The 288358-nt window shown below is 42.9% G+C and overlaps 1 protein-coding gene and 1 long non-coding RNA gene across 2 annotated transcripts; both read left to right on the top strand.

Moving 5' to 3' along the window:
* The first annotated feature begins 26959 nt into the window (after positions 1–26959).
* LOC144673108 (uncharacterized) lies at positions 26960–28666 on the top strand. Its single transcript, XR_013574260.1, has 3 exons — positions 26960–27022; positions 27875–27934; positions 28610–28666. It is a non-coding gene; the product is annotated as an uncharacterized LOC144673108 (long non-coding RNA).
* Positions 28667–120283: 91617 nt separating this feature from the next.
* LOC144673105 (uncharacterized) lies at positions 120284–279211 on the top strand. The gene is made up of 131 exons (XM_078535094.1): positions 120284–120332; positions 125868–125939; positions 127427–127652; positions 132422–132539; positions 133285–133363; positions 133519–133610; positions 137860–138061; positions 138247–138372; positions 140110–140230; positions 140331–140469; positions 140596–140688; positions 140773–140845; positions 141222–141359; positions 146118–146273; positions 147158–147252; positions 147651–147777; positions 151205–151451; positions 151535–151590; positions 151701–151786; positions 152156–152307; positions 153257–153395; positions 157768–157872; positions 158001–158192; positions 159154–159393; positions 159490–159646; positions 161010–161135; positions 161552–161693; positions 166610–166692; positions 166753–166800; positions 167436–167495; positions 167872–167928; positions 168056–168115; positions 168861–169202; positions 173636–173698; positions 173904–173996; positions 175402–175458; positions 176589–176930; positions 177161–177220; positions 177509–177565; positions 178127–178186; positions 178860–178916; positions 180047–180388; positions 180616–180678; positions 180964–181011; positions 181585–181644; positions 182319–182375; positions 183506–183847; positions 184078–184137; positions 184426–184482; positions 185044–185103; positions 185777–185833; positions 186964–187305; positions 187536–187595; positions 187884–187940; positions 188502–188561; positions 189236–189292; positions 190423–190764; positions 190992–191054; positions 191340–191399; positions 191961–192020; positions 192694–192750; positions 194450–194512; positions 194801–194857; positions 195419–195478; positions 196153–196209; positions 197340–197681; positions 197909–197971; positions 198260–198316; positions 198878–198937; positions 199611–199667; positions 201367–201429; positions 201718–201774; positions 202336–202395; positions 203070–203126; positions 204257–204598; positions 204826–204888; positions 205177–205233; positions 205795–205854; positions 206528–206584; positions 208284–208346; positions 208635–208691; positions 209253–209312; positions 209987–210043; positions 211743–211805; positions 212094–212150; positions 212712–212771; positions 213445–213501; positions 214632–214973; positions 215201–215263; positions 215552–215608; positions 216170–216229; positions 216903–216959; positions 218090–218431; positions 218659–218721; positions 219007–219066; positions 219628–219687; positions 220362–220418; positions 222465–222524; positions 224005–224064; positions 224739–224795; positions 225802–225861; positions 226147–226206; positions 227688–227747; positions 233563–233616; positions 237464–237496; positions 237775–237828; positions 245203–245259; positions 245539–245598; positions 246450–246509; positions 247185–247241; positions 248379–248720; positions 248910–248969; positions 249252–249311; positions 249872–249931; positions 250607–250663; positions 251801–252142; positions 252332–252391; positions 252674–252733; positions 255739–255798; positions 256359–256418; positions 257094–257150; positions 257890–258284; positions 260687–260861; positions 260970–261202; positions 269877–270060; positions 270171–270381; positions 273992–274167; positions 276183–276252; positions 276378–276484; positions 278163–278262; positions 278772–279211. The coding sequence occupies exons 1-131, from the start codon at positions 120284–120286 to the stop codon at positions 278950–278952; spliced, it is 14340 nt and encodes a 4779-aa protein (XP_078391220.1). The 3' UTR covers positions 278953–279211.
* Positions 279212–288358: the final 9147 nt, after the last annotated feature.

Genomic DNA, 288358 nt, shown 5'->3' with positions numbered 1-288358 from the left:
GAGGAGAAAAGATTTTGTCTTGACTACCAAGTTCGCATTTGCTGTGAGCCAGTGTCACCAGTGAGCACAACGACCACCAGTACAACCTCCACTTCGGGTATGTGAGAAAGATATTTGCCAGTTCATAATATCTTCATGTTAAATCATACTTGTTTAATAACATAAAGCAGATAAAGCAATCATGATACCTAATGACTAGCAGTACTTAGCAATTTCCTCAAGATTTGTGCCTTAATATCAATAATATAAGCCAGTCGTAACATTCTTAATACTGTAGGATTTGGAATTGGAATTTGGTGATTTTGAAAGTTATTTTCTTGTCAGCAGTGTCAACAACAAAACAGGAAACAACTACCACACCTGTGACTGAGAAAACTACTACAGCAGGTAAGTGATGTCTCCTTTCACTATTCACCAGCAAGTCTGTTCACACTGGGATGCTTTTCTGCTTTTCCCTTTTGCAGCTTTCAAAGAATCTCCATCCATTCATTCAGTCTTGTACACGCTGCCTTTTGGATGTAAATGCTTGAAAATGTACTCAGATCTGAATCATCATTTAGTTTTGTTAACTTCACTTTTGTAGCAAGATCAGTGTGTTGGTTTTATGCCCACAATATATAGGAAATCAATGGTATTTACATTGTGGTGCAGTGACTTTCATTATTCTTCTTGTTCCTCAGAAGGGTTGACTACAACAGTGACACAAACTACAACTGGGTCCACTACTGGCTCCAGACCGGGTAAGTAAAGGCTTCGTTTGATAAACAGCAGCAAGACCAGGAAAGAAGTGAAATAAAAAGATAGTGCTGGAAAAATTGAGCAGGTCTGGCAGCACCTGCTGAGTATTTCCAGCACTTTCTGCTTTAGTCTCAGATTTTGAGCATTCACAATATTTTGCCTTTACTGGAGTGAAAGTGGTGATCTTCTTTCAGCACACACTAGAATGGCCTTACTTGCCAAAGGAAAATAGATGAAATTTTTATTCCTTGAAAGAAGGTAGATTGGGGGCCATGACTGAGGGGAACTCTTGTGTGCATGAGTGTTCACACCAGTGCACTGTTCTCAAATTCACCTTTTAGGCAATGTCAGTCCATTCAGTCATGTGGACCTGATGTGGGTGGAAGTGATTGAATATTTGGAGACATCTGAATCCAGATGTACTATTTTAAACATCATATTTGCAGCAAAGCCAATAAAATAAATCTTACAGTGGAACACGATTAGCTTTTATGTTGTATTGCAGTGGGTTTGATTATGTTTCTTGTCCTTCAGAAGTGACCACGACAAGAGTGATATCAACTGCAACCAGCTCCACTCCCGGCTCCACACCGGGTGAGTGATAGTTTCTTTCGATATACAGTAGCAAAACCAGTGACACGAGCCGTCTTGTTTCAACAACTTCCAGACAGTGGAAGTCCATTACTTCACACTTGTCAATATTTAGTCCAGAACTTCCAGAGTGAACTGGGTGATAACTGACACGTTCTGACGAAGCTCGATCAGAACGTGCACATGAGGAAATATGTTTTATCCATGTTTCTGTATGCACCGTTCTCTCATGGAATTAACTCGCTCACCAATGTTTACAGAACCTTTTCTTAACTAACGGCCTGAAATTTACATAATATGGTAAATGTCCATTGCACGTTGATGGTGATAGGCAGCATCTTTTTCAATGTCCAGTAGTTTCAAATTCATATCTTATCAAATGATGTTCCGCTTAGAATGCTGAGATTGTTCATATTCTTCCATTTTATTCTTTCACCTGTAACTTTAAAGAATATTTTTGAAACAGAACCAAATATGCAAATATTGAATTGTCTTTCTCTTGTTTAATTTGGTCTTTTGTACTTGAAGTTAGTTGAGGTAGTCAGTCGCTGTTGTCAATACTTTCCTCATTCTTTATGCCTTATTGTCAATTAAATAACCGAATGCTGGAACTCTATTAATGCTTCTGAATTTGCAGTCAGAGTGCAGCGGTTTTCAATGTTTTCCTTTTCCTTCAGAAGGGACAACTCCATCAACCGTAATAACAACAGTGTCTAGAGCCAGTTCTACAACTGGTAAGTGATGCTTTCTTTCAAAATCTCCCTCTTGCCTGTTAGACAATCCCTTGGGTTCGAGGATAACTTGCTTCCATTCCGGTTTGAGGAATTCTACCGTAGCAGTTAAGTCCAATGCAGGATCTGCAGGTTCTGCCACATGCAGAGCAGATGGTGTTTGGAGGGTCGTGTAGATGACTTATTTGGAGGTGTGTGTGCTCATTCCGCTGACTCGAGTTTGTCTCTGCGAGGAATCTCTTGATGTCTTCCCAAATGCAATGTCTCCATTTTGGACAGTCAGAGGCCAGGGCCTCCCATGGATCGACAGGGAGGTCTGAACTCAAGGTTAAGCTTTGAGGACATCCCGGAAGTGTTTCCACTGCCCTCCTGGGAGTCTCCTGCTGTGACCTAGTTCCAGGTAGAGTAGTTGCTATTGGAGTCTGGTGTCAGGGATACAAATGACATCTCCTGCCCAGCAGAGCTTGTTTTGAGTAATTGTCACCTTCCTGCTCAACATATTGTCTTGGGAGAGGATGACCTTTTTCTCAGGTTTGTGATACTGGATCCCAATTCTCATTTCAATTACTCTTACAACTGCGCCTTGATCAACCTTCGTACAGGCCATGCAGGTCCATCAGTTCAGTCCTTTAGACCATAACCAATTCCTTGGGAAGGGATTATTTGAAAAGTTCAGTATTCTCAATCTGCAGACAATGGCATTTTCACAATTACAAAAACGCTGTTGTGATTAGTTCTCCCAAAAAGAGTTTTTCCCCATCGGAGGAATTACAGAATGAATGTTTTAAGAGTTTTTACTGCAAATTTGGACACTCCTCCCCACATCTGTCTCCCTTAGTTGCTAAATATTCTCACACACATTTTCATTAAGATTTTCCCCCCTGATACTAAACTGTATAATTTCCACTTCAAGCTGCTCGCAGGCTGAATAATTTTCAATTCTATTGGAATCATTGCCAAATATTGTGAAAAGATTTGCCTTTGCTCTGGTGTTGATATCATTAATGTTTCAGAGCATTATCATGAAATAATGCATTTGAAGCATTTTCAGATGCTGACTTACTGCTCTGACATTTATGATCCCCATTTTTGAGTGCCTCATCTTCTCATACATTTCCCTTTTTCTCTTACAGAGGCCGTCTGCCGTGGCAAGTGGTCACCCTGGATTAATGAACATACACCTTCTGAGGGCAGCCCAGGCGATTTTGAATTGCTTGATCCTAAAGATAATCAATACTGTTTCTTCCCTTCTGAAGTAATCACTAACATTCAGTGTCAATTTGTTGATCAGCCTGAGAGACCAATCAGCGAGTCACCAGACAATGTGACATGCGACAAAGACAAAGGGCTCAACTGTGAGGTCTCTAAAAGTGCTTTGGAAGAGAAAAGATTTTGTTTTGACTACCAAGTTCGCATTTGCTGTGAGCCAATGTCACTAGTGAGCTTAACAACCGGCAGTACAACCTCCACTTTGGGTAAGTGAGAAAATTTATTTACAAGTTAGGAAAATGTTCAGGTTAAATCAAACTTGTTTAAAAACATAAAGCAGATAAAGAATTCGTGATACGTCGTGAGTAGCTGTACTTACCAATTTCCTCATGATTTGTGCCTTAATATCAAGAATGTATCCCAGTTGTAAAATTCTCAATACTGTAGGATTTGGAATTGGAATTCAGTGGTCTTGAAAGTTATTTTCTTGTCAGCAGTGTCAACAACAAAACAGGAAACAACTACCACACCTGTGACTGAGAAAACTACTACAGCAGGTAAGTGATGTCTCCTTTCACTATTCACCAGCAAGTCTGTTCACACTGGGATGCTTTTCCCTTTTGCAGCTTTCAAGAAATCTCCATCCATTCATTCAGTCTTGTACACGCTGCCTTTTCGATATAAATGGTTGAAAATGTACTCAGATCTGAATCATCATTTCGTTTTGTGAATTTCACTTTTGTAGCAAGATCAGTGTGTTGGTTTTATGCCCACAATATATAGGAAAGCTATGGTATTTACATTGTGGTGCAGTGGCTTTCATTATTCTTCTTGTTCCTCAGAAGTGTTGACTACTACAGTGAAACCAACTACAACTGGGTCCACTACTGGCTCCAGACCTGGTAAGTAAAGGTTCCTTTTAATAAACAGCAGCAAGACCAGGAAAGAAATGAAATTAAAAAATAGTGCTGGAAAAATTGAGCAGGTCTGGCAGCACCTGCTGAGTATTTCCAGCACTTTCTGTTTTTGTCCCAGATTTCGAGCATTCACAGTATTTTGCTTTTACTGGAGTGAAAGTGGTGATCTTCTTTCAGCACACACTAGAAGTTCATCACTTCACCACTGGTAGATACTGTGGCCTTACTTTCCAAAAGGAAATGGATGAAATTTTTATTCCTTTAAAGAAGGTAGATTAGGGGCCATGGCTGAGAGGAATTCTTGTGTGCATGAGTGTTCACACCAGTGCACTGTTCTCAAATTAATCTTTTAGGTAATGTTAGTCCATTCAGTCATGTGGACCTGATGTGGGTGGAAGTGAATGAGTAATCAGAGACATCTGAATCCAGATGTACTATTTTAAACATCATATTTGCAGCAAAGCCAATAAAATAAATCTTACAGTGGAACACGATTAGCCTTTATGTTGTATTGCAGTGGGTTTTATTCTGTCTCTTGTTCTTCAGAAGTGACCACGACAAGAGTGATATCAACTGCAACCAGCTCCACTCCCGGCTCCACACCGGGTGAGCGATAGTTTCTTTCGATATACAGTGGCAAAACCAGTGACACGAGCCGTCTTGTTTCAACATTTTCCAGACAGTGGAAGTCCATTACTTCACACTTGTCAATGTTTAGTCCAGAACTTCCAGAGTGAACTGGGTGATAACTGACACGTTCAGACGAAGCTCGATCAGAATGTGCACATGAGGAAATATGTTTTATCCATGTTTCTGTATGCACCGTTCTCTCATGGAATTAACTCGCTCACCAATGTTTACCGAACCTTTTCTTAACTAACGGCCTGAAATTTACATAATATGGAAAATGTCCATTGCACGTTGATGGTGATAGGCAGCATCTTTTTCAATGTCCAGTAGTTTCAAATTCATATCTTATCAAATGATGTTCCGCTTAGAATGCTGAGATTGTTCATATTCTTCCATTTTATTCTTTCACCTGTAACTTTAAAGAATATTTTTGAAACAGAACCAAATATGCAAATATTGAATTGTCTTTCTCTTGTTTAATTTGGTCTTTTGTACTTGAAGTTAGTTGAGGTAGTCAGTCGCTGTTGTCAATACTTTCCTCATTCTTTATGCCTTATTGTCAATTAAATAACCGAATGCTGGAAGTCTATTAATGCTGCTGAATTTGCAGTCAGAGTGCAGCGGTTTTCAATGTTTTCCTTTTCCTTCAGAAGTGACAACTCCATCAACCGTAACAACAACAGTGTCTAGAGCCAGTTCTACAACTGGTAAGTGATGCTTTCTTTCAAAATCTCCCTCTTGCCTGTTAGACAATCCCTTGGGTTCGAGGATAACTTGCTTCCATTCCGGTTTGAGGAATTCTACCATAGCAGTTAAGTCCAATGCAGGATCTGCAGGTTCTGGCACATGCAGAGCAGATGGTGTTTGGAGGGTCGTGTAGATGACTTGTTTGGAGGTGTGTGTGCTCATTCCGCTGACTCGAGTTTGTCTCTGCGAGGAATCTCTTGATGTCTTCCCAAATGCAATGTCTCCATTTTGGACAGTCATAGGCCAGGGCCTCCCATGGATCGACAGGGAGGTCTGAACTCAAGGTTAAGCTTTGAGGACATCCCGGAAGTGTTTCCACTGCCCTCCTGGGAGTCTCCTGCTGTGACCTAGTTCCAGGTAGAGTAGTTGCTATTGGAGTCTGGTGTCAGGCAAACAAATGTCATCTCCTGCCCAGCAGAGCTCGTTTTGAGTAATTGTCACCTTCCTGCTCAACATATTGTCTTGGGAGAGGATGACCTTTTTCTCAGGTTTGTGATACTGGATCCCAATTCTCATTTCAATTACTCTTACAACTGCGCCTTGATCAACCTTCGTACAGGCCATGCAGGTCCATCAGTTCAGTCCTTTAGACCCAAAACCAATTCCTTGGGAAGGGATTATTTGAAAAGTTCAGTATTCTCAATCTGCAGACAATGGCATTTTCACAATTACAAAAACGCTGTTGTGATTAGTTCTCCCAGAAGAGTTTTTCCCCATCGGAGGAATTACAGAATGAATGTTTTAAGAGTTTTAACTGCAAATTTGGACACTCCTCCCCACATCTGTCTCCTTTAGTTGCTAAATATTCTCACACACATTTTCATTAAGATTTTCCCCCCTGATACTAAACTGTATAATTTCCACTTCAAGCTGCTCGCAGGCTGAATAATTTTCAATTCTATAGGAATCATTGCCAAACATTGTGAAAAAATTTGCCTTTGCTCTGGTGTTGATATCATTAATGTTTCAGAGCATTATCATGAAAAAATGCATTTGAAGCATTTTCAGCTGCTGACTTACTGCTTTGACATTTATGATCCCCATTTTTGAGTGTCTCATCTTCTCCTACATTTCTCCTTTTCTCTTACAGAGGTCGTCTGCCATGGCAAATGGACACCCTGGATTAATGAACATACACCTTCTGAGGACAGCCCAGGCGATTTTGAATTGCTTAACCCCAAAGATAATGAATACTGTTCTTTCCCTTCTGAAGTAATCACTAACATTCAGTGTCAATTTGTTGATCAGCCTGAGAGACCAATAAGCGAGTCACCAGACAATGTGACATGCGACAAAGACAAAGGGCTCAACTGTGAGGTCTCTAAAAGTGCTATGGAGGAGAAAAGATTTTGTTTTGACTACCAAGTTCGCATTTGCTGTGAGCCAGTGTCACCAGTGAGCACAACAAGCACCAGTGCAACCTCCACTTCGGGTAAGTGAGAAAGATATTTGGCAGTTCATAATATCTTCATGTTAAATCATACTTGTTTAATAACTTAAAGCAGATAAAGCAATCATGATACCTAGTGAGTAGCTGTACTTAGCAATTTCCTCAAGATTTGTGCCTTAATATCAATAATGTATCCCAGTTGTAACATTCTCAAAACTGTAGGATTTGGAATTGGAATTCGGTGATTTTGAAAGTTATTTTCTTGTCAGCAGTGTCAACAACAAAACAGGAAACAACTACCACACCTGTGATTGAGAAAACTACTACAGCAGGTAAGTGACGTCTCCTTTCACTATTCACCAGCAAGTCTATTCACACTGGGATGCTTTTCCCTTTTGCAGCTTTCAAGGAATCTCCGTCCATTCATTCAGTCTTGTACACGCTGCCTTTTCGATGTAAACGGTTGAAAATGTACTCAGATCTGAATCATCATTTAGTTTTGTTAACTTCACTTTTGTAGCAAGATCAGTTTGTTGGTTTTATGCCCACAATATATAGGAAAGCTATGGTATTTACATTGTGGTGCAGTTGCTTTCATTATTCTTCTTGTTCCTCAGAAGGATTGACTACAATAGTGACACCAGTTACAACTGGGTCCACTACAGGCTCCACACCGGGTAAGTAAAGGCTTCTTGTGATAAACAGCAGCAAGACCATGAATGAAGTGAAATAAAACGCTAGAACTCGAAAAATTGAGCAGGTCTGGCAACACCTGCTGTGTATTTCCCACAGAAGGTGCAACACCTGACCCTTTGCTTTCCCCCTTCTCGCCGTCCAAGTGCCCAAACACTCCTTTCAAGTGAAGCAGCGTTTCACTTACACTTCCCTCAATTTACTCTACTGCATTCGTTGCTCCCAATGCGGTTTCCTCTACATTGGAGAGACCAAACGCAGACTAGATGACTGCTTTGCGGAATACCTTTGGTCTGTCCCCAAGCATGACCCAGACCTCCCTGTCGCTTGCCATTTCAACACATCACCAGGCTCTCATGCCTACGTGTCTGTACTTGGCCTGCTGCAATGTTCCATTGAAGCTCAACGCAAACTGGAGGACAGCACCTTATCTTCCGACTAGGCACTTTACATCCTTCTGGACTTAATATTGATTTCAACAACTTTAGATCATGAACTCTCTCCTCCATCCCCACCCCCTTTCTGATTCCCCTTTTTCCAATACTTTATAATTTTTTATATATATATATTTTTTTGTTATATATTTTTCTTTTCACACCTATTTCCTTTCTTTTTAAATGTATTTCCATCCATTTTTTTATCTCTACCTTTTAGCCAATTTCGATCCCTTCCCCCCACCCCACCCCCTCTAGGACTATGTGTCACTGGCTCATCCTGCTTTCTACCGTTAATGTCATCATTAGCACATTCCTCAGCTAATATCACCACCGTCAACACCCCTTTATCCTTTTGTCTATGACATCTTTGGCAATCTCTTCTTTGCCTCCACCTATCACTGGCCCTCTGTCCAGCTCTACCTGTCCCACCCCCCTCAACCAGCTTATATTCCACCTCATTTCTATATTTCTTAGTTCTGATGAAGAGTCATACGGACTCGAAACGTTAACTGTGTTCCTCTCCGCAGATGCTGTCAGACCTGCTTAGTTTTTCCAGCTATTTTTGTATTTTTTTTCCAGCACTTTCTGCTTTAGTCTCAGATTTCGAGCATTCACAGTATTTTGCTTTTACTCGAGTGAAAGTGGTGATCTTCTTTCAGCACACACTAGAAGTTCATCACTTCACCATGCGTAGATACTGTGGCCTTATTTTCCAAAGGGAAATGGATGATATTTTTACTCCTTGAAAGAAGGTAGATCAGGGGCCATGGCTGAGGGGAACTCTTGTGTGCATGAGTGTTCACACCAGTGCACTGTTCTCAAATTCACCTTTTAGGCAATGTCAGACAATTCAGTCATGTGGACCTTATGTGGGTGGAAGTGATTGAATATTTGGAGACATCTGAATCCAGATGTAATATTTTAAACAACATATTTCCTGTAAAGCCAATAAAATAAATCTTACAGTGGAACACGATTAGCCTTTATGTTGTATTGCGGTGGGTTTGATTATGTTTCTTGTTCTTCAGAAGTGACCACGACATCAGTGAAATCAGCTACAACCAGCTCCACTCCCGGCTCCACACCGGGTGAGTGATGGCTTCTTTCGATATACAGTAGCAATACCAGTGACACGATCTGTGTCTTTTCAACAACTTCCAGACAGTGGAAGCCCATTACCTCACCATTGTGGATATTTAGTCCATTTGTTCTGGAGCAGACAGGTGTAAAACATGACCATCTGAATGAAACTAAATCAGATCCACTAACTGAGAAGCAATCCTATGTCCATATTCATTCATGATCCTCTTTGTGTGGTATTTAACCCCTTGCAATAGTTATTGAAAATCTGACCTCTGACCCCAGCTCGCATACAATCTGCCCACTTCTTATTGAAACTGTGTTGAGACATGGGGTGGGTAGCTAATTTGTTTGCTGGAGGTGTGTTGGCCATTTAAATATTACAGTGATGCCATGTGCCTCATATTTAACCACAATTTTAAGTTGATTTCTGGCTGGCCAAGTTTTCCAGGCACCCAGAAAGCGACTTGCTAAAGGGTGATTAGCAGTGCTGGATTTGGGGTAACTACATTGCCACCAACCTGTTGGACACAGTTTGTCCGAGCAGAATTTTCCCAGAATTGCACTAAGTGTGGTCGCAAGAGGGTAAAATGGAGTCCTACCTGCCGACCAATATGGCCGGTATTCACACTGTATCTTCCTGAGCCTGCCTTATTATTTATTCATCCCTGGGAAATATGAGTTTCCATGGCGGGTGGGCTCTCATTCCCCCGGTCGCAATCACCCCACTGTCACATCACACCATCCTCCATCATTAAAAGGCAGCCCCCAAAAAGCACTCGTCGCCACTATCTCACCACCGCTGCCCGGGAGACAAGGCCAGCAAAGGTAAAAAGACTGCAGCCCCCCGCTTCAACGACGGGTCTCTCAAGAGACTGCTGGATGACGTGGAGGCCCACCGGGATGTGCTCTACCCCCGCTCTGGCCACAGGATGGGAGCAATGTCACCAACCCGGCATGGGAGGCGGTGGCAACAGTGGTCAGTGCAAACGCCCTTCAGAGGAGGACAGCCACCCAGTGCCATAAAAGGATGAATGGCCTCCTCCGTTCCACCAGGGTAAGTCACTCTTCTCATCACTCCCAACTCACTCACTCACAAACCCATCACAAATCCACAGGGCCCTCACTCACTGCAGTGCAAGGGACATCACCATTCACTCTTTCACACACACCGTCATTGTCCTCATCCCGTCCATGGGACCACTCACCACCCATACAGGCCAGGCATACTTATCATCTGGCCCGGCAGGAGTCCTGATACATTCTCCCCATCTCTATCCGTGCAGGACAAACTGGCTCACTACAGGAGTGAAAGGTCGCAGACAGGTGGAGGGATGCCGGAGATCAAAGTTCTGACAGAATTCGAAAACAGAGCCTTCCAGCTGGCCGGCGATGACCGGGACCGGTCCTGTGCTGACGGTGAGGTCGGCGCTGCTCTACCAAGTGAGGATCCAGCAGTGCAACATCCATCAGACAACCATGCCATGAGTGATGTGTCCTCTTTCACAGGCCACTGCCATGCACTAATTATCTCCCCTTGCTTTCGCAGGCACATCTGCCAAACAGCCGACGGAGTCCATGACCCAGGCCTCCAATCAAGCCCAAAGAAACCTCTGAAGAGGAAGCTGGAGGCACCCTCCCTGAAGTCCCATTACAGCTCTCATCCCCCATCAACGCAGAGACACACACCTCGATGGGATCTAGCTTTAGAATAACCTTAAGATCATAATCTGGTGAGCACATTGCACTTTCTGATCCACAGCAGGTGGAGGCAGGGACTTCCCAGGTCCCCGGCACTCAGAGGACTATTAGATGCCAGAACATTGTTGAGTCCGAGTCAGTTGACGGACCTCAGGGCTTGGTCATGTCACAGTTGCTGACGCTGCTAAGGCAAACTCGGGAACAACAGGAAGGGATGTCCACTGCACTCCTCAGATTACAAGGCACAATGGAGGAGTCCGTCCGTCTTCAGGCCGAGGTGATAGTATCGGCATTGCAATGCACCAAGGTTAACACTGGTAGGCTGGCGGCTGCCATGGAGACTTTGGTCCAGGACGTCACTTCTGCACTGGGCTTAACTGCATCACTGATGCCATAGCCAGCCTCCAACACGAGAGGGGTGCTGGGCAGCTCGATCTCACTCCAGCTGCCCCCTCCACTCACGGAGTCAGCCAGGGGCCCTCGGGCACCCATAGGGAGGAGGATCAGCAGGTGCACACTCCGGGCCCATCCACCCAGGTGACTCTGGGAGTGACCAGCCATTCCGACTCTCATACAGTGACCCCCGCAGCTCCACCTTCACAGGCCGAGGAGGGTGCTACTGCCACACAGCAAGACCCTGAAAGCAGGTCAGGACCCACCAAGTCTCGCCCCCCCCCCAGAGGACACTCGCCAAAATCATCACAGACAGGGCGTCACAGTCAGCAGGCTGCCTCCACCTCTGCTGTGGATATCCAGGGAGTACCAAGGTGTAGCGGCAAGGTTAGGAAATTTAGGTAAAAGTAGTTGCACAGCCTGGGCACGGGTGTTGGTCACTTGTACATACTGTTCACTATTGCTAATAAACACCTAAGAATGTCTCCCTGCCTGTGGCTCCTTGTTCCGATGAGCCTTTCTGCACAAGCTAAAAGGAAGTTGTCTCAGTCCAGGGCTTCTTCCCTGTGCTCTGTGCGGCCTTCAGACCACAGTGATGGTCCAGCCTCTCACTCCCTGGAAACATTACTGATACCTGCACCTCGGTGGTGCTGGCCATTGCTGCCAGAATGTAGTGGGCAGGTGCCACAGAGTTCTCTCATTCTCTGTGTGCTCTAAGCACCTTTAAGGTGGGGCTGACCCCCAACACACCAGCATCTGCAACCAGCAACGCTGTGCACCAGCTGCTGAAGGATTGAGGTGCTGAAGGCGGACACAGCATCAGATGTGTCTAAAGTTTCCTGAGATGGCCTTGATCGTGGAGAGCAAGTGAGCTGCCCTCGGCCAGACAGAAGTCAGACATTCTCAGAGGCCATGTGAAGACCTATGGAGTGTCCTCACTGCATGTTGTCATCATCCTCCTGCGATCGAGCGACTATTAGGGCCTCCATTCCATCTCCATGGCGGAAGCATTCTCACAGAGGTTATTGGTGCTGCCATAAGCCAGACTAGAGTCAAACGTTCACAACTGCATTGTGAGGATCTATGGAGATACCTCACTGCATGTCGTCATCATCCTCCACAAATCTAGCAGCTATGAGGACCTCCCAAGTGCCTGCCTCATCTAGCCACTGCAAGAGCCTCATCCCCGTCATCTTCACCACAGACCCCTCACCCTCATCCCCTTTGGCGTCCACTTCATCGGAGGAGACCTCCAGCTCCTCCATCTCCTCTTCAGCCAGCTCTTCACTCCGTTGCAGTGCCGGGTTGTAAAGGGCGCAGCAGACAGCGACGATACGTGACACCCTCTGTGGACAGTATTGCAGGGCTCCACCAGACCGGTCCAAGCACCAGAACCTCATCTTCAGCATCCCGATGGTCTGCTCAGCCAAGTTGCGAGCTGCTGCATGAGCATCATTATAGCGTTGTTCTGCTGCAGTCTGAGGCTGCCGCACGGGTGTCATCAGTCACCGTATCTGCAGGTAACCCTTGTTCCCAAGGAGCCAACCCTGCAGCCTCTGTGGACCCTGGAAGACTCCAGGGACCTTTGACTGACTGAGGATGTAGGCATCACGCACACTCTCTGGAAACCGTGCACACACCTGCAGGATGTGTTTCTGGTGGTCGCTTACCAGCTGCACGTTCAGTGCGTGGCAGCTCTTGCAGATGGTGTAGTCCACCTTGTGTAGCAACAGAGACATGAGCACCACATGAGTGCAGTCAATCACACCCTGCAGCTGTGGGAATCCAGAGATTAGGGTGAATCCAATAGCCCTTGAATCCTGGCTTCCCAGTCCCAGGCGAAATGCTCAAAGTTGTGTGCCATGGAGAAGATGGCATCTGTGACCTCATGGATGCATTTGTGGGTGGGGGGTTGTGAAATCCCACAGAGGTCACCTGTGGAACCCTGAGAGGAGCCACTGGAATAGATATTGAGCGCTGCGGTCACTCTCACAGCCACTGGCAGTTCATGTCCCCTTGGCGCTAAGTCCTGCAGTAAGTGGCAGATGTGAGCCACCAGGTCCCTAAACATGTGCAGTTGTCGACGAGACTGGTTGTCCGTCATCTGCAGGAATGGCAGGTGGCATCTATAGACCCTGGGCATCGCTAGGCACCAACCAGCCACGGCTCGCAGTCGCTCCTGGGCAGCGTGTGCTGGAGCCCCTTCTTCATGAAGTTGCTGCTCCTGCCTTTGCACAGCCAGGAGCCTCAGTCTCTCCTCCATCTTCTCCACTCTCTGTAGGCCATCAGGCATAGAGCTAGGTCACCAGGATCCATGATCGTGATGTGATCCCCCTGCAGCATGAAAGAGAGAGAGACGTGGTTATCATGGCTGTACATAGCATCTTTCCTGGCCCTGTGTGACTGCTTCTTAATGCTTCCCGGAGAGTGCTGGTCACCCCTCGGATGGCCAAAAATGAGTGCGCTGCATGGCTGCCCTGCCAACCTGCCACATGGGGGATACTGGTCCAAACCAGGTCCAATCCAAACTGAAATGCTGAGATTGCAAGGGGCTGTGAGCGCCGCCAGCAGTGACTGCTCCATGGCCAGCATTGGCGAGGAGATTGTACAACGTGTGCGGTCCAACTGCTCCGTGGCCCAATAACAAGGTGGCAGATTCGAAGTCTGTGCCAGCGAGGATGGGGGGGCGGGTAAGGTATAGAGCGCTTGGTGGCCTTTTGGTACCCCTGCGTTGCTTGCATGGGCGGGCAGGCTAGGAGCCTGACCCCAATCATATCACTGTGGCTGCGCCTGATCTGTCTCAGTTGCAGAGACATGGTCAGTTTATACAGGTCCCTAATGTGTGGCCACTTCCCTCGCTTACCCTGCCCCCGACCTGTGCTGTGCCATGGCAGCACTTGACCCCCCCCCCCCCCCTCCCCCCCCCCCGCCCCCCCACTGACAACGGTCGCCTCCGAGTCTGGCCAGCACTTGCCCCCTGACACCCTCCGCACCCCCCTCAACAGTCGCCTCCAGGGCCAGGCATCAGTTGCCCCCGCCCCTCACCACCCCTGAGGCCTGTAAACAACAGGCGAGCTGTGGGGAACGCTGCTGCTCACTCACCTCCGTTCCCCCAAAGTGAATGATCTTCCTTTACAATCCACTCCCACTAGCATCCTCCAACTTCCCTGGCTCCAGACTTCGATCTTCCTCCCACTGCGGTCCCCCCTCCCTCCCCCTCCCCACACCACAGCTCTCCCCCTCTCCCTGCCTTCCTGATTTTTCCTGGCTCACCTGGCTCTGCTGCCTGCAAGCTTAAAGCTTTAAAGGTTTAAAGCTTAACAGCAGCTAGCCTCTCAAACTGGCTGACTGGTTGTCTGTGGTTGGAGACAGGGACAAACAATGGTAGTCTGGTCCTGTCATTACATTCAACAGGATCTGTGGAAAACCCACTCTACCTCTTCACCAGCTGGCAATATTTTCCTGACATTTGAGTGAATCATATGATTTCCATTTTTTTCCTTCATCCAGTATGTTGAATGAGTTCTTTTGAATCAGCCATTTACACAAATGCTGTCTTGTCACTTTCATGTTTGTTTACTTGAAAGAATCTGTTAATCCTGTTATTGAAAAAATTGTTTCCTCATTCTTTGTACTATAGAATCAATAAAATAGCCCCCTGGTGAAATTATCAATACTGCAGGATTATGAAATTTGTCAGTAATCATTGTGAATGATTTTCTTTCTGTTCAGGAGGGACGACTTCAAATGCAACAACAGTTTTTATTCAGCTCATTACTAAAACAAGTGAGTGATGTCTTCTTTCAATATACTCCAGCAAGTCTCATCACACTTTTCTTGAATTTACATTTCAGGCAATGTCAGTCCATTAGTTTAGTCTTGTAGACACTTGCTTTTGAGTGTAAATGGTTGGAAATTTCTCAACACTTGAACCTGCAGATGTTTTCTTCAACAATGCATTTGCAGCAAAGCCAATAAAATAGTCTGATGGTGGAACTGTACTGGGAGACCATAGGAGTTTACACTGAATGGAAGTGGTTTTGATTAATTTTCTTGTTCTTCAGAAGGAGTCACTACAGACATGCCAATCCTATCGTCATAAATCAAGAGACAAACTCTTAAACGTCAAATGTTGCAATTTTATACAGCATAAACAAATATAGATTAACAGTCACTTCATAAAATGGATTAGCAGTTTATTTAATCTCTAACGGGCAGAATTTCTTGACAAAAACTGTACCCAATTTTAACTCTGACTGGTTTGTTTTTAAATGAGTTAAAATCTTGCTGTTATGTATTCGGTTGCTTTTCTGTATTTCTTAGATGTTTGATTTATTGCAGAGCAATGTAGAGATGACAGTAGTTCCAACTTTATGACAGGTTAATTTACATTACTTTCAAATATCTCAGGATTTACAGGATATTTTATATACACATGGGCCAGAATTTATCCCTCGTCAGGTGGCTGCGCACCCGACCCAAACGAGCATAAACGGTGCGCGATGACACTGGGCGAGCGCCTTGACGTCATCGTGCACTCGTGCGATATTTTGGTCAGCGGGCGCGCACAGAAGTTGGCAGCACGCCCGCCGACATTTAAAAGGCCTAGTAAGGCCATTTAAGCCATAATTAAGTTCAATTTGTCGCTGCCAATCCAATCTTACTGTATAGGCAGGCAGGTGAAAAGGCCAAGCAGCCTTTAGAATTTTTAGGAAACTTCATCTGTGGGCAGGATGAGGTTTCCGATAGCAAATAAAAATTACATAAAAATATTTAAATTTCATTCATAACATGACATAACGGAATCACATGAGGGGACATGTTTTCTTTATTTTAAATTTTTTAAATTGTCAGCTCCCTGAGGCAGCTCTGTGCCTCAGGGAGTTTTTCCCGTGCGCATGCGCAAAGTCCCCCGTTTGCCCTCCTCCCCCCAACACACAGGCAACGCTGAGCACTGCGTCACGCGTTTCACACTTGTGAAATCATGGTTGCGGTCCAATCGCGGCCGGCGGCCGACTCCCCGGCTGCTCCTGCTCGCCTCCCGCTGAGCCCGCTCCGGCGAGGGCAAAATCCTGGCAATGGTCTCAGCTCAGAACCTCAGATCCTTCTGGAGCTTTCTCAGTTTTCTTAGTTTTGAGAGGGTAAATAAAGAGAAATTGTTTCCAGTGGCCAAAGGATTAATAATCAGAGGAGACAGATTTAAGGCGATTTGCAGAAGAATCAGATGCGATGTGATTGAAATCTTTTTTTCAACAAGAGTGGTTAGGATTTGTTACACATTGCCTAATAGTGCTATCCTAGCATAGCCATGTGTGCTTTCAGCCTGTTTTTCTTTCCTGAGGAAGCAGAGAATGAAGTTCCATCGCTTAATGTATATAGCCCCTGCCACCTCACCCATGCAGCAACATACTCCACATATTGTGAGATATTGCCTATGTCTCCTGCTGATGACTGGACAAACCCAGGGCTGTCAAAAGTGAGGGTGACGGTGACCTTCACAGCCACTGGTGTGAGGCTCCAGATTTGTCTGAAGGAGGTGACACAGCTCCATGAAGAACTCCTTGGTAAATTAGAGCTTCCTCAGCACTGCTCCTGGATCGTGCAAATGTAGATGTATTACTCCCAGAAGAGTCATAGTATGTAGGGCCTTTGATGGAGTGACATTCTTCTACTCCATCCTCGCAGAGCTCCCCCCCTTCTTCTCCGTTTCATCTGCTGGTCATAATAGAGACTAAGAGGAACAACTATCCCCATACCAAGGTCCAATATTCCTCTCTCCTCCCTGACTGTAATCAGCAACTGCCAAAAAAACACTTCTACAAACGCTTACCAGTGTTTCCACCAACTCTGCCTGAGCACACATAAGTGAACAACACCTGATATGCAACTTGTTGAGTGACTCTTTAAACAGCTCCTGTTCAGGGGGTATATTGCCTATTTTTGCTTTAGTGAGAAACACATACATAGACAAGATCTGCCTGGTCCAAGTTTGCAATTCTTGTGTCACATCAGCTGGTTAGACCATGAGAGAACAGGATATCATCCAATCATAGCTGCCCAGCGCACACAACTGGCGCACCTGTGCACGTCCTTCCTTCTACATCACGCTGACCACATAGGAAGCAGCTGGCAGTGCAGCCTATACTAGATAAGCAGTACCAAGTCTTCCTAGTACTGCTACAAATGACACTACGCAAACCAAATTTGCTCCCAAAAAGATCAGCCATGATCTTATTGAATGGCGGAGCAGTCTTGAGGGGCAGTACGGCCATATGACCTACTCCTGCTGCTTAAGTACATGGTTATTCTCACTGTAATGATGTGAATACCGACAGCTGATCTTTGCTGCTAAGTAGCATCTTCATTTACAGCATGGGAGCCATTGACCGAAACATACTGTATAAGCTCCAGTACATGAATTGAAACTGCTGTTTCACCTTGTGTCTTCCATTTCTCTACAGAGATTTAGCAATTACAGCTTTGTTGCAAAAGGCAGCATGGGACCAATCAGATGATGGTGCACCACTAATGCACTGAAATGGTGTGCCATTAGTGATACAGCCCGAGCCTCCAGCTCTCCTGAGTCTAGGTCCAAGCAAGAGGCCAATGGATCAGGTGCACAAGGACTTTTAAAAAAATTCATTCACAGTATGTGGGCTTCGCTGATTAGGCCAGCATTTATTGCCTTTGAGAAGGTGGTTGCGAGCTGCCTTCTTGAACCGCTGCAGTCCATGTGGTGTCGGTGCACCCACAGTGCTGTTAGGGAGGGAGTTCCAGCATTTTGACCCAGCGACAGTGAAGGGACTGAAGGAGTAATAAAAATCCCACGTTTTGAGCACCCTCACAAAATTGTGAGTGAGCCTGAATTTCTTTGACAAAGCACATCTTTCACAAAAATTCTTGACAGTTGGCATTTATACACAGAGATAGCAACTGGAACCATTTCCAATAATGCCTCCTCCCTGAGTGACTGATGGCTTCTTGAGATATACAGTAGCAAGACCAGTGTTGCTGTTGCACAAGATCCCAGACAGTGAAAGGACATTATTTCACGCTTTTAGATATTTAGCCCATTCCTTCCAGAGGGAATTAGTTTCAATCTTAACTATTTGAATCAAACTAGATCAAAGTCTGTGCCTGAGGAGCAATGCTATGTCAATGATTGTGAATACCTCTGTCTCTCTTAGACTCTACATGCTCACCAACATTTACTTAACATTTTTGAAATTATGGTCTGGTAATTGCATGAAATGTAGAGGTTGCATTTCATGTTGACAGTGAAACTCTGCATATTTTCAAATTTCAATAGAATCATTATCATATAAGGTCAAAGGCTGACCTGTTGACATGTAATTGTTAATATTTTTCCTGTTTCTTCTTGTGTCCAGTAGCTTGAAATAGTTCTTTCAAAACACAACCAATTATGTAAATATTGTCTTGTTCATTCCATGTTTGTGTTTACTTTTATTACTTGAAAGAAAGAGAATAAGTTACCTTGTTATCATAGGGAAAACTTTTCCTCTTTCTCTGTACTTCAGTATCAATAAAGTGTTTTCAATAATTGTGAATTTTTCAATCCTGCAGGATTTGAAATTGGTGTTCAGTGGTTTGATATTTTTTTCTCTTGTTGTAGCTGTCAATGCTCCCCAGTATAGAACCAGAACAGGTAAGTGACGTCTTCTTTCAATACTCACCAGCAAGCCTGTTCACACCAGTGCGTTATCTCAAATTCAAGTGTCAGGCAATGTTGGTCCATTAGTTCAGTCGAGTAGACACTTCCCTTTTGGGTGGAAATGGCTCAATATTTAAAGGAATTTGAATCTGTAGATATTTTTTTCAACATCACATTTGTAGCAAAATGAACAAAATGGTCTTATGCTGGAACTCTACAGGAATTTACATTGTAGTGTCGTGGTTTTGATTTATTTTCTTCTTCTTTAAAAGGTTCCACTACAAGGGAAACAACTACAGCTGAGTTAACTTCTGGCTCCAAACCTGGTGAGTGATGTCTTCTTTTGAGATGTAGTAGCAAAACCAAGCGACACAAGTCACCTTGTTTTCATCAGCCCTAGATAGTGGAAGGACATTACTTCACACTTGTGGACATTTAGCCCTGAACTTCCGGGGAGACGCAGTTTCAATCATAACTATTTGAATGAAGCTAGATCAGAGACTGTGCTTGAGGAGGAATGCTGTGTCCATGTTTGTGTACATCTCTGTCTCTCTTAGTCTCTGCTTGGTTCCCAACTTTTAGTCAACAGTTTTGAAATAATGCCCGATCGTTTAAAAGAAATATAACATTTCAGTTGTATGTTGATGGTAACTCTGCATGTTGTCAAATTTGGCAGAATTTTAGTAGCTAAGGCGGGCTGGTGTGGCCAGGGGAGTTGGCAATGACACAGCATGATGCTGTCCACTTCTGTGTTTATTCCCTTTGCATTTGCAGACAAGCAGGAAACCCATGTGGCGCTATTGGCTACAATATCGAAATAGACAATTAATTGTGAATTTATCCCAGAATTCTGGTTTTAAGAGCTAGCACATAGGTCTTCTGATCTAGCCAGGATCAGCTAAGTGAGAGTACAACATGGAGCTAAATGAAGCTAACAGGCTGGAAAGCCTTTAAACAGTGAGCCTAGGTGGATGCTGTGCTGCTTATCTGAAAGGCTTGAGCTGACAACACTTGTTCAGAGAACCATTCTTCGCTGCTTCCCAAGTGATTTGTAACTTGCTCAAAGCTATTGTTCTCACTTGAGCTTTACTCACCTCGATCTTATCTTTCCTGCTGTTGGCATTCACTATGGCATGGGAGCAACCTACGCAGTTCTACCTTGAATCTCTGACGATGAACAAGAGGATCAGTGACTCCAACAGAACCAGGAGCAGCAGGAGCAACACCAGGAGCACCGCCAACTGCCTTTTTCCTCAGCCCTATGTCCATCACTCCACAGGGCAGAGGGGATGGCACAGAGATGCAACTCAAAGGAGGCACTTCCCTCAACACAGGGTCCACAGGCAGAGGATCAGCCCTGTTGACATGTCAGAGCACCAGGCCTCACACGGCAGGTCATTGCTGATATCTGAAACAAGAGCTCCTTCACTGTGGGACCCGGTGGGAAAGCATTGCCAGTGGCCATCCAGGTGGCTATTACTGAAGTGCCTATCCCAGTTCTCTGCCTCTCCCTAGAGTTGTGCGCTTTCTTCTACAAAGAGAGAAAGCAAAGAAGTAAAGAAATGGATTATGCAGAGAGGATGCTACGATAATATTTGTGGAGGTGACCGTGAGCATGGGTGCGAGATTTCAATAAGAAGAGGGTGACAAAGCTCCTGGAGAGAGACGAATGAGTAGAGCTGCAAAGGTGTGTTGGTCTGAAGAGTGCTGTGCAGGGGAAAGCTGGGGAAGTCAGAGTGTAGGGTTTGGCACCTGAAAATAAGATGCCACTCGTCATCTTCAGTCTTCTAAGGTCACTGAATCTTTTGGATTATGGAATCCAGGTTTTGAGAGGCCAGTTTGCTTCTGCTCACTTCCTCGGCTGTCTTTATCCATGCCTGTTTTTGTTGAGAATATGGCTTCACCCTCCTGTCAGCAAGAAGCAGCACACAGCAGGACATTATTTTTTATTTCATGGGATTTGGGTGTTGCTGGCAAGGCCAGCATTTATTACCGACCCCTAATTGCCCTTGAACTGAGTGACTTGCTAGGCCCTTTCAGAGGGCAGTTAAGAGACAACCACATTGCTGTGGGTCTGGAGTATATGTAGGCCAGACTAACTAAGGACAGTAGATTCCCTTCCCTAAAGGACTTAAGAGAACCAGATGGTTTTTTTTTAAACAACAATCAATTATAGTTTGACAGTCAGCATTACTGTGACTAGCTTTCAATTCTAAATTTATTAATTAATTGAATTTTCATTTCACCAGCTGCATGATGGGATTTGAACCCATGCGCCCAAAGCATTAGCCCGGGTCTCTTGATTACGAATCCAGTGACATTACCACTATGCCACTGTCTTCTTTTGGGACTGCTCCAGAATCTAAGGATTTTTGGAAGATTACTACCAGTGCATCCACTATTTGTGTAGCTACTTCTTTTAATATCCTTGGATGAGACCCATCAGGTCCAGGGGACTTATCGGCCTTCAGCCCCATTAGTTTCTCTAGTAATTTTTCCCTAGCGATAGTTATTGTATTTATTTCCTCCCCCCAACCCCCCTACTTTTGCCTCTTGATTATTTAGTATTTTTGGTATGCTATTAGTGTTTTCTACCGTGAAGACTGATGCAAAGTATTTATTCAACTCCTCTGCCATTTCCTGGCTCGCCATTATTATTTTTCAGCCTCATTCTCGAAGGTGCCTATGTTCACTTTAGCCTTTCTATTCTTTTTTATATCTTTAAAGAAGCTCTTACTGTCTATTTTTATATTACTTGCTAGTTTACCCTCAAAGTTTATTTTCTCCCTCTATTATTTTTTGATCATCTCTTGTTGGTTTTTAAAACTTTCCCAATCTTCTGGCTTAGCACTAATCTTTGCTACATTGTATGTTTTTCCTTTCAATTTGATACTATCCTTAACTTCCTTGGTTAACCATGGTTGGTTTATCCCCTTCCTAGAATCTTTCTTCCTCACTTTGTTGCGAATCATGAACTATTTTTTTAAATGTCTGCCATTGTTCATCAACCGTCTTTTCTGCTAAACCCCTTTCCCAGTCCACTTCAGACAACTCTGCCCTCATTCCTTTAGTAATTACCCTTTTTTAAGTTTAGCACAGTTGTTTTCGAACCAAGTTTCTCACTGTCAAACTGAATGCTAAATTCTGTCATATTATGGTCACTGTTTCCTAGGGGATCTTTTACTCTGTGATCATTTATTAAATCTGCCTCATTACACATTACCAGATCCAAAATGGCCTGATCCCTGGTTGGAGCCACAACATATTGTTCTAGGAAACTGTCCTGAACACACTCTACGAATTTTTGCTCATGGCTACCTCTGCCAATATGATTTTCCCAATCTACATGAAGATAAAAATCACCCAAGATTAATGTACTGCCTTTTTTACACGCCCTTATTATGTCCTGATTTATTCTCTGTCCTACAGTATAGCTACTGTCACGGGGCCTATAGATTACTCCCACCAGTGTCTTCTTCCCCTTGTTATTTCTTACCTCCATCCATATAGATTCTGCATCTTCCGATCCAAGATCATTTCTTGCTATCATACTTATTCTATCTCGTACTAACAAAGCTACCCCACCACACTTTCCTTCCTGCCCGTCCTTTCGAAAAGTCATGTACCCCTTAATACTTAGTACCCAGCTTTGATCACCTTGTAACCATGTCTCCATAATGGCTATAAGGTCATATCCAGTAACCTCTGTTTATGCCGTTAATTCATTTATTTTGTTCTGAATATTATGTGCATTTAAGTAAAGAGCCATTAATTTTGCCTTTTTACCATTTCCCTCCCTTTGATCGTATTTGCTGTTTCTTTTTAATGTTTGTACACTCTGCCCTTTGCCGTCACACTCTGGATATCATTACCCTGAATAGTTGCCCTGCAATGCTGCCATATCTTTTTGCTTTGTAAGCCTACATATCTCTTCTCCAGAACCTTCCCCCCTCTATTTAGTTTAAAGCCCTCTCTACAGCCCCAATTATCTGATTCATCAGGACACTGGTCCCAGCATAGAAACATAGAAAATAGGAGCAGGAGTAGGCCATTCGGCCCTTCGAGCCTGCTCCGCCATTCATTATGATCATGACTGATCATCCAACTCAATAGCCTGCTCCCGCTTTCTCCTCAAATCTTTTGATCCTTTTTGCCCCAAGAGCTTTATCTAACTCCTTCTTGAAAACATACAATGTTTTGGCCTCAACTACTTTCTGTGGTAGCGAATTCCACAGGCTCACCACTCTCTGGATGAAGAAATTTCTCCTCATCTCTGTCCTAAATGGTCTACCCGTATCCTCAGACTGCGACCCCTGGTTCTGGACTCCCCCACCATCGAGAACATCCTTCCTTCGGTGCATCCTTCAGGGATCACCCGCCCTGCCATCGCTATTGTATTTAATTTAATTTATTAATTAATTACTCTAGTATCCGTGCTCTTTGCATGGTGAAGCCCAGAACAGCTCCGTCCTACCCCAATACTGGTGCCAGTGCCCCATGAACTGAAAACTATCACTCACGCACCAATCTTTGAGCCACGCATTTAACTTGACTTTATTTACTCTATGCCAGTTTGCCCGTTGCTCAGATAGTAATCCCAAGATTATTACCTTGGAGGTTCTGCTTTTTAATTTAGCTCCTAACTGTTCAAATTCTTTCAGCAGAACCTCCTTTCAAGTCCTATCAATGTCGTTGGTACCAACATGGATGACGACAACTGGATCCCTCCCCTCCCACTCCAAGTTCCTCTTCAGCCCTGAGGAGATGTCCTTAACCCTGGCAATGAGTAGGCAACACAGCCTTCGGGACTCATGCTCACAGCTGCAGAGAACAGTATCTAACCCCTACCATTACTACGTTCCTATTTCCTCCCACCACTTGAATGGCTCCCGTACCATGGTGCCATGGTCAGTTCACTCATCCTCCCTGCAGTCTCCGCTCTCACCCACACAGCTTGCAAGAACCTCGTAACTGTTGGTAGCGGGCGTGAAAAATGGCGTCTTAGCTGCCAGCCACAATGGCAGGATTTCACGCCACATCGTCCCCTTCCCGGCACGTCCTGCCTCATTAATAATGCATTCATGGGAAACATGCTGAATCACTGGTAGACAAGCTTGGATTAGCCTGCCACGCCATGACCTCACCGCTTCACTCACTCCAGGCGCCATATTTAAAATGCAGCCTACTTTGTGCCTTCAGACCAGGACTGCTCCTGGCGACAGATGGCCCCGAAAGCAAAGGTGACAGCAGCCCTCAGATTTAGTGACGCCTCTCTGGGGTGCCTGCTGGGCACAGCGGAAGGCCGCTATGATGTCTTCTACCCCTGCTTTGGCTGCAGGAGGCCCGCCAGAGTCAGCAGTCCGGTCTGGGAGGTGGTGGCAGCAGCAGTCAGCACCACCAGAGCACAAAGGAGGTCAGTCGCCCAATGCAAGGAGAGGATGAATGCTCTCATCCATTCCACCAGGGTAAGTCAACCACCTCATTACTCTCAACTCACACACTCACAAACCCATCACACATCCACAGAGACCTCACACCACAAGAGACAACACCACTAACTCTCACACATGCTCGCACATCTCCATCAGGCTGATATCCTCTGGAGCTCGGGCCCTCATGGTTCCATCACCACACACACATTCCATGCAGTGCCACATGTGCGGCTCACACTCTCTCCATCTGTTTTCATGTAGGAGAAGCTGGTTCACAACAGCAGGGAGAAGCCCCAGACTGGGGATGGAGTGGCCCATATTAAACCCCTCACTCAATTTGAGGAGCGTGCCATTGTGCTGACTGGTGAGGACGTGGACCCTGCCTATGGCGACAGTGAGGTCGGCGGCAAACACCCACATGAGGAACCTGCACCACATCATCCTCTCTTAGCAAAACTGTCAATGCTCGGTCTCCTGTTTTTGACTCTGCTGTCATGCACTCATTACCTCCACTTTGGTTCACAGAGAGCTCTGCCAAGTGACCGACACTCTCAGCCAGCCAGCCCCTCAGCTCCATCCAGGACCTCACGTCCAGCCATGAGAACACCTCCTCCATGGAAGAGCTGGAAATAAGCAGCCTGGAAGACCTGTCACAACCACACCCTCCACCAGCGCAGAGACACACACCTCAGTGGGACTTAGATCTAGAGCAGGCTCAGGTTCACAATCTGGTGGTTACCGCACAGACACGTGTCCACAGCAGGAGGAGGCAGGTTCAGCCGGGGAAGACTGCTGGGGAAGAGGTATCTGTGAGATCTGAGTCAGATGACGGGCCGCTGGATTCGGCCTTCCAACTCATCGTGGAGAGTAAGCAGAAGGCAGGGGAACATCAAGCAGAGCTGTTGGAGGCCCTCAACAGAGTGGCATGTGAGTCGGAGAAGTGCATCCGCCTGCTCTCTGATGAAGAGGTGCCCACATGTGAGCTTATGGAGGTCTCCATGAGAAGGATGGCAGATGCCATGGAGACCTGGGTCCAGCTGAACGTGGAGATGCACACAGACCTGCACTCCATCGCGGTAGCCATGGGTGAGTTCCTGCAGTGGCAACACAAGAGGGAAACAGGGCACCTCAATGTCCCTCCAAGTGCTCCTCCCCCTCAAGGAGTTAGGCTGTGGCCCTGGGGCACCCGAAGGGAGGAGGATCAGGAGCTGGACACCCTTAGGTCATCCACTCAGGAATCTCAGAGGGTGTTCGCTCCCTCTGAGTCCCCTTTGCATGTGACCCCCTCAACCTCATCTCTGTTACTGCAGAGGGAGCAGATGGTCCACAGGAGGACAGCCAAAGCAAGCCGGGGCCCCCAAGGCCTTGGCTCTCCGGAGGACACACGCTGAAGTCATCAGTGGCAACAGGGCCAACCATTACACAGGCCATCTCCAGCCCTGCTGTGGATGTCAGGGCAGCAATTAGAAGAAGTGGTATGCCTAGAAAAGTTAAGAAATTCTGATCGCAAGTGGTTGCTTTATAATCTGAAACATATACAGTTTCACTGAATAATGTGTAATGTTGCCTTTCAGCTTCAATGACAGGCTTCGCGACTCCTCACCCTATATCTCCGCCACCCCCCAACTAACAGTTCACCTGCACCCAGTCGGATGACGAGTGATTCTGGAGGGAGAAGTGCGTGTGTGTGGCAGAGCCTTTCGGAGCCTCGTGCAAGCACTCTCCCACGCACGCGGAGCCTACATCCATCACACTCATCTCAATATTCCGAGCATTGTCAATTTTGCCTGCTAGGGTTCTCTTTCAATTGTCCATCTGAGCTGACCTGCATCTGTGCCCACCCACTGACACCACTACCAAGCAGCACCAGTGCCCTCCAACATAAGGCTCCGCCCAGTTTCTATTTCGGCGAAATGGTAGTTATCAAGTTTCAGTTAAGCTCCCCCATCTTTCCCCTCCCCCAGTTGCCCATGCCCTTTCTCCTATCACTGTCAACCCTGCTGGCATCAAGTTCCAGCTCCCCACTGTCATCTACCAACATGAACCCATGTCAAACCAGGATGTCCAGGTGAACGTGCACGTTCTCTACCTTCCTGAAAATCCCACCCCAATCCACACTCAACAGCCCAACCTCCTCCTTCCTACTCCCAGGGTCCGTGGCGGCCTCCCTTAATGTTAATAATGTATCCCAGTTGTAAAATTCTCAGTACTGTAGGATTTGGAATTGGAATTCGGTGGTTTTGAATGTTATTTTCTTGTCAGCAGTGTCAACAACACAGGAAACAACTACCACACCTGTGACTGAGAAAACTACTACAGCAGGTAAGTGATGTCTCCTTTCAATATTCACCGGCAAGTCTGTTCACACTGGGATGCTTTTCTCTTTGCAGCTTTCAAGAAATCTCCGTCATTCATTCAGTCTTGTACATTTCCTTTTTGACGGGATGTTGAAAATGTACTTAAATCTGAATCATCAAATAGTTTTGAAAATTTCACTTTTGTAGCAAGATCAGTGTGTTGGTTTTATGCCAACAATATATAGGAAAGCTATGGTATTTACATTGTGGTGCAGTGGCTTTCATTATTCTTCTTGTTCCTCAGAAGGGTTGACTACAACAGTGAAACCAACTACAACTGGGTCCACTACTGGCTCCAGACCGGGTAAGTAAAGGCTTCTTTTGATAAACAGCAGCAAGAGCAGGAAAGAAGTGAAATAAAAAGATAATGCTGGAAAAGTTCAGCAAGTCTGCCAACACCTGCTGAGTATTTCCTGTACTTTATGGCTTTGTCTCAGATTTCCAAATCCACAGTATTTTGCTTTTACTCGAGTGAAAGAGGTGATCTTCTTTCGGCACACACTAGAAGTTCATCACTTCATCATGGGTAGATACTGTGACCTTACTTTACAAAGGGAAATGGATGAAATTTTTATTCCTTGAAAGAAGGTAGATCAGGGGCCATGGCTGAGGGGAACTCTTGTGTGCATGAGTGTTCACACCAGTGCACTGTTCTCAAATTCACCTTTTAGGCAATGTCAGTCCATTCTGTCATGTGGACCTGATGTGGGTGGAAGTGATTGAATATTTGGAGATATCTGAACCCAGCTGTACTATTTTAAACATCATATTTGCAGCAAATCCAATAAAATAAATCTTACAGTGGAACACGATTAGCCTTTATGTTAGAACGAAAGAACCAAGAAAAGTTACAACACAGAAGGAGGCCATGCGGCCCATCTTGTCCATGCCAGCCGGAGGACACCCAGATGCCCATTCTAATCCCACCTTCCTGCACCCGGCCCATAGCCCTGCAGTTTACAGCACTTTAGCTGCAGATCCAGGTACTTTGTAAAAGAGTTTAAACTTTCTGCCTCAACCAGCAACTTGGGCAGCGAATTCCAGACACCCACTACCTTCTGCGTAAAAAAGTTCTTCATCACGTCCCCCTACACCTTCTTCCACATATCTTGAATGTTGTATTGCAGTGGGTTTGATTATGTTTCTTGTTCTTCAGAAGTGACCACGACAACAGTGAAATCAGCTACAACCAGGTCCACTCCCGGCTCCACACCGGGTGAGTGATAGTTTCTTTCGATATACAGTAGCAAAACCAGGGACACGAGCCGTCTTGTTTCAACAACTTCCAGACAGTGGAAGTCCATTACTTCACACTTGTCGATGTTTAGTCCAGAACTTCCAGAGTGAACTGGGTGATAACTGACAGATTCAGACGAAACTCGAACAGAATATACACCTGAGGAAATATGTTTTATCCATGTTTCTGTATGCACCGTTCTCTCATGGAATCTACTTGCTCACCAATATTTACCGAATCTTTTCCTAAATAATGGCCTGACATTTACATAATATGGAAAATGTTCATTGCACGTTGATGGTGATATGCAGCGGCATTTTCAAACTCCAGTAGTTTCAAAAATATATCTTATCAAAGGATGTTCCCCGTAGAATACTGTAATTGTTCGTATTCTTCCATTTTCTTCTTTCACCTGTAACTTTAAAGAATATTTTTGAAACAAAACCAAATATGCAAATATTGATTTGTCTTTTTCCTGTTTAAGTTTGGTCCTTTGTACTCGAAGTTAGTTGAGGTTGTCAGTAGCTGTTGTCAATACTTTCCTCATTCTTTATTCCTTATTGTCAATTAAATAACCAAATGCTGGAACTGTATTAATGCTGCTGAATTTGCAGTCAGAATGCAGCGGTTTTCAATGTTTTCCTTTTCCTTCAGAAGTGCCAACTCCATCAACCGTAACAACAACTGTGTCTACAGCCGGTTCTACAACTGGTAAGTGATGCGTTCTTTCAATATCTCCCTCTTGCCTGTTAGACTGTCCCTTGGGTTCGAGGATGACTTGCTTCCATTCCGGTTCGAGGAGCTCTACCATGGCAGATAAGTCCAATGCACAATCTGCAGGTTCTGCCACATGCAGGGCAAATGGTGATTTGAGGGTCATGTAGATGACTTGTTTGGCGGTGTGTGTGCTCTTTCCGACGACTCGATCTTGTCTTTGCGACGAATCTCTCGATATGTCCGGTGTCTTCCCAAATGAAACCTCTCCATTTTTGTCAGTCAAAGGCCAGGGACTCCCATGGATCCAGCGGGATATTTGAGCTCTTCAGGGATGCTTTGAGGACATCCTTGAAGTGTTTCTGCTGCCCTCCTGGGAGTCTCCTGCTGCGACCGAGTTCCAGGTGAAGCTTTTGGAGCTGGTATCAGGCATTTATATGACACCTGTTGCCCAGCAGAGCTGGTTTTGAGTAATTGTCACCTCCCTGCTCGACATGTTGGCTAGGGAGAGGATGACCCTTGTCTCAGGTTTGTAATACTGGATTCAAATACTCTTTTCAATTACTCTTGCAACTCCGCCTAGATCAACTTTGGCACAGACAATGCAGGTCCATCAGTTCAGTCCTTTAGACCCAAAGCCAATTCCTTCTGAAGGAATTATTTGAAAAGTTCATTATTCTCAATCTGCAAACAATGGCATTTAAAACAATTACAAAAGCGTTGTTGTGTCAAGTTCTCCCGGAGGAGTTTTTCCCCATCGGAAGAATTAAATAATGAATGTTTTAAGAGATTTAACTGCAAATTTGGACACTTCTTCCCAAATCTGTCTCCTTTAGTTGCCACTTATTCTCACACACATTTTCATTACGATTTTCCACCCTGTAAAATTTCCACTTCAAGCTTCTCGCAGGCTGAACACTTGTCAATTCTATTGGAATCGTTGCCAAATACTGTGAAAAGAATTTCCCTTTTCTATGCTCTTGACATTATTAATGTTTTAGAGCATGATCATGAAATAATGCATTTGAAGCATTTACAAATGCTAACTTGCTCCTGTCACATTTATGTTTCTTATTTTTGGTTAGTTCATGAGTGTCTCATGTGTTCTCCTACATTTCTCCTTTTCACTTACAGAGCTCGTCTGCCATGGCAAATGGTCACCCTGGATTAACGAACATACACCTTCTGAGGGCAGCCCAGGCGATTTTGAATTGCTTGATCCCAAACATAATGAATACTGTTCCTTCCCTACTGAAGTAATCACTAACATTCAGTGTCAATTTGTTGATCAGCCTGAGAGACCAATCAGCGAGTCACCAGACAATGTGACATGCGACAAAGACAAAGGGCTCAACTGTGAGGTCTCTCAAAGTGCTTTGGAGGAGAAAAGATTTTGTTCTGACTACCAAGTTCGCATTTGCTGTGAGCCAGTGTCACCAGTGAGCACAACGACCACCAGTACAACCTCCACTTCGGGTAAGTGATACTTGTTTAATAACATAAAGCAGATAAAGAAGTCATGATACCTAGTGAGTAGCTGTACTTACCAATTTCCTCAAGATTTGTGCCTTAATATCAAGAATGTATCCCAGTTGTAAAATTCTCAATACTGTAGGATTTGGAATTGGAATTCGGTGATTTTGAATGTTATTTTCTTGTCAGCAGTGTCAACAACAGCACAGGAAACAACTACCACACCTGTGATTGAGAAAACTACTACAGCAGGTAAGTGATGTCTCCTTTCACTATTCACCGGCAAGTCTGTTCAGACTGGGATGCTTTTCTCTTTTGCAGCTTTCAAGAAATCTCCGTCATTCATTCAGTCTTGTACACGCTTTCTTTTCGATGTAAATGGTTGAAAATGTACTTAAATCTGAATCATCAATTAGTTTTGTAACCATCACTTTTGTAGCAAGATCAATGTGATAGTTTTATGGTCAAACTACACGAAAACTGTGGTATTTATATCGTGGTGAAGTGGTTTTCATTATTTTTCTTGTTCCCCAGAAGGGGTCACTACAACAGTGAAACCAACAACAACTGGGTACACGACTGGTTCCACACCGGGTAAGTAAAGCCCTCTTTTGATGAGCATCAGCAAGACCAGGAAACAAGTGCAATAATAAGATAATGCTGGAAAAGTTCAACAAGTCTGCCAACACCTGCTGAGTATTTCCTGTACTTTATGGCTTTGTCTCAGATTTCCAAATACACAGTATTTTGCTTTTACACTAGCGAAACAAGTGATCTTCTTCCAGCACACACTAGAAGTTCATGACTTCACCACTGGTAGATACTGTGACCTTACTTTACAAAGGGAAATGGATGAAATTTTTATTCCTTGAAAGAAGGTCGATGAGAGGCCGGGGCTGAGGGGAACTCTTGTGTGCATGAGTGTTCACACCAGTGCACTGTTCTCAAATTCGCCTTTTAGGCAACGTCAGTCCATTCAGTCATGTGGACCTGATGTGGGTGGAAGTGATTGAATATATGGAGACATCGGGATCCAGATGTGCTATTTTACACATCCTTTTTACAGCAAAGCCAATAAAATAAATCTTACAGTGGAATACAATTAGCCTTTATGTTGTATTGCAGTGGGTTTGATTATGTCTCTTGTTCTTCAGAAGTGACCACGACAACAATGAAATCAGCTACAACCAGGTCCACTCCCGGCTCCACACCGGGTGAGTGATGGCTTCTTTCGATATACAGTAGCAATACCAGTGACACGAGCTACCTTAATTCCACAACTTCCAGACAGTGGAAGTCCATTACTTCACACTTGTCAATTTTTAGTCCAGAGCTTCCAGAGTGAACTGGGTGATAACTGACACGTTCAGACGAAGCTCGATCAGAATGTGCACATGAGGAAATATGTTTTATCCATGTTTCTGTATGCACCGATCTCTCATGGAATCTAATTTCTCACCAATGTTTACAGAATCTTTTCCTAAATAACGGCCTGACATTTACATAATATGGAAGGTGTTCATTGCACGTTGATGGTGATAGGCAGCATCTTTTTTGAAGTCCAGTGGGTTCAAAAATATATCTTATCAAAGGATGTTCCCCTTAGAATGTTTCGATTGTTCATATTCTTCCATTTTCTTCTTTCACCTGTAACTTTAAAGAATATTTTTGAAACAAAACCAAATATGCAAATATTGAATTGTCTTTTTCCTGTTTAAGTTTGGTCCTTTGTACTCGAAGTTAGTTGAGGTTGTCAGTAGCTGTTGTCAATACTTTCCTCATTCTTTATTCCTTATTGTCAATTAAGTAACCAAATGCTGGAACTGTATTAATGCTGCTGAATTTGCAGTCAGAATGCAGCGGTTTTCAATGTTTTCCTTTTCCTTCAGAAGTGCCAACTCCATCAACCGTAACAACAACTGTGTCTACAGCCGGTTCTACAACTGGTAAGTGATGCGTTCTTTCAATATCTCCCTCTTGCCTGTTAGACTGTCCCTTGGGTTCGAGGATGACTTGCTTCCATTCCGGTTCGAGGAGCTCTACCATGGCAGATAAGTCCAATGCACAATCTGCAGGTTCTGCCACATGCAGGGCAAATGGTGATTTGAGGGTCATGTAGATGACTTGTTTGGCGGTGTGTGTGCTCTTTCCGACGACTCGATCTTGTCTTTGCGACGAATCTCTCGATATGTCCGGTGTCTTCCCAAATGAAACCTCTCCATTTTTGTCAGTCAAAGGCCAGGGACTCCCATGGATCCAGCGGGATATTTGAGCTCTTCAGGGATGCTTTGAGGACATCCTTGAAGTGTTTCTGCTGCCCTCCTGGGAGTCTCCTGCTGCGACCGAGTTCCAGGTGAAGCTTTTGGAGCTGGTATCAGGCATTTATATGACACCTGTTGCCCAGCAGAGCTGGTTTTGAGTAATTGTCACCTCCCTGCTCGACATGTTGGCTAGGGAGAGGATGACCCTTGTCTCAGGTTTGTAATACTGGATTCAAATACTCTTTTCAATTACTCTTGCAACTCCGCCTAGATCAACTTTGGCACAGACAATGCAGGTCCATCAGTTCAGTCCTTTAGACCCAAAGCCAATTCCTTCTGAAGGAATTATTTGAAAAGTTCATTATTCTCAATCTGCAAACAATGGCATTTAAAACAATTACAAAAGCGTTGTTGTGTCAAGTTCTCCCGGAGGAGTTTTTCCCCATCGGAAGAATTAAATAATGAATGTTTTAAGAGTTTTAACTGCAAATTTGGACACTTCTTCCCAAATCTGTCTCCTTTAGTTGCCACTTATTCTCACACACATTTTCATTACGATTTTCCACCCTGTAAAATTTCCACTTCAAGCTTCTCGCAGGCTGAACACTTGTCAATTCTATTGGAATCGTTGCCAAATACTGTGAAAAGAATTTCCCTTTTCTATGCTCTTGACATTATTAATGTTTTAGAGCATGATCATGAAATAATGCATTTGAAGCATTTACAAATGCTAACTTGCTCCTGTCACATTTATGTTTCTTATTTTTGGTTAGTTCATGAGTGTCTCATGTGTTCTCCTACATTTCTCCTTTTCTCTTACAGAGCTCGTCTGCCATGGCAAATGGTCACCCTGGATTAACGAACATACACCTTCTGAGGGCAGCCCAGGCGATTTTGAATTGCTTGATCCCAAACATAATGAATACTGTTCCTTCCCTACTGAAGTAATCACTAACATTCAGTGTCAATTTGTTGATCAGCCTGAGAGACCAATCAGCGAGTCACCAGACAATGTGACATGCGACAAAGACAAAGGGCTCAACTGTGAGGTCTCTCAAAGTGCTTTGGAGGAGAAAAGATTTTGTTCTGACTACCAAGTTCGCATTTGCTGTGAGCCAGTGTCACCAGTGAGCACAACGACCACCAGTACAACCTCCACTTCGGGTAAGTGATACTTGTTTAATAACATAAAGCAGATAAAGAAGTCATGATACCTAGTGAGTAGCTGTACTTACCAATTTCCTCAAGATTTGTGCCTTAATATCAAGAATGTATCCCAGTTGTAAAATTCTCAATACTGTAGGATTTGGAATTGGAATTCGGTGATTTTGAATGTTATTTTCTTGTCAGCAGTGTCAACAACAGCACAGGAAACAACTACCACACCTGTGATTGAGAAAACTACTACAGCAGGTAAGTGATGTCTCCTTTCACTATTCACCGGCAAGTCTGTTCAGACTGGGATGCTTTTCTCTTTTGCAGCTTTCAAGAAATCTCCGTCATTCATTCAGTCTTGTACACGCTTTCTTTTCGATGTAAATGGTTGAAAATGTACTTAAATCTGAATCATCAATTAGTTTTGTAACCATCACTTTTGTAGCAAGATCAATGTGATAGTTTTATGGTCAAACTACACGAAAACTGTGGTATTTATATCGTGGTGAAGTGGTTTTCATTATTTTTCTTGTTCCCCAGAAGGGGTCACTACAACAGTGAAACCAACAACAACTGGGTACACGACTGGTTCCACACCGGGTAAGTAAAGCCCTCTTTTGATGAGCATCAGCAAGACCAGGAAACAAGTGCAATAATAAGATAATGCTGGAAAAGTTCAACAAGTCTGCCAACACCTGCTGAGTATTTCCTGTACTTTATGGCTTTGTCTCAGATTTCCAAATACACAGTATTTTGCTTTTACACTAGCGAAACAAGTGATCTTCTTCCAGCACACACTAGAAGTTCATGACTTCACCACTGGTAGATACTGTGACCTTACTTTACAAAGGGAAATGGATGAAATTTTTATTCCTTGAAAGAAGGTCGATGAGAGGCCGGGGCTGAGGGGAACTCTTGTGTGCATGAGTGTTCACACCAGTGCACTGTTCTCAAATTCGCCTTTTAGGCAACGTCAGTCCATTCAGTCATGTGGACCTGATGTGGGTGGAAGTGATTGAATATATGGAGACATCGGGATCCAGATGTGCTATTTTACACATCCTTTTTACAGCAAAGCCAATAAAATAAATCTTACAGTGGAATACAATTAGCCTTTATGTTGTATTGCAGTGGGTTTGATTATGTCTCTTGTTCTTCAGAAGTGACCACGACAACAATGAAATCAGCTACAACCAGGTCCACTCCCGGCTCCACACCGGGTGAGTGATGGCTTCTTTCGATATACAGTAGCAATACCAGTGACACGAGCTACCTTAATTCCACAACTTCCAGACAGTGGAAGTCCATTACTTCACACTTGTCAATTTTTAGTCCAGAGCTTCCAGAGTGAACTGGGTGATAACTGACACGTTCAGACGAAGCTCGATCAGAATGTGCACATGAGGAAATATGTTTTATCCATGTTTCTGTATGCACCGTTCTCTCCTGGAATCTAATTGCTCACCAATGTTAACAGAATCTTTTCCTAAATAACGGCCTGACATTTACATAATATGGAAAATGTTCATTGCACGTTGATGGTGATAGGCAGCATCTTTTTTGAAGTCCAGTGGGTTCAAAAATATATCTTATCAAAGGATGTTCCCCTTAGAATGTTTCGATTGTTCATATTCTTCCATTTTCTTCTTTCACCTGTAACTTTAAAGAATATTTTTGAAACAAAACCAAATATGCAAATATTGATTTGTCTTTTTCCTGTTTAAGTTTGGTCCTTTGTACTCGAAGTTAGTTGAGGTTGTCAGTAGCTGTTGTCAATACTTTCCTCATTCTTTATTCCTTATTGTCAATTAAGTAACCAAATGCTGGAACTGTATTAATGCTGCTGAATTTGCAGTCAGAATGCAGCGGTTTTCAATGTTTTCCTTTTCCTTCAGAAGTGCCAACTCCATCAACCGTAACAACAACTGTGTCTACAGCCGGTTCTACAACTGGTAAGTGATGCTTTCTTTCAATATCTCCCTCTTGCCTGTTAGACTGTCCCTTGGGTTCGAGGATGACTTGCTTCCATTCCGGTTCGAGGAGCTCTACCATGGCAGATAAGTCCAATGCACAATCTGCAGGTTCTGCCACATGCAGGGCAAATGGTGATTTGAGGGTCATGTAGATGACTTGTTTGGCGGTGTGTGTGCTCTTTCCGACGACTCGATCTTGTCTTTGCGACGAATCTCTCGATATGTCCGGTGTCTTCCCAAATGAAACCTCTCCATTTTTGTCAGTCAAAGGCCAGGGACTCCCATGGATCCAGCGGGATATTTGAGCTCTTCAGGGATGCTTTGAGGACATCCTTGAAGTGTTTCTGCTGCCCTCCTGGGAGTCTCCTGCTGCGACCGAGTTCCAGGTGAAGCTTTTGGAGCTGGTATCAGGCATTTATATGACACCTGTTGCCCAGCAGAGCTGGTTTTGAGTAATTGTCACCTCCCTGCTCGACATGTTGGCTAGGGAGAGGATGACCCTTGTCTCAGGTTTGTAATACTGGATTCAAATACTCTTTTCAATTACTCTTGCAACTCCGCCTAGATCAACTTTGGCACAGACAATGCAGGTCCATCAGTTCAGTCCTTTAGACCCAAAGCCAATTCCTTCTGAAGGAATTATTTGAAAAGTTCATTATTCTCAATCTGCAAACAATGGCATTTAAAACAATTACAAAAGCGTTGTTGTGTCAAGTTCTCCCGGAGGAGTTTTTCCCCATCGGAAGAATTAAATAATGAATGTTTTAAGAGATTTAACTGCAAATTTGGACACTTCTTCCCAAATCTGTCTCCTTTAGTTGCCACTTATTCTCACACACATTTTCATTACGATTTTCCGCCCTGTAAAATTTCCACTTCAAGCTTCTCGCAGGCTGAACACTTGTCAATTCTATTGGAATCATTGCCAAATACTGTGAAAAGAATTTCCCTTTTCTATGCTCTTGACATTATTAATGTTTTAGAGCATGATCATGAAATAATGCATTTGAAGCATTTACAAATGCTAACTTGCTCCTGTCACATTTATGTTTCTTATTTTTGGTTAGTTCATGAGTGTCTCATGTGTTCTCCTACATTTCTCCTTTTCTCTTACAGAGCTCGTCTGCCATGGCAAATGGTCACCCTGGATTAACGAACATACACCTTCTGAGGGCAGCCCAGGCGATTTTGAATTGCTTGATCCCAAACATAATGAATACTGTTCCTTCCCTACTGAAGTAATCACTAACATTCAGTGTCAATTTGTTGATCAGCCTGGGAGACCAATCAGCGAGTCACCAGACAATGTGACATGCGACAAAGACAAAGGGCTCAACTGTGAGGTCTCTCAAAGTGCTTTGGAGGAGAAAAGATTTTGTTCTGACTACCAAGTTCGCATTTGCTGTGAGCCAGTGTCACCAGTGAGCACAACGACCACCAGTACAACCTCCACTTCGGGTAAGTGATACTTGTTTAATAACATAAAGCAGATAAAGAAGTCATGATACCTAGTGAGTAGCTGTACTTACCAATTTCCTCAAGATTTGTGCCTTAATATCAAGAATGTATCCCAGTTGTAAAATTCTCAATACTGTAGGATTTGGAATTGGAATTCGGTGATTTTGAATGTTATTTTCTTGTCAGCAGTGTCAACAACAGCACAGGAAACAACTACCACACCTGTGATTGAGAAAACTACTACAGCAGGTAAGTGATGTCTCCTTTCACTATTCACCGGCAAGTCTGTTCAGACTGGGATGCTTTTCTCTTTTGCAGCTTTCAAGAAATCTCCGTCATTCATTCAGTCTTGTACACGCTTTCTTTTCGATGTAAATGGTTGAAAATGTACTTAAATCTGAATCATCAATTAGTTTTGTAACCATCACTTTTGTAGCAAGATCAATGTGATAGTTTTATGGTCAAACTACACGAAAACTGTGGTATTTATATCGTGGTGAAGTGGTTTTCATTATTTTTCTTGTTCCCCAGAAGGGGTCACTACAACAGTGAAACCAACAACAACTGGGTACACGACTGGTTCCACACCGGGTAAGTAAAGCCCTCTTTTGATGAGCATCAGCAAGACCAGGAAACAAGTGCAATAATAAGATAATGCTGGAAAAGTTCAACAAGTCTGCCAACACCTGCTGAGTATTTCCTGTACTTTATGGCTTTGTCTCAGATTTCCAAATACACAGTATTTTGCTTTTACACTAGCGAAACAAGTGATCTTCTTCCAGCACACACTAGAAGTTCATGACTTCACCACTGGTAGATACTGTGACCTTACTTTACAAAGGGAAATGGATGAAATTTTTATTCCTTGAAAGAAGGTCGATGAGAGGCCGGGGCTGAGGGGAACTCTTGTGTGCATGAGTGTTCACACCAGTGCACTGTTCTCAAATTCGCCTTTTAGGCAACGTCAGTCCATTCAGTCATGTGGACCTGATGTGGGTGGAAGTGATTGAATATATGGAGACATCGGGATCCAGATGTGCTATTTTACACATCCTTTTTACAGCAAAGCCAATAAAATAAATCTTACAGTGGAATACAATTAGCCTTTATGTTGTATTGCAGTGGGTTTGATTATGTCTCTTGTTCTTCAGAAGTGACCACGACAACAATGAAATCAGCTACAACCAGGTCCGCTCCCGGCTCCACACCGGGTGAGTGATGGCTTCTTTCGATATACAGTAGCAATACCAGTGACACGAGCTACCTTAATTCCACAACTTCCAGACAGTGGAAGTCCATTACTTCACACTTGTCAATTTTTAGTCCAGAGCTTCCAGAGTGAACTGGGTGATAACTGACACGTTCAGACGAAGCTCGATCAGAATGTGCACATGAGGAAATATGTTTTATCCATGTTTCTGTATGCACCGTTCTCTCCTGGAATCTAATTGCTCACCAATGTTAACAGAATCTTTTCCTAAATAACGGCCTGACATTTACATAATATGGAAAATGTTCATTGCACGTTGATGGTGATAGGCAGCATCTTTTTTGAAGTCCAGTGGGTTCAAAAATATATCTTATCAAAGGATGTTCCCCTTAGAATGTTTCGATTGTTCATATTCTTCCATTTTCTTCTTTCACCTGTAACTTTAAAGAATATTTTTGAAACAAAACCAAATATGCAAATATTGATTTGTCTTTTTCCTGTTTAAGTTTGGTCCTTTGTACTCGAAGTTAGTTGAGGTTGTCAGTAGCTGTTGTCAATACTTTCCTCATTCTTTATTCCTTATTGTCAATTAAGTAACCAAATGCTGGAACTGTATTAATGCTGCTGAATTTGCAGTCAGAATGCAGCGGTTTTCAATGTTTTCCTTTTCCTTCAGAAGTGCCAACTCCATCAACCGTAACAACAACTGTGTCTACAGCCGGTTCTACAACTGGTAAGTGATGCTTTCTTTCAATATCTCCCTCTTGCCTGTTAGACTGTCCCTTGGGTTCGAGGATGACTTGCTTCCATTCCGGTTCGAGGAGCTCTACCATGGCAGATAAGTCCAATGCACAATCTGCAGGTTCTGCCACATGCAGGGCAAATGGTGATTTGAGGGTCATGTAGATGACTTGTTTGGCGGTGTGTGTGCTCTTTCCGACGACTCGATCTTGTCTTTGCGACGAATCTCTCGATATGTCCGGTGTCTTCCCAAATGAAACCTCTCCATTTTTGTCAGTCAAAGGCCAGGGACTCCCATGGATCCAACGGGATATTTGAGCTCTTCAGGGATGCTTTGAGGACATCCTTGAAGTGTTTCTGCTGCCCTCCTGGGAGTCTCCTGCTGCGACCGAGTTCCAGGTGAAGCTTTTGGAGCTGGTATCAGGCATTTATATGACACCTGTTGCCCAGCAGAGCTGGTTTTGAGTAATTGTCACCTCCCTGCTCGACATGTTGGCTAGGGAGAGGATGACCCTTGTCTCAGGTTTGTAATACTGGATTCAAATACTCTTTTCAATTACTCTTGCAACTCCGCCTAGATCAACTTTGGCACAGACAATGCAGGTCCATCAGTTCAGTCCTTTAGACCCAAAGCCAATTCCTTCTGAAGGAATTATTTGAAAAGTTCATTATTCTCAATCTGCAAACAATGGCATTTAAAACAATTACAAAAGCGTTGTTGTGTCAAGTTCTCCCGGAGGAGTTTTTCCCCATCGGAAGAATTAAATAATGAATGTTTTAAGAGATTTAACTGCAAATTTGGACACTTCTTCCCAAATCTGTCTCCTTTAGTTGCCACTTATTCTCACACACATTTTCATTACGATTTTCCGCCCTGTAAAATTTCCACTTCAAGCTTCTCGCAGGCTGAACACTTGTCAATTCTATTGGAATCATTGCCAAATACTGTGAAAAGAATTTCCCTTTTCTATGCTCTTGACATTATTAATGTTTTAGAGCATGATCATGAAATAATGCATTTGAAGCATTTACAAATGCTAACTTGCTCCTGTCACATTTATGTTTCTTATTTTTGGTTAGTTCATGAGTGTCTCATGTGTTCTCCTACATTTCTCCTTTTCTCTTACAGAGCTCGTCTGCCATGGCAAATGGTCACCCTGGATTAACGAACATACACCTTCTGAGGGCAGCCCAGGCGATTTTGAATTGCTTGATCCCAAACATAATGAATACTGTTCCTTCCCTACTGAAGTAATCACTAACATTCAGTGTCAATTTGTTGATCAGCCTGGGAGACCAATCAGCGAGTCACCAGACAATGTGACATGCGACAAAGACAAAGGGCTCAACTGTGAGGTCTCTCAAAGTGCTTTGGAGGAGAAAAGATTTTGTTCTGACTACCAAGTTCGCATTTGCTGTGAGCCAGTGTCACCAGTGAGCACAACGACCACCAGTACAACCTCCACTTCGGGTAAGTGATACTTGTTTAATAACATAAAGCAGATAAAGAAGTCATGATACCTAGTGAGTAGCTGTACTTACCAATTTCCTCAAGATTTGTGCCTTAATATCAAGAATGTATCCCAGTTGTAAAATTCTCAATACTGTAGGATTTGGAATTGGAATTCGGTGATTTTGAATGTTATTTTCTTGTCAGCAGTGTCAACAACAGCACAGGAAACAACTACCACACCTGTGATTGAGAAAACTACTACAGCAGGTAAGTGATGTCTCCTTTCACTATTCACCGGCAAGTCTGTTCAGACTGGGATGCTTTTCTCTTTTGCAGCTTTCAAGAAATCTCCGTCATTCATTCAGTCTTGTACACGCTTTCTTTTCGATGTAAATGGTTGAAAATGTACTTAAATCTGAATCATCAATTAGTTTTGTAACCATCACTTTTGTAGCAAGATCAATGTGATAGTTTTATGGTCAAACTACACGAAAACTGTGGTATTTATATCGTGGTGAAGTGGTTTTCATTATTTTTCTTGTTCCCCAGAAGGGGTCACTACAACAGTGAAACCAACAACAACTGGGTACACGACTGGTTCCACACCGGGTAAGTAAAGCCCTCTTTTGATGAGCATCAGCAAGACCAGGAAACAAGTGCAATAATAAGATAATGCTGGAAAAGTTCAACAAGTCTGCCAACACCTGCTGAGTATTTCCTGTACTTTATGGCTTTGTCTCAGATTTCCAAATACACAGTATTTTGCTTTTACACTAGCGAAACAAGTGATCTTCTTCCAGCACACACTAGAAGTTCATGACTTCACCACTGGTAGATACTGTGACCTTACTTTACAAAGGGAAATGGATGAAATTTTTATTCCTTGAAAGAAGGTCGATGAGAGGCCGGGGCTGAGGGGAACTCTTGTGTGCATGAGTGTTCACACCAGTGCACTGTTCTCAAATTCGCCTTTTAGGCAACGTCAGTCCATTCAGTCATGTGGACCTGATGTGGGTGGAAGTGATTGAATATATGGAGACATCGGGATCCAGATGTGCTATTTTACACATCCTTTTTACAGCAAAGCCAATAAAATAAATCTTACAGTGGAATACAATTAGCCTTTATGTTGTATTGCAGTGGGTTTGATTATGTCTCTTGTTCTTCAGAAGTGACCACGACAACAATGAAATCAGCTACAACCAGGTCCGCTCCCGGCTCCACACCGGGTGAGTGATGGCTTCTTTCGATATACAGTAGCAATACCAGTGACACGAGCTACCTTAATTCCACAACTTCCAGACAGTGGAAGTCCATTACTTCACACTTGTCAATTTTTAGTCCAGAGCTTCCAGAGTGAACTGGGTGATAACTGACACGTTCAGACGAAGCTCGATCAGAATGTGCACATGAGGAAATATGTTTTTTCCATGTTTCTGTATGCACCGTTCTCTCCTGGAATCTAATTGCTCACCAATGTTTACAGAATCTTTTCCTAAATAACGGCCTGACATTTACATAATATGGAAAATGTTCATTGCACGTTGATGGTGATAGGCAGCATCTTTTTTGAAGTCCAGTGGGTTCAAAAATATATCTTATCAAAGGATGTTCCCCTTAGAATGTTTCGATTGTTCATATTCTTCCATTTTCTTCTTTCACCTGTAACTTTAAAGAATATTTTTGAAACAAAACCAAATATGCAAATATTGATTTGTCTTTTTCCTGTTTAAGTTTGGTCCTTTGTACTCGAAGTTAGTTGAGGTTGTCAGTAGCTGTTGTCAATACTTTCCTCATTCTTTATTCCTTATTGTCAATTAAGTAACCAAATGCTGGAACTGTATTAATGCTGCTGAATTTGCAGTCAGATTGCAGCGGTTTTCAATGTTTTCCTTTTCCTTCAGAAGTGCCAACTCCATCAACCGTAACAACAACTGTGTCTACAGCCGGTTCTACAACTGGTAAGTGATGCTTTCTTTCAATATCTCCCTCTTGCCTGTTAGACTGTCCCTTGGGTTCGAGGATGACTTGCTTCCATTCCGGTTCGAGGAGCTCTACCATGGCAGATAAGTCCAATGCACAATCTGCAGGTTCTGCCACATGCAGGGCAAATGGTGATTTGAGGGTCATGTAGATGACTTGTTTGGCGGTGTGTGTGCTCTTTCCGACGACTCGATCTTTTCTTTGCGACGAATCTCTCGATATGTCCGGTGTCTTCCCAAATGAAACCTCTCCATTTTTGTCAGTCAAAGGCCAGGGACTCCCATGGATCCAGCGGGATATTTGAGCTCTTCAGGGATGCTTTGAGGACATCCTTGAAGTGTTTCTGCTGCCCTCCTGGGAGTCTCCTGCTGCGACCGAGTTCCAGGTGAAGCTTTTGGAGCTGGTATCAGGCATTTATATGACACCTGTTGCCCAGCAGAGCTGGTTTTGAGTAATTGTCACCTCCCTGCTCGACATGTTGGCTAGGGAGAGGATGACCCTTGTCTCAGGTTTGTAATACTGGATTCAAATACTCTTTTCAATTACTCTTGCAACTCCGCCTAGATCAACTTTGGCACAGACAATGCAGGTCCATCAGTTCAGTCCTTTAGACCCAAAGCCAATTCCTTCTGAAGGAATTATTTGAAAAGTTCATTATTCTCAATCTGCAAACAATGGCATTTAAAACAATTACAAAAGCGTTGTTGTGTCAAGTTCTCCCGGAGGAGTTTTTCCCCATCGGAAGAATTAAATAATGAATGTTTTAAGAGATTTAACTGCAAATTTGGACACTTCTTCCCAAATCTGTCTCCTTTAGTTGCCACTTATTCTCACACACATTTTCATTACGATTTTCCACCCTGTAAAATTTCCACTTCAAGCTTCTCGCAGGCTGAACACTTGTCAATTCTATTGGAATCATTGCCAAATACTGTGAAAAGAATTTCCCTTTTCTATGCTCTTGACATTATTAATGTTTTAGAGCATGATCATGAAATAATGCATTTGAAGCATTTACAAATGCTAACTTGCTCCTGTCACATTTATGTTTCTTATTTTTGGTTAGTTCATGAGTGTCTCATGTGTTCTCCTACATTTCTCCTTTTCTCTTACAGAGCTCGTCTGCCATGGCAAATGGTCACCCTGGATTAACGAACATACACCTTCTGAGGGCAGCCCAGGCGATTTTGAATTGCTTGATCCCAAACATAATGAATACTGTTCCTTCCCTACTGAAGTAATCACTAACATTCAGTGTCAATTTGTTGATCAGCCTGGGAGACCAATCAGCGAGTCACCAGACAATGTGACATGCGACAAAGACAAAGGGCTCAACTGTGAGGTCTCTCAAAGTGCTTTGGAGGAGAAAAGATTTTGTTCTGACTACCAAGTTCGCATTTGCTGTGAGCCAGTGTCACCAGTGAGCACAACGACCACCAGTACAACCTCCACTTCGGGTAAGTGATACTTGTTTAATAACATAAAGCAGATAAAGAAGTCATGATACCTAGTGAGTAGCTGTACTTACCAATTTCCTCAAGATTTGTGCCTTAATATCAAGAATGTATCCCAGTTGTAAAATTCTCAATACTGTAGGATTTGGAATTGGAATTCGGTGATTTTGAATGTTATTTTCTTGTCAGCAGTGTCAACAACAGCACAGGAAACAACTACCACACCTGTGATTGAGAAAACTACTACAGCAGGTAAGTGATGTCTCCTTTCACTATTCACCGGCAAGTCTGTTCAGACTGGGATGCTTTTCTCTTTTGCAGCTTTCAAGAAATCTCCGTCATTCATTCAGTCTTGTACACGCTTTCTTTTCGATGTAAATGGTTGAAAATGTACTTAAATCTGAATCATCAATTAGTTTTGTAACCATCACTTTTGTAGCAAGATCAATGTGATAGTTTTATGGTCAAACTACACGAAAACTGTGGTATTTATATCGTGGTGAAGTGGTTTTCATTATTTTTCTTGTTCCCCAGAAGGGGTCACTACAACAGTGAAACCAACAACAACTGGGTACACGACTGGTTCCACACCGGGTAAGTAAAGCCCTCTTTTGATGAGCATCAGCAAGACCAGGAAACAAGTGCAATAATAAGATAATGCTGGAAAAGTTCAACAAGTCTGCCAACACCTGCTGAGTATTTCCTGTACTTTATGGCTTTGTCTCAGATTTCCAAATACACAGTATTTTGCTTTTACACTAGCGAAACAAGTGATCTTCTTCCAGCACACACTAGAAGTTCATGACTTCACCACTGGTAGATACTGTGACCTTACTTTACAAAGGGAAATGGATGAAATTTTTATTCCTTGAAAGAAGGTCGATGAGAGGCCGGGGCTGAGGGGAACTCTTGTGTGCATGAGTGTTCACACCAGTGCACTGTTCTCAAATTCGCCTTTTAGGCAACGTCAGTCCATTCAGTCATGTGGACCTGATGTGGGTGGAAGTGATTGAATATATGGAGACATCGGGATCCAGATGTGCTATTTTACACATCCTTTTTACAGCAAAGCCAATAAAATAAATCTTACAGTGGAATACAATTAGCCTTTATGTTGTATTGCAGTGGGTTTGATTATGTCTCTTGTTCTTCAGAAGTGACCACGACAACAATGAAATCAGCTACAACCAGGTCCACTCCCGGCTCCACACCGGGTGAGTGATGGCTTCTTTCGATATACAGTAGCAATACCAGTGACACGAGCTACCTTAATTCCACAACTTCCAGACAGTGGAAGTCCATTACTTCACACTTGTCAATTTTTAGTCCAGAGCTTCCAGAGTGAACTGGGTGATAACTGACACGTTCAGACGAAGCTCGATCAGAATGTGCACATGAGGAAATATGTTTTATCCATGTTTCTGTATGCACCGTTCTCTCCTGGAATCTAATTGCTCACCAATGTTTACAGAATCTTTTCCTAAATAACGGCCTGACATTTACATAATATGGAAAATGTTCATTGCACGTTGATGGTGATAGGCAGCATCTTTTTTGAAGTCCAGTGGGTTCAAAAATATATCTTATCAAAGGATGTTCCCCTTAGAATGTTTCGATTGTTCATATTCTTCCATTTTCTTCTTTCACCTGTAACTTTAAAGAATATTTTTGAAACAAAACCAAATATGCAAATATTGATTTGTCTTTTTCCTGTTTAAGTTTGGTCCTTTGTACTCGAAGTTAGTTGAGGTTGTCAGTAGCTGTTGTCAATACTTTCCTCATTCTTTATTCCTTATTGTCAATTAAGTAACCAAATGCTGGAACTGTATTAATGCTGCTGAATTTGCAGTCAGATTGCAGCGGTTTTCAATGTTTTCCTTTTCCTTCAGAAGTGCCAACTCCATCAACCGTAACAACAACTGTGTCTACAGCCGGTTCTACAACTGGTAAGTGATGCTTTCTTTCAATATCTCCCTCTTGCCTGTTAGACTGTCCCTTGGGTTCGAGGATGACTTGCTTCCATTCCGGTTCGAGGAGCTCTACCATGGCAGATAAGTCCAATGCACAATCTGCAGGTTCTGCCACATGCAGGGCAAATGGTGATTTGAGGGTCATGTAGATGACTTGTTTGGCGGTGTGTGTGCTCTTTCCGACGACTCGATCTTGTCTTTGCGACGAATCTCTCGATATGTCCGGTGTCTTCCCAAATGAAACCTCTCCATTTTTGTCAGTCAAAGGCCAGGGACTCCCATGGATCCAGCGGGATATTTGAGCTCTTCAGGGATGCTTTGAGGACATCCTTGAAGTGTTTCTGCTGCCCTCCTGGGAGTCTCCTGCTGCGACCGAGTTCCAGGTGAAGCTTTTGGAGCTGGTATCAGGCATTTATATGACACCTGTTGCCCAGCAGAGCTGGTTTTGAGTAATTGTCACCTCCCTGCTCGACATGTTGGCTAGGGAGAGGATGACCCTTGTCTCAGGTTTGTAATACTGGATTCAAATACTCTTTTCAATTACTCTTGCAACTCCGCCTAGATCAACTTTGGCACAGACAATGCAGGTCCATCAGTTCAGTCCTTTAGACCCAAAGCCAATTCCTTCTGAAGGAATTATTTGAAAAGTTCATTATTCTCAATCTGCAAACAATGGCATTTAAAACAATTACAAAAGCGTTGTTGTGTCAAGTTCTCCCGGAGGAGTTTTTCCCCATCGGAAGAATTAAATAATGAATGTTTTAAGAGATTTAACTGCAAATTTGGACACTTCTTCCCAAATCTGTCTCCTTTAGTTGCCACTTATTCTCACACACATTTTCATTACGATTTTCCACCCTGTAAAATTTCCACTTCAAGCTTCTCGCAGGCTGAACACTTGTCAATTCTATTGGAATCATTGCCAAATACTGTGAAAAGAATTTCCCTTTTCTATGCTCTTGACATTATTAATGTTTTAGAGCATGATCATGAAATAATGCATTTGAAGCATTTACAAATGCTAACTTTCTCCTGTCACATTTATGTTTCTTATTTTTGGTTAGTTCATGAGTGTCTCATGTGTTCTCCTACATTTCTCCTTTTCTCTTACAGAGCTCGTCTGCCATGGCAAATGGTCACCCTGGATTAACGAACATACACCTTCTGAGGGCAGCCCAGGCGATTTTGAATTGCTTGATCCCAAACATAATGAATACTGTTCCTTCCCTACTGAAGTAATCACTAACATTCAGTGTCAATTTGTTGATCAGCCTGGGAGACCAATCAGCGAGTCACCAGACAATGTGACATGCGACAAAGACAAAGGGCTCAACTGTGAGGTCTCTCAAAGTGCTTTGGAGGAGAAAAGATTTTGTTCTGACTACCAAGTTCGCATTTGCTGTGAGCCAGTGTCACCAGTGAGCACAACGACCACCAGTACAACCTCCACTTCGGGTAAGTGATACTTGTTTAATAACATAAAGCAGATAAAGAAGTCATGATACCTAGTGAGTAGCTGTACTTACCAATTTCCTCAAGATTTGTGCCTTAATATCAAGAATGTATCCCAGTTGTAAAATTCTCAATACTGTAGGATTTGGAATTGGAATTCGGTGATTTTGAATGTTATTTTCTTGTCAGCAGTGTCAACAACAGCACAGGAAACAACTACCACACCTGTGATTGAGAAAACTACTACAGCAGGTAAGTGATGTCTCCTTTCACTATTCACCGGCAAGTCTGTTCAGACTGGGATGCTTTTCTCTTTTGCAGCTTTCAAGAAATCTCCGTCATTCATTCAGTCTTGTACACGCTTTCTTTTCGATGTAAATGGTTGAAAATGTACTTAAATCTGAATCATCAATTAGTTTTGTAACCATCACTTTTGTAGCAAGATCAATGTGATAGTTTTATGGTCAAACTACACGAAAACTGTGGTATTTATATCGTGGTGAAGTGGTTTTCATTATTTTTCTTGTTCCCCAGAAGGGGTCACTACAACAGTGAAACCAACAACAACTGGGTACACGACTGGTTCCACACCGGGTAAGTAAAGCCCTCTTTTGATGAGCATCAGCAAGACCAGGAAACAAGTGCAATAATAAGATAATGCTGGAAAAGTTCAACAAGTCTGCCAACACCTGCTGAGTATTTCCTGTACTTTATGGCTTTGTCTCAGATTTCCAAATACACAGTATTTTGCTTTTACACTAGCGAAACAAGTGATCTTCTTCCAGCACACACTAGAAGTTCATGACTTCACCACTGGTAGATACTGTGACCTTACTTTACAAAGGGAAATGGATGAAATTTTTATTCCTTGAAAGAAGGTCGATGAGAGGCCGGGGCTGAGGGGAACTCTTGTGTGCATGAGTGTTCACACCAGTGCACTGTTCTCAAATTCGCCTTTTAGGCAACGTCAGTCCATTCAGTCATGTGGACCTGATGTGGGTGGAAGTGATTGAATATATGGAGACATCGGGATCCAGATGTGCTATTTTACACATCCTTTTTACAGCAAAGCCAATAAAATAAATCTTACAGTGGAATACAATTAGCCTTTATGTTGTATTGCAGTGGGTTTGATTATGTCTCTTGTTCTTCAGAAGTGACCACGACAACAATGAAATCAGCTACAACCAGGTCCACTCCCGGCTCCACACCGGGTGAGTGATGGCTTCTTTCGATATACAGTAGCAATACCAGTGACACGAGCTACCTTAATTCCACAACTTCCAGACAGTGGAAGTCCATTACTTCACACTTGTCAATTTTTAGTCCAGAGCTTCCAGAGTGAACTGGGTGATAACTGACACGTTCAGACGAAGCTCGATCAGAATGTGCACATGAGGAAATATGTTTTTTCCATGTTTCTGTATGCACCGTTCTCTCCTGGAATCTAATTGCTCACCAATGTTTACAGAATCTTTTCCTAAATAACGGCCTGACATTTACATAATATGGAAAATGTTCATTGCACGTTGATGGTGATAGGCAGCATCTTTTTTGAAGTCCAGTGGGTTCAAAAATATATCTTATCAAAGGATGTTCCCCTTAGAATGTTTCGATTGTTCATATTCTTCCATTTTCTTCTTTCACCTGTAACTTTAAAGAATATTTTTGAAACAAAACCAAATATGCAAATATTGATTTGTCTTTTTCCTGTTTAAGTTTGGTCCTTTGTACTCGAAGTTAGTTGAGGTTGTCAGTAGCTGTTGTCAATACTTTCCTCATTCTTTATTCCTTATTGTCAATTATGTAACCAAATGCTGGAACTGTATTAATGCTGCTGAATTTGCAGTCAGATTGCAGCGGTTTTCAATGTTTTCCTTTTCCTTCAGAAGTGCCAACTCCATCAACCGTAACAACAACTGTGTCTACAGCCGGTTCTACAACTGGTAAGTGATGCTTTCTTTCAATATCTCCCTCTTGCCTGTTAGACTGTCCCTTGGGTTCGAGGATGACTTGCTTCCATTCCGGTTCGAGGAGCTCTACCATGGCAGATAAGTCCAATGCACAATCTGCAGGTTCTGCCACATGCAGGGCAAATGGTGATTTGAGGGTCATGTAGATGACTTGTTTGGCGGTGTGTGTGCTCTTTCCGACGACTCGATCTTGTCTTTGCGACGAATCTCTCGATATGTCCGGTGTCTTCCCAAATGAAACCTCTCCATTTTTGTCAGTCAAAGGCCAGGGACTCCCATGGATCCAGCGGGATATTTGAGCTCTTCAGGGATGCTTTGAGGACATCCTTGAAGTGTTTCTGCTGCCCTCCTGGGAGTCTCCTGCTGCGACCGAGTTCCAGGTGAAGCTTTTGGAGCTGGTATCAGGCATTTATATGACACCTGTTGCCCAGCAGAGCTGGTTTTGAGTAATTGTCACCTCCCTGCTCGACATGTTGGCTAGGGAGAGGATGACCCTTGTCTCAGGTTTGTAATACTGGATTCAAATACTCTTTTCAATTACTCTTGCAACTCCGCCTAGATCAACTTTGGCACAGACAATGCAGGTCCATCAGTTCAGTCCTTTAGACCCAAAGCCAATTCCTTCTGAAGGAATTATTTGAAAAGTTCATTATTCTCAATCTGCAAACAATGGCATTTAAAACAATTACAAAAGCGTTGTTGTGTCAAGTTCTCCCGGAGGAGTTTTTCCCCATCGGAAGAATTAAATAATGAATGTTTTAAGAGATTTAACTGCAAATTTGGACACTTCTTCCCAAATCTGTCTCCTTTAGTTGCCACTTATTCTCACACACATTTTCATTACGATTTTCCACCCTGTAAAATTTCCACTTCAAGCTTCTCGCAGGCTGAACACTTGTCAATTCTATTGGAATCATTGCCAAATACTGTGAAAAGAATTTCCCTTTTCTATGCTCTTGACATTATTAATGTTTTAGAGCATGATCATGAAATAATGCATTTGAAGCATTTACAAATGCTAACTTGCTCCTGTCACATTTATGTTTCTTATTTTTGGTTAGTTCATGAGTGTCTCATGTGTTCTCCTACATTTCTCCTTTTCTCTTACAGAGCTCGTCTGCCATGGCAAATGGTCACCCTGGATTAACGAACATACACCTTCTGAGGGCAGCCCAGGCGATTTTGAATTGCTTGATCCCAAACATAATGAATACTGTTCCTTCCCTACTGAAGTAATCACTAACATTCAGTGTCAATTTGTTGATCAGCCTGGGAGACCAATCAGCGAGTCACCAGACAATGTGACATGCGACAAAGACAAAGGGCTCAACTGTGAGGTCTCTCAAAGTGCTTTGGAGGAGAAAAGATTTTGTTCTGACTACCAAGTTCGCATTTGCTGTGAGCCAGTGTCACCAGTGAGCACAACGACCACCAGTACAACCTCCACTTCGGGTAAGTGATACTTGTTTAATAACATAAAGCAGATAAAGAAGTCATGATACCTAGTGAGTAGCTGTACTTACCAATTTCCTCAAGATTTGTGCCTTAATATCAAGAATGTATCCCAGTTGTAAAATTCTCAATACTGTAGGATTTGGAATTGGAATTCGGTGATTTTGAATGTTATTTTCTTGTCAGCAGTGTCAACAACAGCACAGGAAACAACTACCACACCTGTGATTGAGAAAACTACTACAGCAGGTAAGTGATGTCTCCTTTCACTATTCACCGGCAAGTCTGTTCAGACTGGGATGCTTTTCTCTTTTGCAGCTTTCAAGAAATCTCCGTCATTCATTCAGTCTTGTACACGCTTTCTTTTCGATGTAAATGGTTGAAAATGTACTTAAATCTGAATCATCAATTAGTTTTGTAACCATCACTTTTGTAGCAAGATCAATGTGATAGTTTTATGGTCAAACTACACGAAAACTGTGGTATTTATATCGTGGTGAAGTGGTTTTCATTATTTTTCTTGTTCCCCAGAAGGGGTCACTACAACAGTGAAACCAACAACAACTGGGTACACGACTGGTTCCACACCGGGTAAGTAAAGCCCTCTTTTGATGAGCATCAGCAAGACCAGGAAACAAGTGCAATAATAAGATAATGCTGGAAAAGTTCAACAAGTCTGCCAACACCTGCTGAGTATTTCCTGTACTTTATGGCTTTGTCTCAGATTTCCAAATACACAGTATTTTGCTTTTACACTAGCGAAACAAGTGATCTTCTTCCAGCACACACTAGAAGTTCATGACTTCACCACTGGTAGATACTGTGACCTTACTTTACAAAGGGAAATGGATGAAATTTTTATTCCTTGAAAGAAGGTCGATGAGAGGCCGGGGCTGAGGGGAACTCTTGTGTGCATGAGTGTTCACACCAGTGCACTGTTCTCAAATTCGCCTTTTAGGCAACGTCAGTCCATTCAGTCATGTGGACCTGATGTGGGTGGAAGTGATTGAATATATGGAGACATCGGGATCCAGATGTGCTATTTTACACATCCTTTTTACAGCAAAGCCAATAAAATAAATCTTACAGTGGAATACAATTAGCCTTTATGTTGTATTGCAGTGGGTTTGATTATGTCTCTTGTTCTTCAGAAGTGACCACGACAACAATGAAATCAGCTACAACCAGGTCCACTCCCGGCTCCACACCGGGTGAGTGATGGCTTCTTTCGATATACAGTAGCAATACCAGTGACACGAGCTACCTTAATTCCACAACTTCCAGACAGTGGAAGTCCATTACTTCACACTTGTCAATTTTTAGTCCAGAGCTTCCAGAGTGAACTGGGTGATAACTGACACGTTCAGACGAAGCTCGATCAGAATGTGCACATGAGGAAATATGTTTTATCCATGTTTCTGTATGCACCGTTCTCTCCTGGAATCTAATTGCTCACCAATGTTAACAGAATCTTTTCCTAAATAACGGCCTGACATTTACATAATATGGAAAATGTTCATTGCACGTTGATGGTGATAGGCAGCATCTTTTTTGAAGTCCAGTGGGTTCAAAAATATATCTTATCAAAGGATGTTCCCCTTAGAATGTTTCGATTGTTCATATTCTTCCATTTTCTTCTTTCACCTGTAACTTTAAAGAATATTTTTGAAACAAAACCAAATATGCAAATATTGATTTGTCTTTTTCCTGTTTAAGTTTGGTCCTTTGTACTCGAAGTTAGTTGAGGTTGTCAGTAGCTGTTGTCAATACTTTCCTCATTCTTTATTCCTTATTGTCAATTAAGTAACCAAATGCTGGAACTGTATTAATGCTGCTGAATTTGCAGTCAGATTGCAGCGGTTTTCAATGTTTTCCTTTTCCTTCAGAAGTGCCAACTCCATCAACCGTAACAACAACTGTGTCTACAGCCGGTTCTACAACTGGTAAGTGATGCTTTCTTTCAATATCTCCCTCTTGCCTGTTAGACTGTCCCTTGGGTTCGAGGATGACTTGCTTCCATTCCGGTTCGAGGAGCTCTACCATGGCAGATAAGTCCAATGCACAATCTGCAGGTTCTGCCACATGCAGGGCAAATGGTGATTTGAGGGTCATGTAGATGACTTGTTTGGCGGTGTGTGTGCTCTTTCCGACGACTCGATCTTGTCTTTGCGACGAATCTCTCGATATGTCCGGTGTCTTCCCAAATGAAACCTCTCCATTTTTGTCAGTCAAAGGCCAGGGACTCCCATGGATCCAGCGGGATATTTGAGCTCTTCAGGGATGCTTTGAGGACATCCTTGAAGTGTTTCTGCTGCCCTCCTGGGAGTCTCCTGCTGCGACCGAGTTCCAGGTGAAGCTTTTGGAGCTGGTATCAGGCATTTATATGACACCTGTTGCCCAGCAGAGCTGGTTTTGAGTAATTGTCACCTCCCTGCTCGACATGTTGGCTAGGGAGAGGATGACCCTTGTCTCAGGTTTGTAATACTGGATTCAAATACTCTTTTCAATTACTCTTGCAACTCCGCCTAGATCAACTTTGGCACAGACAATGCAGGTCCATCAGTTCAGTCCTTTAGACCCAAAGCCAATTCCTTCTGAAGGAATTATTTGAAAAGTTCATTATTCTCAATCTGCAAACAATGGCATTTAAAACAATTACAAAAGCGTTGTTGTGTCAAGTTCTCCCGGAGGAGTTTTTCCCCCATCGGAAGAATTAAATAATGAATGTTTTAAGAGTTTTAACTGCAAATTTGGACACTTCTTCCCAAATCTGTCTCCTTTAGTTGCCACTTATTCTCACACACATTTTCATTACGATTTTCCACCCTGTAAAATTTCCACTTCAAGCTTCTCGCAGGCTGAACACTTGTCAATTCTATTGGAATCATTGCCAAATACTGTGAAAAGAATTTCCCTTTTCTATGCTCTTGACATTATTAATGTTTTAGAGCATGATCATGAAATAATGCATTTGAAGCATTTACAAATGCTAACTTGCTCCTGTCACATTTATGTTTCTTATTTTTGGTTAGTTCATGAGTGTCTCATGTGTTCTCCTACATTTCTCCTTTTCTCTTACAGAGCTCGTCTGCCATGGCAAATGGTCACCCTGGATTAACGAACATACACCTTCTGAGGGCAGCCCAGGCGATTTTGAATTGCTTGATCCCAAACATAATGAATACTGTTCCTTCCCTACTGAAGTAATCACTAACATTCAGTGTCAATTTGTTGATCAGCCTGAGAGACCAATCAGCGAGTCACCAGACAATGTGACATGCGACAAAGACAAAGGGCTCAACTGTGAGGTCTCTCAAAGTGCTTTGGAGGAGAAAAGATTTTGTTCTGACTACCAAGTTCGCATTTGCTGTGAGCCAGTGTCACCAGTGAGCACAACGACCACCAGTACAACCTCCACTTCGGGTAAGTGATACTTGTTTAATAACATAAAGCAGATAAAGAAGTCATGATACCTAGTGAGTAGCTGTACTTACCAATTTCCTCAAGATTTGTGCCTTAATATCAAGAATGTATCCCAGTTGTAAAATTCTCAATACTGTAGGATTTGGAATTGGAATTCGGTGATTTTGAATGTTATTTTCTTGTCAGCAGTGTCAACAACAGCACAGGAAACAACTACCACACCTGTGACTGAGAAAACTACTACAGCAGGTAAGTGATGTCTCCTTTCAATATTCACCGGCAAGTCTGTTCAGACTGGGATGCTTTTCTCTTTTGCAGCTTTCAAGAAATCTCCGTCATTCATTCAGTCTTGTACACGCTTTCTTTTCGATGTAAATGGTTGAAAATGTACTTAAATCTGAATCATCAATTAGTTTTGTAACCATCACTTTTGTAGCAAGATCAATGTGATAGTTTTATGGTCAAACTACACGAAAACTGTGGTATTTATATCGTAGTGAAGTGGTTTTCATTATTTTTCTTGTTCCCCAAAAGGGGTCACTACAACAGTGAAACCAACAACAACTGGGTACACGACTGGTTCCACACCGGGTAAGTAAAGCCCTCTTTTGATGAGCATCAGCAAGACCAGGAAACAAGTGCAATAAAAAGATAATGCTGGAAAAGTTCAGCAAGTCTGCCAACACCTGCTGAGTATTTCCTGTACTTTATGGCTTTGTCTCAGATTTCCAAATACACATTATTTTGCTTTTACACTAGCGAAACAAGTGATCTTCTTCCAGCACACACTAGAAGTTCATGACTTCACCACTGGTAGATACTGTGACCTTACTTTACAAAGGGAAATGGATGAAATTTTTATTCCTTGAAAGAAGGTCGATGAGTGGCCGGGACTGAGGGGAACTCTTGTGTGCATGAGTGTTCACACCAGTGCACTGTTCTCAAATTCGCCTTTTAGGCAATGTCAGTCCATTCAGTCGTGTGGACGGACCTGATGTGGGTGGAAGTGATTGAATATTTGGAGACATCTGAATCCAGATGTACTATTTCAAACATCATATTTGCAGCAAAGCCAATAAAATAAATCTTACAGTGGAACACGATTAGCCTTTATGTTGTAATGCAGTGGGTTTGATTATGTTTCTTGTCCTTCAGAAGTGACCACGACATCAGTGAAATCAACTACATCCAGGTCCACTACCAGCTCCACACCAGGTGAGTGATGGCTTCTTTCGATATACAGTAGGAAAACCAGTGACACGAGCTACCTTAATTCCACAACTTCCAGACAGTGGAAGTCCATTACTTCTCACTTGTCGATATTTAGTCCAGAACTTCCAGAGTGAACTGGGTGATAACTGACACGTTCAGACGAAGCTCGATCAGAATGTGCACATGAGGAAATATGTTTTATCCATGTTTCTGTATGCAACGTTCTCTCATGGAATTAACTTGCTCACCAATGTTTATCAAATCTTTTCCTAAATAACGTCCTGACATTTACATAATATGGAAAATGTTAATTGCATGTTGATGGTGATAGGCAGCATCTTTTTCAAAGCCCAGTGGGTTCGAAAATATATCTTATCAAAGGATGTTCCCCTTAGAATGCTGCGTTTGTTCATATTCTTCCATTTTCTTCTTTCACATGTAACTTTAATGAATATTTTTGAAACAAAACCAAATATGCAAATATTGATTTGTCTTTTTCCTGTTTAAGTTTGGTCCTTTGTACTTGAAGTTAGTTGAGGTAGTCAGTCACTGTTGTCAATACTTTCCTCATTCTTTATTCCTTATTGTCAATTAAATAACCGAATGCTGGAACTCTATTAATGCTGCTGAATTTGCAGTCAGAGTGCAGCAGTTTTCAATGTTTTCCTTTTCCTTCAGAAGTGCCAACTCCATCAACCGTAACAACAACTGTGTCTACAGCCAGTTCTCCAACTGGTAAGTGATGCTTTCTTTCAATATCTCCCTCTTGCCTGTTAGACTGTCCCTCGGGTTTGAGGATGACTTGCTTCCATTCTGGTTAGAGGAGCTTTAAAATGGCAGATAAGTCCAATGCACAATCTGCAGGTTCTGCCACATGCGGGGCAGATGTTGTTTGGATGGGCCTGTGATGACTTTTTTGGAGGTGCTTGTGCTCCTTCCATTGACTCGAGTTGGTCTCTGCGATGAATCTCTTGATGTGTCCGATGTCTTCCCAAATCGAACGTTTCCATTTTTGGTCAGACACAGGCCAGGGACTCCCATGGATCCACCGGTATATTTGAGCTCTCCAGGGATGCTTTGAGGACATCCTTGAAGTGTTTCTGCTGTCCTCCTGGGAGCCTCCTGCTGCGACCGAGTTCCAGGTGAAGCTTTTGGAGCTGGTATCAGGCATTTATATGACACCTCCTGCTCAGCAGAGCTGGATTTGAATAATTGTCACCTCCCTGCTCGACATGGTGACTTGGGAGAGGTGACTTTAGTCTCAAGTCTGTGATACTGGATCCCAATTCTCTTTTCAAATACTTTTCCAATGCCTTAAATTTGCAGTGTTGTGGTTTTGATTGCTTTTCTTGTTCTTCAGTAGGAATTACTATAACAGTGATAGCAACAACCACTGGGTTTACTGTCAGGCACTACTCATAAGTGCTTTAAAAGTTGTTAATGTTGTACTGTAACCAGATTAACAGGAAAGTTTTCTTTTTTCTCTCCTACTTTCATCTTTGTTCCACCTGACAGTCTGTTCATCTCAGTCAACATTTGGAAATGATTTTGTCAGCTGCCTATTTATATTCCATATTAAGTATGTCATTATCTTTTCCTACAGAAGTGATTTGCAATGGTGCATGGTCTGACTGGTTTAATGGAAAAACGCCATCTATTTTTGACAAAAATGATTCCGAATTACTGGAGCCAATACGCGACAAATTGTGCCCTGTTTTCACTAATAAAATAAGCCACATTGAATGTGAAGCTGTCAAATTCCCACAGCGTCCAATCAGTGAAACAAAGGACAATGTCACTTGCGATGTAGAGAAGGGACTGATTTGCAGTTTCAATGAAGAGACTTCTCTGAATGCCATGATGTGTTTGGACTATAGAATTCGAGTCTGCTGTGAGTCTGTAACGCCTTCGACCCCGAGCACAGTTTATCCAACGTCAATAATTAGCTCAACGAAAGTTATACCTGCATGTTATTGTAATCGACTGCCTCATAGAAAAGTAAGCTTCTTATTGCAGGAGTTCTGATAGTCAATATAAATGACATTGGAAGCAATAATTTTTTCAATTCAACTTTAATGTGTTTTGATGATTGTTCTGGGGAAAGTCTAGGTTCGTGACTCGCGGTGAAGACTTATAATACTGTTATCACAGAAGCAGAAGACTTTGTTGAAATAAATGGAAAGAAAACATTATTACAAAGGGAAAGAAGGAAGTTATGAAATGATGACAGAGAAAAAAACACTGTTAGAAGAAGGAATGCTAATGAAAGAATTAAGGCAGAAAACCAAGAAAGAGAATAAGGACCAACATTCCAAATAAATTGGAATCGGGTTTGATTAGTACGCATAAATACACATAACCTTAAACCTAAAATTAGGGTATTGTAAACATTAATAACAATAGAGGAATATGATTTATTAGCTAAAGCAGGGACATGGCTTATATTTGAACAGAACTGCGAACTTCATATCCCTGGATACACCACTTTCAGGAGAACAAGCAGGGCAAAAAGCTGGATAGAGTGGAAATGTTAATGAAGGGCTGTAGCATAGCACTTGAACATAAAGCTTTCCTAGGGGATTGTTGGAAGATAGACTCTACATGGATAGAGTGAGAATTATGGAGAAAATTGGTGCAATTTGCAATGGAGATTGCAAGCCACCCTATAGTGGAAATGAGATGGAGGTTGAGATCCACAAAGGGTTTACAGTTGTATGTAAGAATGACAGGGCAATAACAAAAATATAACAGAAGTAACTGCTTTAACAAGGCACCAGAAGACTTGCAGCACCTGTAAAATCAACCCCAGCAGGGGCCACCATTTCTTAAGAGAAATGGGAGGGAAATTGAAAAATTAAATGTACTGATCCCTGAAATGATCCCCAAAACTGCAGTCAGACACCTGTTAGCTAAGTAAGCTATTTGAACTTCTAAACTGTGCAACACTCTGGCTACATTGCTCAGTGGAAGCCAGCTCACCTTGGGAGTAGGTGATGGTGTAGTGGTATTGTTGCTGGGCTTGTAATCCAAAGATCCAGGACAGTGCTCTGGGGACCTGGGTTTAAATCCCACCATGGTAGATAGTGGAAAAATCTGGAATTAAAAGTCAAATGATGATGAACCCATCTGGTTCACTAATGGTTTAGGAAATCTGCTCTCCTTACCGTGTCTGGCCTATATGGGACTCCAGACCCACAGCAATGCTCTCTGATGAACAAGGACAATTAGGGATGGACAATAAATGTTGGCCTAGCCAGTAATGCCCACATTCCAAGAATGAATTAAAAAAAAAACTGTGGCATGCCAACTAGAAGATCATCTGGAGTCAGGGCTGCATCTTTGGGCTCAAATTCACTGAAGTGGAAAATCCCTGTTTATTTCTTTACCTGTTCAGCATTGACTGGGTTTCTAAGAGCCAGTCATTTCAACAACATCGTTAAGGTAGACACCATTTTTGTGCCTTTAGCACACATCAGGAAATTGCACATTGTCTGCCCCTGATTTTCCAACCTTTACAATCAATGGATGGAGAGCACGATTTACCAGTTTGCGCTCCTACTGTGTGAAAGGATGGAGGGAGGAACAGTCGGCACTGCAAAATAGAACATCTCCCCAACAATTTTCCAAAAGGATCATTGTCCCAGTTTTCCTCTCGGGGGGTTTGGCGGTAATATTAACTGGAGTATATTCTGCCAAGAAGTTCCATTTAACACTTCATCATTTGTCATTGGCATGCTTCAGTTGCACCTGATGGTGATCTATTGGGTGCCAGGCTAGACAGAGGAGGAAGTTTGGGGCACCTGCAGTTATTAAGGGGGCATTAAAGGGACAGCCTCATGAGAAGGAAGTCTTGCAGATACTGGGGTAATATTTTTATCCAGACTCCTTCAGATGAAGAGTGGTGTAGTTTTTAATGAATGTACCTGTGCCAGATGATTTGTATGCCTTCATGTTTAAGGTTATATTCCCGTGAATGTAGTGCTGCTGTGTAATAGCAGGTATGGCAGCAGTAGCCAAGTCTGCCATAAGAGGACAGTATTGTGGTGCCCAGTAGTAGATGGAGGAGCAGAGAAAACAAGAATTGATTATGATGAATGAAGGTGCAGGAAAAAGCACAACGAAACAATTTATTCCAAGCAGAAAAAATTGTTTAAAAACGGACAAAATAAACAGAAACCACATCAGATAATGGCAATGATTATTCAGTTATTTTCAGGCATTCTGAAAATACTAATAAGCAAAGATAGCATTGAATTTGATAGGCAACTTTTTACTCTTGTGTACAAACTGCTAATGTTGCTAGTTAGAGTACAAGTAGGGATAAGTATAGTTTCCATGTTTAATAATTAAACCAACTCAAAATTTTCTATGAACTTTTTGCTCCTTTTCTTTCTAGTGCAATGAAACTTGGGAGGAAGGTTGCTCCAAAATTACTTGTTTGGGAAAAGATACCTATTCGATAGTAGACGTGACATGTCCATCACTACAGAATAAACCAACATGCAGCAATGGCATAGAGCCTGTGAAAGTCCGAACTAAAAATGGCTGTTGTGAGAAATGGGAATGTGATTGTTAGTATCCTTTCTCTGTTCAGCAGTTTAAGTTAAATGCCCATTTGGAAAATTGTAGCGTTCTTGCTTTACTGCCATATTGAAATTCTATCTTTTTCTGACTTTTAGGTGAATGTGAAGTATGGGGAGAGCCACATTATCGTACATTTAATGGCCTGCAATACGACTTCTTTGAGAATTGCACATATATTCTTGTTGAAGAGCAAGTTCCAAAATACAATTTCAAAATTCTATTGGACAATTATTTTTGCTGGCCCAGTGTGCCTAAATCTTGTCCAAAAGGGCTAATTATATTTTACAATGGAAATACTGTAGCTATTTCAACTGGGGATCAGTATGTGGTAAGTGCTTTAGAGTATTGTGGATTATTATGAACAGATACTATCAATTAAATCTATAATCTAAGCCTAACACATTTAGGAAGCCATTAATAAAATAGATTTAAAAGCAAAATACTGCAGATGCTGTAAATCAGAAATAAGAGCAGAAAGTTCCGGAGAAACTCAACAAATCAGACAGTATCTGTGGAGAGAGAAATACAGTTAAAGTTTCGAGCCCAATATGACTATTCTTCGGAAACCCAAAAATGAAATAAATTTGTTGGTGCTCTTTCAACTGTCTCTGTAGAAATGGATGGACCAGCAAATTGCCTGGAGTCACACAAAGCAGAAGTTCATAAAACTAGTCGCCTAGTTAGTCAGATGGTGGTAATAGGGACTACAGAAAGGGAATGGGTAGCCAGTGTCCTGCTCCAGATTGCTATCAGTGATTCTTGTTTGACAGTTTACAGTGTGAACTTTTAGAACACAAATGAGCTTAACTGTGGTGCACTCACATTTAAGTAGCTTTCAAACGTGCACTGACAGAATCACAAATTTGAATGGTCACTTAGACAAGGCAGCAGAGATTTGGAACCATACTCAAGTATCATTTAATGCTTTTAGGAGTAGAGACAAAAGCATTATCCAGTGCCAGAAAATACCTCCTGATAACTGGAAAGGCTCAGTCAGCATCCAGAAATTAATAGTTGTTGACATTTGCATAGCTACAGGTAGAACAAATGGAATCACTGAGGATATCTATGAACTCACAAATCTCGGATAGCACCTTCCAAGAAAGCCTAAACCACTATGAACTAGTTTTTTGAAAGGCCCACGTATGTCAGACCAATAAACCCTCTCCTTTCTCCAGCAATCCTTTACCCTGTTCCTTAAGAAAAAAACTTGTGTTTATATATTACTCAGAAACATATGAGAGCACCTTTCTTACACTCACTCATGAAGTGTAGTAGTTCGTATTATGCAGGCAAACCTGCATCATAGAAAGATTAATTTACTATTGGCTAAGAGAAGTATGCTGAACAAGACATTGGAGAACACACTGCCCTTCTTTAAACAGTAGCATGGGATCTTTAGTATTCACCAGAACAAATGGAGCAGGCAGATGGGACCTTAGTTCAACACTTCATTCAAAAGAATGCAACCCTGACAATGCAACATTCATTCAGCACTGCACTGTTGTGACAGCTTAGAGCAAACAGACAACAGACAAACTTGCATTAATATAACACCTTTCACAACCTCAGGGCATCCAAAAAGCAGTTTGCAACCAATGAAGTACTTTTGAAGTGCAGTCACAATTTTAATATAGATTATGTACTAAAGTCACTCCTGTTTCCTCATGTTAAAGAGTACTTTTTGAAATTGTTTATCATTATCAAATACTAGACTAATGTAGATTAGTGTTAGTGTCGGGCCCTATTTTAAAATTTAGAATATAAATTATGCAACATGATTTCAGTTAATTTCATCCATCCTCCATATCATTAGTCCACTGAGATGAGGCCGGGGTTTTCTGTGCCCACTGGCGTTGGGCACGCTCAGTGGTGTGAGCGGACAATGTGGTGCAATCAGTTTGATGGTGGTGTGAAACCAGCTCGCGATCGCCCGCTCAGCCTGCCGATGACGGGCCACATTTCCCATCATTGGACGCCGGGAACCTCATTATAATACATCTGCATATATATATATTAGGTCAGCCCACCGGAACCGCTCCCCCCTCCCACCGCTGGATCGTCTGTCCACGTCAGCCGGAAAACACGGCTATGCATTTCACAACAGCATACAAAAGGCGTGCACTTGGTGGCCTGCACTTTGAGGGGAACTCGGAGGTGAGTACACAGTAACGTTGTGCAGTGCTCGTCAGGGTCGCCTGTTGGGCTGCAAGGTTGAGGCCAGTTTGGGGGGGGGGAGTAGGGCTTCCCTGAGATTGAGGCAACTTGAAGCGGGGAGGGGTCAAGAGTTGCCCCAGGGTTGAGCAACTTTGGGGGTTGGGGGGGCAAATGCTGCCATGCAGTTGAATGTAGTGCATAAGCATTCATGGGGGGTCGTGGGGGGTGGTGGGGGGAGTGGTGTGGTGAGCAAGGGATGCGGCAACACATTAGGAACATCCTTGTATAAAGTGACCATTCCTCTACAGCTGAGACAGTTCAGGCGCAGCCACATTGATATGATCGGAGTTGGGCTTCTAGCTTATCTGCCCACTCAAGCAACACAGAGGCATCAAAGTGCCACCAACTGTTCCAGAGCTTTTCAACCCCCCTGGCACAGACTGCATAGTTATGAGCATTTTAGTGGACTGCAGAACTTTTGGACGACTGCACACGTTGTACAATCTCCTTGCTGAAACTGGCCATGGAGCAGTCACTGCTGGAGGTGCTCACAGCCCCTTGTAATGTCAGCATCCGGTTTGGACCAGTCTCCCCATGGCTCAACCTAACAGGGAAGCCTTGCAGTGCAGGTTAGGAGAATGCCTGCATCTGAGCTGAGAGCACAGCATGCAGCCCATGGGCAAATGCCGCCAATCGGTTGGAGTGGGGGCAGAGGTGGGCGTGGTTTCAGGCAGCCATGCAGCGCACTAATCTCTGGCCATCCAAGTGGTGGCCAGAACTCTCTGGGAATCGTTAAGGGACTTCAGGCTTAACCAAGGCAGGTTCTTAGTACACCCAAGCTAACCCACGTGTCTCTCTCTTTCATTCTACAGGAGGAGCACATCAGGAGCATGGAGCCTGGTCATCTAGCTATATGCCTTGTGGCTTACAGAGAGCGAAAATGACTGAGAAGAGAGCAGCTGAGGCGCCTGGTTCTGCAGATGCAGGAGCAGCACCCTCAGGAAGAAGGGGTGGCTAGGGCTCCCACACATGCTGCTGAAGAGCCACAGTGAACCATCGCTAGTCGGTGCCTAGCTAGACCCAGGGCCTATAGACACTGCTTTTCATTCCTGCAGATGGCCGAGAACCAGTGTCGCCAAAGACTGCGCAGTCTAGGGAACTGGTCGGTCACATCTGCCACCTGCTGCAGGATTAGGCGCCACAGGGACATGGAGGGCATCCACTGCCAATGGCTGTGAAAGTGACTGCGGTGCTCAATTTCTATGCCAGTGATTCCTTTCAGGGCTCAACAGGTGACCTCTGTGGGATCTCACAAGCCTCCGCCCACAAATGCAGGAGGTCGCGGATGCCATCTTCACGAGGGCACACAAATTTGTACATTTCGCCCAGAACCAGGACAGCCAGGATGCCAAAACGATTAGATTTGCCCAGATCTTGGGTTTCCCAAGATTCCCAAGAATCGACTGCACTCATGTGGTGCTCAGGTCTCCGTCACAACAAGCAGTCAACTATGTCAGCTGCAAGGGATTCCATTCGCTGAATGTGCAGCTGGTGTGCAACCATGTGAAATGCATCCTGCAGGTGTGCACACGGTTTACAGGAAGTGTGCATGATTCCTACATTCTCAGTTGGTCACAGATCCCAGGAGTCTTCCAGGGTCCACAGCAGGGATGGCTCTTCGGAGCCAAGGCCTACCCGCAGAAGACATGGCTAATGACACCCGTTTGGCAGCCTCAGACTGCAGAAGAGCAAAGGTATAATGAAGCTCATGCTCGAGTAGACCTTCAGGATGCGAAGATGAGGTTCCAGTGCCTGGACTGGTCTGGTGGAGCCCTGCAACACAGAGGGCATCACGCATCATTGTCACCTGCTGCACCCTTTACAACCTGGTGCTACAACAGGGAGACGAGCTGGCTGAGGAGGAGATGGAGGATTTGGAGGTCTCCTCTGATGAGGAGGACACCGATGGGGATGAGGGTGAGGAGGTCCTTGATGCGATGATGACAGAGATGAGGCCCTCGTGCGGGCTAGATGAGACAGGAGCACTCGGGAGGCCCTCACAGCTGCTAGATTTGTGGAGGATGATGACAACATGCAGTGAGGTGACACCATGGATCCTCACATTGCATCTGTGAATGTTTGACTCCAGTCTGGCTTATGGCAGTGCGAATAGCCTCTGTGAGAATGCTCCTGTCATGGAGACGCAGTGGAGACCCTAATAGTTGCTCGATTGCAGGAGGACGATGACAACATGCAGTGAGGACACTCCGTAGATCTTCACATGGCCTCTGAGAATGTCTGATTCCTGTCCGGCCAAGGGCAGTTTGCTTGCGTTCTGTGATCAGGGTCACATCAAAGAGATGCAGCCATGAAACTTTAAAAGCATCTGATGCTTTGTCCGCCTTCAGCACTTGAGCCCTTCAGGAGCACAGCATCACTGGTCACAGATGCTGAAGAGATGGGGGCCAGCCCTACCTTAAAGGTGCTGAGAGCACACAGAGACAATGAGAGAACTCTGTGATGCCTGCCCACTACTTTCTGGCAGCAATGACAAGCGCCATCGAGGTGCAGGCATCAATAATGTGTCCAGGGAGTGTGAGGCTGGACCATCACTGTGGTCTGAAGACTGCACAAAGCACAGGGAAGAGGCCCTGGACCGGGGCAAACTGGCCTTATCTTGTGCAGAAAGGTTTCACATCTGAGTGACAAGAACACTGCTCATCAGAACAAGGAGCCACAGGCAGGGAGACATTCTTGGGAGTTTATTGACAATAGTGAACATTATGTACAAGTGATTAACACCAGTGCCCAGACTGTGCAACTAATTCTCCTTAACTGTCCTAACCTTGCCGCTACATCTTGGTGCTCCCTGGACATCCACAGCAGAGGTGGAGGCAGCCTGCTGACTGATATTGTCTGTGATGACCTTGGCGGGCATCCTCTGGAGGGCCCAGATTTGGAGGGCCCCGGCCTGCTTTCCAGGTCCTGCTGTGTGGCAGTGGCACCCTCCTCGGCCTGTGGGGTTGGAGCTGCGGAGGTCACAGGAAGATTAGATGTGGATGGGCCGGACACTCCACAAGTCACCTGGATGGATGGCCCCGGGGTTGGTGGGGGGGTGGGGGGGGGGGGCGCGGTACACTTGCCGATCCTCCTCCCTATGGGTGCCCAAGGGCATTTGACTGACTCCTTGAGGAGAAGGTGTAGCTGGAGTGAGATTGCGTTGCCCAGCACCCCTCTCGCATACACACTGTTGGAGACAAATATGGCTTCAGCGATGGAGTTAAGACCGTGTAGCAGTGCAGGAGTGACATCCTGGACCAAGGTCTCCATGGCGGCCGCCATCCTACCAGTGTTGACCTTGGTGCATTGGCACGTTGGTGCTATCACCTCAGTCTGAAGGTGGATGGATTCCTCCATCATGTCTTGCAATCTGAGGAGTGCAGCGGACATCCCTTCCTGATGTTCCCGAGCTTGCCTTTGCAGCTCCAGCAACTTTGACATGACCGAGTCCAGAGGCTCATCACCTGACTCGGCCTCAGCAGATTTCTAGCCTCTGGCAGTCCTCCAGACCTGGAAAGTCCCTGCCAATACTTGCAGTGGATCAGACAGTGCATTGTGATCCTGAGGCTTCTGTAAAGCTAGGTCCCACCGAGGTGTGTACCTCTGCATGGTGCAGGGTGTGGGTGAGTGTTGTGACGGGACTTCAGGGGGAGTGCCTTCTGATTCATCTTCAGAAGTTTCTTTGGGGCTTGATTGGAGGCCCTGGGCCATGGACTCTGTCGGCTGTTTCCCAGAAGTGCCTGTGAAAGCAAGGGGAGATAATTAGTGCATGGCAGTGGCCTGTGAAACAGGACACATCACTCACAGAATGGTTATCTGATGGATGTTACACTGCTGGATCCTCACTTGGTAGAGCAGCACCGACCTCACTGTCAGCACCGTCCAGCTCCTCGCCGGCCAGCTGGAAGGCTCGGTTTTCAAAGTCTGTGAGGGCCTCGATTTCAGACATTCCTCCATTGGTCTGCGACCTCTCCCTTTTGTTGTGTGCCAGCTTGTCCTGCATGAATAGAGATGGAGAGAGTGTAAGCAGGATGCCTGCCATGCCTGAAGATAAGTAAGCCTGGCATGTGTGGTTGGTGAGTGATCCCATGGACTGGATGAGGATGATGAAGGTGTGTGTGAGAGAGTGAATGGCGATGTCCCTTGAATTGGCAGTGAGTGAGATCCCTGTGAATGTATGATGGGTTTGTGAATGTGTGAGTTGAGTATGATGAGGAGATTGAGTTGCCCTGGTGGAACGGAGAAGATCATTCATCCTTTTGTGGCACTGGGCGGCTGTCCTCTTTTGAAGGGTGTTGGCCCTGATCACAGCTGTCACCGCCTCCCAAGCCTGGTCGGTCACACCCCTGCCCATCCTGTGGCCAGAGCAGGAATAGAGGACATCACGGTGGCCTCCTCGGCATCCAAATGTTGTTCCAGTGATGCGTCACTAAACCCGGGGGCTGCAGTCTTTTTGCCTTTTGTGCAGGATTCCTGGGCTGGAAGCACGGAGATGTGTGCTTGCGGCTGGACTTTAAATACGGAGCTCGGTGTGATGAAGCGGTGAGGTGATGGCCTGGCAGGCGAATGAGTGCCCGGAATGAGTCCATGTCCAGGAATGCATAACTAATGCAATGGGCTTGGGGCAATATGGCCCATAGTGGAAACCTGGGATGATTCCGCCCAAAGTGTTTACCACCATATTAAATCTATCATGAAACAAGTACTGATCAAAATAACCTTAATTTCTGGATTCCCGTCTGCTGTTAGAACAATAGATCCTGGTATTTAAAAACAGTACTATCACTATGTTAAACTAATGACCAATATAGCAAAGCATTAAGAGTGTTAAACATCACGACAGCCCCCTGTCATTACTCATCTGGTGTATCTCATTTCTATCTCTCACTTTATTTGATTCATAAGCTCCAGTTAATGAAGTTTGCAGGGGTTCCCGTAGCCCCCCTTAAACAGTTCTTAGATTTTAGGATTTATAAAGAACATAATTACAGAGGCACAATGTTCGGCTCAATCAAGATTTTGATGTTTTATTGAACACACTAATGTCCCTAGTACAGGTACTCCTAACATTAGTTAAAAGCAACACAGGAAAACCCCAAAATTAAAACAATCTGCCCTCGGTACAAAACTTCCTGCGGCTGGCTGAAATTGGCAACCCAATTCCCAGCTAATCCAAACACAAAGTCACCACAATTCGGTTTGAAACTTACAAAATACAGGCAAAACACTACGTCTTGTCCCAAAACCCTCAGGCCAATCTCACTATGATATGGCTGGAGAAAAAACACTTGCAGATTACCGGCAAAAACACCACACTTTTGCCCAAACCTTTACAAAAGCCCCAGACCAATATTGCTACGATTTGGCTGAAATCACTTACAACCCCCACCATGGCTGGTCTGTCCGATGTTGATTGTAGGTCCTGAGTCAAGGTAACCAGCCCTGACCTTTCTTGCAACTGTAGCAAAAACACTCTCGATATGCTCTTCTTTTTATAATAATTAAGCTCAGACATATCAAACATATTTCCTATTGTTAGTGCTGTTCCAATGTCTGGCAGTCAGCACTCTTACACGCAGAGTCCAGATGAATGTGATTAGATCACGCTGGTTGAAACATATAGGTTTTTCCCTTGGGAGATATATCCCAGACGAATATTATCAATTCCCATTGTATGAACAATTCTCCTGCTGCTTGAGGTAACACAAGAACAGCACCTGGCTCCAAGGTTAATTCTCCTCTTCTCGGGAGGAACCAATCGTAGTTGCAATGCCAGATTCCAGTCCTATTGTTTGTGGTGCAGACCTTAGTGGCAGTACCATCCTTTGAGTGTATTGTAATGATGACGTGTTCTTTGTGCCACTGTATTGGATAATCAGACTCTTAATTGCATGAGTCAATGGCATTTCCCTGGTACCATTGTTCCACGATACAATCAGTCAACGTCCAAACCCGTTTAATGAGCCACTGGGCAGAATCCCGGAGCAATGGCAGGTTTTCACGCCGTATCATCCCAAACCCAACGTATTACTTATGCATTCCTGGGAAACATGCCATTTCCATGGCTGGTGGGCTGTCATTCGCCTGCCACGCCAACACCTCACCGCTTTAGCATGCCAGGCGCCATATTTAAAGTCCAGCTGCATGTACACATCTCAGTGCTTCCAGACCATGACTACTGTGGGGAAGATGTCCATGAAAGGCAAAATGACTGTAGTCCCCAGGTTTAATGACACGTCACTGGAATGCCTTTTGGATGCCGTGGAGGCCCGCCGTGATGTCCTCTACCCTCTCTCTGGCCACAAGGTGGGCAGCGGTACTACCAATCCAGCATGGCAGGTGGCGGCAGTGGTGATCATTGCCAATGCTGCACAGAAAAGGTTGGCCATCCAGTGCAGACAGAGAATTAATTATCTCATCCATACTGCCAGAGTAAGTCAACCATCTCATCGCTCTAAACTCGCGCCATATTGTCCGCTCACGCCACCGAACATGTGCAATGGCAGCGGGCACAGAAAATCCCAGCCATTGTCCGAATTAACCCCTTGCTGCCCAGCCCTGTGCTGTTGGCTGCAGATGAACTTTTGTGTTTTATAGTTCCAAACATGAGGTCAAAACATGTCCGTGTGTTTGGATTTTTTTTATTCCATAAATTTCCCAGTTGGAGGAGATTCCAATCCTACTAATTACATTGAAACATAGGCTATACTGCATTAATAAGATATGTTGATTTGGCTTTCTTTCTTGTAGCTTACAAAGTTCTCCTAAATTTGTATTATTTACTTTCACAGTTAACTGTCAACAAAAAAGAAGTGAGTCTTCCCTACAAGGCAAAGGGATTTGAGATTACTGATCTGGGCAGAATCACAAATATTTTTATTCCTGATATTCGAACAAGTATCACTGCTCTCCGCAATAACTTTCGGATCAGAGTGCCGGAACAATACTTCTTTAATAACACCCAAGGCCAATGCGGTATGTGCTCTGTGACTACATAGACTTATATAAAATTATATATTGGGTAATTTTGTTGGTAATATGAACTTTGCTACATAACACGTTGCATCATCTTTTTCTGGTCTTAGGATCCTGCTCACACTCCCAATCCAACTGCACTAGAAAGGATGGGACAGTCGAACCACCTGACTGCTGCTCCAGCACTGCATATGACTGGAGAGTTGATGATCCCAATAAACCTTATTGTTCAGTACCTCCTCCTAATGTTCCTTGTATCCCAACTACTCCTGCACCAACATGTAGACCTGAGAAAACAGTCTGTGATATCATTGGAGGAAAGTAAGCAAACTCATTCTTCCAATTTTTCTTTTCAAAAAAGCTACCTGAAAGACAACCTACAAATGCATTAAATTATGTCAAATTGCATCGAGTCTGAAGTACAGAAACAGGTCATTCACCCTACTGATCTCTACCGGTTTATGTTTATGTTCCACATAAGGCTCCCCTACCCCTCTACATTTAACCATTTGCATAACCTCATTCCTTCCTCCCTCATGCGCTTACTTAGCTACCCTGGATTTCCTTAAATTAATGATACATATTTAAAAGATATCTACTGTCTTTTGCAGCTTGAATTCTTCATGCAATTTGACTTTATTTAAATAAATAAATATTGCTGGTGCAATTGGTTCCCAACAAATAACATTTATAATCAAATATTTGCAACAGGAGAATGAAACTAATATTCAATCATTAATAAACTTAGTGAACCACAAAGATGGATAGCAATTTTACACAGGACCTATCAAAAAGTGTAGGACTGGGATCATTGTAGGCTAGCTAAAGTCATGGTCAATGTTTCTACTTTCTTGAAAGCTATCAAGTCTTCGCTGTTGGAAAGACAATAAAGTTCTCACATCAATACATTCTCACTTCTGTAAAGGTAATAGGTGCAGAATTGTCTCATGCTCAGTATACCTTTTAGTGAACCATGCCTGCATAATAGGGATTTACTTTGGGCCACCTATGTCATGTCATTAAGCTATGTCATTAAGTGGATTAATTAAGGAATGGCAGACCATGTTTGTTAAAAGTAAAAGTTTCTGCTTAAAACCCAAAGGGTAAGAAGTATCATAAGGCCCTGCTTTCATGATCTCTGTTCATACTGAAAATCAAGATTAAGCGAGCTTTTGCCTTTCTGATGATGACAATGTGGTATGTATGGACTCTGGAAAAGCATTTGATAAAATGCTACATAATATCTTTGACAACAACATTGTTGCTTATGAAATAAAAGGGGCAGAAGGGATACAAAATTGGCTAAGCGACAGAAAGCAAGAAGCAGTAGTAAATGGCTGTTTCTCAGACTGGAGGAAAGTATACATTAGTGCCCCCCCGGGTGTCAGAATGAGGACCACTGCTTTTAGTGTTATATATTAATGGCTTGAGTGATCAGGGCACAATTTCAAAACCTGCAGATGACACAAATCTTGGAAAGATAATGAACAGTGAGGAGAATAGTGATAGACTTCAAGAGCACATGCGCAGGCTGATGGAATGAGTGGACACATGTCAGATAAAATTTAACACAGAAACATACAAAGTTATGCATTTTGCAAGGACAGACAATATAAACTGAATAGTACAATTCTAATGGGGGTGCAGGAAGAGGGATACTTAGGGGTATATGTGCACAAATTGTCAAAGATGACAGATCGGGTTGAGAAAGTGATTATAAAAGCATATGAGATCCTGGGCTTGCTAAATAGAAGCATAGAATGCAGAAGCAAAGAAGTTATGATGAACCTTTATTGAATGCAGGCTCAGCCACAACTGGAGTATTGTGTCCAATTCTGGACATTGCATTCTAGGAAGGATGTGAAGGTCTTGGAGATGGTGAAGAAGAGATTTATTAGAATGGTCCCAGTGATAAGGTGCTTCAGTTATGTGGATAGATTGGAAGAATTGGGGTTGTACTTCTTAGAGAAGAGAAGGTTGAGAGGAGATTTGTTTAAAATCATGAGGGAATAGACAAGAGTATATAGAGATTCTGATTCCATTGACAGAATGGTAAAGAACCAAAAGGCACAAGTTTAAGGTGATTGGCAGGAGAACCAATGGAAATAAGGGAAAATTTTTAAGACAGCAAGTGGTTAGGATCTGGAATGCACGGCCTGAGAGTGCGGTGGAGACAGGTTCAATTGAGGTTTTCAAAAGAAACTTGGAGAAGAATATTCAGGGAAAGAAATTGCAGAGCTGTGGAACTAGTTGGATTACTGTAGCAGTGAAAAATATAGGCTGGATGGGCTGACTGGCCACCTGTGCAGAAACCATTCTATGATTCTAATTAAGGGTTGAGAATAAAACTAGTCCTCACTTCAGCAGCAAAATTATTCTTTGTGTGTAATTATAAATGAAATATTGGTGAGCACATATGGCCTGCAGTTAACAAATAAGCTTCCTATGGACAGGTTCAGTGAAATATATTTAATCAGTGCTTAATTCTCAGATATTTAGGTTTCAGACTATCACATTACAGAATCATGAAGCATAGGAGGAGGTCATTCAGACTATCATGCCTGTGCTAGCAATTTGAAAGAGCTATCCAACATCTCGTTCCTTCCCAACAGGCCTGCAGAAGTTTCCTTTTCAAGTGTATATCCAATACACTTTTGAAAAATACTATTGTATCGCCTTCCAGCAACCTTTCAGGAAGTGCATTCCAGATCATAACAAATCATAGCGTAAAAATAACTCTTCTCATAACTCCTGGTTCTTTTGCCAATTGTCATTATCTGTGTCCCTGATCGCCAGCCCTCCTGGCAGTAGAAACAATCTATCCCTATCTAATCTATCAAAAGCTCCCATAATGTTGAACACCTCTATTAAATTCTCCCTTGGGCTTTCTCTGCTCTAAGGGAGAATAATCCCAGCTTCTCTAGCCAGCCCCTATAACTGATGTTCTCTTCCATGGTATCATTCTAGTAAAACACCTCTATGTTCGCCAAGCACTTGACATCCTAGTGTGTGTTTTAGACTATTGATTCATTATTGATTTAACATCAATACCAATTTACATAAATTCCTCCTTCTCTCAATGCTCATGCAGAAATTTAGACATTTCGGGCTTAATTTTGAATGGGGTTGGGGGGGTGGTATGGTAGCCCTGCCCCCAGTATAAAATCCAAACACGGGCCTGCCCCTGCTTGGCCAGTCTGACCCACAGCCATTTAATGGCCATCGAGCTGTTAATTGACTTGAGGTGTGACTTCTGCCCCCATTGCAAAGGGAGTCCCACCTCCAAGATCTTCCGGCCAAACAAGTGGTAAAATGCAGTGGAGGGAGTGGGAGGCCTTTCAGGGAGGGCCTCCAAAGCACGTTGACCCAACTGGCAAGAAGGCCACCAGATTTTACCTCCCAATCTAGACAATTGGCATGGGCCTCCCCACCACAGGAAAAATCCCAGTGGTGGCAGGAGGAGGCCCTTAAAGTGGCCATTAATTGGACACTAATTGGCCTCAATGCGCCCAAGAGTGAGTGGGCCACCTGATTTCTCCCCCACCATGGGTAAATACCCGTAGGGGTGGGTGGGCAAGAGGCATGACATGCTGCCATGGTGCCCAATTTTACACACTCACTGCCTGCCAACCTGCTCCTGGAGTCAGCTGAATATTCCAGAATCCCTGAAAAGTAGTTGTAGCCTTAAAAAGGCTACATTGGTGTATGTATGTAGGTGCACTTAAAGTCACTGAAATGTGTTATATTATATAACCAGTAAATGGCGGTTTACATTCGAGCAAAGCTGTGAAGAAAATAGCTTTCCAATTAAATATTGACTGGTTGCAACAAGCATCAGAAACTTAAACATTTAGTTAAACATATTTTATAGGAATTAGAAGAAAATGGACTGTTCACAATTTTTAAGCATGTTTCTCTTTCTTACTATTCAGGCCATTTGAACAATGCAGAAAGAAGATCAACCTTGAAAAGTACATCGAGACTTGTCACTTTGACCATTGCCAGACAAACTCCACTGTTGACTGTACTAGCCTGGAAACTGCTGCTATGGCTTGTGCAAGTATAGGCATATGTGTTAATTGGAGACCTTTCACAAATAAACGATGTGGTAAGTATTTCAAATCTGGAAAATGACTAAATACCTATTCTAGAAAATAACAAAGAAGTACTTGTAAATCCAGGAGAATTATTTTCTTCACAATGGATGGCTGTAGACAAATCCTACTCCAAATCAGATCCCCATAAAATAAAAATGATAGTTTGTATGATAGTGACATGTGGACCATAAATCTCCTTGCAAGTTCTACCAAATTCACATCATTATGCCAATGGGAGATGGGCAGAACACATTGGAAATTGGCAGATGCCAAGGTGAGATAACAGCTTCCAGCTGGGTGTCAGGGGAATCCACAGGGGAGTCCTCCAAATAAATATTATTTGTTTAAACGCTTGATCAGTGGAGGATCAGGACAGAGTAGCAGAGAACTGAGAAAAAAGCTAAAAATAAATTAAGGGGTGAACTTATTAGATTTAATATAAGTAAAAAAAAAAAGGCAATGGAGAGAATAATGAGATAAACAAATCTCCAGGACCTGACAATGAATATGCCAGAGACTTGCTCAGAAATTGTCAATGTTCTAGTCGTGATTTTCCTAAACTCTGATTCAGGAGTTGTTCCTTTTGGATTGGTAAATTGCCAATCACTTTGTTATTTAAGAAGAGTAGAAATGTTAACCTAGGAGATTATAGACGTTTTAGCCTAATGTTTATTGTGGGGAAGTTACTGGAATCTATTATAAGGTCTGAGTGACTGAGCCAAGGAACACAAAGTTGTGTTCATGGGCAGATACATGAGTATTCACTGCATGTCCATAATGGCAATTGCCAGATTTTCTGCTTTCATGGGCAGGTGGACACTGGAGATATTGTGCCACTTGTGCCCTCTCCACCCCATGCAAATTAGGTGCCCTTCCATTGACTCTACAAGCTCAGCTTTTCAGGAACTGTGGGAACCCTGATTAATAACTTTTAATGGAAAATCTTTCTAACAGCACTGTGAGTGTACCTACACCACATGGACTGCATGGTTCAAGAAGGTGGCTCACCACTACCTTCCCAAGGGCAATTAGGGATGGGCTATCAAAATGCTGGCTCAGCCAGCGACACCCACATCCTGTAAAAGAATGAAAATAAAACTCCATTATAATTACAAACACTGACATACATGAGAAATGAATAGAATACTGAGAAAAAAAATTCCGTTACCTGATGTTCTCATAATCAGAGTCTAACTAGGTGGCCTGTACCACATTCAGGTGTAATCCCATGTGTGCGCCGCATATTTAGAATTCTACTGCAATGTCACTTGCTTACCATACACTGCTACTTTGACATCACTACCCATTCCCACATGAAACATGACAACAAAGGACACAGCTCCAGACCAGTCAGTATAATTTGTAATGTCAAGTGACATCTTTAATCATGAATGAGTTAAAAGTAAAATTATGTAACTGCACACTTGTTTCTGACTTTATTGCTAGATACAGCATAGAGACCTTAGTCTTTGAGATAATGCAATGGGGACCTTAGTCTTTCTGATAACATATTAAAACACCAGCTTATCTCACAACCCAAATGTCAAAAAATTAGAAACTCTTGCCTCTAAGTATCCAACATTTCTATAAATCACAAGAAAAAAAGAGCACTGTGAAAAAAATTGAAGGCTTTGATTGATGCTGGACTAATATTCTAGACATGATAGACTAATAGCTTCTTCATCATAGATGTTGAGTGTGTGTATGTGTATGCACATGTGTATGTAGTGTATGGCTTTCTATCACCTGGTTTCTGATTTACACTACCAAGTGCAGTCATCTGTATGATTGCTGCTTTGTAACTTTACCCAGGAGTTATTTGTCTGCCATTCTTCGAGAAACCTGATTCAAAACACACAATTTAATATAAACCAAAGAGGAAGCTTATTACTATGTAATTTTATTATGCATATAAAACATAAGACATTGTGATTCTTTTAGCTGTTAATTGAATGCTTTATGCAATGGCTTTAATGCAATCATTCACATTATTAATTTCTACACTGAATGCTTTTTTTAAATTCAAGATTACACCTGTCGCCGAGATTTAGTTTATAAGCCATGTCAGGGAAGGAGAGACGATCGTTGTGTGAACAAGTAAGTATATTCCCAACTGTAAATAGCCTGTGTTTTAACAATTCTTTTTAAAGTTAGAACTTTAAAAAATACTTTTTTTTATAATGCTACTGATAATCTTTAAAAAATACCACATCACTTTTCAGCACGGTTCAGCCTGGGACAAAATTTTCCCCTGCTCAAGAAGGATGCTTTTGTCCAGATGGAAAGAAGTTGTCAGAAGATAGTACTCACTGTGTTGCCTCATGTAAAGGTGTGTTGGTTTGTTTTCAATGAGGATGAGATAATTTATTAATAATGTCTTTCACCACAACAACAACCTGCAGCAACAAAAACATCCCAGGGCGCTTCACAGGAGCATTATCAAATAAATTTTGACACAAAGCAACATAAGGGGATCTAAAAGCATGGCCAAAGTATTAATGAGTGCCTAAAGGAGAAGTATTGAGGTGGAGAGGTTGAGGGAGGGAACCCCAGAATTCAGTGAATAGATCACAGCCAAATACTGTTTTAAAGAATTATATTTTGTATTTATGAATAACGCAGTTTACATAAGTCAGCCTTTATACAGTTTATCTTTAAACAGTTTCAAGATAGTTGAGGTGACAATGTATTTTGTAGACCATTCCACACTTGCATACTCCATATTGCCTCCAGCTTCCAGACAACTAATACCTGATAATTGGTGAATGAACATAACTAATAGGGAAAGTTTAATTGGTTTCTAACCATACTCTTCAATAAGGAAGGCATTACAAAAATTAAACACATTTCACTGCCTCTATGTTGCAGAAATTTTCAAAGAGCTAAATGAATGTGGACATCCTTACTGCTCTCCGACATCTCTGAAACTGGGTTCAATGTGGAACAAGCTAAACATGAAAGCAATAATATATAAAATGTGAAAAGATTCAGCGTTTTTTTAGTTTTAAGATTAGGGGTCAAGAGCATCATCTCTCCTGATGAAAATCAGCAATCCCCATTCCTTTCCCTGTCGGAGCATTTTTCAGCCAGACTTCGCTGATAGAAGTGACATAGGGGTATCACAGGAATGGAGGTGGCATGGGTTATGGGGGCCATGGAAGTGACATGAGGATATGTAGGCAGCTGGGTTGTGTGAGAGGGTTTAGGGGTGAGGATTTTTGGGCCTGACCTTCATCATTAAAGCTGGGCCAATGTCCCAGTGAACACAGGGTGGCATTCCAGCATGCTGGCCTGGCCATCTGCCTACCTCCATTATTGCCTCAGACCTAACCTCCAGAGGTGGCAGGCCTGATTTCATCCCAACCTCGCATCCCCAGAATTAAAATGCATCCCCAGAATTAAAATCTGGTGGGCGGTGGCTCCTTTAAATGAGATGGTCTACCAGGTGTGGAAGTTTCACGACACAAGCTTCCAGCTTCCTCCATGAAAATCCGGCCCAATGCATCAGTTTCACAGTTGACACTTATCTTATCAAAGTCCTGGTTGCACTAAATTCTACTTATGGCATTTTTATTCAGGTTGACTTCTCTTCTTAATTAATGCCTCTCCATTAATTATATTTCATTTTTGTCATACACCATCTCCCCTTCAACTGAGGGAGTACAGGTATGTCCATCTGATTTTCTTGTCTCCCCACCACCCCCTCTCCCATTGAGTGGTGGTCTTGAGGTTAAAATTGTGCATTGACGAAAACCCAATGGTGCAATTTTATTAAGTATTTCCCTCATTTTCACGCAGAAAGTGGTGTTCATCATTCAGTCAGAAAAGCAGGGTATTTGATGAGGCAATATAACTGGCTGGGGGAAGAAAGAATTCTAACGCAAGAGCAGATGTATACTAACATTGTATTGAAAAGACCTAAGATCTCTATTTCTGGTGTGATAAAGTTATTTGATCACTGGCTAGTGTTTTGTGAATGAGTTGCTAACTTTTCTTTTCCTTTGCAGGTTGCAAGGCCAGGCCATATACTAAAAAAATTGTCAAGGATGATTGTGAAGCAAATGTCAATGTAAACCAATGTGAAGGGGAATGCTTTTCAACCACTAAGTAAGTTGATTGTTAAGTTACTTATACTTACTGATATAAGGCAGTGTAAAAATGTCTCTGATCCCCCCCTTTCAAACTCCATAGTATTTATAGCAGAGAAATAGGCCATTCAGCCCAACTGACCTGTGCTGGTATTTATGCTCCACTCAAGCTTCCTCATACCTTACTTCATCTCACTGTAACAACATATTCTTCTATTCGTTTCTCCCTCATGTATTTCCAAGTTTCTTCTTAAATGCATCTCTTCAATTCACTTCAGCTACTCCATGTGGTAGCAAGTTGCACATTCTAAGAGTAAAACTGGTCACACTTGTGTCTTCCTGGTACTTCCATTCACATCCTGTGTATGCATGGCTAGATGTTTCCGTCTGTCCTTTTTTTCCCCTGTGTCTCTATAAGTCCTATTGAAAGCTGTCATGTCAATAAATGTATTGTTTATCAGCTAATATGGTTATCCCCATTTGTGTCCGTTGGAAATGTTTACAACACAATGTAATTTTGTTTTCCAGATTTAACTTTGATACAAATGCCTTGACACATAATTGTCAGTGCTGCCATGAAAGGGAGACAGAAGAGAAGTCAGTGAAACTACAGTGTAGGAATGGAGCTACCAGGACATATAAGTATATCGACATCAAGTCATGCATGTGTCAAGGTGAAGAAAATGAGAAAGGCCAGCAGTTGCAATGATATTTGTTATGAACTAAAGGTTATAATTTCAATAACTTATCTAGAAAGCTGTCTTAGTCTAAATTGCTCTGTATTACCATATTACCGGTAAATCAGATCCATTACCAAAAAGTATCCTAAAATTCTCATTAGCGTCACATGGTACTAGCGCTATTTTCAGCAATAGTTGGTAGCATCTTTGCATTTTTACTTTCTGAAATCTGTCAGTGACTGTACTATTAGAAATGTGAATCAATAAACATCCTTTCAAATAACCAAACTGTCTCTTTTTATTCTGAGTTATAATTTAGTTTGAAGCAAAAATTGAATGTGTAAAGCTAATTCACGATTAAACTAAGCAAGAGGTGTGTGGGCATGATACATGGAACAGTGAGAAATTTCTGTGTCTACTAAGACTGCTTTTTAGTCCAAGCTCCCACACTTGCTTTCAGTTGCTAACAAGTGGATTTTCTACCTTTACTTTTGCTTCAATACTTTATACAATGACCCTAAAGCCATCTCTGGTGTTATTTAGAGTATGATTAACAACGCATTCACAGTGGCTCTGTCGGCCATTGGTCACTTCAGATGCTCTGATTGGCTTTCCTGTGGCATCAGGCCATCCGCTGTCCCTGACTGGATGGCACTACCGGAAGCAACTTTTTATATTGGCCTCCTCCAGGAAGAACCCAAGAAAGAACGCTGTCCCAGAATTCAGCCTGATGACAGGTTTGCGAGTTGCAGTGGAAACTTTAGCCCAATGTCACTCCCACAGGTTAACAAAAAAGTGTCATCTGGAACCAACGACAACTATTAGAAATACAATGGGCAGAATTTTAATACTAGATGGTGCACTGTTACATGCATTAAGAGTTGAGATACTGAGATAGGTAGAAGACAGGAAAGGTATTTAAAACATGTTTCACTATAATAGGGTTTTTAAAAAATTGCTAATCCTTATGGAGTACATTTCTGCTTTGGACGCAATTGGGAAATTACATCCAAATTGCATAGTTACCTAGTTAGGTTCAGCTTCAAGCTTCCATGAAATTCATCTGCTTAATCACAAATGTTAAATCCTCCATGAACCCACATAATCAGGAAACGTAATAAAACGTCACTGTTTCTTTTTCCCTTTCCACTGATAAGTGTTCCTTGATGTTTTTTAAGAGTGGTAACCTGGTGCTTTTTTTTAATACAATAGGTTGAAAATAGGTTTATTACCAAAAATAAGCATTTTTAACGAGGATGGTCAGTCGTTTAAACCTGCTCGTAGCCTGGTTTAAAATTGCTAATGGCACAATTGCCAGCTGCACAAACAAATAAATCATTTTGATCTAATTGCCATTCCAGAGTCATGGTCACAAGGTGACCAAGGCTGGGAAATAAATATTCAAGGGTATACAAAATTCAAAAACATAGTGAGTGGAAAAGGAGGGGTAATAGCCTGAATAGTAAAAGATGACATAAGGGCAGTACTGAGAAAAGTTGGCTCAGAAGAGATCAAGAAGATACTGGATACAGCAAAGGCTATGGACCCTGACAACATCTCTGCTGTGGGACTGAAGATTTGTGCTCCACAACGATGTACACCCCAAGCCAAACTGTTCCAATACAACTACAACATTGGCATCTACCTGACAATATGGAAAACTGTCCAGGTATGTCCTGTCCTTAAAAAGCAAGGCAAATATAATCCGGCCAACTACCACCCCATCAGTCTAGTCTCAATCATCAGTAAGGTGATGGTTAGTGTCACAGACAGTGCCATCAAGTGACACTTAGACAGTGTTAAACTGCTCACTGATAATCGGTTTGGCTTGCGCCAGTGGTCTAAATCCCAGAGGTGACAGTAACTGCCCTTGACATGACAGCAGCATTTGACTGAGTGTGGCATCAAGGAGCACTAGCAAAGCTGAAGTCAATGGGAATTAGGGGAAAAACTCTCCACATGTTGGAGTCATATACAAGGCACAAGTCAGGAATGTGATGGAATATTCTCCACTTGCCTGGATAACCGCAGCCTCAAAAATACTCAATCAGCTCCACACCATCCAGGACAAAGCTGCCACTTGATTGGCACTCCATCCGCCACCTCCAACATTCACTCCCTCCAACACCGACGCACAGTGACAGCCGTGTGCACCATCTACAAGAAGCACTGCAACAACTCACCAAGCCTCCTTCAAACATGCAACCTCTACCACCCAGAAGGACAAGGGCAACAGATGCATGGAAACATCATCACCTGCAAGTTTTCCTCCAAGTCACACATCATCCTGACTTGGAACCAATCCCTGTACCTTCACTGTTGCTGGGTCAACTCCCTAACAGCACTCTGTGTGTACCCACACTACATGGACTGCAGTGGTTCAAGAAGGTGGCTCACAGCTGCCTTCTTAAGGGCAATGAGGGATGGGCAAAAAATGTTGGGCTTACCAGTGATGCTTACATCCCATGAAAGAATAAAAACAAAATATGGGTTTCTATTTTAGTCTTCTTGATACTGCCTTTAGTCATGTCATCCCTAACAGATACAGCTACTCAATCTCCCTTTTTTCTCTCTCCCTATCTTTTCTAAATGTTATACTCTGCAATGTTTAATTCTCAGCCTTGATTTTTCTGTAGCCAAATGTCTCATGAACCCTGACTATGTGCTGTTGTTCTCAATGCATGATTGCCTCCAGCTCCAGTATTTATTATGGTCTAACTCATTTTTCGTAAGATTTCCTTTCATGTTTAGCCTTCTTTTAAAATTCCTGTTCTATTACTCTATTTATTTGTTTGCCATCAACGTCCTTACTTTATTCTTTTCTATGTTCTCCTGCCCTGTTTTATTTACATTTAGGCTGTTTACATTGCTTCTAGATCCCCTACCCAAGGGCCCCATCGATACAGCTCCTTCCTGTCCTATAACTGGTGTGAATGTCCTATGAAAAGGAACAGCTCTTTCCCGCACCAGCCCTTTAGTCATGTAATTCTCCTGATCTATCTGCTCCTATGTCTGTTTGCACGTGACAGGGGCAATAATCCGGAGATTATTACCTTTGAGGTCCTGCTTTTTCATTTAGAGCCTAACTCCTGATACTTTTTCAGTTGCATCTCCTCCCTGTTCCTACCTATGTTCCAACATGGGCCACAACGGCTGGATTTACCTCCACCCCTTTCCAAGTTCTTCTCCAGCTGCAATGAGATATTCCTCACTTTGGCACCGGGTAGGCAACACACTCTTTGGGATTCTTGTTCTTGGCTGCACAAGGCACTATCCCCTAATTATAGAGCCTTGTATTAACACCACATCCCTATTTTGTTTTCCCCTACCCTCCAGACAGCCTTCTGAGCCACAGTGCCTTGGTCTCCATTGTAGGTATCCTCCTTGGAGCCTTTTGCTTGTCTTCACTCGTAGCAAGTATATCAAACCTGTTGGACAGGACTAGTATCAGTGGGATCTCATTCTCAATCTCTCTAAATCTCTACTACCGGCTCCCTATCAGGCATACTCTCCCTTTCCTGAACCTGAGTTTTCCTCTGGGATATTGTAGATAAAATTGTCCAGAAATACCCCCTCTTTCACACTTAACTGCAGCCATCAAGTGGCTCAACTGGCACCCCCGACACTGTCACTGCAAAATGCCATCACAGCAGGAAAACGTCCATCTCCCCTCCTGAGGCCTTCCTCAGCCATGTTGTCAGCCTTCCCACCTCCCGACACGCCGACGCCTAAAATGACGCGTGATGGCGTTAGGCGTGTGTCCCGACGTCATCGCGCTCAGTAGCGATGCTTCGTTCGGCAGGCGCGTGCTGGAGTCAGCTGCCTGCCCACCGATATGTAAATAGCCTATTAAAGCCATTAAGGATCTAATTAAAATTATTCTAAATGCTGCCCGTCCAACCTTAAGGTTGGCGGGCAGACGAAAAGGCCAAGCGGCATTCACGCTTTTTAGGAAACCTCACCCATGAGTAGGATGAGGTTTCCTAAAGCATTTATTAAATAAATAAATAATTTTTCATCAATTAAAAGACATATCCCAACTCATGTGACACAGTCACATGAGGGGACATGTTTAATTTTTATTATTTATTTTTTATTTAATAATCCGTGCCTCAGTGTCAGTGCCTCAGGGAGATTGAAGTGCTCTTTCGCACAGCTAGCCCCAGCTCTCCCTCCTCCCCCTGCCTGCACAGGTAGCGCTGAGCGCTACAGAACGCGTAATACGCTGGGCGGGCCTTAATTAAATGGCAGCGCGGAGCTGATCACGGGCAGCGATCGGCTATGTGCCCACCCTGCCCGCTCTCGCTGAGCCCACCCGCCATATGAAAAACCCTGCCCCATGTGATAGTTTAAAATGAATGAGTTGGCAGTTGTTCTAACTATCACTGGTTCTTATGTTCAGGAGTCTGCTGTCCCGGTTGGTTTGACATCTACTGTCAGATTCTGAACTCTCCTGAAGGCTTAGGGCACTTAATACAGCACATCCATTGTGCTGTATCAAGTCTGGCTTTTCCACAGTTGCATTTAAGGTTCTATCAGCCCTGAGGGTCCTAGTCAGTAGCAGCCCACTAGTGTCCTCTTTTATGTAGAGAGAGAACTAGCACATTAGAGCAATGTACCAAACTGGTCAGCTTTAGTAGATTTGGATGGAATTTGAAAGACCCAACATAAATGTGCTGTGTATTCCTAGGCTAGGTGGTGAGGAACAGACCAACTGAACATAGTGCAGGGCTGGAACCTGTGCTGTTCTGGTGGGTATGATCATCCATATGGTGTGGGAGTTCTGGTGCTCCCAAAGCTGTGGAGCACTATCATGCATGTTTATGGGGTGCCGATCAAGTGGGCACCTTTCCCTGGATGGTGTCGAGCTTCTTGAGTGTTGTTGGAGCTACACTCATCCAGGCAAGTGGGGAGTATTCCATCACACTCCTGACTTGTGCCTTGTAGATGGTGGACAGACTTTGGGGAGTCAGGAGGTGAGTTACTCAGTCATATAATTCTCAGTTAAAACCGGTTAATGGAGTGATCAGGATACACACTGAAGCTAAACCTAGGCCAGTGAGCCTCATCCAAGTATATATGCTAACTGTGGACTTCCCTGAAGAAGATGCTGAGGAGGTGCGTCCGGTCTTGCAAGAATAGTCAATTTTATTTGCAAACATGAGAGATTGATCATAATGGAAGGATTTAAGGTAAAAATAGGAAATGGGGCAACACATAGGGCAGAACTTTTCTCTCATTGGGTGGGTGGGCAGGCGCCCGACACAAATGAGCGTAAAATGATGTGCCATGATGTTGGGCGAGCATCCCAATGTCATCACACAGTCACGTGATATATCGGTCGGCTGGCGTGCGCAGGAATTGGCAGCGCGCCCGCCCACAATTAAGCGGCCTATTAAGGCCCTTAATCAATTAACTGAGTAGAACTTTTTGCTGCCCGCCCAACCGTTCGGTTGGCGGGAGGGGGAAAGGCCAAGCAGCCTTCGCATTTTTGGCAAAGCCTCATCCACGGGCGGATTGAGGTTTCAACCAGTGATTTAAAAAAGTAATAAAAACTTCTAACACTCCTATTTAACATGTCTCTGCTCATGTGACAGAGTCACATGAGGGGACATGGTTTCATTATTTTAAATGTCTTTATTTTTATGGTTAAAAATCTTCAGCTCCCCGAGGCAGCTCTGTGCCTTAGGGAGCTTTCATTGCGCGCACCCCTGCGCATGCGCGAACTTCAGTGCTCGTGCTCCTCCCGCCCCCACCCCGGCAGCGCTGAGCACTGCAGTGCGCGTTTCACACTGGCTGGCCGTTAATTGGACAGCCAGTGTGAAATCGCTGTCGGGGCCCGATCGCGGGCGATGGTCAGCTTTGCAACTGCTCCCAGGCCCGCCTGCCTGACCAGGGCAAAATTCTGCCCATAAGTGCTGTGGAAAATTTGGCTTGTGTGAACGAAATGACAGAGGAGAAAAGCTGATGGATCTGCTAACAGCTTGTAGCTGTGATGACATGCTTTAGGCATTGTGGAAAAGAATGCTCTACGTGTATATTGCCCTGAAGTGGACAGTACAAAAATATCAATTGATTATATTTTGATGCAAACATGTGACAGAGCAGAACGTAGAGATTCCAAAGCCCCTGTAGCACAGAATGTGGGTCTGACCATAAGTGGGTCTGATCAAGAAGTTCACGAATGTCATGAAAATTGGTAAGGTGGTAAATAGTGAGGAGCATAGCCATGAACTGCAGGAGGATATCAATGGACTGGTCAGGTGGGCAGAGCAAATGGGCAAATGGAATTCAACCTGGAAAAGTGTGAGGTAAAGCACTTGGGGAGGGTTAACAAGGCAAGGGATTACATTACGAATGGTAAACCTGGAAAATACTGAAGATCAGAGGGACCTCGGTGTGCATTTCCACAGATTCCTGAAGGTAGCAGGGTAGATAGATAAGGTGGTTAAGAAGGCATATGGGAGATTTGCCTTTATTAGCTGAAGCATAGAATACAAGAGCAGGGAGGTTATGCTGGAACTGTATAAAACACTGGTTAGGCCACAATTGAAGTACTGTGTGCAGTTCTGGTCACCACATTATAGGAAGGATGTGATTGCACTGGAAATGGTGCAGAGGAGATTTACCAGGATGCTGCCTGGGCTGGAGGGTCTGAGGTATGAGGAAAGATTGGATAGGCTGGGGTTGTTTTCCTTGGAGCTGCGAAGGTTGAGAGGGGACCTGGTAGATGTATATATGATTATGGAGGGCGTAGATAGGGTGGATAGGAAGCACTTTTACCATTAGTAGAGGGTTCAATAACCAGGGGGCATAGATTTAAGGTAAGAGGTAGAAGGCTAAGAGGGGAGTTGAAGAGAATTTTTTTCACCCAGATGGTGGTGGGAGTCTGGAACTCACTGCCTAAAAGGGTGGTTGAGTCAGAAACTCTGGTAACATTTCAGAAGTATTTAGATATTCACTTGCATTGCCATAGCCATATTGCCATATGGGCCTAGCACTGGAAAATGCGATTAATGTAGTCAGATCTTTGTTGACCAGCATGGACACGAGGGGCCGAACGGCATCTTTCTGTGTTGTTAACGTCTATGAGTCTATGAGTCTTGTATGGGCCAAGGTTCAAGGCATGTGGTGGAGACAGAAACATGCAAAGAGAAACTCTCCTAAATGGCAGGTATATTGTTTACATAAGAACTTCAGTATATTTAAACAAGTCCTACAGTGGGACATGGTTTCAAACAGAGAAGCAGACCAACTTGGGAAAGATCCTTGTCTGGTATAGAAACTGTATTGAATGAAGTGTGCCCATAAGCTAAAACTGGGAAGAATCTCTGCATAACAGCCAGATGTCTAAAACTGATAGAAGAGTGCCAATGAGCAAAGGAGATGGGCTATCAAGGGCTGGTTTACAAAAGTCTCTGCAAAGAAGTGAAAAATGCTTACAGAGCAGCCAAAAAGACCCGGCTTAAAAAAAGGACACAGGCAGCAGAACATGCAGGTGGGAATTAGTCCAAAGAAGTGTACAAGGTTGTCACACCTCTGTCAAATAAAAGAAGCATAATAGCCGACTTTGGTGTGAATGGGGGAGATGGGAATATGATCTATGAGGTTGATCAGATAAAGCAATACTGCCCCAAGGTCCAGATCCAAATGCAGCCTGTAACTAAGGTGAGATGGAACCAGAAGTGTTAATTAGGGAAGTTACCAGCACTTGATCCATAGCCTTGAATGCTATGACAGGCCAAGTGATCATCCAGATACTTTTTAAAGGATGAGAGGCAACCTGCCTCCACCACCCTCCCAGGCAGCGCATTCCAGACTGTCACCAACCTCTGGGTAAAAATGTTTTTCCTCACATCCCCCCTAAACCTCCTGCCCCTCACCTTGAACTTGTGCCCCCTTGTGACTGACCCTTCAACTAAAGGGAACAGCTGCTCCCTATCCACCCTGTCCATGCCCTTCATAATCTTGTACACCTCGATCAGGTCGCCCCTCAGTCTTCTCTGCTCCAACGAAAACAACCCGAGTCTTTCTAACCTCTCCTCATAACTTAAATGTTTCACCCCAGGCAACATCCTGGTGAATCTCCTCTGCACCCCGTCCAGTGCAATCACATCCTTCCTATAATGTGGCGGCCAGAACTGCACACAGTACTCCAGCTGTGGCCTCACCATGATTGAACATGATTAAGAAGTACGTCAAAAAGAGAAACGACAAGGATTGGTGGGTACTTTTTGTAGGCTACACAAAGGCTTTTGAGCCCACCATGCAGGGCTATGGAAAACCCTGTGTGGATTTGGAGAAACACATCACTTAAACTGACCCATTCAGAGACTTTATGAACAGGCAAAAGGTGTGGTGTGTGTACTTGGAGTCAAGAGAGAGCCATTCAGTTTTGGCAAAGGAGTCGGACAAGGATGCCAGCTTTCACCACTGCTTTGCATTGCTGAATTTGTGCATCTCAGTGATGAATGCTTTCCCATGCCCAACTGCAAATGAGTCCACCCTGAAATAAAGAAACCACTAATCCCCCTGAAAGTCTTTTGATTGCAGCAAGTATTGAAATATGCCTTTAAATTCGCCCATTAAGCAAACACACCAAACAATGTCACAGAAATTTGTTTATCACAGCTTCCTACCCTCTGCTTCACATGCCTGATCAGGATATATTTAATTTGATTTTCATTCTTCACCAAAAACCCTAATCTTTGGACTTTGTTTCTTAAATATTTCTTTCATTTATGAAGTGCCATACATGTCCCAATGCCAATGGTAGCCTCAAGAAAAATTCTAAATATTTGGTTACATATTACACATATTCAGAGCATACCTTCTACTGTTAGTTTATTGTTTTAAAACCCTATTTCTCTTCTGCACCATTATTTTCCACATTTTTCCAGTCTCTAATTCCATTTTTTTCTAGTTGGCTCTCCTAAATCTCTGCTTCATTAAATGTGTGGTGAAAACGAGACTTGTCATTATTGTGCCTGTATAATACATTCTAATTATACAGAGGGATAAACCTTTTCTCTTGCTTATATCTTCATATAGTCATTCTTTCCAATTGACGCATGGCAAATAAGTTCAAGAAATATTCATCATGAAATTCGTTATTAACAAGTTAAATGAGTTCTACATAATTCATAGAAATATTATTGATTGTATAAAATAGTTACTTAAGGTGCATTAATACACTGAAACACAGACATTTGGGTTATTATAGTTCATCACAACAATGACAACTTGCATTAATATAGTGCCTTTATTGCAGTAAAGCATCCCAAAACCAGCCACAAGAACAAAATACCTAGGCAAAACAGGAGACATTAGCGGAGGTGACCAAAATCTTGGTCAAAGAGATGCAGTATAAGGATTTAAGGAGAGCGTTAAAGGAGGGTAGAGACTTGGAGAGGTTTTGGAAAGCAGTTCCAGAACTTGGAATCCTGATATCTGCAGGCATGACTGCCAATGATAAGAATGAAGTAAGTGGGATTGGGCAAGAGAAGAGAGTTGGAGGAACACTGAGTTATTGAAGGGTTATAAGATTACAGGAGATGGAGAAGGATGAGATCATGAAAGGATTTGATCACAAGGATGAGAATTTTAAAATCAAGGTGTTTGAAGACCAGGATGAACTTAAGTCAGCGAGCACAGAAATGATGGGTGAATGGGTCTTGATGCGAGTCAGGATAATGGCAGCAGAGCTTCGGATGAGCTTAGGTTTCTGGAGACTGGAAGATGGGAGGCTGACCAGGAAAGGATTGAAAGAGTTGATTCAGCAGGTAGCAAAGGCAATATTTAGGTGAGGGTAAAGTTTTCTTATTGCCTTTGTCAGCTGGGTAGTGAAGCAGAAATTCAGTCATTAATTTAGCTATTAAATAAACATAAACTCTCTATGAAAAAAACTATTTAAAGAGTGTAACACAAACATTCTTGAACAAGAAACTCTTTAATATAAAAAACAAAAAATCCAATTTCACTTCTGTTATTTTATTAGATTTGTCTTTCATGATGCCTCTGGGTCATTTTTCTATTTAACATATGAATATATAAAAAATGAGTGGAAATGACCGAGAAACCCATCAAGTCTGCCCCAACATGGTTCAGTTTACACCGACCATTAAACTCATCCAAAATCTCTCCTCACACAGTCACACAACTTCCTGGGAGAAGCAGAACAAAATGGCAAAATAATAACTAGATAAATGCAAGTCATTGTAACATAGTGAAAGAATCTATCTTAATCTTGATTAAATGGCACCAAATTATCAGGAATTTTTTCTTTTCGGTTATCAGGTTTGCTTTGTCTGGCGAACGCTTGGCTGTGCCCTTGATATTAACACATTATTTGGTGCTTGAAACAATATAAGCAGAGAGATTGATTAACTGGACACACACTGGTAGTTTATTGGAACTAAGAACAGAGCACTAAAACCATGTTGAGGCTTCTTCAATCATCTCCAGCTCTAGACTTACAGTTACCCAAGAAGACCACGTTGTGTAGCGATTGTTCAATGCAGTCACTTGGTCAACTAACTACATTCCCTTAAATGTACATAGCACTCCACTTAGCCACAAGGAATCTACCCGGTCTTGGAGCGGTCTGTAGCAATCCTTTAAAGGACTGCTGGTTAGGGCACTCAATGCCTGTACCAATTGGCAGGCCAAGCTCTGCCCATGGGTACCTCAACATTTCATCAGGGTTTTATCAATGCCATAGGACTTCAATTAGCATATTAAAATGAAAGCATAGTGGGAGCTCACAGGGAGGCTAGGAAATACCAGTAAAACATGGAAATGGCTGGTACTGGCCTGAAGTGGAGTTCCATTTAAGGCACTCAAGGCCAGTTTGGACCAGTACCAATCATTTCCAAGTTTTACTGTTTTTTGTTTCCACATTCATCTTTATTACTCTGTGCTGATAACTGGAGAATATACTCAGATTGAGAGGTTAAAAAGCTCAATTTAACAATTTAGTACTCCTGGCACAGAAATGAGGAAGAAGTGCCAGCAACATTACTCAGTATTTATTTATATATATATGGGCAAAGTGTACAGTGGTGCATGACCATCTCAACAAAATACAATCAGGCATGAAGCATGCAGAAACAGAGGCCTTCTCATTCCAATGAAAGAGTTCCTGGGTAAGAAATTGAGTTAGCTAGTGCCCATTGTTTGGGAGCAACAAGTGACCTTGGAATTCCAAAATGGTACCAATGATGCATGCACACACTTGTTGGTGCAGTTGTTAGCTTGTGCACAGTGAATGATCACCAGAAGTGTGTAGAGCAGGTAGATCATGAGGGCATCAGCATACAACATTGACTTGACACCAGGGGTGCCATTTTGGAGCTCAGTGCTCCTGCTATACCTCATGCAGATGAGCACGAGTTCAGCAACAGAAAGGAACCTCCACCAGCACCATTTAAAGAGAATTTTATGTCTTGGGTAAATTAGTTCATTGGCTAACCGAACTCTAACTGCATGACTTCCTATGCTGCTTGCAATTAATAACAGGGAGAGGCTGATGTAAGAATAAACAGTGATGAGACATAGGTTTATTGAGACATAGGGCAGAGCACCAGAGCATACGTGCTCACTCTGAAACCTCCCGACCTAGACTTACAGTTCCCATTTGTCCGCGCTGTACAGTAATTTGTCAGTGCTGTCACATGATCAGTACACTTGCATTCACTTAAAGGGACAGGTGCCTCAGGTTACCACATCCATTCCCCTCTACTTAAAAGTACAGCTAACAAGCCTAAAACACATTAACTATTTACACAATAACTATTTACATGTCAAGTCTCTCAGGAGGCCTCCTTCGATGGGTTGAGCGCACTAGCCCATCAACCTCGGTTGGGGTGTTTCCGAGGCCTCCTTTTCAGGGGCAGTTGCCCACGATGTCCCTCAGTGGATGATTTCACCATCTTCTGGGTGCAGTCACGTTCACTCCTGCTGCCCCTCCCCGCCAAGCTGAAACAGATAAAGAGCAACAAGCACAAAGTAATACAACGATGAGCTACATGACGTGTGAAAAGAGAGAGGAAAAGGAAAAATAATTATTTTTGTTTTTCTTTCCGAGGGCTGTCAATAATTTCTTGTTTTCTTCCTACGTGTCTGTTTCTTGGGAGCACTGACCCGTCTCCTCTTTAATTTCGCTGTTGGCTGGACTAGACTCAGGTGCGAGCTGAACGGGAATGAGTTCAGTAGTTGGGTTTTCCGGCAGCTCTTCTGATCCAGCTGTAGATCTTCAGAGCTTTTGTGCAGCTGCTGCTTCAGCTCCTCCAATTCTTTCCTATTCTCATTAATAGTTTCCTGGAGAATTGCATATCATTGCCCCTTCTCAGCTAATTCGTTCCTTAATTTGGCCAGAGACACGCTTAACTCTTACTGTTCTTCTTCATATCTTTTTCATGGCACAAATTGTGGGTTCATTGAATTTTGTAGCGCACGAAAGTCCTTTAATAGATTTGCCATTTCCTTTCAAAGGATGCTGACTTCAGTTTGAATTCTGTCCTGGTGTAAAGCTTCTACAGGTTTCTCCTGTTGGGTCTTTGAATATTCATTTTTCTTGCAGCAACTCTTTTGGTTTTCAATTGAGAACTTAGCGGGCCCTCAAGATTTATCTCTCCCAGCCAGTTCCTTCTGAGGAGGCTTGCTCCCCTACCTGACATTACAAATAGGGGTGATTTTTCATACTGTTCCTCATACTGCACCTTGACTTGACATACCCCTTTCACATTTATTTCTTCACCCGTGTATGTTCTCAGCTTTGTGTCCGAAACTTCTAACTTCAAAGGATGGGTTCCTTTACTCAGATATCTAAATGTGTGCTCTCCAATGACGGACATCGACGTTCCCATATCAACTTCCATCTTAATGGGTTGTCCGTTAACTGTAATGACTACTTGGTTAGGCTCGGTTCTACCCACTTTCAGGTTATGTAATGAATGGATGTCTGATTCTATTCCTTCAGGCTCTTCCATGAGGCATATTTCAGGATTTTTCCTTCTGCCTTTATGGTGTTGTTTTAGCCTTTCTCTGCAATGCAGAGAAATTATTAACTCGTTGAATGTTTTTGAGTCTGGGGTGCTAGGTGATGTAAGGCTGCGGATCACCCGTACATTTTGCTCCTGCATGAGGACAAAAGAACCATCCTCTACTTCTCCTGCTCCACAATGTCGTTAGCGGTAAATAAGAACGCTAGGTGTTCGACACACTGAGGCCAGTCATCTGAAATGGGGTCGAATAGATTGACACGCCCAAACTGCACCATAGTTAATGACTGCAATAAGCTTTCCAGGTAATGAGGAATTTAGGTATTTGGCTTACCGCAGAGTCAGCCTCTCTGTGGGGACCCTTATAACTTTCTGTCCATTGCCATTTTTCATGTATTTACCATTTTAAATCTATTGTCACTTTAAGAGCGGTCACCTTTTTTTTACTCTGTCTCTGCAGCTGCTTTTCTCTGCTGGGTCTCGCGCTCCTTTCAAGTTTTAGCGGGATCCAAGCAATCGCGATTCTAAAGGGTTTTTTTCTTTTCTGTCCCGATTGCCAGCTGTGGCCTATTTTATAAGCTAAGTACAGATGCTTTTTCCAATGCTTTGCTCACTCGTCTTGAAATTTATTTTCTTTTGTCTTTATCCTCATCGCCACTTTTATGTCTTGAGTAAATGAGTTTGTTAGCCAACCGAACTCTAACTGCGCACCTTCCTATGTTCTCATCAGTTGCTGCTTGCAATCAATAATGGGGAGAGACTGACATAAGAATAAATAGTGATGGTTTATTGAGACATAGGGCAGAGCACCAGATCATACGCGCTCACTCAGAAACCTCCAGAACTAGACTAACAGTTCCCAGTTGCCCACGCTGTATAGTGATTTGACAGGGCTGTCACATGATCAGTACACTTGCATTCTCTTAAAGGGACAGGGCACTTTACTTTACCACAGAGAACATCAACTGCATACATCTTAGTTGCTTGTTGATTTTTACAGGCTGTTGTTATGATTCTACACGTGTATGGTGATTTCCAGAGTTCTTTAAAACAGCTAAAATCTCCAGGGAGTGACGTGACAGGTGCTGAAGGACTATTTGCTGATTTCTACATAAATCAGTTGCTAAGCAAAATTTTTTCACCAGAAGGCACTCCCGTTGGAATCCAGAATGGCTAGGAGAATGAGCAGAGGGCACTTGGAACATGATAAGGGAGGAGGATGAGGGAAAGGCAGGCTCACAGCAGGAGACCATATCTTCCCACTATGTTCAAGGAACAATTTTCCTAATTCAAGCTCAGCAAAGTGCACTGTGTGAGATGCCTGCACTTCACTGAGGATGTTCGCACTGAAACCTGCCAAGGGCTGCAGCCATAACTATAACCTCAGAGCAAGGCAAAGATCACACTGCTAGTGGCTGTGAAGGTGATTGTAGTCATGAACTTTTCTGAGTCTGGCTCCGTCTAGGCTAGAGTTTGGGATATTTGCAGTATCTTATAATTTGCCATCATATGTTGTGTAAGGAATCTCACTGAGGCTCTCTACTCAAAGGGAACTAATAACATTTCATTTTCTCTGAGACTGGCAGAAAGCAGGAAGCACACTATTGATTGTCATAATAGATTCAGATAATGGGCTGTCATGGTTGAATTGCACACAGTGTGAACCAGCTCTGAGACATGGGTGTGAGGCTGGCAGCAATGTGTGAGGTTGAGGTATGAATGTCCGATGTGTGTCCTGATTGATAGAGACTGTTGGTAAGTGAGTGATGGAGGTGAGATGAATCGGGTAGTGAGTGATTATAATCACCCAGTTTGTAGGGTTTACCATTTGAAGATACATTCACTGATGTTGACCATCAGGTAAAGTCATCAAATGTCTTGCTTCACTGCATTCAGGTCCTCAGGGCATTAACCTCCACAGCTATCTGCTCCTATTGATTCCAGAGCATGTGTCTAGAGGGCCTCCTGCCCCACCCCACCCCCACATTTCTCCTACTTTCCACCTCTTCCACCTAGGCCCCCAGTACAGAAAACTGCTTTCTCCCAGGTAGCACCATTCTTCACTGTTTTCTGGGTCAGGTTAACCTTCTGCATGACTGCCAGCACCTGCTCCCATCACAATGCACCTCCCCTTCAGGAAGTGTAGGCTAGATTTACGCAGCACAGGCTAGCTCTAACTGGTGCTGGTAATAATTATTATTTTTGGCCCCCTGATGATGCTGCCAATCAACAGTGCCATTAGTGTTGGCTGCAGACAGAAATCATTCGAATGAGAGGTGGCTCAGTCTTGGTGTGTTGCCTGCATGACAATTAATGGATGCAGGTTAATCACATATCGTGATTCCATGCATGTTTTTGGGCATATCCAATTTAACTCCCCCTATCCTTACTTAAAACTTGTTTTATGAATGAGCAGTCTGTCGCTATAAGGTGTTGGGCCTTGATAAAGAGTCTCTTGTCCAGTTTTAATAAGCTGGGGAATCAGATTGAGGGAACCTTGATACAGGGCTTCACGGGCCTCTTTGAAGGCTATGGTTTACTGCCACCCAGGAGCCTGGAAATGCAGACAGCATCTAGCAGGGATATGCCAGCACTAGCTATGGATGAGGGACCTTTCTATCACATTCATCCCATCAGCCATCACTCAAACAATGGAAGATACACCAGAACATGAGCAAACCAGGCATCCACCACAATATCAGGTGTAGTACAAGCAGTTGCAATGCCAGTTCATAGCATCAGTAGGTATAAGGTCACCACCATCCTAAGAGACACATACTTTAACACTCAGAGGCCAGCCTCTACTCCTTTTACGAGGATTGTTAATGGAGTTATAGACTCATACAATAAACTGCTGGGGAACAACTGGGAAATAATGGTAAATTTACTGATCACTTATAGGGAAATAAATTCCCTATTTTTCATCTCAGCTCCATCCAGATTATTCCCATCCAGTGGAGCAGAATAAGTCTTCAAGGATTAGAGGCTGGGGTCTGAATTTTGCCGTTGGCGAGCAGGGGGCGGGGCCCACTCGCCAACACGCAAAATGACGTGGGATGACGTCGGGTGGAACCCCCGACATCATCCCGCCCCATTTAAATTTTCAGGAAGGCGGGGGCGCTGCCAAATCAGCTGTGCGCCCGTCGACCTGTCAATGGCCAATTGAGGCCATTGACAGGATAATTAAAACAATTAAAGGACCTGCCCGTCCAACCTTAAGGTTGGACGGGTCGGCCAGGAGCCCCTGCGGGCTTCTGATAATACATGAAACCTCATCCACCGGCGGGATGAGGTTTCATGCAGGGTTTAAAAAAATTTAATAAAGTTTTTGTGTAATTTATGAACATGTCCCATCTCGTGTGACATTGTCACATGAGGGGGACATGTTAAGGATTGTTTTATTTTTCTATTTTTAATGTTGGAACAACTGTCAGCGATCTCCCTGAGGCAGCACTTAGCCTCAGGGAGATGTGCGCTCTTTCGTGCGCATGTGCGAAAGAGCGCACACTTGCATTTGGGGAATCAACCCCCACCCCCCCCCCCCCCCCCGCACAGGAAGCGCATAGCGCTTCCCGCCGGGCGTCACGCTGGGCGGGCCTTAATTGGCCCACCCACTTAAAATGGCGGCGAGGCCTACTTCTCCGGCGGGGCCTGTTTCTCCGCCGGGGATCGGCTACCCGCCCGCTGGAGATTGGGTCGGGCCTGTCTGCCCAGTAGGTAGAAAATTCACTGTACCTGTACCTATATGTTGCAAGGGAAGACCTCTTGATAGGATAAAATGTGTAATGGGGAATACTATGATCTTTGACATTCGGCAGGATCATACTGCAAAACATGTCCAAACACCTGAACCTCTGTTTCAATATGCTGCTGCTGTGTGTTTCATCATAATCCAGGGGAAAATTTTTGCTCAATTTTATTGCCATTGACCTTTTGTTCATAAATGTCTCAATCAGTTTATAGACCAATTGTGAAGTGGGTGTCCTTGTTACTTTGGGAATCACCCATTTAGTCTATGTGCTCCTTCAAATAATGCTGCTAAGTTGAATTCTTACAAAATTAAAAATATCATGCCTTGCATTTTGTGCACAGATGAATCTGCACATTGATCACCAGTATCTTTTACAGCTCATGAAGACGTGAGATATAAAAGACCATATGCGTGCTGTCTATAATATCCTGCACTTTGGAGAAACCTATCACATGGAAAATGAGCAGCACCCTCTCTTGTAGCTGGTCATTTTCGACAGGGAAAGAAATGAAAGAATTTACACTGGCAAACAGCTGATGCATTACTGATCGACTGATTGGGCATTCCTCTCCTAAGTCGGAAAATTTACAGTTGTGGTCAATTTTACAGCCACCAGCCAAGCTATCTCTGTCTTCAATTTGGTTTGATGATCAGCCTGGATTATGAGGAAGGAGTCATGAGCGCTGCCTTGCAAAGTGAAGCCAGCAAAGGGAGTTCTCCTCAGGCATAATCAGGTAGAAATATTTTGGTCTACAATTATGCTGATTCTAGTTACAGCAGCATTATCCTATATAACATGATGTCTATGAAAGATTATTTCATAAGTACTTTTCTTATGTTTCAATCAGCACTTAAATGCCAACCACCTTAAAACTCAAAAAAGTGCCAAAACAATAATGAGCGTATTTCATTCTTCAAACATAAGCTCAGCTATTGATGCAACGCACTAAAGTTATCTTATCTCAACCAAAAAATAAGAGCACATAGATGGAAGAAAATCAACCTCGGGCAGAATTTTCCCCTCCAGCTGATGGCTGGTTTCATTGTGGGCAGGGCCGGAAAACTCGGAGAGAGGCCAAAAATCGGATTTCTGCCGGTGGGAAAACAGTTTGGAATTTTCCCCTCACCACTTTCACGGCGGCTGATGGCAGGTCGGGTTTTCCGCTGATCCATGGCGGGAACCACGTTTGCATGCATTACCAAGTCATGAAAGCTCATTAAAAACACTGCTCACCGGAATCACGTAGCCCCTCCCAATCTAGCGCCATGTCAGCTGGAAATTAGACCAGTCTAAAACACATTTGGAAATAAGTGACATGCAGCTATCAGCCCTCACTTCACTCCTGACTATGAGGTGAGTGCAACATTCAGAGCCCACCTGCAACACTGCCGCTCTGGGTTCTCACCAAAGCCAGTGAGAGGCTACACTGCGTGGGGTGTAGGCTTGTTCCCCTAGCTGGCTCCCTCTGTTGTCCGGGAGGGTGTTATCTGGGGAGTTCAGGTAGCGCTGCGATCCAGAGACCAGCATTGTGACCGTGGTGGAGGGGATGGGGAAGGAGGAAAGAGACATGGGGGACAATGGGCAAAGGTAGGGTTGGGTGGGGTGGGGTATGGGGGAGAAGGAGGAAAGAGACACAGGGGAATATGGGCACAGGTGGGATTGGGGGAAGGGGTGGGTAAACAATAGCGGACACTGAGATGCAAGCATGGCTGAAGGTTTATGCTTTGGTACTAACAACGAAGGCAGCCTTATCATTTGGAAAGACAATTACAGCTACCCCTTCAAGGCTAGTTAGGATACCTAACGCCTTGTTGTCTTACAAGGAGTATAAGGAGCACAGTTTGCAGACTCTTCACTAAAAGAGTTTGACACATCTCCCTGACGTAACACAAGGGTAGAGAAACTATCACGAGTCATCGACACATCACATGAATGTAAGGCTCACAAAGGGAGGCAAACACTGAGTGGAGCATGGATCACCTTTGCAATAAGAGGGGACATAGATGCATATGCATGTCACTTTCAAATGAATACACCATTCTAATTAACATCAAATGTATTTGCAATGGTGCATGGTATATACAGTGATTGAACACCCTTGACCCAGAAGTGAGGTCAAAGCTTCTTAATTGATCTAACCCTACCGTTCTATCTTGGTGCATCCTTGACACCCACAGCAGAGCTAAAGACAGCCTGTTGACTGCTATCTCGTGTGACTTTGGCGGCCATCCTCGAGAGGGTTGGGAGCCCGGGTACCCTGGCCTGCTTTGGGTATCCTGCTGTGAGGCAGGTGCACCCTCCTCAGCCTGTACAGCTGGAAGTGACGGGGTCACAGGCGGAGGGGATTGGGATCAGCTAGACTTTCTCACATTCACCTGGATGGTTGGCCCCGGGGTGTCCAGCTGCTGGTCTTCCTCGCTGTGAGGGCCTCTTCCTGACTCCCTGAGGAAAAGGAGCACCTGGAGGGAGGTCAAGTTGCCCCAGCCCCATCTCTTGCCTAGCCACTGATGGATCCTGCCAATGCCTATAGCGATGGAGTGCAGGTCTGAGCGCAATTCCGGCAGGATCTTTGGGACCAAGGTCTCCAAGGCAGCCATCGCCCTTCCCATGGAGACCTCAAGGTGCTTGCATGGTGGAGTCACAACATCAGATGGAATGCAGACGGACTCCTCAACCCTTTGCTCCAGTCTGCTGACAGCTTCTTACAACTCTATCTGATTTTCTGCTGCTTGCCGTTGCATGTCCATCATGTGAAGGTCAGCAGTTTCCAGAGGCTTATCACCTGACTCAGGCTCAGGTTCAGCAGGTGGCTGTTCGCCAGCAGTTCTCCGAGTGCCAGAGAGCTGGGCTGTCACTGCTTCCGACTGCTCCGGACACAATGAGGTGTTCCGCAGAAAGTGACCCTGAGCCTACTCTACAACTCAGACTCATCGAGGCGTGTGCCTCTGAGCTGGTGGAGGGTGCAGGTTAATGCAGTGATGGATCTCCCTTGAATGGATCCTCAGCTTCCATGTCTGAGGTGGCCTGGGGGCTGGGGCTTATGGGTTTTTTTTATTCATTCATGGGATGTGGGCTTCGCTGACTGGGCCAGCGTTTATTGCCCATCCCTGATTGCCCTTGAGAAGGTGGTGGTGAGCTGCTTCCTTGAATTGTGGCAGTTCATGTGATGTAGGTACATCCACAGTGCTGTTAGGAAGGGAGTTCCAGGATTTTGACAGTGAAGCAACGGCAATATATTTCCAAGTCAGGATGGTGAGTGACTTGGAGGGGAACTTCCAGGTGGTGGTTTTCCCATCTATCTGCTGCCCTTGTCCTTCTAGACGGTAGTGGTCGTGGGTTTGGAAGGTGCTGTCTAAGGAACCTTCGTAAATTCCTGCAGTGCACCTCATACATGGTACACACTGCTGCTACTGTGCGTTGGTGGTGGAGGAAGTGAATGTTTTTGGATGTGGTGCCAATTAAATGGGCTGCTTTGTCCTGGATGGTGTCACGTTTCTTGAGTGTTGTGGGAGCTGCACTCATCCAAGCAAGTGGTGGGTATTCCATCACACTGCTGACTTGTGCCTTGTAGATGGTGGACAGGCTTTGGGAAGTCAGGAGGCAAGTTACTCGACGCAGGATTCCTAGCCTCTGACTTGCTCTTGTAGCCACAGTATTTATATGACTGGTCCAGTTCAGTCTCTGGTCAATGGTAACCCCAAGGGTGTTGATAGTCAGGATTCAGTGATGGTAATGCCATTGAATGTCAAGGGGCGATGGTTGGATTCTCTCTTGTTGGAGATGGACATTGTCTGGCACTTGTGTGGCATGAATGTTACTTGCCACTTATCAGCCCAAGCCTGGATATCCAGGTCCTGCTGCATTTGGACATGGACTGCTTCAGTATCTGAGGGGTCGTGAGTGGTGCTAAATATTGTGTAATCATCAGCGAACATCCCCACTTCTGACCTTATGATGGAAGGAAGGTCATTGGTGAAGCAACTGAAGATGGTTGGGCCGAGGACACTGCCCTAAGGAACTCCTGCAGTGATGTCCAGGAGCTGAGATGACTGACCTCAACAATTACAACTACCTTCCTTTCTGCTAGGTACAATTAGAACCAGTGGAGAGGTTTCCCCCGATTCCCATTGACTCATTTTGCTAGGGTTTCTTAATGCCACACTCTGTTAGATGCAGCCTTGATGTCAAGGGCAGTCACTCTCACCTCACCGCAGGAGTTCAACTCTGTTGTCCATGTTTAAACCAAGGCTGTAATGAGGTCAGGGGCTGAGTGGCCCTGGCAGAACCCAAACTGGACATCAGTGAGCAGGTTATTGCTAAGCAAGTGTTTCTTGACAGCACTGTTGATGACCCCTTCCATTCCCTCATTGATAATCGAGAGTAGACTGATGGGGCGCGAATTGGCTGGGATGGATTTGTCCTAATACCTGGGCAATTTTCCACATAGCCGGGTAGATGCCAGAATTGTAGCTGCACTGGAACAGCTTGGCTAGGGGCGTGGCAAGTTCTGGAGCATAAGTCTTAAGTAATATTGCTGGAATATTGTCAGGGCCCATAGTCTTTGCAATATCCAGTGCCTTCAGCCGTTTCATGATATCACGTGGAGTGAATTGAATTGGCTGAAGACTGGCATATGTGATGCTGGGGACCTCTGGAGGAGGCTGAGATGGATCATCCACTCGGCACTTCTGGCTGAAGATTGTAGCAAATGTTTCAGCCTTGTCTTTTGCACTGAGGTGCTGGGCTCCCCCATCATTGAGGATGGGGATATTTCTGGAGCCTCCTCCTCCAGTGAGTTGTTTAATTGTCCACCACCATTCATGACTGGATGTGATAGGACTGCACAGCTTAGATCTGATCTGTTGGTTGTGGGATCGCTTAGCTCTCTCTATCGCTTGCTGCTTATGCTGTTTGGCAAGCAGTTAGTCCTATGTTATAGCTTCACCAGGTTGACACCTCATTTTTAGGTATACCTGGTGCTGCTCCTGGCATGCACTCCTGCACTCTTCATTGAACCAGGATTGATCCCCTGGCTTGGCTAGAGTGGGCGATATGCCAGGCCATGAGGTTATGTTCGAGTACATGTCTGCTGCTGATGGCCCGCAGCGTCTCATGGATGCCTAGTCTTAAGTTGCTAGATCTGTTCAAAATCTATCCCATTTAGCACGGTGATAGTGCCGCACAACACAATGGAGGGTATCCTCAATATGGAGGCAGGACTACGTCCCCACAACGACTGTGCAGTCGTCATTCCTAACAATACTGTCATGGACAGGTGCATCTGCAGCCGGCAGGTTGGGAAGGATGAGGTCAAGTATGTTTTTTCCTCTTGTTGGTTCCCTCACCACCTGCCACAGACCCAATGTAACAGCTACATCCTTTGGGACTTGGCCAGTAGTGGTGCTACTGAGCCACTCTTGGTGATGGACTTTGGAGCCCCCCACCCAGAGTATATTCTGTGCCCTTGCCACCCTCGATGCTTTCTCCAAGTGATGCTGAACATGGTGGGGCATTGATTCATCAGCTGAGGGAGGGCGGTATGTGGTAATCAGCAGGAGGTTTCCTTGCCCATGTTTGGCCTGACACCATGAGACTTCAAGGGGTCCAGAGTCGATGTTGAGGACTCCCAGGGCACCTCCCTCTCAACTGTATACCGCTGTGCCACTACCTCTGCTGGGTCTGTCCTGCTATTGGGACAGGACATACACAGCGATGGTGATGGTGGTGTCTGGGACATTTCTGTAAGGTATGATTCCATAAGGATGACTATGTCAGGCTTGGCTAGCCTGTGAGACAGCTTTCCCAATTTTGGCACTAGCCCCCAGATGTTAGTAAGGAGGACTTTGCAGGGTAACCATTTCAGAGGGCATTAGGAGTCAACCACTTTGCTGTGGGTCTGGAATCACATGTAGGCCAGACCAGGTAAGGGCAGCAGATTATCTTCCCGCAAGGTCATTAGTGAACCAGATGGATTTTTACAACAATCGACAATAGTTTCATGGTCGTACAGATTTTTATTGAATTCAAATTTCACCATCTGCCATAGTGGGATTTGAACCCTCGTCCCCAGAGTATTACCCCGGGTCTCTGAGTTACCAGTCCAGTGTCGATACCACTACACCATCGCCTCCCCTTACGTTGGCTTTCGCAGTGTGTGTGAACTTGATGGCGCGTGTATGTGAGAGCAGATAGATTTGGATCAGGAGCAGACTGACTACAACATTGTAAGTCACTCCCTGAGAATGTCAGGATGTGATGGACTCGTGGAGGACCCATCCGTACTGGCTTACTGGGAGAAGCCAATCTCGCCTCCTACACAGGAGAGGTCACTGTCCTTCCCTGCCAACTCGGCGGCTTCCCCCTCAAGCTTAGTGAGGTCCACAATATCTGCCCTCCCTCTTCCAGTCTTATATCTCTACCTCTCATTGTAGGTGAGCATGGCCTGGATGAAGACAAATAGATGGAATATGATAAGAAGAGATGTGGGAGAGGTTGGGAAGCATACATGCTGCTGTGTGTGTGCTGAGCCCTCCCCAGTAAGGGCTGAGAATGGAGTATGTGCAGCACGATAGATGAGATGCTGGTGATGCTGAAATGTCCATGAGACAATCAGTGGTGATGTGTTCCCCACTAATATTGTGTGAGATCCCTGAGCAGTGTAACTCTTTGAGTGCATGATGCCGTTATGAGATTGTGAGTGAGTGAAGAGAAGGTTGATTCACCCCTGTGGAGCAAATGAGTTCATTCGTCCTCTTCCTGCACTGGATTGCACTGCAAAGTTGATTGCCTGATGCACTCACCGCCCTCACAATGGCCTCCCAGGCTGGCAAAGTGAGGCTGGTGGGCTTCCTGGAGCCATCCCTATGTTGCCACACACCATCTATGAGAGCCTCCAGGGAGCCATTGCAAAACCTAGGAACGGCTTTCTTCTTTGCAGCAGCCATTTCCACACATCTCCTTCTGAAAGCTGGGCTGGAGAGAGTGAGGGTGGCGTTTAAATATGGTGCCCGGACACCCAAGCTCATTCGATGATGGCGGGATGGATGAATCAGTTCCTGTCCCATCACATGATTTGGAGAGAAAATTGCCTATGCATAATTAATAAGCAAACGAGCAAGAAATCGGGCGTGTGTTAATGCCATGCCGCCCAGCAGGTAATACACCACAGGACCTGCCCGCCACCGCAATTGGTTTCAAAAATGGGAAATTCTGCCCTCAGTATTTTGTAAGATAATTGCACATTCTTAAAAGTATTTCCAAATGAACCATTAAATCCAATAACCAGCAAGTGGCGATTTTTTACTTTTAACTTAATGAAGATGCCAGTCAATTTTACAAGGCATACAAATCTAAATAGATTGCTTCAGATGCAATGATAAGAAGCCATTTGGAGTTTGTAACAAACTACTTCGCTCCACTTTTGGTTTTTCTATTATTTTATGCATCACCTGTTTTAAATCATTGGTTATGCATCACCACTTCATCACACAGTTTCAATCCACATTATTGACACATTGTATTAAAAAATAAGGTATTTAGTAAACAAGAACAAGGATACTTTCCAGGAAAGTAAATATTTCAAAAGTCTCTGCACAGTCATTTCTCATGGTAACCTTGCACCTTCAGTTGTGATCTGTGCGTATAGGCTTTCAGACTTTGTTTGAATGATAGAGCTGCATTGTTTTCTTAGTTCAGCTTTTATTTAGAATAACAGGTGTCTTGAATGTCATAAAGGTGACAAGGGAGAAACTGGAAATGAGCAAGCCTTGGGAAGATGCAGAACGTTTCATGACGGCAGGAAAGGCCTAATTTTGTATTCGTGGCGCAATATTCCTGTCAAAAGTAATATCCTGTGGAAGTTCCATCCACCTGGAATCACAAATACTACAGGTTGCAGGGTCAGCTAATTTTAACTGCTGACCACACGCGTCAAGCATTGGTAAAGCTTCACATTGGGAGGGTGCAGATTTTTATCATCAGTTTAGGAATTTGTACATGTTTGAAGGTTTTAAATATGTGCAGCAGCTTTAAGGTGTCAGGCGTCACAACGGGAATATTTTGCAGCAAGTTAGGGAGGTTTTGGCGGAATGTGTCAAACAGGTCACACCCGCAGCAACTCCAAAGAAGAATCATATTGGACTCGAAACATTAAATCTGTTTCTCTCTCCACAGACACTGCCAAAACTGCTGAGCTTTTCCAGCACTTTCTGTTTTTACATCTGCTGCAGCCCCCCCCACTTCACAGGTACAAACATCAATTGCTTTAAGAGTTTGGGGAGAGGTGAGAGGCCCTGCTTAGCCTCAAGGAGCATTACTGATCACCAGTGGAGGGAGGTGCCCAAAGCAATTAATGCATTTTCCCAGCACACTGCCACTTACTGCAAGATATGCAGGTTAGAATATAATGATATCATCAGGTCAGGCAAGTTAAAACGACTCAGGGAAGGCAAGTTAAAAAGACTCAGGGATACATTACCAGATTAGGATCGTACCACCTGCCTCCCCCCCGCCACCTCAGCTGATGAGTCAGTGCTCCTCCATGTTGAGCATCACTTGGGGGAAGCACTGAGAGTAGCAATGGCGCAGAATGTACACTGGGTGAGGGATTTTAATGTCGATCGCCAAGGGTGGCTCAGTAGAACCAGTACAAACCGAACTGGCCGGGTCCTAAATTATATGGCTGCTAGACTGGGTCTGCAGCAGTTGGTGAGGGAACCAACAAGAGGGAAAAATATCTCATTCTCACCAACCTGCCTACTGCAGATGCATCTGTCCATGCCTTATCGGTAGGAGTGACCACCACACAGACTTTGTGGAGACCAAGTCTCGTCTTCACATTGAGGATACCCTCCATCATGTTGTGTGGCACTACCATCATGCTAAATGGGATAGATTTCGAACTGATCTAGCAACTCAAGATTGGGCAACCAAAAAGCGCAATGGGCCATCAGCAGCAGCAGAGCAGTATACAACCACAATCTGTAACCTCATGGCCCGGCATATACCCTACTCTACCATTACCACAGACCCAGGGGATCAACCCTGGTTCAATTCAGGAGGGCATGCCAGGAGCAGCACCAGGCATACCTAAAAATGAGGTGTCAACCTGGTGAAGCTACAACACAGGACTACTTGCAAACAGCATAAGTAGCATGTGATAGACAGAGCTAAACACTTCCATAACCAATGGATCAGATTTAAGCTCTGCAGTCCTGTCACATCCATTTGTGAATGGTGGTGGATAATTAAACAATTCACAGAAGGAGGAGGCTCCACAAATATCCCCATCCTTGATGATGGGGTAGTCCCGCACATCAGTGCAAAAGACAAGGCTGAAGCATTTGCAACAATCTTCAGCCAAAAGTGCCAAGTGGATGATCCAACTCTGCCTCCTTCTAATGATCAAGAAATGGCTGAAGGCACTGGATACTGCAAAGGTCATGGACCATGACAATATTCCAGCAATAGTACTGAAGACCTGTGCTCCAGAACTTGCCGTGCCCCTAGCCAAGCTGTTCCAATACAGCTACAACACTGGCATTTACCGGGTTATGTGGAAAATTGCCCAGGTATGTCCTGTACACAAAAAGCAGGACAAATCCAACATGCACAATTATCACCCCATCAGTCTACTCTTGATCATTAGTAAAGTGATGGAAGGGGTCATCAACAGTGCTATCAAGTGCCACTTGCTTAGCAATAATCTGCTTACTGATGCCCAGTTTGTGTTCCGCCAGGTTCACTCACTTGCTGACCCCATTACAGCCTTGATTCAAACATGGACAAAAGGCTCATAGCCTTTGCAGTATCCAGTGCCTTCAGCGTTTCATGATATCACATGGAGTGAATCAAATTGGCTGAAGATTGGCATCTGTGGTGCTGCGGACTTTAGGAGGAGGCTGAGATGGATCATCCACTTGGCACTTCTAGCTGAAGATTGTTGCAAATGCTTCAGCCTTACCTTTTGCACAGATATGCTGGATTCCCCCATCATTGAGGATGGGGATATTTGTGGAGCCTCCTCCTCCTGTGAATTGTTTAATTGCCCACCACCATTCACAACCGGATTTGGCAGGATTGCAGAGCTTAGATCTGTTGGCTGTGAGATCACTTAGCCCTGTCTATCACTTGCTGCTTCTGCTGTTTGGCATGCAAGTAGCCCTGTGCTGTAGCTTCACTAGGTTCAGGTGAGGTGAGAGTGACGCCCTTGACATTAAGGCTGAGTGTGGCATCAAGGAGCCCTAGCAAAACTGGAGTCAATGGGGATCGGGGGAAAACTCTCCATTGGTTGGAGTCATACCTAGCACAAAGGAAGACGGTTCTGGTTGTTGGAGGTCAATCATCTCAGCTGCTGGCTGTATTGTAAATAAACCTAATGTTTCCACTTTGAAAGTTGTCTGCAGATCAACTCTATTACAAATAGGTGACTCGGCCGCGCTACAACAGCTGCATTGCAATTGAAAACTGTAGATTTTGTTTTTTGACTCGCGAGCCAAAAATTCTGCCCCGAATGTGTCAACATTTATTGAACTGCGCAGCGAAATTTTATTGTAACTGTTCTACACTAATGCAGAAATCAACCATAATTTTAATGTTGCTGAGAAGAGATAAGCACCAAGTGCAAGCACAGATGCAAATGACTCTACCAGCCTTGGAAAGTCGTGCACAGGTTTCCTCTCCATTTTACAAAACACATTTGGAGGCACTGAAGAAAATGCAAAAACATATTACAAGTTTGATAACAGAACTGAGCAGTTGTAATCAACATTTCCTCTAAGCTACATTGGAGTGCAGCAATCAGAGATGTGTCATACAGGGAGGGCTAACAGGACGTGCAGAAGAAGTGGTCCCTTTTAGATCCTCCCATGTGCGGCCGGGCAGCAATGTTAAAGAGACGACACAATCCAAAAAACAGGCCTTGCACAGCAAAAGGACATTAAAGGGAATTAAGGCAGTAAATGCTTGAAACATTCGGTAGATCCTGCTGCACCTGCAGAGAGAGAAACAGAGCTAGCATTTCAGGTCTGTGACCTTGAAAAAGTATATGCATTTATCAGGTGGAAGTACTGATGCAACACAGTTATTAAGTGCATTGCATTTCCTGCACACCCTTGTTATGTGTCAGACAGCTCCACAGGTTTATGTACAATAATGTAAGAGACAGAACACAGATCAATGCCAAATTTGTGCACTAAGTTGGTTCACGATATCCATAGGTCTGCCATTTCTTTTTCCTGCTTTTGGAAACCTATATTTTGTTCACAATTCTTCCTTTTCACTGTGCTATTTACAATCCACAACCAAAGGGGGTTTAGAGCTGCCCCTAAAGCCATTTTGAAACCCAATGACCAAGAGGGGTATGAAGGTACTCAGGAGTAACTCTCCATTTGATGAACCCCAAAGTTCCTCCAAATGGCATCCAACCAATCCCTAATCAACTCCGAATTTTGACTCCACTACCCAAAATTTTCCAACACATTTTTGAGTGAAAGATAACTTACATTCTTTCAACACTTCCACAGTCTCCAAATTATTAGCCTGCTTCTGTGCCATTCAATGGCGTTCCCATCACTGAATGCCTCACTATCAACATCCTGGAGGTTATCATGACCAGAACCTGAACTGGACTAGCCATATAAATACAGTGGCTACAAGAGCAGGTCAGAGGCTGGGAATCCTGTGGCATTTAACTCACCTCCTGACTCCCAAAGTCTGTCCACTATCCAAAAGGCACAAGTCAGGAGTGTGATGGGATACTCTCCACTTGCCTGGATGAGTGCAGCTCCAACAACACTTAAGAAGCCCGACACCATCCAGGTCAAAGCAGTCCACTTGATTAGCACCACATCCACAAATATTCACTCCCCCCACCACCAATGTACAGTGGCAGTAGTGTGAATCATCAACAAGATGCACTGCAGGAACTCACCAAGCCTCCTTAGATAGCACCTTCCAAACTCACAGCCACTATCTAAAAGGACAAGGGCAACAGAAATATGGGAACACCACCACCTGGGTGTTCCCCTCCAAGTCACTCACCATCCTGACTTGCAAATATATCGCCGTTCCTTCACTGTCGCTGGGTCAAAATCCTGGAACTCCCTCCCTAACAGCACTGTGGGTGTACCCACACTATATGGACTGCAGCAGTTGAGGAAGACAGCTCATAAAGGGTAATTAGGGATGGGCAATAAATGCTGGCCTAGCCAGCGATGCCGACATCCAATGAAAGAATTTTAAAAAAACATCCAGCAATGTATGAATAGAAATTTCCCTCAGCTATATTTTGGGAAAGTCAAAGCCATTGCCTTCCATCCCCATCCCTCCATCCCTCTTCTGGGCAACACTTTGAGGCTGAATCAAGCAGTTTGCAACCTTGGTGTCATGTTTGACCTGAAATAAGCTTCTGACTACATATTCATGCCATCATTAAGACTGTCTATTTCCACCTCCATAACATAGCCCAACTTCACCCCATCTCAGCTCATCTTCTGCTGAAATCCTCATTTATGCTTTTGTTCCCTTTGGACTTGACTATTCCAATGCACTTCCGACCAGCCTCCAGCATTTCACTCTCTGTAAACTTGAGATCATCCAAAACGCCACAGCCCATTACCTAACCCACATCAAGTCCCTTTCACCCAACACCCTGGCCAGGATATTGCCGTCAGCGTGCGGAGGCAAGCCCGACATGCCAACGTGCAAAACTACGCATGATGACGTCGGGCGTGTGTCCCGACGTCATCGCGTGTCATTTAGATATTTTGTTCGGCGGGCGCATGCCAGAGGCAGCTGCACGCCCGCCAAACTGTCAACTGCCTATTAAGGCCATTAAAAAAGTTATTCAACTAATTAACAGTGCTGCCTGTCCAACCTTAAGGTTGGCGGGCAGGCGAAGAGCCCAAGTGGCCATCACATTTTTCAGGAAACCTCATCCACGGGCAGGATGAGGTTTCCTGAAGGTTTAATAAAATAAATAAATACATTTTGCTAAACTGACAAACATGTCCCAGCTCATGTGACACTGTCACATGAGGGGACGTGTGTAAATAATTTTCCTCTTTCTTTATTAAAAAATTACAATATGTACTTAATCTCCCTGAGGCAGCTCTGTGTCTCAGGGAGATTGCTACGCTCTCTCGCATGCATGCGAGTATGACTATGTCAGACTGTTGCTTGACTAGTCTGTGAGACAGTTTCCATACTTTCAACCAACTACCCATGCTCCAGAGGTTTGTCCCTAAATTCGTCTGCCTCATCACCTCTCTTCCTTTAATTTCCCCAACAAATCTCCCTATTTGATCAATTGCTATTGCTCACTCCTCCAAATTGTTCCTGCTTTGGCTTGGCATCTGTTTTATCCCCTTCTGTGAAGTTTTATGGAATGCTTTTCTATATTAAGGATAATGGCAAACTAAATATACAATGAGATGATAAAGAAGGGGAAAGAAATTGTAGAGAGAAGACGGGAGGAGGAGAGAATGTGAAAGGCAGGCAGGAGGCATGGGGAGGGAGGGCACAAGAGCATAATGACAGCAAAGGAAGACAACAGAATGTATGACAGGGCAGGGACAGGCAATAGATGGGTTTTCGTTCAGGCTTCTTAATCCTCTGCTTCAAGTGAAGGGCTATTGTATAAACCCATCATTAATGGTACAAAGAAACTGTAACTATTTGTTTTCACATCTCCGGGACATTCTTGAGTTGGTCTTTTTGGGAACTTTTTGTTTGAAGCTGTCAGTCAACTTCGCCACAATGAGGAACTGTCGTTCCTGAAGTTTCAATCATTATTAGTCACCTATCCAACATCTCCCAGTCCACCCCAAAAACTAATCGGAACCTTTGTGCCTGAAGCTCTGTAGGTTCAAGTATACCTGATACTTGATTAACCTGATTATCCACTGTTAGATCTCAGTTTATCATCTTGAACAATGACATGTGTCTCTCCTCAAGGCCAAATCCTTCTAGTATGCTGGAAGCATTCGGACTAAAGAAAATTCCTTTCAAAGAATTATCATCTCCTCTGACCTGTTTCCTTGCTCCTGCCAACAAGACTTCTGATATTTTTTCATTTCAAAGATTGTGCCTATCTGTACATCTGCATCATGCACTGCCTCCTCCCTCATCCTGATTCCCAGAGCCCCCCACTTTGTAGCTTCTCCCCATATTTTCTCTCACCAGGCTAATCTCTTCTGGGATCCACCTCCTCATTCCTCATTTTTGTCCCAACCAATTCCTGATCTATCAACTACCTTCCTTGCCCTTGTGCTTACTGGCATCATTAATAATTGGCACAGGAATATTTATCCCATCCATTAACATTGTTGTTACCAGCCCCTGTCCTTCAAGAAGATGTCTATGCTTGACTCCTTTCACTTTTCTACCAATTGCCACTTCAAACCTATTTTTCCTCTCAAGGTTCATGCATGTGATATTTTCCTCCAGCTCATAGTCACCACTTTGATCACTTGAATGATTTCAGTCGAGTTACTGTCCTGCCCATGGGGACTAATGATATCCTATATGGTTGTGACCATGGTATATTACCCTTGCTTCTCTTCCTTGGGCTCCCTGTACTTTTGACATAGCCAACCACCCCATCCTGTTTCATGCACCAAATCTGTCCTTGAGCGGTTACACTCTTGTCTGATTACAGTCACCCATGCCCAACAATGGCTTCTCCTCCCACCCCACCCTGGTCTTCTCCAGATTATCCCAAGCCAAATCCTTGACCTCTTCCTTTTCCTCAATTATCTGGTGTACTCAGTGACATGGATATAACTGCTGATAACTCCTAGTGCTCCCTCTCCACCATCGTTAGCAATTCTGTATCACCGTGCTGACATATGATATCAAGATGTGCATGAGCCAAAACTTCTTCCAATCGAACATTGGAGAAACCAAAGCCTATTCACCTGCAGTCTAAAACTTCAGACCAACCTTCACGGCTGCTCACTCAGGCTGAATTGGCCAGTGAACAATCTTGATGTCCTGTTTGATACTGAGGTAAGTGTTAAACCTTGGAATCTATCCACCACCAAAACTGATTATACTTCCATCTCTGTAATATCATAGACATTTACCTAGCCTCAGCCCAACTATCGCTTGTCTTATCGAACCATCTATTATTTTGAAACATGATTGCGCCAATGCCTTCCCCACTGGTTTTGTGAACTCCAACTCTACCTGTATCCTGTCTCATATAGATCTCGCTCATCACTCCCACCCCCACCAGCCTTCACAGGAGCCCTGAGATGGAGTGAGTGAGGCCTGGCACCAGTAGGCTGTAGATCCAGCAACTGCTGCAGCACCTAAGATTCAAATGCCACATAGATTGTAACTGGAAATTGCTGTCTGAGGAAGGCTATCTTGGAAAATATGGCTAGATTAAGGGAGAGATAAATTGAAGAATGGATGGGTAGACAGACAATCAACTGACTTTATTTTGGCGAACTATCCACTACGTGAAATATTTGAGTAACAAACCTAGGCTGACACTTAATGGCAATACTGAGGGAGTGCTGCACTATCAGATGTGCCATCTTTCAGTTGAGACATTAAACTGAGGGCCCATCAGTCATCTCAGGTTGACTATTTCATGGTAATGTTTCAAGAGCAGGGGAGTTCTTCCCAGTGTCCTACACAATATTTATCCCTCAATTAACAGCACTGAAACAAATGATCTGATAATATATTTCATTGCTTGTGGGACTTACAAATTGGTTGCCACTTCTCCTACATTGCAAAATTTCAAAAACACTTAATAGGCTTGACCTGAGGTGGTGAAAGACACTACTTCAATGCAAGTCTTTATTTTGTTTCTGCCAACACCAATACCAAATGTAAAGGAAGAGAAAGATTTTTAAGTAAAGCTAGCATGCTCATTTAATATGTAAGCACACATATTCACCATTCTTTTGTAAGACTGAATAAATTATCTGAAGTCCTGTAAATGAAAAGATTCTCAAAACTAATGACAAATCTTCTGAAAAACAATATTCTATGTGCTCAGGGTGTAATGAGGACTGTTTGGTTAAACAATCAATTCAAATAAGCAAATGAAGCACCCACCTTGTTAACAGGAAAATATAACTAGGTTTGAAACCTCCTATTTGTTTTATGCCCTTTGTATTACAAAACGTTTATTATAATGTTAATGACTTTCTTCTAAGAAATCTGACTCACTTGAATGACAGTCTGTCAACGTGCGAGCATAATTCCACACAGTTCATTAATCATTTGACTAGTGTTAAAATTGTCCTACTTGGAGATTTTATTCCATTGTTAGATTGCTTGTTTTAATTCCTTAACTCATTCACATGCTAATTAGTGGTAAATGCATTTTTGCATGAAACATCTATTCAGTCTGTGACTGACTTGTGCTTGCTGCACTTTGATATATCTAATGGGAACACAGGTGATGAGAAGCAGTGAGGGTAACACTGTCCTTCATTGCAGGCGATAACAGAATGAATCACCTGCCTGTGAAAGAACCCACCTGCTTTTTATTTGCCTTTTTTGAGAGATGCGCTGAATTCCAGAGCCTCAACATCTTTTTGGTGCTGAGAATTGGGCGCATTAGCTTGTGTACCTGCTTTTGATACCCAGGAAGACTTGCTGCTGCCAGCAGAACCTAGAAACATTAGGGCTTTAGTGTAATTTCTTCTTGTGTTGGAAATATTGAGGTAAATTTAACGCACCCCCAACTAGTTCCAGGACAGGTAGGGAGTTAATAGTAAAAGAGAAAGGAAAATCCAAGAGTCAACTTGCCCACTCCCATTTTGTAAAGGTGATGGGTCAGGTGAGCGATCCATTCTCCGGGTCTGTCTGACCTCCCAGCAATATGTCCAGTCCCCTCCTATGACCTGTCCAAGCTCCGCCCCAGAGTCTCTGACTCTCCCTGCTGCAATTTGCCAAACTCCACACCCAGCGACTGCTTCCCACCTGTTGACCTACCCGTATTGATGCCAGGTCCCCGGCTGCAACCTGGAATCACACATGCTATAGCTAAAGGTCAGCCAGCATTCAATCTGACTGGCTGCTGCTGGGAAGTAGTGTTATTTATAATCAGGCCCTGCTCTTAAAACTAGGCGGACCTCTGAGAAACCCATGTTTCCGGGTTCTGTTTCCCCCTTATCGTTTCCGCCTCCCCACTATCATCAGGATCATTGTTTGTTTAATTGAGTGTCTGTATTATAAAACAACCACTGTTCTTGCATCTAACAGAGGTTTTGGCTTGTGAGATTATAATCCTCCTCCTGCCCTGGGATGGCCATCTGATAATTCATAATTCATGCTTTGTCTTTTCTCTTGCTTACTTTTACTCTGTACTGACAGTAACCAACGCAATGCTCTGCACTTGGGTTAGCCCTGCAGTCTGAGCATTAGAGTAGGACTAGTAGGTTTGTTGGAGTGGCTGCAATTAACCAGCTGTGAAGGGAAAACAAGAAGGCAAAGAAAAGGGGGAATTCAGAAGGAAAATCCTATTCATGACACTTTTGAGCCGCAATGAAGAATAGTGCACGAACTCAGTTTGTAGCTGGTGTAAGTGGGGAGCACATTTTCATCGCCTACATTCTTTTTTGCAGTACGTTTGTATGGTTCTCAGATACACGGGCAATGCTCAGCAGTTTCCCACCACCCACATGACCTTTCATTATTTAAAACACGATAACAATCATTGACAATCATACAAAGGCTCATTCAAATCTAGAACTCTCTTTCTCCAAAAGACTGTGGCTGATGGGCCAATTGAAACTTTCGAGACTGAGACGGATAGATTTTTGTTTGGGTAAAGGTATCAAGTGAAAAATCAAAGGCAGGTAAATGAGGTTGAGGTAGAGATCAGCCATGTTCTAACTGAATGGTGGAACAGGCTTAAAGGAATGTTCCTTTTTTTTTTATTTGTTTATGGGACGTGGGTGTCACTGGCTAGGCCAGCATTTATTGCCCATCCCTAATTGCCCTTAAGAAGTTGGTGGTGAGCTGCTTTCTTAAACCGCTGCAGTCCATATGTGCTCCCACAGTGCTGTTAGGGAGGGAGCTCCAGGATTTTGACCCAGCGACAGTGAAGGAACGGTGATATAGTTCCAAGTCAGGATGACTTGGAGGGAAACTTGCAAGTGGTGGTGTTCCCATTCCCTTTGTCTTACTAGGTGGAAGAGGTCACGGGTTTGGAAAGTGCTGGTGGAGAAGTTTTGGTGAGTTGCTGCAGTGCATCTTGTAGATGGTACACACTGCTGAAATGTGTGTCAGTGGTGGAGGGGCTGAATGTTTATTGTGGTGGATGGGGTGCCAATCAAGTGGGTTGCTTTGCCCTGGATGGTGTTGAGCTTCTTGATTATTGTTGGACTTGCACTCATCCAGGCAAGTGGAGAGCATTCCACCACACTCCTGACTTGTGCCTTTTAGATGATGGACAGACTTTGGGGAGTCAGGAGGTGAGTTACTCTCCACAGAATTCTCAGCTTCTGATCTGCTCTTGTAGCCACAGTATTTCTATGGTTGGTCCAGTTCAGTTTCTGGTCAATGCTACCTCCCAGGATGTTGAAAGTGGGGAATTCAGTGGTAATACCATTGAATGTCAAGGGGAGAAGGTTAAATTCTCTCTTGTGGAGATAGTTATTAACTGGTATTTGTGTGGCACAAATATTACTTGCCACTTATCAGCCCAGGCCTGGATATTGCTGCATATGGACACGGACTGCTTCGGTATCTGAGGAGTCACAAATGGTACTGAACATTGTGCAGCCATCAGTGAATATCCCCAATTCTGACCTTATGATGGAAGGAAGGTCATTAACGAAACAGCTGAAGATGGTTGGGCCTAGGATATTACCCTGAGAGACTCCTGCCGCGATGTCCCAGCATTGAGATGATTGATCTCCAACAACCATATCCCTCTTCTTTCTGCCAAGACTCCAACCAGCGGGGAGTTTTCCCCCTGATTCTCATTGACTCCAGTTTTGCTTGGGCTCCTTTGATGCCACACTCAAATGAATAGCTTTACAATGAGATACTAGAGGTAGCTGTAACTTTAGAAACTCATTTTTTTTACCTACAGTATAAGGCCTCTTCAAGTTTCTCCATCTCTTACTGGTAACTTTTTATAGCTATATGACTGAAAGCCTTATTGATATAATTAACAGGATGTACAACTACTTGGTCAATGATAGCTAAAATCAATTGAAATGGTTCTATCAGTGATAAGAAGAAAACACGTTTGAACGAATGGGCTCCCCCACATAGTGAATGCAGGTTGTTGTTTCAACCTTGCTTTTCATTTAAGGGAATTTCTTGGATATGTTGTTTTCTAGTTAACTAATATCACAGAGTAACGATCTGACCAATGTTGATATTCTGAAACCTACCCTACTAATCACAAATTACTTCAACAACAGTAGAGTATTGGCCCTATAGATTGGGCACGAAAGGCACTTGGGTAGGAGAAAAAAAGCCAGATGTAACCACTGAGGGGAAGGCTGGGGTGATAGTGAAGAGTAGTTTGGCTCCTATTCAGTTTGGAGTTCTTTATATTAAAGAAACAGGTCACAGTTCATTAGTCATAAAGATTTTAGTCATTTGAAAAAGGGTTAAGATTTGCATAGTCATGTTGGAACAAAAAGATTTGATTTAATATGTTGCTCTAGAATGCATTTTAAAACTTTGTCCTATATTTGAAATATTGTGACAAAGGTACTGTATTAAACAGGTGAGAAAACTTCATTGATCAGTTCTGTGCAGATTCCCTTTGGAGTAGAAATTAAGGAATTTCCTGAATGACAACTATCCTGATGCTCTCCTCCATGTAATTCTGCTGCTAAAGCAACTCAGACCATATCTACCTAGGAATCCCAAAGGGGGAATATATTACAGAAACTTCCAGCAAAACTCATATTAGAGTGAAGGCTTCTTAGGAACATTCATTGAGTGGCAACCATTTCGGTTGAAGAATTTGAAGGGGTTGGCCAGGGAGAAAAGAAACATTGATTATTTTCTATCACACCTTGAAACTTGGGCAAGCCAACTGTTAAAGAGTTGATTTTCCAGGCAACTTTTCTTGGTGGAAACATTGAACTTGATTTGCGAGACAGCAGCGGCAGCTACATGAGTGCATCTAATTCTATAGCTAAAGAAGAACTCTCCCCCCGAGGTTCCCTGCGTTGTTAACTCATTGGTTTCCACAGATCGTGTGATCTTACAACACAGGATTATTCTTAAAGCTACAGTCCTCCTTATCAAAACTATAATTACTACACCAAGAACGCCATCAAACTGGATCGGTCTTATCCATGATTCTCATGGAACCCACCCCCACCACCAGCTCCCACTCTGCAACAATTTACTATGGTTCTGATAACCATTTATTCCATCAGGCCCCTAATTGCAGCCTCCAGGCACCAGATGGTTCACTTCTACCCCATTCCCATGGGAAAAAGTCATCTTTATGCCATTTGAGTGAGGCCTGGGAGTTAAAGTGGTCCAGGCATCGCCCTAGCACTATCAGAGTTGCTTCCCTCCCAAAAAGCTCCTTGATTGTATTGTATCTTTATATTTACATTTTGTTCCCCTTTAGGGACGAGTAGGGAAGGCTTGGAATGATTAACAGGCTGATTATTATACGTGTCACAAAAGCTCCTTCAGTGGCTTTTATGTCTTGGGTAAATGAGTTCGTTGGCCAACCGAACTCCAACTGCACGCCTTCCTATGTTCTCATCAATTGCTGCTTATAATCAATAACGGGGAGAAACTGATATAAGAATAAACAGTGATGGTTTATTGAGACATAGGGCAGAGCACCAGATCATACGTGCTCACTCTGAAACCTCCAGAATTAGACTTACTATTACCAAGTTGCCCGCGCTGTACAGCGATTCGTCAGTGCTGTCACATGTACACTTGCATTCTCTGAAAGGGACAGGGTACCTCAGGTTAGCACATCCCTCCCCCTCTACTTAAAAGTACAGCTAACAAGCCTAAAACACATTAACTATTTACACAATAACTATTTACAGGTCAAGTCTCTCAGGAGGCCTCCTTTGACGGGTTGAGCGCCCTAGCCCAACAACCTCGGCTGGGGTGTTTCCGGGGCCTCCTTTTCAGGGGCAGTTGCCCACGATGTCCCTCAGTGGATGATTTCACCATCTTCCGGGTGCAGTCACGTTCACCCCTGCTGCCCCTCCCCGCCAAGCTGAAACAGATAAAGAGCAACAAGCACAAAGTAATACAATGATGAGCTACATGACGTGTGAGGAGAAAGAGGAAAAGGAAAAAAAAATATTTTTGTTTTTCTTTCCGAGGAATGTGAATAATTTCTCATTTTCTTCCTGCGTGTCCTTTTCTTGGGAGCACTGACCCGTCTTTGCTTTAATTTCGCTGTTGGCTGGACTAGACTCAGGTGTGAGCTGAACGGGAATGAGTTCAGTAGTTGGGTTTTCCGGCAGCTCTTCTGATCCAGCTGTAGATCTTCAGAGCTTTTGTGCAACTGCTGCTTCAGCTCCTCCAATTCTTTCCTATTCTCATTAATAGTTTCCTGGAGAATTGCATATCATTGCCCCTTCTCAACTAATTCGTTCCTTAATTCGCCAGAGGTAGGCTTAACTCTTCCTTTTCTTCTTCATATCTTTATCGTGGTGCAAATTGGGAGCTGATTGAATTTTGTAGCGCATGAAAGTCCTTTAATAGATTTTCCATTTCCTTTCAAAGGATGCTGACTTCAGCTTGAACTCTGTCCTGGTGTAACGCTTCTACGGGCTTCTATCCTGCTGCCAGGGTTTACAGGCGGCGATGCAGCAACCTCAATATGTTTGAGGTGTAATGCCGAAGGAGGCTCCATCTCTCAAGGGAGACAGTGACCTCCATTTGTCAAAGGATCGGGCCTGAGATCAGCTCTGACTGTGTGGTGGACATCCCATGCCGGTGGCCCTCAACCTCTATGCCTCTGCTTCTTTCCAGGGCTCAGTGGGGGATCTGTGTGGAGCCTCCCAATCAGCTGTCCACGGTTGCATCAAGCTGGTGACAGAAGCTCTCTTTACGTGTGCATTGACTGTCATTCATTACCGGACGGATGAGGCCAGCCAGACACAGCGAAGCAGAGGCTTTGCAGAAATTGCTGGGTTCCCCTACACCCCAGGGTGCAATAGACTGTGCACATGTGGCCATCAAGGCGCCAGCGGGTGAGCCGGGCGCCTTCGTCAACAGGAAGGGATTCCACTCCATGAACGTGCAGATAGTGTGTGATCACAAGATGCAGGTTCTACAAGTCTGTGCAAGGTATCCAGGCAGTTCCCATGATGCTTATATCCTGAGGTGCCGAGGCTCTTCAGTGCTCCAGCCCGATTGGATGGATGGCTGCTGGGTGACAAGGGCAAATCCCTCAAAAGGTGGCTCATGACATGCCCCGCCACTCAAGAGCAGAAGCTGAGCAGCAGTGCAATAGGAGTCACACCTCTACAAGGGCCGTGGTAAGGAGAGCCATAGGCCTTCTGAAGATGCGTTTCCGATGCCTGGACCATTCGGGGGCGCACTGCAGTACCCCCCAGATCATGTGTCACTGATAGTGGTTGCATGCTGCGCTCTCCACAATCTGGCCCTGGAAAGGGGGGACGCAGTGGAGAAAGAAGATCTTGACATAGTTGCACAGGCAACAGATGATGAGCCCAGTCGTGAGTCCGAGGATGAGCACAGTGAGGAGAATGCTGAGGGCATGGATGCTGACCATGACGCTGGGTAACCTCCAAGGAGGCAGGGATACCCAGGATGCTTTGATCCAACGCTCCTTCAGCTAGCCTACCAAATAAGAACCACCATCACATGCCAGGGCTGTGGGCTCCATACTCGATTCCTGACAAGACCATTTCCTTAACAACATACACTCTGTACCTTTTCAATAAAATTTCAGGAGACACACGTCCGTCATTACATAATGGCCTTCCCTGCACCTACAGAACAAATGAAGCATTCAGAGGCCAATAGCACAAAATAACATCTCATTTAATTGTGAATGTGAAACATAGCTGAAATGAATGTTAACTGGTGTTTTTAAACACACCATGAAAAAATTTAAACCAAAATGGGGAAACAAAATATTTTGTGATAAGTCCGTCTTGTTCTTAAGGTGCTTTACATTTATGTTTGCGGGTGCTACGTCTCGGTGCTCCCCCATCGCTGGCACTGGCATTGGGGACAGCCTGCTGACTCTGCTGTCCTGTTGGCCTTGATGATCTTGGCGAGTGTCCTCTGGCCCGTGGAGCCTGCGCTGGCCCTGCCTGGGAGGGAGCGGCCAGTGGCACAGCTGGCAGCTCCCCAGTCGCCACAGCCTCATCAGATGCCACGGTCACTGGTGGAGGGGTGGAGGAGCTGCTGCTGTCATCCACAGCGCCCTGAGGGAAGCCCTCAGAGATGACAGGCAGCTCATGCGCCAACGTCAGGTCGCATTGAACCTCCCTGCTCACCACTGATGGATGGTCACCTAGCTGGGATACTAGGTGCCCAATCCATCTCCCACAATGACAATGACCAGTTGAGGTCATTGCCGGTATGTGGGCTTGCAGGTCCGAGCGCATCCCCAGGAATCCCTGACTGAGTCCCTGGAGCAGCCTCTCCATGAAGGTCACCACTCTCTCCATGGAGGAGACAGTGTGTTCGGCCATGAGGGTCAACGCAGTGATCATGCTCAGCAGGGACTCCTCCACAGCGGACACCATGGCTCGTATTCCCTCATGTATCTCCACCAGACCCTCCCGCACACCCCGCTGGACTTCCAGCATCTGCTGCCTAATGGCCAGAGGCCCATCATCAACCATTGACTGAGCATCGTCCTGATCCCTCGCAGTCCTCCGACTGCCGGCGCCCTGGCCCCTCTCTGCCTCCGCCTGCACCTAAGGTGAGTGTGAAGTGCCCTCAGCAATGAGATACTAGACGGCGATCTAATGCCCTCCGAGGTGCTGGTATCTGCTGCTGCCTGCTTGACAGAGAGGGTGTGACGCAGGCAAGTGCTGAGCATGATGGTCCTCTGCGGTCAGGGGTGGGCCTTCAGGCTCCTCATAGTGACCGCCTGCTGGTGAGCCTAAAACAGATAAGAAGGACATGTCATTAGTTTAAGTTATGACACTGTCACTGTGCATGCCTGGCACCCTGCTGAAACAGAGACACACATCACGGTGCCCTCGTCTTTCGATTATCAATAGGGACTCCAGTTTCGAGGCTCACATCAATATAGAGACTACACTAAATGGTTGCAACAGCTGACATTTTCACCTCAATGCCCTGCACTCCCACCTTCGTCTGGCACCCCAACCTCACCGCGGCCGCTTGGCCGGCCGAGGTGCATGGCGCCTCTTGAGCTCCAGGGCCTCCTGCTCGTACCACGTGAGGATTAGGAGGTGTGGGGGTCCTCCACCAGTCCGTGACCTCTCAGCATTATGGGATGTCTTCTCCTGAAAGGATAGAGGAGCATTGATTAGTCCACTCTCTACCTGCAGCGCCATTGCAGCTTGGCCAACCCCACCTGAGGAAAACCTCACAGGGCTCAGCCGATTCATGACCCTAGAGCCGCAAGACACCCAGTCCAAGCAGCCAGGGCTCACCCCCATGGCCAGCTCCTGCCCCATTGACATTTCCCACTCACATTCTAATACCCCTGAGGTCCACAAGGGGATGGGCAGCTCTTAATTGTTCTGCAAAGTGACCCATGCCAACACGGCACTCACCCTTCCCAATCGCAGCAGATCGTTGAAGCGTTTCCGGCACTGCACCCATGTGCGCCTCACCATGTCGTGGCTGCTGACCCTGGATGCCACCTCCTCCCAGGACTTTTTGGTGAGATGTGGGGGCCTCCTCTTCCTGTCTCTGGGGACAAGGGTTTCCCTCCAGGAGGGAAATCCTTGGCACTCATCCGAGAAACGCGGGGCTGACTGCCCCGCCGACCTGCCCTCCCGCCTGCCATGCCCAACCACAACGGGATCCACGGAGAGACTTCAACGCCGTTCCGTGGCAGCCTTCCAGGGGCTGCCTGGGCCGGTTTCGAATCGGCCGCCGGGTCGCCATTGGACCCGGTGGACATCGTGCCCCTGCCCCCCTGCCTGCCCCTTCTCACTGATTCTCCAGCTGCCTTTCAGCTTTCAGGTGGGCTTTAGTTGGCCTGCCAGCATGAAATCGCGGTGCGCTGCCGTTCGCAGTCGGCAGTCAGCTTCCCAACCGCCGCCACCCGTCCCTGCCAAGCCCGCGTGCCAAGGGTAAAATTCTGCCCCCGAACTCTGAACCTGTTGCAATAAAAACCTGTCACATAAAATGTGCTTAATTACATGTAAAGAAAATGAAACTTCATGACAAATGGGATGCTCGATGTAACATTGAATACCAAAATGTGTGCAGATCTAAGAGGCTGAAATGATGTTTCAGTACCCAAAGGGTTAAACACCTCAAAACGTTTAGCAAACAATTGCTTTCAACTTCCTTATTCTATTCAAATGAGAGTGAAGGGAAGAGCTATATAAGTGGATCCAATGAATAAACTCTCTACTGGAAAGAATAATTCACTGGAATGACAGTGTCTACTCCAGTCCCAAACTAATACAATGGGGAAGCTTGTATTAGTTGTTCTCTGGGCTCTGTCCCTCTGTGAAGGTAAGTAAAGTTCAAACATTTTAAAATTGTTGTGGTATATACATGGATAGGAGCATGCTGGTATTATATACAATGTTATTTTTGCCAAGATCAGCGCACATGAATTAATTTTCCATGCATTAAAATTTGGGTAAACATCTCAGGTAAAACAGCATAACAAGTGCATTATTGTAAAAAGCAATTTTGTCTATTTTCCAATGTTAATCACATGCTTACATCTAGGAATAGCATATTTTTGCCCAGAGTCTGATTGAAAATACAGAGTCTGCAAATGTTTCTTTTGTAACATTTTAAGTTTCATTTTGCTTAAATAGCAAAATCAGCAAAGAACGCAGCTACACTGCAAAGCAATCTCTGGTCATCCTTCTTCCACTCTCCTCTAAGAGAATTTGCACATGATCTCCTTCTCGATCTTTGTCAATACTGTCTGCAAATTAAACTGCAAAGGACTGGGCACAAGTATCTGGCAAGACTCAGCCTTTAAGTTTCTCCCTCTGAAGTGCAGGTGTGGACTTACACAGACCCAGTTGCTACCTCTGCCAGCATTTCCTTTAGCTCCGCGACACAACATACTGTAACACCAAGGTATTAAAGCAATGTTTTGCTCCATGCTTTCAGAAACTTCTTCATTAATGACACAATAGCTGACATTGAAATAACAGTGTGCAGAATAATTAAAACTTTGGAAGAATTTTACAAAATTAATGACATATTTAAGCATTTGTGTTTTAATATTAAATAACCATTGTTAATCAATTTCCAGGTGATGTCTCAGCCACACAATTTGCAGGAACATATTCCAATCATAATCATGGTAGGCTGACATTTAAACATAATATGATCATTTTGCAACTACTAATAAAGTAAAGCACAGTTACCCTGTTATTGTTACCCTGTTGATAGCGCAAAAGTTATGTTTAATTTCAAGCAAGATTTTCAGTTCTGAAAGGCCTTTTACTATGATGAAAATGTCTTGTTTATTTTCTAGGGTCAATTTTTAGCCATTTTACCACAGCATGTTGTCCAGATTTTTTTGAAACTTGTATTTATGACCCTGAAATATGTTGTAATTACATTCGGCCAACCTTAATCATATCCGTGTGACATCACTTGGTGGCTTATTCACACCACAAACCTTTCAAATCGCATTGCTGGTTTAGCCATTTGTTTGGTGTTTAACCCATTTCTTTAGGGGACTGGACATCTCTGCAAAATGCAAAAAGCCTGTTAGCTGCACACATTGCTGCCCATTTAAAATAGCTACTGACATTCAGCAGCACTTGCAGCTATTGGAAAAGGTCAGTCTTGAGGAGGAAAAGGAGAATACCATACATCAAAAGAAACAGGAATGCAAAAGACCAGATTTCAATAAATAATTTCATGTTGCATTGTGATTTGCTTAAGTCAGTGGTAGGCAGTAGTACTAGCTGAGATTCATCCAAGGAAGTCTCTGGCAACCCCTAACCACTCAGATCCCAAACTCAATAAATTCCCACATTGCATCCTGCTGGAGCTCTTTGGAGTTATATTAAAGGAACCTAGGAATGGAAGTTGGCAAATCAGCCCCTCGAGCTTGTTCTGTCATTTAATGAGATCATAGCTGATCGGCAACATAACTCCATATACCGACCTTTGCCCCATATCCCTTAATATCTTTGGTTAGCAAAAATCTATTAATCTCAGATTTAAAATTTATAATTAATCTAGCATAAATTGCCATTTGTGGAAGTGAGTTCCAAACTTCTACCACCCTTCGTATGTAGAAGTGTTTTCTAATTTCGCTGCAGTATTACCTCTTTCCCTAATTTTTAGACTATGCCCCAGTCCTAGATACCCCAACAGAAGCAGAAATAGCTTTTCTCTATCTACCCATCTGTTCCGCTTAATAACATTAAAACTAGTCAAATCGCCTCTTAACCTATTAAATTCTAGGGAATAGGACCCTAGTTTGAATAATCGTTCCTTTTTAAATAATTTAACCCTTGGACTTTTTCTGGTAAACCGATTCTGCACTCCCTCAGAGGCCAATATGTTCACCCTAAGGTTGGTGCTCAGTACAATCTATTATCAATGGTTTGGACGAAGGGACCAAAGGTATGGTAGCTAAATTTGCCAATGACACAAAGGTAGGTAGGAAAGTAATTTGTCAAGAGGAGGCAGAGAGTCCACAAAGGGATATGGATAGGTTAAGTGGGTTGACAAAAATTTGGCAGATGGAGTATAATGTGTGAAAATGTGAACTTGTCCACTTTGGCAGAAGGAATGCAAAAGCAGCATACTATTTAAATAGGGAGAGATTGCAGAGCTCTGTGGTACGGGGTGGGGTATGATGTCCTGGTACATGAATCACAAAAAGTTAGCATGCAGGTACAGCAAGTGGTTAGGAAGACAAATGGAATGTTGGCATGTATGGCAAGGGGAATGGAGTGTAAAAGTGGGACTGCAGCTGTACAGGGCCTTGGTGGAACCACATCTGTACAGTTTGGGTCTCCTTATTTGAAAAAAATGATTTAATTGCATTAGAAGCAGTTCAGAGAAAGTTCACTTGACTCATTCCTGGGATGAGGGGCTTATCTTATGAAGAAAGTTTGAACAAGTTGGGCCTAGATGGAGTTTAGAAGAAGAGGTAATCTTCGAATCCTAAAATGTTCGCGGCACAGAAAGAGGCCACTTATCCCATTGTGCCTGCGCCGGCCAAAAAATAACCCATCCAGCCTAAACTCGCTTTCCAGCATTTGATCTGTAGCCCTGCAGGTTACAGCACTTCAGGTGCTTCTAAATGAGTTGAGGGTTTCTGTTTTAACTACTCTTTCAGGCAGTCAGTTTCAGACCCCTGCAACTCTCTGGATGAAAAGATTTTTCCTCATCTCCCCTCTTATCATTCTACTAATCACTTTAAATCTATGCCCCCTAGTCACTGACTTCTCTGCTAAAGTAAATGTGCCCTTCCCACCCATTCTATCCAGGCCCCTCACAATTTTGTAGATCTCAATCAAATCTCTCCTCAGCCTACACTGTTCTAAGGAGAACAGTCCCAGCTTATCCAATCTTTCCTAATAGCTGCAATTTTCCAGTCCTGGCAACACCCTCGTAAATCTCCTCTGTACCCTCCCTAGTGCAATGACACCCTTTCTGTAATGAAATGACCAAAACTGCACATAGTACTCAAGTTGCACCCTAACTAATGTTTACTATAGTTCCAACATAACCTCTCTTATATTCTTTGCTTCGGCCAATAAATGAAAGGTTTGAAACATAAGATCCTGAGGGCACTTGATAGGGTGGACAATGGGAGGATGTTTCCTCTTGTCGAGGACATCGTTTAAGAATAAGGGAAGAATTTTTTTTCCCTCAGGGGGTCATTAGTATGTGGAATCCTCTTCCCCAGGATGCAATGGCGGCCGGATCATTGAATTCATTCAAGGATGAGTTAGATTTTTGATAGACAAGGGAGTCAGGATTATGGGCCGGGAGAGACAGGAAGGTGGAGTTGCGAGCACAACCAGATCAGCTATGATCTTAACGGATGGTGAAGCAGGCTTGAAGGGACGAATGGCCTACTCCTGTTCCTAAGTTCTATGATCTTAATACTCCAGCTATGATCTAACCAGCACTTTGCAAAGCTGAAGTATAACTTCCACCGCAAACACCCCCTCCACCCCGGTAGTTTATCTCTTTAGATATAAAGGCCTGAATTCCATCAGTCTTCTTGATTATTTTCAGTACCTGATCACTACATTTTTGCCAATTCACTTAATCTATCAATATCGCTTTGTAATTTTATTCTTCAATTAAAAATAATCTCTGATTTAATTGTCATACTTTAGTGGCTGGGCATTGAAAATTAGAAACAGTAAGGAGGCAATTGTAATTGATTTTACATGGCCCGTCCATTTTTACGGTTGAAGGTCCAATCGGCCAGCCGGCCTTCACATTTTCACTGGGATGAAATATCTGGGGTGAAATATAATTTAAAAAGATACCTGGAGACTGACATATTTTTGAGTTCTGTTATCAGGTGCTTAAATGCTCTGCAAAGACACAGTTCTCTGCACTTTTTTCTTGTCAGTTATCTGTCTAGGTCTGCAGCTCCGCAGCAGCTCTCTGCCTTCAGGGAGCTTGCTAGAAGCGCCCACCCGCACCCTCACTTTTCTCGGCGCCCGCCCTCTTCCCGACTTTCTCAGCACGCGTTTCACACTGGCTGACCTTTAGTTGGCTAGCCAATGTGAAATTGTGTTCAGGGGCCGATCGCAGCCAGAAGCACATTTCACATCTGCTTCCTGACCTGCTGATTACGCGCTTGCAAAGAACGTAAGATTCAGGCCAGTGGCTTTTATTGAATTAGAAGGCCAAAGTAGAAAGGTCAAACTGGAATAATAGTGCAACATGTGAGATTCTTAGATTAGTATAAAATATGCTGCGATGAGGAGAAACATTGAACGTTCTTCAATATTATTCATTCAAAAGGTCCCCCTGATGCCCTCCCCCCATGCCAAAGCATGTCCCCCACCCACCCCATAACCCCTCATGTTCCCCATGCCAAGCAATAGCTCCTCCGTGCCCATTTACCCACAAACACGCTGTATAGAACTAATGAGCCCTATAGTGACAGTAGGATATGTGAAAAAAAATTTTAAATGTTCATTCATTGATAACTTGCCAATTTCTTTTTAAAAAAAGCCCTCCTTTTTAACTCCAGGCCAATGTAGTAATGAAATCCTTCAAAGTATCAATCGCATAACATTCAAGTACTTGAAACCTCTTTATTTTGTGTAAATAGACATTGTGCAGTTGACAGCATAGATCACAGAGCCAGGGCTGTCAATCATGCGGTCTTTTCCCTGGGCTCAGGTGCTTTAGTGCTCTAAGAGATGTATGGACTCTCAGCCAAGGATACAAAATGAGGCTTGGCTGAGAACCAAGAAATCGATTAACCTGAGGGGCATACCTTGGCATGGGGAGGCATGAAGGGCCATGGGAGGTGGTGAAGGGGCATAGGGTGGCATGGATAAGGCATGAGGAGTGTGTGAGGAGGTTGAGGGGGTGTGAGAGCTGAGGGCTAGAGGGCCTTACTTTTATCATTATAACAGGGGCAAAGTTTCACAGTACCAAGGCGGGCTTTTTCAACAGCCTGTGTTGGCACCTCGCAGCCCCTATGGTCCCCCCTGAACATTCTCTTACCCAGGTTGGCTGGCCCAACTGCAGCCTGCATCCGTGACCACCCCCATGCCCCCCCGCTGACCCCCCCCTGCCCCAACAATGAAAATCCCCTCTTTGCAGACACTTTCGCCTGAGGTGGGTGGACTGAGATAGAACATTTCCCAACTCCTGCTACCCACCTCAAGGATGAAACTCCAGCCCATAGTCTTGGTTTCTTCTTTAATTATTTGTATCTAATATAAGTATTGTAACCACTAGAACAAGACATTACATTTACTTTTTATAACCTACCAATGTAGATAATTGATCTAGAAAGTAAAAGTAAACAGTGTCTGAAAGAACTAACTTTGGTATAAATGTTTCATTCTAAACCAGGTATGGAGTATCACAGTCATTGGTTTGTGCCCAGATCTCTGCAAGAAATAACAAGAACAGTAAACGATGGCAGTAAGTTCCACATTATTTCCTTTGTTGAGATATTAGCCCAGATTTGAACTCCTGGTGGGTTTGGGTTGCATGAAATTGAGTTGGAACCTCACCACCTCCTGCAGAAATCAGGCCCAGGCTATTTTGATGGCCTCGGCCTCAAATAAATCGCAGGTTTCTGACTTCTCATTTATTCCACATGAAAACGAGTGGAAAATTTCATACTCCAATGTCCTATCCACTACCAAAAGGTAGATGTCAGGATCGGGTGCTGGGAATGTCTCATGAAGGTCCCGCGTTCTGGACATCAAGGGATGCCGGGGGGAAGGGGTAGTTGGGTATGTGGCAGGGAGGGCCTAAGCACTCCTTGTGAGGCCAAGAGGAGCACTCCCACAAAAAAGAAGCAAAAGATTTCTCTGTCCCTTCTGGGGCTTGATCTTCTTCAGCCATGATTAAACCTGGCGGGAAAGTCATAGCAGGTTCCTTGTTCAGGCCTGAGCTGGGCCCTAACAACATCACTGGGTCCCTATATGCATATGTAAAGAAGGCTTTCACCAGGTTGGTGCCCTTGCGGATTAAAATCACAGGTAGTACAATAAGTAAATTGCCTGAGCGACTGTAATTCTCTATACACCCGGTTTTCCCAGGCAGATGAAGTTAAAATCAATCCCCGTTGTATTTGACATTATAAAGTACAATGATAAATGGGACTAAACAAAGCCACCCCATCTATCATACTGCAGTATTCATCTATTATGATAAAAGAGGATGACATTATAACTGTATTTCAGACCTTTGCAGCACTTGGGGCCATGGAGCATTCAGGACCTTTGATGACACGTTTTACCATTTTACATCAAATTGCAACTACATTCTGAGTCGCCATTGCACAAGTGGCTCAGAGGATTTCAACATCCAAATCCGCCGAGGGTCAAATGGTAATCTGGAACACATTTACATCAAGATAGAAGAGGCCATAATCCTGGTGGTGAATGGGACAATTTCAGTTCAAGATGTGATGTAAGTTTTATTTGTATTGGTTTCCTAAATACAAACTCATGAATTGCAAACTGTTATCTGTACAGGGAATAACCTTTTTACTGTTCGATCTAAGCACCTAACATTTTGGCATGACGAGCTTTTGCATTCAATATTAAAATGGCATTGGTAGGTTTTTCTTTATGTAGTAGGATATGCAAGAAACTTAATCATAAAATAACACCTTACTTCTATTGAATGGACATGACCAAGACACAAATCACATATGAGAAATTTAAAATAAAACCAGATAAGGCAAAGGTGTTATGGAATCAATGGAAAAGAAAATAGGCCAAATTCTATAGTGGGCTGCCAAGCCGTAATGCTAGTTTTATGCTCTGGCATCAGTTTGAAAATTTACCCAGTATCTTTCCAATAAGTGTACACTGTCTATTCTATTTCACAAAATATATGACCTGATCTTTATTCAAATCTTACATTGACCACCTGCATTATCTTTCCTGGCCCAGATTTTGCAATCAGAAGTGAAGAGGTGGCGTATGCCACTGACTCTACTGAGAAATCTGAACGTACCTGGTCCACGGGTTGCAGCAAGAATTTCAACTTCTTGCTGCAGCCTGGCCCAATGGCAAAACGATCTGCTCCACCTCGCAGTGAGGTGCAAAACCACGCGCTCCTAATGTCGTCACAAACTGAAGACACTCACCTTGAGGCCAGTCTTGAGCTCAAAGGCAGGTGAATGTTTTATTATGAATTTAAATACTTTTAAACCCTTTTCTGAATTTTTATCAATTTTTAAACACTTCAACAAACTTTGAACACCCAGTGATCGTGCCAAGGGAACATCTTGGACCAATTGCCTTTATTTAAACAGGAGATGCAAAGTTCATGGTGGACCTTAGAACTTGAAATACTTAAGGATATCAGAGAAAAGAGCAAACCGTGTTTCCATAAAATAAATTCAGACACCATCTCATGCTAGTAGCATACAAATTCCCCTCGCTCTCTCTTTGGAACTGCACTGAGTTTTTCTGGAATAATTCAGAAGAAGCTTCTTCTCTCACCCCATCCCCCATACTTCAAACATGTGTAGGGAAAAGATGAGCAAAAACTAGGACTTATAATCCTCATCACATCAGTAATACAAAGTGCTTTCAGAAAATACATATTAAATTTGTAATCCTTCGATTTGGAATTTCCTGAGACATCATTGTCCAAATCGGATGCCTTCTCAAATAAAAGTGAATCAAGTGACCATGTATTCTGACATAATGCAACCTCTACACACATTTACATAACTATTTGTACTTTTCATAGTTATTTGTTGAACTGAGCAAGGAGTTTCCATAGTTATAAATCCAGTGCAGCACTAACCAATAATCCTCTTTTCCTGACTGAAAATATAAAATAGTTTCTGACAAGGCAACTCTCCTGCCTTAGGATGAATACCATTTCCACATTCGTTATGATTGCTTTATCACTTGAATACCAAACATTTGAGGCTTTAATACTCATGCGTGTTTTAAAATACATTATCCTGTCAAAACTATTCAATTTTTATCTAATCTCTAATTAGGGATGAATAATATGCTGAATATTAATGCTTTATTTGCTTGTGATTTTAAGGTTCATATTTCATGCAATTATTTTCAGAATTCACCCTTAAAATCAACATAATTGAATAAGTGTAAAAACTAAGCTTATTTCAGTATTGTGGTAAAAGAAAGCAGTGGAAAAGCACCAATGTTTGTTTACTTATTGAAATGTCTTTAAGTACACAGAAAACAGCCTTTTTGGGCCACTTCTTGGTTTCAATTAAACTTGTTGCTATCAAGGAGGGTGAATGACCATAGTCCCATTCTCCATTTTTAATTCAAGCTTCAATGGCATTAACACCAAATTAATGCTGTAATATTAACCTTGTTTCACCGTTTTAATAAAATGCAGCAATTTTTAAAGATTTTTAAATGTCAAATTAGTAGTCCAGCAATTACAATATCAAAGAAAGTGTAAATGTTTATTTTCCTACAACAAAATACTATGTCCACATTTAAAAATGAACAAGTATCTTCAACACTTTATAGTTGCCAAGGGCCCCTGTCCATTGTCCTGTAAATACCCATTCCACTTGATGTTACTCTGTTATTTTTAAAACAATTTAAATCCCCTGTTGGATGAACTGCTTATGATTTTTAAATGCTGCTGTCTCTCTGTACCTTTCTAGCCATGATTTTGATTAGTCTCACAGCAGTTACATGACACTGAGAGATCAGTGTAGGATTCTTTTTCACGATTCTGAATGCCCATGGGGTTGGGGGTGGGGGGGGCGGTGTGGGGGAGGGGTTGGTGAGGGCTTTTTTGAAGCCCACAAGAGAGCAAAATATGGCGTGCGGTGACTTCATTAGGTGAGATGCGAAATCTCCATTGCCGAATAGCAGACTGAGATGCAGAGATAAATCAGTGGTGTGTCGAACCTTACACTGGCCTGGTGGTAGTTTCATACTTGTAATACATTTGTATGCCATGAATTTTCATATAGCAGTCTGACTAAGCTAATCTCAACAAATAAGGATGACATATATATGAATTAAGTGAGATCAATGCAATGTGAAATATTTACAAGCGAAATTTTAATTTCAAAAGCACCCATGCCACCTTTGTGCTCTCAAGTCTTATGTTAATGGAAATGGAGTTGAGCAGGAAAGCTATGGCCATGATGCAGAGCCTCCCTGTTTCACCAGGAGGCTCCTTTATAGCCCATCTGTAGCTGCAGTATCGTCAGCTGGCAGTGGGTTTCACCAACCAACAACATTATCGCTGCCTGATTGAGCATGTTTCCCCTGCATGCTACCAACACTTTAAATTTTCATTGAAATCATGTGGGAAACAGCAAAAAGAAAACAGAGTTGAAGTAGCGCATACTTAGGGTTAGGCCATCAGGAGTGACGCGCTGTTGACAAAATTTCCCTTCCCCCGTATCCCCCCACCACCGCCCCCCAGCTTAGTGACATTGACTGGGACAATTAATGACAACTCTTGTTTCCAATAATAAATGAAACAAATTACCACTGTACTTAGTTGTTGGAGCCATCAAACAGACACCTGGAATTAGCATAGCTTACGACTGATAAATTCCTTAGGAGAGGTAGAGAAACTGGATCAGAGAAACAGAGACTCAGAAAACCTAAACACACAGAGACAGATGGAAGAGGGGAGAGAGACTGAGAGAGGAATGTAGGCATGCAGAGGGAGAGAGAGAGACAGACAGACAGAAGGAGAGACACAGAAGCTGAGAGACACTGAGGTAGATAAACTGGGGCAGAGATGCTAGGCAGAGAGAAAGAAACAAAGAGAAGCTGACAGATAAAAACAAACTGAGAGGGAAACATAATAAGAGAGTAAATTGAGACTAACAGAGACACATGCACATTAAGGAGAGAGGGAAAGAGACTCAAACACCAGAGAGAGAGAGAGAGAAACCTTAGACACACACTGAGACAGAAGGAGGGTGAACCAGATCCTGAGAGACTGAGATGCAGGGAAAGACCCACAAAGACCATAGACATTGGGAGGGAGAGACCCAGAGACAGACAGGAGAGAGCAGCTGCTTTTTGTTAACATTTCTTTCTATGAAGGAGAGAAAGGAGAGTGATACATTTCTTCAGTCTCTTCCTCTCCTCTTCCACCTTCAGCATGTATCTGTGTTTTACAGTAGAGAGTTTGCTCCATTTAAAAAGACCCCACTGTTTGCAAGTTGAGATATACTTGTGGAGAGATGCTTTAGGTTAAAGGGATTGTTAATTTATAGTGCAGAATCTCCCAAGCAGACTCTGCACCTACTATTATTAGCTGAAAAAATGTGAAAATCAGCATAATATATGGACAATCAGCCTAAATTTCAAGTTACTGGTCCCTGTTATTCACCACTACTGGAACTACAAAATCCAAGCTTTTTTCTTATGATTAGTAAAGTAACACAATATTATTGCCCAGAAGTTCTCACAGATATTGTTAAAATTATGAGGTTTTTAAGATTGTTATATTTTGGGACCCTGAACTGTTGTGCTTTAAACTATCCATTTACTTCCAAAATAAAAGAGAGCTGGATTCTCAAGGATAGCTAATCAGTATCGCCGCCTGGATACAAAGCCCATGTGATTCATATTGCCATGATGTTGGGCTTTGAGATGGGAAGGGTTTAGAGGAAGTGATTATTATATTGACTTATAGACTTTTCTAAAATGTCACTGAATATCACAGAGAGATTAGTCTGCCAGGGTGCGGGAAAGAGACAACAGCAAGAGGCCGTAAGTTTCTATGGTTCACTGCGTAGGAATGCGGGTGGGAGCTCTTGCTTGGATTGGAAAGACCAAATTAATGGGGAGTTAAAATGAGGCTAGAAGATTTGCTTAGCTTTAGCTAGAGGGTGAAGTCTCCAGGAAAAGTCGCACCATGATAAACAGTTCTAGAGTTAAAACCTTCCAGGCTGGGAAAGCAAAGAATCGGAAGTAAACCCTTGGGAGCTAAGAATCATTTTGGACTGATTCTGGGAAAATGTCTACATGAAGGACAGTGTAATGTATATTTGATAGTGGTATTTTTTCAGTGTGTTAACAGTTCTGTTCTGTAGTTTAAACTGTAAACGGCCTACAAAAATAGTGCTCAATTAGTTGTTACAGTAAATGTCTTAACATTTAATCCTTTTGTGTCATCCATTCATCCACTTGGTTGACGGAGCCATCAAACAGGCTCCTGGAATCAGCATAGCTTACCACTGATAAATTCCTTAGGAGAGGTAGAGAAACTGGATCAGAGAGACAGAGACTCAGAAGACCTAAACATACAGAACCAGATGGAAGAGGGGAGAGAGACTGAGATAGGAATGTAGGCATGCAGAGGGAGAGAGAGAGAGACAAACAGACAGAAGGAATTTGAATGGAGTTTGAATTTCTTTCAAAAGTGACCAGTCTCTACAGATATCATAACATGTGTTTGTGCAGTTTGTACATCTGCCTCCCTATCTCATCTCCACTGTTTCTTGACCTGTAACACCCACCAAGAATTGTACCAATTCCCTACATATTTCTCCACTCTATCTTTCAGGTTTGTGTCTCACCACAATCTACTAAGGCATTCATGTGCCCTAACGGTATGGTAGAACCTTTCCCAAACACTCTAGAAGTAACTATTTTCCATTTTGTTCCTCATTCAGAATTTATCATGCATTGAAAATTTTTTTGGGATGATTTTTCATCCTTATATCTATTCTCTTAGAAACTTGTAAAACTACCCAAGCATAGGAAAGAAATCAACCAGGGAGAAAATAAATGAGTATTCATAAATGTGAAAGCAAAATCTTTGCAAATATTGGGTCTTATCAGTCCACGACAATCATTATCTATAATTTTTCATTATCTCAGTTCCATTGGATCATATGGAAGCATTCATTATTGCATTAGTAATACTGTTCTCGCTACATTTTTCACTGAATATTTATCTTACAGAGTAACAGTGCCATTTGATGACAAGGTGATAAGTATTCATCCATATGGAATTTATACACGGATTTTAAACAGGAAACACACCATATCCTTGACCTGGAACCATCAAGATGCATTATTGGTAAATTTATTATGGAAGATATCTTCACATTGTTTTTTGTGAACAGCAGCTTGTACATACACTGCAAATGAAGTGGATAAATGGGAAACTGCACAATTTATTTACACATATTTATCTTGAGGATAGAACACGTGCTTTGTTTGAAAAGCTTAGAGTCCAAGCAGGAAAATTGCTAATCATTGGAAGCTTGCCCACAGAGGGTATAAAAGGAAACTTGAAAGCTGCTGCAGGATTTAAATGCATGCAACAGATTAAAGAGGCAGCCATCCACCAAAGTGGCTGGGGAGCAGAGGATGAAGGGTTCTTCAATTAGAAATGTCTAGTAAGGTCTATACGTTCTCTGAGGCAAAGGAGGAAGTGTTGCTGGAGCAAATCTGCAGACAACCAATGGAGCCCCTGTTTGAGAGGGAGCAGCAAAGACCCCTTTGAATTCAGGAGCAGCAGAATGAGAAGGGAACAGTCATCAGTGTGAACTGCAAAACCCTATGCATGACCGCTCAGAGTTTGAAACTTTAATGGTGTTACTAGTTGGGCAAAGTAAAATAATTAAAATATACCTTCCAGGAATGTGCAATTTCATGCAAACTAGTTGCAGTAAGAGGGAAAAATGTTTTAAAAAAACACTTCCTTACATAATAATAACGAACTGCAATTCGTATTGTTCCCCATAAGAATTAGAACTGTCACTCTAGGTATCTTTTAGATATAGCTACTTCTAAAATGTTACATTTACTTTTGTTTGCAGCTAACTCTAGACAGTAGCTATAAAGGGCAACTCTGTGGCCTATGTGGAAAATTTGAAGACGGCACCAAAACCATTTATGGTAAGAAGAAGAAATGTTAAAAGAATAACTGGCCTTCCTCTTGCTAGAATGAGTCAAGCTTATTGTTTTGTAGTTGTAATGTGTCAGCTGAAATGTCATTGCTAACATGTTTTGTACCATTTGCTGAGCTTATTTGTCACACCTTTGTTTTACAGGTCAAGATTTTCTTGATGCAAATAAGCTGGATATTTTGGGAAACACTTGTTATAGCAAACCCACTAAAGAGTCATCATGTCCAATAAACCCTGTAAGTTTATAACAGAGACAAACTGCAAAAAGACAGCAGAGCAACTTTGATCTTTTGGTAGCACATTTAACAAGTTATCTTATTTTGTGTTCACTCTGCTTATTGAGGTGAGAGGATGTCAGTTATGAAAAAGACGCATGCCCTCATATCTAACTCAGACTCACAAATGTTGAAGAGGGTTGTGCTGCTTTCCTGTTGCAAACTCTATGGAAGACCAGTGGAGCCCCCATAGAAATGGGGAAGACCTGGTTAAGTCAACTGTCAGCCATTTCTGCCAACATTTGTATTGATTTGTAAGAGGCAGAAAGTTTGCCCAGTCCTTGCAAGGTAAATGATAGGCCAGTACAAAGACTTCCTAGTTCAGCAGTTCCCAATACTGAGCTGACCATGTTACACTGTCGCCAATAATGCCTAGAGGATTGAGACAGACTGACCTTCACAAGGCTGAAGATGGGCTTCACAGTTGAGATCTAGGTCTGGAAAGCGGCCTGCTTGGTGGCTAACCAAAGCCAAATTAGGGTCAAGGGAGGATGAGGTGGGGTGAAGCCACAGAGGTATGTTAACACAACTATGAGAATTTCAAACTTGAGGCAATGGGATACTGGAAACCATTGTAGATCAGTTAACACAGAGATGATGGGCGAAAGTCAGTGAGTTTTTGTGTCAGATAGGATACAGGCTGCAGGGTTTTGGATGAGCAGAATGAGAGACTATCCAGGAAGGCATTGGGGAAGTTAAGTCTTACAATGACAAAGGCATAGATGAGGGTTTCAGCAGCAAATGTGTTTAGGTAGTGAAGAAAGGTTGGCAGTATTGCAGTGATGGAAGTAGACAATGCTAAGGATAGTTGGAATTTGTGCTCAGCTTTCAATCCATTTACATGTCAAAGTTGTGAACAGTCTTCATCAGTCTAACAGTAGTTGTTTAAGAGGATGAGAAGGTATGGGGGCTGAATTTTTCAGGGTGTGGGAGCAAACTCTTCAGCTCACTGGAAGAAAAGTCAGTTGGTTTGCGACTGACGTAAAAAATGTCACCCCGCAGCTATCATACAGTGAATGACCTTAACAAGCTGAGGGCCAGACTTCCACCCCTCAGTCAAAGGAAGTCCCACCCTCAAGAGCTGCCAGCCAAGCTGATTGGCTGGCAGCTCTTATAATCCCAGCAATGCAGGAAGAGAATAGTGGGCAGTGCTGGGACTGCAGAGAGCCCCATGATGAAGAGTCATGGACACTGAACAAGGTGAGCCTGGGGTTTCTTGGACGGGAAGCAATTAGGCACCTTAGGGAGGGGGCAAAGCACAGGGGGGTTACGATTTTAGGGAGGGTGCGCTCGACGCACACAGGGTACCTGATGAAGAAGGTAACCCCATCCTTCTTCCTGCCCTTTCACCAACTTTGGTGAAATAATGGCCTTCCCATTCTCACCCACCTTCCACTGCCCTGTGTATTATGGCAGTGGAGGCGGATTGAGTCCCTTAATTGCCACCTAATTGAGCAGTTAATGGCTTCAATAGACCCATGGGCGTGAGGGCTAGTGGGAACCTTGCCCACCTCCCATATTATGGGGAATGGGTCAGGGTGGCTGGGAAGGTGGTAGGCTACCCATCCATTCATATTTTACATGCCCCTTCCTCCTCCAGCTCAGTATTAGGTGGGGTGGGCAGCTGTAAATTCCAGCCCATGGAATTTGTGGGAAAATATGATGGTTTTGGGCTTCAAATTTTTAGCTGGTGGAAATAATCACACATCCAAGACTAGATTTTGGACAAGTAGTTTGACATTGCAGAGGCATTGGAGTGGTCAATTGAACTGGTAGAGGTATAGAGATGGGTATCATAAGGGTACATGTGGAACTTGTCTCCAATGTTCAGATATTTTTGGCAAGGATGAACTTGTATATAAGGAAAAGGAGGGGGAGGCGAAAGATGGATTCATGTTCCACTGCTGGTAGCACAGGGATGAGAAGCGAAACAATCAGTAGAGATGCTGTAGTTACAACCAGATAGGTAAAATTAAAACAAGTGAGGGCAGCCCCAATGAGCAAGACAATGAAGGAGAGGCATTGGAGAAGGATGTTGTTATCAACCATTTCAAAGGCTACAGAGATGTCATGGATAACAAGAAGGAAAGTTAAACCAATGCCACAGACTTAAGGAATATTGTTGACGATCATGGTGCTACACGAGAGGCAGAATCCCAATTGGCAGAATTAAAACAGGAAGTAATGCAAAAGTGGGGCACAGATCTGGAAAGCAACAACATGTTAAAGAACCTTAAAAAAGATGGAAGGTTGGAAATGGGACAGTTCGTAGGGAGGACAAAGGTTTTTTTGAGGAGGTGGTTGATGATAAGTGGTTTTGTTGGGGGAATAGGTCCTGATGTGAGGAAACCCTTTACAACATGAGCTGAAATAAGAATCAGCAAGTTAGATGATCAAGATTTTAGTGGGAATGGAGTCAAGGGAGTAGGAGGTGTGTCTCATGGATGAGATGATCTTTGAGAAGCCAGAGGGATGTGGGAGAAACCTGGAGGCAGGGGCATATTCAGGACTAAGATGCCGATGGGACAGGGGGTAGATTTGGCTTACTGGTCAAGAGAGCAGAAGCAGAACCAATTGAATGAATGGTATCACTCTTAATGACAAAGAAATCCATGAACTCCTTGTTCTTGTAAGAAATGCAGATGAATTCTGCAGGGAGAGTATCGTTGAGAAGAAAGTTGGTAGTAGAGAGAAAGGAATTATCTTTTCTCTCTAAGATGATCGCAGAGTACTGGATGCTTTTGACAGAGTAGACTAAGGTGCAGTAGAGCTCGATATAGTGAAGCCAAATCCGGTGATGGCTCGCTAAGTCGGTTGAGCACAAGGCATACTCAAGTTTATGCATCTTGGACATGAGCGAAATGAACAGGATTGAAGTGGATAAAGGTTTTAACGGTGGAGGTCATAGTGTCACAGGGCAGAATATTGCGCTCGTCAGGCAGCCGTGCACCCAACCCAAGCGAGTATAAAATGACGCACGATGACGTCGGGCGAGCATCCCAAGGTCATCGTGCACTCGTGCGATATTTCGGTCGGCAGGCGCACGTGGGAGTCGTCAGCACGCCCGCCGACAATTAACAAGCCTATTAAGACCATTAAAGCTCTAATTAAATGAAATTTTTCGCTGCCTGTCCAAATTTTTGGTTAGCAGGCAGGTGAAAAGGCCAAAGGGCCTTTGGGTTTTTTGCGAAACCTAATCCATGGGCGGGATGAGGCTTTGATCAGTGATTTAAAAAATCATTTAAAGCTTTCAAAGTAACTTGTAACATGTCCCCGCTCGGGGACATGTTATTAACATTTTGAAATCCTTTATTTTTTATGTTCAAAAAGCTTCAGCTCCCTGAGGCAGCTCTGTGCCTCAGGGAACTTTTACTGTGCGCACACCTGCGCGAATTTAATTGGCCAGCCAGTGTGAAATGGCGATCGCAGCCCGATCGCGGGCGGTGGTCCAATTCATGGCTGCTCCCACTCGCCCCCACCGAGCCCACCTGACGACCAGAAAATCCTGCCCATAGAGTCAGTAAGATACAGAAGGAAGCCATTTGGTCCATTGAGTCCATACCAGCCCTCTGTAAAGCAATCCAGTCAATCTCATTCCCCTGCTCTATCCCTATAGCCTTGGAAGTTTATTCCCCTCAAGTGCCTATCAAATCTCTTTTTAAAATCATTGATTGTCTCTGCTTCCACCACCTTCATTGACAGTGAGTTCAAGCTCATTCTCAAATGAGGTGAGAGAGTGGCTGGGCAAATCAAAAGTGGCAGATGTATCATGCCAAAGAGAGCATAAAGGGTAGAGAGTTCAAAGTTCACCTGCAGTCATGAGAATTGGTAGTGAATTTTTCTCCAGAGGTGATTGAGAAGAAAATGGGTTTGAAGTAGGGTCGGGGGTGAGGAAGGTAATCAGAGGCATCCTTATTGGGGATTCACACCACAGGAGTGAGGAGGCCATATTTAGAACTCTGCAATATTATTTTAATCTCCACATAAATACTTTGATTATCAAACATGATGAGACAAAATTACAGAATATTTCGATATTGTCACGATTCTTTTTTCTCTATTCTGGATGGCCACCTTTCATAGCTAACCTCCTCTTTAGCCCTATCACCACAGAAATGTCTTTGTACTGTAAACAACACAGTTACTTGAGATTGGAGCAGTGGGATTTTTCTGTGCATAACTTTTATTGTGTTTCTATTTTCATTTTTAGAAATGTAAAGTGCCAATCTCTTACTCCTTCTCCTCCTGTTTTGAGAACCAAATTGCAGAAGAGTACGTGAAAATGTGTTCTGCAGACCTTTGCACTTGTAAAGAATTAAAGTGTGAATGTGCTACTCTTGAAGAGCTGGCACGGCAATGTAGTAAAGAACTTTTTCGATACTACAAGGATTGGAGGACACAAACTGAATGCGGTAAGTTATCTGTGGAAATCAGGGCAATTAAACACTCAGTTAAGACACATGCCTTGAAATTAATGCTCAATGAAAATTTTCACTCGGGTCAAGCAAACAAGATTATTTGTACCTGCGTTTCATCACATATTAGTATCATCAGTAATCAAAATGGGAAAAAAAACAAAAATGCTTTTCTGTTTCAGAAAAGCCCAAGTGTTCTGCAACTCAGATTTACAAGCAGTGTGGCCCAGTGTGTATTCCAACCTGCTCTAATCCAAAACCTCAGCTACAGTGCGATCTGTGTGTGGATACCTGCGATTGTCCAGAGGGTAATCATATTAATTGAAAACAATGTCATCTTTTACTTGCACCTTGACATTATTTTAACATAAAACATTTATGTGAGTGATCTACCATGTATTTTAAGCATTGCATCCTTCTCATTGACACACTCAATCTGGCTTTCATGCCGCAATATAATTTCCAAATAGATTTCTTTGAATGTTTGCTAAAATATAAGATCAAGCAAGAAGTTTAGTGATGCTATGGCAGGAGCGAGGAGGTGGAAATTCCTTGAGATGGAGAGGCATGGGGGATCCACTGGTCCCTTTCCCGTAAATTCATTGGAAAATAAGAAAGAACGCCTCCCTCCTTCCCTCATCCGCCAAATGGGCCAGGAGTCAGTTCCATGTTGTCTCAGTTTTTTCTCAGAGTTGCCAGCTTTCCTTCTGAATGTCGGGAGCCCCACCTCACATACAAGGCAAATATTGTCAGGGGAAGAAGCAAGAGTGGAGATCTCTAGTGCTGATTGCTCCTTCTCCATTGGCTCATTCTAGACTTGGTGTATATGTGAACATTGCACAAAGTGAGATGAGGGGTTTTCACCTTCAGAAACAGAGGAGGCTGAGGGGTGACCTCATTGAGGTGTACAAAATTACGAGGGGCCTAGATAGGGTAGCAGGATAGAGCTGTTTCCCCTAGCTGAGGGGTGAATTACCAGCGGGCATAGATTCAAGGTGATTGGTAGGAAGATGAGAGGGGACATGAAGAAAATATTTTTCACCCATAGGGTGGCGGGCATCTGGAATTCACTGCCTAAAATGGTGGTTGAGGCTGAAATGTTCAACTCATTTAAAAGGTGCTGGGATCTGTATCTGAAGTGCTGTAACCTGCAAGGCGACAGACCAGGTGCTGGAAAGTGGGATGAAAATGAGCGGCTAGTTTCTTTATTTTCTCTTTTTTATCCAGCGCAGACACAATGGGCTGAATAGCCTCTTTCTGTGCTGAACTTTTCTATGGTTCTATAGATCTAAAGGTGATTGTAGGTCCTATGGGTGGGCTCCAAGCCAGGGAAGTGCCCAGGCCCCCAAAGAAAAGAAAGGTTGGTATTTTTTTGAAATGCTATTGATCAGGCCCCTTACACAGAGGGTTAAAGAGGGTCATAGCCAGTGTTAATAAAAAAACATACTGCTGGCAGATATTTCACTCACATGGGCAAGTGGTGATGGATATTCCTCCACAGTGAGGAGTGACCTCTCTATGCTAATTAAGTACCCAGCAAACTCAAACAGCATGGATGATACTGGAGGGGCCCTATTGGGCATGAACCCGCATTCCAAGGGATTTTGACCACATAGACGTGTCCACATCTTTAACTCTGAACCCTTTGACAATCACCTTTATCTTATTAAATGTTGCATGAGGGAGCGTTGCAAAGGGATAAAACATTCTTCCAAAGGGAAGGAGAGAAAATCAGTGACTGAGTCAACTCTTAAGCATGTAACTCTCCTGCATGGATCAGCAATTGATTCCATAGCAGGGTGCCAGTACCTTCCCACTTTTACTCACAAGGTACAAATAACGAACAAATGATTTTAGAATGGTGATTTGAGAGAATTTCTTATTTTCCTGATTGACCCAACAGTGAAGAAAAACAACATTCAGTGAAATAATGCTAGGAATGTCACCAAAGAATAATTTACACTTACAAATCCCATTAAAGCAAAGTTGAGAGTTTTAGTGTGAATAGGAGAAAGTACTTAGACATGTATTTTAATGTATCTCAGGCACTGTCCTTGATAACATCAGAGGAAGAAACACATGCATCAAGAAAGCAGAATGCCCTTGTGAACATGACGGAGAGATTTATGAATCGGGACAAACAAAGACAACTTCCTGTCAGTCATGGTACGCTTTGCACTGTACATCATATATGTAGGATTTACACTCAAAAATTCAAATATTTTAGAACAAAATCTTAATTATTTCTTTTGTATTTTCATTTCAGCACTTGTGAATCTGGAACCTGGTCATGTTCCCATCTTAAATGCCGCGGGAGATGCAAAATTGAAGAAGCAACTTGCGTCACAACATTTGATAATAATTATTATTGCATGATAGGCGAATGCTCATATTATGCTGTTTCTGTATGTTTCCTACATTTTAATCTCATTTATAATCAATTTTTGAAACAAATGTATAATTAATGCCATTGGCATAATACCTGCTTGAGACATTTCTGAGTTCTCCATTTTGCAATGTTTTTTCAATAGACAGAGGACTGGACCATCATGGTAGAAATCCACCAATGTCAAGCAGCATTTAAACAGTCGTGTTTGCAGCGTGTTACCTTAACTAAGAATCAGGTAAGAATTTGTAAAACGATTAATTTTAGTTCTGCCAATATGTTCACTAAAATGATTAATGATTAATGCGTACTTTTTTTATAGACTTCCTTTGTATTCACCAACGATGGCAAAATACGTCTTGATCAAAATGTGGTCACAATGCCCCTGAGAACAGGTAAAAAATGTTTTGCCCTGTTCAAAGAAGTAAGAGAAACTTATGGCACAGGAGGTGATCATTTTACCCATTGTGTCTATGCAGGCTGAAAAACAACCACCCAATCCAATCCCATTTTCCAGTTCTTGGTCAGCAACCATGCTGGCTACAGGACATCAAGTACATGTTGAAATACTTTTCACATGTGATGAAGGTTTCTGCCTTTCCCACCCTTTCAGCATAGCATGCTATGGCTTGAACTCATTAACTCTTGGATAATTTCAACTGTTGGCGAGACAGCAAATCAGTCCCAGTATTCCTTACCATTTCAGTTGGATAAAGATAAGTAAATAAATGGTTTAATGTGAGTTGAAGCAGTATATTTTCTTTAAAACAGGAGGAATAACAATATTTCAGCAATCCTCAATGTACATTCAAGTCGGAACAACATTTGGACTGAAAATGCAAGTGCAGATATTTCCTATTATGCAGCTTTACATCTCACTGTCTGAGGATTTAAAAGAAAGCACGAAAGGTATGGCTAATATGATATATTCATTTAAATGCATACTTAATTTAGTGACAGGATTACATCTTTAACTACACCTTTGAGTAGAAGTGCTTCAGTAATAGTCCTGACTTCACATGCTGGGAATAGAATCTACCTATTTATAACGCAGGGTAGATTCCATAATACTGTGGGCAGCAGATGACTGAGCATGCTCAAAAGTAATTGATTTTCCATCTTTTCCCCTGGCCCACTAGCCCTTCCCCTATGGGTGGCGAGTATCTGTCTGGGCCACTTATGAGAGGCGGGCAGGCTGAGCAATGAATAACTGCAAGGCTAGTTGTCAGTGGATTTGACCTAAATCTGAAAGCGTGGCTCATTTTTTGAAAACTCACACATCCCTTTAAAACAGAATAGGGCACAATAGATGAATTGCATGCCTTTGAGTAAAGTTTCAACAGGAGCGAGTGGAATACAGTCTTTTTAGTATTTGAGCCAACTAAAGTGGATGAAATGGCTGTCATCAGCAAATGCTTCAAGCAGGAACTGCATTTTGAACTATATGACAAATAGATCTATTTATTGCTTACAGATAACAAGGGAGCATTAAAACGTCAGATAAATGATCATCTGATTAACATCCGATCTACTTAAGGAAATTACTGCATTCATTGCAGAAAAGTAGTAGACTAGTATGCCTGATGAGGCAGAATGATACCAATGTTCACCTTGATAATGCATCAACAAAAATATTACCTGCTGCCAAAATGCTAGCAAATTTTCTAATGTCATCCCAACATTAAATATTTGCAAATAGTTGAATATCATACATACCCTCATGACCACAGTGTGCTCCCAACTGCACTCTTTGCAGCACATATTGAGAGTTCGCTAAATGTTAATTAGTTTTGCTCCGGGTCAGTGTTAACTTGAGACCCACATATCTTGTCAAGCAGTGGTTCAGGTGCCAATACAATGGGACCATATCCTCAGCACAAAGGAAAAGGTAGGCAGAGAAACTGCAAAAGGGACTGTGAGAAAGAAACAGAGGTTAGAGGTGGGCCAAAGCAAAATGTGAAAGATACCCAATTGGGGAAGTAGAGAGAGAGAAAGTCAGAATGAGAAAAAGAGACACATAAGACAGTCAGACACATAGAATAATAGTGACTAGAATCTTTATATTTTCAACCATTCTAAATGATTACAGCATTGACATTTTTATTCATACTGAGAATTCCAAAGCATATTGTTCACCTATGCATATTTAGTCATCTAGCTCTGGTATCTTTACTTATCTACTTATAGTGGGTAAATAAAACACCATGCCCTACAATTCTACAGGGGCTCTCCAACCCCCCAAAACCTGCAGAGACTCAGCATAATCAGCAAAATCCTTCCAAATTTCAGGGTGCCCATCTATGTTCTAGGACCCACTGAAAATTCAGTCATATCACTCTTCATTATAAACTTCTTCCTAAATTCCCTCAGTGAATATGGCCACCATCCTCCTCTTCCTTGCAGCTCTAATTCACCAGGCAAAATGCTACATGCCATGTGCTATATATGAGTGAGTATATTTGCTCCAGCTGTCTCAGCTGGAGTTTGTGGGCACAGTGGGGTGACCATAAGACCATAAGACATAGGAGCAGAAATTAGGCCATTCGGCCCATTGAGTCTGCTCCGCCATTCAATCATGGCTGATAAGTTTTTCAACCCCATTCTCCCCGTAACCTTTGATCCCCTTACCAATCAAGAACCTATCTCTCTCGGTCTTAAGTACACTCAATGACCTGACCTCCACAGCCTTCTGTGGCAATGAATTCCATAGATTCATCACTCTCTGGCTAAAGAAGTTTCTCTTCATCTCTGTTCTAAAAGGTCTTCCCTTTACTCTGAGGCTATGCCCTCGGGTCCTAGTCTCTCCTACTAATTGAAACATCTTCCCCATGTCCAGTCTATCCAGGCCTTTCAGTATTCTGTAAGTTTCAATCAGATCCCCCCTCATCCTTCTAAACTCCATCGAGTATAGACCCAGAGTCCTCAAACGTTCCTCATATGTTAAGCCTTTCATTCCTGGGATCGTTCTCGTGAACCTCCTCTGGACCCGCTCCAGGGCCAGCACATCCTTCCTGAGACAGGGGCCCAAAATTGCTCACAATATTCTAAATGTGGTCTGACCAGAGCCTTATAAAGCCTCAGCAGAACATCCCTGCTTTTATATTCTAGTCCTCTCGAAATAAATGCCAACATTGCATTTGCCTTCCTAACTACCGACTCAACCTGCAAATTAAGAGAATCCTGGACTAGGACTCCCAAGTCCCTTTGCACTCCAGATTTCTGAATTCTCTCCCCATTTAGAAAATAGTCTATGCCTCTATTCTTCCTACCAAAGTGCATGACCTCACACTTCCCCACGTTATATTCCATCTGCCACTTCTTTGCCCATTCTCCTAACCTGTCCAAATCCTTCTGCAGCCTCCCCGCCTCCTCAATACTACCTGTCCCTCCACCTATCTTTGTATCATCTGAAAACTTAGCCAGGATGCCCTCGGTTCCTTCATCTAGATCATTAATGTATAAAGTGAAAAGTTGTGGTCCCAACACTGACCCCTGCGGAACTCCACTAGTCACCGGCCGCCATCCTAAGAAGGACCCCCTTATCCCCACTCTCTGCCTCCTGCCAGAGAGCCAATCTTCTATCCATGCTAGTACCTTGCCTCTAATACCATGGGCTCTTATCTTACTGAGCAGCCTCCTGTGCGGCACCTTGTCAAAGGCCTTCTGGAAGTCCAAGTAGATAACATCCATTGGCTCTCCTTTGTCTAACCTACTCGTTAGCTCCTCAAAGAATTCTAACAGATTTGTCAGGCATGACCTCCCCTTGATGAAACCATGCTGACTTTGCCCTATTTTATCATGCACTTCCAAGTATTTTGAAATCTCATCCTTAATAATGGACTCTAAAATCTTACCAACGACTGAGGTCAGGCTAATCGGCCTGTAATTTCCTGTCTTTTGCCTCACTCCCTTCTTAAACAGGGGTGTTACATTAGCGATTTTCCAGTCCTCTGGTACCCTCCCTGACTCCAGTGATTCCTGAAAGATCACCACTAACGCCTCCACTATCTCTTCAGCTATATCCTTCAGAACTCTGGGGTGTATATCCATCTGGCCCAGGTGATTTATCCACTTTCAGACCTTTCAGTTTTCCTAGCACCTTCTCCTTGGTAATGGCCACCATACTCACCTCTGCCCCCCGACTCTCCTGAACTTTGGGGATGTTACTCATGTCTTCCACCGTGAAGACTGACGCAAAATACCTATTCAGTTCCTCCACTATTTCTTTGTTCCCCACTACTACTTCTCCAGCGTCATTTTCCAGTGGCCCAATGTCCACTTTTGCCTCTCTCTTACCCTTCATATATCAAAAAAACTCTTGCAATCTTCTTTTATATTACTGGCTAGTTTACCCTCATATTTAATCTTCTCCCTCCTTATTTCTTTTTTAGTTGTCCTCTGTTGGTCTTTGTAGGCTTCCCAATCCCCTGGTTTCCCACTGCTCTTCACCGCATTGTATGCTTTCTCTTTAGCTTTTATGCTGTCCCTGACTTCCCTTGTCAGCCATGGTTGCCTCGTCCTTCCTTTAGCATGCTTCTTCTTCCTAGGGATGAATTTTTGCTGTGTCTCCCAAATTACTCCCAGAAACTCCTGCCATTGCTGTTCCACTGTCTTTCCTGCTAGGCTCATCTCCCAGTCAATTCTGGCCAGCTCCTCCCTCATGCCTCTGTAGTTGCCTTTATTCAACTGTAATACTGTTACATCTGATTCCAGCTTTTTCCTCTCAAATTGCAGGGTAAATTCTATCATATTATGGTCACTTCCTCCTAAGGGTTCCTTCACCTTAAACTCCCTTATCAAATCTGCCTCATTACACATCACTAAATCTAGAATTGCCTGTTCCATAGTGGACTCCATCACAAGCTGCTCCACAAAGCCATCTCGTAGACATTCTACAAATTCCTTTTCTTGGGATCCACTACCAACCTGATTTTCCCAGTCTACCTGCATATTGAAATCCCCCATGATCACTGTAACCTTGCCTTTCTTACACGCCTTTTCTATCTCCTGGTGTATCTTGTGCCCCACATCCTGACTACTGCTGGGAGGCCTGTACATAACTCCCATTATGGTTTTTTTACCTTTGCGGTTCCTCAACTCTACCCACGCAGATTCTACATCATCTGACCCTACGTCATTTCTTGCTTTCGATTTAATTTCATTTCTTACTAACAAAGCAACCCCACCCCCTCTGCCAACCTGCCTATCTTTTCGATAGGATGTATATCCTTGGATATTTAGCTCCCAGTCCTGATCTACTTGCAGCCATGTCTCCGTAATGCCCACCATATCATACCTGCCAATTTCAATCCGCACCACAAGCTCATTTACCTTATTTCATATACTGGGTGACTTTCAACTACTATATAATGGTGCAAATTGAACCAATTTGAAATAAAAGGTGCTGACAACAAATTGTTTTCACAGTCATTAAAGCCATGTTAAAGCTTAGAGTTCCATGATTGCAAAGTAGATCACTGTGAATAAAATTATGTAAATCATCCAAACTTTGCTTGAAATGAAATGGGCATCATTAGATCACAAACTGAAGAATGTATAGACACCTCTTACCAAAATATACTATTGGGTCAAAGTCATTCCCAAACCAGGAAGGAACATACCCAAGGTAACTACTCTCTTGTGATGACCTGCGTTCTTTTCCTTCAGGTTTATGTGGCGTCTTCAATGATAATGCAGAAGATGACTTTCTATCTCAAGGTGGCATTGTGGAAAGTACCCCCATTACTTTTGCTAATTCCTGGAAGTTTAAGGACAGTTGCCCCGATGCAATAATACCTCCTCCTTGTATCAGTTCAGAAAATGGTAATTATCTTTTCTGATGCCCTTCTGATTACAATATAGTTACAGTTGTTTTGCATTCCCTTTTATAAGATTATAGCAATTAATTTATACAGAGGCCTGCTCTAAAAACATAAACACTGTAGTATCTACTAGTTTGATCAGTGATGTCAGCCAAGCCAGCACAAATGATTGTGGAAATCCAAGTATTCGTTTCGTTAAGCAAGTTTCTGCTGGTTTATAAATAATTTCAACCGAAACTGATCCAGCTCACAAACCTGACCACGGCCCAGAATGTAACAAGGAGGGCAACATGTTTCAGCTGATTGTGGCCATTTGATGATAGCCTTCAAATTGATCTGATTTTCTTAGGTACACAGGCTCATTTAAAGAAGTCTTTACATATTAAAATATTCTCAGTTTACGAAGAAGCTGAATAGTGTGTACAAATGAAACTAGTAAATGGTTCAGCATTTTTTAAAAATCGTTTGTTTCATTAGAAATTCCAGCTCTAATTGGACACCATCATAAAAAGACTCCCTCCCTGGCACAGTAGCAAGGGGTTTTCTGGCATGGCTTTTCCTGACCTGTCTTTTTGGCAGACAACCTATGCCTGACTCCTTACAGTTACTTGCCCCACCACACATCCACAAGTGCAGTGGGCCCACAGGCTGTCAGGACCCGATGAAATGACTGTTGCCAATATTAGCCTACAAATGCGTAACCTATTTCTTTGTCGTGTTTTAATGCTCTAGATACTTTAACAGAGGAACGGTGTTAATTCAGTTTTGTTGCATGCAGAAAATTCTAGATTGTGCATGGAAAAATTGTGAGCAAGTTGCAGGAATATCTTTAAATCAAGTATTTTTCCTTACAATAAAAGTTGTGTTTCTGAACTAATATTTCAGAAAAATATGCAAAAGATAACTGCCGCTCCATAAAAGATCCTAATGGTCCCTTTTCCAAATGTCATTCTGCCGTCGACTCTGTACATTATTATGAGGTAAGTACTGATTCAGAGTCAAAGTTTATGAAGTTTATTTCATATTCAACATAAAGTAAAAGTTGTCAAATAGTAATCCTGCATGCTTTCGCCTTGGCTGGTTGAGCTTATCCGTTGAGTGACTAATCCATAACGAACAGAAAGATCCCAGGTTTAGTGCACATTCTGTATAGAGTTATCTAATCTCAGACAGGGTGGCACTACAGGTGATATGATTTCCCCCAGAGTGTCAGTTTTAGGAAGAGGAAATTTAACCAGGTTTAGTTTTGTAGATTGTATAAGTTTGTGTTAAACAACACAATGGTGGATATGAATTTATGAGTTAATTACCCCACTTGATTTTTTTTTATTGTTATGAAATATTACTGCTTAAATTTTTAACTTCTTTACTTATTTAGATGTGTGTAGCTGCTACCTGTGCCTGTGAGAACATCAATGAGTGCCTGTGTGCAGGATTGGGACTGTATGTTCATGAATGTGCTGCTCATGGTATCATCGTGAAAAACTGGAGAAGAAACATTTGCAGTAAGTTGCAATGCTGCTTACCCTTTAAGAAAGTAGAACCTGAGGCCCCGATTTTCATCCCTGGCTCAGCAAACTTGACCTTTAAAAATGTCCGCCCGCAGGTCACATATTTGGTCTTCGGGGTGGGCTGGAATAGTAGTCGGGCAATCCCGGAACGAGTGCGGGGGCTGCTGGGTCTGGAGGCGGGCTGGGTGCAAGGCCTGCCTCTGTGCTCCAGCACTGTGCATAAATCAATAAAATATATTATTAAACAAATATCACCCTTCCAGCCTTCAACCTTCACCCCCACATGCTCCCTATGCCCCATCCATGCCAACCCATGCCCCCACCAACCTCCCCATGGCCCCTCATACCCCCATGCCAACCCATGCTCCTCTAACCGCTCCCTCCAGACCTTCATTGCCCCTATGTGAACTTAGTGCCAACTCATGCCAACCCATAGCCCCACCCACCACTCTTTGACCCTACCCACTTCATGCCAACTTACCTAGAATCCTTAGGCACTTCCTGGACAGCTTTGACACTTCCTGGACACATGGACACTTCCTTGACAGTTCCTTGACAGCTTGACAGTTTCAACAAGTTGGTATGTAAAAAATATATAATCGTATTTAATTCTAACAATCCTAAAGGCTGCTTTACTTTCCCAAAGGGTTCCTACATCCCCAAGAGGGTGCCTTACCTCTTCCAAAGGTGCCCCAGGACCCAAGCCAAAGGGGTACCTTATCTTTCCAAAGAGGTGCCCTGGCTATCTAAATTAACCCACCAGGTTCAGACCTCCATTACTTGGTCTGGTCTGTGCACTCCAGGGTTCTCGCAGCTAGTGTTCAAAAATCGTAAGTCAGTGGAGGCAGCCGGTGATTTAAATGGCCAGCTGCCTCCGTGGTTCATGCGATCCTGGCCCAACTCCAGTCCCGCCCCTGTGAAGATGGGAGATGCCGCATTCAGGGATGAGACTTAGAAATTTTGGGAATTTCAGTACTGTTTGCCATGACGGAGAGTCTTTCCATCGTGGCAAAAATCAGGGCCAGAGTTGGCGGAGTTGATTCTTCAATCTCACTGCACCGGTCACCTCCTTCATGATGTCATTGAAGGATGTAGGATTAATAAAGGCTTGACAAGTTTAAATAAATCAGTATCCAGTCAGAATAGGTGCAGTTTGACATCCTCTAGGAGTGGGAAGGATTCATTCAAGCTAAAACTCCTGATAGCCACTGGAGGCAGAAGTCAGCTCAAATCCAAAAGGCTGCAATCAGTCGCTTTCTGAGAGGGACTTTTGTGCTGCCTCAAGTCTTGGAGGGTGTTCCAGGCCCAGTGAGGCCTGCACATTCCCTCTTTGTACCCTTCCTCCTCCTATTGAGCTGGACACCAATACCTGTCAATTGCCCAAATCCCTGGGAGCTCAGGAGGTGTGAACTGCTCAAATTCCAGTGAGTGACATCCCACCATCCAAATCTCTTAGGGACAGGAGGGGCTAACATCTACCTCCCTCTGCACAAATCCACTCTTCAGGGCAGAGGCCTGATAATTCCATCTTCCGCCTGATTTCCTGTCCATTCACTGTTCCTATAGCCCTTTTCTGCTGTTTCTTTGTTGCCGACACTGAGCAAATTGTTCAAAAAAGGGTAAGGATAAACCCAGCAACATCAGACCAACCCGTTTAACTTCAGTGGTGGGGAAACTTCTAGAAACTATGATTCAGACAGAATTAATAGCCTCATGGACAAATGCAGGTTAATTAAGGAGAGCCAGCGTGGATTTCTTAAGGGAAAATCATGTTTAACTAACTTGCTGGAGTTTTTTTGAGGAGACCACAGAGAGGGCTGATGAAAAAGCTTTCTCACACAGCAAGTGACTAGGGTCTGGAAGGCACTGCCTGAGAGTGTGCTGGAGGCAGTTTCAATCGAGCCATTCAAGAGGGAATTAGATGATCATTTGAAAAGAAACAATGTGCAAGGTTATGGGGAGAAGGCAGGAGAATGGCACTCGGTGAAATGCTCATTCAGAGATCCAGTGCAGACACGATGGGCCACATGGCCTCCTTCTGCACTGTAATACTTCTGTGGTTTTGTGAAATTCATGGCCAGCTTATTTTCCACCATGGTATTATACAGAGGAAAGTAGAAGAGTTGTCCCTGATGTGCTGTCCAATATACTGCTGGGTGCAAATTGACCTACGTGACAACAGTGACTAGATTTCAAAAGTAATTCATTGACTGTAAAGCACAATGGGAAATCGAGAGGTCACAAAAAATGCTATGTAAATGCAATCTCTTTCTTCCTTACTGGAAAGCTAGGAGACAGGTATCATTGACCCAGCCAGTCTCTTAAATTTAACTAGAAAAAATATCTGAACAAGAATGAGCATAAATCGAAAGCAAAACCTCACACGAGCAGCGTCACACTAGTAGGTTTCTCTCACACCACCATATGGAAATGAGTTTCCTGAGAAATCCAACCTATATGAATGACTATGGGCCACCTCAATTTCTATTTATTTGGTTAAATTTCTTTTAAGACACCTGCACTTATTAGTTAATATAAATGGAGTTCAACGCAGGTTTTAAAATAAACTGTTATGAAATATTCAAATCTTCCATCGGTGCATAAGAATAGCCATTCAAGGACTGTGAGGTAATTAGCTCCTGTGCATCAAAGTAAAAGTATGTAAAGTCATAATTCCCTTACATTTTTATCACAAGAGCTCATCCATTTTCAAAATATATGATACCAAAATGTGTACACAACTCACACATGTGTGCACACACATGAAAAGTCTTTTTTTTAATTCATTCATGAGATGTGGGTATCGCTGGGAGAGCCAGCATTTATTGTCCATCCCTAATTGCCCTTGAGAAGGTGGTGGTGGTGAGCCACCGTCCTGAATACCACTGAGTGGTTTGTTAAGCCATTTCAGAGGGCAGTTCAGAGTCAACCACATTCATGCAGATCAGAAGTCACATATCGGTCAGGCTGGGTAAGGACGACAAATTCTCTCCCCTGAAGGACATTAGTGAACCTGATGGGTTTTCACGACGATCTGGCAGGTTCATGGTAACCATTACTGATGCTATATTTTTATTCCATATTTATTTTAAAAAAATGAAAGCATGGATGCCTTTAAACAAAACACCTAGGCATGATTTAAAATAGTAGCTAATTGAAGCTGGGGTCATCCACATTTGCCACTTTATTTTCTTGTTGTAAACTCCTGCAAAAAAACTAGCCTTCATGACATCTAATTGAAAGATAAGTAAGCTTATGCCATGGAGATTAATTTTGGTATTGTGTAGATTGTGTGCTTCTTTTGCTGAGTTCAATTGTCCATCCGTTCTCTGCCAGTCAAAGGATATTAATGAGAAATATATTTATTGGGGTTTAAGTGCATTATATGCTTCATTAAAATCTATGTTGTTTCTCCATCTAGATACACCATGTGCCAACACTCAGGTCTTTGAGAATGACATGAGGGCCTGTAACCGCACCTGTCGATCACTATCCCAGTACGATTACACCTGCGAAGTTAGGGATGTTCCAGTTTATGGCTGTGGCTGTCCTGAGGGAAAGTACATGGACAATACTGGGGCTTGTATTGATAAATCAGACTGCTTGTGTTATATAGATGGGGTGGCTATCAAAAAAGGACAAAGCATTCCTCTGAATGGTCGAATCTGGTAAGTACCTTTGTTATTTCCTACAAATATTGAGTAAACAAGAAAACATGTGTAAAAATATAACTCCCTGCTATTTCGTTCAGCATGTGTGAAAATGGGAAACCTTACTGTTCGACAGTTCCTGCAACCACCATTCCAGGTGAGCAATTGCTTTTATCCTTCCAGTGCCATCAGTATAAATAGGCTTTAAACTTTGCATCAAAATGGATGTTTATTTCTAAGCCAACATTTAGAATCTTTCTTTTCTAGGATGCCTGAATGGGAAGGTATATTTTGACTGTAGAAATGTGGACAACTTTTGTGCAAAGACCTGCAAAGAATACAATAAGCCTTGTGTGAGTAATGTTTATACATTCAACATTTTAATGTTCTCTTGCAATTTGCAATGTGCAATTACTCTAAACTGTCGATATTAAATACAACAAATACTCAATTTTAGCTAAAACTATTATTACTTTATGTTTTGCTGTTCCATGAACTCCAATGCAATGTCACCTCACTATCTGGCTCACTCATACACCCAATAGAATGGAATATGTGCAATATTTAAAATATGCAGAATATTGTTCTTGTACTAGTATCATAATATTTCATCCCGGTTGTGTAAAACCTATCGTTATGGATTCATGTAAATCTGCATTGTTTGCTTCTCAATGGATTTAACACCAAGTTGAAAGGAAATTTATTTATTTCTTTGCTAAAAGTCTAATAGCAACTGTGTCCCTGGCTGTGTCTGCCCTGATAATCTTGTGGAAGATGACTCTGGAAGATGTGTTGCTCCTGAACAGTGTCCTTGTTCATTTGGAGGAGAAAGTTACGCTCCTGGAATCACAATTTTAAGGGATTGCAATAACTGGTGAGATTAAACAATTGGAAAAACCAACCAACATTACTGAACAAATGAAGTGTTTATTTTTGCATAATACTGTTGTTGCTACATAGAATTTACAGCACAGAAACAGGCCATTTCACCCAATGGCTATATGCATATGGTGTGCATGTTTTTCCCATCCTACTTCATCTTACCCTATCAGTATATCTTTATATTCCTTTCTCCCTTGTATAATTATCTAGATTCTCCTTATAGACTATTTGCATAATTTACTCCATGTGGTAGAAGATTTCATATTCTAACCACACTCTGAGTAAACTCGTTTCTCCTGCATTCCCTTCCCCCCTCCTTCTTCAGGTACCATGCCCTAAGAAAGCATTGGCAACCATGGACCTCTCTTGGATTGGTCCATGATTATGCTTGGCAAAGCACTGCAGTGGTTTGCTGTTGCCTTCTTTAGGATGGCTGACCAGGAAATGCCCCCACTCTTACTGCCTGCCATCAAGCATATTGAAAGGATTTACAGGCTGATATTAACCTGTTTGTCCACATTATGAATGCAACTTCCCTGGCCATCAGGTGCTGAAGTGGGACTCAAACCCAGGAGCTTTTGGCCCAGAAGTAGGGATGTCAACACTGGGCCGCAAAACCTGCCTGTATTCCCTACTGGAATTATTAATGACTATCTTCTGTTTATGGACCCCAGTTTTGGACTCCCCACAAATGGAAACATCTATTAGTCAACTCCTTCATCATTTTAAAGAGCTCTATGGGGCCACCCCTCACCTCAGCCTTCCTTTTTCTAGAGAAAAGAGCCCAGATTATTCAGTCTTTTCTGATAGTTATAACCTCTCAATTCCAATATCATCCTTGTAATTTCTTTTTTTGCATCTTCCCTAGTGCCTATATATCCCTCTTGTAGTTAGGAGACCAGAACTGTGAGCAGCACTCTTAAGTATTTTTTATATTGCAGCACATGCAAGGCTGGAACCTGGGAGTGCACCAAGAATTCATGTCCAAAGGACTGCCTAGTTTATGGAGATGGCCACTATGTAACCTTTGATGGAAAAAGATACAGCTTTGATGGAAACTGTGAATATACTTTGGTTGAGGTCAGTTACATTGGGAATGGGTTGTGTCACAACATATTGTCTTTGTATGGCTAAAAAACAAAGAGTTCTTGTATTTCTGCTGATCTGTGGTATGGAATTGTAAATATTATATATGTATGTTCATTAAAAATGAACTGCACCATAACAAATGCTAAAATATGACAAACTAGACAGAGCCCAAATTTGTAAATAATGTTCCACTATACATGATGGATCTCCTCATGTTTTATGGAGATGATTTGAGTTTCCGAGGGCAGTGACCCCTGATTTTGTCATACGCGCTGGCATTAGGCATATCATAATTGAATTAGCTACGTTTTATTTGAAAATGCTTTGAGGATAACATTCAGAGAAGGAAAGTTCTAAACTTTTATGACAGAACAGTGGACTTGCACTGCCCCTCACCCACCCCCACCTCAGCTGCATTGCAACACCTTTCTCAAATTAACAGCTTATTAAGTACTTCTGAAGTGTAGTCACTATTATAATATAAGAAACACAGAAACCAATTTGCACACAAGGTCTCACAAACAGCAATGAGATAATGACCTGATAATCTGTTTTTAGTTATGTTGATTATGGGATAAACATTGGCTAGGACACTGGAAAGAATTCCTCTGCTCTTCTTCAAAGTAGTACTATGTTATGTTGCATTCACAGTCTCAGTTTAATATTTCCTCTGAAAGACAACACCTCCAACAGTGAAGCATTGCCTAAAAACTGCTCTGGAGTGTCAGCATAGATTTTTGTGTCCAAGTTTTTGGAGTGGGACGTAAATGAACTAGCAACCAAGCTACGTCTTGGTGCTTGTTTGAAAGTTCTGGCGATGAGGCATTCTGCCAAGTGACCTTGACAGTCTGCTCAGGGAACCATCCAACAGGATCCACCATCTCCTTTTCCCGCAGTGCCTCTAGGGCATTACAAGCAGACCACTGCCAGATGGACTTGTGCTCAAAGGTGTTTCTCTGCATAAATTTTTCCACGAGGGACAGATGGTACAGCACAGTCCAACTACTTGGAGCGTTCCACGGCAGCGTGGCCAGACCCATCCTTCGCAACACTGGGGAGATGTAGAACCTCAGCACGTAGTGACACTTGGTGTTTGTGTACCGAGGGTCTACGCACAGCTTGATGCAGCCACACACACATCAGGATGAGGGCTACGTTGGACACTTTTTTCCCCTTTTATGTAGAGGTTTGTATATCGTATACCTGCGAACAAGGCCCATTTTTGACCTCCAGATAAAGTGGAAGATGGTTTGGGTGATTGCCACAGCACAGGAGTGAGGAATGGGCCAGACCTGCGCCATGTACAGCGACACAAAAAGTGCCTCACATCTGATGACCAGGTTCTTACCCGCAATGGAGAGAAAGTGTCGCTCCCAGATGGCTGTTTTTTTTATACCATAGCTACTCACTCCTCCCAGTTTCTAACGTGTGCCCTGGTTCCTCCGAACCATTTCCCCAGCACCTTCAGGCAGTCTGACCTGATGGTGAAGGGGATGAAGGATCGTTCAGCCCAGTTCCCAAAGAATATAGCCTCCTTCTTGCTGTGATTTACCTTGGCTCCCAAGGCCAGTTCAAACTGATCGCAGATGTTAATCAGTCTGCACACCATTGAGCCATAGCTGACACTTAAGTGTTGGCTAGCCTTTCTGTATGGTGCAACTAAATTTCTCCTTTTACTCAGCTCGCATCTACAAACACAGACCTTACAAAGGAAGTGACTGAATAATTAGTCCTGAATGCATTTCCTAAACCCCCCACCCCACCACACCAGCCCACCATACCACCCCTGCTGCTCACTGGTCCAGGGACATGAAAATTATTTTGTAGGATGCACTGCCACAAGATTGTCTACCTCGGAATAAATCAGCAAAATGAACTAGAAACTATTTGCTATGTATGGATTAGCATTACACCAGATGCATATACTAATACACATGGCCATCTGGGTGATTCCTTATTTGTTCTAGAATGTAAAACCTTAAAGGATTTATTTTCATTGATTAGAACATTTTCACAAATCCCTTTGTGTGCAAGGTCATTGATACAGATAGCTCTCTTTTTGATTAATCAGTTGTTAATCAGTTTACCTTAAGTATGACAAGAATTTAATAGGTAGGTAGAGACATTGTTTATCATTCATTTATGGGATGTGAGCATCACTGGCAATTAAGGCCAGCATTTATTGCCCATCACTAACTGCCCTTGAGAAGGTGGTGGTGAGCCGCCTTCTTGAACCAGTGCAGCCCATGTGGTGTAGGTACAAGCACAGTGCTGTTAGGGAGGGAGTTCCAGGATTTTGACCCAATGACATTGAAGGACCAATGAAATAGTTCCAAGCTAGAATGGTTTGTGACTTGAAGGGGAACTTGTAGGTGATGATGTTCCCATGTACCTGCTGCCACTTGGGTGCCAATCAAATAGATTGCTTTGTTTTGGATGGTGTTGAGCTTCCTGAGCGTTGTTGGAGCTGCACTCACCCAGGCAAGTGGAGAATGTTCCATCATACTCTTGTCTTGTGCCTTAAATATGGTGGACAGGCTTTGAGATGTCAGGAGGTGAGTTACTCATGCAGAATTCTCAGCCTAGACCTGCTCTTGTAGTCATAGTATTTATATAGCTGATCCAATTACATTTCTGGTTAATATGATTGCTGGGATGTTGACTGAGGGGGCTTCAGCAATGGTAATGCCATTCAGTGTCAAAGAGCAATGGTTAGATTTGGTCTTTTGTTGAAGATAGTCATTGCCTGACACTTCTGTAGCGCAAATGTTAATTGCCACTCATCAACCCAAGCCTGCCCAGGTTGCTGCATGCAGGCACGGACTGCTTCAACATCTGAGGAGTTGCAAATGAAACTGAACACTATGCAGTCATAAGTGAACATTCCCACTTCTGACCTTATGATGGAGGGAAGGTAATTGATACAGATAACTCTCTATACATAGACTTGGTCATTTTTATTGAGGAGAATAACTCGCATTCAGCTTTGAAAGAACTCTGAATGAGAGGCCTGGATTTGGCAGTCAGCAGTGAAGTTTGCTGCTGAACTCATAGAAGGCTGCTCACAAATATCTAATGATGTCTGTGCTGTGAATTTCCCCTATGCTGGCCTTAGTTTGATCTTGGCAACAACTTAGGGGATCTCAAGGTGTCAAAAAGGCTATGCAGCCAATCACATTGAAGAATTTTCACATACAGCAAACCAGAATATATAAAATACACTGAATAGCATTTACTTTTTATAGATTTTACAGAGTGTGAAATGAAGCTTGGGACATACACATGGGAATAAGGTAGAAACAGAAATATCAAAAACAAAATTTAAAAATTAAAAATTTTTATTATATGAAAAAACTATGGAACTCGTTTCACAATTTAGAAACGTATAATTCAACAAATAAAAAATTAGCTTTTCGGGGCCAAAGAGGTTGTAGTACACCATTTAAAATAAAATTACATCAGGCTTAGGCTGACGAGTGGCAAGTGACATTCACGCCACCCAAGTGCCAGGCAATGACCATCTCCAACAAGAGAGAATCTAACAATTGCCCTTGACATTCAATGCCATTACCATTGCTGAATCTCCCGCTATCAACATCCTGAGGGTTACCATTGACCAGAAACTGAACTGGACTGGCCATATACACACGGTGGCTACAAGAACAGGTCAGAGGCTAGGAATCCTGCAGCAAGTAACTCACCTCCTGACTCCCCAAGGCCTGTCCACCATTTACAAGGCATTAGTCTGAAGTGCGATGGAATACTCTCCACTTGCCTGGATGAGTGCAGCTCCAACAACACTCAAGAAGCTTGACACCATCCAGGACAAAGCAGCCCGCTTGATTGGCATCCCATCCACAAACATTCACTCCCTCCACCACTGACGCACAGTGGCAGCAGCGTGTACCATCTACAAGATGCACTGCAGGAACTCACCAAGCCTCCTTGGACAGCACCTTGCAAACCCATGACCACTACCATCAAGAAGGACAAGGGCAGCAGACAGATGGGAGCACTGCCACCTTGAAGTTCCCCTCCAAGCCACTTATTATCCTGACTTGGAAAAATATCACTGTTCCTTCACTGTCACTGGGTCAAAATCCTGGAAGTCCCTTCCTTACAGCACTGTGGGTGTAAATTACAGCGCAACATAGAGGAGAAGACAATTTGATTGTGTACAAATAGGTAATGGTATTTGTGTTTTATTTAGCCAGGGCCTTCATTTATTGTGAAGATTTAAGCATTATTGATGATGCAATATTCATTATAATGAAATGTTATAACCCACTAATTATAAAATTAGCTTAATTATTAAACAATGTTAGTGTACCATCACACAAATTCCCTTTGTTGTTCACTGCAGGATCGGTGCAATCAAGGAAAAGGCACAATCCAAATATTAATAGAGAGTATTCCATGCTGTGAAAGAGGAGTGACGTGTTCAAGAATTATCAGAATTTTATTTGAGGTATGTGTTTCCAGTTCATCAATCTGCAGTCACTAAAATGCTGTAGCTGGCATTGTGTTACAATATTTGCCTTTATTTCTAACATGCCTATCGTGATCTCACATTCTAAATCATTGGGATTTCTTCAGGATAAAGAATTGAAACTAACTGATGGCAGAGTGATTAGAACTGCGAATTCTCATGGTCAAACCCAGTGCGCAGATGATTCCTATTCACTTCACACTGTTGGACTCTATCTAATCCTTACATTTTCCAATGGGATCACTGTGATATGGGACAAACGCACAAGAGTTTCAATCACACTGGATCCAAGATGGAAGGTAAGTGCATGGTTCAAAGTACTAATATTTCCTCATTTGGACTAATTTGTTAGTATAGAAAATATATTAGGAAAGAGCAACCATTTCAGGCACTAAGGACATGTTTGTTTGCAGAAACAAATGTGCTACTTCCCATATTATGTACAATATACTGTAGACCATTACAATGAAAAAGATTACAGAATGTTGAACTCAGCATGCCTGAGAAAAAAAACCAATTCATATAATTTGTTTTTCTTTGGAATGTGATGTAGAATTGTAATTTCCATCACCAAATGTGTTAAAGTAAAGCTATCCTACCAGTGAAAATGAATCGAGGCAGTTCATTGAATCTTGTGACACACAGGAGTTAGTGTCTTTTTGGACAGTTGAAGGATGAACTGTTGAAAATGATATAATTGGTTATTCTGTGAATGTGAATTTCCTAGCTGAAACTTTAGTTCATCCACAAATGCATTTTTGAAGAACAGATCTAGCTGCCAACCATTCCAAATAGACAAATAATCTGGAAACGAAGTAAGGGAAAATTTTCTGCCTTCATACTTGAGCATCGCGCCCCAGGAGCTGATGGCAGAATGTTAAGTGTGGGGGCTAGTAGTGACGATCCCTTTGGGACCTAGCCTGGGATTAGCTTCCCTCCCAGGCCTATCCTGCCAGCCAACTGAGTGTCGGAGCTGGCCAATTTTCCACTTCCCCGAGAACCGATCAGCTGCAGCAGAGTTGTCCGTTTGATGCCCAAAATTTGTTGGTGGCAGGAAGCCCCGGCCTCAAAATGGCATCATGGTGGCACCAGCGGGTACGAGGAGCAGCAGATCTGCTGATTTCATATCCATTTGGGGAACTACTTTAAAGTTGCCCTGCCATTGAATGCTTAAAAGAAATGTCACTATTATGGCGATTATGATTTATTAAATTATTATATGTTAGAATATATTAAGATGTATGTACACATTTATTTCAGAACAAAATATGTGGTCTTTGTGGAAATTTCAATGGTGATGTTGTAGATGATGTAACAACAAAAGGAAACTCTGTAGTGGCAAACGTGTTGGAATTTGGAAACAGCTGGAAGTCAACAATGTCCTGTTCAAATGCAGTGAATCAAACTTATCCTTGTGACAGAAACCCATACTGTTTAGCATGGGCTCAAAGGAAGTGTAGCATAATGAAGGATACGGTGTTTCAAGCATGCCATAAAAAGGTAAGTTTATTATCAAATGTGTTACTAGTAACTGGAGTGTATCCTCTTTCAAGGTATCTTGTTGCTTCTGACACTGTGTCCTAACACTTCCATCAGGTTGACCCAACTCCATTCTATGAAGCCTGTGTCCAAGAAGCTTGTGCCTGTGACTTGGAAGGGAAACATCTGGGTTTCTGTACCGCTGTAGCAGTGTATGGAGAAGCTTGTAATAAAGCTGGCGTTTGTATTCGCTGGAGAACCCCAGACCTGTGCCGTAAGGATATGCGCTATTACGAATTGAGGAGCATTATTGCGATTATTTTATATACATAGTATATATGTATATTTATGTGGTATCACAGTAAAAATAATACATACAGGGCAAAGGGAAAGATATAGGCCAGAATTTTTGTCGGGTGGGCGCAGGGCGTGTGCCCGGGAGCGGTCACGAAGCTGACCACCGCCCGCAATCGGGCCCCGACATCGATTTCATGCCGGCTGTCCAATTAACGGCCAGCCAGCGTGAAACGCACGCTGCAGCGCTCAGTGCTGCCGGGGCTGAGCCGGGACGAGTGCAAGCGCGGAAGTTTGCGCATGCGCGAGTGCGCACAATGAAAGCTCCCTGTGGCACAGAGCTGCCTCAGGGAGCTGAAGGCTTAAAAATTAAAAACTTAGCAATGTTAAAAACATGTCCCATCATGTGACTCTGTCACATGAGCAAGCACATGTTATAAATGAAATTAAAAATTTTTAATTTTATTTTTAATTGCTGTTGGAAACCTCATCCCGCCCGTGGATGAAGTTTCATAAAAAATCCATTGGCCTTTTGGCCTGCCTGCCGTAAGGTTGGATGGGCAGTGAAAAATTTCATTTAATTATTACTTTATTGGCCTTAATAGGCCTGTTAATTGTCAGCATGCGGGGTCAGGAATCTGCTTACCGACTCAAACAGCCCGCCAGTCTCGGTAGACAGATGCCCGACACTTTAGTACCCAACATACCTGAGCCAAACCCACCATTCTCTTCCAGTTAAATTTCAACTCTGGTGTTCAGATATGGCTTCCCACTTTAACAAGGATGTACTAGCCTTGGAAAGGGTATGGTGATAGCTTATCAGCATGTTCCCTGCAATAAAGGGACTTAGATGTGGTAAATGTGGCTTATATTGTCCTGACAGATAGGTTGGCTAAAGGCTGATCCAACCATGGTGCTTAAAATAATGAAGGGAATTGGTTAGGGAATCCAGTACAAAGACAAGTCCAGTACAAAAATGTAACTTAGACAGGATAAGTGAATCCAGAAAAAGCTCTTCCCTCAAGTGTTTTGAGAATATGGAATGCACTGTCCCAGAAAAATGTGGTAATAACATCAATTAAGGGTTTTAAAAGGGAGAGAAACTTGGTTTCAAGGGATGTAGATAAACAACATGACCTTGAATTAAAAAGATAAAAGTACCTTTTCTAACAGAAACATATATCCAGATCTTTGGACCAAATAGCTTCTTCTGTTTTTATAATAAACAGGCTGAATGGCAATTTCTGTACCGTACATTCCTGTGAATCATTCATAGATTATGTAACTTGCTTTAGTTGACTAAACAGAATAAATGTGATTATATATTAACTTCTATTTTGCAGCTGTGTATTGTGACTATTATAACAATCCTGATGAATGCAGTTGGCATTATCATCCATGTGGAACGTTAACAACAAAAACATGTTTGGACCATTATGTTGGAAAGAAGTTCTCTGCCATACTTGAAGGTTTAAACTACATTATTATCCCTTTATATCATCAGATAATATTCCTGTTTAGATATTTTACATTTGGTTCATAATTGGTATTTCTTGGATTTAAAATCATTATGCTACCACTTTTGTCGTATATATTCTACAACTTGATAAAAATGCAAAAAGGTATTTCTGACAACTTCAATGAAACAAAATAACTTTAGTTTGTTCAGTATTCAGCAGATTTGATAATTTTGAGTTCTGATTTTCACTTGGAATAGCTATTTATCTGTGGAAGAATCCTGAATGGAGAACAAAGTTTGTAACTCCATGACTTACTGTGAACATGGATGTAATATAATGCAATAATAAGCAAAAATAGGTTTAACATTGACTATGTATTTCAAAAATTCTTATCATCACATGTTACTTTTTGTTAATGAATATAGGTTGTTATGCAAAGTGCCCAGTGAGTGCTCCTTATTTGGATGAAAATATCATGAAGTGCGTTAAGTTACCTGATTGCACATGTTACTATAATGGACAGATATTGCAACCAGGTGAAGTAACAAGGAATGACTGCGAAGAATGGTAAAGTATCTATAATGATGCATTTTCTTATTTCATCAATCTCTGCTTGTGACATAATCAAATTAGGTACACTGTTTTTCCTATGCCTACCCGTTAGTAGCTGAGGAGGGTGAGCATTGCTTGGGTTGGTGGCCTTTCCTGGCCGCAAAGTTTTGGTGCATCAATTTATCTGACTGATGTTTCTCCCCCATGCACACCAGGAACCATTGATTTTCCAACTATAAAAGAGAGGGAAAAGCAATACCAGTTCTGCATCTACTTCTTATTGCCCTGAAATTTCCAGGGTTTCCACGGGGATGTATAAAACGTTCACCGACATTAGTGCAGGAATTGTTTTGGAATGGATGTAAGGGGAGAAGGACCTAATGTCATTCTTGCCTCAATTCACTCTAGGAATGTTGCTAGGATGTCCATATGGATGAATACTAAAAGAGACCCTCATACCTACCCCATCACATTGGAGTGCCTGAGAGGACCAGCTGGAAGCCTGAAAACATGAGTCTTTCTTTCCCCACAAGGAGGCACTAAATTCTTAGGCTGGTGGCCTTCCATCTCCTGTCTTTGACAGAAGCTAGAGGGCCGTGAGATACTGATCGGTAGTGCTGCCATAGGCTGTCTTTGTGTCCCAGATTCTGAGAATAGAAGCATGCCAGGAGCATGTCATCACTGTGCTAATAATGTGAATCCAAAGTTCCTAGTGGTTCAGGTCAGGGCAGATGCAGTGCACGTTGCATCTAGTGACCTAGATCAGGAGGGAATAACAGGTGAATCAGTAAAGCTTTTTGATTTGACTCCATCATCCTTGTCAACATTACAGAGAAAAATATCAGCAGCATCTATAAATATTCCAATGGGCTACAATTCAATTCAAAAAAGTGAATCTAATGAAAATAATTCATTTTGTTTTTGTTGATAAGAATTAGAGCAAAAATGTTCTTTTTTACCTTCAAGACACATTTATGCAATCATTCTACAAATGCATTATATGATTGCATATCTACTTTATGAAGTCACTCATCCATTTTGACTCCATGATGTTTGTGGGAGTGGAAGAATTTCTGTGTTTCTTGGTGTGACTGTACTTACACTGGGAGCAGGGTGGGCTAGGGGGTTGAGACACTGTTGTGAAATATTTTATTCTTTTGTTTACAGTAAATGCCAGAATGGAAATCTTACATGTAAGTGATTTATTTTTGCAAACAGTTAAAATGTGTGACATAGTAGATCAATGAATTGCTAGATGCTAGTATCCTTAAGAATAATTTGTTGTTTCATATCAGTAAAATAGTTAGCAAAGCATGCCCCCAACTTAATTTTCAAATCACACTTTAAAGCTTGACATTGCAAATAGGTATCTGAACTCTTCATAAACAAAAGAATTAATGATATCTTAAGAATGAGTGATGGTAATGGAACTTATGCAGCTCCAAGGTCAACTTGGAGGAAGCCACTAGAATGGGCATATGGTAAGAATCTGCAAGTGCCACCTTTGGCACTTTGAATGTCTTTCTTGTTATTCATGAATACCAGATGATACAACCACGAGCTTGACATCTGTTAGGTGATCAGCTCTTTTACATTTTTACACTAGGCTTTGGCCTGAATCCTACCCTCAGGGTGCGCCTGAAATTGGCGCGGTGGAAGTGGGTGTAAAACCCGCTCCCAGCCGAGGTCGCGCTGTGTACACGATCTTACACTAGGGTGGCCAATTAAGGCCCGCCCAGTGTTGAACACGACTGCCGGATGCGTTTTCCATGTGCGAGGGTGGGAATGCATCAGATGCTGGGCCCAATGGGGTATTCAAAAACGGAACAGGCAACTCCCTGAAGGCTGCCAGGTGTTGTGGGGGAGACTGAAGAAGCTGTTTTGAAGCTATCCAAGATAACTGGTGTGCGGTCGTGGCCTCAGAACCTGGACGTCATGGAAGACAGGAGGGCAAGTCAGGTGGGCACTCTGCCCCCGCCCCCCCCCCCGTTTCTTAGATGAGTGCCTGGGAGTGCTGTTCGAGGAGGTCAGTGCCAGGTGATATATACTAATGCCCAGAGATGGCAAGAGAAGGCTGTCCCACCTGACCAAGAAGACCTGGACAGAGGTCACCGCCAGGTCAGTGTGGGCACGACATGGTGTGCCACACGTGGCTTCAGTGACACAAAAGGTTCAATGACCTTCTGCGGTCAGCAAGGGTAAATGCAGAGGTGGCATGGACCTGTGCAAGGAACTTTAGGCGGGTGCCCATTGCTCGGAACATTCAGGGGTCTAAGAGTATGCATGCCAACTGGCACTGAAGCCTGCCCTGCCAAGGCTGGGATGTCAGCACGACTGGCCTGAGTGCATTGCAGGGTGAGATGTGCCCCAGTGACACGGATCGCCTAATGCCTGGGTGGGCTGTGGGGAGGTTGCAGGAAAGGACCTTCAGGGAGGCAGAACAATAATGAGTCTCTCTATTTTCCCCTGTCAGGAGAAGAGCAGTCATAATACTGCGGAGCACCGCAGAACGGGTGGAGGAGTGCCAAATCCGTGCATCCACACGAAGCACGAAAGCGTTGCACGGAAGCTGGAATGCCACTGGCCAGCTCACTCCTCCGGTCGTGGTGAGGCAGAGCTCACTGCCAGTGTGAGAAATGCATGAGGCACCTCGTCTCTCTGCTGGGTGCCCTTCCATCAATGGTGAGCAGGGAGGTGCAAACGCAGCTCACGCTGGCGGACAAGCTGCCTGTCGTCTCTGTGGGCTCCTCTCAAGGGTGCTCCAGATGAGGGCACCAGTTCCTCCTCTGATGATGCCGTGGCAACTTGGGGGTGCCCAGCCAGGCGGAGCCTGCTCAGGCTCCAGCAGCCAGAGGACGACCGCCAAGGTCACCAGGGCCACCAGGACAGCAGAGTCAGCCGGCTGTCTCCAACGCCATTGTCAGCGAGGTGGGTGGGTGGGGGGAAACCAAGACGCAGCACCCGCAGACGTAAGTTAAAGACACCTTTAGCACAGCAGGGGCATGTCACGGAGTAGCATTATTTGCATTAATTATTTTGACGTTTGTGTTAGGGATGGACACTTTGTTTGTTCTTTGTTTGTTCATGTGATGTAACATAAACATTTATTTTACTTATATGGACTGAGTTGGCCGGATGGCATGAATTGGTGCCAGATGCAGCACAGGCTTGTAAAAGTATGGCAGTGTGTGGTGCTGGCGCATTGGGTTAGGTTCTCATTTATTGATTGTTAGCAAAGGAGACAATGCCATTGACTTGATGAGGCATCGATGCCTTGGACGCCTAGCAGAAGGCTCACTGGATCAAAGCGTCCCTGATCAAAGCATCCCTGTCCCCAAGTAGGTTCCTGTCCTCTGCCTCGAGGTCCTCTCCCCGCGCCTCCCCAGGCTTTTCCTCTGAGCCATCACTTTCCTCAGCCTCCACTAGGTCCCACCTTGCCAAAGCCAGGTTGTGCAGGGCGCAGCATGCAACGACTATGAGGGAGACATGCTCTGGCGAATACTGCAATGCTCCCCCTTGACCGATCCAGTCACCTGAAGCGCATCTTCATGCCCGATGATCCTCTCCACCACCGCCCTTGTGGAGGCATGACTCCTGTTGTATCTCTCCTCAGCCTCAGTTTTTGGGTAATGGAGTGGGGTCATCAGCCACCTCTTCACGGGGTAGCCTGTGTCACCCAGGAGCCATCCATCGACTCGTGCAGGAGCCATGAACAACTTTGGTACCTGTGTGTGCTGCAAGATGTAAGCATCGTGTGAGCTCCCAGGGTAACGGGCACAAACTTGGAGAATCCGTGTCCTGTGGTCACATACGATCTGAACATTCATTGTGTGGAACCCCTTTCTGTTGGTGAAAGCTCCAGGCTCACCTGACATTACGCCAATTGCATCTCCATTGTTGCATCTGAACACCTCAAAGCCATTCCGGAGCATTTTCTCCTGCACATAACTTCTTCCATTTATCATTTTAATTTGGCCAAATAAAAATTCACCTTCTCTTTCACTGGCTACGGGACTTCAAGAACTTGCAGCAATGACAAATGTCTTGCATAAACAGAGTTGACAAAGAAAAGGCAACAGCTTCCAGATCTATTACACAACCGGGTCTACTGCCAGTTCTACAATTGCTGGCTGATGTCTATGTTCCATGTACGTAAGCAAGACCCTTGGTACAAGTGCCATTTATTGAATTTTGGCCCCAGACAATACCAGCCCAGTAGATAACAATTGTGAACCATATGCCCATTCCAACCAGCGAGAATGGTTGAAAACTTAAAGGAATCAGAATCTGCAAATCGTCTTTTCAACATGGCATTTGCAGCAGGACCAACTAGTCTTATGGTGTAACTCTACAGAAACAGTGCAGGAATTTAGCTTCTAGCCTAGTAGTTTTAACTATCTTTCTTCTGCCCGAGAAGGTATCAAGGAGACAACCACAACTAGGCCCACTACTGGCTCCACACCAGGTGAGTGATGGTTTCTTTCAAGATACTGTAGAGGACCATTGAGAACAGTCAGTCACTTTGTTTCAAAAGCTCCCAGATAATAAAATCCATTACTTTACACATTTATATATTTAGGCCATAACTTCCAGAGTGAATAGGTTGAAATGTAATTATTTGAATGAAACTAGATCAGAGTGTGTGCCAGAGGACGAATGGTATATCTATACTTGTGTTCTCTTAGAACTTGTTCACTTCCCAACTTCTACTGAACATTTTTGAAATAATGCCCTGACATTTGAATGAAATGTAAAAAGACAGAAAATAAATACTGGCATTTATATAACTCCTTTCATGATCACTGGCCATCTCAAAGCACTTTACACTTCAAAAAGTATTTCATTGGCTGTAGTCATTGTTGGAATATAGAAAATTTAGGATGCAAGATGGTAAGGACTGGAAACGAAATATATCATGTTATAACGTCTAGGGGAAAGATCGAGAAAGGGGGAGGAATAGTTGGAGTGCTTAAAGATAAAATGACTTCAATGCTAACAGAAGATACAATGAGAGGTAAACAATCAGATGTTGAGATTGTAGTGTAGTTGTTTGATTGTTTTTCTTGTTTTTCAGAAGGGGTCACTACAACAATAACGCTGACTACAACCAAGTTCACACCAGGTCAGTGATGGCTGTTTTGAAATGCAATAGCAAGATTAGTGGCTCAAGTTATCATATTCTAACAACTCCCACACAGTGAAACTCCACTGCTTTAACCCTTGTAGATATTTACAGACGTAACTGGTTGATAGGTTAACTACTTGAAAGAAGCTAGATCAGAGTCTGTTCCTGCAGTGTCCATGTTTCTGTATACCACTACCTCTCTTTAACACCTAATTTCAACTCACTCAAAACCCATTCATATATACAGAGTCAAAATTGAGCCCCGTGGTCGCTATTTGCTTAACAACTTTTATTCATTTTTTTTAACCAGCAATAACAAGCTCGACATATTTGACTTTCCTTCAAGTGTAAAGAAACAAAACTAAGCATGTGCTGATTTCTTCATTTGTCCTGTACTTTGAAATCGTTCCTTTGAAATGTAATCAATGATAAAATGTTGTCTTGTCACTTTCATATTGATGTTTGCTTTTGTTAATTGACACACGAGAAAATTCTTCATCCAGTTATTGCTGTGGTAAAAATATTTCTCCTCGTTCTTTGTACATTAATATCAAGAAAGAGCCAGCTGTTGAGGTTTTTAATACTGCAGAATTTGAAATTGGAGTTCAGTTTCTTTTCTTTCTGTTCAAAAGTGACAACTGCACCAAAAGGAACAACCACCTCAACTGCTATTGAGAGAACTACAACAACCAGTAAGTGATGTCTTTGTTCAATATTCATCACTGGCCTGTCACATCAGTTCATTGTTTTGCTCTAATACAGCTTTCAGGCAATGCCAGTCCATTTATTCCGTCTTCCACAGGCATCTATTTGGATGGAAGTGCTTGAAAATTTACGAAAATCTGAATCTGCAATTAATTTTGTATGCATTACTTTTGCATCAACATCACTCCAGTTGTTTTATGGGCAAACTATATTGGAAAATTATGGGGCTTATGTGGTGGTGAAATAGTTTGCTCATTCTTTATGCCTTATTGTCAATTAAATAACCGAATGCTGGAACTCTATTAATACTGCTGGATTTGCAGTCAGAGTACAGCGGTTTTCAATGTTTTCCTTTTCTTGCAGAAGTGACATCTACATCAACAGTACCAACAACTGTGTCTACAGCCAGCTCTACAGCTGGTAAGTGATGCTTTCTTTCAATATCTTCCTCTCCCCTGTTATACAGTCCCGTGGGTTCGAGGATGTCTTGCTTCCAGGCTTTTGAATTGGAATTAGGTGGTTTTGAATGTTATTTTCTTGTCAGCAGTGTCAACAACAACACAGGAAAGAACTACCACACCTGTGACTGAGAAAACTACTACAGCAGGTAAGTGATGTCTCCTTTCAATATTCACCAGCAAGTCTGTTCACACTGAGATGCTTTTCCCTTTTGCAGCTTTCAAGAAATCTCCATCCATTCATTCAGTCTTGTACACGCTGCCTTTTCGATATAAATGGTTGAAAATTTACTTAAATCTGAATCATCAACTACATCACTTACATTGTAAACATCACTTTTGTAGCAAGATCAATGTTATAGTTTTATGGTCAAACTCTATAGGAAAGCTATGGTATTTACATTGTGGTGAAGGGGATTTCATTATTTCTCCTGTTCCTCAGAAGGGGTCACTTCGCAATTAGAAAAACGCTGTTGTGACAAGTTCTCCCGGAGGAGTTTTTCCCATCGGAAGAATAAAATAATTGATGTTTCAACAGTTTTAACTGTGAATTTGCTGACTTCTTCACACATTTGTCTCCTTTAGTTGCTACTTATTCTCACACACGTTTTCATTACGATTTTCCACTCTGTTACTAAACTGTATAATTTCCACTTCAAGCTGCTCGCAGGCTGAATACTTTTCAATTCTATTACAATCATTGCCAAATATTGTGAAAAGATTGGCCCTTGCTTACAGAGCTCTTTATATTATTAATGTTTCAGAGCGATATCATGAAAAAATTCATTTGAAGCATTCTCAAATGCTGACTTGCTGCTGTCACATTTATGGTCCCCATTGGTTAGTTCATGAGTGTCTCATATGTTCTCCTACATTTCTCCTTTTCTCTTACAGAGCTCGTCTGCCATGGCAAATGGTCACCCTGGATTAATGAACATACACCTTCTGAGGACAGCCCAGGCGATTTTGAATTGCTTGATCCCAAAGATAATGAATACTGTACCTTCCCTACTGAAGTAATCACTAACATTCAGTGTCGATTTGTTGATCAGCCTGAGAGACCAATAAGCGAGTCACCAGACAATGTGACATGCGACAAAGACAAAGGGCTCACCTGTGTAGTCTCTAAAAGTGCTTTCGAAGAGAAAAGATTTTGTTTTGACTACCAAGTTCGCATTTGCTGTGAGCCAGTGTCACCAGTGAGCACAACGAGCACCAGTACAACCTCCACTTCGGGTAAGTGAGAAACTTATTTACAAGTTAATAATATATTCAGGTTAAATCAAACTTGCTTAATAACATAAAGCAGATAAAGAAATCATAATACCTAGTGAGTAGCTGTACTTACCAATTTCCCCAATATTTGTGCCTTAATATCAATAATGTATCTCAGTTGTAAAATTCTCAATACTGTAGGATTTCGTTCACACTGGGATGCTTTTCTCATTTGCAACTTTCAAGAAATCTCCATCCATTCATTCAGTCTTGTACACGCTTTCTTTTCGAAGTAAATGGTTGAAAATTTACTCAGATCTGAATCATCATTCAGTTTTGTAAACTTCACTTTTGTAACAAGATCAGTGTGTTGGTTTTATGCCCACAATATATAGGAAAGCTATGGTATTTACATTGTGGTGCAGTGGCTTTCATTATTCTTCTTGTTCCTCAGAAGGGTTGACTACAATAGTGAAACCAACTAAAACTGGGTCCACTATTGGCTCCAGACTGGGTAAATAACGGCCTCTTTTGATAAACAGCAGCAAGACCAGGAAAGAAGTGAAATAAAAAGTTAGTGCTGGAAAAATTGAGCAGGCCCGGCAACACCTGCTGGGTGTTTCCAGCACTTTCTGATTTTGTCTCAGGTTTCCAGATCCACAATATTTTGCTTTTACTCAAGTGAAAGAGTTGATCTTCTTTCAGCACACACTAGAAGTTCATCACTTCACCATGGGTAGATACTGTGGCCTTACTTTCCAAAGGGAAATGGATGAAATTTTTATTCCATGAATGAAGGTAGATCAGGGGCCATGGCTGAGGGGAACTGAAGTGCGCAGCATCTTTCACACCAGTGCGCCAATCTCAAATTCACCTTTTAGGCCATGTCAGTCCATTCAATCATGTGGACCTTATGTGGGTGGAAGTGATTGAATATTTGTAGACATCTGAATCCAGATGTAGATTTTAAACATCATATTTGCAACAAAGCCAATAAAATAAATCTTACAGTGCCTTTATGTTTATGCTATGGGTTTGAATATGGGCATAATTTTACTGCCCCATTTCGGTCGGGGTGATGATGTGGGGGCATAAAACGGGGCAAGCCGTTCAAAGCTCCATTGACTTTGTCAGGAGTGCAAAATCCCTCCAGCATAAAATTCTGGCCTATGTTTGTTGTACTCCAGAAGTAATCACTACAGCAGTGAATCCAACTACAACCAGGTCCACTACCGGCTCCCATCCTCTGAGTGATGGCTCCTTTTGATATACAGGAGCATACGCCAGCTGTCTTGTTTCAACATCTTCCAGATATTTAGCCTATATCTGCCAGAGTGAATTGGTTGTCAACTGAACTACCTGAATGAAGCTCAATAAGAGTCTGCACAGGAGGAGAAATGTTGTAACTATTTTTGTATATACATCAATCTCTCCTAGTATCAATTGATCACCAACTTTTACTGAACTTTATCTTTAAAAAGCACCCTGACATTTTAATGAAATGGAAAATCTGCATTGCAAGTTGATTCTGATCCCCTGGATTTTTTTTATCAATTGCAGTAGATTCAGTAACATATCTTGTCAAAGGATGCTTCCTTTGTCATGATGTGATTGTTAAAATTCTTCATAAAAGTATACACTGGACCCTTTTGCCAAATTCCACTTTCAGCCAATGCCAGTATATTTTGTGCAATCTTGTAGGCACTTAATTTTATTTAGTTTAAAAATTTAAAAGCTTCTGAATCTGCAGATAGATTTTTCAACATCAGGTTTGGGAAGAAAAACACATTAGAAGAGTCTAATAGCGGGAATAAATAGGTATTTAGGTTCTATTGTAGTGTTCTAACATTCTATTCATCGTTCTTCAAAAGGGATTACTAGCACAGTGAAACCAACCACAACCAGATCCACTACACAGACTTACAACAAAGATATATCCCAGTGAAAAAGAAGGATTCTAGGAAGGGGATAAAGCAACCATGGTTAACCAAGGAAGTTAAGGATAGTATCAAATTGAAAGGAAAATCAAACAATGTGGCAAAGATTAGTGCTAAGCCAGAAGATTAAGGAACTTTTCAAACTAACAAAAGATGAAAAAAAAATGGAGAAAATAAACTTTGAAGGAAAACTAGCAAGTAATATAAAGAACAGACAATAAGAGTTTTTTTTAATGTATAAAAATGAAGAGAGAGGCCAAAGTGAAAACAGGCCCCTTAGAGAATGAGGCTGAAGAAATAATAATGGGGAACCAGGAAATGGCAGAGGAGTTGAATAAATACTTTGCATCAGTCTTCACGGTAGAAGACACTAATAGCATTTCAAAAATACTAAATAATCAAGGGCAAAACGGGAGGAGGGAATGAATAGAATAACTATCACTAGAGAAAAATCACTAGGGAAACTAAAGGGTCTAAAGGCCGATAAGTCCCCTGGACCTGAAGGGTTACATTTAAGGATATTAAAGGACGTAGCTACACAAATAGTGGATGTACTGGTAGTAACCTTCCAAGAATCTTTACATTCTGAAAACGCCCCAGAAGACTGGGAAACTGCAAATGTAAAGCTCTTATTGAAAAAGGGAGGGAGACAAAAACAGGTAACTCTAGGCCAGTTAGCTTAATATTCATAATTGGGAGAATGTTAGAGTCTATTATAAAGGATGTAATAGTAGAGCATTTATAAATGCATAATATAATCGAGTAGAGTCAGCAAGGCTTCATGAAGAAGAAATCATGCCTGACAAATTTATTAGAATTCTTTGAGGAGGTAACAAGCAGGATAGTTAAAGGGGAACCAGTAGATGTAATATGTTTGGATTTCCAAAAGGCGATCGATAAGGTACCGCACATAAGGCTACTTAATAAGATAAGAGCCCATGGTGTTGAGGGTAGTATAATAGCATGGTTAGAGGACTTGCTAACTAATTGAAGACAGACAGTTGAGATAAGCAGGGCATTTTCAGGATGGCAGCCTGTAACTAGTGGAGTGCCACAGGGATCAGTGCTGGGGCCGCAAGTATTTACAAGATATGTTAATGACTTAGATGAGGGAAGTGAATATACTATCGCCGAGTTTGCGGATGAGACAAAAATATGTGGGAAGGTGAGTGATGAGGATGACACAAAGAGCCTACAGAGGTATATAGACAGGTTAAGTGAGTGGGCAAAACCTTGGCAGATGGAATATAATGTGGGAAAATGTCAGGTTATGAATTTTGGCAGGAAAAGTAGAAGAGCTGAATATTATTTAAATGAAGAAAGACTTCAGAAAGCTACAGCACAGAGGGATTTGGGGATCCTCGTGCATGAATCCCAAAAACTAACATACAAGTTCAGCAGGTAATAGGGAAGGCAAATGGAATGTTGACATTTATTTCAAAGGGAATGGAGCTTAAAAATAAGGAAGCCTTGCTAAAGCTATACAAGGCACTAGTTAAACCACACCTAGAATACTGTGAACAATTTTGATCCCCTTATCTAAGGAAAGATAGACTGGCATTGGAGGCAGTCCAAGAAGTTTCACGAGGTTGATTGCGGGTATGGAGGGATTTTCTTATGAGGAGAGGTTGAGTAGGTTCGGCCTGTACTCATTGGCGTTTAGAAGAATGAGAGGCGACCTTATTGAAACCTATCCTAGAGGGCTTGACAGGGTAGATGCTGAGAGGTTGTTTCCCCTTGTGGGAGAGTCTAGCACCAGAGGGCATAATCTCAGATTAGGGGTTGCCCATTTATGACAGAGATGAGGAGGAATTTATTCTCTCAGAGGGGAGTGAGCCTGTGGAATTATTTACTGCAGAGGGCTATAGAGGCTGGGTTGTTAAGTATATTCAAGGCTGAGACAGATTTTTAATCAGTAAGGGAATCAGGGGTTACAGGGGAAAGGCAGGAAAATGGAGTTGAGGACTATCAGATCAGCCATGATCTCATTGAATGGCGGAGCAGACTCGATGGGCTGAATGTACTACTTCTGCTCCTATGTCTTATGTTCTTATGGTCTACTGGTCCCACACCAGGTGAGCGATGGCTTTGTTCAGTGGTAGCAAGAGAAATAAATAAGTCAACCAGTTTCAACAACTCCCACAGACAAGAAGCCCATTATTTCACCACTTCTCGATAATGGGCCCTTTCTTTTCAAAGGGAAATGATTGAAATATTTCTGATTGAAACTTGAAAGAGTGTTTATGTTAGTTTTTGTTTTACTTGTCAATGTGTGAAGAAAAGGAATCTAGTTATTATGGAAAAGGTGCTTGATGGCCAGCATGGACAGGATGGGCCGAAGGGCCTGCTCCTGTGCTGTATAACTCTATGACTCTATGACTACTGTGGTAGTTAAAAGTAATGTTTCACCATTCGTTATTCTCTAGAAATAATAATATAACCTAATGGTAAAACTATCTTCATTCTGCAAAATTTGGAGTTTTCTCTATTGATCATGAATGTTTCACTTTTGTTCAGCAGAGACAACTACACCAAGAGCAACAACCACCACTTCTGTTAGTGGGAAAACTACTACAATAGGTAAGTGAAGTTTTCTTTCAATATTTACCAGCAAGTCTGCTCACACTTTTCTCAAATTCACCTTTCAGACAATGCCAATCCAGTCCAGTCTAGTGAGCAAAAATTGTGGAAAATTTAAAGACAATCGCCCTTCAGACAATTTTGTGAATGTAACATTTGAAGTAAAACCAATGATAAAACTCCATAGGAATAATTAATTATTCAGGTTCTAGTTCAGATTATTGTTCTGGTCCTTCAGAAGGGGTCACTACAACAGTGAAGGCAACTACAACTGGATCCACTACTGGCTCCACACAAGGTGAGTGATGGCTCCTATTGATATAGAGTAACAAAACCAGAAACAAAAGCCATCTTGCTTCAACAACTCCCAGGCAGTGGGAGGACATTATTTCATTCCCTGTAGCAATTTAGCCCATTCCTTCAAGAGGAAACTGGTTGAAAATCAACTGCTTGAATGATCCTCAATCAGAGTGTGAGCATTGAAGAGAAATGTTGTGTCCATGTCTATGTACGCCTCTGTTCCTCTTAGGCTCAACTTGCTTCCCAACATTTACTGAACATTTTAGAAATAATCCACTGACATTTAATGAAATGTAAAGTATGCACTGGTCGATGAGGATACTGTACACAATTTACATTTCCTAGAGAATCATTATCAAATCTTGTCAAAGGATGATCCTCTTGACATTGTATTATTAATATATTTCCCTTTTCTTCTTTTGTCCAGAAGTTTGAAATAGTTCTTTTGAAACACAACTGATTATGCAAATGTTGTCTTTCCCATGCTTTTGCTGATATTTTGTTTAATGGAAAGAAAGAGAAACAAGCTCATTTTTATTATTGCTGTGGTTTAGAAAAAAACCTTTTCCTCATATTTTGTACACTAGTATTAATATGATAACCTCCTGGTGGAACTTGAATACTGTGGGATTTGAAATTGAACTTCAATGGTTTTGATTGTTCTTCTTGCTCTTCAGAAGTGACCACGACAACAGTGAAATCAACTCCAACCAGGCTCACTCCCGGCTCCACACCTGGTGAGTGATGGCTTCTTTCGATATACAGTAGCAAAACCAGTGACACGAGCCGTCTTGTTTCAACAACTTCCAGACAGTGGAAGTCCATTACTTCACACTTGTCAATATTTAGTCCAGAACTTCCAGAGTGAACTGGGTGATAACTGACACGTTCAGACGAAGCTTCATCAGAATGTGCACATGAGGAAAAATGTTTTATACATCTTTCTACATGCAACGTTCTCTCATAGAATCTAATTGCTTACCAATGTTTACGGAGCTTTTGTTAAATAGTGGCCCCTCATTCAAATAATCTGGAAAATGTGCATTAAACACATTGATGGTTATGTGCAGCATCTTTTTCAAAATCCAGTAGTTTCAATAACATATCTTATGAAACATAGCATGGCAGGATTGTTGATATCCTTCCATTTTCTTCCCTCGCCCTGTAACTAAAAAGAAAATTTTGAAAGAAAATCAAATATGCAAATATTGATTTGTCTTTCTCCTGTTTAAGTTTGGTCCCTTGTACGTGAAGTTAGTTGAGGTAGTCAGTCGCTGTTGTCAATACTTTCCTCATTCTTTATGCCTTATTGTCAATTAAATAACCGAATGCTGGAAGTCTATTAATGCTACTGAATTTGCAGTCAGAGTGCAGCGGTTTTCAATGTTTTCCTTTTCCTTCAGAAGTGACAACTCCATCAACCGTGACAACAACAGTGTCTAGAGCCAGTTCGACAACTGGTAAGTGATGCTTTCTTTCAATATCTCCCTCTTGCCTGTTAGACAATCCCTTGGGTTCGAGGATAACTTGCTTCCATTCCGGTTTGAGGAATTCTATCATAGCAGTTAAGTCCAATGCAGGATCTGCAGGTTCTGGCACATGCAGAGCAGATGGTGTTTGGAGGGTCGTGTAGATGACTTGTTTGGAGGTGTGTGTGCTCATTCCGATGACTCGAGTTTGTCTCTGCGACAAATCTCTTGATGTCTTCCCAAATGCAACGTCTCCATTTTGGTCAGTCAGAGGCCAGGGCCTCCCATGGATCGACAGGGAGGTCTGAACTCAAGGGTAAGCTTTGAGGACATCCCGGAAGAGTTTCCACTGCCCTCCTGGGAGTCTCCTGCTGTGACCTAGTTCCAGGTAGAGTAGTTGCTATTGGAGTCTGGTGTCAGGGATACAAATGACATCTCCTGCCCAGCAGAGCTTGTTTTGAGTAATTGTCACCTTCCTGCTGAACATGTTGTCTTGGGAGAGGATGACCTTTTTCTCAGGTTTGTGATGCTGGATCCCAATTCTCATTTCAATTACTCTTACAACTGCGCCTTGATCAACCTTCATACAGGTCATGCAGGTCCATCAGTTCAGTTCTTTAGACCCAAAACCAATTCCTTGGGAAGGGATTATTTGAAAAGTTCAGTATTCTCAATCTGCAGACAATGGCATTTTCACAATTACAAAAACGCTGTTGTGATTAGTTCTCCCAGAAGAGTTTTTCCCCATCGGAGGAATTACAGAATGAATGTTTTAAGAGTTTTAACTGCAAATTTGGACACTCCTCCCCACATCTGTCTCCTTTAGTTGCTAAATATTCTCACACACATTTTCATTAAGATTTTCCACCCTGATACTAAACTGTATAATTTCCACTTCAAGCTGCTCGCAGGCTGAATAATTTTCAATTCTATTGGAATCATTGCCAAACATTGTGAAAAGATTTGCCTTTGCTCTGGTGTTGATATCATTAATGTTTCAGAGCATTATCACGAAATAATGCATTTGAAGCATTTTCAGATGCTGACTTACTGCTTTGACATTTATGATCCCCATTTTTGAGTGTCTCATCTTCTCCTACATTTCTCCTTTTCTCTTACAGAGGTCGTCTGCCATGGCAAATGGACACCCTGGATTAATGAACATACACCTTCTGAGGACAGCCCAGGCGATTTTGAATTGCTTAACCCCAAAGATAATGAATACTGTTCTTTCCCTTCTGAAGTAATCACTAACATTCAGTGTCAATTTGTTGATCAGCCTGAGAGACCAATAAGCGAGTCACCAGACAATGTGACATGCGACAAAGACAAAGGGCTCAACTGTGAGGTCTCTAAAAGTGCTATGGAGGAGAAAAGATTTTGTTTTGACTACCAAGTTCGCATTTGCTGTGAGCCAGTGTCACCAGTGAGCACAACAAGCACCAGTGCAACCTCCACTTCGGGTAAGTGAGAAAGATATTTGGCAGTTCATAATATCTTCATGTTAAATCATACTTGTTTAATAACATAAAGCAGATAAAGCAATCATGATACCTAGTGAGTAGCTGTACTTAGCAATTTCCTCAAGATTTGTGCCTTAATATCAATAATGTATCCCAGTCGTAACATTCTCAATACTGTAGGATTTGGAATTGGAATTCGGTGATTTTGAAAGTTATTTTCTTGTCAGCAGTGTCAACAACAAAACAGGAAACAACTACCACACCTGTGACTGAGAAAACTACTACAGCAGGTAAGCGATGTCTCCTTTCACTATTCACCAGCAAGTCTGTTCACACTGGGATGCTTTTCCCTTTTGCAGCTTTCAAAGAATCTCCATCCATTCATTCAGTCTTGTACACGCTGCCTTTTGGATGTAAATGGTTGAAAATGTACTCAGATCTGAATCATCATTTAGTTTTGTTAACTTCACTTTTGTAGCAAGATCAGTGTGTTGGTTTTATGCCCACAATATATAGGAAAGCTATGGTATTTACATTGCGGTGCAGTGGCTTTCATTATTCTTCTTGTTCCTCAGAAGGGTTGACTTCAACAGTGACACCAACTACAACTGGGTCCACCACTGGCTCCAGACAGGGTAAGTAAAGGCTTCTTTTGATAAACAGCAGCAAGACCAGGAAAGAAGTGAAATAAAAAGATAGTGCTGGAAAAATTGAGCAGGTCTGGCAGCACCTGCTGAATATTTCCAGCACTTTCTGCTTTAGTCTCAGATTTCGAGCATTCACAATATTTTGCTTTTACTCGAGTGAAAGTGGTGATCTTCTTCAGGCACACACTAGAAGTTCATCACTTCACCATGGGTAGATACTGTGGCCTTACTTTCCAAAGGGAAATGGATGATATTTTTACTCCTCGAAAGAAGGTAGATTAGGGGCCATGGCTGAGGGGAACTCTTGTGTGCATGAGTGTTCACACCAGTGCACTGTTCACAAATTCACCTTTTAGGCAATGTCAGTCCATTCAGTCATGTGGACCTGATGTGGGTGGAAGTGATTGAATATATGGAGACATCGGAATCCAGATGTACTATTTTACACATCATGTTTGCAGCAAAGCCAATAAAATAAATCTTACAGTGGAACACGATTAGCCTTTATGTTGTATTGCAGTGGGTTTGATTATGTTTCTTGTCCCTCAGAAGTGACCACGACAAGAGTGATATCAACTGCAACCAGCTCCACTCCCGGCTCCACACCGGGTGAGTGATAGTTTCTTTCGATATACAGTAGCAAAACCAGTGACACGAGCCGTCTTGTTTCAACAACTTCCAGACAGTGGAAGTCCATTACTTCACACTTGTCAATATTTAGTCCAGAACTTCCAGAGTGAACTGGGTGATAACTGACACGTTCAGACGAAGCTCGATCAGAATGTGCACATGAGGAAATATGTTTTATCCATGTTTCTGTATGCACCGTTCTCTCATGGAATTAACTTGCTCACCAATGTTTACAGAACCTTTTCTTAACTAACGGCCTGAAATTTACATAATATGGAAAATGTCCATTGCACGTTGATGGTGATAGGCAGCATCTTTTTCAATGTCCAGTAGTTTCAAATTCATATCTTATCAATGATGTTCCGCTTAGAATGCTGAGATTGTTCATATTCTTCCATTTTATTCTTTCACCTGTAACTTTAAAGAATATTTTTGAAACAGAACCAAATATGCAAATATTGATTTGTCTTTCTCCTGTTTAATTTGGTCTTTTGTACTTGAAGTTTGTTGAGGTAGTCAGTCGCTGTTGTCAATACTTTCCTCATTCTTTATGCCTTATTGTCAATTAAATAACCGAATGCTGGAAGTCTATTAATGCTGCTGAATTTGCAGTCAGAGTGCAGCGGTTTTCAATGTTTTCCTTTTCCTTCAGAAGTGACAACTCCATCAACTGTAACAACAACAGTGTCTAGAGCCAGTTCTACAACTGGTAAGTGATGCTTTCTTTCAATATCTCCCTCTTGCCTGTTAGACAATCCCTTGGGTTCGAGGATAACTTGCTTCCATTCCGGTTTGAGGAACTCTACCATAGCAGTTAAGTCCAATGCAGGATCTGCAGGTTCTGGCACATGCAGAGCAGATGGTGTTTGGAGGGTCGTGTAGATGACTTGTTTGGAGGTGTGTGTGCTCATTCCGCTGACTCGAGTTTGTCTCTGCGAGGAATCTCTTGATGTCTTCCCAAATGCAATGTCTCCATTTTGGACAGTCAGAGGCCAGGGCCTCCCATGGATCGAGAGGGAGGTCTGAACTCAAGGGTAAGCGTTGAGGACATCCCGGAAGTGTTTCCACTGCCCTCCTGGGAGTCTCCTGCTGTGACCTAGTTCCAGGTAGAGTAGTTGCTATTGGAGTCTGGTGTCAGGGATACAAATGACATCTCCTGCCCAGCAGAGCTTGTTTTGAGTAATTGTCACCTTCCTTCTCAACATGTTGTCTTGGGAGAGGATGACCTTTTTCTCAGGTTTGTGATACTGGATCCCAATTCTCATTTCAATTACTCTTACAACTGCGCCTTGATCAACATTCGTACAGGCCATGCAGGTCCATCAGTTCAGTCCTTTAGACCCAAAACCACTTCATTGGGAAGGGATTATTTGAAAAGTTCAGTATTCTCAATCTGCAGACAATGGCATTTTCACAATTACAAAAACGCTGTTGTGATTAGTTCTCCCAGAAGAGTTTTTCCCCATCGGAGGAATTACAGAATGAATGTTTTAAGAGTTTTAACTGCAAATTTGGACACTCCTCCCCACATCTGTCTCCTTTAGTTGCTAAATATTCTCACACACATTTTCATTAAGATTTTCCACCCTGATACGAAACTGTATAATTTCCACTTCAAGCTGCTTGCAGGCTGAATAATTTTCAATTCTATTGGAATCATTGCCAAACGTTGTGAAAAGATTTGCCTTTGCTCTGGTGTTGATATCATTAATGTTTCAGAGCATTATCACGAAATAATGCATTTGAAGCATTTTCAGATGCTGACTTACTGCTTTGACATTTATGATCCCCATTTTTGAGTGTCTCATCTTCTCCTACATTTCTCCTTTTCTCTTACAGAGGTCGTCTGCCATGGCAAATGGACACCCTGGATTAATGAACATACACCTTCTGAGGACAGCCCAGGCGATTTTGAATTGCTTAACCCCAAAGATAATGAATACTGTTCTTTCCCTTCTGAAGTAATCACTAACATTCAGTGTCAATTTGTTGATCAGCCTGAGAGACCAATAAGCGAGTCACCAGACAATGTGACATGCGACAAAGACAAAGGGCTCAACTGTGAGGTCTCTAAAAGTGCTATGGAGGAGAAAAGATTTTGTTTTGACTACCAAGTTCGCATTTGCTGTGAGCCAGTGTCACCAGTGAGCACAACAAGCACCAGTGCAACCTCCACTTCGGGTAAGTGAGAAAGATATTTGGCAGTTCATAATATCTTCATGTTAAATCATACTTGTTTAATAACATAAAGCAGATAAAGCAATCATGATACCTAGTGAGTAGCTGTACTTAGCAATTTCCTCAAGATTTGTGCCTTAATATCAATAATGTATCCCAGTCGTAACATTCTCAATACTGTAGGATTTGGAATTGGAATTCGGTGATTTTGAAAGTTATTTTCTTGTCAGCAGTGTCAACAACAAAACAGGAAACAACTACCACACCTGTGACTGAGAAAACTACTACAGCAGGTAAGCGATGTCTCCTTTCACTATTCACCAGCAAGTCTGTTCACACTGGGATGCTTTTCCCTTTTGCAGCTTTCAAAGAATCTCCATCCATTCATTCAGTCTTGTACACGCTGCCTTTTGGATGTAAATGGTTGAAAATGTACTCAGATCTGAATCATCACTTAGTTTTGTTAACTTCACTTTTGTAGCAAGATCAGTGTGTTGGTTTTATGCCCACAATATATAGGAAAGCTATGGTATTTACATTGCGGTGCAGTGGCTTTCATTATTCTTCTTGTTCCTCAGAAGGGTTGACTTCAACAGTGACACCAACTACAACTGGGTCCACCACTGGCTCCAGACAGGGTAAGTAAAGGCTTCTTTTGATAAACAGCAGCAAGACCAGGAAAGAAGTGAAATAAAAAGATAGTGCTGGAAAAATTGAGCAGGTCTGGCAGCACCTGCTGAATATTTCCAGCACTTTCTGCTTTAGTCTCAGATTTCGAGCATTCACAATATTTTGCTTTTACTGGAGTGAAAGTGGTGATCTTCTTTCAGCACACACTAGAAGTTCATCACTTCACCATGGGTAGATACTGTGGCCTTACTTTCCAAAGGGAAATGGATGATATTTTTACTCCTCGAAAGAAGGTAGATTAGGGGCCATGGCTGAGGGGAACTCTTGTGTGCATGAGTGTTCACACCAGTGCACTGTTCACAAATTCACCTTTTAGGCAATGTCAGTCCATTCAGTCATGTGGACCTGATGTGGGTGGAAGTGATTGAATATATGGAGACATCGGAATCCAGATGTACTATTTTACACATCATGTTTGCAGCAAAGCCAATAAAATAAATCTTACAGTGGAACACGATTAGCCTTTATGTTGTATTGCAGTGGGTTTGATTATGTTTCTTGTCCCTCAGAAATGACCACGACAAGAGTGATATCAACTGCAACCAGCTCCACTCCCGGCTCCACACCGGGTGAGTGATAGTTTCTTTCGATATACAGTAGCAAAACCAGTGACACGAGCCGTCTTGTTTCAACAACTTCCAGACAGTGGAAGTCCATTACTTCACACTTGTCAATATTTAGTCCAGAACTTCCAGAGTGAACTGGGTGATAACTGACACGTTCAGACGAAGCTCGATCAGAATGTGCACATGAGGAAATATGTTTTATCCATGTTTCTGTATGCACCGTTCTCTCATGGAATTAACTTGCTCACCAATGTTTACAGAACCTTTTCTTAACTAACGGCCTGAAATTTACATAATATGGAAAATGTCCATTGCACGTTGATGGTGATAGGCAGCATCTTTTTCAATGTCCAGTAGTTTCAAATTCATATCTTATCAAATGATGTTCCGCTTAGAATGCTGAGATTGTTCATATTCTTCCATTTTATTCTTTCACCTGTAACTTTAAAGAATATTTTTGAAACAGAACCAAATATGCAAATATTGATTTGTCTTTCTCCTGTTTAATTTGGTCTTTTGTACTTGAAGTTTGTTGAGGTAGTCAGTCGCTGTTGTCAATACTTTCCTCATTCTTTATGCCTTATTGTCAATTAAATAACCGAATGCTGGAAGTCTATTAATGCTACTGAATTTGCAGTCAGAGTGCAGCGGTTTTCAATGTTTTCCTTTTCCTTCAGAAGTGACAACTCCATCAACCGTAACAACAACAGTGCCTAGAGCCAGTTCTACAACTGGTAAGTGATGCTTTCTTTCAATATCTCCCTCTTGCCTGTTAGACAATCCCTTGGGTTCGAGGATAACTTGCTTCCATTCCGGTTTGAGGATTTCTACTATAGCAGTTAAGTCCAATGCAGGATCTGCAGGTTCTGGCACATGCAGAGCAGATGGTGTTTGGAGGGTCGTGTAGATGACTTGTTTGGAGGTGTGTGTGCTCATTCCGCTGACTCGAGTTTGTCTCTGCGAGGAATCTCTTGATGTCTTCCCAAATGCAATGTCTCCATTTTGGACAGTCAGAAGCCAGGGCCTCCCATGGATCGAGAGGGAGGTCTGAACTCAAGGGTAAGCTTTGAGGACATCCCGGATGTGTTTCCACTGCCCTCCTGGGAGTCTCCTGCTGTGACCTAGTTCCAGGTAGAGTAGTTGCTATTGGAGTCTGGTGTCAGGGATACAAATGACATCTCCTGCCCAGCAGAGCTTGTTTTGAGTAATTGTCACCTTCCTTCTCAACATGTTGTCTTGGGAGAGGATGACCTTTTTCTCAGGATTGTGATACTGGATCCCAATTCTCATTTCAATTACTCTTACAACTGCGCCTTGATCAACATTCGTACAGGCCATGCAGGTCCATCAGTTCAGTCCTTTAGACCCAAAACCAATTCCTTGGGAAGGGATTATTTGAAAATTTCAGTATTCTCAATCTGCAGACAATGGCATTTTCACAATTACAAAAACGCTGTTGTGATTAGTTCTCCCAGAAGAGTTTTTCCCCATCGGAGGAATTACAGAATGAATGTTTTAAGAGTTTTAACTGCAAATTTGGACACTCCTCCCCACATCTGTCTCCTTTAGTTGCTAAATATTCTCACACACATTTTCATTAAGATTTTCCACCCTGATACGAAACTGTATAATTTCCACTTCAAGCTGCTCGCAGGCTGAATAATTTTCAATTCTATTGGAATCATTGCCAAACATTGTGAAAAGATTTGCCTTTGCTCTGGTGTTGATATCATTAATGTTTCAGAGCATTATCACGAAATAATGCATTTGAAGCATTTTCAGATGCTGACTTACTGCTTTGACATTTATGATCCCCATTTTTGAGTGTCTCATCTTCTCCTACATTTCTCCTTTTCTCTTACAGAGGTCGTCTGCCATGGCAAATGGACACCCTGGATTAATGAACATACACCTTCTGAGGACAGCCCAGGCGATTTTGAATTGCTTAACCCCAAAGATAATGAATACTGTTCTTTCCCTTCTGAAGTAATCACTAACATTCAGTGTCAATTTGTTGATCAGCCTGAGAGACCAATAAGCGAGTCACCAGACAATGTGACATGCGACAAAGACAAAGGGCTCAACTGTGAGGTCTCTAAAAGTGCTATGGAGGAGAAAAGATTTTGTTTTGACTACCAAGTTCGCATTTGCTGTGAGCCAGTGTCACCAGTGAGCACAACAAGCACCAGTGCAACCTCCACTTCGGGTAAGTGAGAAAGATATTTGGCAGTTCATAATATCTTCATGTTAAATCATACTTGTTTAATAACATAAAGCAGATAAAGCAATCATGATACCTAGTGAGTAGCTGTACTTAGCAATTTCCTCAAGATTTGTGTCTTAATATCAATAATGTATCCCAGTCGTAACATTCTCAATACTGTAGGATTTGGAATTGGAATTCGGTGATTTTGAAAGTTATTTTCTTGTCAGCAGTGTCAACAACAAAACAGGAAACAACTACCACACCTGTGACTGAGAAAACTACTACAGCAGGTAAGCGATGTCTCCTTTCACTATTCACCAGCAAGTCTGTTCACACTGGGATGCTTTTCCCTTTTGCAGCTTTCAAAGAATCTCCATCCATTCATTCAGTCTTGTACACGCTGCCTTTTGGATGTAAATGGTTGAAAATGTACTCAGATCTGAATCATCATTTAGTTTTGTTAACTTCACTTTTGTAGCAAGATCAGTGTGTTGGTTTTATGCCCACAATATATAGGAAAGCTATGGTATTTACATTGTGGTGCAGTGGCTTTCATTATTCTTCTTGTTCCTCAGAAGGGTTGACTTCAACAGTGACACCAACTACAACTGGGTCCACCACTGGCTCCAGACAGGGTAAGTAAAGGCTTCTTTTGATAAACAGCAGCAAGACCAGGAAAGAAGTGAAATAAAAAGATAGTGCTGGAAAAATTGAGCAGGTCTGGCAGCACCTGCTGAATATTTCCAGCACTTTCTGCTTTAGTCTCAGATTTCGAGCATTTACAATATTTTGCTTTTACTGGAGTGAAAGTGGTGATCTTCTTTCAGCACACACTAGAAGTTCATCACTTCACCATGGGTAGATACTGTGGCCTTACTTTCCAAAGGGAAATGGATGATATTTTTACTCCTCGAAAGAAGGTAGATTAGGGGCCATGGCTGAGGGGAACTCTTGTGTGCATGAGTGTTCACACCAGTGCACTGTTCACAAATTCACCTTTTAGGCAATGTCAGTCCATTCAGTCATGTGGACCTGATGTGGGTGGAAGTGATTGAATATATGGAGACATCGGAATCCAGATGTACTATTTTACACATCATGTTTGCAGCAAAGCCAATAAAATAAATCTTACAGTGGAACACGATTAGCCTTTATGTTGTATTGCAGTGGGTTTGATTATGTTTCTTGTCCCTCAGAAATGACCACGACAAGAGTGATATCAACTGCAACCAGCTCCACTCCCGGCTCCACACCGGGTGAGTGATAGTTTCTTTCGATATACAGTAGCAAAACCAGTGACACGAGCCGTCTTGTTTCAACAACTTCCAGACAGTGGAAGTCCATTACTTCACACTTGTCAATATTTAGTCCAGAACTTCCAGAGTGAACTGGGTGATAACTGACACGTTCAGACGAAGCTCGATCAGAATGTGCACATGAGGAAATATGTTTTATCCATGTTTCTGTATGCACCGTTCTCTCATGGAATTAACTTGCTCACCAATGTTTACAGAACCTTTTCTTAACTAACGGCCTGAAATTTACATAATATGGAAAATGTCCATTGCACGTTGATGGTGATAGGCAGCATCTTTTTCAATGTCCAGTAGTTTCAAATTCATATCTTATCAATGATGTTCCGCTTAGAATGCTGAGATTGTTCATATTCTTCCATTTTATTCTTTCACCTGTAACTTTAAAGAATATTTTTGAAACAGAACCAAATATGCAAATATTGATTTGTCTTTCTCCTGTTTAATTTGGTCTTTTGTACTTGAAGTTTGTTGAGGTAGTCAGTCGCTGTTGTCAATACTTTCCTCATTCTTTATGCCTTATTGTCAATTAAATAACCGAATGCTGGAAGTCTATTAATGCTGCTGAATTTGCAGTCAGAGTGCAGCGGTTTTCAATGTTTTCCTTTTCCTTCAGAAGTGACAACTCCATCAACTGTAACAACAACAGTGTCTAGAGCCAGTTCTACAACTGGTAAGTGATGCTTTCTTTCAATATCTCCCTCTTGCCTGTTAGACAATCCCTTGGGTTCGAGGATAACTTGCTTCCATTCCGGTTTGAGGAACTCTACCATAGCAGTTAAGTCCAATGCAGGATCTGCAGGTTCTGGCACATGCAGAGCAGATGGTGTTTGGAGGGTCATGTAGATGACTTGTTTGGAGGTGTGTGTGCTCATTCCGCTGACTCGAGTTTGTCTCTGCGAGGAATCTCTTGATGTCTTCCCAAATGCAATGTCTCCATTTTGGACAGTCAGAGGCCAGGGCCTCCCATGGATCGAGAGGGAGGTCTGAACTCAAGGGTAAGCGTTGAGGACATCCCGGAAGTGTTTCCACTGCCCTCCTGGGAGTCTCCTGCTGTGACCTAGTTCCAGGTAGAGTAGTTGCTATTGGAGTCTGGTGTCAGGGATACAAATGACATCTCCTGCCCAGCAGAGCTTGTTTTGAGTAATTGTCACCTTCCTTCTCAACATGTTGTCTTGGGAGAGGATGACCTTTTTCTCAGGTTTGTGATACTGGATCCCAATTCTCATTTCAATTACTCTTACAACTGCGCCTTGATCAACATTCGTACAGGCCATGCAGGTCCATCAGTTCAGTCCTTTAGACCCAAAACCACTTCATTGGGAAGGGATTATTTGAAAAGTTCAGTATTCTCAATCTGCAGACAATGGCATTTTCACAATTACAAAAACGCTGTTGTGATTAGTTCTCCCAGAAGAGTTTTTCCCCATCGGAGGAATTACAGAATGAATGTTTTAAGAGTTTTAACTGCAAATTTGGACACTCCTCCCCACATCTGTCTCCTTTAGTTGCTAAATATTCTCACACACATTTTCATTAAGATTTTCCACCCTGATACGAAACTGTATAATTTCCACTTCAAGCTGCTCGCAGGCTGAATAATTTTCAATTCTATTGGAATCATTGCCAAATATTGTGAAAAGATTTGCCTTTGCTCTGGTGTTGATATCATTAATGTTTCAGAGCATTATCATGAAATAATGCATTTGATGCATTTTCACATTCTGACTTACTGCTTTGACATTTATGATCCCCATTTTTGAGTGTCTCATCTTCTCCTACATTTCTCCTTTTCTCTTACAGAGGTCGTCTGCCATGGCAAATGGACACCCTGGATTAATGAACATACACCTTCTGAGGACAGCCCAGGCGATTTTGAATTGCTTAACCCCAAAGATAATGAATACTGTTCTTTCCCTTCTGAAGTAATCACTAACATTCAGTGTCAATTTGTTGATCAGCCTGAGAGACCAATAAGCGAGTCACCAGACAATGTGACATGCGACAAAGACAAAGGGCTCAACTGTGAGGTCTCTAAAAGTGCTATGGAGGAGAAAAGATTTTGTTTTGACTACCAAGTTCGCATTTGCTGTGAGCCAGTGTCACCAGTGAGCACAACAAGCACCAGTGCAACCTCCACTTCGGGTAAGTGAGAAAGATATTTGGCAGTTCATAATATCTTCATGTTAAATCATACTTGTTTAATAACATAAAGCAGATAAAGCAATCATGATACCTAGTGAGTAGCTGTACTTAGCAATTTCCTCAAGATTTGTGTCTTAATATCAATAATGTATCCCAGTCGTAACATTCTCAATACTGTAGGATTTGGAATTGGAATTCGGTGATTTTGAAAGTTATTTTCTTGTCAGCAGTGTCAACAACAAAACAGGAAACAACTACCACACCTGTGACTGAGAAAACTACTACAGCAGGTAAGCGATGTCTCCTTTCACTATTCACCAGCAAGTCTGTTCACACTGGGATGCTTTTCCCTTTTGCAGCTTTCAAAGAATCTCCATCCATTCATTCAGTCTTGTACACGCTGCCTTTTGGATGTAAATGGTTGAAAATGTACTCAGATCTGAATCATCATTTAGTTTTGTTAACTTCACTTTTGTAGCAAGATCAGTGTGTTGGTTTTATGCCCACAATATATAGGAAAGCTATGGTATTTACATTGTGGTGCAGTGGCTTTCATTATTCTTCTTGTTCCTCAGAAGGGTTGACTACAACAGTGACACCAACTACAACTGGGTCCACCACTGGCTCCAGACCGGGTAAGTAAAGGCTTCTTTTGATAAACAGCAGCAAGACCAGGAAAGAAGTGAAATAAAAAGATAGTGCTGGAAAAATTGAGCAGGTCTGGCAGCACCTGCTGAATATTTCCAGCACTTTCTGCTTTAGTCTCAGATTTCGAGCATTCACAATATTTTGCTTTTACTCGAGTGAAAGTGGTGATCTTCTTCAGGCACACACTAGAAGTTCATCACTTCACCATGGGTAGATACTGTGGCCTTACTTTCCAAAGGGAAATGGATGATATTTTTACTCCTTGAAAGAAGGTAGATTAGGGGCCATGGCTGAGGGGAACTCTTGTGTGCATGAGTGTTCACACCAGTGCACTGTTCACATATTCACCTTTTAGGCAATGTCAGTCCATTCAGTCATGTGGACCTGATGTGGGTGGAAGTGATTGAATATTTGGAGACATCTGAATCCAGATGTACTATTTTAAACATCATGTTTGCAGCAAAGCCAATAAAATAAATCTTACAGTGGAACACGATTAGCCTTTATGTTGTATTGCAGTGGGTTTGATTATGTTTCTTGTCCTTCAGAAGTGACCACGACAAGAGTGATATCAACTGCAACCAGCTCCACTCCCGGCTCCACACCGGGTGAGTGATAGTTTCTTTCGATATACAGTAGCAAAACCAGTGACACGAGCCGTCTTGTTTCAACAACTTCCAGACAGTGGAAGTCCATTACTTCACACTTGTCAATATTTAGTCCAGAACTTCCAGAGTGAACTGGGTGATAACTGACACGTTCAGACGAAGCTCGATCAGAATGTGCACATGAGGAAATATGTTTTATCCATGTTTCTGTATGCACCGTTCTCTCATGGAATTAACTTGCTCACCAATGTTTACAGAACCTTTTCTTAACTAACGGCCTGAAATTTACATAATATGGAAAATGTCCATTGCACGTTGATGGTGATAGGCAGCATCTTTTTCAATGTCCAGTAGTTTCAAATTCATATCTTATCAAATGATGTTCCGCTTAGAATGCTGAGATTGTTCATATTCTTCCATTTTATTCTTTCACCTGTAACTTTAAAGAATATTTTTGAAACAGAACCAAATATGCAAATATTGATTTGTCTTTCTCCTGTTTAATTTGGTCTTTTGTACTTGAAGTTTGTTGAGGTAGTCAGTCGCTGTTGTCAATACTTTCCTCATTCTTTATGCCTTATTGTCAATTAAATAACCGAATGCTGGAAGTCTATTAATGCTACTGAATTTGCAGTCAGAGTGCAGCGGTTTTCAATGTTTTCCTTTTCCTTCAGAAGTGACAACTCCATCAACCGTAACAACAACAGTGCCTAGAGCCAGTTCTACAACTGGTAAGTGATGCTTTCTTTCAATATCTCCCTCTTGCCTGTTAGACAATCCCTTGGGTTCGAGGATAACTTGCTTCCATTCCGGTTTGAGGATTTCTACTATAGCAGTTAAGTCCAATGCAGGATCTGCAGGTTCTGGCACATGCAGAGCAGATGGTGTTTGGAGGGTCGTGTAGATGACTTGTTTGGAGGTGTGTGTGCTCATTCCGCTGACTCGAGTTTGTCTCTGCGAGGAATCTCTTGATGTCTTCCCAAATGCAATGTCTCCATTTTGGACAGTCAGAAGCCAGGGCCTCCCATGGATCGAGAGGGAGGTCTGAACTCAAGGGTAAGCTTTGAGGACATCCCGGATGTGTTTCCACTGCCCTCCTGGGAGTCTCCTGCTGTGACCTAGTTCCAGGTAGAGTAGTTGCTATTGGAGTCTGGTGTCAGGGATACAAATGACATCTCCTGCCCAGCAGAGCTTGTTTTGAGTAATTGTCACCTTCCTTCTCAACATGTTGTCTTGGGAGAGGATGACCTTTTTCTCAGGTTTGTGATACTGGATCCCAATTCTCATTTCAATTACTCTTACAACTGCGCCTTGATCAACATTCGTACAGGCCATGCAGGTCCATCAGTTCAGTCCTTTAGACCCAAAACCAATTCCTTGGGAAGGGATTATTTGAAAAGTTCAGTATTCTCAATCTGCAGACAATGGCATTTTCACAATTACAAAAACGCTGTTGTGATTAGTTCTCCCAGAAGAGTTTTTCCCCATCGGAGGAATTACAGAATGAATGTTTTAAGAGTTTTAACTGCAAATTTGGACACTCCTCCCCACATCTGTCTCCTTTAGTTGCTAAATATTCTCACACACATTTTCATTAAGATTTTCCACCCTGATACGAAACTGTATAATTTCCACTTCAAGCTGCTCGCAGGCTGAATAATTTTCAATTCTATTGGAATCATTGCCAAACATTGTGAAAAGATTTGCCTTTGCTCTGGTGTTGATATCATTAATGTTTCAGAGCATTATCACGAAATAATGCATTTGAAGCATTTTCAGATGCTGACTTACTGCTTTGACATTTATGATCCCCATTTTTGAGTGTCTCATCTTCTCCTACATTTCTCCTTTTCTCTTACAGAGGTCGTCTGCCATGGCAAATGGACACCCTGGATTAATGAACATACACCTTCTGAGGACAGCCCAGACGATTTTGAATTGCTTAACCCCAAAGATAATGAATACTGTTCTTTCCCTTCTGAAGTAATCACTAACATTCAGTGTCAATTTGTTGATCAGCCTGAGAGACCAATAAGCGAGTCACCAGACAATGTGACATGCGACAAAGACAAAGGGCTCAACTGTGAGGTCTCTAAAAGTGCTATGGAGGAGAAAAGATTTTGTTTTGACTACCAAGTTCGCATTTGCTGTGAGCCAGTGTCACCAGTGAGCACAACAAGCACCAGTGCAACCTCCACTTCGGGTAAGTGAGAAAGATATTTGGCAGTTCATAATATCTTCATGTTAAATCATACTTGTTTAATAACATAAAGCAGATAAAGCAATCATGATACCTAGTGAGTAGCTGTACTTAGCAATTTCCTCAAGATTTGTGCCTTAATATCAATAATGTATCCCAGTCGTAACATTCTCAATACTGTAGGATTTGGAATTGGAATTCGGTGATTTTGAAAGTTATTTTCTTGTCAGCAGTGTCAACAACAAAACAGGAAACAACTACCACACCTGTGACTGAGAAAACTACTACAGCAGGTAAGCGATGTCTCCTTTCACTATTCACCAGCAAGTCTGTTCACACTGGGATGCTTTTCCCTTTTGCAGCTTTCAAAGAATCTCCATCCATTCATTCAGTCTTGTACACGCTGCCTTTTGGATGTAAATGGTTGAAAATGTACTCAGATCTGAATCATCATTTAGTTTTGTTAACTTCACTTTTGTAGCAAGATCAGTGTGTTGGTTTTATGCCCACAATATATAGGAAAGCTATGGTATTTACATTGCGGTGCAGTGGCTTTCATTATTCTTCTTGTTCCTCAGAGGGGTTGACTTCAACAGTGACACCAACTACAACTGGGTCCACCACTGGCTCCAGACAGGGTAAGTAAAGGCTTCTTTTGATAAACAGCAGCAAGACCAGGAAAGAAGTGAAATAAAAAGATAGTGCTGGAAAAATTGAGCAGGTCTGGCAGCACCTGCTGAATATTTCCAGCACTTTCTGCTTTAGTCTCAGATTTCGAGCATTCACAATATTTTGCTTTTACTGGAGTGAAAGTGGTGCTCTTCTTTCAGCACACACTAGAAGTTCATCACTTCACCATGGGTAGATACTGTGGCCTTACTTTCCAAAGGGAAATGGATGATATTTTTACTCCTCGAAAGAAGGTAGATTAGGGGCCATGGCTGAGGGGAACTCTTGTGTGCATGAGTGTTCACACCAGTGCACTGTTCACAAATTCACCTTTTAGGCAATGTCAGTCCATTCAGTCATGTGGACCTGATGTGGGTGGAAGTGATTGAATATATGGAGACATCGGAATCCAGATGTACTATTTTACACATCATGTTTGCAGCAAAGCCAATAAAATAAATCTTACAGTGGAACACGATTAGCCTTTATGTTGTATTGCAGTGGGTTTGATTATGTTTCTTGTCCCTCAGAAGTGACCACGACAAGAGTGATATCAACTGCAACCAGCTCCACTCCCGGCTCCACACCGGGTGAGTGATAGTTTCTTTCGATATACAGTAGCAAAACCAGTGACACGAGCCGTCTTGTTTCAACAACTTCCAGACAGTGGAAGTCCATTACTTCACACTTGTCAATATTTAGTCCAGAACTTCCAGAGTGAACTGGGTGATAACTGACACGTTCAGACGAAGCTCGATCAGAATGTGCACATGAGGAAATATGTTTTATCCATGTTTCTGTATGCACCGTTCTCTCATGGAATTAACTTGCTCACCAATGTTTACAGAACCTTTTCTTAACTAACGGCCTGAAATTTACATAATATGGAAAATGTCCATTGCACGTTGATGGTGATAGGCAGCATCTTTTTCAATGTCCAGTAGTTTCAAATTCATATCTTATCAATGATGTTCCGCTTAGAATGCTGAGATTGTTCATATTCTTCCATTTTATTCTTTCACCTGTAACTTTAAAGAATATTTTTGAAACAGAACCAAATATGCAAATATTGATTTGTCTTTCTCCTGTTTAATTTGGTCTTTTGTACTTGAAGTTTGTTGAGGTAGTCAGTCGCTGTTGTCAATACTTTCCTCATTCTTTATGCCTTATTGTCAATTAAATAACCGAATGCTGGAAGTCTATTAATGCTGCTGAATTTGCAGTCAGAGTGCAGCGGTTTTCAATGTTTTCCTTTTCCTTCAGAAGTGACAACTCCATCAACTGTAACAACAACAGTGTCTAGAGCCAGTTCTACAACTGGTAAGTGATGCTTTCTTTCAATATCTCCCTCTTGCCTGTTAGACAATCCCTTGGGTTCGAGGATAACTTGCTTCCATTCCGGTTTGAGGAACTCTACCATAGCAGTTAAGTCCAATGCAGGATCTGCAGGTTCTGGCACATGCAGAGCAGATGGTGTTTGGAGGGTCGTGTAGATGACTTGTTTGGAGGTGTGTGTGCTCATTCCGCTGACTCGAGTTTGTCTCTGCGAGGAATCTCTTGATGTCTTCCCAAATGCAATGTCTCCATTTTGGACAGTCAGAGGCCAGGGCCTCCCATGGATCGAGAGGGAGGTCTGAACTCAAGGGTAAGCGTTGAGGACATCCCGGAAGTGTTTCCACTGCCCTCCTGGGAGTCTCCTGCTGTGACCTAGTTCCAGGTAGAGTAGTTGCTATTGGAGTCTGGTGTCAGGGATACAAATGACATCTCCTGCCCAGCAGAGCTTGTTTTGAGTAATTGTCACCTTCCTTCTCAACATGTTGTCTTGGGAGAGGATGACCTTTTTCTCAGGTTTGTGATACTGGATCCCAATTCTCATTTCAATTACTCTTACAACTGCGCCTTGATCAACATTCGTACAGGCCATGCAGGTCCATCAGTTCAGTCCTTTAGACCCAAAACCACTTCATTGGGAAGGGATTATTTGAAAAGTTCAGTATTCTCAATCTGCAGACAATGGCATTTTCACAATTACAAAAACGCTGTTGTGATTAGTTCTCCCAGAAGAGTTTTTCCCCATCGGAGGAATTACAGAATGAATGTTTTAAGAGTTTTAACTGCAAATTTGGACACTCCTCCCCACATCTGTCTCCTTTAGTTGCTAAATATTCTCACACACATTTTCATTAAGATTTTCCACCCTGATACGAAACTGTATAATTTCCACTTCAAGCTGCTCGCAGGCTGAATAATTTTCAATTCTATTGGAATCATTGCCAAATATTGTGAAAAGATTTGCCTTTGCTCTGGTGTTGATATCATTAATGTTTCAGAGCATTATCATGAAATAATGCATTTGATGCATTTTCACATTCTGACTTACTGCTTTGACATTTATGATCCCCATTTTTGAGTGTCTCATCTTCTCCTACATTTCTCCTTTTCTCTTACAGAGGTCGTCTGCCATGGCAAATGGACACCCTGGATTAATGAACATACACCTTCTGAGGACAGCCCAGGCGATTTTGAATTGCTTAACCCCAAAGATAATGAATACTGTTCTTTCCCTTCTGAAGTAATCACTAACATTCAGTGTCAATTTGTTGATCAGCCTGAGAGACCAATAAGCGAGTCACCAGACAATGTGACATGCGACAAAGACAAAGGGCTCAACTGTGAGGTCTCTAAAAGTGCTATGGAGGAGAAAAGATTTTGTTTTGACTACCAAGTTCGCATTTGCTGTGAGCCAGTGTCACCAGTGAGCACAACAAGCACCAGTGCAACCTCCACTTCGGGTAAGTGAGAAAGATATTTGGCAGTTCATAATATCTTCATGTTAAATCATACTTGTTTAATAACATAAAGCAGATAAAGCAATCATGATACCTAGTGAGTAGCTGTACTTAGCAATTTCCTCAAGATTTGTGTCTTAATATCAATAATGTATCCCAGTCGTAACATTCTCAATACTGTAGGATTTGGAATTGGAATTCGGTGATTTTGAAAGTTATTTTCTTGTCAGCAGTGTCAACAACAAAACAGGAAACAACTACCACACCTGTGACTGAGAAAACTACTACAGCAGGTAAGCGATGTCTCCTTTCACTATTCACCAGCAAGTCTGTTCACACTGGGATGCTTTTCCCTTTTGCAGCTTTCAAAGAATCTCCATCCATTCATTCAGTCTTGTACACGCTGCCTTTTGGATGTAAATGGTTGAAAATGTACTCAGATCTGAATCATCATTTAGTTTTGTTAACTTCACTTTTGTAGCAAGATCAGTGTGTTGGTTTTATGCCCACAATATATAGGAAAGCTATGGTATTTACATTGTGGTGCAGTGGCTTTCATTATTCTTCTTGTTCCTCAGAAGGGTTGACTACAACAGTGACACCAACTACAACTGGGTCCACCACTGGCTCCAGACCGGGTAAGTAAAGGCTTCTTTTGATAAACAGCAGCAAGACCAGGAAAGAAGTGAAATAAAAAGATAGTGCTGGAAAAATTGAGCAGGTCTGGCAGCACCTGCTGAATATTTCCAGCACTTTCTGCTTTAGTCTCAGATTTCGAGCATTCACAATATTTTGCTTTTACTCGAGTGAAAGTGGTGATCTTCTTCAGGCACACACTAGAAGTTCATCACTTCACCATGGGTAGATACTGTGGCCTTACTTTCCAAAGGGAAATGGATGATATTTTTACTCCTTGAAAGAAGGTAGATTAGGGGCCATGGCTGAGGGGAACTCTTGTGTGCATGAGTGTTCACACCAGTGCACTGTTCACATATTCACCTTTTAGGCAATGTCAGTCCATTCAGTCATGTGGACCTGATGTGGGTGGAAGTGATTGAATATTTGGAGACATCTGAATCCAGATGTACTATTTTAAACATCATGTTTGCAGCAAAGCCAATAAAATAAATCTTACAGTGGAACACGATTAGCCTTTATGTTGTATTGCAGTGGGTTTGATTATGTTTCTTGTCCTTCAGAAGTGACCACGACAAGAGTGATATCAACTGCAACCAGCTCCACTCCCGGCTCCACACCGGGTGAGTGATAGTTTCTTTCGATATACAGTAGCAAAACCAGTGACACGAGCCGTCTTGTTTCAACAACTTCCAGACAGTGGAAGTCCATTACTTCACACTTGTCAATATTTAGTCCAGAACTTCCAGAGTGAACTGGGTGATAACTGACACGTTCAGACGAAGCTCGATCAGAATGTGCACATGAGGAAATATGTTTTATCCATGTTTCTGTATGCACCGTTCTCTCATGGAATTAACTTGCTCACCAATGTTTACAGAACCTTTTCTTAACTAACGGCCTGAAATTTACATAATATGGAAAATGTCCATTGCACGTTGATGGTGATAGGCAGCATCTTTTTCAATGTCCAGTAGTTTCAAATTCATATCTTATCAAATGATGTTCCGCTTAGAATGCTGAGATTGTTCATATTCTTCCATTTTATTCTTTCACCTGTAACTTTAAAGAATATTTTTGAAACAGAACCAAATATGCAAATATTGATTTGTCTTTCTCCTGTTTAATTTGGTCTTTTGTACTTGAAGTTTGTTGAGGTAGTCAGTCGCTGTTGTCAATACTTTCCTCATTCTTTATGCCTTATTGTCAATTAAATAACCGAATGCTGGAAGTCTATTAATGCTACTGAATTTGCAGTCAGAGTGCAGCGGTTTTCAATGTTTTCCTTTTCCTTCAGAAGTGACAACTCCATCAACCGTAACAACAACAGTGCCTAGAGCCAGTTCTACAACTGGTAAGTGATGCTTTCTTTCAATATCTCCCTCTTGCCTGTTAGACAATCCCTTGGGTTCGAGGATAACTTGCTTCCATTCCGGTTTGAGGATTTCTACTATAGCAGTTAAGTCCAATGCAGGATCTGCAGGTTCTGGCACATGCAGAGCAGATGGTGTTTGGAGGGTCGTGTAGATGACTTGTTTGGAGGTGTGTGTGCTCATTCCGCTGACTCGAGTTTGTCTCTGCGAGGAATCTCTTGATGTCTTCCCAAATGCAATGTCTCCATTTTGGACAGTCAGAAGCCAGGGCCTCCCATGGATCGAGAGGGAGGTCTGAACTCAAGGGTAAGCTTTGAGGACATCCCGGATGTGTTTCCACTGCCCTCCTGGGAGTCTCCTGCTGTGACCTAGTTCCAGGTAGAGTAGTTGCTATTGGAGTCTGGTGTCAGGGATACAAATGACATCTCCTGCCCAGCAGAGCTTGTTTTGAGTAATTGTCACCTTCCTTCTCAACATGTTGTCTTGGGAGAGGATGACCTTTTTCTCAGGTTTGTGATACTGGATCCCAATTCTCATTTCAATTACTCTTACAACTGCGCCTTGATCAACATTCGTACAGGCCATGCAGGTCCATCAGTTCAGTCCTTTAGACCCAAAACCAATTCCTTGGGAAGGGATTATTTGAAAAGTTCAGTATTCTCAATCTGCAGACAATGGCATTTTCACAATTACAAAAACGCTGTTGTGATTAGTTCTCCCAGAAGAGTTTTTCCCCATCGGAGGAATTACAGAATGAATGTTTTAAGAGTTTTGACTGCAAATTTGGACACTCCTCCCCACATCTGTCTCCTTTAGTTGCTAAATATTCTCACACACATTTTCATTAAGATTTTCCACCCTGATACGAAACTGTATAATTTCCACTTCAAGCTGCTCGCAGGCTGAATAATTTTCAATTCTATTGGAATCATTGCCAAACGTTGTGAAAAGATTTGCCTTTGCTCTGGTGTTGATATCATTAATGTTTCAGAGCATTATCACGAAATAATGCATTTGAAGCATTTTCAGATGCTGACTTACTGCTTTGACATTTATGATCCCCATTTTTGAGTGTCTCATCTTCTCCTACATTTCTCCTTTTCTCTTACAGAGGTCGTCTGCCATGGCAAATGGACACCCTGGATTAATGAACATACACCTTCTGAGGACAGCCCAGGCGATTTTGAATTGCTTAACCCCAAAGATAATGAATACTGTTCTTTCCCTTCTGAAGTAATCACTAACATTCAGTGTCAATTTGTTGATCAGCCTGAGAGACCAATAAGCGAGTCACCAGACAATGTGACATGCGACAAAGACAAAGGGCTCAACTGTGAGGTCTCTAAAAGTGCTATGGAGGAGAAAAGATTTTGTTTTGACTACCAAGTTCGCATTTGCTGTGAGCCAGTGTCACCAGTGAGCACAACAAGCACCAGTGCAACCTCCACTTCGGGTAAGTGAGAAAGATATTTGGCAGTTCATAATATCTTCATGTTAAATCATACTTGTTTAATAACATAAAGCAGATAAAGCAATCATGATACCTAGTGAGTAGCTGTACTTAGCAATTTCCTCAAGATTTGTGCCTTAATATCAATAATGTATCCCAGTCGTAACATTCTCAATACTGTAGGATTTGGAATTGGAATTCGGTGATTTTGAAAGTTATTTTCTTGTCAGCAGTGTCAACAACAAAACAGGAAACAACTACCACACCTGTGACTGAGAAAACTACTACAGCAGGTAAGCGATGTCTCCTTTCACTATTCACCAGCAAGTCTGTTCACACTGGGATGCTTTTCCCTTTTGCAGCTTTCAAAGAATCTCCATCCATTCATTCAGTCTTGTACACGCTGCCTTTTGGATGTAAATGGTTGAAAATGTACTCAGATCTGAATCATCATTTAGTTTTGTTAACTTCACTTTTGTAGCAAGATCAGTGTGTTGGTTTTATGCCCACAATATATAGGAAAGCTATGGTATTTACATTGCGGTGCAGTGGCTTTCATTATTCTTCTTGTTCCTCAGAAGGGTTGACTTCAACAGTGACACCAACTACAACTGGGTCCACCACTGGCTCCAGACAGGGTAAGTAAAGGCTTCTTTTGATAAACAGCAGCAAGACCAGGAAAGAAGTGAAATAAAAAGATAGTGCTGGAAAAATTGAGCAGGTCTGGCAGCACCTGCTGAATATTTCCAGCACTTTCTGCTTTAGTCTCAGATTTCGAGCATTCACAATATTTTGCTTTTACTGGAGTGAAAGTGGTGATCTTCTTTCAGCACACACTAGAAGTTCATCACTTCACCATGGGTAGATACTGTGGCCTTACTTTCCAAAGGGAAATGGATGATATTTTTACTCCTCGAAAGAAGGTAGATTAGGGGCCATGGCTGAGGGGAACTCTTGTGTGCATGAGTGTTCACACCAGTGCACTGTTCACAAATTCACCTTTTAGGCAATGTCAGTCCATTCAGTCATGTGGACCTGATGTGGGTGGAAGTGATTGAATATATGGAGACATCGGAATCCAGATGTACTATTTTACACATCATGTTTGCAGCAAAGCCAATAAAATAAATCTTACAGTGGAACACGATTAGCCTTTATGTTGTATTGCAGTGGGTTTGATTATGTTTCTTGTCCCTCAGAAGTGACCACGACAAGAGTGATATCAACTGCAACCAGCTCCACTCCCGGCTCCACACCGGGTGAGTGATAGTTTCTTTCGATATACAGTAGCAAAACCAGTGACACGAGCCGTCTTGTTTCAACAACTTCCAGACAGTGGAAGTCCATTACTTCACACTTGTCAATATTTAGTCCAGAACTTCCAGAGTGAACTGGGTGATAACTGACACGTTCAGACGAAGCTCGATCAGAATGTGCACATGAGGAAATATGTTTTATCCATGTTTCTGTATGCACCGTTCTCTCATGGAATTAACTTGCTCACCAATGTTTACAGAACCTTTTCTTAACTAACGGCCTGAAATTTACATAATATGGAAAATGTCCATTGCACGTTGATGGTGATAGGCAGCATCTTTTTCAATGTCCAGTAGTTTCAAATTCATATCTTATCAATGATGTTCCGCTTAGAATGCTGAGATTGTTCATATTCTTCCATTTTATTCTTTCACCTGTAACTTTAAAGAATATTTTTGAAACAGAACCAAATATGCAAATATTGATTTGTCTTTCTCCTGTTTAATTTGGTCTTTTGTACTTGAAGTTTGTTGAGGTAGTCAGTCGCTGTTGTCAATACTTTCCTCATTCTTTATGCCTTATTGTCAATTAAATAACCGAATGCTGGAAGTCTATTAATGCTGCTGAATTTGCAGTCAGAGTGCAGCGGTTTTCAATGTTTTCCTTTTCCTTCAGAAGTGACAACTCCATCAACTGTAACAACAACAGTGTCTAGAGCCAGTTCTACAACTGGTAAGTGATGCTTTCTTTCAATATCTCCCTCTTGCCTGTTAGACAATCCCTTGGGTTCGAGGATAACTTGCTTCCATTCCGGTTTGAGGAACTCTACCATAGCAGTTAAGTCCAATGCAGGATCTGCAGGTTCTGGCACATGCAGAGCAGATGGTGTTTGGAGGGTCGTGTAGATGACTTGTTTGGAGGTGTGTGTGCTCATTCCGCTGACTCGAGTTTGTCTCTGCGAGGAATCTCTTGATGTCTTCCCAAATGCAATGTCTCCATTTTGGACAGTCAGAGGCCAGGGCCTCCCATGGATCGAGAGGGAGGTCTGAACTCAAGGGTAAGCGTTGAGGACATCCCGGAAGTGTTTCCACTGCCCTCCTGGGAGTCTCCTGCTGTGACCTAGTTCCAGGTAGAGTAGTTGCTATTGGAGTCTGGTGTCAGGGATACAAATGACATCTCCTGCCCAGCAGAGCTTGTTTTGAGTAATTGTCACCTTCCTTCTCAACATGTTGTCTTGGGAGAGGATGACCTTTTTCTCAGGTTTGTGATACTGGATCCCAATTCTCATTTCAATTACTCTTACAACTGCGCCTTGATCAACATTCGTACAGGCCATGCAGGTCCATCAGTTCAGTCCTTTAGACCCAAAACCACTTCATTGGGAAGGGATTATTTGAAAAGTTCAGTATTCTCAATCTGCAGACAATGGCATTTTCACAATTACAAAAACGCTGTTGTGATTAGTTCTCCCAGAAGAGTTTTTCCCCATCGGAGGAATTACAGAATGAATGTTTTAAGAGTTTTGACTGCAAATTTGGACACTCCTCCCCACATCTGTCTCCTTTAGTTGCTAAATATTCTCACACACATTTTCATTAAGATTTTCCACCCTGATACGAAACTGTATAATTTCCACTTCAAGCTGCTCGCAGGCTGAATAATTTTCAATTCTATTGGAATCATTGCCAAATATTGTGAAAAGATTTGCCTTTGCTCTGGTGTTGATATCATTAATGTTTCAGAGCATTATCATGAAATAATGCATTTGATGCATTTTCACATTCTGACTTACTGCTTTGACATTTATGATCCCCATTTTTGAGTGTCTCATCTTCTCCTACATTTCTCCTTTTCTCTTACAGAGGTCGTCTGCCATGGCAAATGGACACCCTGGATTAATGAACATACACCTTCTGAGGACAGCCCAGGCGATTTTGAATTGCTTAACCCCAAAGATAATGAATACTGTTCTTTCCCTTCTGAAGTAATCACTAACATTCAGTGTCAATTTGTTGATCAGCCTGAGAGACCAATAAGCGAGTCACCAGACAATGTGACATGCGACAAAGACAAAGGGCTCAACTGTGAGGTCTCTAAAAGTGCTATGGAGGAGAAAAGATTTTGTTTTGACTACCAAGTTCGCATTTGCTGTGAGCCAGTGTCACCAGTGAGCACAACAAGCACCAGTGCAACCTCCACTTCGGGTAAGTGAGAAAGATATTTGGCAGTTCATAATATCTTCATGTTAAATCATACTTGTTTAATAACATAAAGCAGATAAAGCAATCATGATACCTAGTGAGTAGCTGTACTTAGCAATTTCCTCAAGATTTGTGTCTTAATATCAATAATGTATCCCAGTCGTAACATTCTCAATACTGTAGGATTTGGAATTGGAATTCGGTGATTTTGAAAGTTATTTTCTTGTCAGCAGTGTCAACAACAAAACAGGAAACAACTACCACACCTGTGACTGAGAAAACTACTACAGCAGGTAAGCGATGTCTCCTTTCACTATTCACCAGCAAGTCTGTTCACACTGGGATGCTTTTCCCTTTTGCAGCTTTCAAAGAATCTCCATCCATTCATTCAGTCTTGTACACGCTGCCTTTTGGATGTAAATGGTTGAAAATGTACTCAGATCTGAATCATCATTTAGTTTTGTTAACTTCACTTTTGTAGCAAGATCAGTGTGTTGGTTTTATGCCCACAATATATAGGAAAGCTATGGTATTTACATTGTGGTGCAGTGGCTTTCATTATTCTTCTTGTTCCTCAGAAGGGTTGACTACAACAGTGACACCAACTACAACTGGGTCCACCACTGGCTCCAGACCGGGTAAGTAAAGGCTTCTTTTGATAAACAGCAGCAAGACCAGGAAAGAAGTGAAATAAAAAGATAGTGCTGGAAAAATTGAGCAGGTCTGGCAGCACCTGCTGAATATTTCCAGCACTATCTGCTTTAGTCTCAGATTTCGAGCATTCACAATATTTTGCTTTTACTCGAGTGAAAGTGGTGATCTTCTTCAGGCACACACTAGAAGTTCATCACTTCACCATGGGTAGATACTGTGGCCTTACTTTCCAAAGGGAAATGGATGATATTTTTACTCCTTGAAAGAAGGTAGATTAGGGGCCATGGCTGAGGGGAACTCTTGTGTGCATGAGTGTTCACACCAGTGCACTGTTCACATATTCACCTTTTAGGCAATGTCAGTCCATTCAGTCATGTGGACCTGATGTGGGTGGAAGTGATTGAATATTTGGAGACATCTGAATCCAGATGTACTATTTTAAACATCATGTTTGCAGCAAAGCCAATAAAATAAATCTTACAGTGGAACACGATTAGCCTTTATGTTGTATTGCAGTGGGTTTGATTATGTTTCTTGTCCTTCAGAAGTGACCACGACAAGAGTGATATCAACTGCAACCAGCTCCACTCCCGGCTCCACACCGGGTGAGTGATAGTTTCTTTCGATATACAGTAGCAAAACCAGTGACACGAGCCGTCTTGTTTCAACAACTTCCAGACAGTGGAAGTCCATTACTTCACACTTGTCAATATTTAGTCCAGAACTTCCAGAGTGAACTGGGTGATAACTGACACGTTCAGACGAAGCTCGATCAGAATGTGCACATGAGGAAATATGTTTTATCCATGTTTCTGTATGCACCGTTCTCTCATGGAATTAACTTGCTCACCAATGTTTACAGAACCTTTTCTTAACTAACGGCCTGAAATTTACATAATATGGAAAATGTCCATTGCACGTTGATGGTGATAGGCAGCATCTTTTTCAATGTCCAGTAGTTTCAAATTCATATCTTATCAAATGATGTTCCGCTTAGAATGCTGAGATTGTTCATATTCTTCCATTTTATTCTTTCACCTGTAACTTTAAAGAATATTTTTGAAACAGAACCAAATATGCAAATATTGATTTGTCTTTCTCCTGTTTAATTTGGTCTTTTGTACTTGAAGTTTGTTGAGGTAGTCAGTCGCTGTTGTCAATACTTTCCTCATTCTTTATGCCTTATTGTCAATTAAATAACCGAATGCTGGAAGTCTATTAATGCTACTGAATTTGCAGTCAGAGTGCAGCGGTTTTCAATGTTTTCCTTTTCCTTCAGAAGTGACAACTCCATCAACCGTAACAACAACAGTGCCTAGAGCCAGTTCTACAACTGGTAAGTGATGCTTTCTTTCAATATCTCCCTCTTGCCTGTTAGACAATCCCTTGGGTTCGAGGATAACTTGCTTCCATTCCGGTTTGAGGATTTCTACTATAGCAGTTAAGTCCAATGCAGGATCTGCAGGTTCTGGCACATGCAGAGCAGATGGTGTTTGGAGGGTCGTGTAGATGACTTGTTTGGAGGTGTGTGTGCTCATTCCGCTGACTCGAGTTTGTCTCTGCGAGGAATCTCTTGATGTCTTCCCAAATGCAATGTCTCCATTTTGGACAGTCAGAAGCCAGGGCCTCCCATGGATCGAGAGGGAGGTCTGAACTCAAGGGTAAGCTTTGAGGACATCCCGGATGTGTTTCCACTGCCCTCCTGGGAGTCTCCTGCTGTGACCTAGTTCCAGGTAGAGTAGTTGCTATTGGAGTCTGGTGTCAGGGATACAAATGACATCTCCTGCCCAGCAGAGCTTGTTTTGAGTAATTGTCACCTTCCTTCTCAACATGTTGTCTTGGGAGAGGATGACCTTTTTCTCAGGTTTGTGATACTGGATCCCAATTCTCATTTCAATTACTCTTACAACTGCGCCTTGATCAACATTCGTACAGGCCATGCAGGTCCATCAGTTCAGTCCTTTAGACCCAAAACCAATTCCTTGGGAAGGGATTATTTGAAAAGTTCAGTATTCTCAATCTGCAGACAATGGCATTTTCACAATTACAAAAACGCTGTTGTGATTAGTTCTCCCAGAAGAGTTTTTCCCCATCGGAGGAATTACAGAATGAATGTTTTAAGAGTTTTGACTGCAAATTTGGACACTCCTCCCCACATCTGTCTCCTTTAGTTGCTAAATATTCTCACACACATTTTCATTAAGATTTTCCACCCTGATACTAAACTGTATAATTTCCACTTCAAGCTGCTCGCAGGCTGAATAATTTTCAATTCTATTGGAATCATTGCCAAACGTTGTGAAAAGATTTGCCTTTGCTCTGGTGTTGATATCATTAATGTTTCAGAGCATTATCACGAAATAATGCATTTGAAGCATTTTCAGATGCTGACTTACTGCTTTGACATTTATGATCCCCATTTTTGAGTGTCTCATCTTCTCCTACATTTCTCCTTTTCTCTTACAGAGGTCGTCTGCCATGGCAAATGGACACCCTGGATTAATGAACATACACCTTCTGAGGACAGCCCAGGCGATTTTGAATTGCTTAACCCCAAAGATAATGAATACTGTTCTTTCCCTTCTGAAGTAATCACTAACATTCAGTGTCAATTTGTTGATCAGCCTGAGAGACCAATAAGCGAGTCACCAGACAATGTGACATGCGACAAAGACAAAGGGCTCAACTGTGAGGTCTCTAAAAGTGCTATGGAGGAGAAAAGATTTTGTTTTGACTACCAAGTTCGCATTTGCTGTGAGCCAGTGTCACCAGTGAGCACAACAAGCACCAGTGCAACCTCCACTTCGGGTAAGTGAGAAAGATATTTGGCAGTTCATAATATCTTCATGTTAAATCATACTTGTTTAATAACATAAAGCAGATAAAGCAATCATGATACCTAGTGAGTAGCTGTACTTAGCAATTTCCTCAAGATTTGTGCCTTAATATCAATAATGTATCCCAGTCGTAACATTCTCAATACTGTAGGATTTGGAATTGGAATTCGGTGATTTTGAAAGTTATTTTCTTGTCAGCAGTGTCAACAACAAAACAGGAAACAACTACCACACCTGTGACTGAGAAAACTACTACAGCAGGTAAGCGATGTCTCCTTTCACTATTCACCAGCAAGTCTGTTCACACTGGGATGCTTTTCCCTTTTGCAGCTTTCAAAGAATCTCCATCCATTCATTCAGTCTTGTACACGCTGCCTTTTGGATGTAAATGGTTGAAAATGTACTCAGATCTGAATCATCATTTAGTTTTGTTAACTTCACTTTTGTAGCAAGATCAGTGTGTTGGTTTTATGCCCACAATATATAGGAAAGCTATGGTATTTACATTGCGGTGCAGTGGCTTTCATTATTCTTCTTGTTCCTCAGAAGGGTTGACTTCAACAGTGACACCAACTACAACTGGGTCCACCACTGGCTCCAGACAGGGTAAGTAAAGGCTTCTTTTGATAAACAGCAGCAAGACCAGGAAAGAAGTGAAATAAAAAGATAGTGCTGGAAAAATTGAGCAGGTCTGGCAGCACCTGCTGAATATTTCCAGCACTTTCTGCTTTAGTCTCAGATTTCGAGCATTCACAATATTTTGCTTTTACTGGAGTGAAAGTGGTGATCTTCTTTCAGCACACACTAGAAGTTCATCACTTCACCATGGGTAGATACTGTGGCCTTACTTTCCAAAGGGAAATGGATGATATTTTTACTCCTCGAAAGAAGGTAGATTAGGGGCCATGGCTGAGGGGAACTCTTGTGTGCATGAGTGTTCACACCAGTGCACTGTTCACAAATTCACCTTTTAGGCAATGTCAGTCCATTCAGTCATGTGGACCTGATGTGGGTGGAAGTGATTGAATATATGGAGACATCGGAATCCAGATGTACTATTTTACACATCATGTTTGCAGCAAAGCCAATAAAATAAATCTTACAGTGGAACACGATTAGCCTTTATGTTGTATTGCAGTGGGTTTGATTATGTTTCTTGTCCCTCAGAAGTGACCACGACAAGAGTGATATCAACTGCAACCAGCTCCACTCCCGGCTCCACACCGGGTGAGTGATAGTTTCTTTCGATATACAGTAGCAAAACCAGTGACACGAGCCGTCTTGTTTCAACAACTTCCAGACAGTGGAAGTCCATTACTTCACACTTGTCAATATTTAGTCCAGAACTTCCAGAGTGAACTGGGTGATAACTGACACGTTCAGACGAAGCTCGATCAGAATGTGCACATGAGGAAATATGTTTTATCCATGTTTCTGTATGCACCGTTCTCTCATGGAATTAACTTGCTCACCAATGTTTACAGAACCTTTTCTTAACTAACGGCCTGAAATTTACATAATATGGAAAATGTCCATTGCACGTTGATGGTGATAGGCAGCATCTTTTTCAATGTCCAGTAGTTTCAAATTCATATCTTATCAATGATGTTCCGCTTAGAATGCTGAGATTGTTCATATTCTTCCATTTTATTCTTTCACCTGTAACTTTAAAGAATATTTTTGAAACAGAACCAAATATGCAAATATTGATTTGTCTTTCTCCTGTTTAATTTGGTCTTTTGTACTTGAAGTTTGTTGAGGTAGTCAGTCGCTGTTGTCAATACTTTCCTCATTCTTTATGCCTTATTGTCAATTAAATAACCGAATGCTGGAAGTCTATTAATGCTGCTGAATTTGCAGTCAGAGTGCAGCGGTTTTCAATGTTTTCCTTTTCCTTCAGAAGTGACAACTCCATCAACTGTAACAACAACAGTGTCTAGAGCCAGTTCTACAACTGGTAAGTGATGCTTTCTTTCAATATCTCCCTCTTGCCTGTTAGACAATCCCTTGGGTTCGAGGATAACTTGCTTCCATTCCGGTTTGAGGAACTCTACCATAGCAGTTAAGTCCAATGCAGGATCTGCAGGTTCTGGCACATGCAGAGCAGATGGTGTTTGGAGGGTCGTGTAGATGACTTGTTTGGAGGTGTGTGTGCTCATTCCGCTGACTCGAGTTTGTCTCTGCGAGGAATCTCTTGATGTCTTCCCAAATGCAATGTCTCCATTTTGGACAGTCAGAGGCCAGGGCCTCCCATGGATCGAGAGGGAGGTCTGAACTCAAGGGTAAGCGTTGAGGACATCCCGGAAGTGTTTCCACTGCCCTCCTGGGAGTCTCCTGCTGTGACCTAGTTCCAGGTAGAGTAGTTGCTATTGGAGTCTGGTGTCAGGGATACAAATGACATCTCCTGCCCAGCAGAGCTTGTTTTGAGTAATTGTCACCTTCCTTCTCAACATGTTGTCTTGGGAGAGGATGACCTTTTTCTCAGGTTTGTGATACTGGATCCCAATTCTCATTTCAATTACTCTTACAACTGCGCCTTGATCAACATTCGTACAGGCCATGCAGGTCCATCAGTTCAGTCCTTTAGACCCAAAACCACTTCATTGGGAAGGGATTATTTGAAAAGTTCAGTATTCTCAATCTGCAGACAATGGCATTTTCACAATTACAAAAACGCTGTTGTGATTAGTTCTCCCAGAAGAGTTTTTCCCCATCGGAGGAATTACAGAATGAATGTTTTAAGAGTTTTAACTGCAAATTTGGACACTCCTCCCCACATCTGTCTCCTTTAGTTGCTAAATATTCTCACACACATTTTCATTAAGATTTTCCACCCTGATACGAAACTGTATAATTTCCACTTCAAGCTGCTCGCAGGCTGAATAATTTTCAATTCTATTGGAATCATTGCCAAACGTTGTGAAAAGATTTGCCTTTGCTCTGGTGTTGATATCATTAATGTTTCAGAGCATTATCACGAAATAATGCATTTGAAGCATTTTCAGATGCTGACTTACTGCTTTGACATTTATGATCCCCATTTTTGAGTGTCTCATCTTCTCCTACATTTCTCCTTTTCTCTTACAGAGGTCGTCTGCCATGGCAAATGGACACCCTGGATTAATGAACATACACCTTCTGAGGACAGCCCAGGCGATTTTGAATTGCTTAACCCCAAAGATAATGAATACTGTTCTTTCCCTTCTGAAGTAATCACTAACATTCAGTGTCAATTTGTTGATCAGCCTGAGAGACCAATAAGCGAGTCACCAGACAATGTGACATGCGACAAAGACAAAGGGCTCAACTGTGAGGTCTCTAAAAGTGCTATGGAGGAGAAAAGATTTTGTTTTGACTACCAAGTTCGCATTTGCTGTGAGCCAGTGTCACCAGTGAGCACAACAAGCACCAGTGCAACCTCCACTTCGGGTAAGTGAGAAAGATATTTGGCAGTTCATAATATCTTCATGTTAAATCATACTTGTTTAATAACATAAAGCAGATAAAGCAATCATGATACCTAGTGAGTAGCTGTACTTAGCAATTTCCTCAAGATTTGTGTCTTAATATCAATAATGTATCCCAGTCGTAACATTCTCAATACTGTAGGATTTGGAATTGGAATTCGGTGATTTTGAAAGTTATTTTCTTGTCAGCAGTGTCAACAACAAAACAGGAAACAACTACCACACCTGTGACTGAGAAAACTACTACAGCAGGTAAGCGATGTCTCCTTTCACTATTCACCAGCAAGTCTGTTCACACTGGGATGCTTTTCCCTTTTGCAGCTTTCAAAGAATCTCCATCCATTCATTCAGTCTTGTACACGCTGCCTTTTGGATGTAAATGGTTGAAAATGTACTCAGATCTGAATCATCATTTAGTTTTGTTAACTTCACTTTTGTAGCAAGATCAGTGTGTTGGTTTTATGCCCACAATATATAGGAAAGCTATGGTATTTACATTGTGGTGCAGTGGCTTTCATTATTCTTCTTGTTCCTCAGAAGGGTTGACTACAACAGTGACACCAACTACAACTGGGTCCACCACTGGCTCCAGACCGGGTAAGTAAAGGCTTCTTTTGATAAACAGCAGCAAGACCAGGAAAGAAGTGAAATAAAAAGATAGTGCTGGAAAAATTGAGCAGGTCTGGCAGCACCTGCTGAATATTTCCAGCACTTTCTGCTTTAGTCTCAGATTTCGAGCATTCACAATATTTTGCTTTTACTGGAGTGAAAGTGGTGATCTTCTTCAGGCACACACTAGAAGTTCATCACTTCACCATGGGTAGGTACTGTGGCCTTACTTTCCAAAGGGAAATGGATGATATTTTTACTCCTTGAAAGAAGGTAGATTAGGGGCCATGGCTGAGGGGAACTCTTGTGTGCATGAGTGTTCACACCAGTGCACTGTTCACATATTCACCTTTTAGGCAATGTCAGTCCATTCAGTCATGTGGACCTGATGTGGGTGGAAGTGATTGAATATTTGGAGACATCTGAATCCAGATGTACTATTTTAAACATCATGTTTGCAGCAAAGCCAATAAAATAAATCTTACAGTGGAACACGATTAGCCTTTATGTTGTATTGCAGTGGGTTTGATTATGTTTCTTGTCCTTCAGAAGTGACCACGACAAGAGTGATATCAACTGCAACCAGCTCCACTCCCGGCTCCACACCGGGTGAGTGATAGTTTCTTTCGATATACAGTAGCAAAACCAGTGACACGAGCCGTCTTGTTTCAACAACTTCCAGACAGTGGAAGTCCATTACTTCACACTTGTCAATATTTAGTCCAGAACTTCCAGAGTGAACTGGGTGATAACTGACACGTTCAGACGAAGCTCGATCAGAATGTGCACATGAGGAAATATGTTTTATCCATGTTTCTGTATGCACCGTTCTCTCATGGAATTAACTTGCTCACCAATGTTTACAGAACCTTTTCTTAACTAACGGCCTGAAATTTACATAATATGGAAAATGTCCATTGCACGTTGATGGTGATAGGCAGCATCTTTTTCAATGTCCAGTAGTTTCAAATTCATATCTTATCAAATGATGTTCCGCTTAGAATGCTGAGATTGTTCATATTCTTCCATTTTATTCTTTCACCTGTAACTTTAAAGAATATTTTTGAAACAGAACCAAATATGCAAATATTGATTTGTCTTTCTCCTGTTTAATTTGGTCTTTTGTACTTGAAGTTTGTTGAGGTAGTCAGTCGCTGTTGTCAATACTTTCCTCATTCTTTATGCCTTATTGTCAATTAAATAACCGAATGCTGGAAGTCTATTAATGCTACTGAATTTGCAGTCAGAGTGCAGCGGTTTTCAATGTTTTCCTTTTCCTTCAGAAGTGACAACTCCATCAACCGTAACAACAACAGTGCCTAGAGCCAGTTCTACAACTGGTAAGTGATGCTTTCTTTCAATATCTCCCTCTTGCCTGTTAGACAATCCCTTGGGTTCGAGGATAACTTGCTTCCATTCCGGTTTGAGGATTTCTACTATAGCAGTTAAGTCCAATGCAGGATCTGCAGGTTCTGGCACATGCAGAGCAGATGGTGTTTGGAGGGTCGTGTAGATGACTTGTTTGGAGGTGTGTGTGCTCATTCCGCTGACTCGAGTTTGTCTCTGCGAGGAATCTCTTGATGTCTTCCCAAATGCAATGTCTCCATTTTGGACAGTCAGAAGCCAGGGCCTCCCATGGATCGAGAGGGAGGTCTGAACTCAAGGGTAAGCTTTGAGGACATCCCGGATGTGTTTCCACTGCCCTCCTGGGAGTCTCCTGCTGTGACCTAGTTCCAGGTAGAGTAGTTGCTATTGGAGTCTGGTGTCAGGGATACAAATGACATCTCCTGCCCAGCAGAGCTTGTTTTGAGTAATTGTCACCTTCCTTCTCAACATGTTGTCTTGGGAGAGGATGACCTTTTTCTCAGGTTTGTGATACTGGATCCCAATTCTCATTTCAATTACTCTTACAACTGCGCCTTGATCAACATTCGTACAGGCCATGCAGGTCCATCAGTTCAGTCCTTTAGACCCAAAACCAATTCCTTGGGAAGGGATTATTTGAAAAGTTCAGTATTCTCAATCTGCAGACAATGGCATTTTCACAATTACAAAAACGCTGTTGTGATTAGTTCTCCCAGAAGAGTTTTTCCCCATCGGAGGAATTACAGAATGAATGTTTTAAGAGTTTTGACTGCAAATTTGGACACTCCTCCCCACATCTGTCTCCTTTAGTTGCTAAATATTCTCACACACATTTTCATTAAGATTTTCCACCCTGATACTAAACTGTATAATTTCCACTTCAAGCTGCTCGCAGGCTGAATAATTTTCAATTCTATTGGAATCATTGCCAAACGTTGTGAAAAGATTTGCCTTTGCTCTGGTGTTGATATCATTAATGTTTCAGAGCATTATCACGAAATAATGCATTTGAAGCATTTTCAGATGCTGACTTACTGCTTTGACATTTATGATCCCCATTTTTGAGTGTCTCATCTTCTCCTACATTTCTCCTTTTCTCTTACAGAGGTCGTCTGCCATGGCAAATGGACACCCTGGATTAATGAACATACACCTTCTGAGGACAGCCCAGGCGATTTTGAATTGCTTAACCCCAAAGATAATGAATACTGTTCTTTCCCTTCTGAAGTAATCACTAACATTCAGTGTCAATTTGTTGATCAGCCTGAGAGACCAATAAGCGAGTCACCAGACAATGTGACATGCGACAAAGACAAAGGGCTCAACTGTGAGGTCTCTAAAAGTGCTATGGAGGAGAAAAGATTTTGTTTTGACTACCAAGTTCGCATTTGCTGTGAGCCAGTGTCACCAGTGAGCACAACAAGCACCAGTGCAACCTCCACTTCGGGTAAGTGAGAAAGATATTTGGCAGTTCATAATATCTTCATGTTAAATCATACTTGTTTAATAACATAAAGCAGATAAAGCAATCATGATACCTAGTGAGTAGCTGTACTTAGCAATTTCCTCAAGATTTGTGCCTTAATATCAATAATGTATCCCAGTCGTAACATTCTCAATACTGTAGGATTTGGAATTGGAATTCGGTGATTTTGAAAGTTATTTTCTTGTCAGCAGTGTCAACAACAAAACAGGAAACAACTACCACACCTGTGACTGAGAAAACTACTACAGCAGGTAAGCGATGTCTCCTTTCACTATTCACCAGCAAGTCTGTTCACACTGGGATGCTTTTCCCTTTTGCAGCTTTCAAAGAATCTCCATCCATTCATTCAGTCTTGTACACGCTGCCTTTTGGATGTAAATGGTTGAAAATGTACTCAGATCTGAATCATCATTTAGTTTTGTTAACTTCACTTTTGTAGCAAGATCAGTGTGTTGGTTTTATGCCCACAATATATAGGAAAGCTATGGTATTTACATTGCGGTGCAGTGGCTTTCATTATTCTTCTTGTTCCTCAGAAGGGTTGACTTCAACAGTGACACCAACTACAACTGGGTCCACCACTGGCTCCAGACAGGGTAAGTAAAGGCTTCTTTTGATAAACAGCAGCAAGACCAGGAAAGAAGTGAAATAAAAAGATAGTGCTGGAAAAATTGAGCAGGTCTGGCAGCACCTGCTGAATATTTCCAGCACTTTCTGCTTTAGTCTCAGATTTCGAGCATTCACAATATTTTGCTTTTACTGGAGTGAAAGTGGTGATCTTCTTTCAGCACACACTAGAAGTTCATCACTTCACCATGGGTAGATACTGTGGCCTTACTTTCCAAAGGGAAATGGATGATATTTTTACTCCTCGAAAGAAGGTAGATTAGGGGCCATGGCTGAGGGGAACTCTTGTGTGCATGAGTGTTCACACCAGTGCACTGTTCACAAATTCACCTTTTAGGCAATGTCAGTCCATTCAGTCATGTGGACCTGATGTGGGTGGAAGTGATTGAATATATGGAGACATCGGAATCCAGATGTACTATTTTACACATCATGTTTGCAGCAAAGCCAATAAAATAAATCTTACAGTGGAACACGATTAGCCTTTATGTTGTATTGCAGTGGGTTTGATTATGTTTCTTGTCCCTCAGAAGTGACCACGACAAGAGTGATATCAACTGCAACCAGCTCCACTCCCGGCTCCACACCGGGTGAGTGATAGTTTCTTTCGATATACAGTAGCAAAACCAGTGACACGAGCCGTCTTGTTTCAACAACTTCCAGACAGTGGAAGTCCATTACTTCACACTTGTCAATATTTAGTCCAGAACTTCCAGAGTGAACTGGGTGATAACTGACACGTTCAGACGAAGCTCGATCAGAATGTGCACATGAGGAAATATGTTTTATCCATGTTTCTGTATGCACCGTTCTCTCATGGAATTAACTTGCTCACCAATGTTTACAGAACCTTTTCTTAACTAACGGCCTGAAATTTACATAATATGGAAAATGTCCATTGCACGTTGATGGTGATAGGCAGCATCTTTTTCAATGTCCAGTAGTTTCAAATTCATATCTTATCAATGATGTTCCGCTTAGAATGCTGAGATTGTTCATATTCTTCCATTTTATTCTTTCACCTGTAACTTTAAAGAATATTTTTGAAACAGAACCAAATATGCAAATATTGATTTGTCTTTCTCCTGTTTAATTTGGTCTTTTGTACTTGAAGTTTGTTGAGGTAGTCAGTCGCTGTTGTCAATACTTTCCTCATTCTTTATGCCTTATTGTCAATTAAATAACCGAATGCTGGAAGTCTATTAATGCTGCTGAATTTGCAGTCAGAGTGCAGCGGTTTTCAATGTTTTCCTTTTCCTTCAGAAGTGACAACTCCATCAACTGTAACAACAACAGTGTCTAGAGCCAGTTCTACAACTGGTAAGTGATGCTTTCTTTCAATATCTCCCTCTTGCCTGTTAGACAATCCCTTGGGTTCGAGGATAACTTGCTTCCATTCCGGTTTGAGGAACTCTACCATAGCAGTTAAGTCCAATGCAGGATCTGCAGGTTCTGGCACATGCAGAGCAGATGGTGTTTGGAGGGTCGTGTAGATGACTTGTTTGGAGGTGTGTGTGCTCATTCCGCTGACTCGAGTTTGTCTCTGCGAGGAATCTCTTGATGTCTTCCCAAATGCAATGTCTCCATTTTGGACAGTCAGAGGCCAGGGCCTCCCATGGATCGAGAGGGAGGTCTGAACTCAAGGGTAAGCGTTGAGGACATCCCGGAAGTGTTTCCACTGCCCTCCTGGGAGTCTCCTGCTGTGACCTAGTTCCAGGTAGAGTAGTTGCTATTGGAGTCTGGTGTCAGGGATACAAATGACATCTCCTGCCCAGCAGAGCTTGTTTTGAGTAATTGTCACCTTCCTTCTCAACATGTTGTCTTGGGAGAGGATGACCTTTTTCTCAGGTTTGTGATACTGGATCCCAATTCTCATTTCAATTACTCTTACAACTGCGCCTTGATCAACATTCGTACAGGCCATGCAGGTCCATCAGTTCAGTCCTTTAGACCCAAAACCAATTCCTTGGGAAGGGATTATTTGAAAAGTTCAGTATTCTCAATCTGCAGACAATGGCATTTTCACAATTACAAAAACGCTGTTGTGATTAGTTCTCCCAGAAGAGTTTTTCCCCATCGGAGGAATTACAGAATGAATGTTTTAAGAGTTTTGACTGCAAATTTGGACACTCCTCCCCACATCTGTCTCCTTTAGTTGCTAAATATTCTCACACACATTTTCATTAAGATTTTCCACCCTGATACGAAACTGTATAATTTCCACTTCAAGCTGCTCGCAGGCTGAATAATTTTCAATTCTATTGGAATCATTGCCAAATATTGTGAAAAGATTTGCCTTTGCTCTGGTGTTGATATCATTAATGTTTCAGAGCATTATCATGAAATAATGCATTTGATGCATTTTCACATTCTGACTTACTGCTTTGACATTTATGATCCCCATTTTTGAGTGTCTCATCTTCTCCTACATTTCTCCTTTTCTCTTACAGAGGTCGTCTGCCATGGCAAATGGACACCCTGGATTAATGAACATACACCTTCTGAGGACAGCCCAGGCGATTTTGAATTGCTTAACCCCAAAGATAATGAATACTGTTCTTTCCCTTCTGAAGTAATCACTAACATTCAGTGTCAATTTGTTGATCAGCCTGAGAGACCAATAAGCGAGTCACCAGACAATGTGACATGCGACAAAGACAAAGGGCTCAACTGTGAGGTCTCTAAAAGTGCTATGGAGGAGAAAAGATTTTGTTTTGACTACCAAGTTCGCATTTGCTGTGAGCCAGTGTCACCAGTGAGCACAACAAGCACCAGTGCAACCTCCACTTCGGGTAAGTGAGAAAGATATTTGGCAGTTCATAATATCTTCATGTTAAATCATACTTGTTTAATAACATAAAGCAGATAAAGCAATCATGATACCTAGTGAGTAGCTGTACTTAGCAATTTCCTCAAGATTTGTGTCTTAATATCAATAATGTATCCCAGTCGTAACATTCTCAATACTGTAGGATTTGGAATTGGAATTCGGTGATTTTGAAAGTTATTTTCTTGTCAGCAGTGTCAACAACAAAACAGGAAACAACTACCACACCTGTGACTGAGAAAACTACTACAGCAGGTAAGCGATGTCTCCTTTCACTATTCACCAGCAAGTCTGTTCACACTGGGATGCTTTTCCCTTTTGCAGCTTTCAAAGAATCTCCATCCATTCATTCAGTCTTGTACACGCTGCCTTTTGGATGTAAATGGTTGAAAATGTACTCAGATCTGAATCATCATTTAGTTTTGTTAACTTCACTTTTGTAGCAAGATCAGTGTGTTGGTTTTATGCCCACAATATATAGGAAAGCTATGGTATTTACATTGCGGTGCAGTGGCTTTCATTATTCTTCTTGTTCCTCAGAAGGGTTGACTTCAACAGTGACACCAACTACAACTGGGTCCACCACTGGCTCCAGACAGGGTAAGTAAAGGCTTCTTTTGATAAACAGCAGCAAGACCAGGAAAGAAGTGAAATAAAAAGATAGTGCTGGAAAAATTGAGCAGGTCTGGCAGCACCTGCTGAATATTTCCAGCACTTTCTGCTTTAGTCTCAGATTTCGAGCATTCACAATATTTTGCTTTTACTGGAGTGAAAGTGGTGATCTTCTTTCAGCACACACTAGAAGTTCATCACTTCACCATGGGTAGATACTGTGGCCTTACTTTCCAAAGGGAAATGGATGATATTTTTACTCCTCGAAAGAAGGTAGATTAGGGGCCATGGCTGAGGGGAACTCTTGTGTGCATGAGTGTTCACACCAGTGCACTGTTCACAAATTCACCTTTTAGGCAATGTCAGTCCATTCAGTCATGTGGACCTGATGTGGGTGGAAGTGATTGAATATATGGAGACATCGGAATCCAGATGTACTATTTTACACATCATGTTTGCAGCAAAGCCAATAAAATAAATCTTACAGTGGAACACGATTAGCCTTTATGTTGTATTGCAGTGGGTTTGATTATGTTTCTTGTCCCTCAGAAGTGACCACGACAAGAGTGATATCAACTGCAACCAGCTCCACTCCCGGCTCCACACCGGGTGAGTGATAGTTTCTTTCGATATACAGTAGCAAAACCAGTGACACGAGCCGTCTTGTTTCAACAACTTCCAGACAGTGGAAGTCCATTACTTCACACTTGTCAATATTTAGTCCAGAACTTCCAGAGTGAACTGGGTGATAACTGACACGTTCAGACGAAGCTCGATCAGAATGTGCACATGAGGAAATATGTTTTATCCATGTTTCTGTATGCACCGTTCTCTCATGGAATTAACTTGCTCACCAATGTTTACAGAACCTTTTCTTAACTAACGGCCTGAAATTTACATAATATGGAAAATGTCCATTGCACGTTGATGGTGATAGGCAGCATCTTTTTCAATGTCCAGTAGTTTCAAATTCATATCTTATCAATGATGTTCCGCTTAGAATGCTGAGATTGTTCATATTCTTCCATTTTATTCTTTCACCTGTAACTTTAAAGAATATTTTTGAAACAGAACCAAATATGCAAATATTGATTTGTCTTTCTCCTGTTTAATTTGGTCTTTTGTACTTGAAGTTTGTTGAGGTAGTCAGTCGCTGTTGTCAATACTTTCCTCATTCTTTATGCCTTATTGTCAATTAAATAACCGAATGCTGGAAGTCTATTAATGCTGCTGAATTTGCAGTCAGAGTGCAGCGGTTTTCAATGTTTTCCTTTTCCTTCAGAAGTGACAACTCCATCAACTGTAACAACAACAGTGTCTAGAGCCAGTTCTACAACTGGTAAGTGATGCTTTCTTTCAATATCTCCCTCTTGCCTGTTAGACAATCCCTTGGGTTCGAGGATAACTTGCTTCCATTCCGGTTTGAGGAACTCTACCATAGCAGTTAAGTCCAATGCAGGATCTGCAGGTTCTGGCACATGCAGAGCAGATGGTGTTTGGAGGGTCGTGTAGATGACTTGTTTGGAGGTGTGTGTGCTCATTCCGCTGACTCGAGTTTGTCTCTGCGAGGAATCTCTTGATGTCTTCCCAAATGCAATGTCTCCATTTTGGACAGTCAGAGGCCAGGGCCTCCCATGGATCGAGAGGGAGGTCTGAACTCAAGGGTAAGCGTTGAGGACATCCCGGAAGTGTTTCCACTGCCCTCCTGGGAGTCTCCTGCTGTGACCTAGTTCCAGGTAGAGTAGTTGCTATTGGAGTCTGGTGTCAGGGATACAAATGACATCTCCTGCCCAGCAGAGCTTGTTTTGAGTAATTGTCACCTTCCTTCTCAACATGTTGTCTTGGGAGAGGATGACCTTTTTCTCAGGTTTGTGATACTGGATCCCAATTCTCATTTCAATTACTCTTACAACTGCGCCTTGATCAACATTCGTACAGGCCATGCAGGTCCATCAGTTCAGTCCTTTAGACCCAAAACCACTTCATTGGGAAGGGATTATTTGAAAAGTTCAGTATTCTCAATCTGCAGACAATGGCATTTTCACAATTACAAAAACGCTGTTGTGATTAGTTCTCCCAGAAGAGTTTTTCCCCATCGGAGGAATTACAGAATGAATGTTTTAAGAGTTTTGACTGCAAATTTGGACACTCCTCCCCACATCTGTCTCCTTTAGTTGCTAAATATTCTCACACACATTTTCATTAAGATTTTCCACCCTGATACGAAACTGTATAATTTCCACTTCAAGCTGCTCGCAGGCTGAATAATTTTCAATTCTATTGGAATCATTGCCAAATATTGTGAAAAGATTTGCCTTTGCTCTGGTGTTGATATCATTAATGTTTCAGAGCATTATCATGAAATAATGCATTTGATGCATTTTCACATTCTGACTTACTGCTTTGACATTTATGATCCCCATTTTTGAGTGTCTCATCTTCTCCTACATTTCTCCTTTTCTCTTACAGAGGTCGTCTGCCATGGCAAATGGACACCCTGGATTAATGAACATACACCTTCTGAGGACAGCCCAGGCGATTTTGAATTGCTTAACCCCAAAGATAATGAATACTGTTCTTTCCCTTCTGAAGTAATCACTAACATTCAGTGTCAATTTGTTGATCAGCCTGAGAGACCAATAAGCGAGTCACCAGACAATGTGACATGCGACAAAGACAAAGGGCTCAACTGTGAGGTCTCTAAAAGTGCTATGGAGGAGAAAAGATTTTGTTTTGACTACCAAGTTCGCATTTGCTGTGAGCCAGTGTCACCAGTGAGCACAACAAGCACCAGTGCAACCTCCACTTCGGGTAAGTGAGAAAGATATTTGGCAGTTCATAATATCTTCATGTTAAATCATACTTGTTTAATAACATAAAGCAGATAAAGCAATCATGATACCTAGTGAGTAGCTGTACTTAGCAATTTCCTCAAGATTTGTGTCTTAATATCAATAATGTATCCCAGTCGTAACATTCTCAATACTGTAGGATTTGGAATTGGAATTCGGTGATTTTGAAAGTTATTTTCTTGTCAGCAGTGTCAACAACAAAACAGGAAACAACTACCACACCTGTGACTGAGAAAACTACTACAGCAGGTAAGCGATGTCTCCTTTCACTATTCACCAGCAAGTCTGTTCACACTGGGATGCTTTTCCCTTTTGCAGCTTTCAAAGAATCTCCATCCATTCATTCAGTCTTGTACACGCTGCCTTTTGGATGTAAATGGTTGAAAATGTACTCAGATCTGAATCATCATTTAGTTTTGTTAACTTCACTTTTGTAGCAAGATCAGTGTGTTGGTTTTATGCCCACAATATATAGGAAAGCTATGGTATTTACATTGTGGTGCAGTGGCTTTCATTATTCTTCTTGTTCCTCAGAAGGGTTGACTACAACAGTGACACCAACTACAACTGGGTCCACCACTGGCTCCAGACCGGGTAAGTAAAGGCTTCTTTTGATAAACAGCAGCAAGACCAGGAAAGAAGTGAAATAAAAAGATAGTGCTGGAAAAATTGAGCAGGTCTGGCAGCACCTGCTGAATATTTCCAGCACTTTCTGCTTTAGTCTCAGATTTCGAGCATTCACAATATTTTGCTTTTACTCGAGTGAAAGTGGTGATCTTCTTCAGGCACACACTAGAAGTTCATCACTTCACCATGGGTAGATACTGTGGCCTTACTTTCCAAAGGGAAATGGATGATATTTTTACTCCTTGAAAGAAGGTAGATTAGGGGCCATGGCTGAGGGGAACTCTTGTGTGCATGAGTGTTCACACCAGTGCACTGTTCACATATTCACCTTTTAGGCAATGTCAGTCCATTCAGTCATGTGGACCTGATGTGGGTGGAAGTGATTGAATATTTGGAGACATCTGAATCCAGATGTACTATTTTAAACATCATGTTTGCAGCAAAGCCAATAAAATAAATCTTACAGTGGAACACGATTAGCCTTTATGTTGTATTGCAGTGGGTTTGATTATGTTTCTTGTCCTTCAGAAGTGACCACGACAAGAGTGATATCAACTGCAACCAGCTCCACTCCCGGCTCCACACCGGGTGAGTGATAGTTTCTTTCGATATACAGTAGCAAAACCAGTGACACGAGCCGTCTTGTTTCAACAACTTCCAGACAGTGGAAGTCCATTACTTCACACTTGTCAATATTTAGTCCAGAACTTCCAGAGTGAACTGGGTGATAACTGACACGTTCAGACGAAGCTCGATCAGAATGTGCACATGAGGAAATATGTTTTATCCATGTTTCTGTATGCACCGTTCTCTCATGGAATTAACTTGCTCACCAATGTTTACAGAACCTTTTCTTAACTAACGGCCTGAAATTTACATAATATGGAAAATGTCCATTGCACGTTGATGGTGATAGGCAGCATCTTTTTCAATGTCCAGTAGTTTCAAATTCATATCTTATCAAATGATGTTCCGCTTAGAATGCTGAGATTGTTCATATTCTTCCATTTTATTCTTTCACCTGTAACTTTAAAGAATATTTTTGAAACAGAACCAAATATGCAAATATTGATTTGTCTTTCTCCTGTTTAATTTGGTCTTTTGTACTTGAAGTTTGTTGAGGTAGTCAGTCGCTGTTGTCAATACTTTCCTCATTCTTTATGCCTTATTGTCAATTAAATAACCGAATGCTGGAAGTCTATTAATGCTACTGAATTTGCAGTCAGAGTGCAGCGGTTTTCAATGTTTTCCTTTTCCTTCAGAAGTGACAACTCCATCAACCGTAACAACAACAGTGCCTAGAGCCAGTTCTACAACTGGTAAGTGATGCTTTCTTTCAATATCTCCCTCTTGCCTGTTAGACAATCCCTTGGGTTCGAGGATAACTTGCTTCCATTCCGGTTTGAGGATTTCTACTATAGCAGTTAAGTCCAATGCAGGATCTGCAGGTTCTGGCACATGCAGAGCAGATGGTGTTTGGAGGGTCGTGTAGATGACTTGTTTGGAGGTGTGTGTGCTCATTCCGCTGACTCGAGTTTGTCTCTGCGAGGAATCTCTTGATGTCTTCCCAAATGCAATGTCTCCATTTTGGACAGTCAGAAGCCAGGGCCTCCCATGGATCGAGAGGGAGGTCTGAACTCAAGGGTAAGCTTTGAGGACATCCCGGATGTGTTTCCACTGCCCTCCTGGGAGTCTCCTGCTGTGACCTAGTTCCAGGTAGAGTAGTTGCTATTGGAGTCTGGTGTCAGGGATACAAATGACATCTCCTGCCCAGCAGAGCTTGTTTTGAGTAATTGTCACCTTCCTTCTCAACATGTTGTCTTGGGAGAGGATGACCTTTTTCTCAGGTTTGTGATACTGGATCCCAATTCTCATTTCAATTACTCTTACAACTGCGCCTTGATCAACATTCGTACAGGCCATGCAGGTCCATCAGTTCAGTCCTTTAGACCCAAAACCAATTCCTTGGGAAGGGATTATTTGAAAAGTTCAGTATTCTCAATCTGCAGACAATGGCATTTTCACAATTACAAAAACGCTGTTGTGATTAGTTCTCCCAGAAGAGTTTTTCCCCATCGGAGGAATTACAGAATGAATGTTTTAAGAGTTTTAACTGCAAATTTGGACACTCCTCCCCACATCTGTCTCCTTTAGTTGCTAAATATTCTCACACACATTTTCATTAAGATTTTCCACCCTGATACTAAACTGTATAATTTCCACTTCAAGCTGCTCGCAGGCTGAATAATTTTCAATTCTATTGGAATCATTGCCAAACATTGTGAAAAGATTTGCCTTTGCTCTGGTGTTGATATCATTAATGTTTCAGAGCATTATCACGAAATAATGCATTTGAAGCATTTTCAGATGCTGACTTACTGCTTTGACATTTATGACCCCCATTTTTGAGTGTCTCATCTTCTCCTACATTTCTCCTTTTCTCTTACAGAGGTCGTCTGCCATGGCAAATGGACACCCTGGATTAATGAACATACACCTTCTGAGGACAGCCCAGGCGATTTTGAATTGCTTAACCCCAAAGATAATGAATACTGTTCTTTCCCTTCTGAAGTAATCACTAACATTCAGTGTCAATTTGTTGATCAGCCTGAGAGACCAATAAGCGAGTCACCAGACAATGTGACATGCGACAAAGACAAAGGGCTCAACTGTGAGGTCTCTAAAAGTGCTATGGAGGAGAAAAGATTTTGTTTTGACTACCAAGTTCGCATTTGCTGTGAGCCAGTGTCACCAGTGAGCACAACAAGCACCAGTGCAACCTCCACTTCGGGTAAGTGAGAAAGATATTTGCCAGTTCATAATACCTTCATGTTAAATCATTCTTGTTTAATAACATAAAGCAGATAAAGCAATCATGATACCTAATGAGTAGCTGTACTTACCAATTTCTTCAAGATTTGTGCCTTAATATCAATAATATATCCCAGTAGTAAAATTCTCAATACTGTAGGATTTGGAATTGGAATTCGGTGATTTTGAAAGTTATTTTCTTGTCAGCAGTGTCAACAACAAAACAGGAAACAACTACCACACCTGTGATTGAGAAAACTACTACAGCAGGTAAGCGATGTCTCCTTTCAATATTCACCAGCAAGTCTGTTCACACAGGGATGCTTTTCTCTTTTGCAGCTTTCAAGGAATCTCCATCCATTCATTCAGTCTTGTACGCGCTGCCTTTTCGATGTAAACGGTTAAAAATTTACTCAGATCTGAATCATCATTTAGTTTTGTTAACTTCACTTTTGTAGCAAGATCAGTGTGTTGGTTTTATGCCCACAATATATTGGAAGCTTTGTTATTTACATTGTGGTGCAGTGGCTTTCATTATTCTTCTTGTTCCTCAGAAGGGTTGACTACAATAGTGACACCAACTACAACTGGGTCCACTACTGGCTCCAGACCGGGTAAGTAAAGGCTTCTTGTGATAAACAGCAGCAAGACCATGAATGAAGTGAAATAAAACGCTAGAACTCGAAAAATTGAGCAGGTCTGGCAACACCTGCTGTGTATTTCCCACAGAAGGTACAACACCTGACCTTTGCTTTCCACCTTCTCGCCGTCCAAGGGCCCAATCACTCCTTTCAAGTGAAGCAGCGTTTCACTTACACTTCCCTCAATTTACTCTACTGCTTTCGTTGCTCCCAATGCGGTTTCCTCTACATTGGAGAGACCAAACGCAGACTAGATGACTGCTTTGCGGAATACCTTTGGTCTGTCCCCAAGCATGACCCAGACCTCCCTGTCGCTTGCCATTTCAACACATCACCAGGCTCTCATGCCTACGTGTCTGTACTTGGCCTGCTGCAATGTTCCATTGAAGCTCAACGCAAACTGGAGGACAGCACCTTATCTTCCGACTAGGCACTTTACATCCTTCTGGACTTAATATTGATTTCAACAACTTTAGATCATGAACTCTCTCCTCCATCCCCACCCCCTTTCTGATTCCCCTTTTTCCAATAATTTATAATTTTTTATATATATATATTTCTTTGTAATATATTTTTCTTTTCACACCTATTTCCTTTCTTTTTAAATGTATTTCCATCCATTTTTTATCTCTACCTTTTAGCCAATTTCGATCCCTTCCCCCCCACCCCACCCTCTCTAGGACTATGTGTCACTGGCTCATCCTGTTTTCTACCGTTAATGTCATCATTGGCACATTCCTCAGCTAATATCACTACCGTCAACACCCCTTTATCCTTTTGTCTATGACATCTTTGGCAATCTCTTCATTGCCTCCACCTATCACTGGCCCTCTGTCCAGCTCTACCTGTCCCACCCCCCTCAACCAGCTTATATTCCACCTCATTTCTATATTTCTTAGTTCTGATGAAGAGTCATACGGACTCGAAACGTTAACTGTGTTCCTCTCCGCAGATGCTGTCAGACCTGCTTAGTTTTTCCAGCTATTTTTGTATTTTTTTTCCAGCACTTTCTGCTTTAGTCTCAGATTTCGAGCATTCACAATATTTTACTTTTACTCGAGTGAAAGTGGTGATCTTCTTTCAGCACACACTAGAAGTTCATCACTTCACCATGGGTAGATACTGTGGCCTTACTTTCCAAAGGGAAATGGATGATATTTTTACTCGTTGAAAGAAGGTAGATCAGGGGCCATGGCTGAGGGGAACTCTTGTGTGCATGAGCGTTCACACCAGTGCACCGTTCTCAAATTCACCTTTTAGGCAATGTCAGTCCATTCAGTTATGTGGACCTGATGTGGGTGGAAGTGATTGAATATTTGGAGACATCTGAATCCAGATGTACTATTTTAAACAACATATTTGCAGCAAAGCCAATAAAATAAATCTTACAGTGGAACACGAATAGCCTTTATGTTGTATTGCAGTGGGTTTGATTATGTTTCTTGTCCTTCAGAAGTGACCACGACAAGAGTGATTTCAACTGCAACCAGCTCCACTCCCGGCTCCACACCGGGTGAGTGATAGTTTCTTTCGATATACAGTAGCAAAACCAGTGACACGAGCCGTCTTGTTTCAACATTTTCCAGACAGTGGAAGTCCATTACTTCACACTTGTCAATATTTAGTCCAGAACTTCCAGAGTGAACTGGGTGATAACTGACACGTTCAGACGAAGCTCGATCAGAATGTGCACATGAGGAAATATGTTTTATCCATGTTTCTGTATGCACCGTTCTCTCATGGAATTAACTTGCTCACCAATGTTTACAGAACCTTTTCTTAACTAACGGCCTGAAATTTACATAATATGGAAAATGTCCATTGCACGTTGATGGTGATAGGCAGCATCTTTTTCAATGTCCAGTAGTTTCAAATTCATATCTTATCAAATGATGTTCCGCTTAGAATGCTGAGATTGTTCATATTCTTCCATTTTATTCTTTCACCTGTAACTTTAAAGAATATTTTTGAAACAGAACCAAATATGCAAATATTGATTTGTCTTTCTCCTGTTTAATTTGGTCTTTTGTACTTGAAATTAGTTGAGGTAGTCAGTCGCTGTTGTCAATACTTTCCTCATTCTTTATGCCTTATTGTCAATTAAATAACCGAATGCTGGAAGTCTATTAATGCTGCTGAATTTGCAGTCAAAGTGCAGTGGTTTTCAATGTTTTCCTTTTCCTTCAGAAGTGACAACTCCATCAACCGTAACAACAACAGTGTCTAGAGCCAGTTCTCCAACTGGTAAGTGATGCTTTCTTTCAATATCTCCCTCTTGCCTGTTAGACAATCCCTTGGGTTCGAGGATAACTTGCTTCCATTCCGGTTTGAGGAATTCTACCATAGCAGTTAATCCAATGCAGGATCTGCAGGTTCTGCCACATGCAGAGCAGATGGTGTTTGGAGGGTCGTGTAGATGACTTGTTTGGAGGTGTGTGTGCTCATTCCGCTGACTCGAGTTTGTCTCTGCGAGGAATCTCTTGATGTCTTCCCAAATGCAATGTCTCCATTTTGTTCAGTCAGAAGCCAGGGCCTCCCATGGATCAACAGGGAGGTCTGAACTCTAGAGTAAGCTTTGAGGACATCCTGGAAGTGTTTCCACTGCCCTCCTGGGAGTCTCCTGCTGTGACCTAGTTCCAGGTAGAGTAGTTGCTATTGGAGTCTGGTGTCAGGGATACAAATGACATCTCCTGCCCAGCAGAGCTTGTTTTGAGTAATTGTCACCTTCCTGCTCAACATGTTGTCTTGGGAGAGGATGACCTTTTTCTCAGGTTTGTGATACTGGATCCCAGTTCTCATTTCAATTACTCTTACAACTGCGCCTTGATCAACCTTCGTACAGGCCATGCAGGTCCATCAGTTCAGTCCTTTAGACCCAAAACCAATTCCTTGGGAAGGGATTATTTGAAAAGTTCAGTATTCTCAATCTGCAGACAATGGCATTTTCACAATTACAAAAACGTTGTTGTGACAACTTCTCCCAGTGAGCACAACAACCACTAGTACAACCTCCACTTCGGGTAAGTGAGAAAGATATTTTCCAGTTCATAATACCTTCATGTTAAATCATTCTTGTTTAATAACATAAAGCAGATAAAGCAATCATGATACCTAATGAGTAGCTGTACTTACCAATTTCCTCAAGATTTGTGCCATAATATCAATAATGTATCCCAGTTGTAACATTCTCAATACTGTAGGATTTGGAATTGGAATTCGGTGATTTTGAAAGTTATTTTCTTGTCAGCAGTGTCAACAACAAAACAGGAAACAACTACCACACCTGTGATTGAGAAAACTACTACAGCAGGTAAGTGACGTCTCCTTTCACTATTCACCAGCAAGTCTATTCACACTGGGATGCTTTTCCCTTTTGCAGCTTTCAAGGAATCTCCGTCCATTCATTCAGTCTTGTACACGCTGCCTTTTCGATGTAAATGGTTGAAAATGTACTCAGATCTGAATCATCATTTAGTTTTGTTAACTTCACTTTTGTAGCAAGATCAGTGTGTTGGTTTTATGCCCACAATATATAGGAAAGCTATGGTATTTACATTGTGGTGCAGTTGCTTTCATTATTCTTCTTGTTCCTCAGAAGGGTTGACTACAATAGTGACACCAGTTACAACTGGGTCCACTACAGGCTCCACACCGGGTAAGTAAAGGCTTCTTTTGATAAACAGCAGCAAGAACATGAATGAAGTGAAATAAAACGCTAGAACTCGAAAAATTGAGCAGGTCTGGCAACACCTGCTGTGTATTTCCCACAGAAGGTGCAACACCTGACCCTTTGCTTTCCCCCTTCTCGGCGTCCAAGGGCCCAAACACTCCTTTCAAGTGAAGCAGCGTTTCACTTACACTTCCCTCAATTTACTCTACTGCATTCGTTGCTCCCAATGCGGTTTTCTCTACATTGGAGAGACCAAACGCAGACTAGATGACTGCTTTGCGGAATACCTTTGGTCTGTCCCCAAGCATGACCCAGACCTCCCTGTCGCTTGCCATTTCAACACATCACCAGGCTCTCATGCCTACGTGTCTGTACTTGGCCTGCTGCAATGTTCCATTGAAGCTCAACGCAAACTGGAGGACAGCACCTTATCTTCCGACTAGGCACTTTACATCCTTCTGGACTTAATATTGATTTCAACAACTTTAGATCATGAACTCTCTCCTCCATCCCCACCCCCTTTCTGATTCCCCTTTTTCCAATACTTTATAATTTTTTATATATATATATTTTTTTGTTATATATTTTTCTTTTCACACCTATTTCCTTTCTTTTTAAATGTATTTCCATCCATTTTTTTATCTCTACCTTTTAGCCAATTTCGATCCCTTCCCCCCACCGCACCCCCTCTAGGACTATGTGTCACTGGCTCATCCTGCTTTCTACCGTTAATGTCATCATTAGCACATTCCTCAGCTAATATCACCACCGTCAACACCCCTTTATCCTTTTGTCTATGACATCTTTGGCAATCTCTTCTTTGCCTCCACCTATCACTGGCCCTCTGTCCAGCTCTACCTGTCCCACCCCCCTCAACCAGCTTATATTCCACCTCATTTCTATATTTCTTAGTTCTGATGAAGAGTCATACGGACTCGAAACGTTAACTGTGTTCCTCTCCGCAGATGCTGTCAGACCTGCTTAGTTTTTCCAGCTATTTTTGTATTTTTTTTCCAGCACTTTCTGCTTTAGTCTCAGATTTCGAGCATTCACAGTATTTTGCTTTTACTCGAGTGAAAGTGGTGATCTTCTTTCAGCACACACTAGAAGTTCATCACTTCACCATGCGTAGATACTGTGGCCTTATTTTCCAAAGGGAAATGGATGGTATTTTTACTCCTTGAAAGAAGGTAGATCAGGGGCCATGGCTGAGGGGAACTCTTGCGTGCATGAGTGTTCACACCAGTGCACTGTTCTCAAATTCACCTTTTAGGCAATGTCAGACAATTCAGTCATGTGGACCTTATGTGGGTGGAAGTGATTGAATATTTGGAGACATCTGAATCCAGATGTACTATTTTAAACAACATATTTCCTGTAAAGCCAATAAAATAAATCTTACAGTGGAACACGATTAGCCTTTATGTTGTATTGCGGTGGGTTTGATTATGTTTCTTGTTCTTCAGAAGTGACCACGACATCAGTGAAATCAGCTACAACCAGCTCCACTCCCGGCTCCACACCGGGTGAGTGATGGCTTCTTTCGATATACAGTAGCAATACCAGTGACACGATCTGTGTTTTTTCAACAACTTCCAGACAGTGGAAGCCCATTACCTCACCATTGTGGATATTTAGTCCATTTGTTCTGGAGCAGACAGGTGTAAAACATGACCATCTGAATGAAACTAAATCAGATCCACTAACTGAGAAGCAATCCTATGTCCATATTCATTCATGATCCTCTTTGTGTGGTATTTAACCCCTTGCAATAGTTATTGAAAATCTGACCTCTGACCCCAGCTCGCATACAATCTGCCCACTTCTTATTGAAACTGTGTTGAGACATGGAGTGGGTAGCTAATTTGTTTGCTGGAGGTGTGTTGGCCATTTAAATATTACAGTGATGCCATGTGCCTCATATTTAACCACAATTTTAAGTTGATTTCTGGCTGGCCAAGTTTTCCAGGCACCCAGAAAGCGACTTGCTAAAGGGTGATTAGCAGTGCTGGATTTGGGGTAACTACATTGCCACCAACCTGTTGGACACAGTTTGTCCGAGCAGAATTTTCCCAGAATTGCACTAAGTGTGGTCGCAAGAGGGTAAAATGGAGTCCTACCTGCCGACCAATATGGCCGGTATTCACACTGTATCTTCCTGAGCCTGCCTTATTATTTATTCATCCCTGGGAAATATGAGTTTCCATGGCGGGTGGGCTCTCATTCCCCCGGTCGCAATCACCCCACTGTCACATCACACCATCCTCCATCATTAAAAGGCAGCCCCCAAAAAGCACTCGTCGCCACTATCTCACCACCGCTGCCCGGGAGACAAGGCCAGCAAAGGTAAAAAGACTGCAGCCCCCCGCTTCAACGACGGGTCTCTCAAGAGACTGCTGGATGACGTGGAGGCCCACCGGGATGTGCTCTACCCCCGCTCTGGCCACAGGATGGGAGCAATGTCACCAACCCGGCATGGGAGGCGGTGGCAACAGTGGTCAGTGCAAACGCCCTTCAGAGGAGGACAGCCACCCAGTGCCATAAAAGGATGAATGGCCTCCTCCGTTCCACCAGGGTAAGTCACTCTTCTCATCACTCCCAACTCACTCACTCACAAACCCATCACAAATCCACAGGGCCCTCACTCACTGCAGTGCAAGGGACATCACCATTCACTCTTTCACACACACCGTCATTGTCCTCATCCCGTCCATGGGACCACTCACCACCCATACAGGCCAGGCATACTTATCATCTGGCCCGGCAGGAGTCCTGATACATTCTCCCCATCTCTATCCGTGCAGGACAAACTGGCTCACTGCAGGAGTGAAAGGTCGCAGACAGGTGGAGGGATGCCGGAGATCAAAGTTCTGACAGAATTCGAAAACAGAGCCTTCCAGCTGGCCGGCGATGACCGGGACCGGTCCTGTGCTGACGGTGAGGTCGGCGCTGCTCTACCAAGTGAGGATCCAGCAGTGCAACATCCATCAGACAACCATGCCATGAGTGATGTGTCCTCTTTCACAGGCCACTGCCATGCACTAATTATCTCCCCTTGCTTTCGCAGGCACATCTGCCAAACAGCCGACGGAGTCCATGACCCAGGCCTCCAATCAAGCCCAAAGAAACCTCTGAAGAGGAAGCTGGAGGCACCCTCCCTGAAGTCCCATTACAGCTCTCATCCCCCATCAACGCAGAGACACACACCTCGATGGGATCTAGCTTTAGAATAACCTTAAGATCATAATCTGGTGAGCACATTGCACTTTCTGATCCACAGCAGGTGGAGGCAGGGACTTCCCAGGTCCCCGGCACTCAGAGGACTATTAGATGCCAGAACATTGTTGAGTCCGAGTCAGTTGACGGACCTCAGGGCTTGGTCATGTCACAGTTGCTGACGCTGCTAAGGCAAACTCGGGAACAACAGGAAGGGATGTCCACTGCACTCCTCAGATTACAAGGCACAATGGAGGAGTCCGTCCGTCTTCAGGCCGAGGTGATAGTATCGGCATTGCAATGCACCAAGGTTAACACTGGTAGGCTGGCGGCTGCCATGGAGACTTTGGTCCAGGACGTCACTTCTGCACTGGGCTTAACTGCATCACTGATGCCATAGCCAGCCTCCAACACGAGAGGGGTGCTGGGCAGCTTGATCTCACTCCAGCTGCCCCCTCCGCTCACGGAGTCAGCCAGGGGCCCTCGGGCACCCATAGGGAGGAGGATCAGCAGGTGCACACTCCGGGCCCATCCACCCAGGTGACTCTGGGAGTGACCAGCCATTCCGACTCTCATACAGTGACCCCCGCAGCTCCACCTTCACAGGCCGAGGAGGGTGCTACTGCCACACAGCAAGACCCTGAAAGCAGGTCAGGACCCACCAAGTCTCGGCCCCCCCCCAGAGGACACTCGCCAAAATCATCAGAGACAGGGCGTCACAGTCAGCAGGCTGCCTCCACCTCTGCTGTGGATATCCAGGGAGTACCAAGGTGTAGCGGCAAGGTTAGGAAATTTAGGTAAAAGTAGTTGCACAGCCTGGGCACGGGTGTTGGTCACTTGTACATACTGTTCACTATTGCTAATAAACACTTAAGAATGTCTCCCTGCCTGTGGCTCCTTGTTCCGATGAGCCTTTCTGCACAAGCTAAAAGGAAGTTGTCTCAGTCCAGGGCTTCTTCCCTGTGCTCTGTGCGGCCTTCAGACCACAGTGATGGTCCAGCCTCTCACTCCCTGGAAACATTACTGATACCTGCACCTCGGTGGTGCTGGCCATTGCTGCCAGAATGTAGTGGGCAGGTGCCACAGAGTTCTCTCATTCTCTGTGTGCTCTAAGCACCTTTAAGGTGGGGCTGACCCCCAACACACCAGCATCTGCAACCAGCAACGCTGTGCACCAGCTGCTGAAGGATTGAGGTGCTGAAGGCGGACACAGCATCAGATGTGTCTAAAGTTTCCTGAGATGGCCTTGATCGTGGAGAGCAAGTGAGCTGCCCTCGGCCAGACAGAAGTCAGACATTCTCAGAGGCCATGTGAAGACCTATGGAGTGTCCTCACTGCATGTTGTCATCATCCTCCTGCGATCGAGCGACTATTAGGGCCTCCATTCCATCTCCATGGCAGAAGCATTCTCACAGAGGTTATTGGTGCTGCCATAAGCCAGACTAGAGTCAAACGTTCACAACTGCATTGTGAGGATCTATGGAGATACCTCACTGCATGTCGTCATCATCCTCCACAAATCTAGCAGCTATGAGGACCTCCCAAGTGCCTGCCTCATCTAGCCACTGCAAGAGCCTCATCCCCGTCATCTTCACCACAGACCCCTCACCCTCATCCCCTTTGGCGTCCACTTCATCGGAGGAGACCTCCAGCTCCTCCATCTCCTCTTCAGCCAGCTCTTCACTCCGTTGCAGTGCCGGGTTGTAAAGGGCGCAGCAGACAGCGACGATACGTGACACCCTCTGTGGACAGTATTGCAGGGCTCCACCAGACCGGTCCAAGCACCAGAACCTCATCGTCAGCATCCCGATGGTCTGCTCAGCCAAGTTGCGAGCTGCTGCATGAGCATCATTATAGCGTTGTTCTGCTGCAGTCTGAGGCTGCCGCATGGGTGTCATCAGTCACCGTATCTGCAGGTAACCCTTGTTCCCAAGGAGCCAACCCTGCAGCCTCTGTGGACCCTGGAAGACTCCAGGGACCTTTGACTGACTGAGGATGTAGGCATCACGCACACTCTCTGGAAACCGTGCACACACCTGCAGGATGTGTTTCTGGTGGTCGCTTACCAGCTGCACGTTCAGTGCGTGGCAGCTCTTGCAGATGGTGTAGTCCACCTTGTGTAGCAACAGAGACATGAGCACCACATGAGTGCAGTCAATCACACCCTGCAGCTGTGGGAATCCCGAGATTAGGGTGAATCCAATAGCCCTTGAATCCTGGCTTCCCAGTCCCAGGCGAAATGCTCAAAGTTGTGTGCCATGGAGAAGATGGCATCTGTGACCTCATGGATGCATTTGTGGGTGGGGGGTTGTGAAATCCCACAGAGGTCACCTGTGGAACCCTGAGAGGAGCCACTGGAATAGATATTGAGCGCTGCGGTCACTCTCACAGCCACTGGCAGTTCATGTCCCCTTGGCGCTAAGTCCTGCAGTAAGTGGCAGATGTGAGCCACCAGGTCCCTAAACATGTGCAGTTGTCGACGAGACTGGTTGTCCGTCATCTGCAGGAATGGCAGGTGGCATCTATAGACCCTGGGCATCGCTAGGCACCAACCAGCCACGGCTCGCAGTCGCTCCTGGGCAGCGTGTGCTGGAGCCCCTTCTTCATGAAGTTGCTGCTCCTGCCTTTGCACAGCCAGGAGCCTCAGTCTCTCCTCCATCTTCTCCACTCTCTGTAGGCCATCAGGCATAGAGCTAGGTCACCAGGATCCAAGATCGTGATGTGATCCCCCTGCAGCATGAAAGAGAGAGAGACGTGGTTATCATGGCTGTACATAGCATCTTTCCTGGCCCTGTGTGACTGCTTCTTAATGCTTCCCGGAGAGTGCTGGTCACCCCTCGGATGGCCAAAAATGAGTGCGCTGCATGGCTGCCCTGCCAACCTGCCACATGGGGGATACTGGTCCAAACCAGGTCCAATCCAAACTGAAATGCTGAGATTGCAAGGGGCTGTGAGCGCCGCCAGCAGTGACTGCTCCATGGCCAGCATTGGCGAGGAGATTGTACAACGTGTGCGGTCCAACTGCTCCGTGGCCCAATAACAAGGTGGCAGATTCGAAGTCTGTGCCAGCGAGGATGGGGGGGCGGGTAAGGTATAGAGCGCTTGGTGGCCTTTTGGTACCCCTGCGTTGCTTGCATGGGCGGGCAGGCTAGGAGCCTGACCCCAATCATATCACTGTGGCTGCGCCTGATCTGTCTCAGTTGCAGAGACATGGTCAGTTTATACAGGTCCCTAATGTGTGGCCACTTCCCTCGCTTACCCTGCCCCCCACCTGTGCTGTGCCATGGCAGCACTTGACCCCCCCCCCCTCCCTCCCCCCCCGCCCCCCCACTGACAACGGTCGCCTCCGAGTCTGGCCAGCACTTGCCCCCTGACACCCTCCGCACCCCCCTCAACAGTCGCCTCCAGGGCCAGGCATCAGTTGCCCCCGCCCCTCACCACCCCTGAGGCCTGTAAACAACAGGCGAGCTGTGGGGAACGCTGCTGCTCACTCACCTCCGTTCCCCCAAAGTGAATGATCTTCCTTTACAATCCACTCCCACTAGCATCCTCCAACTTCCCTGGCTCCAGACTTCGATCTTCCTCCCACTGCGGTCCCCCCTCCCTCCCCCTCCCCACACCACAGCTCTCCCCCTCTCCCTGCCTTCCTGATTTTTCCTGGCTCACCTGGCTCTGCTGCCTGCAAGCTTAAAGCTTTAAAGGTTTAAAGCTTAACAGCAGCTAGCCTCTCAAACTGGCTGACTGGTTGTCTGTGGTTGGAGACAGGGACAAACAATGGTAGTCTGGTCCTGTCATTACATTCAACAGGATCTGTGGAAAACCCACTCTACCTCTTCACCAGCTGGCAATATTTTCCTGACATTTGAGTGAATCATATGATTTCCATTTTTTTCCTTCATCCAGTATGTTGAATGAGTTCTTTTGAATCAGCCATTTACACAAATGCTGTCTTGTCACTTTCATGTTTGTTTACTTGAAAGAATCTGTTAATCCTGTTATTGAAAAAATTGTTTCCTCATTCTTTGTACTATAGAATCAATAAAATAGCCCCCTGGTGAAATTATCAATACTGCAGGATTATGAAATTTGTCAGTAATCATTGTGAATGATTTTCTTTCTGTTCAGGAGGGACGACTTCAAATGCAACAACAGTTTTTATTCAGCTCATTACTAAAACAAGTGAGTGATGTCTTCTTTCAATATACTCCAGCAAGTCTCATCACACTTTTCTTGAATTTACATTTCAGGCAATGTCAGTCCATTAGTTTAGTCTTGTAGACACTTGCTTTTGCGTGTAAATGGTTGGAAATTTCTCAACACTTGAACCTGCAGATGTTTTCTTCAACAATGCATTTGCAACAAAGCCAATAAAATAGTCTGATGGTGGAACTGTACTGGGAGACCATAGGAGTTTACACTGAATGGAAGTGGTTTTGATTAATTTTCTTGTTCTTCAGAAGGAGTCACTACAGACATGCCAATCCTATCGTCATAAATCAAGAGACAAACTCTTAAACGTCAAATGTTGCAATTTTATACAGCATAAACAAATATAGATTAACAGTCACTTCATAAAATGGATTAGCAGTTTATTTAATCTCTAACGGGCAGAATTTCTTGACAAAAACTGTACCCAATTTTAACTCTGACTGGTTTGTTTTTAAATGAGTTAAAATCTTGCTGTTATGTATTCGGTTGCTTTTCTGTATTTCTTAGATGTTTGATTTATTGCAGAGCAATGTAGAGATGACAGTAGTTCCAACTTTATGACAGGTTAATTTACATTACTTTCAAATATCTCAGGATTTACAGGATATTTTATATACACATGGGCCAGAATTTATCCCTCGTCAGGTGGCTGCGCGCCCGACCCAAACGAGCATAAACGGTGCGCGATGACACTGGGCGAGCGCCTTGACGTCATCGTGCACTCGTGCGATATTTTGGTCAGCGGGCGCGCACAGAAGTTGGCAGCACGCCCGCCGACATTTAAAAGGCCTAGTAAGGCCATTTAAGCCATAATTAAGTTCAATTTGTCGCTGCCAATCCAATCTTACTGTATAGGCAGGCAGGTGAAAAGGCCAAGCAGCCTTTAGAATTTTTAGGAAACTTCATCTGTGGGCAGAATGAGGTTTCCGATAGCAAATAAAAATTAAATAAAAATATTTAAATTTCATTCATAACATGACATAACGGAATCACATGAGGGGACATGTTTTCTTTATTTTAAATTTTTTAAATTGTCAGCTCCCTGAGGCAGCTCTGTGCCTCAGGGAGTTTTTCCCGTGCGCATGCGCAAAGTCCCCCGTTTGCCCTCCTCCCCCCAACACACAGGCAACGCTGAGCACTGCGTCACGCGTTTCACACTTGTGAAATCGTGGTTGCGGTCCAATCGCGGCCGGCGGCCGACTCCCCGGCTGCTCCTGCTCGCCTCCCGCCGAGCCCGCTCCGGCGAGGGCAAAATCCTGGCAATGGTCTCAGCTCAGAGCCTCAGATCCTTCTGGAGCTTTCTCAGTTTTCTTAGTTTTGAGAGGGTAAATAAAGAGAAATTGTTTCCAGTGGCCAAAGGATTAATAATCAGAGGAGACAGATTTAAGGCGATTTGCAGAAGAATCAGATGCGATGTGATTGAAATCTTTTTTTCAACAAGAGTGGTTAGGATTTGTTACACATTGCCTAATAGTGCTATCCTAGCATAGCCATGTGTGCTTTCAGCCTGTTTTTCTTTCCTGAGGAAGCAGAGAATGAAGTTCCATCGCTTAATGTATATAGCCCCTGCCACCTCACCCATGCAGCAACATACTCCACATATTGTGAGATATTGCCTATGTCTCCTGCTGATGACTGGACAAACCCAGGGCTGTCAAAAGTGAGGGTGACGGTGACCTTCACAGCCACTGGTGTGAGGCTCCAGATTTGTCTGAAGGAGGTGACACAGCTCCATGAAGAACTCCTTGGTAAATTAGAGCTTCCTCAGCACTGCTCCTGGATCGTGCAAATGTAGATGTATTACTCCCAGAAGAGTCATAGTATGTAGGGCCTTTGATGGAGTGACATTCTTCTACTCCATCCTCGCAGAGCTCCCCCCCTTCTTCTCCGTTTCATCTGCTGGTCATAATAGAGACTAAGAGGAACAACTATCCCCATACCAAGGTCCAATATTCCTCTCTCCTCCCTGACTGTAATCAGCAACTGCCAAAAAAACACTTCTACAAACGCTTACCAGTGTTTCCACCAACTCTGCCTGAGCACACATAAGTGAACAACACCTGATATGCAACTTGTTGAGTGACTCTTTAAACAGCTCCTGTTCAGGGGGTATATTGCCTATTTTTGCTTTAGTGAGAAACACATACATAGACAAGATCTGCCTGGTCCAAGTTTGCAATTCTTGTGTCACATCAGCTGGTTAGACCATGAGAGAACAGGATATCATCCAATCATAGCTGCCCAGCGCACACAACTGGCGCACCTGTGCACATCCTTCCTTCTACATCACGCTGACCACATAGGAAGCAGCTGGCAGTGCAGCCTATACTAGATAAGCAGTACCAAGTCTTCCTAGTACTGCTACAAATGACACTACGCAAACCAAATTTGCTCCCAAAAAGATCAGCCATGATCTTATTGAATGGCGGAGCAGTCTTGAGGGGCAGTACGGCCATATGACCTACTCCTGCTGCTTAAGTACATGGTTATTCTCACTGTAATGATGTGAATACCGACAGCTGATCTTTGCTGCTAAGTAGCATCTTCATTTACAGCATGGGAGCCATTGACCGAAACATACTGTATAAGCTCCAGTACATGAATTGAAACTGCTGTTTCACCTTGTGTCTTCCATTTCTCTACAGAGATTTAGCAATTACAGCTTTGTTGCAAAAGGCAGCATGGGACCAATCAGATGATGGTGCACCACTAATGCACTGAAATGGTGTGCCATTAGTGATACAGCCCGAGCCTCCAGCTCTCCTGAGTCTAGGTCCAAGCAAGAGGCCAATGGATCAGGTGCACAAGGACTTTTAAAAAAATTCATTCACAGTATGTGGGCTTCGCTGATTAGGCCAGCATTTATTGCCTTTGAGAAGGTGGTTGCGAGCTGCCTTCTTGAACCGCTGCAGTCCATGTGGTGTCGGTGCACCCACAGTGCTGTTAGGGAGGGAGTTCCAGCATTTTGACCCAGCGACAGTGAAGGGACTGAAGGAGTAATAAAAATCCCACGTTTTGAGCACCCTCACAAAATTGTGAGTGAGCCTGAATTTCTTTGACAAAGCACATCTTTCACAAAAATTCTTGACAGTTGGCATTTATACACAGAGATAGCAACTGGAACCATTTCCAATAATGCCTCCTCCCTGAGTGACTGATGGCTTCTTGAGATATACAGTAGCAAGACCAGTGTTGCTGTTGCACAAGATCCCAGACAGTGAAAGGACATTATTTCACGCTTTTAGATATTTAGCCCATTCCTTCCAGAGGGAATTAGTTTCAATCTTAACTATTTGAATCAAACTAGATCAAAGTCTGTGCCTGAGGAGCAATGCTATGTCAATGATTGTGAATACCTCTGTCTCTCTTAGACTCTACATGCTCACCAACATTTACTTAACATTTTTGAAATTATGGTCTGGTAATTGCATGAAATGTAGAGGTTGCATTTCATGTTGACAGTGAAACTCTGCATATTTTCAAATTTCAATAGAATCATTATCATATAAGGTCAAAGGCTGACCTGTTGACATGTAATTGTTAATATTTTTCCTGTTTCTTCTTGTGTCCAGTAGCTTGAAATAGTTCTTTCAAAACACAACCAATTATGTAAATATTGTCTTGTTCATTCCATGTTTGTGTTTACTTTTATTACTTGAAAGAAAGAGAATAAGTTACCTTGTTATCATAGGGAAAACTTTTCCTCTTTCTCTGTACTTCAGTATCAATAAAGTGTTTTCAATAATTGTGAATTTTTCAATCCTGCAGGATTTGAAATTGGTGTTCAGTGGTTTGATATTTTTTTCTCTTGTTGTAGCTGTCAATGCTCCCCAGTATAGAACCAGAACAGGTAAGTGACGTCTTCTTTCAATACTCACCAGCAAGCCTGTTCACACCAGTGCGTTATCTCAAATTCAAGTGTCAGGCAATGTTGGTCCATTAGTTCAGTCGAGTAGACACTTCCCTTTTGGGTGGAAATGGCTCAATATTTAAAGGAATTTGAATCTGTAGATATTTTTTTCAACATCACATTTGTAGCAAAATGAACAAAATGGTCTTATGCTGGAACTCTACAGGAATTTACATTGTAGTGTCGTGGTTTTGATTTATTTTCTTCTTCTTTAAAAGGTTCCACTACAAGGGAAACAACTACAGCTGAGTTAACTTCTGGCTCCAAACCTGGTGAGTGATGTCTTCTTTTGAGATGTAGTAGCAAAACCAAGCGACACAAGTCACCTTGTTTTCATCAGCCCTAGATAGTGGAAGGACATTACTTCACACTTGTGGACATTTAGCCCTGAACTTCCGGGGAGACGCAGTTTCAATCATAACTATTTGAATGAAGCTAGATCAGAGACTGTGCTTGAGGAGGAATGCTGTGTCCATGTTTGTGTACATCTCTGTCTCTCTTAGTCTCTGCTTGGTTCCCAACTTTTAGTCAACAGTTTTGAAATAATGCCCGATCGTTTAAAAGAAATATAACATTTCAGTTGTATGTTGATGGTAACTCTGCATGTTGTCAAATTTGGCAGAATTTTAGTAGCTAAGGCGGGCTGGTGTGGCCAGGGGAGTTGGCAATGACACAGCATGATGCTGTCCACTTCTGTGTTTATTCCCTTTGCATTTGCAGACAAGCAGGAAACCCATGTGGCGCTATTGGCTACAATATCGAAATAGACAATTAATTGTGAATTTATCCCAGAATTCTGGTTTTAAGAGCTAGCACATAGGTCTTCTGATCTAGCCAGGATCAGCTAAGTGAGAGTACAACATGGAGCTAAATGAAGCTAACAGGCTGGAAAGCCTTTAAACAGTGAGCCTAGGTGGATGCTGTGCTGCTTATCTGAAAGGCTTGAGCTGACAACACTTGTTCAGAGAACCATTCTTCGCTGCTTCCCAAGTGATTTGTAACTTGCTCAAAGCTATTGTTCTCACTTGAGCTTTACTCACCTCGATCTTATCTTTCCTGCTGTTGGCATTCACTATGGCATGGGAGCAACCTACGCAGTTCTACCTTGAATCTCTGACGATGAACAAGAGGATCAGTGACTCCAACAGAACCAGGAGCAGCAGGAGCAACACCAGGAGCACCGCCAACTGCCTTTTTCCTCAGCCCTATGCCCATCACTCCACAGGGCAGAGGGGATGGCACAGAGATGCAACTCAAAGGAGGCACTTCCCTCAACACAGGGTCCACAGGCAGAGGATCAGCCCTGTTGACATGTCAGAGCACCAGGCCTCACACGGCAGGTCATTGCTGATATCTGAAACAAGAGCTCCTTCACTGTGGGACCCGGTGGGAAAGCATTGCCAGTGGCCATCCAGGTGGCTATTACTGAAGTGCCTATCCCAGTTCTCTGCCTCTCCCTAGAGTTGTGCGCTTTCTTCTACAAAGAGAGAAAGCAAAGAAGTAAAGAAATGGATTATGCAGAGAGGATGCTACGATAATATTTGTGGAGGTGACCGTGAGCATGGGTGCGAGATTTCAATAAGAAGAGGGTGACAAAGCTCCTGGAGAGAGACGAATGAGTAGAGCTGCAAAGGTGTGTTGGTCTGAAGAGTGCTGTGCAGGGGAAAGCTGGGGAAGTCAGAGTGTAGGGTTTGGCACCTGAAAATAAGATGCCACTCGTCATCTTCAGTCTTCTAAGGTCACTGAATCTTTTGGATTATGGAATCCAGGTTTTGAGAGGCCAGTTTGCTTCTGCTCACTTCCTCGGCTGTCTTTATCCATGCCTGTTTTTGTTGAGAATATGGCTTCACCCTCCTGTCAGCAAGAAGCAGCACACAGCAGGACATTATTTTTTATTTCATGGGATTTGGGTGTTGCTGGCAAGGCCAGCATTTATTACCGACCCCTAATTGCCCTTGAACTGAGTGACTTGCTAGGCCCTTTCAGAGGGCAGTTAAGAGACAACCACATTGCTGTGGGTCTGGAGTATATGTAGGCCAGACTAACTAAGGACAGTAGATTCCCTTCCCTAAAGGACTTAAGAGAACCAGATGGTTTTTTTTTTAAAACAACAATCAATTATAGTTCGACAGTCAGCATTACTGTGACTAGCTTTCAATTCTAAATTTATTAATTAATTGAATTTTCATTTCACCAGCTGCATGATGGGATTTGAACCCATGCGCCCAAAGCATTAGCCCGGGTCTCTTGATTACGAATCCAGTGACATTACCACTATGCCACTGTCTTCTTTTGGGACTGCTCCAGAATCTAAGGATTTTTGGAAGATTACTACCAGTGCATCCACTATTTGTGTAGCTACTTCTTTTAATATCCTCGGATGAGACCCATCAGGTCCAGGGGACTTATCGGCCTTCAGCCCCATTAGTTTCTCTAGTAATTTTTCCCTAGCGATAGTTATTGTATTTATTTCCTCCCCCCAACCCCCCTACTTTTGCCTCTTGATTATTTAGTATTTTTGGTATGCTATTAGTGTTTTCTACCGTGAAGACTGATGCAAAGTATTTATTCAACTCCTCTGCCATTTCCTGGCTCGCCATTATTATTTTTCAGCCTCATTCTCGAAGGTGCCTATGTTCACTTTAGCCTTTCTATTCTTTTTTATATCTTTAAAGAAGCTCTTACTGTCTATTTTTATATTACTTGCTAGTTTACCCTCAAAGTTTATTTTCTCCCTCTATTATTTTTTGATCATCTCTTGTTGGTTTTTAAAACTTTCCCAATCTTCTGGCTTAGCACTAATCTTTGCTACATTGTATGTTTTTCCTTTCAATTTGATACTATCCTTAACTTCCTTGGTTAACCATGGTTGGTTTATCCCCTTCCTAGAATCTTTCTTCCTCACTTTGTTGCGAATCATGAACTATTTTTTTAAATGTCTGCCATTGTTCATCAACCGTCTTTTCTGCTAAACCCCTTTCCCAGTCCACTTCAGACAACTCTGCCCTCATTCCTTTAGTAATTACCCTTTTTTAAGTTTAGCACAGTTGTTTTCGAACCAAGTTTCTCACTGTCAAACTGAATGCTAAATTCTGTCATATTATGGTCACTGTTTCCTAGGGGATCTTTTACTCTGTGATCATTTATTAAATCTGCCTCATTACACATTACCAGATCCAAAATGGCCTGATCCCTGGTTGGAGCCACAACATATTGTTCTAGGAAACTGTCCTGAACACACTCTACGAATTTTTGCTCGTGGCTACCTCTGCCAATATGATTTTCCCAATCTACATGAAGATAAAAATCACCCAAGATTAATGTACTGCCTTTTTTACACGCCCTTATTATGTCCTGATTTATTCTCTGTCCTACAGTATAGCTACTGTCACGGGGCCTATAGATTACTCCCACCAGTGTCTTCTTCCCCTTGTTATTTCTTACCTCCATCCATATAGATTCTGCATCTTCCGATCCAAGATCATTTCTTGCTATCATACTTATTCTATCTCGTACTAACAAAGCTACCCCACCACACTTTCCTTCCTGCCCGTCCTTTCGAAAAGTCACGTACCCCTTAATACTTAGTACCCAGCTTTGATCACCTTGTAACCATGTCTCCATAATGGCTATAAGGTCATATCCAGTAACCTCTGTTTATGCCGTTAATTCATTTATTTTGTTCTGAATATTATGTGCATTTAAGTAAAGAGCCATTAATTTTGCCTTTTTACCATTTCCCTCCCTTTGATCGTATTTGCTGTTTCTTTTTAATGTTTGTACACTCTGCCCCTTGCCGTCACACTCTGGATATCATTACCCTGAATAGTTGCCCTGCAATGCTGCCATATCTTTTTGCTTTGTAAGCCTACATATCTCTTCTCCAGAACCTTCCCCCCTCTATTTAGTTTAAAGCCCTCTCTACAGCCCCAATTATCTGATTCATCAGGACACTGGTCCCAGCATAGAAACATAGAAAATAGGAGCAGGAGTAGGCCATTCGGCCCTTCGAGCCTGCTCCGCCATTCATTATGATCATGACTGATCATCCAACTCAATAGCCTGCTCCCGCTTTCTCCTCAAATCTTTTGATCCTTTTTGCCCCAAGAGCTTTATCTAACTCCTTCTTGAAAACATACAATGTTTTGGCCTCAACTACTTTCTGTGGTAGCAAATTCCACAGGCTCACCACTCTCTGGATGAAGAAATTTCTCCTCATCTCTGTCCTAAATGGTCTACCTGTATCCTCAGACTGCGACCCCTGGTTCTGGACTCCCCCACCATCGAGAACATCCTTCCTTCGGTGCATCCTTCAGGGATCACCCGCCCTGCCATCGCTATTGTATTTAATTTAATTTATTAATTAATTACTCTAGTATCCGTGCTCTTTGCATGGTGAAGCCCAGAACAGCTCCGTCCTACCCCAATACTGGTGCCAGTGCCCCATGAACTGAAAACTATCACTCACGCACCAATCTTTGAGCCACGCATTTAACTTGACTTTATTTACTCTATGCCAGTTTGCCCGTTGCTCAGATAGTAATCCCAAGATTATTACCTTGGAGGTTCTGCTTTTTAATTTAGCTCCTAACTGTTCAAATTCTTTCAGCAGAACCTCCTTTCAAGTCCTATCAATGTCGTTGGTACCAACATGGATGACGACAACTGGATCCCTCCCCTCCCACTCCAAGTTCCTCTTCAGCCCTGAGGAGATGTCCTTAACCCTGGCAATGAGTAGGCAACACAGCCTTCGGGACTCACGCTCACAGCTGCAGAGAACAGTATCTAACCCCTACCATTACTACGTTCCTATTTCCTCCCACCACTTGAATGGCTCCCGTACCATGGTGCCATGGTCAGTTCACTCATCCTCCCTGCAGTCTCCGCTCTCACCCACACAGCTTGCAAGAACCTCGTAACTGTTGGTAGCCGGCGTGAAAAATGGCGTCTTAGCTGCCAGCCACAATGGCAGGATTTCACGCCACATCGTCCCCTTCCCGGCACGTCCTGCCTCATTAATAATGCATTCATGGGAAACATGCTGAATCACTGGTAGACAAGCTTGGATTAGCCTGCCACGCCATGACCTCACCGCTTCACTCACTCCAGGCGCCATATTTAAAATGCAGCCTACTTTGTGCCTTCAGACCAGGACTGCTCCTGGCGACAGATGGCCCCGAAAGCAAAGGTGACAGCAGCCCTCAGATTTAGTGACGCCTCTCTGGGGTGCCTGCTGGGCACAGCGGAAGGCCGCTATGATGTCTTCTACCCCTGCTTTGGCCGCAGGAGGCCCGCCAGAGTCAGCAGTCCGGTCTGGGAGGTGGTGGCAGCAGCAGTCAGCACCACCAGAGCACAAAGGAGGTCAGTCGCCCAATGCAAGGAGAGGATGAATGCTCTCATCCATTCCACCAGGGTAAGTCAACCACCTCATTACTCTCAACTCACACACTCACAAACCCATCACACATCCACAGAGACCTCACACCACAAGAGACAACACCACTAACTCTCACACATGCTCGCACATCTCCATCAGGCTGATATCCTCTGGAGCTCGGGCCCTCATGGTTCCATCACCACACACACATTCCATGCAGTGCCACATGTGCGGCTCACACTCTCTCCATCTGTTTTCATGTAGGAGAAGCTGGTTCACAACAGCAGGGAGAAGCCCCAGACTGGGGATGGAGTGGCCCATATTAAACCCCTCACTCAATTTGAGGAGCGTGCCATTGTGCTGACTGGTGAGGACGTGGACCCTGCCTATGGCGACAGTGAGGTCGGCGGCAAACACCCACATGAGGATCCTGCACCACATCATCCTCTCTTAGCAAAACTGTCAATGCTCGGTCTCCTGTTTTTGACTCTGCTGTCATGCACTCATTACCTCCACTTTGGTTCACAGAGAGCTCTGCCAAGTGACCGACACTCTCAGCCAGCCAGCCCCTCAGCTCCATCCAGGACCTCACGTCCAGCCATGAGAACACCTCCTCCATGGAAGAGCTGGAAATAAGCAGCCTGGAAGACCTGTCACAACCACACCCTCCACCAGCGCAGAGACACACACCTCAGTGGGACTTAGATCTAGAGCAGGCTCAGGTTCACAATCTGGTGGTTACCGCACAGACACGTGTCCACAGCAGGAGGAGGCAGGTTCAGCCGGGGAAGACTGCTGGGGAAGAGGTATCTGTGAGATCTGAGTCAGATGACGGGCCGCTGGATTCGGCCTTCCAACTCATCGTGGAGAGTAAGCAGAAGGCAGGGGAACATCAAGCAGAGCTGTTGGAGGCCCTCAACAGAGTGGCATGTGAGTCGGAGAAGTGCATCCGCCTGCTCTCTGATGAAGAGGTGCCCACATGTGAGCTTATGGAGGTCTCCATGAGAAGGATGGCAGATGCCATGGAGACCTGGGTCCAGCTGAACGTGGAGATGCACACAGACCTGCATTCCATCGCGGTAGCCATGGGTGAGTTCCTGCAGTGGCAACACAAGAGGGAAACAGGGCACCTCAATGTCCCTCCAAGTGCTCCTCCCCCTCAAGGAGTTAGGCTGTGGCCCTGGGGCACCCGAAGGGAGGAGGATCAGGAGCTGGACACCCTTAGGTCATCCACTCAGGAATCTCAGAGGGTGTTCGCTCCCTCTGAGTCCCCTTTGCATGTGACCCCCTCAACCTCATCTCTGTTACTGCAGAGGGAGCAGATGGTCCACAGGAGGACAGCCAAAGCAAGCCGGGGCCCCCAAGGCCTTGGCTCTCCGGAGGACACACGCTGAAGTCATCAGTGGCAACAGGGCCAACCATTACACAGGCCATCTCCAGCCCTGCTGTGGATGTCAGGGCAGCAATTAGAAGAAGTGGTATGCCTAGAAAAGTTAAGAAATTCTGATCGCAAGTGGTTGCTTTATAATCTGAAAACATATACAGTTTCACTGAATAATGTGTAATGTTGCCTTTCAGCTTCAATGACAGGCTTCGCGACTCCTCACCCTATATCTCCGCCACCCCCCAACTAACAGTTCACCTGCACCCAGTCGGATGACGAGTGATTCTGGAGGGAGAAGTGCGTGTGTGTGGCAGAGCCTTTCGGAGCCTCGTGCAAGCACTCTCCCACGCACGCGGAGCCTACATCCATCACACTCATCTCAATATCCCGAGCATTGTCAATTTTGCCTGCTAGGGTTCTCTTTCAATTGTCCATCTGAGCTGACCTGCATCTGCGCCCACCCACTGACACCACTACCAAGCAGCACCAGTGCCCTCCAACATAAGGCTCCGCCCAGTTTCTATTTCGGCGAAATGGTAGTTATCAAGTTTCAGTTAAGCTCCCCCATCTTTCCCCTCCCCCAGTTGCCCATGCCCTTTCTCCTATCACTGTCAACCCTGCTGGCATCAAGTTCCAGCTCCCCACTGTCATCTACCAACATGAACCCATGTCAAACCAGGATGTCCAGGTGAACGTGCACGTTCTCTACCTTCCTGAAAATCCCACCCCAATCCACACTCAACAGCCCAACCTCCTCCTTCCTACTCCCAGGGTCCGTGGCGGCCTCCCTTAATGTTAATAATGTATCCCAGTTGTAAAATTCTCAGTACTGTAGGATTTGGAATTGGAATTCGGTGGTTTTGAATGTTATTTTCTTGTCAGCAGTGTCAACAACACAGGAAACAACTACCACACCTGTGACTGAGAAAACTACTACAGCAGGTAAGTGATGTCTCCTTTCAATATTCACCGGCAAGTCTGTTCACACTGGGATGCTTTTCTCTTTGCAGCTTTCAAGAAATCTCCGTCATTCATTCAGTCTTGTACATTTCCTTTTTGACGGGATGTTGAAAATGTACTTAAATCTGAATCATCAAATAGTTTTGAAAATTTCACTTTTGTAGCAAGATCAGTGTGTTGGTTTTATGCCAACAATATATAGGAAAGCTATGGTATTTACATTGTGGTGCAGTGGCTTTCATTATTCTTCTTGTTCCTCAGAAGGGTTGACTACAACAGTGAAACCAACTACAACTGGGTCCACTACTGGCTCCAGACCGGGTAAGTAAAGGCTTCTTTTGATAAACAGCAGCAAGAGCAGGAAAGAAGTGAAATAAAAAGATAATGCTGGAAAAGTTCAGCAAGTCTGCCAACACCTGCTGAGTATTTCCTGTACTTTATGGCTTTGTCTCAGATTTCCAAATCCACAGTATTTTGCTTTTACTCGAGTGAAAGAGGTGATCTTCTTTCGGCACACACTAGAAGTTCATCACTTCATCATGGGTAGATACTGTGACCTTACTTTACAAAGGGAAATGGATGAAATTTTTATTCCTTGAAAGAAGGTAGATCAGGGGCCATGGCTGAGGGGAACTCTTGTGTGCATGAGTGTTCACACCAGTGCACTGTTCTCAAATTCACCTTTTAGGCAATGTCAGTCCATTCTGTCATGTGGACCTGATGTGGGTGGAAGTGATTGAATATTTGGAGATATCTGAACCCAGCTGTACTATTTTAAACATCATATTTGCAGCAAATCCAATAAAATAAATCTTACAGTGGAACACGATTAGCCTTTATGTTAGAACGAAAGAACCAAGAAAAGTTACAACACAGAAGGAGGCCATGCGGCCCATCTTGTCCACGCCAGCAGAAGCCACCCAGATGCCCATTCTAATCCCACCTTCCTGCACCCGGCCCATAGCCCTGCAGTTTAGAGCACTTTAGCTGCAGATCCAGGTACTTTGTAAAAGAGTTTAAACTTTCTGCCTCAACCAGCAACTTGGGCAGCGAATTCCAGACACCCACTACCTTCTGCGTAAAAAAGTTCTTCATCACGTCCCCCTACACCTTCTTCCACATATCTTGAATGTTGTATTGCAGTGAGTTTGATTATGTTTCTTGTTCTTCAGAAGTGACCACGACAACAGTGAAATCAGCTACAACCAGGTCCACTCCCGGCTCCACACCGGGTGAGTGATAGTTTCTTTCGATATACAGTAGCAAAACCAGGGACACGAGCCGTCTTGTTTCAACAACTTCCAGACAGTGGAAGTCCATTACTTCACACTTGTCGATGTTTAGTCCAGAACTTCCAGAGTGAACTGGGTGATAACTGACAGATTCAGACGAAACTCGAACAGAATATACACCTGAGGAAATATGTTTTATCCATGTTTCTGTATGCACCGTTCTCTCATGGAATCTACTTGCTCACCAATATTTACCGAATCTTTTCCTAAATAATGGCCTGACATTTACATAATATGGAAAATGTTCATTGCACGTTGATGGTGATATGCAGCGGCATTTTCAAACTCCAGTAGTTTCAAAAATATATCTTATCAAAGGATGTTCCCCGTAGAATACTGTAATTGTTCGTATTCTTCCATTTTCTTCTTTCACCTGTAACTTTAAAGAATATTTTTGAAACAAAACCAAATATGCAAATACTGATTTGTCTTTTTCCTGTTTAAGTTTGGTCCTTTGTACTCGAAGTTAGTTGAGGTTGTCAGTAGCTGTTGTCAATACTTTCCTCATTCTTTATTCCTTATTGTCAATTAAATAACCAAATGCTGGAACTGTATTAATGCTGCTGAATTTGCAGTCAGAATGCAGCGGTTTTCAATGTTTTCCTTTTCCTTCAGAAGTGCCAACTCCATCAACCGTAACAACAACTGTGTCTACAGCCGGTTCTACAACTGGTAAGTGATGCTTTCTTTCAATATCTCCCTCTTGCCTGTTAGACTGTCCCTTGGGTTCGAGGATGACTTGCTTCCATTCTGGTTCGAGGAGCTCTACCATGGCAGATAAGTCCAATGCACAATCTGCAGGTTCTGCCACATGCAGGGCAAATGGTGATTTGAGGGTCATGTAGATGACTTGTTTGGCGGTGTGTGTGCTCTTTCCGACGACTAGATCTTGTCTCTGCGACGAATCTCTCGATATGTCCGGTGTCTTCCCAAATGAAACCTCTCCATTTTTGTCAGTCAAAGGCCAGGAACTCCCATGGATCCAGCGGGATATTTGAGCTCTTCAGGGATGCTTTGAGGACATCCTTGAAGTGTTTCTGCTGCCCTCCTGGGAGTCTCCTGCTGCGACCGAGTTCCAGGTGAAGCTTTTGGAGCTGGTATCAGGCATTTATATGACACCTGTTGCCCAGCAGAGCTGGTTTTGAGTAATTGTCACCTCCCTGCTCGACATGTTGGCTAGGGAGAGGATGACCCTTGTCTCAGGTTTGTAATACTGGATTCAAATACTCTTTTCAATTACTCTTGCAACTCCGCCTAGATCAACTTTGGCACAGACAATGCAGGTCCATCAGTTCAGTCCTTTAGACCCAAAGCCAATTCCTTCTGAAGGAATTATTTGAAAAGTTCATTATTCTCAATCTGCAAACAATGGCATTTAAAACAATTACAAAAGCGTTGTTGTGTCAAGTTCTCCCGGAGGAGTTTTTCCCCATCGGAAGAATTAAATAATGAATGTTTTAAGAGATTTAACTGCAAATTTGGACACTTCTTCCCAAATCTGTCTCCTTTAGTTGCCACTTATTCTCACACACATTTTCATTACGATTTTCCACCCTGTAAAATTTCCACTTCAAGCTTCTCGCAGGCTGAACACTTGTCAATTCTATTGGAATCATTGCCAAATACTGTGAAAAGAATTTCCCTTTTCTATGCTCTTGACATTATTAATGTTTTAGAGCATGATCATGAAATAATGCATTTGAAGCATTTACAAATGCTAACTTGCTCCTGTCACATTTATGTTTCTTATTTTTGGTTAGTTCATGAGTGTCTCATGTGTTCTCCTACATTTCTCCTTTTCACTTACAGAGCTCGTCTGCCATGGCAAATGGTCACCCTGGATTAACGAACATACACCTTCTGAGGGCAGCCCAGGCGATTTTGAATTGCTTGATCCCAAACATAATGAATACTGTTCCTTCCCTACTGAAGTAATCACTAACATTCAGTGTCAATTTGTTGATCAGCCTGAGAGACCAATCAGCGAGTCACCAGACAATGTGACATGCGACAAAGACAAAGGGCTCAACTGTGAGGTCTCTCAAAGTGCTTTGGAGGAGAAAAGATTTTGTTCTGACTACCAAGTTCGCATTTGCTGTGAGCCAGTGTCACCAGTGAGCACAACGACCACCAGTACAACCTCCACTTCGGGTAAGTGATACTTGTTTAATAACATAAAGCAGATAAAGAAGTCATGATACCTAGTGAGTAGCTGTACTTACCAATTTCCTCAAGATTTGTGCCTTAATATCAAGAATGTATCCCAGTTGTAAAATTCTCAATACTGTAGGATTTGGAATTGGAATTCGGTGATTTTGAATGTTATTTTCTTGTCAGCAGTGTCAACAACAGCACAGGAAACAACTACCACACCTGTGATTGAGAAAACTACTACAGCAGGTAAGTGATGTCTCCTTTCACTATTCACCGGCAAGTCTGTTCAGACTGGGATGCTTTTCTCTTTTGCAGCTTTCAAGAAATCTCCGTCATTCATTCAGTCTTGTACACGCTTTCTTTTCGATGTAAATGGTTGAAAATGTACTTAAATCTGAATCATCAATTAGTTTTGTAACCATCACTTTTGTAGCAAGATCAATGTGATAGTTTTATGGTCAAACTACACGAAAACTGTGGTATTTATATCGTGGTGAAGTGGTTTTCATTATTTTTCTTGTTCCCCAGAAGGGGTCACTACAACAGTGAAACCAACAACAACTGGGTACACGACTGGTTCCACACCGGGTAAGTAAAGCCCTCTTTTGATGAGCATCAGCAAGACCAGGAAACAAGTGCAATAATAAGATAATGCTGGAAAAGTTCAACAAGTCTGCCAACACCTGCTGAGTATTTCCTGTACTTTATGGCTTTGTCTCAGATTTCCAAATACACAGTATTTTGCTTTTACACTAGCGAAACAAGTGATCTTCTTCCAGCACACACTAGAAGTTCATGACTTCACCACTGGTAGATACTGTGACCTTACTTTACAAAGGGAAATGGATGAAATTTTTATTCCTTGAAAGAAGGTCGATGAGAGGCCGGGGCTGAGGGGAACTCTTGTGTGCATGAGTGTTCACACCAGTGCACTGTTCTCAAATTCGCCTTTTAGGCAACGTCAGTCCATTCAGTCATGTGGACCTGATGTGGGTGGAAGTGATTGAATATATGGAGACATCGGGATCCAGATGTGCTATTTTACACATCCTTTTTACAGCAAAGCCAATAAAATAAATCTTACAGTGGAATACAATTAGCCTTTATGTTGTATTGCAGTGGGTTTGATTATGTCTCTTATTCTTCAGAAGTGACCACGACAACAATGAAATCAGCTACAACCAGGTCCACTCCCGGCTCCACACCGGGTGAGTGATGGCTTCTTTCGATATACAGTAGCAATACCAGTGACACGAGCTACCTTAATTCCACAACTTCCAGACAGTGGAAGTCCATTACTTCACACTTGTCAATTTTTAGTCCAGAGCTTCCAGAGTGAACTGGGTGATAACTGACACGTTCAGACGAAGCTCGATCAGAATGTGCACATGAGGAAATATGTTTTATCCATGTTTCTGTATGCACCGATCTCTCATGGAATCTAATTGCTCACCAATGTTTACAGAATCTTTTCCTAAATAACGGCCTGACATTTACATAATATGGAAGATGTTCATTGCACGTTGATGGTGATAGGCAGCATCTTTTTTGAAGTCCAGTGGGTTCAAAAATATATCTTATCAAAGGATGTTCCCCTTAGAATGTTTCGATTGTTCATATTCTTCCATTTTCTTCTTTCACCTGTAACTTTAAAGGATATTTTTGAAACAAAACCAAATATGCAAATATTGAATTGTCTTTTTCCTGTTTAAGTTTGGTCCTTTGTACTCGAAGTTAGTTGAGGTTGTCAGTAGCTGTTGTCAATACTTTCCTCATTCTTTATTCCTTATTGTCAATTAAATAACCAAATGCTGGAACTGTATTAATGCTGCTGAATTTGCAGTCAGAATGCAGCGGTTTTCAATGTTTTCCTTTTCCTTCAGAAGTGCCAACTCCATCAACCGTAACAACAACTGTGTCTACAGCCGGTTCTACAACTGGTAAGTGATGCGTTCTTTCAATATCTCCCTCTTGCCTGTTAGACTGTCCCTTGGGTTCGAGGATGACTTGCTTCCATTCCAGTTCGAGGAGCTCTACCATGGCAGATAAGTCCAATGCACAATCTGCAGGTTCTGCCACATGCAGGGCAAATGGTGATTTGAGGGTCATGTAGATGACTTGTTTGGCGGTGTGTGTGCTCTTTCCGACGACTCGATCTTGTCTTTGCGACGAATCTCTCGATATGTCCGGTGTCTTCCCAAATGAAACCTCTCCATTTTTGTCAGTCAAAGGCCAGGGACTCCCATGGATCCAGCGGGATATTTGAGCTCTTCAGGGATGCTTTGAGGACATCCTTGAAGTGTTTCTGCTGCCCTCCTGGGAGTCTCCTGCTGCGACCGAGTTCCAGGTGAAGCTTTTGGAGCTGGTATCAGGCATTTATATGACACCTGTTGCCCAGCAGAGCTGGTTTTGAGTAATTGTCACCTCCCTGCTCGACATGTTGGCTAGGGAGAGGATGACCCTTGTCTCAGGTTTGTAATACTGGATTCAAATACTCTTTTCAATTACTCTTGCAACTCCGCCTAGATCAACTTTGGCACAGACAATGCAGGTCCATCAGTTCAGTCCTTTAGACCCAAAGCCAATTCCTTCTGAAGGAATTATTTGAAAAGTTCACTATTCTCAATCTGCAAACAATGGCATTTAAAACAATTACAAAAGCGTTGTTGTGTCAAGTTCTCCCGGAGGAGTTTTTCCCCATCGGAAGAATTAAATAATGAATGTTTTAAGAGTTTTAACTGCAAATTTGGACACTTCTTCCCAAATCTGTCTCCTTTAGTTGCCACTTATTCTCACACACATTTTCATTACGATTTTCCACCCTGTAAAATTTCCACTTCAAGCTTCTCGCAGGCTGAACACTTGTCAATTCTATTGGAATCATTGCCAAATACTGTGAAAAGAATTTCCCTTTTCTATGCTCTTGACATTATTAATGTTTTAGAGCATGATCATGAAATAATGCATTTGAAGCATTTACAAATGCTAACTTGCTCCTGTCACATTTATGTTTCTTATTTTTGGTTAGTTCATGAGTGTCTCATGTGTTCTCCTACATTTCTCCTTTTCTCTTACAGAGCTCGTCTGCCATGGCAAATGGTCACCCTGGATTAACGAACATACACCTTCTGAGGGCAGCCCAGGCGATTTTGAATTGCTTGATCCCAAACATAATGAATACTGTTCCTTCCCTACTGAAGTAATCACTAACATTCAGTGTCAATTTGTTGATCAGCCTGAGAGACCAATCAGCGAGTCACCAGACAATGTGACATGCGACAAAGACAAAGGGCTCAACTGTGAGGTCTCTCAAAGTGCTTTGGAGGAGAAAAGATTTTGTTCTGACTACCAAGTTCGCATTTGCTGTGAGCCAGTGTCACCAGTGAGCACAACGACCACCAGTACAACCTCCACTTCGGGTAAGTGATACTTGTTTAATAACATAAAGCAGATAAAGAAGTCATGATACCTAGTGAGTAGCTGTACTTACCAATTTCCTCAAGATTTGTGCCTTAATATCAAGAATGTATCCCAGTTGTAAAATTCTCAATACTGTAGGATTTGGAATTGGAATTCGGTGATTTTGAATGTTATTTTCTTGTCAGCAGTGTCAACAACAGCACAGGAAACAACTACCACACCTGTGATTGAGAAAACTACTACAGCAGGTAAGTGATGTCTCCTTTCACTATTCACCGGCAAGTCTGTTCAGACTGGGATGCTTTTCTCTTTTGCAGCTTTCAAGAAATCTCCGTCATTCATTCAGTCTTGTACACGCTTTCTTTTCGATGTAAATGGTTGAAAATGTACTTAAATCTGAATCATCAATTAGTTTTGTAACCATCACTTTTGTAGCAAGATCAATGTGATAGTTTTATGGTCAAACTACACGAAAACTGTGGTATTTATATCGTGGTGAAGTGGTTTTCATTATTTGTCTTGTTCCCCAGAAGGGGTCACTACAACAGTGAAACCAACAACAACTGGGTACACGACTGGTTCCACACCGGGTAAGTAAAGCCCTCTTTTGATGAGCATCAGCAAGACCAGGAAACAAGTGCAATAATAAGATAATGCTGGAAAAGTTCAACAAGTCTGCCAACACCTGCTGAGTATTTCCTGTACTTTATGGCTTTGTCTCAGATTTCCAAATACACAGTATTTTGCTTTTACACTAGTGAAACAAGTGATCTTCTTCCAGCACACACTAGAAGTTCATGACTTCACCACTGGTAGATACTGTGACCTTACTTTACAAAGGGAAATGGATGAAATTTTTATTCCTTGAAAGAAGGTCGATGAGAGGCCGGGGCTGAGGGGAACTCTTGTGTGCATGAGTGTTCACACCAGTGCACTGTTCTCAAATTCGCCTTTTAGGCAACGTCAGTCCATTCAGTCATGTGGACCTGATGTGGGTGGAAGTGATTGAATATATGGAGACATCGGGATCCAGATGTGCTATTTTACACATCCTTTTTACAGCAAAGCCAATAAAATAAATCTTACAGTGGAATACAATTAGCCTTTATGTTGTATTGCAGTGGGTTTGATTATGTCTCTTGTTCTTCAGAAGTGACCACGACAACAATGAAATCAGCTACAACCAGGTCCACTCCCGGCTCCACACCGGGTGAGTGATGGCTTCTTTCGATATACAGTAGCAATACCAGTGACACGAGCTACCTTAATTCCACAACTTCCAGACAGTGGAAGTCCATTACTTCACACTTGTCAATTTTTAGTCCAGAGCTTCCAGAGTGAACTGGGTGATAACTGACACGTTCAGACGAAGCTCGATCAGAATGTGCACATGAGGAAATATGTTTTATCCATGTTTCTGTATGCACCGATCTCTCATGGAATCTAATTGCTCACCAATGTTTACAGAATCTTTTCCTAAATAACGGCCTGACATTTACATAATATGGAAGATGTTCATTGCACGTTGATGGTGATAGGCAGCATCTTTTTTGAAGTCCAGTGGGTTCAAAAATATATCTTATCAAAGGATGTTCCCCTTAGAATGTTTCGATTGTTCATATTCTTCCATTTTCTTCTTTCACCTGTAACTTTAAAGGATATTTTTGAAACAAAACCAAATATGCAAATATTGAATTGTCTTTTTCCTGTTTAAGTTTGGTCCTTTGTACTCGAAGTTAGTTGAGGTTGTCAGTAGCTGTTGTCAATACTTTCCTCATTCTTTATTCCTTATTGTCAATTAAATAACCAAATGCTGGAACTGTATTAATGCTGCTGAATTTGCAGTCAGAATGCAGTGGTTTTCAATGTTTTCCTTTTCCTTCAGAAGTGCCAACTCCATCAACCGTAACAACAACTGTGTCTACAGCCGGTTCTACAACTGGTAAGTGATGTGTTCTTTCAATATCTCCCTCTTGCCTGTTAGACTGTCCCTTGGGTTCGAGGATGACTTGTTTCCATTCCGGTTCGAGGAGCTCTACCATGGCAGATAAGTCCAATGCACAATCTGCAGGTTCTGCCACATGCAGGGCAAATGGTGATTTGAGGGTCATGTAGATGACTTGTTTGGCGGTGTGTGTGCTCTTTCCGATGACTCGATCTTGTCTCTGCGACGAATCTCTCGATATGTCCGGTGTCTTCCCAAATGAAACCTCTTCATTTTTGACAGTCAAAGGCCAGGGACTCCCATGGATCCAGCGGGATATTTGAGCTCTTCAGGGATGCTTTGAGGACATCCTTGAAGTGTTTCTGCTGCCCTCCTGGGAGTCTCCTGCTGCGGCCGAGTTCCAGGTGAAACTTTTGGAGCTGGTATCAGGCATTTATATGACACCTCTTGCCCAGCAGAGCTGGTGTTGAGTAATTGTCACCTCCCTGCTCGACATGTTAGCTAGGGAGAGGATGACCCTTGTCTCAGGTTTGTAATACTGGATTCAAATACTCTTTTCAATTACTCTTGCAACTCCGCCTAGATCAACTTTGGCACAGACAATGCAGGTCCATCAGTTCAGTCCTTTAGACCCAAAGCCAATTCCTTCTGAAGGAATTATTTGAAAAGTTCACTATTCTCAATCTGCAAACAATGGCATTTAAAACAATTACAAAAGCGCTGTTGTGTCAAGTTCTCCCGGAGGAGTTTTACCCCATCGGAGGAATTAAATAATGAATGTTTTAAGAGTTTTAACTGCATATTTGGACACTTCTTCCCAAATCTATCTCCTTTAGTTGCCAATTATTCTCACACACATTTTCATTACGATTTTCCACTCTGTTACTAAACTGTAAAATTTCCACTTCAAGCTTCTCGCAGGCTGAACACTTTTCAATTCCATTGGAATTTTTGCCAAATATTGTGAAAAGAATTTCCCTTTTCTATGCTCTTGACATTATTAATGTTTTAGAGCATGATCATGAAATAATGCATTTGAAGCATTTACAAATGCTAACTTGCTCCTCTCACATTTATGGTTCTTATTTACATATTTACCATTTCATAATATCTTCATGTTAAATGATACTTGTTTAATAACATAAAGCAGATAAAGACGTCATGATACCTAGTGAGTAGCTGTACTTACCAATGTCCTCAAGATTTGCGCCTTAATATCAAGAATGTATCCCAGTTGTAAAATTCACAATACTGTAGGATTTAGAATTGGAATTCAGTGATTTTGAATGTTATTTTCTTGTCAGCAGTGTCAACAACAACACAGGAAACAACTACCACACCTGTGACTGAGAAAACTACTACAGCAGGTAAGTGATGTCTCCTTTCAATATTCACCAGCAAGTCTGTTCACACTGGGATGCTTTTCCCTTTTGCAGCTTTCAAGAAATCTCCATCCATTCATTCAGTCTTGTACACGCTGCCTGTTCGATGTAAATGGTTGAAAATTTACTTAAATCTGAATCATCAATTGGTTTTGTAATCATCACTTTTGTAACACGATCAATGTGATAGTTTTATGGTCAAACTACATGAAAACTGTGGTGTTTATATCGTGGTGAAGTGGTGTTCATTATTTTTCTTGTTCCCCAGAAGGGGTCACTACAACAGTGAAACCAACATCAACTGGGTACACGACTGGTTCCACACCGGGTAAGTAAAGCCCTCTTTTGATGAGCATCAGCAAGACCAGGAAACAAGTGCAATAAAAAGATAATGCTGGAAAAGTTCAGCAAGTCTGCCAACACCTGCTGAGTATTTCCTGTACTTTATGGCTTTGTCTCAGATTTCCAAATACACATTATTTTGCTTTTACACTAGTGAAACAAGTGATCTTCTTCCAGCACACACTAGAAGTTCATGACTTCACCACTGGTAGATACTGTGACCTTACTTTACAAAGGGAAATGGATGAAATTTTTATTCCTTGAAAGAAGGTCGATGAGAGGCCGGGGCTGAGGGGAACTCTTGTGTGCATGAGTGTTCACACCAGTGCACTGTTCTCAAATTCGCCTTTTAGGCAATGTCAGTCCATTCAGTCATGTGGACCTGATGTGGGTGGAAGTGATTGAATATATGGAGACATCGGAATCCAGATGTACTATTTTACTCATCATATTTGCAGCAAAGCCAATAAAATAAATCTTACAGTGGAACACGATTAGCCTTTATGTTGTATTGCAGTGGGTTTGATTATGTTTCTTGTCCTTCAGAAGTGACCACGACATCAGTGAAATCAACTACATCCAGGTCCACTACCAGCTCCACACCAGGTGAGTGATGGCTTCTTTCGATATACAGTAGGAAAACCAGTGACACGAGCTACCTTAATTCCACAACTTCCAGACAGTGGAAGTCCATTACTTCACACTTGTCGATATTTAGTCCAGAGCTTCCAGAGTGAACTGGGTGATAACTGACACGTTCAGACAAAGCTCGGTCGGAATGTGCACATGAGGAAATATGTTTTATCCATGTTTCTGTATGCACCGTTCTCCCATGGAATCTAATTGCTCACCAATGTTTATCAAATCTTTTCCTAAATAACGGCCTGACATTTACATAATATGGAAAATGTTAATTGCATGTTGATGGTGATAGGCAGCATCTTTTTCAAAGTCCAGTGGGTTCGAAAATATATCTTATCAATGGATGTTCCCCTTAGAATGCTGCGTTTGTTCATATTCTTCCATTTTCTTCTTTCACATGTAACTTTAAAGAATATTTTTGAAACAAAACCAAATATGCAAATATTGATTTGTCTTTTTCCTGTTTAAGTTTGGTCCTTTGTACTTGAAGTTAGTTGAGGTAGTCAGTCACTGTTGTCAATACTTTCCTCATTCTTTATTCCTTATTGTCAATTAAATAACCGAATGCTGGAACTGTATTAATGCTGCTGAATTTGCAGTCAGAGTGCAGCAGTTTTCAATGTTTTCCTTTTCCTTCAGAAGTGCCAACTCCATCAACCGTAACAACAACTGTGTCTACAGCCAGTTCTCCAACTGGTAAGTGATGCTTTCTTTCAATATCTCCCTCTTGCCTGTCAGACAGTCCCTCGGGTTTGAGGATGACTTGCTTCCATTCTGATTAGAGGAGCTCTAAAATGGCAGATAAGCCCAATGCAGCATCTGCAGATTCTGCCACATGCGGGGCAGATGTTGTTTGGATGGGCCTGTGATGACTTTTTTGGAGGTATATTTGAGCTCTCCAGGGATGCTTTGAGGACATCCTTGAAGTGTTTCTGCTGCCCTCCTGGGAGCCTCCTGCTGCGACCGAGTTCCAGGTGAAGCTTTTGGAGCTGGTATCAGGCATTTATATGACACCTCCTGCTCAGCAGAGCTGGATTTGAATAATTGTCACCTCCCTGCTCGACATGGTGACTTGGGAGAGGTGACTTTAGTCTCAAGTCTGTGATACTGGATCCCAATTCTCTTTTCAAATACTTTTCCAATGCCTTAAATTTGCAGTGTTGTGGTTTTGATTGCTTTTCTTGTTCTTCAGTAGGAATTACTATAACAGTGATAGCAACAACCACTGGGTTTACTGTCAGGCACTACTCATAAGTGCTTTAAAAGTTGTTAATGTTGTACTGTAACCAGATTAACAGGAAAGTTTTCTTTTTTCTCTCCTACTTTCATCTTTGTTCCACCTGACAGTCTGTTCATCTCAGTCAACATTTGGAAATGATTTTGTCAGCTGCCTATTTATATTCCATATTAAGTATGTCATTATCTTTTCCTACAGAAGTGATTTGCAATGGTGCATGGTCTGACTGGTTTAATGGAAAAACGCCATCTATTTTTGACAAAAATGATTCCGAATTACTGGAGCCAATACGCGACAAATTGTGCCCTGTTTTCACTAATAAAATAAGCCACATTGAATGTGAAGCTGTCAAATTCCCACAGCGTCCAATCAGTGAAACAAAGGACAATGTCACTTGCGATGTAGAGAAGGGACTGATTTGCAGTTTCAATGAAGAGACTTCTCTGAATGCCATGATGTGTTTGGACTATAGAATTCGAGTCTGCTGTGAGTCTGTAACGCCTTCGACCCCGAGCACAGTTTATCCAACGTCAATAATTAGCTCAACGAAAGTTATACCTGCATGTTATTGTAATCGACTGCCTCATAGAAAAGTAAGCTTCTTATTGCAGGAGTTCTGATAGTCAATATAAATGACATTGGAAGCAATAATTTTTTCAATTCAACTTTAATGTGTTTTGATGATTGTTCTGGGGAAAGTCTAGGTTCGTGACTCGCGGTGAAGACTTATAATACTGTTATCACAGAAGCAGAAGACTTTGTTGAAATAAATGGAAAGAAAACATTATTACAAAGGGAAAGAAGGAAGTTATGAAATGATGATAGAGAAAAAAAAAAACACTGTTAGAAGAAGGAATGCTAATGAAAGAACTAAGGCAGAAAACCAAGAAAGAGAATAAGGACCAACATTCCAAATAAATTGGAATCGGGATTGATTAGTATGCATAAATACACATAACCTTAAACATAAAATTAGGGTATTGTAAACATTAATAACAATAGAGGAATATGATTTATTAGCTAAAGCAGGGACATGGCTTATATTTGAACAGAACTGCGAACTTCGTATTCCTGGATACACCACTTTCAGGAGAACAAGCAGGGCAAAAAGCTGGATAGAGTGGAAATGTTAATGAAGGGCTGTAGCATAGCACTTGAACATAAAGCTTTCCTAGGGGATTGTTGGAAGACAGACTCCACATGGATAGAGTGAGAATTATGGAGAAAATTGGTGCAATTTGCAATGGAGATTGCAAGCCACCCTATAGTGGAAATGAGATGGAGGTTGAGATCCACAAAGAGTTTACAGTTGTATGTAAGAATGACAGGGCAATAACAAAAATATAACAGAAGTAACTGCTTTAACAAGGCACCAGAAGACTTGCAGCACCTGTAAAATCAACCCCAGCAGGGGCCACCATTTCTTAAGAGAAATGGGAGGGAAATTGAAAAATTAAATGTACTGATCCCTGAAATGATCCCCAAAACTGCAGTCAGACACCTGCTAGCTAAGTAAGCTATTTGAACTTCTAAACTGTGCAACACTCTGGCTACATTGCTCAGTGGAAGCCAGCTCACCTTGGGAGTAGGTGATGGTGTAGTGGTATTGTTGCTGGGCTTGTAATCCAAAGATCCAGGACAATGCTCTGGGGACCTGGGTTTAAATCCCACCATGGTAGATAGTGGAAAAATCTGGAATTAAAAGTCAAATGATGATGAACCCATCTGGTTCACTAATGGTTTAGGAAATCTGCTCTCCTTACCTTGTCTGGCCTATATGGGACTCCAGACGCACAGCAATGCTTTCTGATGAACAAGGACAATTAGGGATGGACAATAAATGTTGGCCTAGCCAGTAATGCCCACATTCCAAGAATGAATTAAAAAAAAAACTGTGGCATGCCAACTAGAAGATCAGCTGGAGTCAGGGCTGCATCTTTGGGCTCAAATTCACTGAAGTGGAAAATCCCTGTTTATTTCTTTACCTGTTCAGCATTGACTGGGTTTCTAAGAGCCAGTCATTTCAACAACATCGTTAAGGTAGACACCATTTTTGTGCCTTTAGCACACATCAGGAAATTGCACATTGTCTGCCCCTGATTTTCCAACCTTTACAATCAATGGATGGAGAGCACGATTTACCAGTTTGCGCTCCTACTGTGTGAAAGGATGGAGGGAGGAACAGTCGGCACTGCAAAATAGAACATCTCCCCAACAATTTTCCAAAAGGATCATTGTCCCAGTTTTCCTCTCGGGGGGTTTGGCGGTAATATTAACTGGAGTATATTCTGCCAAGAAGTTCCATTTAACACTTCATCATTTGTCATTGGCATGCTTCAGTTGCACCTGATGGTGATCTATTGGGTGCCAGGCTAGACAGAGGAGGAAGTTTGGGGCACCTGCAGTTATTAAGGGGGCATTAAAGGGACAGCCTCATGAGAAGGAATTCTTGCAGATACTGGGGTAATATTTTTATCCAGACTCCTTCAGATGAAGAGTGGTGTAGTTTTTAATGAATGTACCTGTGCCAGATGATTTGTATGCCTTCATGTTTAAGGTTATATTCCCGTGAATGTAGTGCTGCTGTGTAATAGCAGGTATGGCAGCAGTAGCCAAGTCTGCCATAAGAGGACAGTATTGTGGTGCCCAGTAGTAGATGGAGGAGCAGAGAAAACAAGAATTGATTATGATGAATGAAGGTGCAGGAAAAAGCACAACGAAACAATTTATTCCAAGCAGAAAAAATTGTTTAAAAACGGACAAAATAAACAGAAACCACATCAGATAATGGCAATGATTATTCAGTTATTTTCAGGCATTCTGAAAATACTAATAAGCAAAGATAGCATTGAATTTGATAGGCAACTTTTTACTCTTGTGTACAAACTGCTAATGTTGCTAGTTAGAGTACAAGTAGGGATAAGTATAGTTTCCATGTTTAATAATTAAACCAACTCAAAATTTTCTATGAACTTTTTGCTCCTTTTCTTTCTAGTGCAATGAAACTTGGGAGGAAGGTTGCTCCAAAATTACTTGTTTGGGAAAAGATATCTATTCGATAGTAGACGTGACATGTCCATCACTACAGAATAAACCAACATGCAGCAATGGCATAGAGCCTGTGAAAGTCCGAACTAAAAATGGCTGTTGTGAGAAATGGGAATGTGATTGTTAGTATCCTTTCTCTGTTCAGCAATTTAAGTTAAATGCCCATTTGGAAAATTGTAGCGTTCTTGCTTTACTGCCATATTGAAATTCTATCTTTTTCTGACTTTTAGGTGAATGTGAAGTATGGGGAGACCCACATTATCGTACATTTAATGGCCTGCAATACGACTTCTTTGAGAATTGCACATATATTCTTGTTGAAGAGCAAGTTCCAAAATACAATTTCAAAATTCTATTGGACAATTATTTTTGCTGGCCCAGTGTGCCTAAATCTTGTCCAAAAGGGCTAATTATATTTTACAATGGAAATACTGTAGCTATTTCAACTGGGGATCAGTATGTGGTAAGTGCTTTAGAGTATTGTGGATTATTATGAACAGATACTATCAATTAAATCTATAATCTAAGCCTAACACATTTAGGAAGCCAATAATAAAATAGATTTAAAAGCAAAATACTGCAGATGCTGTAAAGCAGAAATAAGAGCAGACAGTTCTGGAGAAACTCAACAAATCAGACAGTATCTGTGGAGAGAGAAATACAGTTAAAGTTTCGAGCCCAATATGACTATTCTTCGGAAACCCAAAAATGAAATAAATTTGTTGGTGCCCTTTCAACTGTCTCTGTAGAAATGGATGGACCAGCAAATTGCCTGGAGTCACACAAAGCAGAAGTTCATAAAACTAGTCGCCTAGTTAGTCAGATGGTGGTAATAGGGACTACAGAAAGGGAATGGGTAGCCAGTGTCCTGCTCCAGATTGCTATCAGTGATTCTTGTTTGACAGTTTACAGTGTGAACTTTTAGAACACAAATGGGCTTAACTGTGGTGCACTCACATTTAAGTAGCTTTCAAACGCGCACTGACAGAATCACAAATTTGAATGGTCACTTAGACAAGGCAGCAGAGACTTTGGAACCATACTCAAGTATCATTTAATGCTTTTAGGAGTAGAGACAAAAGCATTATCCAGTGCCAGAAAATACCTCCTGATAACTGGAAAGGCTCAGTCAGCATCCAGAAATTAATAGTTGTTGACATTTGCATAGCTACAGGTAGAACAAATGGAATCACTGAGGATATCTATGAACTCACAAATCTCGGATAGCACCTTCCAAGAAAGCCTAAACCACTATGAACTAGTTTTTTGAAAGGCCCACGTATGTCAGACCAATAAACCCTCTCCTTTCTCCAGCAATCCTTTACCCTGTTCCTTAAGAAAAAAACTTGTGTTTATATATTACTCAGAAACATATGGGAGCACCTTTCTTACACTCACTCATGAAGTGTAGTAGTTCGTATTATGCAGGCAAACATGCATCATAGAAAGATTAATTTACTATTGGCTAAGAGAAGTATGCTGAACAAGACATTGGAGAACACACTGCCCTTCTTTAAACAGTAGCATGGGATCTTTAGTATTCACCAGAACGAATGGAGCAGGCAGATGGGACCTTAGTTCAACACCTCATTCAAAAGAATGCAACCCTGACAATGCAACATTCATTCAGCACTGCACTGTTGTGACAGCTTAGAGCAAACAGACAACAGACAAACTTGCATTAATATAACACCTTTCACAACCTCAGGGCATCCAAAAAGCAGTTTGCAACCAATGAAGTACTTTTGAAGTGCAGTCACAATTTTAATATAGATTATGTACTAAAGTCACTCCTGTTTCCTCATGTTAAAGAGTACTTTTTGAAATTGTTTATCATTATCAAATACTAGACTAATGTAGATTAGTGTTAGTGTCGGGCCCTATTTTAAAATTTAGAATATAAATTATGCAACATGATTTCAGTTAATTTCATCCATCCTCCATATCATTAGTCCACTGAGATGAGGCCGGGGTTTTCTGTGCCCACTGGCGTTGGGCACGCTCAGTGGTGTGAGCGGACAATGTGGTGCAATCAGTTTGATGGTGGTGTGAAACCAGCTCGCGACCGCCCGCTCAGCCTGCCGATGACGGGCCACATTTCCCATCATTGGACGCCGGGAACCTCATTATAATACATCTGCATATATATATATTAGGTCAGCCCACCGGAACCGCTCCCCCCTCCCACCGCTGGATCGTCTGTCCACGTCAGCCGGAAAACACGGCTATGCATTTCACAACAGCATACAAAAGGCGTGCACTTGGTGGCCTGCACTTTGAGGGGAACTCGGAGGTGAGTACACAGTAACGTTGTGCAGTGCTCGCCAGGGTCGCCTGTTGGGCTGCAAGGTTGAGGCCAGTTTGGGGGGGGGCAGGGCTTCCCTGAGATTGAGGCAACTTGAAGTGGGGAGGGGTCAAGAGTTGCCCCAGGGTTGAGCAACTTTGGGGGTTGGGGGGGCAAATGCTGCCATGCAGTTGAATGTAGTGCATAAGCATTCGTGGGGGGTCGTGGGGGGTGGTGGGGGGAGTGGTGTGGTGAGCAAGGGATGCGGCAACACATTAGGAACATCCTTGTATAAAGTGACCATTCCTCTACAGCTGAGACAGTTCAGGCGCAGCCACATTGATATGATCGGAGTTGGGCTTCTAGCTTATCTGCCCACTCAAGCAACACAGAGGCATCAAAGTGCCACCAACTGTTCCAGAGCTTTTCAACCCCCCTGGCACAGACTGCATAGTTATGAGCATTTTAGTGGACTGCAGAACTTTTGGACGACTGCACACGTTGTACAATCTCCTTGCTGAAACTGGCCATGGAGCAGTCACTGCTGGAGGTGCTCACAGCCCCTTGTAATGTCAGCATCCGGTTTGGACCAGTCTCCCCATGGCTCAACCTAACAGGGAAGCCTTGCAGTGCAGGTTAGGAGAATGCCTGCATCTGAGCTGAGAGCACAGCATGCAGCCCATGGGCAAATGCCGCCAATCGGTTGGAGTGGGGGCGGAGGTGGGCGTGGTTTCAGGCAGCCATGCAGCGCACTAATCTCTGGCCATCCAAGTGGTGGCCAGAACTCTCTGGGAATCGTTAAGGGACTTCAGGCTTAACCAAGGCAGGTTCTTAGTACACCCAAGCTAACCCACGCGTCTCTCTCTTTCATTCTACAGGAGGAGCACATCAGGAGCATGGAGCCTGGTCATCTAGCTATATGCCTTGTGGCTTACAGAGAGCGAAAATGACTGAGAAGAGAGCAGCTGAGGCGCCTGGTTCTGCAGATGCAGGAGCAGCACCCTCAGGAAGAAGGGGTGGCTAGGGCTCCCACACATGCTGCTGAAGAGCCACAGTGAACCATCGCTAGTCGGTGCCTAGCTAGACCCAGGGCCTATAGACACCGCTTTTCATTCCTGCAGATGACCGAGAACCAGTGTCGCCAAAGACTGCGCAGTCTAGGGAACTGGTCGGTCACATCTGCCACCTGCTGCAGGATTAGGCGCCACAGGGACATGGAGGGCATCCACTGCCAATGGCTGTGAAAGTGACTGCGGTGCTCAATTTCTATGCCAGTGATTCCTTTCAGGGCTCAACAGGTGACCTCTGTGGGATCTCACAAGCCTCCGCCCACAAATGCAGGAGGTTGCGGATGCCATCTTCACGAGGGCACACAAATTTGTACATTTCGCCCAGGACCAGGACAGCCAGGATGCAAAAACGATTAGATTTGCCCAGATCTTGGGTTTCCCAAGATTCCCAAGAATCGACTGCACTCATGTGGTGCTCAGGTCTCCGTCACAACAAGCAGTCAACTATGTCAACTGCAAGGGATTCCATTCGCTGAATGTGCAGCTGGTGTGCAACCATGTGAAATGCATCCTGCAGGTGTGCACACGGTTTACAGGAAGTGTGCATGATTCCTACATTCTCAGTTGGTCACAGATCCCAGGAGTCTTCCAGGGTCCACAGCAGGGATGGCTCTTCGGAGCCAAGGCCTACCCGCAGAAGACATGGCTAATGACACCCGTTTGGCAGCCTCAGACTGCAGAAGAGCAAAGGTATAATGAAGCTCATGCTCGAGTAGACCTTCAGGATGCGAAGATGAGGTTCCAGTGCCTGGACTGGTCTGGTGGAGCCCTGCAACACAGAGGGCATCACGCATCATTGTCACCTGCTGCACCCTTTACAACCTGGTGCTACAACAGGGAGACGAGCTGGCTGAGGAGGAGATGGAGGATTTGGAGGTCTCCTCTGATGAGGAGGACACCGATGGGGATGAGGGTGAGGAGGTCCTTGATGCGATGATGACAGAGATGAGGCCCTCGTGCGGGCTAGATGAGACAGGAGCACTCGGGAGGCCCTCACAGCTGCTAGATTTGTGGAGGATGATGACAACATGCAGTGAGGTGACACCATGGATCCTCACATTGCATCTGTGAATGTTTGACTCCAGTCTGGCTTATGGCAGTGCGAATAGCCTCTGTGAGAATGCTCCTGTCATGGAGACGCAGTGGAGACCCTAATAGTTGCTCGATTGCAGGAGGACGATGACAACATGCAGTGAGGACACTCCGTAGATCTTCACATGGCCTCTGAGAATGTCTGATTCCTGTCCGGCCAAGGGCAGTTTGCTTGCGTTCTGTGATCAGGGTCACATCAAAGAGATGCAGCCATGAAACTTTAAAAGCATCTGATGCTTTGTCCGCCTTCAGCACTTGAGCCCTTCAGGAGCACAGCATCACTGGTCACAGATGCTGAAGAGATGGGGGCCAGCCCTACCTTAAAGGTGCTGAGAGCACACAGAGACAATGAGAGAACTCTGTGATGCCTGCCCACTACTTTCTGGCAGCAATGACAAGCGCCATCGAGGTGCAGGCATCAATAATGTGTCCAGGGAGTGTGAGGCTGGACCATCACTGTGGTCTGAAGACTGCACAAAGCACAGGGAAGAGGCCCTGGACCGGGGCAAACTGGCCTTATCTTGTGCAGAAAGGTTTCACATCTGAGTGACAAGAACACTGCTCATCAGAACAAGGAGCCACAGGCAGGGAGACATTCTTGGGAGTTTATTGACAATAGTGAACATTATGTACAAGTGATTAACACCAGTGCCCAGACTGTGCAACTAATTCTCCTTAACTGTCCTAACCTTGCCGCTACATCTTGGTGCTCCCTGGACATCCACAGCAGAGGTGGAGGCAGCCTGCTGACTGATATTGTCTGTGATGACCTTGGCGGGCATCCTCTGGAGGGCCCAGATTTGGAGGGCCCCGGCCTGCTTTCCAGGTCCTGCTGTGTGGCAGTGGCACCCTCCTCGGCCTGTGGGGTTGGAGCTGCGGAGGTCACAGGAAGATTAGATGTGGATGGGCCGGACACTCCACAAGTCACCTGGATGGATGGCCCCGGGGTTGGTGGGGGGGTGGGGGGGGGGCGGTACACTTGCTGATCCTCCTCCCTATGGGTGCCCAAGGGCATTTGACTGACTCCTTGAGGAGAAGGTGTAGCTGGAGTGAGATTGCGTTGCCCAGCACCCCTCTCGCATACACACTGTTGGAGACAAATATGGCTTCAGCGATGGAGTTAAGACCGTGTAGCAGTGCAGGAGTGACATCCTGGACCAAGGTCTCCATGGCGGCCGCCATCCTACCAGTGTTGACCTTGGTGCATTGGCACGTTGGTGCTATCACCTCAGTCTGAAGGTGGATGGATTCCTCCATCATGTCTTGCAATCTGAGGAGTGCAGCGGACATCCCTTCCTGATGTTCCCGAGCTTGCCTTTGCAGCTCCAGCAACTTTGACATGACCGAGTCCAGAGGCTCATCACCTGACTCGGCCTCAGCAGATTTCTAGCCTCTGGCAGTCCTCCAGACCTGGAAAGTCCCTGCCAATACTTGCAGTGGATCAGACAGTGCATTGTGATCCTGAGGCTTCTGTAAAGCTAGGTCCCACTGAGGTGTGTACCTCTGCATGGTGCAGGGTGTGGGTGAGTGTTGTGACGGGACTTCAGGGGGAGTGCCTTCTGATTCATCTTCAGAAGTTTCTTTGGGGCTTGATTGGAGGCCCTGGGCCATGGACTCTGTCGGCTGTTTCCCAGAAGTGCCTGTGAAAGCAAGGGGAGATAATTAGTGCATGGCAGTGGCCTGTGAAACAGGACACATCACTCACAGAATGGTTATCTGATGGATGTTACACTGCTGGATCCTCACTTGGTAGAGCAGCACCGACCTCACTGTCAGCACCGTCCAGCTCCTCGCCGGCCAGCTGGAAGGCTCGGTTTTCAAAGTCTGTGAGGGCCTCGATTTCAGACATTCCTCCATTGGTCTGCGACCTCTCCCTTTTGTTGTGTGCCAGCTTGTCCTGCATGAATAGAGATGGAGAGAGTGTAAGCAGGATGCCTGCCACGCCTGAAGATAAGTAAGCCTGGCATGTGTGGTTGGTGAGTGATCCCATGGACTGGATGAGGATGATGAAGGTGTGTGTGAGAGAGTGAATGGCGATGTCCCTTGAATTGGCAGTGAGTGAGATCCCTGTGAATGTATGATGGGTTTGTGAATGTGTGAGTTGAGTATGATGAGGAGATTGAGTTGCCCTGGTGGAACGGAGAAGATCATTCATCCTTTTGTGGCACTGGGCGGCTGTCCTCTTTTGAAGGGTGTTGGCCCTGATCACAGCTGTCACCGCCTCCCAAGCCTGGTCGGTCACACCCCTGCCCATCCTGTGGCCAGAGCAGGAATAGAGGACATCACGGTGGCCTCCTCGGCATCCAAATGTTGTTCCAGTGATGCGTCACTAAACCCGGGGGCTGCAGTCTTTTTGCCTTTTGTGCAGGATTCCTGGGCTGGAAGCACGGAGATGTGTGCTTGCGGCTGGACTTTAAATACGGAGCTCGGTGTGATGAAGCGGTGAGGTGATGGCCTGGCAGGCGAATGAGTGCCCGGAATGAGTCCATGTCCAGGAATGCATAACTAATGCAATGGGCTTGGGGCAATATGGCCCATAGTGGAAACCTGGGATGATTCCGCCCAAAGTGTTTACCACCATATTAAATCTATCATGAAACAAGTACTGATCAAAATAACCTTAATTTCTGGATTCCCGTCTGCTGTTAGAACAATAGATCCTGGTATTTAAAAACAGTGCTATCACTATGTTAAACTAATGACCAATATAGCAAAGCATTAAGAGTGTTAAACATCACGACAGCCCCCTGTCATTACTCATCTGGTGTATCTCATTTCTATCTCTCACTTTATTTGATTCATAAGCTCCAGTTAATGAAGTTTGCAGGGGTTCCCGTAGCCCCCCTTAAACAGTTCTTAGATTTTAGGATTTATAAAGAACATAATTACAGAGGCACAATGTTCGGCTCAATCAAGATTTTGATGTTTTATTGAACACACTAATGTCCCTAGTACAGGTACTCCTAACATTAGTTAAAAGCAACACAGGAAAACCCCAAAATTAAAACAATCTGCCCTCGGTACAAAACTTCCTGCGGCTGGCTGAAATTGGCAACCCAATTCCCAGCTAATCCAAACACAAAGTCACCACAATTCGGTTTGAAACTTACAAAATACAGGCAAAACACTACGTCTTGTCCCAAAACCCTCAGGCCAATCTCACTATGATATGGCTGGAGAAAAAACACTTGCAGATTACCGGCAAAAACACCACACTTTTGCCCAAACCTTTACAAAAGCCCCAGACCAATATTGCTACGATTTGGCTGAAATCACTTACAACCCCCACCATGGCTGGTCTGTCCGATGTTGATTGTAGGTCCTGAGTCAAGGTAACCAGCCCTGACCTTTCTTGCAACTGTAGCAAAAACACTCTCGATATGCTCTTCTTTTTATAATAATTAAGCTCAGACATATCAAATATATTTCCTATTGTTAGTGCTGTTCCAATGTCTGGCAGTCAGCACTCTTACACGCAGAGTCCAGATGAATGTGATTAGATCACGCTGGTTGAAACATATAGGTTTTTCCCTTGGGAGATATATCCCAGACGAATATTATCAATTCCCATTGTATGAACAATTCTCCTGCTGCTTGAGGTAACACAAGAACAGCACCTGGCTCCAAGGTTAATTCTCCTCTTCTCGGGAGGAACCAATCGTAGTTGCAATGCCAGATTCCAGTCCTATTGTTTGTGGTGCAGACCTTAGTGGCAGTACCATCCTTTGAGTGTATTGTAATGATGACGTGTTCTTTGTGCCACTGTATTGGATAATCAGACTCTTAATTGCATGAGTTAATGGCATTTCCCTGGTACCATTGTTCCACGATACAATCAGTCAACGTCCAAACCCGTTTAATCAGCCACTGGGCAGAATCCCGGAGCAATGGCAGGTTTTCACGCCGTATCATCCCAAACCCAACGTATTACTTATGCATTCCTGGGAAACATGCCATTTCCATGGCTGGTGTGCTGTCATTCGCCTGCCACGCCAACACCTCACCGTTTTAGCATGCCAGGCGCCATATTTAAAGTCCAGCTGCATGTACACATCTCAGTGCTTCCAGACCATGACTACTGTGGGGAAGATGTCCATGAAAGGCAAAATGACTGTAGTCCCCAGGTTTAATGACACGTCACTGGAATGCCTTTTGGATGCCGTGGAGGCCCGCCGTGATGTCCTCTACCCTCTCTCTGGCCACAAGGTGGGCAGCGGTACTACCAATCCAGCATGGCAGGTGGCGGCAGTGGTGATCATTGCCAATGCTGCACAGAAAAGGTTGGCCATCCAGTGCAGACAGAGAATTAATTATCTCATCCATACTGCCAGAGTAAGTCAACCATCTCATCGCTCTAAACTCGCGCCATATTGTCCGCTCACGCCACCGAACATGTGCAATGGCAGCGGGCACAGAAAATCCCAGCCATTGTCCGAATTAACCCCTTGCTGCCCAGCCCTGTGCTGTTGGCTGCAGATGAACTTTTGTGTTTTATAGTTCCAAACATGAGGTCAAAACATGTCCGTGTGTTTGGATTTTTTTTATTCCATAAATTTCCCAGTTGGAGGAGATTCCAATCCTACTAATTGCATTGAAACATAGGCTATACTGCATTAATAAGATATGTTGATTTGGCTTTCTTTCTTGTAGCTTACAAAGTTCTCCTAAATTTGTATTATTTACTTTCACAGTTAACTGTCAACAAAAAAGAAGTGAGTCTTCCCTACAAGGCAAAGGGATTTGAGATTACTGATCTGGGCAGAATCACAAATATTTTTATTCCTGATATTCGAACAAGTATCACTGCTCTCCGCAATAACTTTCGGATCAGAGTGCCGGAACAATACTTCTTTAATAACACCCAAGGCCAATGCGGTATGTGCTCTGTGACTACATAGACTTATATAAAATTATATATTGGGTAATTTTGTTGGTAATATGAACTTTGCTACATAACACGTTGCATCATCTTTTTCTGGTCTTAGGATCCTGCTCACACTCCCAATCCAACTGCACTAGAAAGGATGGGACAGTCGAACCACCTGACTGCTGCTCCAGCACTGCATATGACTGGAGAGTTGATGATCCCAATAAACCTTATTGTTCAGTACCTCCTCCTAATGTTCCTTGTATCCCAACTACTCCTGCACCAACATGTAGACCTGAGAAAACAGTCTGTGATATCATTGGAGGAAAGTAAGCAAACTCATTCTTCCAATTTTTCTTTTCAAAAAAGCTACCTGAAAGACAACCTACAAATGCATTAAATTATGTCAAATTGCATCGAGTCTGAAGTACAGAAACAGGTCATTCACCCTACTGATCTCTACCGGTTTATGTTTATGTTCCACATAAGGCTCCCCTACCCCTCTACATTTAACCATTTGCATAACCTCATTCCTTCCTCCCTCATGCGCTTACTTAGCTACCCTGGATTTCCTTAAATTAATGATACATATTTAAAAGATATCTACTGTCTTTTGCAGCTTGAATTCTTCATGCAATTTGACTTTATTTAAATAAATAAATATTGCTGGTGCAATTGGTTCCCAACAAATAACATTTATAATCAAATATTTGCAACAGGAGAATGAAACTAATATTCAATCATTAATAAACTTAGTGAACCACAAAGATGGATAGCAATTTTACACAGGACCTATCAAAAAGTGTAGGACTGGGATCATTGTAGGCTAGCTAAAGTCATGGTCAATGTTTCTACTTTCTTGAAAGCTATCAAGTCTTCGCTGTTGGAAAGACAATAAAGTTCTCACATCAATACATTCTCACTTCTGTAAAGGTAATAGGTGCAGAATTGTCTCATGCTCAGTATACCTTTTAGTGAACCATGCCTGCATAATAGGGATTTACTTTGGGCCACCTATGTCATGTCATTAAGCTATGTCATTAAGTGGATTAATTAAGGAATGGCAGACCATGTTTGTTAAAAGTAAAAGTTTCTGCTTAAAACCCAAAGGGTAAGAAGTATCATAAGGCCCTGCTTTCATGATCTCTGTTCATACTGAAAATCAAGATTAAGCGAGCTTTTGCCTTTCTGATGATGACAATGTGGTATGTATGGACTCTGGAAAAGCATTTGATAAAATGCTACATAATATCTTTGACAACAACATTGTTGCTTATGAAATAAAAGGGGCAGAAGGGATACAAAATTGGCTAAGCGACAGAAAGCAAGAAGCAGTAGTAAATGGCTGTTTCTCAGACTGGAGGAAAGTATACATTAGTGCCCCCCGGGTGTCAGAATGAGGACCACTGCTTTTAGTGTTATATATTAATGGCTTGAGTGATCAGGGCACAATTTCAAAACCTGCAGATGACACAAATCTTGGAAAGATAATGAACAGTGAGGAGAATAGTGATAGACTTCAAGAGCACATGCGCAGGCTGATGGAATGAGTGGACACATGTCAGATAAAATTTAACACAGAAACATACAAAGTTATGCATTTTGCAAGGACAGACAATATAAACTGAATAGTACAATTCTAATGGGGGTGCAGGAAGAGGGATACTTAGGGGTATATGTGCACAAATTGTCAAAGATGACAGATCGGGTTGAGAAAGTGATTATAAAAGCATATGAGATCCTGGGCTTGCTAAATAGAAGCATAGAATGCAGAAGCAAAGAAGTTATGATGAACCTTTATTGAATGCAGGCTCAGCCACAACTGGAGTATTGTGTCCAATTCTGGACATTGCATTCTAGGAAGGATGTGAAGGTCTTGGAGATGGTGAAGAAGAGATTTATTAGAATGGTCCCAGTGATAAGGTGCTTCAGTTATGTGGATAGATTGGAAGAATTGGGGTTGTACTTCTTAGAGAAGAGAAGGTTGAGAGGAGATTTGTTTAAAATCATGAGGGAATAGACAAGAGTATATAGAGATTCTGATTCCATTGACAGAATGGTAAAGAACCAAAAGGCACAAGTTTAAGGTGATTGGCAGGAGAACCAATGGAAATAAGGGAAAATTTTTAAGACAGCAAGTGGTTAGGATCTGGAATGCACGGCCTGAGAGTGCGGTGGAGACAGGTTCAATTGAGGTTTTCAAAAGAAACTTGGAGAAAAACATTCAGGGAAAGAAATTGCAGAGCTGTGGAACTAGTTGGATTACTGTAGCAGTGAAAAATATAGGCTGGATGGGCTGACTGGCCACCTGTGCAGAAACCATTCTATGATTCTAATTAAGGGTTGAGAATAAAACTAGTCCTCACTTCAGCAGCAAAATTATTCTTTGTGTGTAATTATAAATGAAATATTGGTGAGCACATATGGCCTGCAGTTAACAAATAAGCTTCCTATGGACAGGTTCAGTGAAATATATTTAATCAGTGCTTAATTCTCAGATATTTAGGTTTCAGACTATCACATTACAGAATCATGAAGCATAGGAGGAGGTCATTCAGACTATCATGCCTGTGCTAGCAATTTGAAAGAGCTATCCAACATCTCGTTCCTTCCCAACAGGCCTGCAGAAGTTTCCTTTTCAAGTGTATATCCAATACACTTTTGAAAAATACTATTGTATCGCCTTCCAGCAACCTTTCAGGAAGTGCATTCCAGATCATAACAAATCATAGCGTAAAAATAACTCTTCTCATAACTCCTGGTTCTTTTGCCAATTGTCATTATCTGTGTCCCTGATCGCCAGCCCTCCTGGCAGTAGAAACAATCTATCCCTATCTAATCTATCAAAAGCTCCCATAATGTTGAACACCTCTATTAAATTCTCCCTTGGGCTTTCTCTGCTCTAAGGGAGAATAATCCCAGCTTCTCTAGCCAGCCCCTATAACTGATGTTCTCTTCCATGGTATCATTCTAGTAAAACACCTCTATGTTCGCCAAGCACTTGACATCCTAGTGTGTGTTTTAGACTATTGATTCATTATTGATTTAACATCAATACCAATTTACATAAATTCCTCCTTCTCTCAATGCTCATGCAGAAATTTAGACATTTCGGGCTTAATTTTGAATGGGGTTGGGGGGGTGGTATGGTAGCCCTGCCCCCAGTATAAAATCCAAACACGGGCCTGCCCCTGCTTGGCCAGTCTGACCCACAGCCATTTAATGGCCATCGAGCTGTTAATTGACTTGAGGTGTGACTTCTGCCCCCATTGCAAAGGGAGTCCCACCTCCAAGATCTTCCGGCCAAACAAGTGGTAAAATGCAGTGGAGGGAGTGGGAGGCCTTTCAGGGAGGGCCTCCAAAGCACGTTGACCCAACTGGCAAGAAGGCCACCAGATTTTACCTCCCAATCTAGACAATTGGCATGGGCCTCCCCACCACAGGAAAAATCCCAGTGGTGGCAGGAGGAGGCCCTTAAAGTGGCCATTAATTGGACACTAATTGGCCTCAATGCGCCCAAGAGTGAGTGGGCCACCTGATTTCTCCCCCACCATGGGTAAATACCCGTAGGGGTGGGTGGGCAAGAGGCATGACATGCTGCCATGGTGCCCAATTTTACACACTCACTGCCTGCCAACCTGCTCCTGGAGTCAGCTGAATATTCCAGAATCCCTGAAAAGTAGTTGTAGCCTTAAAAAGGCTACATTGGTGTATGTATGTAGGTGCACTTAAAGTCACTGAAATGTGTTATATTATATAACCAGTAAATGGCGGTTTACATTCGAGCAAAGCTGTGAAGAAAATAGCTTTCCAATTAAATATTGACTGGTTGCAACAAGCATCAGAAACTTAAACATTTAGTTAAACATATTTTATAGGAATTAGAAGAAAATGGACTGTTCACAATTTTTAAGCATGTTTCTCTTTCTTACTATTCAGGCCATTTGAACAATGCAGAAAGAAGATCAACCTTGATAAGTACACCAAGACTTGTCACTTTGACCATTGCCAGACAAACTCCACTGTTGACTGTACTAGCCTGGAAACTGCTGCTATGGCTTGTGCAAGTATAGGCATATGTGTTAATTGGAGACCTTTCACAAATAAACGATGTGGTAAGTATTTCAAATCTGGAAAATGACTAAATACCTATTCTAGAAAATAACAAAGAAGTACTTGTAAATCCAGGAGAATTATTTTCTTCACAATGGATGGCTGTAGACAAATCCTACTCCAAATCAGATCCCCATAAAATAAAAATGATAGTTTGTATGATAGTGACATGTGGACCATAAATCTCCTTGCAAGTTCTACCAAATTCACATCATTATGCCAATGGGAGATGGGCAGAACACATTGGAAATTGGCAGATGCCAAGGTGAGATAACAGCTTCCAGCTGGGTGTCAGTGGAATCCACAGGGGAGTCCTCCAAATAAATATTATTTGTTTAAACGCTTGATCAGTGGAGGATCAGGACAGAGTAGCAGAGAACTGAGAAAAAAGCTAAAAATAAATTAAGGGGTGAACTTATTAGATTTAATATAAGTAAAAAAAAAAGGCAATGGAGAGAATAATGAGATAAACAAATCTCCAGGACCTGACAATGAATATGCCAGAGACTTGCTCAGAAATTGTCAATGTTCTAGTCGTGATTTTCCTAAACTCTGATTCAGGAGTTGTTCCTTTTGGATTGGTAAATTGCCAATCACTTTGTTATTTAAGAAGAGTAGAAATGTTAACCTAGGAGATTATAGACGTTTTAGCCTAATGTTTATTGTGGGGAAGTTACTGGAATCTATTATAAGGTCTGAGTGACTGAGCCAAGGAACACAAAGTTGTGTTCATGGGCAGATACATGAGTATTCACTGCATGTCCATAATGGCAATTGCCAGATTTTCTGCTTTCATGGGCAGGTGGACACTGGAGATATTGTGCCACTTGTGCCCTCTCCACCCCATGCAAATTAGGTGCCCTTCCATTGACTCTACAAGCTCAGCTTTTCAGGAACTGTGGGAACCCTGATTAATAACTTTTAATGGAAAATCTTTCTAACAGCACTGTGAGTGTACCTACACCACATGGACTGCATGGTTCAAGAAGGTGGCTCACCACTACCTTCCCAAGGGCAATTAGGGATGGGCTATCAAAATGCTGGCTCAGCCAGCGACACCCACATCCTGTAAAAGAATGAAAATAAAACTCCATTATAATTACAAACACTGACATACATGAGAAATGAATAGAATACTGAGAAAAAAAATTCCGTTACCTGATGTTCTCATAATCAGAGTCTAACTAGGTGGCCTGTACCACATTCAGGTGTAATCCCATGTGTGCGCCGCATATTTAGAATTCTACTGCAATGTCACTTGCTTACCATACACTGCTACTTTGACATCACTACCCATTCCCACATGAAACATGACAACAAAGGACACAGCTCCAGACCAGTCAGTATAATTTGTAATGTCAAGTGACATCTTTAATCATGAATGAGTTAAAAGTAAAATTATGTAACTGCACACTTGTTTCTGACTTTATTGCTAGATACAGCATAGAGACCTTAGTCTTTGAGATAATGCAATGGGGACCTTAGTCTTTCTGATAACATATTAAAACACCAGCTTATCTCACAACCCAAATGTCAAAAAATTAGAAACTCTTGCCTCTAAGTATCCAACATTTCTATAAATCACAAGAAAAAAAGAGCACTGTGAAAAAAATTGAAGGCTTTGATTGATGCTGGACTAATATTCTAGACATGATAGACTAATAGCTTCTTCATCATAGATGTTGAGTGTGTGTATGTGTATGCACATGTGTATGTAGTGTATGGCTTTCTATCACCTGGTTTCTGATTTACACTACCAAGTGCAGTCATCTGTATGATTGCTGCTTTGTAACTTTACCCAGGAGTTATTTGTCTGCCATTCTTCGAGAAACCTGATTCAAAACACACAATTTAATATAAACCAAAGAGGAAGCTTATTACTATGTAATTTTATTATGCATATAAAACATAAGACATTGTGATTCTTTTAGCTGTTAATTGAATGCTTTATGCAATGGCTTTAATGCAATCATTCACATTATTAATTTCTACACTGAATGCTTTTTTTAAATTCAAGATTACACCTGTCGCCGAGATTTAGTTTATAAGCCATGTCAGGGAAGGAGAGACGATCGTTGTGTGAACAAGTAAGTATATTCCCAACTGTAAATAGCCTGTGTTTTAACAATTCTTTTTAAAGTTAGAACTTTAAAAAATACTTTTTTTTATAATGCTACTGATAATCTTTAAAAAATACCACATCACTTTTCAGCACGGTTCAGCCTGGGACAAAATTTTCCCCTGCTCAAGAAGGATGCTTTTGTCCAGATGGAAAGAAGTTGTCAGAAGATAGTACTCACTGTGTTGCCTCATGTAAAGGTGTGTTGGTTTGTTTTCAATGAGGATGAGATAATTTATTAATAATGTCTTTCACCACAACAACAACCTGCAGCAACAAAAACATCCCAGGGCGCTTCACAGGAGCATTATCAAATAAATTTTGACACAAAGCAACATAAGGGGATCTAAAAGCATGGCCAAAGTATTAATGAGTGCCTAAAGGAGAAGTATTGAGGTGGAGAGGTTGAGGGAGGGAACCCCAGAATTCAGTGAATAGATCACAGCCAAATACTGTTTTAAAGAATTATATTTTGTATTTATGAATAACGCAGTTTACATAAGTCAGCCTTTATACAGTTTATCTTTAAACAGTTTCAAGATAGTTGAGGTGACAATGTATTTTGTAGACCATTCCACACTTGCGTACTCCATATTGCCTCCAGCTTCCAGACAACTAATACCTGATAATTGGTGAATGAACATAACTAATAGGGAAAGTTTAATTGGTTTCTAACCATACTCTTCAATAAGGAAGGCATTACAAAAATTAAACACATTTCACTGCCTCTATGTTGCAGAAATTTTCAAAGAGCTAAATGAATGTGGACATCCTTACTGCTCTCCGACATCTCTGAAACTGGGTTCAATGTGGAACAAGCTAAACATGAAAGCAATAATATATAAAATGTGAAAAGATTCAGCGTTTTTTTAGTTTTAAGATTAGGGGTCAAGAGCATCATCTCTCCTGATGAAAATCAGCAATCCCCATTCCTTTCCCTGTCGGAGCATTTTTCAGCCAGACTTCGCTGATAGAAGTGACATAGGGGTATCACAGGAATGGAGGTGGCATGGGTTATGGGGGCCATGGAAGTGACATGAGGATATGTAGGCAGCTGGGTTGTGTGAGAGGGTTTAGGGGTGAGGATTTTTGGGCCTGACCTTCATCATTAAAGCTGGGCCAATGTCCCAGTGAACACAGGGTGGCATTCCAGCATGCTGGCCTGGCCATCTGCCTACCTCCATTATTGCCTCAGACCTAACCTCCAGAGGTGGCAGGCCTGATTTCATCCCAACCTCGCATCCCCAGAATTAAAATGCATCCCCAGAATTAAAATCTGGTGGGCGGTGGCTCCTTTAAATGAGATGGTCTACCAGGTGTGGAAGTTTCACGACACAAGCTTCCAGCTTCCTCCATGAAAATCCGGCCCAATGCATCAGTTTCACAGTTGACACTTATCTTATCAAAGTCCTGGTTGCACTAAATTCTACTTATGGCATTTTTATTCAGGTTGACTTCTCTTCTTAATTAATGCCTCTCCATTAATTATATTTCATTTTTGTCATACACCATCTCCCCTTCAACTGAGGGAGTACAGGTATGTCCATCTGATTTTCTTGTCTCCCCACCACCCCCTCTCCCATTGAGTGGTGGTCTTGAGGTTAAAATTGTGCATTGACGAAAACCCAATGGTGCAATTTTATTAAGTATTTCCCTCATTTTCACGCAGAAAGTGGTGTTCATCATTCAGTCAGAAAAGCAGGGTATTTGATGAGGCAATATAACTGGCTGGGGGAAGAAAGAATTCTAACGCAAGAGCAGATGTATACTAACATTGTATTGAAAAGACCTAAGATCTCTATTTCTGGTGTGATAAAGTTATTTGATCACTGGCTAGTGTTTTGTGAATGAGTTGCTAACTTTTCTTTTCCTTTGCAGGTTGCAAGGCCAGGCCATATACTAAAAAAATTGTCAAGGATGATTGTGAAGCAAATGTCAATGTAAACCAATGTGAAGGGGAATGCTTTTCAACCACTAAGTAAGTTGATTGTTAAGTTACTTATACTTACTGATATAAGGCAGTGTAAAAATGTCTCTGATCCCCCCCTTTCAAACTCCATAGTATTTATAGCAGAGAAATAGGCCATTCAGCCCAACTGACCTGTGCTGGTATTTATGCTCCACTCAAGCTTCCTCATACCTTACTTCATCTCACTGTAACAACATATTCTTCTATTCGTTTCTCCCTCATGTATTTCCAAGTTTCTTCTTAAATGCATCTCTGCAATTCACTTCAGCTACTCCATGTGGTAGCAAGTTGCACATTCTAAGAGTAAAACTGGTCACACTTGTGTCTTCCTGGTACTTCCATTCACATCCTGTGTATGCATGGCTAGATGTTTCCGTCTGTCCTTTTTTTCCCCTGTGTCTCTATAAGTCCTATTGAAAGCTGTCATGTCAATAAATGTATTGTTTATCAGCTAATATGGTTATCCCCATTTGTGTTCGTTGGAAATGTTTACAACACAATGTAATTTTGTTTTCCAGATTTAACTTTGATACAAATGCCTTGACACATAATTGTCAGTGCTGCCATGAAAGGGAGACAGAAGAGAAGTCAGTGAAACTACAGTGTAGGAATGGAGCTACCAGGACATATAAGTATATCGACATCAAGTCATGCATGTGTCAAGGTGAAGAAAATGAGAAAGGCCAGCAGTTGCAATGATATTTGTTATGAACTAAAGGTTATAATTTCAATAACTTATCTAGAAAGCTGTCTTAGTCTAAATTGCTCTGTATTACCATATTACCGGTAAATCAGATCCATTACCAAAAAGTATCCTAAAATTCTCATTAGCGTCACATGGTACTAGCGCTATTTTCAGCAATAGTTGGTAGCATCTTTGCATTTTTACTTTCTGAAATCTGTCAGTGACTGTACTATTAGAAATGTGAATCAATAAACATCCTTTCAAATAACCAAACCGTCTCTTTTTATTCTGAGTTATAATTTAGTTTGAAGCAAAAATTGAATGTGTAAAGCTAATTCACGATTAAACTAAGCAAGAGGTGTGTGGGCATGATACATGGAACAGTGAGAAATTTCTGTGTCTACTAAGACTGCTTTTTAGTCCAAGCTCCCACACTTGCTTTCAGTTGCTAACAAGTGGATTTTCTACCTTTACTTTTGCTTCAATACTTTATACAATGACCCTAAAGCCATCTCTGGTGTTATTTAGAGTATGATTAACAACGCATTCACAGTGGCTCTGTCGGCCATTGGTCACTTCAGATGCTCTGATTGGCTTTCCTGTGGCATCAGGCCATCCGCTGTCCCTGACTGGATGGCACTACCGGAAGCAACTTTTTATATTGGCCTCCTCCAGGAAGAACCCAAGAAAGAACGCTGTCCCAGAATTCAGCCTGATGACAGGTTTGCGAGTTGCAGTGGAAACTTTAGCCCAATGTCACTCCCACAGGTTAACAAAAAAGTGTCATCTGGAACCAACGACAACTATTAGAAATACAATGGGCAGAATTTTAATACTAGATGGTGCACTGTTACATGCATTAAGAGTTGAGATACTGAGATAGGTAGAAGACAGGAAAGGTATTTAAAACATGTTTCACTATAATAGGGTTTTTAAAAAATTGCTAATCCTTATGGAGTACATTTCTGCTTTGGACGCAATTGGGAAATTACATCCAAATTGCATAGTTACCTAGTTAGGTTCAGCTTCAAGCTTCCATGAAATTCATCTGCTTAATCACAAATGTTAAATCCTCCATGAACCCACATAATCAGGAAACGTAATAAAACGTCACTGTTTCTTTTTCCCTTTCCACTGATAAGTGTTCCTTGATGTTTTTTAAGAGTGGTAACCTGGTGCTTTTTTTTAATACAATAGGTTGAAAATAGGTTTATTACCAAAAATAAGCATTTTTAACGAGGATGGTCAGTCGTTTAAACCTGCTCGTAGCCTGGTTTAAAATTGCTAATGGCACAATTGCCAGCTGCACAAACAAATAAATCATTTTGATCTAATTGCCATTCCAGAGTCATGGTCACAAGGTGACCAAGGCTAGGAAATAAATATTCAAGGGTATACAAAATTCAAAAACATAGTGAGTGGAAAAGGAGGGGTAATAGCCTGAATAGTAAAAGATGACATAAGGGCAGTACTGAGAAAAGTTGGCTCAGAAGAGATCAAGAAGATACTGGATACAGCAAAGGCTATGGACCCTGACAACATCTCTGCTGTGGTACTGAAGATTTGTGCTCCACAACGATGTACACCCCAAGCCAAACTGTTCCAATACAACTACAACATTGGCATCTACCTGACAATATGGAAAACTGTCCAGGTATGTCCTGTCCTTAAAAAGCAAGGCAAATATAATCCGGCCAACTACCACCCCATCAGTCTAGTCTCAATCATCAGTAAGGTGATGGTTAGTGTCACAGACAGTGCCATCAAGTGACACTTAGACAGTGTTAAACTGCTCACTGATAATCGGTTTGGCTTGCGCCAGTGGTCTAAATCCCAGAGGTGACAGTAACTGCCCTTGACATGACAGCAGCATTTGACTGAGTGTGGCATCAAGGAGCACTAGCAAAGCTGAAGTCAATGGGAATTAGGGGAAAAACTCTCCACATGTTGGAGTCATATACAAGGCACAAGTCAGGAATGTGATGGAATATTCTCCACTTGCCTGGATAACCGCAGCCTCAAAAATACTCAATCAGCTCCACACCATCCAGGACAAAGCTGCCACTTGATTGGCACTCCATCCGCCACCTCCAACATTCACTCCCTCCAACACCGACGCACAGTGACAGCCGTGTGCACCATCTACAAGAAGCACTGCAACAACTCACCAAGCCTCCTTCAAACATGCAACCTCTACCACCCAGAAGGACAAGGGCAACAGATGCATGGAAACATCATCACCTGCAAGTTTTCCTCCAAGTCACACATCATCCTGACTTGGAACCAATCCCTGTACCTTCACTGTTGCTGGGTCAACTCCCTAACAGCACTCTGTGTGTACCCACACTACATGGACTGCAGTGGTTCAAGAAGGTGGCTCACAGCTGCCTTCTTAAGGGCAATGAGGGATGGGCAAAAAATGTTGGGCTTACCAGTGATGCTTACATCCCATGAAAGAATAAAAACAAAATATGGGTTTCTATTTTAGTCTTCTTGATACTGCCTTTAGTCATGTCATCCCTAACAGATACAGCTACTCAATCTCCCTTTTTTCTCTCTCCCTATCTTTTCTAAATGTTATACTCTGCAATGTTTAATTCTCAGCCTTGATTTTTCTGTAGCCAAATGTCTCATGAACCCTGACTATGTGCTGTTGTTCTCAATGCATGATTGCCTCCAGCTCCAGTATTTATTATGGTCTAACTCATTTTTCGTAAGATTTCCTTTCATGTTTAGCCTTCTTTTAAAATTCCTGTTCTATTACTCTATTTATTTGTTTGCCATCAACGTCCTTACTTTATTCTTTTCTATGTTCTCCTGCCCTGTTTTATTTACATTTAGGCTGTTTACATTGCTTCTAGATCCCCTACCCAAGGGCCCCATCGATACAGCTCCTTCCTGTCCTATAACTGGTGTGAATGTCCTATGAAAAGGAACAGCTCTTTCCCGCACCAGCCCTTTAGTCATGTAATTCTCCTGATCTATCTGCTCCTATGTCTGTTTGCACGTGACAGGGGCAATAATCCGGAGATTATTACCTTTGAGGTCCTGCTTTTTCATTTAGAGCCTAACTCCTGATACTTTTTCAGTTGCATCTCCTCCCTGTTCCTACCTATGTTCCAACATGGGCCACAACGGCTGGATTTACCTCCACCCCTTTCCAAGTTCTTCTCCAGCTGCAATGAGATATTCCTCACTTTGGCACCGGGTAGGCAACACACTCTTTGGGATTCTTGTTCTTGGCTGCACAAGGCACTATCCCCTAATTATAGAGCCTTGTATTAACACCACATCCCTATTTTGTTTTCCCCTACCCTCCAGACAGCCTTCTGAGCCACAGTGCCTTGGTCTCCATTGTAGGTATCCTCCTTGGAGCCTTTTGCTTGTCTTCACTCGTAGCAAGTATATCAAACCTGTTGGACAGGACTAGTATCAGTGGGATCTCATTCTCAATCTCTCTAAATCTCTACTACCGGCTCCCTATCAGGCATACTCTCCCTTTCCTGAACCTGAGTTTTCCTCTGGGATATTGTAGATAAAATTGTCCAGAAATACCCCCTCTTTCACACTTAACTGCAGCCATCAAGTGGCTCAACTGGCACCCCCGACACTGTCACTGCAAAATGCCATCACAGCAGGAAAACGTCCATCTCCCCTCCTGAGGCCTTCCTCAGCCATGTTGTCAGCCTTCCCACCTCCCGACACGCCGACGCCTAAAATGACGCGTGATGGCGTTAGGCGTGTGTCCCGACGTCATCGCGCTCAGTAGCGATGCTTCGTTCGGCAGGCGCGTGCTGGAGTCAGCTGCCTGCCCACCGATATGTAAATAGCCTATTAAAGCCATTAAGGATCTAATTAAAATTATTCTAAATGCTGCCCGTCCAACCTTAAGGTTGGCGGGCAGACGAAAAGGCCAAGCGGCATTCACGCTTTTTAGGAAACCTCACCCATGAGTAGGATGAGGTTTCCTAAAGCATTTATTAAATAAATAAATAATTTTTCATCAATTAAAAGACATATCCCAACTCATGTGACACAGTCACATGAGGGGACATGTTTAATTTTTATTATTTATTTTTTATTTAATAATCCGTGCCTCAGTGTCAGTGCCTCAGGGAGATTGAAGTGCTCTTTCGCACAGCTAGCCCCAGCTCTCCCTCCTCCCCCTGCCTGCACAGGTAGCGCTGAGCGCTACAGAACGCGTAATACGCTGGGCGGGCCTTAATTAAATGGCAGCGCGGAGCTGATCACGGGCAGCGATCGGCTATGTGCCCACCCTGCCCGCTCTCGCTGAGCCCACCCGCCATATGAAAAACCCTGCCCCATGTGATAGTTTAAAATGAATGAGTTGGCAGTTGTTCTAACTATCACTGGTTCTTATGTTCAGGAGTCTGCTGTCCCGGTTGGTTTGACATCTACTGTCAGATTCTGAACTCTCCTGAAGGCTTAGGGCACTTAATACAGCACATCCATTGTGCTGTATCAAGTCTGGCTTTTCCACAGTTGCATTTAAGGTTCTATCAGCCCTGAGGGTCCTAGTCAGTAGCAGCCCACTAGTGTCCTCTTTTATGTAGAGAGAGAACTAGCACATTAGAGCAATGTACCAAACTGGTCAGCTTTAGTAGATTTGGATGGAATTTGAAAGACCCAACATAAATGTGCTGTGTATTCCTAGGCTAGGTGGTGAGGAACAGACCAACTGAACATAGTGCAGGGCTGGAACCTGTGCTGTTCTGGTGGGTATGATCATCCATATGGTGTGGGAGTTCTGGTGCTCCCAAAGCTGTGGAGCACTATCATGCATGTTTATGGGGTGCCGATCAAGTGGGCACCTTTCCCTGGATGGTGTCGAGCTTCTTGAGTGTTGTTGGAGCTACACTCATCCAGGCAAGTGGGGAGTATTCCATCACACTCCTGACTTGTGCCTTGTAGATGGTGGACAGACTTTGGGGAGTCAGGAGGTGAGTTACTCAGTCATATAATTCTCAGTTAAAACCGGTTAATGGAGTGATCAGGATACACACTGAAGCTAAACCTAGGCCAGTGAGCCTCATCCAAGTATATATGCTAACTGTGGACTTCCCTGAAGAAGATGCTGAGGAGGTGCGTCCGGTCTTGCAAGAATAGTCAATTTTATTTGCAAACATGAGAGATTGATCATAATGGAAGGATTTAAGGTAAAAATAGGAAATGGGGCAACACATAGGGCAGAACTTTTCTCTCATTGGGTGGGTGGGCAGGCGCCCGACACAAATGAGCGTAAAATGATGTGCCATGATGTTGGGCGAGCATCTCAACGTCATCACACAGTCACGTGATATATCGGTCGGCTGGCGTGCGCAGGAATTGGCAGCGCGCCCGCCCACAATTAAGCGGCCTATTAAGGCCCTTAATCAATTAACTGAGTAGAACTTTTTGCTGCCCGCCCAACCGTTCGGTTGGCGGGAGGGGGAAAGTTCAAGCAGCCTTCGCATTTTTGGCAAAGCCTCATCCACGGGCGGATTGAGGTTTCAACCAGTGATTTAAAAAAGTAATAAAAACTTCTAACACTCCTATTTAACATGTCTCTGCTCATGTGACAGAGTCACATGAGGGGACATGGTTTCATTATTTTAAATGTCTTTATTTTTATGGTTAAAAATCTTCAGCTCCCCGAGGCAGCTCTGTGCCTTAGGGAGCTTTCATTGCGCGCACCCCTGCGCATGCGCGAACTTCAGTGCTCGTGCTCCTCCCGCCCCCACCCCGGCAGCGCTGAGCACTGCAGTGCGCGTTTCACACTGGCTGGCCGTTAATTGGACAGCCAGTGTGAAATCACTGTCGGGGCCCGATCGCGGGCGATGGTCAGCTTTGCAACTGCTCCCAGGCCCGCCTGCCTGACCAGGGCAAAATTCTGCCCATAAGTGCTGTGGAAAATTTGGCTTGTGTGAACGAAATGACAGAGGAGAAAAGCTGATGGATCTGCTAACAGCTTGTAGCTGTGATGACATGCTTTAGGCATTGTGGAAAAGAATGCTCTACGTGTATATTGCCCTGAAGTGGACAGTACAAAAATATCAATTGATTATATTTTGATGCAAACATGTGACAGAGCAGAACGTAGAGATTCCAAAGCCCCTGTAGCACAGAATGTGGGTCTGACCATAAGTGGGTCTGATCAAGAAGTTCACGAATGTCATGAAAATTGGTAAGGTGGTAAATAGTGAGGAGCATAGCCATGAACTGCAGGAGGATATCAATGGACTGGTCAGGTGGGCAGAGCAAATGGGCAAATGGAATTCAACCTGGAAAAGTGTGAGGTAAAGCACTTGGGGAGGGTTAACAAGGCAAGGGATTACATTACGAATGGTAAACCTGGAAAATACTGAAGATCAGAGGGACCTCGGTGTGCATTTCCACAGATTCCTGAAGGTAGCAGGGTAGATAGATAAGGTGGTTAAGAAGGCATATGGGAGATTTGCCTTTATTAGCTGAAGCATAGAATACAAGAGCAGGGAGGTTATGCTGGAACTGTATAAAACACTGGTTAGGCCACAATTGAAGTACTGTGTGCAGTTCTGGTCACCACATTATAGGAAGGATGTGATTGCACTGGAAATGGTGCAGAGGAGATTTACCAGGATGCTGCCTGGGCTGGAGGGTCTGAGGTATGAGGAAAGATTGGATAGGCTGGGGTTGTTTTCCTTGGAGCTGCGAAGGTTGAGAGGGGACCTGGTAGATGTATATATGATTATGGAGGGCATAGATAGGGTGGATAGGAAGCACTTTTACCATTAGTAGAGGGTTCAATAACCAGGGGGCATAGATTTAAGGTAAGAGGTAGAAGGCTAAGAGGGGAGTTGAAGAGAATTTTTTTCACCCAGATGGTGGTGGGAGTCTGGAACTCACTGCCTAAAAGGGTGGTTGAGTCAGAAACTCTGGTAACATTTCAGAAGTATTTAGATATTCACTTGCATTGCCATAGCCATATTGCCATATGGGCCTAGCACTGGAAAATGCGATTAATGTAGTCAGATCTTTGTTGACCAGCATGGACACGAGGGGCCGAACGGCATCTTTCTGTGTTGTTAACGTCTATGAGTCTATGAGTCTTGTATGGGCCAAGGTTCAAGGCATGTGGTGGAGACAGAAACATGCAAAGAGAAACTCTCCTAAATGGCAGGTATATTGTTTACATAAGAACTTCAGTATATTTAAACAAGTCCTACAGTGGGACATGGTTTCAAACAGAGAAGCAGACCAACTTGGGAAAGATCCTTGTCTGGTATAGAAACTGTATTGAATGAAGTGTGCCCATAAGCTAAAACTGGGAAGAATCTCTGCATAACAGCCAGATGTCTAAAACTGATAGAAGAGTGCCAATGAGCAAAGGAGATGGGCTATCAAGGGCTGGTTTACAAAAGTCTCTGCAAAGAAGTGAAAAATGCTTACAGAGCAGCCAAAAAGACCCGGCTTAAAAAAAGGACACAGGCAGCAGAACATGCAGGTGGGAATTAGTCCAAAGAAGTGTACAAGGTTGTCACACCTCTGTCAAATAAAAGAAGCATAATAGCCGACTTTGGTGTGAATGGGGGAGATGGGAATATGATCTATGAGGTTGATCAGATAAAGCAATACTGCCCCAAGGTCCAGATCCAAATGCAGCCTGTAACTAAGGTGAGATGGAACCAGAAGTGTTAATTAGGGAAGTTACCAGCACTTGATCCATAGCCTTGAATGCTATGACAGGCCAAGTGATCATCCAGATACTTTTTAAAGGATGAGAGGCAACCTGCCTCCACCACCCTCCCAGGCAGCGCATTCCAGACTGTCACCAACCTCTGGGTAAAAATGTTTTTCCTCACATCCCCCCTAAACCTCCTGCCCCTCACCTTGAACTTGTGCCCCCTTGTGACTGACCCTTCAACTAAAGGGAACAGCTGCTCCCTATCCACCCTGTCCATGCCCTTCATAATCTTGTACACCTCGATCAGGTCGCCCCTCAGTCTTCTCTGCTCCAACGAAAACAACCCGAGTCTTTCTAACCTCTCCTCATAACTTAAATGTTTCACCCCAGGCAACATCCTGGTGAATCTCCTCTGCACCCCGTCCAGTGCAATCACATCCTTCCTATAATGTGGCGGCCAGAACTGCACACAGTACTCCAGCTGTGGCCTCACCATGATTGAACATGATTAAGAAGTACGTCAAAAAGAGAAACGACAAGGATTGGTGGGTACTTTTTGTAGGCTACACAAAGGCTTTTGAGCCCACCATGCAGGGCTATGGAAAACCCTGTGTGGATTTGGAGAAACACATCACTTAAACTGACCCATTCAGAGACTTTATGAACAGGCAAAAGGTGTGGTGTGTGTACTTGGAGTCAAGAGAGAGCCATTCAGTTTTGGCAAAGGAGTCGGACAAGGATGCCAGCTTTCACCACTGCTTTGCATTGCTGAATTTGTGCATCTCAGTGATGAATGCTTTCCCATGCCCAACTGCAAATGAGTCCACCCTGAAATAAAGAAACCACTAATCCCCCTGAAAGTCTTTTGATTGCAGCAAGTATTGAAATATGCCTTTAAATTCGCCCATTAAGCAAACACACCAAACAATGTCACAGAAATTTGTTTATCACAGCTTCCTACCCTCTGCTTCACATGCCTGATCAGGATATATTTAATTTGATTTTCATTCTTCACCAAAAACCCTAATCTTTGGACTTTGTTTCTTAAATATTTCTTTCATTTATGAAGTGCCATACATGTCCCAATGCCAATGGTAGCCTCAAGAAAAATTCTAAATATTTGGTTACATATTACACATATTCAGAGCATACCTTCTACTGTTAGTTTATTGTTTTAAAACCCTATTTCTCTTCTGCACCATTATTTTCCACATTTTTCCAGTCTCTAATTCCATTTTTTTCTAGTTGGCTCTCCTAAATCTCTGCTTCATTAAATGTGTGGTGAAAACGAGACTTGTCATTATTGTGCCTGTATAATACATTCTAATTATACAGAGGGATAAACCTTTTCTCTTGCTTATATCTTCATATAGTCATTCTTTCCAATTGACGCATGGCAAATAAGTTCAAGAAATATTCATCATGAAATTCGTTATTAACAAGTTAAATGAGTTCTACATAATTCATAGAAATATTATTGATTGTATAAAATAGTTACTTAAGGTGCATTAATACACTGAAACACAGACATTTGGGTTATTATAGTTCATCACAACAATGACAACTTGCATTAATATAGTGCCTTTATTGCAGTAAAGCATCCCAAAACCAGCCACAAGAACAAAATACCTAGGCAAAACAGGAGACATTAGCGGAGGTGACCAAAATCTTGGTCAAAGAGATGCAGTATAAGGATTTAAGGAGAGCGTTAAAGGAGGGTAGAGACTTGGAGAGGTTTTGGAAAGCAGTTCCAGAAC

This window comes from Cetorhinus maximus, unplaced genomic scaffold, assembly GCF_964194155.1.
Source record: "Cetorhinus maximus unplaced genomic scaffold, sCetMax3.hap1.1 HAP1_SCAFFOLD_271, whole genome shotgun sequence".
Classification (NCBI taxonomy): domain Eukaryota; kingdom Metazoa; phylum Chordata; class Chondrichthyes; order Lamniformes; family Cetorhinidae; genus Cetorhinus; species Cetorhinus maximus.
This window is presented reverse-complemented; position numbering and strand designations above follow the sequence as displayed.

Coding starts and splice junctions, on each gene's coding strand:
- LOC144673105 (XM_078535094.1), top strand. CDS start 120,284: ATGGGGAAGCTTGTATTAGTTGTTCTCTGGGCTCTGTCCCTCTGTGAA. Junction 158,193..159,153: donor CACTGGATCCAAGATGGAAG/GTAAGTGCATGG, acceptor CATTTATTTCAG/AACAAAATATGTGGTCTTTG. Junction 199,668..201,366: donor TAGAGCCAGTTCTACAACTG/GTAAGTGATGCT, acceptor TTTTCTTGTCAG/CAGTGTCAACAACAAAACAG.